This window comes from Spermophilus citellus (assembly GCF_964194105.1).
Source record: "Spermophilus citellus genome assembly, chromosome: 7".
NCBI classification, from domain to species: domain Eukaryota; kingdom Metazoa; phylum Chordata; class Mammalia; order Rodentia; family Sciuridae; genus Spermophilus; species Spermophilus citellus.
Genome location: NC_138188.1, coordinates 77,691,299 through 77,907,450, shown reverse-complemented (window position 1 = coordinate 77,907,450; position 216,152 = coordinate 77,691,299). Strand labels below are relative to the sequence as shown.

The 216,152-nt window shown below is 35.8% G+C and overlaps 1 protein-coding gene and 1 long non-coding RNA gene across 5 annotated transcripts; one reads left to right on the top strand and one right to left on the bottom strand.

Annotated features, from left to right (window-relative positions):
• Window positions 1–23,798: 23,798 nt before the first annotated feature.
• Window positions 23,799–141,218, bottom strand: ATP11B (ATPase phospholipid transporting 11B (putative)). Of its 4 annotated transcripts, none has more exons than XM_081300917.1 (31): window positions 140,926–141,218; window positions 125,220–125,336; window positions 120,262–120,351; window positions 117,737–117,817; window positions 112,346–112,453; window positions 111,748–111,876; window positions 110,827–110,930; window positions 107,896–107,943; window positions 105,560–105,624; window positions 102,872–102,953; window positions 98,371–98,521; window positions 97,108–97,305; window positions 94,434–94,676; window positions 93,514–93,689; window positions 92,724–92,792; window positions 91,408–91,481; window positions 91,231–91,334; window positions 81,074–81,255; window positions 79,251–79,454; window positions 73,536–73,689; window positions 71,476–71,578; window positions 67,650–67,795; window positions 66,320–66,379; window positions 64,192–64,319; window positions 62,943–63,081; window positions 46,056–46,121; window positions 45,458–45,561; window positions 44,718–44,883; window positions 41,340–41,425; window positions 30,471–30,604; window positions 23,799–26,272 (listed from the first exon to the last, which is right to left on the bottom strand). In XM_081300917.1, the coding sequence occupies exons 1-30, from the start codon at window positions 140,950–140,952 to the stop codon at window positions 30,499–30,501; spliced, it is 3,510 nt and encodes a 1,169-aa protein (XP_081157043.1). In that variant the 5' UTR covers window positions 140,953–141,218; the 3' UTR covers window positions 23,799–26,272; window positions 30,471–30,498. The 4 variants fall into 4 exon arrangements, with proteins under 4 accessions (XP_081157043.1, XP_081157042.1, XP_081157045.1 ...); XM_081300918.1 differs by lacking the exon at window positions 23,799–26,272 and adding an exon at window positions 37,854–37,979 and having other exon boundaries at window positions 30,473–30,604; XM_081300916.1 differs by lacking the exon at window positions 41,340–41,425.
• Window positions 141,219–141,331: 113 nt separating this feature from the next.
• LOC308653470 lies at window positions 141,332–205,018 on the top strand. Its single transcript, XR_014023050.1, has 4 exons — window positions 141,332–141,531; window positions 198,726–198,791; window positions 204,263–204,376; window positions 204,983–205,018. It is a non-coding gene; the product is annotated as an uncharacterized lncRNA (long non-coding RNA).
• The last annotated feature ends 11,134 nt before the right edge of the window (window positions 205,019–216,152 follow it).

Below are 216,152 nucleotides of genomic sequence, written 5' to 3'. Positions count from 1 at the left end.
GCTCACACAATCAAATGTCATGACGATTTCCCTGTTTTCTTTTTCTTTTCTTTTTTGTTGGTATTGGGGATTGCAGCCAGGGGCACTTTACCAGTTTGATACATTCTCAACCCTTTACATTTATTTTTGATTTTGGGACAGGCTATGTTGCTGAGGCTGGCCTGAAACTTGCCAAGCTCCTGCCTCAGCTTCTTGAGTCACTGGGTTCCTTTACATTTTCTTTTGGGAGCATTATAGTTTGGGATTTTATGTTTAGGTCTTTGATTTTGAGTTAATTTTTGCATATGGTATAAGGAGGAACCTAACTATATAACCTAACCTAATAATCTTGTGTTTGGATGTCAGTTTTTCTATCACCATTTTTTGAAAAAACTGTCCTTTCTCCATTGAGTGGTCTTGGCACTCTAGTTGAAGACCATTTGACCGTATGTGTGAGAGCTTATTACTGGGATTTTTCTGATCCGTTGGTCTATATGTTTGTTTTCATGCCAGTGACATCCTGTTTCCTTGTTGTCATTCTGTACTATATTTTGAAATTAGTTGTGAGTCCTCCAACTTATTCTTTTCAAAAATTGTCTTGGAGAGCAAGTTCTTTCCTTTTGCCTCTGTAGCCACAGCTTTGAAGGTGTCCAAGCATCAGAAGAGTGCCCTGAGCTGTGGCCAAAGATCATCTGGTATCCCCAGGGAGGTCAATGAAATCAAAATGCCAACTTCTACCAGCAGCTCTGGAAGATGGTAAGAAACAGGCTGATCATCTGCAATCCTGTGCCTGACTGTTCCCCACTCCATGCTTGAAAAACACCTGGGCTCACCAGAAGGGCGGTCACATGGACATAATAAGAGAAATGGTATGGCCGATGCTCAAATGCCAGATAAGGTAGCCTGGGTGAGGAGATGCAGATTCTGCAGGTGGTCCAGAAGATACTGTGAATCTAAGATGACTGATTCCCCACATGTCACAGCCTGTACCTGCAGGGTGCAGGGGAGCGTGTTCAAAAGCAGGTGGATTCTCCATTCATGTGTAATGTCCATGAGAGCCAGATCTGTAGTTGGAGACTATATCAATCATTGTTAAGGACTGAGGGGAAGAGAATGCAAGAAGCTCCTGGCTGCCCGGGTTGAGGTGGCAGGGCAAGACTAGGGAGCTGGTAAGCACCTCCAGGCCAAGGAGGAGATGGGGTTAACATGGTCCAAGCAGCAAGAGACCAAGAACTACAGCTCTGGTGTCTACATAGTGGCCTCAGTAATTTATAAAGAGTATGATTGAAATAAAAACCTTTATCTGCAAAAAGAAAATTGTTTGGATTATTTGGAATTCTTTGAAATTGCATTTGAATTTTAGGATGGATTCTATTCCTGCAATAAATGCCTTTGGGATTTTCATAAGGATTGCATTAAATCTACGGATTGCTTTGGATCATATGGACATCTTAACATTTAAGTCATCTAATCCATACACAGGAGATGTCGTTTCCTTTATGTCTTCTTTAAATTCTTTCAGCAATTTCTTTCCTTTGTTTAGGTTTATTCTTAGGTATTTTATTTTCTGATGCTATTGTAAATGGAATTATTTACTTAAGTTTTTATTTGGATTGTTCATTGTTAGTGTATAGAAATGCAATAGATTTTTGTGCATTGATTTGTGTCCTGCTATTTTGCTGAATTCATTTTTCTAATAATTGTTTTTTAAAAATATATATTTAGGGGCTGGGGTTGTGGTTCAGCAGTAGAGTGCTCGCCTCGCAAGTGCAAGGCCCTGGGTTCGTTCCTCAGCACCACATACAAATAATAAATAAAAAAGCTAAAAAAAAACTTGTTTAAAAAATATATATTTAATTTAGTTGTAAATAGATATTTATTTTATTTATTTAAATGTAGTGCCGAGACTCAAACCCAGGGCCTCACACATGCTAGGCAAGTATTCTGCCACTGAGCCACAACCCCACCCTCCTAATCATTGTTTCATGTGTGGGTATATATACAAGATATTTAGGGTTTTCCACTTATAAGAGCATGTCATCTGTAATCAGAGAATTTTACTTCTTTTTCTTGCCTAGTTGCTCTGGCTAGGACTTCAGTACTATATTGAAAAGTGGTAAAAATAGGCCTACTTGTCTTGTCCTTGATCTTGATGACAAAGCTATCTTTCACCAGTGTATGATGTTAGCTATGGGTTCTGGGTTTTTTTTGTTTTTTTTTGTACTAGGGATTGAACTTAGGGTCACTCAACCAGAGCCACACCTCCAGCCCTATTTTGTATTTTATTTAGAGACAGGGTCTCACTGAGTTGCTTGATGACTCACTGTTGCTGAGGCTGGCTTTGAACTCATGATCCACCTGCCTCAGCCTCCCGACCCCCTGGGATTACAGATATGTGCCATGGCACCCAGACAGCTATGGGTTTTTCAAAGATGGCCTTTATGAAATTGTTTCTTGTTTGCTGAGATTTTTTAACATGAGAAGTTGTTGAGTCTTGTCAAATGTTTTATTCTGCAACTCTTGAGGTGATTGTGTGTTTTTGTCCTTCATTCTGCTGACGTGATATTTCATAATTGAGTTTTGTATATTGAACCATCCTTTCGTTCCAAGAATGATTTCCACTTAGCTGTGGTATAATCCTTTTAATGTGCTGTTGAATTCAGTTTTCTTGTATTTTGTGGGGGATTTTTGCATCAATATTCATCAGGAATGCTGACCTGTAGTTTTTTTTGTAAACTCTTTGGCTTTGGCTTCATAGAATGAGTTCGGGAGTTTCTTTCTTCAGTTCTTGTATAATTGGTGTTCATTCTTCTTTAAATGTTTGGTAGTTTTCTTTTTTAATAATAATAATAATAATAATAATAATAATTATTATTATTATTAGTAGTAGTAGTAGTAAAATCATCTATCTGGTTCTGGGCTTTTCTTTGTTGGGGAGTTTTTGCTTATTTGTTTTTTGGTACCAGGGATTGAACCCAGAGGTACTTAACTTCTGAGCCATATCCCCAGCCCTGTTGTTATTTATTTTGAGACAGGCTATTGCTAAGTTGCTCAGGGCCCTGCTAAGTTGCGGCCTCCAACTGTGATTCTCCTGCCCCTGCCTCCCAAGTTGCTGGGATTACAGTTGTGCACCACTGAGTCCGACTTTATGGCAAGTTTTGGATTACTGATTAAATCTCCTCACTAGTATTGGTCTATTCAAGTTTTCTACTTTTTTTTTTATGATTCAGTCTTGGTGGATTATGTGTCCATTTTTTAATTGGATTGCCTTTCTAATGTTGAATTGTAAGAGTTCTTTATATCTTCTGGATACTAGATTATTATCAGGTACATGATTTAAAACTATTTTGTATTTTGTGGATTGTTTTTTCACTTTATTGGTAGTGTTTTTTTATGGCATAAAAGTTTAGGTTTTTTTCCCCCCCAGTGGTAGGAACTGAGCCAGCATCTCATGCAAGCTAGGCAAGCAAGTACCCAACAACTATCCCCAGCCTTGTAGCAATGGTTCAAAATCAGAAAATGAGACTGACTCTATTCCTTTGTTGTAATTGGAATCCCTTGCATATTGTGTTTACTTTGTAGATCAGTTTTGGGAGCAATCATAAATTTTAAAAATTTCATGTGTCTATATGATGTTCTTGATTCCTAATGTTACCACCTTCATTTAAATTCTTCACATAGGGCTTGCATGCCTGAAGCGTCTTCCTAAATGTTCTTTAGTCTGCTGCTCTTCCAATCACTTGTTTGCATTGTTGTCAGTAAATTTATCTAAAAAGATCCTTTGGTGACTCCCCATAGCTTTCAGAATTTATTTACTAACTTATTCAAGTAAATGTCCCTAATTTCTTAATGAATTAGAAATTCATCGGTGAACAAAGTAGACAAAATCATTCCTTTCTTGTGCTTACACTATAGTGTGGGGGATGCAATACCCAAAATCAATAAAATATATGGTATGAGATACAGTATTATGGTTTGGATATGGAGTGTCCCCCCAAAACTCCTGTGTTAATGCAGAAATGTTCAGAAGTGAAGTGGTTGGATTGTGGCAGCTATAACCTAATCAGTCCATTCAATTCTAGATTGAATGGACTAACTGGGTGGCAACTGTAGGCAGTGGGCTGTGGCTAGAGGAGGTGGATTGCTGGGGGTGAACCCTGGAAGGTGCATCTCCCCTGTGGACCCTTTTCTCCCTTTGCTTCCTGGGTGCCATAAATGGAGTAGTGCTCTTCCACCACATCCTTCTGCCACGATGTTCTGCCTCATCTTTGGCCCAGACCAATGAACTAGGCAGACCATGGACTAAACCTCAAGAAATGTGAGCCAAAATAAATCCTGTCCGCCTAAGTAGTTGTTATACGTATTTTGGTCAGAGTGACAAACGGTTGACTAAAACATATAGTAAGAAATTCTGTGAAAGGGAAAAACAGGGAAGGGGTATATATTTAGGGCCACATTGTTTGCATTTTTGTACCTTTTGTTGACAATTTCACTGCTTTAAATGTCCCTGCCCACAAGTGTAGTGCTGTGTAATTACCAAGCCCAAGAAGACTGTGATGTGCCTTACAGAGGAAATACATGTATAAGATAAGTTTTGTTTAGACCCAAGTTATAGTAATGCTGACCATGAGTTCAGTGCTAACAAATCTACAGCATATATTAATGTGTTTTTAATCAGAAACACACATAAAACAAGGTTATATATCAATTGATTGATGAAAATGTTGTGACCAGTGGCTTGTGTTAATCTAATTCTGTTTAGCTTCACAGGAATCTTGCAAGTTGGCTTCTTCTCACTCGTCCCTATAGTTGGGAAATAGGTCAACTGAGACCATCACTTGTAAAGTAGCCTAATCAAAACTTTCTCACTGCACAAATTCTAGTCTGAAAAATCTATAGAGTTCCCCCACTTAATTTGAGGGGGAAACCAGCACAGCAATTCTGAGGAGAGTTAACTGAGGCAATCTGGTGCCTTGGAGATGGGCAAGGTGGCCACAAGGTTCTACAGCAGGTCAGACCGTGTTTATCGCTGACTAAATGCTTGATGAATGAATAAGTTTGTTAATTATTTTTTCCCCAAAAAGAGAATTGGCACCAGTGTTGAGGTTTTGAAAAGCAATTCAAGCATCACAGATGTGGCTGTTTTGTAAAGTGTCCCTGTTCTTTTATTTTGCTCCCACTTGTTGAGCACTTGCCATGTTCCAGACTGTGCCAAGCATTTTGTGGACCCAATAGCACTCAATCTTGAAAGCACTATGAAGACAAAGCATCACTTTCCCCATTTTAGAATAGAAAAGTGAGGCTCAGAGAAATGAAGTACCTAATAACTACCTAATAAGTGACAGAGCTATTTTCATATTGCATTTTGACATAATTTTCGATTTTTTTATTATTAAATCTTTGCCAGTGTTTGTTCTTCTAAAACAAGATTACTGGAAGGAAATGAATGCATTTTACTTTTCATTAAGATTTTTATGAATTCAACACAATAAGGACACGCTGCTGCTTTCAATATGGAAGAAAAACAACATGGCATGATTCAACTCTGTCCCATAGGCAGTTTCTTAGTGGGCACATTTCCTTGATATTGAGCTTAGTACATTGGAAATTGTTGGCATTGACAATGTGGTTGTCTTTCACTGGTTACATTTTGGCAGGTATCAGAAAAGTAGGCACAGCCTTGATTCTACCACTGATCACTGTGACCTTGAGGAGGAGTCTATTTCAATTTTCACATCTGTAAAATTAGGGTTTCTTCTACATCAGTGCAGGATGCCTTCACCTGAGATATGTGCAACCAGTTCACATATTCTGTTTGGTTTTGATGGAACAGATGTTATGGAGTGACTTGAAGTGTTTCACAAGCCGTCTTGCATCTGCTGGGGCAGAGGCCATTACAATCCATTCTTCCTTTCTGTAGTTAAGTTGTGGCTGGCATGCTGGTATCTGTCTGGGGATGTTGCTTGGTTCGTGCCTGTGGTTAGGAGTGACCAGGTGACTAATTTCTTGCTAACAGGATGTGGGTAGACTTGATGTGTCTCTCTTCTGGACTGGAGGTTTAGGTAGCACTCCTTTTCTGCATTTTCTCTCTCCTCGTCCTGTCAACCACAATTCATGATAACCCAATTTCAACCATGTAGGTGAGGATAATGTCCTAGGAGGGCACAGCATCAGATGAGAAAGCATGAGTCCCTGAATGACTGCATGGAATGGGCTGGCTGTGACTGAGCTCTGAATCACAGTGTGTCAACCTCTTCAAGCCCTTTTTTATTGGGTGTCTATTATAGCAGGTGGCCTCATCCTAACCGATATATGTATAAAATGTGAAAGAACTTTTTCTAAGGGAAACAAACAAGCAAAATAGGTGAATCTCATACCCAGATGCTTTTATTTTCCATATTAACAATGTTATTTAAGAAAGTGTATTTGAGTTCCTTAGTATATATACTGAGTTACTTAGTTGCTTATTTTTAATGTAACTGTCTAGTCCTACTCTTAAGATTCTGAATCTCTTCAGCAGGGTCACAGCTCAAAAAAAAAAGCTCATGAAGATCTAGTAGAGAGACAAAAATGAGGACCTTGAGGCTGAATGAACTAGGGGAGTCTGAGGAATAAAAGGAAAGCTAGTGAGGTGGCAGCCCACTGGGGAGTGTGTGTGAGACAAGATCAGAGGGACATGCAAGGAACCAGTCATATCTGCCTTTATAAGCAGCAAAAGGGGTCTGAATTTCATTCTAAGGGCAATGAGACACTTCTGGAGATTTTAAAAATGTTTTGTTTGTAGTACTAGGAATCCTGGGGCCTTGCACATGCTAGGCAAATACTAAGCCACATCCCTAGCCCATCGTTGGAAATTTTTAAAGAAAGGAAGTAAAATTATTTAAATTTTACTTGTTTTCTATTTTATTTATCTTTTCCATATTTTTATTGGTATATTAAATTTATACATAATGGTGGAATTCATTGTTACATAATCTTATACATACACACTATAACAATATAATTTGGCTAATATCATTTCTCAGTATTTTCTCTTTTCCATCCCTTTCCCCTCCCTCTGCTTCCTTTCATTTCCTTTATAGGTCTCCCTTTGATTTTCTTGGAATCCACCTACCCACCTCTCTTTTCCTTTTTCTTTTCAAGCTTCCACACATGAGAAAAAAAGATACCCTCAACTGAATTTGGTTTATTTGCTTAACATAATGTCCTCAAATTCCATCCATTTTCCTGCAAATGATATCTTTCATCCTCCTTTATGGCTGAATAAAACTCCATTGTGTACGTATGGGACATTTCTTTATCCATTCATCTGTTGATGGGCACCTAGGCCAATTCCATTGTTTGGCTATTGTGAATTAGGCTGCTATAGACATGGGTGTGCATGAATTGCTATAGTATGATGACTTTCTAGAGGATAAAACCTGAGGAGTGGTATACTGGGTCACTTGGTGGTTTCATTCCTTATCAAGTTTTACTTTTAAAAGATGCTGTCATTTATTTTTTAAAATATCAATTAAAAAAAAAAGATACTCTGGAGATACGTTTCTTGCCAATTAGCAGTTGCTATGTAAGCTAGCAGGGATGGTGGTTTGAACTGTTGCATGGAGAATAGAAGAGACGTAGGAAGATCCAGAGTGCACACATTAAAAAAAAAGGGGGGGGGCAGGGTTCTGGCACAGTGGTAGTGCTCTTCTTGCCTAGCATGTGTGAGGCATTAGATTCGATGCCTGGCACCACATGAAAATAAAAACAAAGGTATTGTGTACCAGGAGTATACTTTTTTTTTTTTTAAGAGAGAGTGAGAGAGGAGAGAGAGAGAGAATTTTTAATATTTATTTTTTAGTTATTGGCGGACACAACATCTTTGTTGGTATGTGGTGCTGAGGATCGAACCCGGGCCGCACGCATGCCAGGCAAACGCGCTACCGCTTGAGCCACATCCCCAGCCCCCAGGAGTATACTTTTAAAGGCTAGGCCAAAGAACTTAAAGAGGAGTTGGATGTCAGAGAGGAAGAATGAAAGAAAACTTCAACAATTTTTGGATGATAGTGACATTTACTGTGATGGGGAACAAATGGATTAGAAATAGGCTTGAGCCTGGTGTGTTGGTGCAAACATACAATCTTAGTGATTCAGGAGGCTGAGGTGGAAGGATTGCAAGTTCGAGCCCAGCCTGGGAAACTTAGTAAGAATTGTTTCAAAATAAAAATTACAAAGGGTTGGTGATGTAGCTCAATGGTTAAGTGCCCCTGGGTTCAATCCCCAGTACTAAGGGAGGGTGGGAAATGTTGGGCCAGGGTAGAACTGAAAAATTCTAAGGTTGAGATTAGACATGTGGGTTTCTTCTTATTCTCTCAAAACAAAAAAAGTAATGTTCCAAATTACAGAATCAGACTCTTTATTTATTTATTTATTTTTTGCCATTTTGTTTATTTTGTAAAAGATTTTGGTACATCAGGAGAACTCACATATAAATCTATACAACTAATGGTCATATCTTATAGATACTGATCTCGACAAACTGAAACTTCATATTTGTTTCCAGGAGGAAACTAGTACCAAGGAGTCTTCCATTGAGAATCAGACTCTTTAGTGTCTTTTACCTGGGCACCTTGAGCAGTTTGGCAAGATAGTTCAGCATTGGGCTGGTAGATTCTTGCCTCCCCAGGGAGATAATCCAAAAGGCACAAATATTTTTAAATACCTTGCAGGGTGATTCTACCTCAGGTGTAGTGCAAGGAGTATTCACACCCTACAAGTCTTTTCTCAAACAATGGACATTTAGATTACCACCTGTACCATAAGTTCTATAAGACTTTGATATTAACAGAAGTTCTTTTTTAAAAATATTTTTTAGTTATAGGTGGACACAATACCTTTATTTTTTTTACGTGGTGCTGAGGATCAAACCCAGTGCCTCATACATGCTAGGCGAGCACGCTACCACTGAGCCACAACCGAAGCCAACAGAAGTTCTTATAAAGGGTTTGTATTATGTGTTGACACTTTCTCCAGGCCAGTTAATTCTGGTATTCTCATTCTTAATTATCCCTCTTATACCACCATTGTGAGTCCATACTGTTTTTCTTAACAATAATAAAGAATAAAGCTTGGTGGAAATGACAAATATAGGTAAACAAAAAGACTTTAAAATATTAATTTCTTTAAAATAATTGGTTGTGCCTGGTGTGGTGGTGCATGTATGTAATCCCAGCGGCTTGGGAGGCTGAGACAGGAAGATCATGAGTTCAAAGCCAGTCTTGGCAATTTAGCAAGACACTAAGCAACTCAATCTCTATGTCAACCCTGTCTCTAAATATAAAACACAAAATAGGGCTGGGGATGTGGGTCAGCAGACAAGTGCCCCTGAATTCAATCCCTGGTACACCTCTCCCCCCATAAAAAGGTTGCTTAAGGCCAAAAAAAAAATTAAAAAAAATTGGTTTTATAGCATGTAAAATATATGACAATAGTAGAAAGGACTGGAAGAGGGATAAATAGAATTATACTCTTGGAAGATTCTTATTATAGATAAAATGGTATAATAAGAAAACAGGGGCTGGGATTGTGGCTCAGCAGTAGAGTGCTCACCTAGCACGTGGGAAGCCCTGGGTTCGATCCTTAGCACCACATAAAGATAAATAAGATCAAAAAAGCATTGTGTCCAACTACACCTAAAAATAATAAATATTAAAAAAAAGAAACCAGACTAATTCTAAGTAAGGATGATATATTGCAAACCCTAGGACTAACTCCTGAAAATAGAGGTATAACTAAAAAGTTGTAGAGACTGAATGTTAAAAAAAATACTCAAAAACAAATTAAAATGAAGACAGGAAAAGAACAAGAAAGGAACAATGGAGAGATGGGAAAAAAAAAAACAGAAGATAAAGGGTAAGAGTTTAAATCCACATATATAAATAACTACACAATAGGCTACATTCCAACAAATGCACACTGTCAGAGTAGATAAAAAGCAAGATCCAACAGGATGCTGTTTATAGAGCTATGCTTTCAATATAAAGACACAAATTAAAAAATAAAAGGATAGAAAAAGATAGTAGGTACAACTTACTAGTAATATAATCATAGTAGTTGTGATTATATTACTACTACAGTAGTTCTACTGTTGAACTACTATGGCTATATTAACATCAGATTAGGAAAAAAAGGGACATTTCATATTGATGAAATAAATAATAAAAATACAATCCTAATTGTAGATGCATCTAATAACATAGCTTCAAAATATATCAAACAAAAATGAGAAAAATGGGCAAATCCACAATTAAAAGTTGGAGATTTTACCAATTATTCTTTAGAAATTGATTGAACTGACTCCAACCAACCACCAAAAACAAACAAAAAACAAAACAAAACAAAAAACAAAAACCTAGTAAGGACATAGATTTGAATAACACCATCAACTGAATTAATGTAACTGATGTTTATAGAACTTCACATTCCCAACTACAGAACGCACATTTTACACCAGGTGTATTCTATATTCTGCAGTGCATTTGGGCGATTCAAGATAGATTAATTGCGGGGTTTTAATATATTCCCAAGAATATATTAATATTGAAGTAATGCAGAGTATGTTCTCTGTCTATAATGGAAATCAGTTCAAAGATATATAACTCCAAGTGTTTAGGAATCAAATGAAGGACCTCTAAAGCACCCAGGGGTCAAAGAGGAAATCACAAAAGAATATTTACCAAAAATGCATCAACAGTTGTGGGATGCATCTAAAAAAACTATAAAAAGGGAAAGATATAAAATGACTTTTATGAAAAAGAAGGGTTTTGGATCATTACCTAAGTGTTTCTTATTGCCTAAGTGTTTAGATATGAGATGTTCCCCAAAGGCTCATGTGAGACAATGCAAGAAAGTTAAGAGGTGAAAAGATTGAGTTATGAGAACCTTAACCCAATCAGTACATTAATTCACTAATAGGATTTAACTAGGTAGGGAGAGTGGGGTTGTTGAAGTAGGTCGCTGGGGGCATAACTTTGGGGTTTATATTTTGTCCCTAGTGAGCAGAGCTCTCTCTGCTGATTGCTGTCTTGAGTTGCTTCTCTGCCACACCCTTCCACCATAATGTTTTGAGCCTCACCTTTACCCAGTGAAATGGAGTCAACCATCTATTGATGGAGACATCTGAAACTGTGACCCCCCAAATAACCTTTTTCTCCTCTACATTTGTTCTTATCTGTCAGTCACAATGATAAAAAAGCTAACTAAAACACTGAGCTTCAAAAAAAGTCACAAAAAAGCAAACCAAAACTAAAATAAATAGAAGAAATAATAAAGATGAGAGCTGAAGGCAATCAAATAGAAAACAATAGAGAAAATTAACAAAGCCAGAGTTGGTTATTTGAAAAGATTTAAGAAAATGATTGAACATCCAGCAGATGGGTCAGGGTGAAAAAAGGTAAGAAAAAAGCTACCAAAATTTTAAAAGAAAGCAGGAACGTTATTACAGATCTCACAGTCACTAAAAGGATAACCAGAGAACATTCTGAACAATGTCAAAAATACAATTGCACGAACATGGCGGCGGGCGCAGAGAGATCAAGTCTCTGACCTCTTCAGCTGTGCAGGCATAGGGAGTCGTAAACAACCTAAATCTGTTTGCTCAGGATCACTAGGCAATTCTGAGCTGACGTGGATCTGGGGCGAACAGTCTGGGCCTCTCAGAACACACACTGAGCCCGGATCGGCTGAATTCAAGCTCCCGTTCGCCTGCTTCCCGCAGACAAACAGCTGTGACTCAGCACTAATCCATCCGGCTGAAACAACTGGTCAGCCCTTCTCATCCTACGGAGGTAAATGCCTACGGAGCCTTCATAGGTAGTGGCCACAGGTTTGAAACGGGGCTTGGGAGAGACAGTAAGGACCCAACCGTTGCATTAGTCGCCCGGCAAAGGGAAACGAACTGTCGCCATTTGCAAGAGATACCACCACGGCAGAGAACTGACGTCATCAGACTGCAGCGGAGATAACTTCATTGAAACCTATAACTACAGGTGTGTAATTCCCTAGCCTTCCCTCTCCACACATAGGGGAAACCTTAAGGGCCCCTCCCAGCTCTCCCGTGAGTGCGATAGCCAGACCGAGGGAATCAGACATGGCGCAGGACCCGTGGCGCAGAACTACCGCTCCCACCAGTGCTGACAGCTGAGGTCTCTTGCACCAGCTACCGGGGGCGTGGCTACCGGAGGGCAAGTAAAATTCGCTGAGGATTCTCAGCCCCAAGCTCTACAAACTTTGGGTCTGAGGGAATGGCAAACTGGAAGAGTGTGCCCAGTCGTTCATGAAAACAGGGTTCCCGGGAGCAGCAGACCTGGTTGTGGTGAGCGGCACCCGTGAGAGGGGCCTGGCTAGAGGAAAAGTGGGAAGTGACTAGACACAAGAGGAGGCCCTAGGCACTCAGGATTGGAGACTCGCCCAGTCTGGGAGGAGCTGCTGCACAGTGATTGGTTCCCGCGTATTGACAGGAGAAACTTGGCCTGGTGGGCACAGCGCCACCTACTGGAAGAGAAGTTAATCAAACTCTAAGACTGCATTTATAATTTTTTTTCTTTTCTCTTTCTTTTTTGATTTGGGTTTCTCTTTCATTTTCATTTTTCTTTCTTTTTTTATTTTTTTTTTACAATTTTTAAAATTTTTTTTCTTCTAATTTTAATTTTAATTTTTTTTATTATTTTTTAAAAAAATTTTTTTCCTTTTTTTATTTCCTATTTTTTTTTCTTCTTTTGACTTTTCATTTCTTTTCAATTATCTTATCCCCCCTTCCTTGAATTCTACCTGCTTACTCTCATTCTCTTTAGTGACTTCTTCCCTTCCCTTCTAATACCTTTCCTCCCAAGCATCAAATAAATCTATAGGAGTAAACAGTAACTCAGCAGTCAAACAGAACAAGAAGTAACATGAGCAGCTTGAAAAAGCAAGGAAGAAAAGGAGTACAAACAATGCAGGACAGCCTAAATATTCAGGAGGACCTAGAGTCATCAGAAAAATGGTCATATAAAGAACTCAAGGAACACCTTAGACAGATGGAATGGAACCTTAAAGAAGATACAAGACAGCAAATTCAAGCAGCGAAAGAACACATTGAGAATGAATTACATAAACAGATAAAAGAAGAAGTTAAGCATCTTTATCAGGAGATAGAGATTATAAAAAATAATCAAACAATAATTCTAGAAATGAAGGAAACGATAGACCAAATTAAAAACTCAATTGAGAATATCACTAACAGAGTGGAGCAAGTAGAAGCCAGAACGTCAGATAATGAAGACAAAATATATCATCTTGAAAAGAGTCTAGCTAACTCAGAAAGGCTGGTAAAAAATCACGAGAAAAACATCCAAGAGTTATGGGATAACATAAAAAAACCAAACTTACGAGTCATCGGGATAGAAGAAGGTACAGAGATTCAAACCAAGGGAATGAGTAACCTGCTGAATGAAATAATTACAGAAAACTTTCCAGAAATAAAAAAGGAAACAGATATACAAATTGAAGATGCATACAGGACACCGAGCACACAAAATCACAGTAGACCAACGCCAAGACACATTGTTATGAAGATATCCAATACACAGAACAAAGAGAAAATATTAAAAGCTACAAGAGAAAGGAGACAGATTACATTCAGGGGTAAACCAATAAGGTTAACAACGGATTTTTCATCACAGACACTGAAAGCAAGAAGGTCCTGGAACAATGTATTTCAAACACTGAAAGACAATGGATGCCAACCAAGAATTCTGTATCCAGCAAAATTAAGCTTCAGGTATGACAATGAAATAAAAATCTTTCATGATAAACAAAAGTTAAAAGAATTTGCAGCCAGAAAACCAGCATTGCAAAGCATTTTGAGCAAAACACTACATGAGGAAGAAATGAAAAACAATAACCAAAACCATCAGTGGGAAGTGCCTCGGTAAAGACAGAGGGCGAGGGGAAAGATAATCATGGAGAAACAAACTAAATTGTTTTAAAAAAAAGGATAAATACTCAAACATGGATGGAAGTACAAACCATATATCAATAGTAACTCTGAATGTTAATGGATTAAACTCTCCAATAAAGTGACATAGGCTGGTATCATGGATTAAAAAAACAAATCCAACAATATGCTGCCTCCAGGAGACACATCTGATTGGAAAAGACATACACAGGCTGAAGGTGAAAGGATGGGAAAAAATATACCACACACACGGTCCTCGTAAGCAAGCAGGGGTGGCCATCCTCATAACGAATAAAATCGACTTCAAGACTAAGTTAATCAAAAGGGATAAAGAAGGACATTATATACTGTTAAAAGGAACCATTCACCAACAAGACATAACAATTATCAATATTTATGCACCAAATAATGGTGCTGCGACATTCATAAAACAAATTATCCTCAAGTTCAAGAATGAAATAGACCACAACACAATAATTATGGGTGACTTCAACACACCTCTCTCACCATTGGACAGATCCTCCAAACAAAAGTTGAATAAAGAAACTATAGAACTCAATACCACAATCAATAACCTAGACTTAACTGACATATATAGAATATATCAACCATCATCAAATGGATATACTTTTTTCTCAGCAGCACATGGATCCTTCTCAAAAATAGACCATATATTATGCCATAGGGCAACCCTCAGTAAATATAAAGGGGTGGAGATAATACCATGCATTTTATCTGATCATAATGGAATGAAACTGGAAATCAATGATAAAAGAAGGAAGGAAAAATCCTACATCACATGGACAATGAACAATACGTTACTGAATGATCAATGGGTTACAGAAGACATAAAAGAGGAAATCAAAAAATTCTTAGAGATAAATGAAAATACAGACACAACATATTGAAATCTATGGGACACAATGAAAGCAGTTTTAAGAGGAAAATTCATCGCCTGGTGGTCATTCCTCAAAAAAAGAAAAAACCAACAAATAAATGAGCTCACACTTCATCTCAAAGCCCTAGAAAAGGAAGAGCAAAACAACAGCAAATGTAGCAGAAGGCAAGAAATAATTAAAATCAGAGCGGAAATCAATGAAATTGAAACAAAAGAAACTATTGAAAAAATTAACAAAACTAAAAGTTGGTTCTTCGAAAAAATAAATAAGATCGACAGACCTTTAGCCATGCTAACGAAGAGAAGAAGAGAGAGAACTCAAATTACTAACATACGGGATGAAAAAGGCAATATCACAACAGATGCTACAGAAATACAGAAGACAATTAGAAATTATTTTGAAAACCTATATTCCAATAAAATAGAAGATAGTGAAGACATCGATAAATTTCTTAAGTCATATGATTTGCCCAGACTGAGTCAGGAGGATACACACAATCTGAACAGACCAATATCAATGGATGAAATTGAAGAAGCCATCAAAAGACTACCAAGCAAGAAAAGCCCAGGACTGGATGGGTATACAGCGGAGTTTTACAAAACCTTTAAAGAAGAATTAATACCAATACTTTTCAAGTTATTTCAGGAAATAGAAAAAGAGGGAGCTCTTCCAAATTCATTCTATGAGGCCAACATCACCCTGATTCCGAAACCAGACAAAGACACCTCAAAGAAAGAAAACTACAGACCAATATCTCTAATGAACCTAGATGCAAAAATCCTCAATAAAATTCTGGTGAATCGAATACAAAAACACATCAAAAAAATTGTGCACCATGATCAAGTAGGATTCATCCCTGGGATGCAAGGATGGTTCAATATACAGAAATCAATAAATGTTATTCACCACATCAATAGACTTAAAGAACCATATGATCATCTCGATAGACGCAGAGAAAGCATTCGACAAAGTACAGCATCGCTTTATGTTCAAAACATTAGAAAAACTAGGGATAACAGGAACTTACCTTGACATTGTAAAAGCTATCTATGCTAAGCCTCAGGCTAGCATCATTCTGAATGGACAAAAGTTGAAGGCATTCCCTCTAAAATCCGGAACAAGACAGGGATGCCCTCTATCACTACTTCTATTCAACATAGTTCTCGAAACACTGGCCAGAGCAATTAGACGAAAGAAATTAAAGGCATAAAAATAGGAAAAGAAGAACTTAAATTATCACTATTTGCAGATGACATGATTCTATACCTAGAAGACCCAAAAGGGTCTACAAAGAAACTACTAGAACTAATAAATGAATTCAGCAAAGTGGCAGGATATAAAATCAACACGCATAAATCAAAGGCATTTCTGTATATCAGCGACAAAACTTCTGAAACGGAGATGAGGAAAAACACTCCATTCACAATATCCTCAAAAAAAAAAATACTTGGGAATCAACCTAACAAAAGAGGTGAAAGATTTATACAATGAAAACTACAGAACCCTAAAGAGAGAAGTAGAAGAAGATCTTAGAAGATGGAAAAATATACCCTGTTCATGGATAGGCAGAACTAACATCATCAAAATGGTGATATTACCAAAAGTTCTCTATAGGTTTAATGCAATGCCAATCAAAATCCCAACGGCATTTCTTGTAGAAATAGATAAAGCAATCATGAAATTCATATGGAAAAATAAAAGACCCAGAATAGCAAAAGCAATTCTAAGCAGGAAGTGTGAATCAGGCGGTATAGCGATACCAGATTTCAAACTATATTACAGAGCAATAGTGACAAAAACAGCATGGTACTGGTACCAAAACAGGCGGGTGGACCAATGGTATAGAATAGAGGACACAGAGACTGATCCACAAAGTTACAACTATCTTATATTTGATAAAGGGGCTAAAAGCATGCAATGGAGGAAGGATAGCATCTTCAACAAATGGTGTTGGGAAAATTGGAAATCCATATGCAACAAAATGAAACTGAATCCCTTTCTCTCGCCATGCACAAAAGTTAAAATGGATCAAGGAGCTTGATATCAAATCAGAGACTCTGCGTCTGATAGAAGAAAAAGTTGGCTCCGATCTACAGATTGTGGGGTCGGGCTCCAAATTCCTTAATAGGACACCCATAGCACAAGAGTTAATAACAAGAATCAACAAATGGGACTTACTTAAACTAAAAAGTTTTTTCTCAGCAAGAGAAACAATAAGAGAGGTAAATAGGGAGCCTACATCCTGGGAACAAATTTTTACTCCTCGCACTTCAGATAGAGCCTAATATCCAGAGTATACAAAGAACTCAAAAAATTAGACAATAAGATAACAAATAACCCAATCAACAAATGGGCCAAGGACCTGAACAGACACTTCTCAGAGGAGGATATACAATCAATCAACAAGTACATGAAAAAATGCTCACCATCTCTAGCAGTCAGAGAAATGCAAATCAAAACCACCCCAAGATACCATCTCACTCCAGTAAGATTGGCAGCCACTATGAAGTCAAACAACAACAAGTGCTGGCGAGGATGTGGAGAAAAGGGTACACTTGTACATTGCTGGTGGGACTGCAAATTGGTGCGGCCAATTTGGAAAGCAGTTTGGAGATTCCTGGGAAAGCTGGGAATGGAACCACCATTTGACCCTGCTATTGCCCTTCTCGGACTATTCCCTGAAGACCTTAAAAGAGCATGCTACAGGGATACTGCCACATCGATGTTCATAGCAGCACAATTCACAATAGCTAGACTGTGGAACCAACCCAGATGCCCTTCAATAGATGAATGGATAAAAAAAATGTGGCATCTATACACAATGGAGTACTATGCAGCAATAAAAAATGACAAAATCATAGAATTTGCAGGGAAATGGATGGCACTAGAGCAGATTATGCTTAGTGAAGCTAGCCAATTCCTAAAAAACAAATACCAAATGTCTTCTTTGATATAATGAGAGCAACTATGAACAGAGCAGGGAGGAAGAGCAGGAAGAAAAGATTAACATTAAACAGAGACATGAGATGGGAGGGAAAGGGAGAGAAAAGGGAAATTGCATGGAAATGAAGGGAGACCCTCATTGCTATACAAAATTACATATAAGAGGTTGTGAGGGGAATGGGAAAATAAACAAGGAGAGAAATGAATTACAGTAGATGGGGTAGAGAGAGAAGATGGGAGGGGAGGGGAGGGGGGATAGTAGGGGATAGGAAAGGTAGCAGAATACAACAATTACTAATAGGGCATTATGTAAAATTGTGGATGTGTAACTGACGTGATTCTGCAATCTGCATTTGGGGTAAAATTGGGGGTTCATAACCCACTTCAATCTAATGTATGAAATATGTCAAGAGCTTTGTAATGTTGTGAACAACCAATAAAAAAAAAGAAAAATGCAAACTAAAGGAAAAAGAAAAAGAAATATAAAGGACCCAGGAAAGCCAAAACAATCCTGATGATAGAGTTGGAGGATCATGTTAACTTGATTTCAAAGCTAAACATAAAGCTATAGTAATCAGGGAAGTTTGCTTCTGGTGCAAGGATAAATGAATACAACAGAAGAGAGCCCCAGATTCACATTTATATGATAATCAGTTTTAAACAGGGATGCCAACCCAATGGAATGGAGAAAGAATATTTTCAACAAATGAAACTAATCAAAACAGATAAGCTTATAATGGGGCTGAGAAGAATGAAGAGCTTCCATCCTTCTATTACGTACACATAGACAACTGGAGATGATCACAGACCTAAATGTATACGGTAAGTGTATAATGCCATCAAAAGAAAACATTGCTGCTGTTTTTTTTTTTTAAGAGAGAGGGGAGAGAGAGAGGGGATTTTTAAATATATATATATATATATATATATTTTTTAGTTTTTGGTGGACACAACATCTTTGTATGTGGTGCTGAGGATCGAATCCAGGCTGCACGCATGCCAGGCGAGCGCGCTACCGCTTGAGCCACATCCCCAGCCCCATGCTTTTTGTATTTCTATGAGGAATGTCATTGGGATTTTGATCGGAATTGCATTCTGTTATAGTGCTTTTGGTAGTATGGTCACTTTGATAATATTAATTCTATCTATCCTTTCCATCTTCTAAGTTCTTCTTTGACTTCTTTCTTTAGAGTTCTGTAATTTTCATTATATAGATCTTTCACTTCTTTTGTTAAGTTGATTCCCAATTATTTGAGGCTACTGTAAACGGAATAGTTTTCCTTGTTTCCCTTTCAGAGGATTTGTCACTGATATACAGAAATGCATTTGATTTATGGGTGTTGATTTTATATCCTGCTACTTTGATGAATTCATTTACTAGTTTTATAAGTTTTCTGGTGAAACTTAGGGTCTTCTAGGTATAGAATCATGTCATCAGCAAATAGTGCTAATTTGAGTTCTTCTTTTCCTATGTGTGTATCCCTTTAATTTCTTTTGTCTAATTGCTCTGGCAAGTTTCAAGAACTGTTAAATAGAAGTGGTGAAAGAGGGCATCCCTGTCTTGTTCCAGTTTTTAGAGGGAGTGTAGAACCAACCTAGATGCCCTTCAGTATATGAGTGGATAAAAAATGTGGCATATATACACAATAGAATATTACTCAGCAATAAAAGAGAATAAAACCATGGCATTTGCAGTTAAATGGATGGAGTTAGAGAAGATAAAGCTAAGTGAAGTTAGCCAAACCCCAAAAACCAAATGCCGAATGTTTTCTCTGATTTAAGGAGGCTGATTCATAGTGGGGTAGGGAGGGGGAGCATGGGAGGAATAGTCGAACTCTAGATAGGGCAAAAGGGTGGGAGGGGAAGGGAAGGGGCATGGGGTTAGAAATGATGGTGGAATGTGATGGACATTATTATCCAAAGTACATGTATGAAGACATGAATTGGTGTGAACATACTTTCTATACAACCAGAGTTATAAAATTGTGCTCTATACGTGTATTAAGAGTTGTAATACATTCCGCTGTCATATAGAAAGTTAATTAAAAAATGGGAAAATATTTTCATGACATTGGGGTTGACAAGGAGTTTTTTAAAGGACCTAAAAATCACTTTACCATAAAAGAAAAAAAAAATTAAACTTCACCAAAACACTTCTGCTTCCAAAGTCACCACAGGATGGGAGAAAAATGCTAACAATAAACATATCTGATGAAGGATTTACATCCTTACATAAAGGATTCCCTACCATGAAGAAAATAGTCAAATGACCAGAGATTTGAACCATTACTTTGAAAAAAATGACAAATTACTAATGAGTACATAAAAGGAGTTAAATGTCATTATTTATCATGCAAATTAAAATCATAAGTATTCATATCCATTAGAATGGCTAACATTAAAGAGACTGACACTACCAAATCTTGGCAATGATATGGAAGTGGAACTCATAACTGCTAGTGTATAAAATGGTATGCACAACCACTGAGGAAAACATTTTGGCAGTTTCTTAGGAACATGAACCTGCCCTATGAGTTAGCAATTCTACTCCTAGTTATTTCATAAGAGAAATGAAAACACAGTTCCACAAAGAATGTTCATAATTTTATTTATAATAGCAATAATCAATAACCCAGATGGTCACAAAGAAGAGAAAGGGAAGGAAATTTTATGTTCATCCAATGGATCACTTGAGTACCAAAAGGAAACAAGCCATGGATACAGGCAACAGCATGAATCAATCAAATAGACATGCTGAACAACAAAGCCAGATAGAAAAAGGAACATACTACAATATTTATGTGAAATTCAAGAACACGCAAAACTAATCTTCAACCACAGAAATCAGAAAAAATGATTGAGGCTACTGTAATGGCTGTAAATGGAGTAGTTTTCCTTTTATTCTTTTATTGCTATGGTAGGGAAGGGGAATGGATTCACTGGAAAGAGGCACTAAGAATCTTTTCAGGGCCAGGTACAGTGGTGCATGCCTGTAATCCCAGCAGCTGAGGCGGGAGGATCTTGAATTCAAAGCCAGCCTCAACAATTTAGTGAGGCCTTAAGCAACTCAGTGAGACCCAGCGCTGGGGATGTGAATCAGTGGTTAAGTGGTTAAGTGTCCCTGAGTACAATCCCTGGTACCAAAAAAAAAAAAAAAAAATCAGGAATGATGAAGGTTCTTCTTCTGGATTGGGGCATGGGTTACATAGGTGTATATGTTAGTCAAAAGTGACTGAACTGCAACCCTAACATCTGTGTACTTTGCTTTTAATAACCGTATCTGAATACAAATCATTTTATCTTAAGATGTTAGTACTAAACATTTGACTTAAAAGGATCTCTGCCACTTACAAAAGGAGGTGTTCACAGATAGGTGTGGGTGACTTATCTCCCTTTCCTCCGAGTCAGTTCGCTCTTCAATATAAAACTTGAATTGTTTTTGAACTCACAAAATTTTCTGGCAAAATGCTTTCCATAAGTTTTTTTTTTTTTTGGTCTAAATTTCTTCTTCAATGATTTCTTCTTCAGTATAATTTGTCATGTTCTACTTCTTGTGCATCAAAAGTCAGAAACACCTTAAAGATAGTCAAACCACCCAACTCCCTTTTAAAATATATAAATGGATGCCCAAGATCTGAGATCAGGGGGTGGAGGCAGGAGGATCTCAAATTTGAGGCCAACATTAGCAACTCAGTGAGACCCTGTCTCAAAAAGTAAAAAGGGCTGGGGATGTAGCTCAGCGGTTGACTAAGCACTCCTGGGTTCAATCTCCAGTACTGAAACAAATAAACTGCTAGATAAATTGATTTGTCTAGGATCATATCTTATTTCAAAAATAAATTACATAAATCATTCAATGCATCTTTTGCAAATATTAAATAACACTTTGGCAAAAACAACAGCTTAACTTTTAAAAATAAACGTAGATTAAACAATTATCTGTACTCTACCCAAAATTGGAATATTTTCTATACATTTCAGTTATATTTATTTCTCTTTTGTTCTTTTTTTACACTCCTGGGAATTAAAGTGCCCTAGGTATACTATCATTGAACTACATTCCCAGCCCTTTTTGAGACAGGGTCTCACCTTGAACTTATGGTCCTCCTTTCTCAGCCTCCCCAGATGCTAGGTTTAAGGCATGCACCACGGCCCCGGCTTGAACAGTTATATTTCTTGAAGAGTATGTATTTTATGTTTACAAGGCATTTCCAGATTCACAAGTGGTCTTGGATGGCTTTTCATGAACGATGTAATTTCTATTTGAAGTGTACTGGTCTTTACAATTGGTGCATTTCTTTCAGACCCTTCTTCAGGAATTGTACTAATTTCTTATAAAATCTGGATACTTCTATATTATAAAAATGTAGTTAGTGAAAGGCATAAATGATACTCTTGTACTATAATGGAGGGTAAACACAGTAACATTTATCTTGAAACCAGTTTGGCAGTGCTGGTTATGATGAACAGAAGCTTAAAATACCAATAGGGCAGGGGTTGTGGCTCAGCGGTAGAGTGCTCGCCTAGCATCTGTGAGGTACTGGGTTCGATCCTCAGCACCACAAAAAAATAAGTAAATAAAATAAATGTATTGTATCCATCTACAACTAAAAAAAATTTAAAAAATGCTTAAATAATGGAGAAACACTTACTTATATAGAAATACTTTTATTTGATAAATATAATTCCATAAACTTTAAAAAAATTATTAAGAGCTATACAATAAATATAGTAAAGTTACTGACAATGCAGAGAATTTTTAAGGATTACATTAGACAACCACAGTGTCTGAGGTCCAAAGTTTTAAACTAAGTATTGCTACAATATTTCTAGCTACTCATTCTTCATAAAAATCTAACAAATCACCATTATTACAAACATATCATTAGTTACTATCTGTTTTTTGTAGGAATATCATTCAAGTTATTTCATCTCAAACAGCAATATATTGTTTTCTTTAAAAAATGAAAATAGATAACTAATTTTAAGATAGAAATAAAATTATCTATAGGGGGACCAAAACTAATAGAACATATTTTAATACAACTCTTTGGTTTGTTAATTTTATTAATACCTGCTTATACTCCAAATCGATTTTTTAGAGAAAACACAAACATGGACAATTCCTCTTTCCCTTAGCCTCCAAGAGATTTTTAAAATAGTGTATTTTGAAAACTTATGTCTCTTAATTTTTATATATCTCCCTGACTCCTGCCAATCATCAGTCTCAAGATTATTAGACAAGTCAATTTCACAATCTTCTTCAGTATTTATTTGCAGTCCTAGTACTACTAATAGGTCTGAATGCAGTTATCTCCTAACAAGGTGATTTGCCTCAATTAAATCTATTCAGGAGAGTGCCAGAGTTTGGGTCAGCTCTGGAAGCCTTTATATAGCACAAACTTCAGACCCAAGGAGAAGGGAAGTTAGAGAAATGAGACCATTAATTCTCCCCACTTCTCTCTTCATCCTCAGCAAGCCTTGGCAGCTATAGTTCTCAATCCCCACTCTTCCCCTTCCAGGGTGAGCCTGTGCTTGTTATAAGCCAAGGCAGGGCACTGAGTCACCTGAAAAAGCTGATGGGCAATTCTGGAAACTAACCTGGCGATCGTCTTTAATCTCTAGGCCTGAAGACTTCAGACTAGGTAAAGGAAAGCCAGCGAGGCAAAAAGATTTCAGACCTTAGTAAACTAGCAGTAACACATTTAGCATCTCACTCTGGTTTTGGCAGATAAGAATAAAATTATCAACATTGAATATGCAAGGGGAAATTATCTGTGAATACTGGTTATGTAGTAAAGTTTTGTAGTATAAGTGTTAGAAAAGTACAGGAAGCTTATAGGCTGCATTACTACTTAAATAAAAAATTTATGATTTTCCTTAAAAAATGAAGTTTTGAACAAAAAAGCAGGGTGAGCACATAGTACCATTTATTTATTTGCAGTGCTGGGGTCTGAACTCAGGGCTCATGCATGCTCAAGCATTTTTTTTTTTCTGAAAAATATAAATAGGGCTTGGGATAGCTCAGCAGTAGCCCACTTGCCTAGGATGAGCGAGGCAGACCCTGGGTTTGATCTCCAGTACCAAAACAATAAAAGCAATGAAACAAAAAAGTTCTTCACTAACTGCAAATGGGTGAGTGCAGAAAATTACAATCATATGTATGAGGAGACCCATGGAAGCCAGCTGACCTATCTCTCTGCAGCTGGCCATAGACTACTTGATGACTCTGTGGTCCTTCTCTAGTGTCAGTAGTTAGTTTATTTGGTGGCACAAAACATTGCTAAGGCAGACCTACTGAATCTCATTTTGTTATATATGTGCTTTATAAGACATTCCAAGAGAAAGCAAATTTCACATTGTCCTCCACTAAATTATTCCACTGAATATTTCTGCAATATTTCTCTCTAAAACAAGAATTGGTGAGTGTATACATTATACAACATATTATTCCTTTAGCATACTTCCAGAATAAGAGAGCATTCTAAATCTAACTGGAATATCTGTTAAAGAAGGGCTATTTATGGAAATTGAAATTTAGCCTGAAATGAATAACTTCATATCCTTCATTACTGAAAAAATATTAGATTAGCAAGTAAATAATTTACTAGCAAAAAAGAGTGCAGTCTTAATTCTTGCTCTATGTTCTTTCACCACCAGCCCTAGTCCAGAAGTCCTGGATTCATGAAATGGGAAATGAGTAGAGAATTGCACAATAAATCTTCAAAAAGGAAATATTACATTCTCAAGGGAAAATCTAGAAAAACCTCACTTACTTACAATTGTAAGTATGCTTAGAGCTAGATTACAGTATATAAACTGATACTTCAAAATCTTAAAATAATATTACTTTTAAACAAAACAAATGACAATACTGAAACTACATGATACATTTGGGAAGAAATTAAATTTTGAGATTAAGTTTTGAGATGTAATGAGTTAATTAGAGTGACATGTACCTAATTATTCATTGTTAGCACTTTATTGCTGCTAAAATTTATTTACTGCTGATAAAATTTAGCATTTTAGACTTTGTTTGATTTACTTTCCGCAGTCCCAACCAACAATATACCTTATATGGGACCTTGAGCAGTTTAATTTACCGTGATGATCTGCTGCAACTTAGATAACATACACTAACAACAACAACAACAAAAAAAGGCAGAAATTCTTTATTCTGAAGTCTCTTACAGAAAGGCAAGAGTAATTCTAAGTTGGCCGTAAGAGGCTGTTCCATTTTTATTAATTTAATTACTCTTTCTTTTTTTTTTTTTTTCTTTTTGGTGATGGGGCCTCGCTAAGTGGCCCATACTGCTCTTGAACTCACTATCTATCTTCCCTCCTTGGCCTCCCAAGCTGCTGGGATTACAGGCATGCACCACCACACCCAGCATAGTTACCCAAATTTGATTTGTATAATTAAAAGTATCTGCAATATTTAAATACTGTCCAAATTTGTTTTTTATTGATATAGTTGAACTTACAACATTGTCATAAAATACTCAACAGAGCCTTTGGATAAAGAGAGAGAAAGAATGCAAATTTAAATATATTAGCCAGGTTAAAGCATGCAAAAGATCCAATGATAAAGACAAATTAATAATATGATAATAGTATCACATTTACCCACTATAGGTTCTTCATATTCAGTCACAAAAATGTTAGTATACATCACTTTGAAATTTGGTGACTGGACCTGATTTCTGATTTATATATAAGATATGATAAACCTTCTTTGCATTTATCAGGTTAACTTTACTAGCTGGGCTACATTTAGAGAAATTTGGTATAGGTATAAATTTATTCCTCATACTGCAGTAAATAATGATTGGAAATATATTCTCCTAATTTGCTCTGTGAACTTAAAAACACTAATGAATTAACAACACAGGTCAATGCAGGACCAGAATTCCTTATAATTCACATTTTTTTCCCATGAAAAGCTTCAAATATAACTCTAATAAAAAAATAGAGTTCTCAAGGCAAACTTTCAGCATAATTTACAGAAGCAAGTTTAAATAGAAGAGTCAATCAAGCTAATTCTAAAAAATACACATAACTAGAAGTTATCTCCTTCTACTTTGATATTAAAATACAGTAGCCTCAGCAACAAGCTGAAATACCATTAGGAGTCCCATAAGCACAAGGGACAACCCAGACAAAGAGACTGAAAATGTCTCTTTATTCACAAATTTTAACATGAAATAATAGATTAAAATTAAAGGGAGAGAAGGGTTCATTTTAATTTTCTGTTTGTCATTATTACTCTGAGTGTGAACTACTCCAGAGATTTCAGAAAGTAATTTCACAGCTAGTGTGGCCATTTACAGGATGATCACCCTGAATCTGAGGAAAGGAGGTGAAATTGCTCCCCAAAGTACTAATGCCCCTTTAATAAGTAGATGAGTCCATTGTGGAGAGAGTCAAGATGCTCCTGTCGTTGGTATAGAAAGGATCCGATGCACTCCATGATCTAAAGTAACAATAAGAGAAAAGTTTGGCTCACTAGGACCTATGTTTTAATTGAGAAAAAAATTGACTGTAAAACTTAGGACCAAAATGCAATTTGAGTTTTAAAATAATCACTGATTCAATCATTTTTAAATGCTAAAGAGAAGTTCTTCAGACCAACACTGAATGACCATTCTATTTATATTATATAAAAACTAGGGAAAAATTATGCTCTATAAATCATATAAAAATATTAGCCAAAATTCAAATATTCATTAGCATTAAAACAATTTCTATAGGTAGTAAAGCGTGAGATGCTTTTTAAATCCTAATAACCCAGTGAAAATAAATGTTACTAAGAGTTATACACATTCAGTTTTACTGAAAAAACAACTCTATTTTGACATTTCAGAAAAAAACAACATCCACACTTACCAAAAGCCTTGGAATGAAATTCGTATTTATTTGTCACATCTTTTCAGCTATAAATTCTACTCTAAAGATTGAAACCTAATTAGGTTGAATGCAGCAAATGGTTTACTCAAAAGATATCAAAGACACTTGCAGGTCACTAGCATTTTCACTTATCTAAGAAAAAAATGATCCTTTATTGGTCTGGAAAAGTTAATTATTGTTGGAGTGATAAGGCCCTTGAGCAATTCAATATGTAATACTTTATTTGCAGCTGTAAACTTAAATTAGCTTGAGTTAACTTAAGCTAAAATAACTCAAGACCCAAAGTAGCCTGCTGTGCCTAAAATAGATTACCCTAACTCAAGGACATAGCAGGATAATCACATAAAGAGTGGCTTTTCTTAGGAAACTAAAAGCACTTAATAATAAATACATTTTATATAACTTTTGCCACAGTTCCTGCTTTGCCTAAGCAGAGATATCAGAGGAAGAGACTATTATTGAAAACAGCCCCAATTCCTCTTTATCAAACATCTTATGTTTGCTACAGACTCTCAGTTTGTATGTAGTTCAAGTTTGAGTCAAAGTGAACACAGTCATAATGAAGTTTGGAATCTAGAAATTTTACAAAATTGGGCAAATAGGAAAACAAGCTTGGTTTCCAGAAAAGCCTGAACAACTTCTACCTTAATTTAAGGAAGGACTTGTTCATTATTGTCTTTCTAGCATCTAGAACTGCATCTGGCACACATTAGGCACCCAGTATTTATAGGATACATTAATAAAAATGAGAATATAAAAGTTTCTTACAGAGTTAAGTACTTATGGTGGTGCAGGGGGAAGCATGCTTTTAACTATAACTTAACTGCCAGTACCCAATTATCTGCAGTCAAATGTGCAATTCCAAACTGACAATATTTTGTATTAGTCCTCCCTCTTTCCAACCATTGTTTACACAAGAAATCTTATTAGGCAAGATTTCCTTCATTTTTTATCTTTTCAAAGCACACATGTGTATTCATGTTAAATAAAATTTCTAATAGAAAATTAAACAGCTGAACTACATTTTAACTATTACCTCCTTTCTATTTAAAAGATTGTTTTGATTAGGATAAAGTACCTGTAGTAAAATACATACAGAAAATCATTCATTGCTGAGACAGCTCTTTAGGCTACTACATGGCTTATCCTTTACAAAGCAGCATAATGCTCCCTTTCAAACTAAGCTTGTAATATGGCATATTCCTTTGACAACATTAATTAATAAAATATAAGTAAAATTTTTGTGTAAGAATGGTAAGAATTTTAAGCAGAGAAATCTGTAATAAAAAAGCACTGTTGTATTTTTTAAGTGATGGCCACTACTGTTATGTACAATCTTTCAATGGAACAAGTAGCCATGAAGTTTCTATATTTTGTAATAGAGTTCTCAGTCTTGCCTTAAATTACACATGAAATAGAAATAAAAATACAGCCTGCTCCAAAATCAAAATGCCAAACATATTTCACAAATACAATTATATGTAGAAAACAAAAACAAGACTCTACATATCAAAATGACTATTAAAGTCTAAATATAATGTTGATGGACCTATGGCAATCTTCATATAGCCCTTTGAAAAGCACCAAGTAGCTCTGTGTTTTGTATGATTTTATCCCCTAAAAAACAAACAAACAAACAAACAAACAAACAAACAACCCCAAAATACAACCTGACAGATCTAAAAGGACTTTGTAGATTTTTCATTTTAGGTACAAGGAGAAAATGATAACAGTAACAAATAATATAACCTGAGATGTTGGACAACACTGAAAAGGGATTTACAGTGTGTCAAATATGATAGTAAAGATAAAGTTAAACATTTTTTAGGGAAGGAAGTCTCAGAAAAGAATATGATACAACTTTGAATGACTAGATGGTAATAGCTACCTTTAAGAGAACTGCCAAAATAAATTAAATAACCCTTGGAGACAGGGTCAAAAGGGGTAATAAAAAAGGCTGTGCAAAGCATACTGGGGCATCATACAATTGATATTAGAGAAATGGATAGATGTAGAAAGTGAACAATTTTTTTCTCATTTAAAATTAATTCTAGCTTTTAAAATCATTATCAAAGATATAAGAGGAATCTCTATTAAGGTAGAAATTTCAAAAATTCTACTTAAGTTCTATTGTAGTATCTTAATCTAACTCCTATCTTGGTTCTGTGCAGTAAAACTGATACCAGGTAAAATAAAAACACAAGATCCTTCTGGAACATCTTTTGGGAAACCTACCAGCCTAAGTGCATGACAGAGCTACTTTCTTATGGTGTACTTTATAATACCATTGCATAAGATATAACAAAATACCAGTAAATTTAACTGCTCATGGTAAACTTTTATGTGGTATGAAATTACTACAAAATAATATCACAGCATTATTAAAGTATTTTGGATCACATATTATAATTAAGTCAGAATAAATGAGGGTTAAAACCATGGACATTATATTAACATAGAAATGCTATTTATCAGCCCAACTATACTATAAAGTCCTGGCCATATCCAAAGCCAAAGTGACAACTAACAAGTTCACCAGTAAAAGTTTCCTCAATGTTAAAATACATGAATGATATCATTCTCATAATTTTTTAAAAACACAAAGCTTATTAGTAGGCAAGAGTAGGGTCCCTCCAATCCTTTATTTCTTGCTCCTGGGAACTTCCCAAGCCAAAGCCATGGCAGAGATGGTAAGTGATAATATTCATATGGCACACTGTGGACAATGGGCATCAACATCTATCTGTGTCCACTGCAAGCCTTCACGCACACCATAGCACTGCTGTTCTGATTTTGGGAGTATGATATCATTCCCCTAAAGAACACCAAGTACAGAGAGAGCTATTTGTATTCCCTAGTATCCCCTCAATAATGATATACATCTTGGGTAAATGTATGAATAAATGAATCCACTTCAGTGTCAAATCAGTTTTAAATAGGATTTGCTAAAAAATGGCATTTTTTGTTATGATCCACAAAAGCAAGCTGTGATAAATCTAATTCAAGAAATAGATTTGGGAGGGGACAAAAATGCTAAGATTCTTCTGACCCATAATCTTATAAATTAGGTCTAAGACCTAACTTATGAACTTTTTAAAAAAACTCATATTTTTTTTATGTGGTGCTAGGGATCGAACCCAGTGTCTCACACGTGCTAAGCAGGCACTCTATCATACAGCCACAACCCCAACCCTATAAACTTTTAATTAGACAATAAATATCAAATTAAAGAAACTTAAAAATCACAACTAATTCCATTACAGATGTAAGAAGTCGGGGCAGAAATACAGCCTTCTGTGTTCAACCTTGATTGACTAGAAAACAGACATGAAGAATAGGAAAAGCAAAGACCTTTGACTTCACTGTATGTGGAGATTATTTTGTAAAGACAAATAGGAAAAAGCTCAGCAGGAAATCAAGCAGTAGTAGAGGTATTATTAAAAAAAGAAAGTTATACAAACCAAGAAAGAGTATCATATACACATTCGTATTTACCACATTTTAGAAAGAATATAAACAGAATTATTTTGTTGATTGGATGAAAAGTCTCTTCAAAGTGCCTTCTCTTCCTTTGTGAGTGAAAGAACCCCACCCCAAAGCCACAAGTGAAATCTACCATCAAAGAGTGCTAATAAGTAGTAGACTTCCTGCTTCAGTTGGTAAAACCAGCTGCTGATTTATTGGATATCTAGAGCTGCAGGTTCATCCTGTTCCAGTTTACAGGTACTCATCTGCAGCAAAGGCTACTTAGAGAAATGTCACACCTGCTGATGTGTGTTGGACTACATCTTCCTATGACTCGTTCCAGCATTCTTCTAACAGATGTGCACGCTGTTTCTCCTTCTGGGAAGCAGCACATGGAGTCCAAGCACTTGATACTTGAATTTGTTTCAGTAAGCTGAAGGAATTGAAAAGAAAAAAAAATTAGTTATTTATAGATTTGGACTAATATAAAAGAACTAAAAAAAAATCACAAGCACTTTAAAACCAAAAGCAATGTGTATAAGTATACATGTTTTCTACAATGTGGAACTGTATACAAGGTTTTAATTTTATAGAGCATAATCATAAAAAAAATATTTAAAAGCCTTGTGTCCTAATGACAAGTCTAGTAAAAAATTATATAAACATAACAAGCTAGACAGTATTTAAATCTGCAAGGATTTAGGAATTTAATAGCCTATTTTAATAATTTATTATTATCAATTATCATTTATATCAGTCACTCAGAAATTCAGAAAATTCTAATTTTTCTTGGAGTCTTTGCTTAGGTGAAATGCTCCTGCAATTACAATAAAAAAAAAGTGTAGCAATCATGGAAACTGGAATGTGAATTATCTGGAAGACTGGGAAGTAACAACCAGACAGGAACCTATGCCCAATCTCCCATAAGAATAATAACAATAATAGGAGCAAACACTTGATACAGGGTGTACTATGTGCCAGATCTAAGCACTCTACATAAATCCACTCAATAATTATCTTTGAAAAAAATATCATTTACCTTAAATTGCTAACCAACTATGAAGTGCCATCCATCTCATTATCTGTTTAACAGTGAGTGGTCTAGTGGCACATGGGTTAAACTTCATTAAACAAGTTAATAAATAATACTATTAAGATTTAAAGTTGAATTAAGTTCTCAAATATCCAAGATTTATATTTATTCAGGCAAAACCAGCCCAGCAAGATAATTAATTACATTATAATAACAATTTTAATTATGTTAGAATGAGAAAAAAAATATGGTATGACCACACAGCTTAATGAATCCCAACCTTGGTTTTGCTAGTCAGGAGTGCTCCTAATAAATTTCTCAAGGGTTGTCATTTTTAAATAATTAATTTTAATTCACTTTTCATTAATATATAATATCCTGCATAACAGATCTTTTGAAGGCAAGGGAAGGAGAACAATAAAAAAACAAATTCAATAGAATGGACTCTTCCACAAAGGTTGGGAATCACCGTGTGTCATGTGGAGGCATGGCAACAAAGGACATTTGTGGAGACACAATGGACAGAGAGGTGAATGTGGTGGAACATAAATACCCTGGCCTTTTGAGTGTAAGCAATCAGTGAGGTCCCAATGAGATCCATGCTCCTGCCCAACACTGAACAGTGTGAGACAGAACATTGCTCCTGTTTGGCAATTGCCTGGTTGCACCAATATCCTAGGATCTGCTAAACACTGAGAAAGAGCCCAATCTTACTTGTTTCATTTAGATACCCTTGGTTTAGAACTGTTGAGGGCACTGTCTCTTAAACTCTGTTTTTTGAGATGTTTCTAGATATTTCACAGAAGAAAAACAAAATCTATAGTCACTTAAGTTTGGAAAACACTAATTCAATTAAATCCTAAACAGACTTAAGTAAAAGATTGTCAGTAAGACAGGATTCAACACATAGCACATGGAATGCTGGTCTCCATGGGGGAAGCTTCACATACTAGGATTCTCTTTTTTCACTAACCCCCACACTCTACCACCCTGTTTCACCAGGAAACAGTAATCAATACCAGGAGGAACATTACTATTCAGAGGAATGGTTTGGGAAATACTGGTTTAAGTAACAGGATTTCATCAGTTTCCCAGTTTTGTCACATTTGGGTCCCTGGTCTCCAGTTCCCCCCAACCTCAAATTCACCTTCTGAAGGAACCTGACTCTAGTGCTCCCACTGGAGTCAAAGGATAAAACACAACACCTCAAGTGGCCTTGAAGGCCCTTTCCAACCTGTCTCCAGGCTGCCTTTCCTGCTCTACTTCCTGAGTTCCTTTGTAGACTCCATACCAGCCAACCATGAAATGCACCCTGCCAGTGGGCGTGTTGCAGCTGTCATGAAGGAGGGTAGAATGCTGACCTTGCACCAAGGTTCAGTTTAAATCTTATCATTATCAGGAAACTTCCCTCATTTCTCCAACTATGAGTAATCTTTTCCTCTGGATTCCATTCCACTGCTTGTTAGCATCACTTAAAATCAACTTACACTTATTGAACAAGGTACTGGGCCAGTGCCCATAGGGTGGAGCAACCCCACCCTCAATCTAGTGAGGTGAGGGTAAAGAAAAAGCTGAGAGAGACAGGGCAGAAAGACATTCTAAGAGTATTAAGTATTAAGGGAATGCTTACTATGTATGTGTTACTAAGAAAAATGCTTTTCATGAGTTGTCTCACTGAAAGCTTAACACAACCTTCTGGAAGAGGCACCATAATCACCTCCACTTTTTATTTTTGGTACTGGGGACTGAACCCAGAACTCTACTGTGGGCTACATCCCCGACCTTTTTAACTTTATTTTGAGATAGGGTATCACCAAGTTTCCAAGGCTGGCTTCAAACTTGTAATCCTCCTGCCTCAGCTTCCGGAATTGCTGGGATTACAGTCATGCACCACTGTGCCAAGCAATCATTTCCAGTTAAGAGGAGGAAACAGAGGTCAAGAATTTGTTCATGGTCACATTCAAGTGGGGAATTGAGTTTTGGTTTCTTTGATTCCAAAGTCCCAAATTCTTTATCAAGCTACTATCCTGTTTCAACTATGTATGAGGCAAACTACTCAGAAAAGAGAGGGGAAGGCCCAGACCCAGATGCTGGTAGTACTAGTGGGAAGGCATGAAAGATCTGATGAAAATAATGGCATCGGAAATACATCCCGCAGGATGAGTGGGATTGCCATAGCTGGAGATGGGAAAGAAAGGGCATCTCAGGGTGATGAAAGAAAACAAATAACTGTGGGGGCAGAGTATCACGTGTATTCACCACAAAGCTTAGCTTAGGTGTAAGGGAGTAGTTATTACTACTGCCCCCATGCAAAACGACCAGTAGTGCGGCTCAAAGTGTGATCCCTGATTCTGTTCATCTGTAAATACTTTGTTACTGGCTGACAAAGCAAGTGTTGCTGGTCTGGTGAGAGAAAGAGTTTTAAGATTTTTATGCCAATCTGACAGAGTTTAGACAATTTTATACAAATCTGACAGAACAACTTTATAACTGTTGAATCTAATAATAACTTAAAAATTGGGAGTAATTTTGTATATTTTAAAAATTTCATTTGCCTAATAATTCATTTTTACTGTTCTCATAAAAGCACTAGTTCATGATGGACAGGAAATTAAAATCAAGAAAATAACAAACTGGTCCTTCAGCACATTTCAGCAGAGATACTGGGAATGACAAAGATCTTGTATGGTACTTCTTTTTTTTAAAAAAAAATTTTTTTTTAAGTTGTATATGGACACAATACCTTTATTTATTTTTCTGTGGTGCTGAGGATTAAACCCAGTGCCTCAAACATGTGAGCGCTTTACTACTGACGTACAACCCCAGGCCCTTGTCTGGTACTTCTTACTTTAACGACATGTGTTTTGCTCATAGCTGGTGCTCATCCAACTGATTGGGATTCACTGAAAAGGACATCCAGAAGATCACTAGTATGAGAGTCCACATACATGCAGAATACTACTTACTCTGGATCTGACTGTAGGTATTAACCTTACTCTGCATTGATCATCTAAGGACAGGGATTAAATTATGAACAGCCCCAGAGAGACAGAGAGAGATAAAGATAGATGGGGGAGGGGGATAAATATCTTGAAATGTCAGAACTGTTATAAAAAAATATTTTTTTCAGATTATCTTCTGAATTAAAATTATTTCCTTTTTCCCTCAAAGAGAAAAGAGCCCCAGCTGCTTAGAAAATGCTGAATGCTGGGTAACTGTTTCTGTAAAGATTTCTACAGAAAATACTGTACTATTCTCTAGCAGATTTTAAAGTTCCACTACTTTCTAACATACATAACCAGGAGCTCAGCCAGAGATGATGTAGCCACAGCTGCCAGTACAACTTGAAATGAGGGTTGGCAGAAATGGAATGGAGTATTTAGTCTCATTTCATTCAAAGTAAGGAAAGGGCTTTTTTTGGGGGGGGCTATTTATAAACACAGAAAAGCAAAAAAACAAACTAATGGTAGTGAGACCTTATCTGGTGGCACCAAGAAATAACTTCTTTTTTTTTTTTTTTTTTTTTTTTTTTTTTTTTTTTTGGCACCAGGGATTAAACCCCAGGGGCACTTAATCACTGAGGTATGTCCACAGCCCCCTTTTGTATTTTATTTAGAGACAGGGTGTTGCTAAGTTGCTCAGTGCCTTACTAAGTTGCTGAGTTGGCTTTGAACTTGCAATCCTTGTGCCTCGGCCTCTCCAGCAGCTGGGATTACAGGCGTGTTCCATCATGCCTGTCACTAAGAAATAGTTTTTAATTTACCAGAAGATTTGATTTATTAGTGAGCCTCACTTTCTACTACACTTGCTTCCCAGTAACAACTATGTAATTTAGAGCTAGGAGGGTTGCCAAGCAAAACATCTTGGATATTCAACATGACTATGTATGGCCAATGAAAATGTTCATCTTTATAGAACTTGCCTTTTGAAATAAATTCTGGCTCATTGCTCTTATATTCATTATTTTCATATTGATATCTTCCTTAAATCTTATAAAATGTTAAAAAATTATCTTACACTTTTTAGTATTTTTGATCACTTCTATGACATGATTTAAGTTTAGATAAGAATTGTCATGCTATTAACTCTATTAGGTCTTTGTCTTTTAAAGCTGTTTTATATACTGGATAATCAGTGTGAATGCCCTGTTGAGCTTTAAAAGAAGTTATCTGGAAACCTAGTGCGGTGGTGCACACTGTAATCTCAGTGGTTCAGGCGGTTGAGGCAGGAGGATTGCAAGCTCAAAGCTAGCCTCAGCAACTTAGCAAGACCCTGAGCAACTCAGTGAGACTCTGTCTCTAAATATAAAATAGGGCTTGGGGGGACGTGTTTCAGTCATTAAGCACCCCTGGGTTCAATTCCTGGTACCAAAAAAAAAAAAAAAAAAAAAAGAGAACTTATCTGGAAAAAAGTTGTGTTTATAGAAATGTATTTATTTTTAATATGAAATCAATAATCATCAAATATTACTGACTTACAAATCTGGTTAAGAATCATTAATCAGGGCTGGGGTTGTGGCTCAGCGGCACAGCGCTTGCCTAGAATGCGTGAGGCCCTGGGTTCGATCCTTAATACCACGTTAAAAAAACAAAAACAAAAACAAAATAAAGGTATTTAAAATCCTTAAAATAAATCAGTGCTTCATCTCATTAACTGCAATGTAGACAGCTGTTAGTGCTGGCATTCAGATAGCTGGCATTTCATTTAAGGCCTCTTTTTCTAGAACATGTTCATTCCTCTAAACTCCCTTCCTCTTCCCTTCTCCTTCAGTAAAACAAATAATAACTCTGAAATACTGGAACTTTGAAAGACAGTTATAAATGTAAGTAAAATACTTCCATACTGTCATCTAGGGCTTTTTAGAAAGGAGAGGTCTGTGTGTATTGCCTAAATTGATGAAAATAAACAAACGGTAAGAATTATATTTAAAAGGTAAGCTTATTTTGATTATTTGTCTCACTCAGTTTCAAAGGGAACTAAAGTCCCCTTATTTTAATGATGTGCTTATTCAAATGGTTATATAAATGACGATATACAACTAGGAATTTATAGTTTAGGTAAGGGAAAGTATCAGTATCTGAAAAACATTAATCCTCCAACTTAATTGGGAGCATAAATTAATATCAGAGGGTATAAGGGAGAAAATTCACTAATCGTTCTTGTAATAATAATAAGGCCCCTATTATTTAATGGGAGCATTCTAAGAACCTAATTCCCAGCTATCTTGTACATTTTAATGTACATCTTAAAGCAGAGTAGTACCAGATCCCCGTCTAATGAGATACCAACTTGAACTAGAATCCTTGGGGAACTACTATCATAGAGGACATTAATTTTATAGTTCTAGCATAGTTAGGTACCCTAGTAGATTATCTGCTTGGAGCATAATACAAATACTAGCCAAGCAAGATCTTTTTTTTTTTTTTTTTTTTTTTTTTTGGCCAAGCTAAGTTCTTTACATGAGCTTTCCCTGTAGCTCAATTGGGGTATATTGAGAAAATAAAAATCTTTCTATATTAAAGCACCATACAATCACATGAAGCATACCAAAGCAAAATAAAAATTCAGAGTTTTTAAGTTTCTAATAACTGAGAGGGATTTTCTACTTAGGACAATCCATTTAGGTCAATTCACTAAAGAAATCTAATTTTAAAACATGTTTTATAGAATAATTAGGATTTTTCCCAATTATTATATGTGTTCTGTTATATAATATGGTCTGATACATAATAGTTGAAAAGTATATAATCTTTAAGTGACTTTGTTTTAAAGTTTTGCTTTATCATTTGATTATCCCACACAAGACAACAGCATCTTTTTGATCAGTAATTATAATAATGGCAATTAGTCCAAGTAAAAATGTAATTATTAGTGGTAGGCATTTTTATCCTTCATAATTACTACCAATCAAAACACTTTTGCATATCCTAATTAGGTCTAGAAGCAGTTAGGTCTTACTCCTTAAAAGGAGAGTAAATTAAACCCTTTTCAGTTCATATTTTTTATTACAAAGATATGACTTCAAAAATTTATGAAAAGATCTGAAAGTTTGGTAAATATATGCCAACAGAAAATCACTAAGTCTAAACATTTATCTGTTTGATTATTCAACTCAAGAGGTGGGCTTATAAGCTACCCACTTATAAATGTCTAAGTTAAAATGTATAAAATGTCATACAGCCACAACTTCAAAGGGGAAAATGATTTTGGAAGTCAGAAATACAGCATAACATATTTTTAAAAGGAGAAGTGAAGGGCTGGGGTTATAGCTCAGTGGTGGAGCGCTTGTCTCACATGTGTGAGGCACTGGGTTCAATCCTCAGTACCACATACAAATAAATAATAAAGGTACTGTGTCCATCCAGAACTAAAAATATTAAAAAACAAAAGAAGTGAGAAGGAATGATTTCTTGAATATAAGACAAGAGGTGTTGAAACTGTAACTCCAAAGAAAGATTAATAAGATACTCAGTGATAGACATAAAAAGTGTGAAGACCACAAAAAAAGGAAAAGACTAAAACAACGTCATGAGAAACAGTGAAGGAATTAGAAAAGTAAACATGGAAACATCAGGTCAGTGCTCCATGGCATGGCCCAAGCATGAGAACTTAGCAGATGAGTCCCCAGGAAGGTCCAGCGCAGTACTACCTAGTGCACGCAACAACTGTCCTGCTGGCTGCAAGCCTCAGCTAGCAGGTGCCTACTGTCCTCCCCTCTGTGCTGGCTTTCAGCAAATTCATATGCTGAGCTGACTGAACCCTTATCTTCTTCCATCTAGAAGGACAGAAAAGCAACAAGTCTCATATTACAGAATGATACTCTCACATTAAATAGGTTTAGAATCAAAGCAATAAGTTGGGTCCACAGTGTGTAAGGCACAAATGAATCTTCATACAATAACACATTTACTATCACAAGATAGGGTTAATAGGAGTTTCTTAAGGGGAACACAACAAAGCACACAAAGCCATGATTTCCCAGTGCACAAAGCTCTTACTGAATATACAGCCTAGTAAAACTGTTTCCTTTAAAATAATTCTTTGTCTTCTATGAAACTCATTGCTGCAAGGTTGGATTCTTATTGCAAAGGTATATCCATTTTCTCACCTCTCATGCTTCCAACTTAGGAGACTTCTCTAAATGGAATTCAGCAGAGAACAAGGCTCCTATAACCTTACAAATTTTGGACATGTGAACAAAGAGCTTGATTTGATTTACTTGTTAACATTAATCTTTAATCTGAAATATATTTTTAGTGAAGACCAACTAATTTCATGAATCTTAGTTCTTTTTATCTTATATTTGTATTACAGGCCTTCTAAAGAAGTTTAATTTAAAAATGTGCCATAGCCTTTTTTATTTTAACTTTCTTAAATTATGAGAACATGTCCATAATGAATAAAAGACAAATTCTGCCTCATCTCCGTGTTCTTCCAGTCTTAGGACTACTGCCCAATAACTGTATCTATGAAAAATACTATAGTATATTTCTTACATAGAAAAAAAAGGCAGCAGAATTCCTTGGTTTTAAGAGTATAGTAAGTTCACGTGAAGACAGTTTAGTTTTGCCTATAATACACAGAAACTCTTTAGTCAAAAGAAAAGTATAAATAGTATGTGTTAAAGGATTTCTCCCACCCCCATACCAAGGATTGAACCCAGGGGTTCACCCAGCCAGGGGATGGGATAGGGTTTCATTAAATTGCTTAGGGCCTTGCTGAGTTGATGAGGCTAGAAATTTGAACTTGCAATCCTCCTACCTCAGCCTCTTGCCTTAGCCTCCCGAGCCACTGGCGTGTGCCACCACACCTGGCTTGTTAAACAATCTTAAGAAGTACTAACCTGATTAAGATTTGAGAGTTCTTAAAGATATATGATAGCTATACAATCTTGCTCTTCATCATCAGGATTAAATAGCTCAGCAACTATGGATCACAGCTATGGAATACCATTCAAAACAGTTTAAAGGGGCTGGGGATGTGGCTCAAGCGGTAGCGCGCTCGCCTGGCATGCGTGCCTGGCATGCGCGCCTGGCATGCGCGCTGCCCAGGTTCGATCCTCAGCACCACATACAAACAAAGATGCTGTGCCCACCGAGAACTAAAAAATAAATATTAAAAAAATTCTCTCTCTCTTAAAAAAAAACAGTTAAAAAAAAGGTGTATTCAAAGTTTATAGGGTGTATTTCCAGAGATGTTCACCATCAGCTATGAAGAAATGCCCACCTAGGAGCCACTCATAGCTCATATGAATTACTGTTATTTCTCCCTGGCCTTTGATTGAGCATATTTCTTCTTTTTGTTTTTCTTTGCTGCTGATATTAATTTAATAGAACAGAGTACATAAAATGATCATGTGATGGGTGAAGAACGTGGAGGCCCAGAAACAAGAACATAACTGGGAGTATGCTTGGTTAGGACCACTGGTAGTAGCAAAAAGTACAGCATAAGTATTCAGGTGGGTCACTGGCTAACCAGTGCTCTCTTTCTGTGGTTACATCACCTAACAGGGGATGATCAACCTGCTCTCATTGTGATCTTTCGCAGAGAAATGTTAAACTTACTAATTTCTTACAGTATTAGAGAGCCTGGGATCTCTCTGATTTATAATATACTTCCTCATTCTTTTTAGGTCTAGTAATGCTCAAAAAGAGTCACTTGATTTAAGGCAACATGATATGTGAAAATGTGATTTCATAACAATATGATTATTCGCATGCAAAAGTTATCTTCATTGACCAATGTGTTTTTTAAAATAATGAGTTCTCCTACTGCCTTAGAATTAAATAATTAGATGTTAAAAAATGTGACATATATAGCCATTGTTTCCTACTGATAAAGCTGTAATATACATACCTGGCTTTAAAGAAAAATGAAAGCAAATCTTTACATTTGTTTTTTTCTTGTTTTAAATATGAAATTTAGTTTAGCACTTAGAAATCCATTTGTATATTCCTCTATAATGATTATCTTTGAAAGAAATTCAAAGTACAATATTTAAAAAAAATTCTGAGTTAATAATAAAAAGGCCAGGGCTGGGGATGTGGCTCAAGTGGTAGCGCGCTTGCCTGGCATGCGTGCGGCCCGGGTTCGATCCTCAGCACCACATACCAACAAAGATGTTGTGTCCGCCGAGAACTAAAAAATAAATATTAAAAATTGACTCTCTCTCTCTCTCTCTCTCTCTCTCTCTCTCACCCCCTCTCTCACTCTCTCTTTAAAAAAAATAATAATAAAAAGGCCAAAGGTTTGGTAAAACTTTAAGACAGCTCAAAACTATAAAGTCAGTATTACATAAAAAGGTTAAGTGGTACTTTGTCAAAACCATTCATTTGATCAAGAGAATTTGGAAAGATTAGAAACCTTGAGAAGAAAAAACAATATCAAAATATACATGATTAAGAATCTACAAGATATTGATAAGGCAAGAAACTGAAAAGTGCCAAAACTAAAGAAAAACTTTAGTTACATGACTTTTTTCTCTTCAAAATTTAAATAGCATTAAACTTAGTATGTTATTATGATATGCTGTTATCAAAAGTTCTAGGATTTAAATTTCCATGACAGAACTGATATGTCTGTGGTAATAAGACATAAAATATATTGTTCAATTTATAGATGCTCTGAATTGTAGCAAGGATATGAAATGCTTAGGCAGCCATTACAGTGTACAAACACAAACACACATGTATTTACAACACAGATTAAGGCAAGATAAAAAAATGGGCAAATCTCACTTCCAAGTAACTATAGCTTAAGTATTCTAAATTTTATGATGAATTTCTGTAGCTTTAATTACTCAACATGCAGGAACATTCTTAAATATGAACAATATGACAAGCAGAAGCATTAAAATTGTGCTAGAAAAGATAGTTCAAGAGTAAAATATATAACAAGGTACAGATCTCTGTCCTGTTATATTGAATTTTCATCTGAATTTTCTTCTCAAAGAAGAAATGGATATGATTTTTAGGCTTTAACATAATACTAATAAAGGTCAAATTAGTCAGAGACAGAGCTGTGCTAACAAAAAACACCCCACTCTTTATTCATGCCTCTGCCTATCTTTTGGATATGGTTTAATTGACCTTTAGCATGCAGAAGAGTTAATGAGGTTCTATTCCTCCTACTCTACCTAAGTTTGCTCAGCTGATTCCTTGCCCTCGATAAAGGCTGCAGTGCGATGAACTCATCACTTAAAGCCACTGTGTTGGAGTACATCTATAAGTGGACAGAAAAAGGATGAAACACACAACAAGTCAGTGAGCTCTATTCATCACCTATGAGACAGACACAGGACAAGGTTTGTAAATATTGAACATCTGTTCCCACAAGAGTAGGAAATGTACATGGTACACATACATGACTGACATTTGAACTGTGTTGACTTTGCCATCAAAAAAATTATTTTTTCACTTGTAACACCACATGGTTATTCTGCAGAAGAATAAAGCTCACAATAAATGCTGATAGTTCTTCTTTTAATATGATTTTTCTTGTTACTTTTAGTAAACAATGAAGTAGTTGACAATTTTCTAACCATTTATTCCTTATTTGAAATCAGAAGTGATGGTAGAAGCTGAAAAAATGATTACTGCCTGTAGCCAAGAAATAATGTCACATATAGGATTTGAATGACCATATACTATTTCCGTAAAAAATAAAACAAACCAACCACCAAATGCCACCAGTGTGCTAGAAGATCCTTGAGTAGAAGTGGAGGTTTTTTTCTTGAAAGAGACTGCCTAGAACATCTGGGTAAGTCATTTGGAAATGAATTTAGTGAGTCAAAAAGGGAGAATATACTGGCTTTCACATATAGATTCAGTTATTGATTTGATGCTCATTCCACTTTAACTTATGTTAAGAACCAAAATACACATAAGCACTTTTAACCTTTTTCTTGTGAAGGGCCTACCTTAAGGTACCAAATATTTCCTATGTAATCCTTTGGAAAGAGGCTATAGAAAAGGTAATAAATTCTAATATTATCACCTTCATATCAATTAAGAAATCTCTATGAAAAACACAACTAAAGTTTATAAATGCTCTGTCTACCACAGCATTTCAAAGGATAAATATAGATAAATCTGATCAATTTACTTTTATAAATAATTACATTTTTAAGTGATATTATTCATACATTTTCATTAAATACAACTTCATATAGGCCAAGGGGGAAGAAAATTGTTCTTCATAAAAATCTAGGAAAGTATCATAGACAATGTATTAAAAATAATACATTAATATGTATTAATAATAACTATAAATGAAAAGTTTAGAAATAGTAAATTTACAAATCTGAAGTTTAAGCCAGGTACAGTGTTGCATGCCTGCAATCCCAGCAGCCCTGGAGGCTAAGGGAGTTTTGTGAGTTCAAAGCCAGCCTTAGCAATTTAGTGAGGCCCTAAGCAATTCAGTGAGACCCTGTCTCTAAATAAAATATAAAAAAGGTCTGGGGGAAGCTGGGGCTGGGACTTAGCAGTATAGCGCTCACCTAGCATGTTCGAGGCGCTGGGTTCGATCCTCAGCACTACATAAAAAAATGAATAAATAAAATAAAGATATTGTGTCCAACTACAACTAAAAAATATTTAAAAAAAAAGGGAGTTGGGGACATGACTCAGTGGTTAAATGCCCTGGGTTCAATCCCCAATACCAAAAAAAAAAAAAAAAAAAAAAGCAAAACAACCAACCAACCAAAAACAAACAAACAAAAACACCCCAAAATCAAAAACCAAAAACCCAAGTTTAGAAATAGTAAGACAGACAAACAGACAAACCTGTCTGTAATGGATTTAAGTAATACATTGCAGAGTGGAAAAGTCTGTCCTTATTGATATAAATATATGCATAGGCAGACAGTAATCAAATATGTTGATTTTTCAGTCCCATTTAGAGATTAATATTATAGATATATTCTCACTTCCTCATACTTAAAATGACAACTTTTTAAAAAATTTTGGACCAACTATATAACAGGCACAGTGATGACAGATGCGTATATTCATTCTTTCTTACAAAAATCACATGAGGTAATAATAATTATTTTACAATTTTTTTTAGTTGTAGTTGGACACAATACCTTTATTTTATTTATTTTTATGTGGTGCTGAGGATGGAACCCAGTGCCTCACATGTGCTGGCCAAGCACTCTACTGCTGAGCCACAACCCCAGCCCCTCATAAGGTAATAATTATTATTGTGATTTTTATAGAGAAGGAAATTGAGGCCTAAGAAAATGACTTAATCAAGGACATACAGCTATCTTATAAATGGCTGAAACAACATTTGAATTCTAATCCAAATAAGATAGTATTTGTATTAAACTACCAAAGTAAAAACAAAACAAAACAAAAAACTACTGAAGTAAATAAATTAAAACCAATGTACTATTTAGAAATCATAATTTAAATCACTAAATACTGAGCACTTTTTCTGTTTGTAAGATGAATACAAATTTTCAAAATCTTAATAAAATTTGCTTGGCATGAAACAAAAATAATGTTGAAAAAATATCAACCTGGCTTGGACTACATGATTAAGGAACTCAAGCTCCCCCCCCCCCCCCCAGTGCAGGGGATTGAACCCACAGGATCCCTCTACCACTGAGATCTCTACCCCTAGTCCTTTTTATTTTTTTTTAATTTTCAAACAGGGTCTTGCCAAGTTGTAGAAGATGGCCTCAAACATGTCATCCTCCTGCCTCAGTCTTCCAAGTAGCTGGGTAGGATTACAGATGCATACACTGTACCTGGCTTAAATTCAGCTTTTAACAAGGCATAAAAGGAGATGAAAATATATTCTATACCAATTAAACATACAAAAAAGGCACATTCAACTAAATATGTACCATTTCTTGGGCATATACTATTTTTAAACATTTTTCACTTAATCTTAACTACAGTAGGAATGAAAAAGATATATCTATCATTTTACCATTGAGGAAACTAGAATTCAAAGTCATAATACTACTAAGTGGCAGAGCTGGGATTCAAATTGAGATCTATCAGGATCTAAACATCACATTCTTAAGCACTATGTAACATGCTGTTAATATTTGCTGTAATTTAATGTTAATTAATAAATGTTTAGTGAAAGAATATATTTTATAAAAATTCATTCTGTAAAAATTATTTGGTTAAAGAACTTATTTCATATTCTTTTGTTAAAAACCATATAACATAAAAAATATTACTTGAATTCTAATGTTTCTAAGACAAGGCCATATATCTCAGATGTATCTGGAATAACTTGATAATATTATTTAATACATTTCCTAATATTATGTGAATAAAACTTGAAAGTTTGATATTTAAATACCTGGAATTTTATTAATAACATGATATAATTTTAAACAACTTAAAAATATCACATTTAATAATGTGTATATTATAAAATAGTTGATATAGGAATGAGTTATTTTCTATTTTATGACATAAGCAAATTATAATCATAGTTGTTTATAACTAAAGCTCCTAACTAAAAAGATATTGAAATAAAAAGTGCTTACCTGTGCCTTTTCAGTACTTGTAGGATGAAGCTGTCGGTCAAACACTTTCTTCACAACATCAAGAAAGAGACAAGTTACAACCATAAGGATTATGGCAAACCAAGCAGAACCACTTGATAGGAGCTGAATAAATACAAAGTACATATTCTGGGAACCTAAAAATGGCCTGAGAAGAAAGACAGTGGGCTTAATGAAAAAACAAAAACAAACAAAAAAAACCCCGAAAGATAACTTAATCAAGATATCATAGAAACACATCATATTTGAAAATAAATAACTACTGAGCCACATCCACAGCCCTATTTTGTATTTTATTTTGAGACAGGGTCTCACTGAACTGCTAAGTCCCTGCTAAATTGCTGAGGGTGGCTTTGAACTCATGATCTGCCTGCCTCAGCCTCCTGAGCCGCTGGGATTACAGGCATGCACCACGGCACATGGCTGAAAATAAACAATAAACAGGGAAGAGGATTACAGACAAACAAAATGCACAGAGTATCCTTCTATGATCCTAAATAAAAGTTGATGATTAGCTAAATCCAAATTTTTTTGCCTAACTTCTAAAGTTTTTGCTTAGTAAATGGATCAAAGGCACAAAAGGCAAACACAATATAAACTGAAAGAAGTGAACTTATTGCTAGGATGGGGTTCAAAACTATTCTGAGCAGAATTTATTCATGATATAACCCATAACTATAAATATTTATTATAGCTGAATAGATTTAATTAAAGTCACTCACCAGAGAATCCCACCATAAAACAAAGAAAATACAAAATAAAATATAATAGATCCCCAGGTAACAAGATGGTTGATCCAAGTCCAAAAATGAGTTTCCAAAGCCATCTAAAAAAAATTTGAAAAGTCTTAGAAATGTAAAATAATAAAACATTATCCTCTTAGATAAAACTCAAGGATAAAGCACATTACGTATTTAAAAGTCTCACTGCACAGACTCACAGAATATAAGTATTAATGAAAGGCTGCTAGTAGAAAGTTACATAATTTCAAGTTTATTATTTTGCCTGTGAGAAAGCAGCACTGAAATTTCATGTGATGATTCTATCTCAACTCCATAGCCTAAAACAACTGTGTGTTTTGTATATATACAGAGCTGTACAATTTCAGTGACTTTTATTTGACCATAAAAATAGGCTGAAGTTTTCCAAAAACTTCAGATAAAAAATTTAAATGAATACTAAAATAGCAATCAGTGAAATTATCCACTGTTGAATAAGGAAAACATCTACTGATAGTGGGGGGGGGGAGAAAAAAAGAATATTCAATTGCTAATTATACAGGCACAAAATGTATCTATGTTTCTAATTCCAGTATCATACCTTTACTGTGACTGTAATAACCATGACTGTAAAGACCAAAGTGCCAAAAGTCCAGTTTCCAAACATCTGAACAGAAAGAATAACATGGTGTTAATCAGAAATAAAGTAAAAGGTAATTTCATTCTTTATTCAAAATCATTTGAACTATGTTAAGTTAGTTACATATAAAATTGGCTCATTAATAAAGTTTAAAGAATACAACAACAAATTTTGGCGAAGATGTGGGGAAAAAGGTACATTCATACATTGCTGGTGAGATAGCAAATTGATGCAACCACTCTGGAAAGCAGTTTGGAGATTCCTCAAAAAACTAGGAATAGAACCACCATTTGACCCAGCTATCCCACTCCTTAGTATATATCCAAAAGATTTAAAATCAGCATACTGGAGTGATGCAACCACATTAATGTCTATAGCAGCTCAATTCACAACAGCTAAGCTATGAAACCAACCTAGGTGCCCTTCAACAGATGAATGACTAAAGAAAATGTGGTTTCTATATACAATGAAATATTCTCAGCCATAAAGAAGAATGACTTTATGACATTCGCTGGTAAATAGATGGATCTGGAGATTTTCATGCTAATTAATTTTTTAAAGCCAATCCCCAAAAGCCAAAGGTCAAATATTCTCTGATACATGGATGCTAACTCACAACAAGGGCAGGTGTGAGGGGAGGAATAGAAGTTCAGTGTCTTAGACAAAGAGGAATAAAGGAAAAGGATGGGGATAGGAAAAGGTAAAACAGTGGAAACAATTTGATATAATTTTCCTATGTACATATATGAATACATCATAGTGAATCCCACCATTGTGTACATCTACAAGAATGGGTCCTAATTAGAGTACGATGTGTTCCTTGCTTACATAATTATATAAAAATGGATTCTACTATGATGTATAACTAAAAAGAACCAATAAAAAATAAATAGATAGGGGCTGGGGTTGTGGCTCAGCAGTGGAGCGCTCGCTTGGCACGGGTGAGGCCCTGGGTTCGATCCTCAGCACCACATAAAAATAAATAAATAAAATTAAGGTATTGTGTCCAACTACAACTAAAAAATAAATATTATATTGAAAAAATTTTAAAAAACAAATAAATAGATAAAATATGAGAACCACCATAATAAAGTATTATTATGTTTATTATTTCATGTGCAATGATCCTTTGGATAATATCATCAGACTGAAAAACCAATATGGGCTTAAGAGTTGTGTGGCACAGGTTATTTTTAGAATGATACAGCTGTTGGTGACTGTTTTATTCCTACCATGTTGTAAAAATAAGAAAACTCTGTTCTACCACAATTATTTTCTGGGAACTTTCCAAACAGAAAAGACAGCAGATCACTTTGCCACAGTATTTCTGGATACAACATAAGCAGAGCAGGAAAAAAAGAAATTTAAACTTAAAACCAATATCTGAAAGAAAAGATAATGGCCAATGGAATTACTCTTCAAAAGATTCCATGTGAAAATGCAGTTAATGCCATTGAGAAAGTATTTATAGCCTGAACTTTAGTCCTAGTTATAGCTAAAACTGACTAAAGTTCATTAAACACGCAGAATCCCTAAAGAATATCAGGAACATGGATAAGAATATAACCAGAAGTTTATGTTAATTTCATTTACAAAGTAGTCACAATCTTAACATTAGTTTAATAATTTGCTTAAAAGGTCTTGTTTTTTAAAAAAAACCCATAGATTTCTAATAATTAGCATTTACTTATATTACTTCATTGTATCTCACACATCATTTGTAAATGATAAATCTCACAGGTTTCTGTAAGAATTAGGGTTTGCAAAAAGGACAAGGAATCTGGTATGTATTAAATAATAAATAACAGTTATCATTATTAACAATGAAACATCACTTAACATTCCCTTATTTGAGAGTGATTTGGAAGTGTGTCATGATGCAAAGAATGGAAAACTTATATTGAACCTCTGCTTACTTTCCTACTTTTATCACCTCTAAAATAATGGCCCAGAAATACAGAAAATTATCGGATTTCAATTCAGTTCCTGGAGGAGTGCTGGTCTCCTCTTTTCCAGGGCTTTAGGGACAAATACTTGTTTGCAGCCAGGAGACCCAGGCCTGGAAATGGTAAAAACTATGTATCTATTTGACAGTATCTAGTTTTACTGGGTTTAGATTGAAAGCATTTTATGTGGCATCTTACTTAGAAGCAGAAGAAGATTCAGGGTTTCCGCTTGCATAAGCCTCATTTGAGGTTCTAGAAAGGGCCACAGAAACACATTCGTGTGGATTTTGTTTTGTAAGCTCCCTAAAAGTAATGTATTTAACTGTAATCTATCAGTTAAGACTGCAATTTCTTTCCATTCTGACATTACTGTTGGTGATGGACCTGCAGAGGTCATTTTGGGGATGTGGCTAAGGAGAAGTGAGCTGAACTTACATTTGCTTTGCACTAAATGAGACATATTTGGGTCAAAATCACTTTCCAGTGTACTTAGGTCTGTATTCATAACTGTAAGCTTTCTTCTTCTTTTTTAAAAAATATTTTTATTTTTTAGTTGTAGTTGGACATAATACCTTTATTTATTTATTTATTTTTACATGTGTTGAGGATCGAACCCAGGGCCTCACACATGCTAGGCAAGCGCTCTACTGCTGAGCTGTATCCCACCCCCCTCTATTAAAATAGAGCCTGAATTTCAGGAAATTAGGAGACAGAGTTACTCAGAATTTCTATTTTCTATCCTAATCTGTTAACTTTCTGGATCACTTCTCAGATGGGAGAGATGAGTGCACCTTCTACACAGATAAAGAACTGGTGGCTCACAACCAAGCCCTATGCCACTGCTCTACTTTAGACCAAGTTGCTCTCAATTGCGGGTGATTGTGCCTCTCAGGGGACTTTTGGCTGGATATGGAATCATTTTTGCTTGTCATAACTAGAGGTGTGTATATGTGTGTGTGTGCTATTGGTTTCCAGTGAGCAGAAGTGAGGCTTGCTGCTAAACATCCTTTAATTCACAGAATGAGCTCTCAAAGCAAAAAGTTACCTAGCTCAAAATACCAACAGTTTAGAGGGAGAGAAACCCTGATTCTGAGGGTGGGAAGAAAGACTGAAAAAAAAAAAAAACCAGTAAAAAATATAAGGAAGCCAAAGTAAGTTACAGATGTTGACAGAAGATAACATGGCCATAAGGAAGGCTTCATAAATTGTGCTGATGGTCAATTTCATTAGGTCTCAGACACGCTTTTAGATGCAGGAATGTAGAATTGGTGTTGACCATAAAGAAAAGTTTTGTTGGGAGTGCTAAGGTTCAACGCTCCAGTGGATAACATTCAGAGAAGCATAGGAGCCAGCAGTAGAACAGTGAGAAAAGAGAATTTCTTCAAGTTTGCTCTAAATAGACATAGAAAACTGTAACATAAGTAGAAGGTTGTGGGCCAAGCAGGTATGTCTTTTATTAGAAGAAGATGGGAGAGCTTAGAACTTGTTTGGCAGTGTGTTTGATCCAAGAGGATGAAAGGCTGATGGTGAAGAAATGAGAGGGCAATTACAAGAGAAAAATAGTGGTTTAAGCAAGAGTTGCTTTCACAAAAGGTGAAAGCTTCATCAGGTTTAACTTAATTACACTTGTATCTATATAAAAATTACTTTTCCAGAGTTAATCAGTTGTTCAGCTCCTGTACAAACTGTTTCTATTACAGACCCATTATAATAAATGATAGATTGTAGAGTGATACTATGAGACAGTCTACTTTTCTATCTTCCTCTAAGATACAGCTATATCTAATTTCCTATTAGGTGCCTGGAGTGCTTTAATGAGCATACCAGGAAATTCTATAATGAACTAGACAATCAAAGGTATTTTTATAATATAATATTTTATTTAAGAGCCTGTATTTACTCATCATAAGAATTAAACTGTGTATATTTTCTTGAAAGACCTGATCGGTAATTACATTAGTTAAATCATTTGAGTTGAAATAAAGCATTTTGCAGCAGGACACAGTTGCCAGAGAGTTCATTTCTAGTCTTAATAGAGCTCTTACCATTTGATAGTTAGGTTTTAGCAGCTGATGACATACATAGCACGTAAGATAAATTAATTAAGGATAAGAAATAGGGGAGAAATCATTAGAAATTAAAGAAAATAACAGTAAACATTACATAAAGGTTTATTTTCCTCTTTCCCTAAAAACAACTTGAAATTTCATTTTCTCAGTCTACTGTATACCTCATTATTTACCTCCAACTAATCTGGCAAATGATCAGTACCTATCTGCATTGATGAAGGAGTGAAAATTTTAATCCTTTGTTAAATTTTTAAAATGATGGAATAGTGTATAATATACTATTTAGAATGGCATCCAAGGTCTGACAATTCCAAAATCTCTACTAGAGAAGTCTAAGTGGAATAACACTGCTCTAATAGCATTTTGCTTTTACCCTCTCATCCTATATATTTTTGAATTTTAATTATTTTGTTTTTTTTTAAACTGGGTACACTTTCATAAAGAAGGGAAAAATCATTAATAGTAGAAACTTTCTTTTGAGTTCCTATATATTTTGGTAAAACACACAAATCAAACCCCTTATTTGGAGAGGATCTCATTTTAAAAAGTTACTAGCTAGTTTATAATTTTCATGTCTGACCAACAAGAATGACTGTAGTAGATATCAAGCTTTGGATGTATCTTTAGTCCCCATTTTTTTTCTGAAGCCTTTGGTTGAAACTACCAGAGAAGCAGAATGTAATCAAGCGTTGGGATGGGAATTAGGCTACTTCTGAGATTGTTCTGATATTTTCCTCCCTGCATCATCTTAGTTTTCTATTCTTACCATGTGAATATTCCCTCCTTCCTGTTCCTTCACTATAATATCCCTACCCATCTCATACACTCTTATGGTAGCCATGATACCTTTTTCATGGCATGTAGTTGAAGTAAGTTTAATTGGAGAGGAACTCTCAATCTAGCTTGTTTCTCTCACATATTCCTGTTACTTTCTTTTCCGTATTTATAATCTCACATAGCATTTTTCCTTATCTATAATTTTACAAAGCTTCTTCCTGAAGGAAGTTTCTTGCTAAGATCACAGAATGACTATATTAACTATTTCCAAAAATGTTGTGTACGACAGCAACATTGTTAGAATAAGTATGTCCCAGATAACACATTATGCATGGGTCAATGAAGGAAATAAACTTATCCTTTATAAAAAATATAGTCATTAATTTTTAGTCACCTAATTTACTGTATACTTTAGCTTTAAAAAAATTAATTTCACAGATAGTTAAACTCATAGAAACAGAAGACAGAATAGTGATTTTTAAAGATTAGGGGAAGGGGAGAGGAGACAGGAAAATGGGGAGTAGCTGTTTAATAAGTACGAAGTTTTAGCTCTAGACCTCTGCTGTAAAATAAAGTGAATATACTTAACATTATTGAACTGCACATTTAAAAGTAGTATGGTAAAAAAGTGCCAAATTATATATTTAAAATTATTTGTCAATTATAGCTTTACTAAGGCATAAATTATAAAGCTGTTTTTTGGTACCAGGATTGAACTCAGGGGTATTTGACCTCTGAGCCACATCCCCAGCCTTACTTTGTATTTTTTTGTTTAGACACAGGGTCTCACTGACTTGCTTAGCACCTCGCCATTGCTGAAGCTGGCTCTGAACTTGGGATCTTCCTGTTTCAGTCCCCTGAGCTGCTAGGATTATAAATATGTACCACCATGCTGGCTGTAAAGCTGTTTTAAAAGATAATTTCATAGAAGTCAGTTTTTCTAGATGCAATGTTGGGGATTTAAAAAAAATTAAATTATATAAAAAATCTCTCTCAAGTAAGCTGGATTTAGTGGCATATACCTATAATCCCAACTACTGGGGAAACTGAGGCAAGAGGACCACAAGTTTGAGGCCAGCCTCAGCAACTTAGTAAGAACTTTTCTCAAGATAAAATAAAAAGGGATGTTAATTATAGGGGAAATGGAAGATGGGTGAGCAGAGGAAAGCTGCATTCCAAGTTGGCCATAGTGTAGACAAACACAGTGAATGGTGAAAGAGGGATTTCCCTAAAATTTAATAAAAGTGGCTTAAGTACTCAGAAATTTGGGTGCCATAAACAAAGAAGAAAGAATACATGGAGCCCATCTGATGTCTCCACAGACACTGCTTGCATGGATTCATCAGAGAGAGTTGGAGAACAGTTTTGGTATGAAAAAGCCTGAGATAAAAAATGCTGCCTAATCTTAGCTGATCCAGAGATTACATTGCACACTGGTGCTGGAAAAGCATGTTCTGAAACTCAACTGGCTATGGAGAGCTGAGGCAGGAGCTATCTTGGGGCGAACATACCATTGTGATGACCTTGGGACCCAGGACATCAGGAAAAAAAAATCCCCGAAAAAAAAGAACAACAAAAAACAATGCACAACCACAATATTCTAGCAGGTGCTTATTTAGGGACTTAAGCTGGGCCTGGTGGGATATGAGTGAAACAGGTAGAAGAAGACTTTACCCAGGGGCATTTGAGTTAGAAGGGGAAGGGGAGCCTGACTCACTTCTCTTTTGTGTCTGGTGGCTCGTGTGATCAGCTGAAATAGCCAGAGTCAGAGTGGGTGGGGATGGGGTGGGTTAAACACTCAGGGACTAAGACTGGCAAGGCTGTGCCTGTGGGCTGCAGTGAGTGAAGAATCAGCCCTTCTGCCCCATGACTGGAATTCTTGGGAGGCTCCAAGGAAGCAGACCTGCATAAGAGATCCACTATGGTCTAGCCTTAGGGGAGGGTCAATCTAGTCTCTCCAAAGAAGGCATCACCCCACAAAGCCCCTGAGGCTTGATTAGATGCTCTCCCACCTGCTAGAGCTCCCCTTGTGGAACACTGCAGAAGCTGTATCCTGGGACTGCACTGGTTTTAATGGATAAAATGCCAAATGACAGTATGTCCTAACCCATCTCACCTCATACTGGTGAGAAGGGAAGCGAATCAAATGGCTTGATGCCACTCCAATTGGCAGCTCAGAGTACAACACAAAAACAAGAAGGGGTCAATAGCCCCACCCCCTTGCTCTATCAAAACATAAATCAAGAAGAATTAGAAAAGACTTGGACATAGACAGTGACCACTCAAATCTAGTTAACTACTTTGACCATCTTAAAGAAGATGGTTCCTTCATTCTTCATTAAGATTTTGGATTTTTAAATTTCATTAAAATTTTTTTTTCTATGTGTGTGTGTGTGTGTGTGTGTGTGTGAGAGAGAGAGAGAGAGAGAGAGAGAGAGAGAGAGAGAGAGAGAATATGAATGTGTGTGCATGGTGCATATGAATTCTGACTGTGCTGATTGGTTCAGGGACATATATACATACACCCATTTGTTTCTTTTTTCTTTCAGTTTTAGAATTGTTTAAAATGAATTATTTTTCCTAGCATTGTCTTTTGATGGTTAAGGTTTTTTAGATTATATAGTTTTGTTTGTATTATTTTCATTTGTTTATTTTTTTTAAATATTTTTTTAGTTGTTGATGGACCTTTATTTTATTTATTGGTATGTGGTGCTGAGAATCGAACCCAGTGCCTCATGCATGTTAGGCAAGCGCGTTACCACTGAGCCACAACCCCAGTCCCTCATTTGTTTATTTCTGTAAGTTTCTCTTTCTCTCTTAATCTTCTGCTAACAGCTACATTCTATTGTTTTCTCTCCCTCTCCCAATATGTTGCTTCTTCTATATTTTCCCCTCCTTCCATAGAAACACCATCTGCTACATCTCTTCTACATTCTCTCTACTCTCTTTTTAATATATATATATTTTTTTAGTTATTGATGGACCTTTAGTTAATTTATTTATTTATATGCGGTGCTGGGAATCAAAACCAATGCCTCACACATGCTGGGGGGGCAGTGGTACTGAGCATTGAACTTGGGGGCACTTGACCACTGAGCCATATCCCCAGCCCTATTTTGTATTTTATTTAGAGACAGGGTCTCATGGGTTGCTTAGTGCCTTGCTAAATTGCCAAGGCTGGCTCTGAACTTGTGATCCTCCTGCCTACACCTACCCAGCTGCTGGGATTATAGGCCTGTGCCAAGGCGCCTAGTCCTTTCTGTTCACTTTTTGAAATTGTAAACTTGTAAAAATTCCGAATACATTTCTCTCCTAATTGACTGTATTTTTACCATCTTTCAAAACTAATTGGTTTATATAACTCCTGCCCCCAACATTAAGGCTAATACAATCATTACTGCTGTGGGTGATATAGTTGACACCTGCTATTTGCATTAAAGCTAGATCTAGTTCATGGTAATTATTTTTATTGTTGACAACTGCTGAACCAACCATTCTTGTTTATTGGTTACCACCAATAAATTAATGTTGAAGATGGAATAGTAAAAATTGGGTATTTAACTTTAATACTGTGTATTGTTTGTAATGGTTGCTACTATAGATTATTTTGCCCCATTCTGTGAGGTGCTGGAAAACTACAGGGACACTAAAAGTTCAAAGTTAGAAACTCTGCTGCTGAACTAAACATTCCTTGACACTATTCCAACTCAAAGAAGTGAGGACACAAAGTCCCAAACTAATAAGGACCTAAGGAGAAACAATCAGAGAGAGAACTCAATTCCTACCCTTTGGCATCTACTCATACATCAAAAGAAGAGAGAAGTCCCAGACAGATGAATTATTTACACACAAAAGGATGAGCAAAAAAAGGGGTAGGGGAATCCACTTCAGTTGATATGCAAGACTTCTAAAAATGTGAGAAAACGGGCAAATAAAATCTCTCCCCAAATACAATAACTCCCCAACAAAGGGGATAGTGAAGTAGATGAAAACTCAGAGAAAGATTATAAAAAAATGATTTAAAATGTTCAATGAATGGCCATACTACCAAAAGTGCCATACAGATTCAATGCAATTTTCATAAAAATTCCAATGAAGTTCTTCATAGAAACAGAAAAAGCTGTCATGAATTCATCTGGAAAAAAAAGAGGCCCACAATACCCAAAGCAATCCTTAGTGAGAAAAGTGAAGTAGGAGGCATTACAATCTCAGACTTTAAATTATACTATAGAGGGGGCTGAGGTCGTGACTCAGTGGTAGAGCACTTGCCTAGCATGTGTGAAGCACTGAGTTCGATTCTCAGCACCACATATAAATAAATAAAATGAATGTCCACTGACGACTAAAAAATATATACTTTAAATTATATTATAAAGTTATCATAACAAATACAGCATGGCATTGGCACTGAAATAGGCATGAAGACCATTGGAAAAGAAACAAAGACACAGAGACAAATCCAGATAAACACAGTTATCTCATACTAAACTAGGGCACCAAAAACATTCATTAAAGTAAAGACATGGTGCCAGGAAAATTGGAAATCCATATTTAGCAGGATGAAATTTAACCTCCATCTCTTACCCTGCACAAAACTCAACTCAAAATGGATCAAAGACCTAGAAATTAGACCAGAAACCTGCATATCCTAGAAAATGTAGGCACAACATTCCGGCTTAGGAACTGACTTCCTCAAAAAGACTCCTAGAAGTGCAAGAAGTAAAATCAATAATCAATAAATGAAATGGCTCAAACTAAAAAGCTTCTTCCCAGCAAAGGAAACAATCAAGATGTAAAGAGATCCTACAGAATGGAGAAAATTTTTGCCACCTGCACCTCAGGTAGAATATTAATTTCCATGATATATAAAGAACTAAAAAGATTTAACAAACAAAAACCCAAATAACTCAATCAATAAATGGGTAAAGGATCTGAACAGACAATTCTTAGAAGAAGAAATACAAATGGTCAAAAAAATTTATGAACAAAATGTTCAACATCTCTAATAATTAGAGAAATGCAAATTAAAACTACACTGAGATTCTATCTCACTCTAGTCAGAATGGCAATTATCAAGAATTCAGGTACCAATAAAAATTGCTGAGGATGTGGGGAAAAGGGTACACTCATAGACAGCTGATGGGATTGCAAATTGGTGCACCCATTCTGGAAAGCAGTATGGAGATTCTTCAGAAAACTAGGAATAGAACCAAAATTTTTGTCCCAATTATCTCACTCCTTGGTATATATCCAAAAGATTTAAAATCTGCATACTATAGTGACACAGGCATATCAATATTTATAGCAGCTCAATTCATAGTAGCTAAGCTATGAAACCAACCTAGGTGCCCTCAACAAATGAATGGATATAGAAAATGTGGTATATGTATACAATGGAGTATTACTCAGCCATAAAGATGAATGACTTTATGACATTTGCTGGTAAATAGATGGATCTGGAGACTATACAGCTAAGTGAAATAATCCAGTCTCAAAAAGCCAAAGGTCAAATTTTTTTGCTGATATTTGGATACTAACCCACAATGGCAGGGAGGGGGCAAGAAGAGATATTCAGTAGTTTAGGCAAAAGGGAATGAAGGGAAGGGAGGGTAAGAAAAGGGAAGACAGTGGAATAAATCTGACATAATTTTCCTATGTACATATATGAGTACATCACAGTGAATCCCACCATTGTGTATATCCACAAGACTGGGGTACTAATTAGAGTAAGATATGTTTCAAGCTTGTATAATTATATCAAAATGAATTCTGTGATATATAACTAAAAAGAACCAATAAAAATAAAATAAAATGTAAAAAAAAAGTTCAGTGAACTAAAAGAATATCTAAGGAAGGAATTAAGAAAGCAAGTATAGGAGATGAAAGAGTACTTTATTAATAAAGACATAAAAATAGTGAAAAGAAACTAAGTAGAACTCCTAGATATGAAAGACACAATCAATCAAATAAAAAACTCACTTGAAGGCATCAATAACAGATTAGATTGTGTAGTAAATAGAACCTCAATCACTGAACACAGAACTTTAGGCCTTGAAGATTAGTTATATGATTTTGATTACACAGAATGCAAGAAAGGGAACAAAATTACAAAACATGACCAGAATATACAATAACTATTGAACAACATTAAAAGACCATATCTGAGAATCATTGGGATAGAAAAGAATATGGAGGGCTGGGGATGTGGTTCAAGTGGTAGCGCGCTCGCCTGGCATGTGTGTGTCCCAGGTTCGATCCTCAGCACCACATACAAAAAAATAAAGATGTTGTGTCCGCCGAAAACTAAAAAATAAATATTAAAATTCTCTCTCTCTCTCTCTTAAAAAATATTTCTTTATCTCTAAAAAAAAAAAGAATATGGAGATACAAACTAAAGGCATAAAGAACATTTTCAATGAGATAGTTACAGAAAACTTTTCCTATCAGAAATGAGATAGATGTCCACAAAAAGGAGAGTTATAGGACCTCAAATAGACGTATTCAAATGAGAAGCTCATAAAGACATATCATAATAAAATACCTAACAGAACATAAAAAAAGAATAATAAAAGCTGCAAGAGAGGAACATCAAGTCACATTTAGAGGCAACCAATAAAGCCTACTTTTGATTTCTTGACTCAGACTCTAAAATCAAAGAGGGCCTGGAATGAGATATTCTAAACCCTAGGAGAAAACAAGCCAAGGTTAATATACATAGCAAAACTCAGATTTGAGGGGGAAATAAAAATTTTCCATGACAAGAATAAACTGAAAGAATTCATGAGCACCAAGCAAGCACTACAAGGAATACTCAAAGATAAACTGCACACAGAGAAACAAAAGAAAAATTTCCAAAGCTCCCAAACACAGGGAAGTTCAACAGAAGAATTCACTAAATAAGAATCCAGACTGGTCAAAATATAGCAAAAAAAAAAAAAAAAAAAAAAAAATGGGAGGAAACCACAAATACATATCCATACTAATGCCAAATGTTAATGGTCTCAACTCCCCAGTTAAAAGACACAGATAACCAGAATGGATCAAGAAACATAATCCAACTATACACTGTTTACAAGAGACTCATTTTAATAGGCAAAGACATCCAAAGGCTGAAGGTAAAAGGATGACAAAAATATTCCATGCATATGTTCAAGAAAAAAAGCAGGAGTAGCTATTCTCATATCTGACAAAGCATATTTCAAGCAAAAATTAATCAAAAGAGACAAAAAAATTCCACTACATCCTAGTAAAGGTAACAATCCAATAAGAAGATATAATGATAGTTAACACTTATTCCCCAAATGTCAATACTCAATTATATGGAGCAAATACTCCATGACATTTAGCCTAATGTAATTGACCTAACACAGTAATACTAGACCCTAACACACACACACAGACCCTAACACAGTAATATTGAGTGATTTCAATAGACCCTATCACCAACAGACAGGCCATCAAAATATAAAATCGATAAGGATATCTCCAGCCAAAATGACACTATACGTTGAATGGACTTACCTGATCTACAGAATATTCCACCCTAAAACAGCTGAATTTACCTTCTCAGATACGTGTGGAGCTTTTCTTTTTCTAAAATAGATTCATATTATGGGCCACAAATCAAATCTTAGCAAATACAATACAAGCAAACAAACAAAAAATCCTATATAATCCATGTATTCTATCAGATCATAATGGAATGAAACCAGAAATCAACAGCAAGAAAAATATTAGAAATCACATAAACATATGGAGATTGACCAATGCTCTCAAATAAATAATGGATGAAGAAAGAAATGAGAATAGAAATCAAGAAATTCTTAGAAATAAATGAGAACAGAGAGATCACATTATCAAATTTCAGTACAGCATGAAAGCAGTGCTAAAAATATTTATAGCACTAAGTACCTACATTAAAAAATTAGAGGGCTGAGGCTGTATGTAGCTCAGTGGCTGAGTGCTTGCCTAGTATGTGTGAGGTACTGGGTTAGATCCTTAACACTGCATAAAAATAAACAAATAAAATAAAGGCATGATGTCCACCTACAACTACAAAAAATTAAAGAGATCTGAGATAAATAAGCTTTTGTTCTACCTTGAGGACTTACAAAAATAACAAACTAACCCTCAAACCAGTAGAAGACAAGAAACAATTAAGACCAGAGCTAAAAATCAATGAAATTGAGAATAAGAAAACAATGCACAAGATCAACGCAATGAAGAGCTGGTTCTCTGAAAAGATAAATAAGATTGACAAACCCTTAGCCAAACTGACCAAAAGAAAGAGTGCAAAGATACAAATCAATAATATCAGAGATGTTTATAGATTTCCTGGGCATATAAAAACACTACAAGGAAAACAGGAAGCATCAACATATGAGCACTGAACAATGAGACTTGTACTAGATACAACTCTAAACAGATTTTTAGCACAGATATAAAAGAGGGAGCTGGAGCTAAAGGACAGGAGTCTTGGGTTCAAATAAGAACTAGTGATGAAGAGAGGAACTGAGGTAGAGAGGCAAAAGCAACCTAAAGAGGAAACATTAACAATGGATTAGAACTAGAAAAGACAGCAAGGGGATTTTCACAGTTAAAAAGAAAATTTCTGGGAAAAGTAGATCAGCACAGGCCTTCTCTAGTGTAATGATTTGATAGTATAAATAGCAACTATTAATACTAAGACTTACCAAGTACTTTTATTAACTGCTACTGTGATTAATGTTTTATGTGTCATTTAATACAGAAAACTTGCAAGGTAGGGACACACCTCTTATTTTAGCGGAGAGGAAACTAAATGATAATAATAATAATAATAACAACTACTACTACTACTACTACTACTACTACTACTACTACAGGTGCCAGAATGTAAATCCTATTCTGAATAGTTCCAGTGTGTGTTTCTTTTCCGTTATTTCTAGAGGCAGCAGTAAGTAGCAGATTAATTTTTATTAGTATATACACTACATAAATGATATAACTGGCAAGGTAAAGGGGGCATTAGGTTAATAATTGAAGGTTAATGATTTATAATTTGTGTTAAAAAAACCAATTAAGAAGGTGATGAGAGAAAAAACTTTTATACTAAAGACCAACAATTTATCCTGAATTAAGGTTCTATCTTTGTATAAAGAATGATAAAAATTTAATTTTAAAAAGTTACTAAAGCTAGACATGATGGTGTGCACCTGTTGTTCCCACCTACTCAGGAGACTGAGGCCGGAGGATCGCTTGGGCCTGGGAGTCTAAGATCAGCCTGGGTAAAATATAGTGGGACGCTGTCTCTTAAACAACAATAACAACAACAAAAAGCCACTAAAAAGTAGAAGCAAACTTAAATTCTCAAAGTAAGAGAATACTTAGGTTGGGGATACAGCTCAGTTGGTAGGGTGCTTGCCTCACATGTACAAGGCTGAGGGTTTATACCAAGCACTACAAAAAAAAAAAAAAAAAAAAAAAGGAAAAAAAAAAGAATATTCACATAATGTAATAGAGTATTGTGTAGCTATAGAAAAAATTATAATAATATGAAAAATCACAGGTTAGAATGTTAAGAAATAAGGAGATGTTTGTATGTTTCGAGAAACTTATTCCTTCAGGGTTATGCAATCTGTTGATGACTGATCATTTATAATTGTCTCATCCTTTTATTTCAGTGGCATCAATTCTAATGTCTCCCTTTTTCTGATTTTTTAATTTCATTTCTTAGTCCAGCTAAAGGTTTGTCAATTTTATTTTTAATAAACCTCAATTCTTAAAAAAAAAAAAAAGAAATAAGGAGATGCAAATTATAATGATAATGAAAACTGCAAAAGTTACAAACAAATGAAAGGAAATTTTGTTAAAACAGAAAAAATCAGTTTAAAAACAGAAGCAATAATATGTGGATAGAGGTATAACAGGCAATTTAGTTTCTTCTTTTTTTTTGATGGTACTAAAGATTGAACCCAGGGCCCTCACACATGTAAGGTAAGTGTTCTACCACTAAGCTACATCCCTAGATCATGATTTACCTTCTTTATATTTTTTCCTATATTTTAAAAATATTTACCACAATGTGTACATATTTTTAAAACCAGGGAAAAAAAAGTAATAACTAGCAAAAAAGATCTCTTTAATTTTCTTTTCATTCAATGACTTCTGCCTTAATACTCCTTGACCTCTTCATCTGTCTGGTTCCACCTTACTATTTAATAGGAAGTGGGCACTCTCATGTATCTGTGCTCTATGGTTACTATACCCTGCAAAGGTGGCAAGGCTGAGTAGAAGGGCACCAGGTTAACAGTTGTTTTTACAAAGGTATTAAGGATCATGACTAAGCACACAGACTGAGTTAGAATTCTACTCTTATATTACTTATTTCTCTGAGGTTATAAATTTTCCAATATGCAAAAAAGTTAAAAAATAATTTTTTCTCATGCAGGATTATTATGATTTAATAAGCAAAAACATGTAATATAATTGGCACAGAGGAAAATAAAAGATAATTATTACTTGGAAAGTGATGTACCCTTGTGTTACACAAAACAAACTAGACTCATATTTTTATCTGAATCAGACTTAATATGTCCTCAAAAGTGCAGTGACAAAACATTTATGTTCCTACCATGTAACCTAAAGAGATGAGCATCGATAAGGCCTCTATATATTTGAAAGCTATTTCCTTAACTGCACTAGCCTATTTTGTTACTAGTGTACCTGCTCCATTTCTGTAGTCACTTAGAAGACTCTAAACTCATATCGAAGTATGTAAGTTACTCTTATATATAAAATTCAGAGCCTAGTATATTACCTGGGAATGTTTGGTCCTCAATAAGATGTTTGGTGAACAAATAAAACCTTATACTCTTTCAGTTGCAAAGATTGTATTTCTGTGCCTCCAAACATATTATGTAAGATCCAAGTGTTGCCAATTAAAAAGAAATAAAATGTTATAGATTGGATATGCAATGTCCCCCAAAAAGCTTATGTGCTAAAGTATGAGCCCCAATGTTTCAAAGTTCAAAGGTGGTTCTTTTAGGCAAAGATTGGATCATGAGGGCTTTGAGAGATGAATGGACTCCTGGGAGGTGAGAAGGAAGTAGATCAACAGAAAGGTTTATCTGCCTCTTTCTCTGCTTCCCAGCTGTCATATGCTGGGCAGCTTCCCTCTGTAATGTTCCACATTTCTATCTAGGAGCCAGTGGACTATGAACTGAATCCTCTAAAAACAGTGAGCCATGATAAATCTTTCTGAATTGTTCATCAGGTATTTTGATCAGAGACACAAAGCTGACAGATACAACAAAGGAATCCAGTCTATTATAGTATCAACCACTGTCATTTCTGTTCTTCTAACCCACCTAAGCCAGAAAGAGAGGCCTAGTTCTGCCACAAGCGTCTCAACATAAGCACTCCAATCAAGGCACAGTGGAACAGTATACTGTTTAGTATTCTTTTTAAAATTTCATATTTCAGAAAAGTGGCCATATTAAATAGTAACTTAATGACATCCTTAGAACTGCCAGTGTGCACTGAAGAGTATGGTGGCACTCCATAAATAAACAATCAATTCATGCAATTAAAATCAAACAACCACTATTTCTCATCTGAAAAATAGGAGTAATTACACCCTTGTAATAGGATTACTGTAAGGATAATGGGCACGGGATATATACAGCACTTGGCACAAAAGTAAGTACCAAATAAATGATACCTGTTATTAGAATACAGTCCTGAGGTAAACCGCACGCAGGGGTATTAACATATATCTTTGTATAAACTAATTTTTGAACAGCAAAACAGTCTAGTAACTTGAGGCTCATTTTATAATTACACTGTAGTACAGTTATGTTTTCCTTAGAACTGTACACTGGCAGTTCTAAGGATGTCATTAATGTATGAAACTTCAGTGAAAAAAGTTAAAACCTTTTTATATTTTTATTTTAATTTAGTATCTGAAATTTTATAATTTAAGTTGAATTTATTTTATTTTCCATGACATAAAATTATAAAAAACTACACCAAATGAAAATATTAATAAGCATTCCTTAAGACATTATATATTTTACCTGGCCATTTCCAAGCAGAGATATGTCTCTCCCCATTAGAAAATAGGATCCAAAGAAGAAAATAAAGGCATGAGTGAAACCCAGGATGGTCCAATAAAGAAATGTTTTAATGCTTAAGAGACTGTTTTTACTAATGTCCCTGTGAATTAAAAAAAGGAATACATTAGGATTCATATTTTACCTACAGAATAATTATTATAATTTGATAATTAAAAAAAAAACAAGGAGTTTTAATATAAATTTTTTAGAAAATATTAGAATAATAAATGTGCTCAAATTGACAAACCACCAGTTCTAGTAATAGCATACATAGGGGTAACAGCTTATAGTTCACATAATGAAATTCATACATTTTCTCATTTGATAAAGAAATATATGGGCATTATTACTTCAGTTTAGTTGTGAAAAGCTGATTTATTTGTATTGCATTCTGTTGATATTCAACCAGTCTGAGTATGTCTCCTTCAACTGAGGTCATTTGAGTTGGCTTCTGCATTGAGGGTCTTAATTAATAGCATTTTCAATAATAGTTATTATGGGGAAAAATAATCTGTGTTAATCTTGGGTTAAGCCCTGTGCTAGATAACCTGGGAAATCAAAGTAAGTTATTTTATATTTGGATAACTGGATACACCTCTGTAAATGGTACCTCCGTAGCCTCTCTATAATAAGAGTTTATGATGGGAACCTTCAGCTATCCCTGCCTGATTCCAGTGCTCTGGTGATAACTTGCTTCTAGAAAAGCAGGAATAAAGCAGAGAACAGGGATCAATATCGACTTGCATTTTGCATGGATTATCATTCATAAATTTGGCAAGAATAAGACATAAACTAGTTCTTAAGGAATTCTAGAGACTAACAATTACTGAAATAACTTGTCACACAAAGTAGAATATTACTGGTTTACAACAGGTAAGTACAAATTACACAATCACCCAAGGTATTAATGGAATGAAAGCATTCATTCTTAAAAACATAGGAACAACTCAAAATTTCTCTTTGGTATTCAGCAACTATAAACCATAAAATAATCATGCTTAGTAAAATATTTTTATTTATTTATTTTTGTGGTGCTGGGGACTGAAGCCAGGGCCTCAATAGCTAAGCAAGTGCTCTACTACTCTCCAACCCCTTAGCAGACACTTCTACATATTTGCTTATTTTTTAGGTACGAGTTAAACTGCTAACCATTAAATACAATACTTGTAATCAGAAAACAATGGACACTTAAATGCTGGAAAATACTTACCGATAGAGGGTGGGCTTGTTCTGTAATACATGAGGGTCTATATGCTGTTCTAAAAGACTATATATCAGAATAGGAAGGGAAGTAAAACAAATATTGTATAAAGTCAGGTACACGCTGTCATATAGTGTCTAGAAAGAGAAATAAGAGGAAATTTTGACATTCTAAATTATGTATTCCTATTATATTTTTGTGTATAATCACAAATAAGCATGTTAAAAAAGCATAAAACTACAGTTTTTTCAATTACAACAAAATCTACTTTAATTATTATGATTATTTTTAGTTGTAGGTGGACACAATACCTTTATTTTATTTATTTATATGTGGTGTTGAGGATTGAACCCAAGGCCTCACACAATGTTAGGTGAGTGCTCTACTGCTGAGCCACAACCCCAGCCCTCCAATTAGTTTTTTAAATGGACATTAACATATAGTGTTCCTAGATTTAAATTCTGTGTAGAAACTGAAATATTTTGCTATGTCAGTTGTTTTTGGAATTACAGCGAACTGAATCTATATTTCAAGATTCTCCACAACTTGGTCACTGTGATAATAGTTTTAAACAATTCTATATGTATCCTAAGCTTCTTATTATCCCTTTGGTATGCTACACATATAGTTTTGCTTTCATGGCTCGGTCTCCCCATCTACATCCCTCACTCTCTTTAGGACACTAAATAAATAAGTCTCAATTTCTTCCATGAAACTTTTCACAGTGACACAAGTCCTTGCTGATAGTGTTCTTTAAAGAGTCACAGATGCTACTGTTGGTACTAAAAGCTTAGCACTGTGCCTATGCTTTTATATGTTGTTTTATTGCTATTAATACTGACTCCCAAGTTATACTGTAAACTCCCTGAACATGTAATCAAAAAAGGTCAGGTCCCCTTGTCATATGGTCTTATAGCATTCTTTATTTCATTCAGGTAAACTGTTACTGACAATTAATGCCTACCTGAGTAGATATCTAAAATTTAGATTTCAGCTTGTACACAGAGTTGAAAATAGTAATTAAGGAGGAACAACACATGAAAAGAAAACCTAACAACTTAAGATAATTAAGTTCTTATTTTTTTCAATGAATTAGAAACCATGTCTTGCTCAATTTGATAAAGAATGGTATGTGAAAAGGGTGCTCAATTAGTCAGAAGCAGTAGGTCTAAGTCATAGTTTAGTCATGAACTTAGCTATCTTATTTTGGGCAAATTACTTAATCTCTTTGAATTTCACTTTCCTTTTCTGTAAAATAAAATAGTAAATCAGGAATGGCAAATATGAGACATGTGTACAACTAAAGTCCCACTCTGTGCCCATTACAATCACTAATAAATTACAGCATTTTCCCTCTCTTAAACTCCAGAAACCTTTTTAACATAGCATTCTAGGTGTTTCTATCAATTATTTACATTAGCTTCTGTGGTAAAACTTGTATGTCATCCCTGGACTAAACCACTAAAGTTCATAAAAAATTGTTAGTCATTGAGCTTAGTAGCTCAATGGCAGAGTGCTTGCTTAATTTAATGCTGGCACCACATAAAAACGAAATAAATAAAATAAAGCCATGCTGTCCATCTACAACTACACACACACACACAAAATTTTTTTTAAATTGTGAGTCAAGAATTAAGATGAGGTGAACCTCTAAATAGTTATTTGGTGTGGCTTCATATGGATTCTATAGAAATATCACAAAATAATTGAAACAAATTATCAAAATTTTCTCACAAGCTGTTAAAGAGTTAATATCAATTCTTTAAAAAGCATCCAGAATTTTAATATATTTTGTTATCAACATTTATCTCAAACTGAAAACTAGAATAAATAAAATTCATGAGTGATATGCTAATTGCTAATCAGAAAAGTTTTGTCTAGTTACTTACAGGACTAAGAAAAATGAAAAAAAAAAGCATCATGAATTAAAATAAATTTTTGGTATCAACATTAACTTTAGACTGAAAACCAGAATAAATATTATGCATGTTATGCTGACTAAGCATACTACTCAGAGAAGTTTGTATAGTTACCGGCAGGACTTAGAAAAATGAAAAAGTCCTTCTAGATATCTATCAAAATTTGAACACACTTATCTTATTCTAAAAGAACAAAACACAAGCTTCTATTTACTTACTTGTTGAGAAAACAAACAGTAGAACTGATATAAAAATTGGGGTGTGATAAAGCACACATTCTGAAAAAAAAAAGATTAAATGGAAAACAATTAAAATATTTTGAACTAAAAGAGAAAAAAATTCCTAAATATGGTAAAGGGTCCAGAAACACAATCTCAGTTAATATGGCAACCTGAGGATTTTTTTCATAAGGACTTGTCCACATAAAATGGGAAAGTAGGTTTCTCATTCTATTAAAAAAATACCTAAAAACATTTGAAGGAGCAGTGTAGATATGAGAATGAACGAACATACCCTCACCTCCCATCACTGTCAAGTAATACCATTATTTTGAATTTACAATCTTCCAATTCTCATTCAATATAGTTGAAACACAGGACAATAAGCAAGATTTACTTAATTTTTTGGGCCATGATAGCTTTACAATGCAAAAATATTTAAAGTACACAATAAACAGAACTATCAAAACATTTTATGACCTCAATCTATTCTCATATTACAAGTAAAAGCCAGAACAGTAAATTAGAAGAAAACTGCCACATCATTTTATAGTAATATGTAATCTATGTTCTATCCCGGCCTATAGCTATAAATTATAAAAATATATGCAATATAAGACATTCTGGCATATTAAATGTTTTAGTAACAAAGGCATTTAACATGTCGTCTACAGATTCCCACATTTCCCAAAGGGTCCAGAGACAGAAATGTATTTCAACATTTTTATTTGTAATCCTAAGTATTTCACTTTATGCATACAAAAACCCTGTACTGAGAAGCTCACCACTTCACTAGCTTACTAACAGACCAATGATGGTAACAAAACAAAACAAATTTAACCTCTGCTTGAAATCATCATGTTGGACTTAAATTAAAACTTATTGACTCAAGATGAAGTAACCTTAAGGAAATCAAACTTATTGCAGCTGAATCTGAACAGAATAAGACATCAATATAAGTGTAAGTTTTGATGTGTTTTGACAAATTTATATATTACCAACATCACCATAAAATTAGAGAACTCTCCCATCAATTCCAAAAGTTCTTTTATATTCCTTTCTAGTTAATTCTAACACCTATACTCTTGGTCCCAGAAAACTACTGATTTGCATTCTGTCAGTACATGTTAATTACAAAGGTACCGCTATTTTATTTACAGTAACTATTTTTTAAGAATAATTTGCAATGAATCAAAATGCATTCTGCTGTCATATATACCTAATTAAAATAATTAAAGAAAGAATAATTAATATGGTTATAACATTCCTTAAGTTAAAATTTCAAATTACTACATCAATAATTGATCCAAAAAATCCATATAAAACTCACCTTATAAAAAAAATACTGTACAAGGGTAGCTATTCTGATATAATAAAAATGACCATGAACAAAAAGTAATTTGGAGAGGAATTTGAATCTGGCTATTGCATAGTCACTGTTTCTTGCAGCCTGTCTTCCTTCTTTACCCATGATTCCTGTAATAAAGAAAACAAAAAGGAATGTCCACTGATAACTCATTAAGCTTAATTTTCATGAAATAGCTATAAATATCTTAAATATTTTAGTAGTTGAACCTGGACTTAGAAACACTAAATCCTAATATACAGAAATTAGCAGTGATCCAAAAGGTTGTTCTACTTAAATGTGTAGTTTAATATAAAGCTGTAATATATACAAGATATGTAACACCAATATTCAAAGAATTACAATATAAAAAAATATAATTAAAATAAAAATAATATTAAAAGTTCAGGATCTAGCAGAAGCATCAATTATTGTACCAATAAGCACAAAGTATTGGGTAATAAACATCTAATGAAAAGAGTGCTAAACAACTTTGTCTTTACTAGTTCTAGTGAATATAAAAAAGTTAAACTTGAACAACTTTGATGTAGTAAAAAATAGGCATATTTAGCTACTTCAAACTGTCATAAATAAGTCAAATGTGCTTTTTAAAAGAAAAATGTAAATTTAAAATAAATAAATTGAAAAAAATGTACCATCTGAAATCAGTGCATCATTTTATCTGAAAAAGAGTACTTTAGGTTACAATAATCCTTTAGGTTTCAAAAAAACAAATCAGAGATCACCATGTTTGTGTTTTTTGACCCAAAGCAACTTTTAAAAATTATTTTTCAAAATTAACCTTTAAAATTTTTGTCATGGGGCTGGGGTTGTGGCTCAGTGGTAAAGTGTTCGCCCAGCATGCATGAGGTACTGGGTTCTATCCTCAGCACCACATAAAAATAAAATGAAGATATTGTGTCCACTTAAAACTAAAAAATAATTATTTAAAAAAATTATCATGAAAGTATCAAAATGTTCTAAAATGAAGAAGCAGAGAAAAAAATCTATATTCACAATACTTACGGGGAAAAACAATTTTTAGCCTATATCCTCTTAGAATTTTTCTTTCTTATTTTACATGCATGTGTAGATGTATTTAATATATATAAAAATGTGTACAAAAATAAGAGTATTTGTTTTGTAACTTGAATTTGTTACTTTATAGATATAAACTATAAACTTTATTGACGATATACATATCATTACAACACGTTAATTATTAGAAGAAATTCCTGGGTACACTATTGATCAAAAAGCACAGAATTAAACTTTTTTGTCATGCACAATAATGCAGGGCATACTAGTTTACACTCTCCCTAAAGCTGTATAAAATCATTTTTTATTCTGTATCTTTGTCAACTTCAGATTTATCAATCTTTGTAATTGTTGCCAATCTGCTAGGCAATTTTAACTTACATTCCTTTGATTGTTACAGAGATGAAACACTTTTTCCATATACTTTGTACTCATCTTGAATACTTCTCATTTGGAACTCACATCTTTCCACATATTTCTATTAGAGTGTGTCTCTTATTCTTGTTAATTTGTTAAGACTTCACATATTTAGAAGTATTAAGACTTGGTCATCTATTCTACAAGTATTCCTTACTAGTGTCTCACTGAAATTTGTTTTGGGGGAGATTTTACCTTTGCCAGACATACTAATTTTTTCTCTATAACAAGAAACTTCTTAAGCCAGGTGCAGTGGCGCACACCTGTAATACCAGTGGCTCAGGAGGCTGAGGCAGGAGGATCACAAGCTAAAAGCCAGCCTCAGCTACAGCAAGGCACTAAGCAACTCACTGAGACCCTGTCTCTAAATAAAACACAAAATAGGGCTGGGAATGTGGCTCAGTGGTCAAGTGCCCCTGAGTTCAATCCCTGTATCCCCCCAAAAAACAAAAACAAAAAACTTCTCTCAAGTTCCTTGCTTTGGTATTGTACTTAAGAGAACTTTCCACTACTCAAATAATAGAACTATTCATTACATTTTCAATTAATTTTTATGGTGATAAATTATTTAAATCCTTAATCCATTTGGAATTTCTTTTGCTTTAGTAATAGAAGACTTAACTTTTTTCTTCTTTCCCAAATAACTAACCAGTTTAATCAACACTTTTTATTGAATAATGTGTTTCCTTTCTTATTTAAAACATCTCCTTTGTCATATATTTAGCAAATATTTTATGCTTTAATGTATGATATATGAAATTATCAACTTATTATGGAGATTTAAGGGGAACAACAGTATACAAACTAGAAAGAAAATTAAAATTTCAAAATGAACAGTTAATTATCCCAAAGAGGAAGGAGTTATTTTGAGGGATAAATTGGGAATAGTAGACTTGAAAACTGTCATAGGCAATAATGAAGACTTTTACAGAACAAATGTTAGCCTAACTCTCAAATTTTATCCTTTGACAATAGCAAAAAAATCTATAACCATACTTTTCTCTTTGACTCTGTATTTATAAAATAAAGACAGAACCATCCTTAGTACTGTGATGTAAACACACACACACACACACACACACACACACACACGATGGGGAATTCAAGAGGAGTCCCTAACATCCATTGCTGGGGGGACAGGGAAGCCCATAGAGATGAATTGAGAAAGAACCATTGACCAACCTAGGTGTCCATCAAGGGATGAATGGATAAATAAAATGGGGTTCATATGCACAATGGAGTTTGTTCAGCCTTAAAGAAGAATTAAATTATGTCATCTGCAGGAAAATGGATGGAATTTGGGAGCATTATGTTAAGCAAAATAAGGCAAACTCAGAAAGTCGAGGGTGGAATGAAGGGGCAGGGGCAGGGGGGAAGAATCTCATGAAAACTGAAGGGAGATCAGTAGAGTGGAGGAAAGGCACCAGAGAGAGGAAGGAGGGAGAGAAAGTGGAAATACTGCGCAACGATACTGGCCAAATTATATTATTATATTGTTTGTATGTATGAACATATAATAACAAACCACACCATTACATATAGCCTAATGCACCAATAAAAAAATATGGAAAAAAAAATAAAGACAGAAGAAGATAGTCAGAATATGTTAAAATAGGAAATGATTAATAATTTATTACTAAATTTATTATTTATTATAATTTATTACTAATACTAATGCTATTAGTACTTTGAACCCAAGTCTTAGACAAAATAGAAATTAGAATAAAGGCATTAAAATCACAAAATTATTTGACATTTTATCTTTTTATTATTGTTTAGTATTATTTCTCATCTCTAAATATTGTCTTCAAATGTGTTACAGAACCTTTAGTTTTGCAAATAATCACAGTAATTCTAAAATAAGAATTTGGGGGCTGGGGCTGTGGCTCAGAGGTAGAGTGCTCGCCTAGCATGTGTGAGGCAATGGGTTTGATCCTTAGCACCACATAAAAATAAAATAAAGATATTGTGTCCACCTATAACTAAAAACTAAATATTAAAAAAGAATTTTAAACCATAAGGGCAACCATGTAAATCATAAATTTATGGATAAAATAATGTGAAAGTATTTTACAAGGTACGAGATGGCATGTAAAAATAAAGTTATTTTTATTATAAATTAAAATTGGCAAAAATATGATTCACAAATGTAATATTTCCTTTAAAATTTATAACTAAAATATCCTAAATAGTGTGCCTAATTATAATCATTTCTGATGTGGATACACTAGACATATTACCAATGTTGCATTTAGTTTTCATTTATATATTTGACATTGTATTTTAATTTACAAAAGGAAAATCCAAAAACACCAAATAATTACAGATTTTAAAATTCAGGAAAAAAGTCAATCACCTATGCCAACATGTGCTTCTTGTATCATGCTTACATCATTGGCACCATCACCAACAGCCAGTGTTATAGGTTTCTCAGGTGAGATTTTTATTAGTCTTATTACCTGGAAGACATACAATGAATTATTTCTTTATGATAAAATTTTTGACTGTCTTGCATTGTGCAATGTCATTTTTCTCAAATGACTACAATAAGGATAATACTAAAAATATTTAATTTTATATTAGATAATATTATGCACTGGGGTTCATTTTTTTGAGGAATGCCTCCAATAAGGTTTTAGGAATGTCTTTCAGAAATGTCATAACCAAACAGGGTATCATGTTTGAATTTTGAGTAATGAGAAATAATTTTTAAAATGTATCTTAAATTTTCAAAAAGTAATAACTTGTATAAAAAATAAAATTATTAATAAATAACTTCAAATAATTGAATTGTCAGACAAAATGTTTTTTCTTATTCTTTTACTTGCTATCGAGGAACAACCATTGTTTTCTTTTGTAATAAGCAAAATCTGAAGTTTAAAAAAAGCAATCAATATTAAATTCAGATTTCTCTGACATTCTTGATGCCCTTTTGTAAAGAACCTAGGCAAGCCACGCATGGTGGGGCACTCCTGCAATCCCAGCAACTTGGGTGGCTGAGGTTGGAGGATCAGAAGTTCAAGGCCAGTCTCAGCAACTTAGGCTCTAAGCAACTTAGTAAGACCCTGTTTCAAAACAAAAATACAACATAATAATAATAATAATAATAATTATTATTATTAAAAAAAAGGGCTGGATGTGGCCTAGTGGTAAAGCACCCCTGGGTTCAATCCCTAGTACCAGAAAAAAAAAAAAAAAGGAAATAACAAGAACCTAGGTATTAACTCTGTTTGGTCTCCAGTTTCAGTATCCATAGATTGGTTGTGGTGTTTTGAAATGAAATGTACCCAAAGTCTCATTTATTGAAGGCTTGGTCTCCAATGCAGTAATGTTCAGAGGTGGGGCTTTTAGAAAATGGTTGCATCATGAAGACTCCAGCCTCATCAGTGAATTAATCCATATGGGATTCATAATTTAAAGGGACTAGTGGGAAGTGGTGGAAACTGTTGGAGGTGGGATCTAGTTGAGGTGAGGCGTCTTTCAGTATATGCTCTTGGATGACTATATCTTGTCCCCAAGACCCCCATCCCCTGCCTTCTGGCTGTCATGAGCTGAGCAACTTTCATAAGCCATGTTCTTCAACCAGGGAAGTTCTGCCTTGCCTCATGCCCCAAACAATAACCACAGACTGAAGCTTCTGAAACAGTAAACTAAAATAAATCTTTCCTGCTCCAAGGTGATTTTCTCAGGTTCTGTCACAGTAACAAAAAGTTAACCCATTAGGATATGTGAATTATAATATGTGCACTATAATGAAATTCCTTAAAGCCCCCCCAAAATTAAATTATCTAATTTATTAAGACTTATATGTGAAACAATCCGTATTTAGATGTGCATTGCAAGAGATATTTGTGAAGAATATAGCCTAAGTCCTAATGTGGGATTACAAAAAATGTTTGCATAGGCTTTCACTTGAATCACAGGTAGCTAAAAATAAATATTTCCTATACATAAATAGCTATGCATTACAAGTGAATTGGCTTTTTAACTTTTTACTAAAGTCTATTTATCACTTAATAGCCACTTTTAACAAAGAATTATCAATTCATGAGAATGTAGAAATAAGCAGAGATCAACAGAACCATCTGAAAGTGCAGATGAATTCAAGACTCCTAGGCTCTTTCACTAAGTAATTTGTTCAATGTTAATTATCACAGTTCAAATTTGTGTTTGGCAAGATCACAAACTGCTATTTAGTACAGACTTTCTGCGTCATTATGAATACGTGAAACTTCAATATGTACTCTTTTGAGAATCCTAAAAATTAAATGGACATGATTAAAATTCATAATATGGGAAGAGACTGGCTCCTAGAAAGATTCATATATTGCATACCACCATATTGAAACTATTTAGGCATTAACCTTAATATTTTTAGATCTAAATATCTTTATGGAACTTGTAAAATATACATACTTTTGCTTTCTGCAGTGGTGCCATTCTACAGCATAATACAGCTGAACAATTTCTGCAAACTTCCATAAATAGTTTTTCATGTTCCCTGAGTGCAAGAGATAGGCTGGTCCCATCCACTACCAGCCCATGCTGAATCACATGATCCTCTGTAATTCTGAAAGAGAAAATATATCCTCTGTAAGACAGAACAAAAAATTCTTTCTTTAAGATGGATAGTTCAACCATAGACTTAATTGTTATAAGATTGACATGCCAGGGAAGAAACTCAGTTGTATTATCTGTCAACAATATGATGAATAAAATAGATGGATATTCAATTTTACAACAAACTGATATATAAATATTGTATCAGTCCTAAAATGTGAATTGTAACATACAATCTGAGGATATTTCAAAACTGTATGAAAAATACTTACAAAAATACAAGCATTATTTGTTACATATATTTAGTAAATCCTGACTTTAAAAGGTTAAATGAAATCAAGAATGTTTAGGAAAACCCATGTACTACAGTCAATATGTGTAAGTAGGAAGGAAAGAAATGAAGCAATAGTAATGTCCACTGATACTAATTCCTATACTGGATTGTAATGCCAGATGTTACTATGGTGGAACAAAAATCACACCCTACTTGTGGGGATACAATAAACAAATGTTACTCAGGGTATGGTCTGCTTACTAGCATTTGGTCAAACTATTTGTTGCTATAAAGAGGTAACGAGGGTACACTAGTAAGGAATCAACTATATCACTAAACATATTATTTTGTACAACTCTTTTCCTCTTTGGTAATTAGAGTTTCTTCTTCTTTTCTTTCCCTTCTGGTATTGAGGATTGAACACAGGCATGCTCTACCATTGAGCTATATCCCCAATCCTTTTTATTTATCATTTTGAGACAAGGTCTTGCTAAGTTGCCTAGATTGGCCTTGAACTTTCAATCCTCCTGCATCAGCCTTCTCAGTAGATTTAGGTTATAGGTGTGTGCCACTGCACACAGCAGTTATAGGAGTTTCTTGATAAAGTAATACACAGATTTACCTCTGGTGCTTACTCCTTTATGTTGTGAAAGCCGGCACTCAAGGTAACCCTGTGTTACATACACCACAAAGAAAGTACTACAAGGGGGAAGGGGGGTAGAAATGGCAGTGGAATGAGATGGACTTCATTACTCTAAGTACATGTATGAAGACATGAATGGTGTGACTCTATGTTGTGTACAATTAGAGATATGAAAAATTGTGCTATATATGTAAAATTAATTGAAATGCATCCTGCTGTCATATATAACAAATTAGAATAAATTAAAAAATATTATGCTAAGCAAAAGAAAAAAGAAAGAACTACAAATTCACAGGATGCTTCTGAGAAATATCCCTCCATTTTAAAATGAGAAATAAAAAAAAATAATAAATAAGCAACAAGCTATAAAATCTAACCATTGAGAGATTTTAGTCTTATAATAGAAAAATCTTTCATAAGTTAAAAAGGATGCCTTTTGTATTCTGTCTAATCATTATTGTGTTGCACTTCATTTAGGCAATGTATTCCACACCATGAAAATCTTTAAAATGTCTATATTTTCCCTTTACTTAATCTCCAATAACTAAACAGAACACCTATGCTGACTGATTTTCTTCCCTATTTAGAAACCTGGGCTGTGCCGGTGTCTTCTGCCTGTTCTAAGCATTGCCTGAACAACATCCCTCAGAAGCAGTAGCAGCCCAGAGTAGGACAGATCAGACCAGTTTTCCTAGGGAACCTTCCCAAGGAACACTAAATTCAGTATTCCTCTAGGCAGGCTTGGTAAATCTATGGGACAATATTTAGGAAATATGGAAAAACATCTAAGTTCTAGCACACAAGAGACAGCATGTCCTCATCTCAGTGGCCTCATATCTCACCACTCCCTCGTTCTCTAACCACACTTTACTGTCATGCACCCTCCCAGCTCTTGGACCTTGCACCCGCAAACCCCTTTGCTTCTTTTTAAAAAAATTTTTTTTTAGTTGATGGTAAAAGTCATTTTTAAAAATTATTTATTTATGTGTGGTGCTGAGAATGAACCCAGTGTCTCACACATGCTAGGCAAGCACTCTACCACTGAGCCACAACCCCCCTCCCCCGCCCTTTTGCTTCTTGCTTCTTGGTGTCACTCTCTGCCCAATTTATAGTTCATCTCTCAGGAGGTAAAATAGCCATCAGTTCTTCCAGAATGCTCCCTGCTAACCCTGGTCTGAGGTTAAGCTTCCCTCTTCTGTCCTCCACAACTTTTGTTCTTGCCTCAGTTACATTTCTATTGTGACAGGTCTATGGACAGTGCACTCATTTCTTTGTTCTCCCTATATGCTATTAAGAATTTTGAGAGTAAACACCACAAGTTACAAGATCATGCTCCTAGCATCTAGATAGAGGAGATAATATATGTTTGTGAAGAATGGATACAAAAAGCAAGACTTTCAAAGATATGGAATTCTTTGCTCCACTCCATATTTTTGTTAAAATTTAAGAACAGATACATATGAAAGTCTATACACCAAAATCCTATTCACAGTGGTCATATGAGAAACTGTATTTCACCAAAAAGATACATTTCTAAAAATATAATATAAATTTTACATAGCAAGTGCTTGGTTTGTCACCTCCAAAGTTGGTGAAACTTAATCCTCATTCTGATGGTACTGATAGGTGGGATTTTTTGGGAAGTGATTAAGACATGAAGGCTTTGCCCTCATGGATTATTGCTCTGATAAAAGAGGCTTCAGAGAATTTGCCCTTAAGCCTCGGGATATAGCTCAGTGACAGACTGATTGTCTAGCATGCCATGAGGCCCTAAATTCAATCCCCAGTACCAGCAAAAAGGAAAACAAAACAAAACAAAACAAAATAAAAACACTGAGTTTGCCCTTTCCTGTCCTTACAACTTCTACCCAAATAAGGTGCATCTTGGAAGCAGGGAGCAGCCCTCACCATGTAATCTGCTTGTGTGTTGATCTTGGACTTTCCAGACTGTAGAACCATGAGAAGTAAGTTCTTGTTCATTATAAATTACCTAATCTCTGGTACTTGGTTATAGCAATGCAAACAGACTAAGATAATAAGTCTAAAATTTACTATATGTAAATTTTAAATTTAGGTTACTTTATGTAAATTTTTAGGTTTTAACCTATAGACATGTAATATAATATGTGTATACCTTTTACTTAATAATACAGTTTTTGTAGAAAAAGGGAAATGAATACTAATGATCATAACACATTCATTAAAAGTACATATATAGTAGATATAAAGAAAACATGCTAAATATATTTAGATGTTTGTATTACATTATTAACTAATATATCTTTAATTTTCACTATTTTTTTAAGTATACAATTACTATTTTTATAATCAGGAAATTTTTTTTTTTTGAGAGAGAGAGAGAGAGAGAGAATTTTTTAATATTTATTTTTTAGTTCTCGGCAGACACAACATTTTTTATTTTATTTTTATGTAGTGCTGAGGATCGAACCCAGCGCCCTGCGCATGCTAGGTGAGCGCGATACTGCTTGAGCCACATCCCCAGCCCAGGAAAAATATTTTTAAAAGCAAAAATAAAGTACATGATTTTAAGCAATTGATTTCTATTTTGGGGGGAGTTTCCTTGACATTATGGTATTCAAATACTTAAGCAACCACAATGATGCTGACTCTAATTGTATAATTACCTAGAACAAGTGCCTTTTTGTATTCTAGTAAAGATTCTTTTGGCATTCTTTTGTACTGTCTTTTAAAAATATCCCTTCAAAAACTTTATTTATTTATTTATTTTTTTGATGAAATCTAGTCTTTAGTACCACATCAATGCCTACATAACAAACATAAATGAAACACTGAATGAATATTAACAATTATGGCCCTGTCTTTTTGGGTTTGTTTTTCTGAGTTAAAAATCACAAGACTCGGGCTGGGGACGTGGCTCAAGCGGTAGCGCGCTCGCCTGGCATGCGTGCGGCCCGGGTTCGATCCTCAGCACCACATACCAACAAAGATGTTGTGTCCGCCGAGAACTAAAAAAAAAAATAAATATTAAAAATTCTCTCTCTCTCCCCTCTCTCACTCTCTCTTTAAAAAAAAAAAAAAAATCACAAGACTGCAAATTACAAATACCTGTCGGAGACCTAATTTGTCTACATACAACTGGCCCTGATGCTTACACTAAAGCACTCTTAAATTTATTACGAAAAATTACGATGGTTAGGGCTGGGGTTGTGGCTCAGTGGTACAGCACTCACTTAGCATGTGGGAGGTACGGGGTTCGATCCTCAGCACCACATAAAAATAAAATAAAGGCATTGTGTCTAAGTACAACTAAAAAAACCAAAATATTAAAAAAAAAATTAGATGGTTAAATGTAGACACTTAAATAAATCTGAACTACCTCTAAAAAACAGATTTGTAAAAAAGATACTTTGGAGCTGGGCACAGTGGCACATGCCTGTAATCCTAGTAGCTCGGGAAACTGAGGCAGGAGGTGAGTTCAAAGCCAGCCTCAGCAACTTAGTGAGGTCCCTAAGCAACTCAGTGAGGTCCCTAAGCAACTCAGTGAGACCCTATCTCTAAATAAAATGTAAGAAAAAAGGGCTAGGGATGTGGCTTAGTGGTTGATAGCCCCTAGGGGTTCAATCCTCAGTACCATAAAAAAGATGGCTTAGAGTATAAATTATTCTTATGAAATAATCTTTCAACAGTAAAATGCAGATTTAATTTCCCAGTTTGGCATGTGAACTAGACAAGGAGTTAGCAAATGTTTTTGGAAAGGCCCAGAGAGCAAGTATTTCAACTTCAGGCTTTGTGGGTGGAAAGGTAAAATTAAGGATGTTATATAGGTACTTATATGATGAGAGAAAAAAGAAATTACAACAATGTAGTAAAAAATTCAATATAATTTTCTTTTATAGCAGAAGCCTATTAATAAAAAGAATGATAATCTTTTTTTAGGGGGAATAATATTTTGCTAAAGTGGAGTTCAAAGTTTATGTTCCCTACTATTAAATAATTACAAATGTTCATCTATTAATACTGACTGCTGATCTGTAATGAGTCTTGATATTTTAATACAATAGAACTGTATTATGATATTTTGGAATTGATCTTTGACAAAGTAATTTCAAACAGGTGGTCCAGCTAAATACCACTGCATAATAAAATGTTTTACAATCTAATTCAACAATAAAGTAATCCCCACTACATTGTGCCTTAAAAATTGTAATATTAGAGTCCATTTTTCTTGTTTTGTCATGATGATTATATACTGACAATAAATAAAATGTCAAAATATGGTGCCAGGCATGGCACTCAAAACATTGTTGAGTTGTAACTAAGTCACTGTGATTTGTAGTATACCAGCACCAGTGTGAAATGATGAGAGGACTTTATAAAGTTTGTTGCAACTACTCAACTCTGATGGTGCAATGATTATGACAGTAGGTATACAAATTTATGTTGTATTTTAGTCAAATTTTATTTACTGACACTGAAATCTGAATTTCATGTAATTTTCACGTCATGAAATATCATCTTTGGATTATTTTTTATCCATAAAAAATGTAAAAATTGCCTTTAGCTCATGAACCATAAAAAATGGACAGTGGTAGTAGGTCATTTCTGACTTGTAGTTTGTTGCACTACAGTTGGTTGATCCTAAACTGCATGATCCAGATATCTACGTTCTTACCTTCTGGCAAGTTGCCTCAATTGTTCAGCACATTCATTGTCTGACTTCTGGTTTATAAGTTCAAGGATGTTCATAGTTCTATGAAAATGTCCACACGATAAACTCACACTAACAGCTGTTTCATGTTTATCTCCAGTAAGTACCCATACTTTGATACCAGCCATTCTCAATGCTTCAATAGTTTCTCGAACTTTATCTTGTAGTCTGAAAATGAAAGTCACAAAATGGGATAAAGAAAATATTTTTCTGACTAATAAATATAAACTACATAGTATGTGTAAAGTCAAGTCTGAACTCAACCTAGGCATGTTAGAGCATAGCAATATAATTGAAAATTTCTCCTATTAGGGAGGAAACAAGAATAAACTGACTAATGATCATCTGGCTCACCTAAAAATCAACCAATTAAAATCTGCAACTTCACATTTTAAGAGTCTATCTTCAAAAGTGAATTTTATGACACCAAACTATGTGGTCTTCATAAACTCCTATTTTATTAGGAAGTGCTCATTCCCCTACTCACAGCCCTGCACCGTTTGGCAGTGCTGAGAATCAAACCCAGGGCTTCATACTTACTAGGCAAGTACTCTGCCACTGAGCTATACCCCCTGTGCCCTAGAAAATCTTAAATTTCAAATCAAAAGATTTATATTTCTGTTTTTCTTTTTGAAAAGAAAATCACTCTTGTAGTTAAAAAAACCAGACTGTGGAAAACAGAGGCCTATATAACTTCAAGTGAATCTAAGAACTCTTATGAGTAGAACTAAAAAACAAATAAAAATCTAGATTAAAAAATATATAAACACCCTTAGATCTAGGGGTAGAAAAATACAAAACTACAGGCTTAATACAGAATTAAATTTATTGCAAGAAACATTGAGAGATACTTGGCAATAATGACAAATAAATGGGATGCAAAGAATTCACAGGCTAAGGGAATACATATATAATAAAGTACCACAGGAACAATGGAACTACCTAAAAACATGGAGACTTCATGAAGAAGAGAATTTTTAATACTGTCAGGTGTCAGGAAAGATCTTATTGAAGTGAGGTTAATATCTATGCTATATTGTGCCTTAAATTTTGTGGAGTTTAAAGTGTATTTTATGAATAAGTATTTGCAGATGGATACAGAAGGGAAGAATCATCCAGGCAGAAGGCACAGCCTTGCTAGGAGAACAAGGGTAAAGTAGAATATTTTCCAACTATAGTCCATGTGTAGAGAACTATAGTCAGTGTGGTATCATTGAGGCATAAAGTAGAAAGGAACAGTGTTGGGAGGTCTGGCTGGAGAAGTAGGCAGGTAATTTATGTCTTTGCATGGTACATGCTGAAGAGTATTCAAGACTACAGGGAGAACTACAGACGAGTGCTTTTTAAAGTCCATCTCAGATGTTTGGCTAGAACAAAATATGATATACTGATTGGGAAAAATTAAGACTTTAATTCTCTATTTTGATTTCACTTTTTTTTTTTTTTTTAATTTTTGGGCACCAGGGATTGAACTCTGGTGCACTCACCACTGACATCCCCAGCCTTTTTTGTATATTTTATTTAAAGACAGGGTCTCACTGAGGTGCTTAGTGCTTTGCTTTGCTGAGGCTGGCTTTAACTCATGATCCTCCTGCCTCAGCTTCCCAAGCTACTGGGATTACAGGCATGCACCACCATGCCCAGCTGATTTTAAATATTTTTATATTTTGATTTTAAATATATCAAAATAGGCTGTTAATAAGCAGAACTTAATTCATACATTAGAAACTTGGCTAAAATACTTTTATGAGAGAAAAATGATAATTGTTTACTTATTTGATACTTACCTATCTTCCACTGCTGTAGCTCCAAGTAATATCAGGTCTTTTTCTATAAACTGGAAGACATTAGCCAATTTCTCTTCCCGTTGCTGCAAGGCAGTCCTGGCTTCAAAAAGGCGCCTATCTATTTCTTCATACTCTTTAGATGTAAATTGTCTAAAGGCTATACACAGAGTTCTTAACCCTTTCTAAAAAAAAAAAAAAAAAAAAAAAAAAACAATTAAAGACAAAAATTGATGACAAATAACTAATGAAAAATGAAATTAACTGGCATACACTGAGGACCCTGAGTTTAATCCCCAATATCAGAATAAAACAGAAACTCAACAAATAAATAAAAAAAATAAACAACGAAAGTATTACATTACCAAAAAAAAATCAATTATGAATAACTTAAAAAGTACTATCGTCCTTAAGTGAGGAAATAAATGTCACAAAGCCCTCATGATCTGAGTTATGGGTCCCACATCAGCCCTCTTTGAATTTCTGATAATTTCTTAAAAAGTTGCTCAAAATAATTAAGTTTATTGGATTGCACAATATTAGAGCCTAGAAAGGACTGCAAGGACTACCTTATTTATAGTTTTAAAATGGTTACACAGAAAGCCAGAAAGTTCTATAATGATGCCTTCATGACTCTCAAGAAAGACAGTACAAGGTTTTATTCACTTGGTTGAACTTACAAATCTGCTTTCATTTTTAGGCAAAGAAGACTATAATTTTCTGACAGTTTTTGGTATGACAAAGTCTGACATTCAAATAAAGAAGTCTGTAAAATAGTTATTATCAAACTATATTTTCGAGATCTACCAAATTAACAATTAAAATTTGAAATAATATCTTTTTGTCTTTGGTAGTGAATTAAAATTTTCAAAACTCAGAAATATATATTTGATTATTTGATTCCACTGGGATCAAAGTTAAATCTCTGAAAGCTGGTATCTTTAAATCCAAAGGCTTATAAAGTTCCTTTCCTTGCTGCATATTTTACTCAGGGAAACCCATCATACTTTTCTAATAATAGCAGAAAGGGTAGATTTTAAAAAAATACTACATGAGGGGCTGCAGTTGTGGCTCAGGGTAGAGTGCTTGCTTAGCATGTGTGAGGCATTGGGTTCGATCATCAGCACCACATAAAAATAAATAAATAAAATAATGGTATTGTGTCCATCTACAACTGCCTCCCCCCAAAAATTTTTAAAAATATCATATGACTATATTAAGGAAAGTTCTAGACACTGGCATTCCCTGATTTATAAATGATTCACACCTAAAAAGAACATGTTTCATGAATAACAGGGGGTATCCAGTTATTAATATATGAATCAATTAGTTCATTAAAAAACAAATTCTGACAGTCAACTATGTGCTGGCATTTTTCTGGATATTAAAATGAGGACTCGGATTCCAACATGGTGGCAGGCGCGGAGAGATCAAGTATCTGACCTCTTCAGCTGTGCAGGCATAGGGAGTCGTAAACAACCTAAATCTGTTTGCTCAGGATCACTAGGCAATGCTGAGCTGATGTGGATCTGGGGCGAACAGTCTGGGCCTCTCAGAACACACACTGAGCCCGGATCAGCTGAATTCAAGCTCCCGTTTGCCTGCTTCAAACAAACAGCTGTGACTCAGCACTAATCCATCCGGCTGAAACAACTGGTCAGCCCTTCTCATCCTACGGAGGTAAATGCCAACCGAGCCGTCATATGTAGTGGCCACAGGTTTGAAACGGGGCTTGGGAGAGACAGTAAGGACCCAACCGTTGCATTGGTCGCCCAGCAAAGGGAAACGAACTGTCGCCATTTGCAAGAGATACCACCATGGCAGAGAACTGACGTCATCAGACTGCGGCGGAGGAGATAACTTTATTGAAACCTGCGGCTACAGGTGTGTAATTCCCTAGCCTTCCCTCCCCACACATCGGGGAAAACTTAAGGGCCCCTCCCAGCTCTCCCGTGAGCACGATAGCCAGACCGAGGGAATCAGAGGTGGCGCGGGACCCGCGGTGCGGAACTACCACTCCCACCAGTGCTGACAGCTGAGGTCTCTTGCACCAGCTACCGGGGGCGTGGCTACTGGAGGGCAAGTAAAATTCGCTGAGGATTCTCAGCCCCAAGCTCTACAAACTTAGGGACTGAGGGAATGGCAAAGTGGAAGAGTGTGCCCAGTCGTTCATGAAAACAGGGCTCCCGTGAGCAGCAGACCTGGCGTGTAGCCAGTATTGTGGTGAGCGGCACCCCACCCGTGAGAGGGGCCTTGCTAGAGGAAAAGTGGGAAGTGACTAGACACAAGAGGAGGCCCTAGGCACTCAGGATTGGAGACTCGCCCAGTCTGGGAGGAGCTGCTGCACAGTGATTGATTCGCACGTATTGACAGGAGAAACTTGGCCTGGTGGGCACAGCGCCACCTACTGGAAGAGAAGTTAATCAAACTCTAAGACTGCATTTATTAGTTTTTTTTTTTTCTTTTTTCGTTTCTCTTTTTTATTTTGATTTGGGTTTTTCTTTCATTTTCATTTTTCTTTCTTGTTGTTTTTTTAAATTTTTTTTACAATTTTTTAAAATTTTTTTCTTCTAATTTTAATTTTAATTTTTTTATTATTTTTTTTAATTTTTTTTCCTTTTTTTATTTCCTATTTTTTTCTTCTTTTGTCTTATCATTTCTTTTCAATTATCTTATCCCCCCTTCCTTGAATTCTACCTGCTTACTCTCATTCTCTTTAGTGACTTCTTCCCTTCCCTTCTAATACCTTTCCTCCCAAGCATCAAATAAATTTATAGGAGTAAACAGTAACTCAGCAGTCAAACAGAACAAGAAGTAACATGAGCAGCTTCAAAAAGAAGGAAGAAAAGGAGTACAAACAATGCAGGACAGCCTAAATATTCAGGAGGACCTAGAGTCATCAGAAAAAATGGTCATATAAAGAACTCAAGGAACACCTTAGACAGATGGAATGGAACCTTAAAGAGGATACAAGACAGCAAATTCAAGAAGCGAAAGAACACATTGAGAATGAATTACGTAAACAGATAAAAGAAGAAGTTAAGCATCTTTATCAGGAGATAGAGATTATAAAAAATAATCAAACAATAATTCTAGAAATGAAGGAAACGATAAACCAAATTAAAAACTCAATTGAGAGTATCACTAACAGAGTGGAGCAAGTAGAAGCCAGAACGTCAGATAATGAAGACAAAATATATCATCTTGAAAACAGTCTAGCCAACTCAGAAAAGCTGGTAAAAAAATCACAAGAAAAACATCCAAGAGTTATGGGATAACATAAAAAAACCAAACTTACGAGTCATCGGGATAGAAGAAGGTACAGAGATTCAAACCAAGGGAATGAGTAACCTGCTGAATGAAATAATTACAGAAAACTTTCCAGAAATTAAAAAGGAAACAGATATACAAATTGAAGATGCATACAGGACACCGAGCACACAAAATCACAGTAGACCAACGCCAAGACACATTGTTATGAAGATATCCAATATACAGAACAAAGAGAAAATATTAAAAGCTACAAGAGAAAGGAGACAGATTACATTCAGGGGTAAACCAATAAGGTAAACAACGGATTTTTCATCACAGACACTGGAAGCAAGAAGGTCATGGAACAATGTATTTCAAACACTGAAAGACAATGGATGCCAACCAAGAATTCTGTATCCAGCAAAATTAAGCTTCAGGTATGACAACGAAATAAAAATCTTTCATGATAAACAAAAGTTAAAAGAATCTGCAGCCAGAAAACCAGCATTGCAAAGCATTTTGAGCAAAACACTACACGAGGAAGAAATGAAAAACAATAACCAAAACCATCAGTGGGAAGTGCCTCGGTAAAGACAGAGGGCGAGGGGAAAGATAATCATGGAGAAACAAACTAAATTGTTTTAAAAAAAGGATAAATAATCAAACATGGATGGAAGTACAAACCATATATCAATAGTAACTCTGAATGTTAATGGCTTAAACTCTCCAATAAAGAGACATAGGCTGGTATCATGGATTAAAAAAACAAATCCAACAATATGCTGCCTCCAGGAGACACATCTGATTGGAAAAGACATACACAGGCTGAAGGTGAAAGGATGGGAAAAAATATACCACGCACACGGTCCTCGTAAGCAAGCAGGGCTGGCCATCCTCATATCGAATAAAATCGACTTCAAGACTAAGTTAATCAAAAGGGATAAAGAAGGACAATATATACTGTTAAAAGGAACCATTCACCAACAAGACATAACAATTATCAATATTTATGCACCAAATAATGGTGCTGCGACATTCATAAAACAAATTCTCCTCAAGTTCAAGAATCAAATAGACCACAACACAATAATTATGGGTGACTTCAACACACCTCTCTCACCATTGGACAGATCCTCCAAACAAAAGTTGAATAAAGAAACTATAGAACTCAATACCACAATCAATAACCTAGACTTAACTGACATATATAGAATATATCAACCATCATCAAATGGATATATTTTTTTCTCAGCAGCACATGGATCCTTCTCAAAAAATAGACCATATATTATGCCAGAGGGCAACCCTCAGTAAATATAAAGGGGTGGAGATAATACCATGCATTTTATCTGATCATAATGCAATGAAACTGGAAATCAATGATAAAAGAAGGAAGGAAAAATCCTACATCACATGGAAAATGAATAATATGTTACTGAATGATCAATGGGTTACAGAAGACATAAAGGAGGAAATCAAAAAATTCTTAGAGATAAATGAAAATACAGACACAACATATCGGAATCTATGGGACACAATGAAAGCAGTTTTAAGAGGGAAATTCATCACCTGGTGGTCATTCCTCAAAAAAAGAAAAAACCAACAAATAAATGAGCTCACACTTCATCTCAAAGCCCTAGAAAAGGAAGAGCAAAACAACAGCAAATGTAGCAGAAGGCAAGAAATAATTAAAATCAGAGCGGAAATCAATGAAATTGAAACAAAAGAAACTATTGAAAAAATTAACAAAACTAAAAGTTGGTTCTTCGAAAAAATAAATAAGATCGACAGACCTTTAGCCATGCTAACGAAGAGAAGAAGAGAGAGAACTCAAATTACTAACATATGGCATGAAAAAGGCAATATCACAACAGATGCTACAGAAATACAGAAGACAATTAGAAATTATTTTGAAAACCTATATTCCAATAAAATAGAAGATAGTGAAGACATCGATAAATTTCTTAAGTCATATGATTTGCCCAGACTGAGTCAGGAGGATACACACAATTTGAACAGACCAATATCAATGGATGAAACTGAAGAAACCATCAAAAGACTACCAAGCAAGAAAAGCCCAGGACCGGATGGGTATACAGCGGAGTTTTACAAAACCTTTAAAGAAGAATTAATACCAATACTTTTCAAGTTATTTCAGGAAATAGAAAAAGAGGGAGCTCTTCCAAATTCATTCTATGAGGCCAACATCACCCTGATTCCGAAACCAGACAAAGACACCTCAAAGAAAGAAAACTACAGACCAATATCTCTAATGAACCTAGATGCAAAAATCCTCAATAAAATTCTGGCGAATTGAATACAAAAACACATCAAAAAATTGTGCACCATGATCAAGTAGGATTCATCCCTGGGATGCAAGGCTGGTTCAATATACGGAAATCAATAAATGTTATTCACCACATCAATAGACTTAAAGATAAGAACCATATGATCATCTCGACAGACGCAGAGAAAGCATTCGACAAAGTACAGCATCCCTTTATGTTCAAAACATTAGAAAAACTAGGGATAACAGGAACTTACCTTGACATTGTAAAAGCTATCTATGCTAAGCCTCAGGCTAGCATCATTCTGAATGGACAAGAGTTAAAGGCATTCCCTCTAAAATCTGGAACAAGACAGGGATGCCCTCTATCACCACTTCTATTCAATATAGTTCTGGAAACACTGGCCAGAGCAATTAGACAGACGAAAGAAATTAAAGGCATAAAAATAGCAAAAGAAGAACTTAAATTATCACTATTTGCAGATGACATGATTCTATACCTAGAAGACCCAAAAGGGTCTACAAAGAAACTACTAGAACTAATAAATGAATTCAGCAAAGTGGCAGGATATAAAATCAACACGCATAAATCAAAGGCATTTCTGTATATCAGCGACAAAACTTCTGAAACGGAGATGAGGAAAAACACTCCATTCACAATATCCTCAAAAAAAAAAATACTTGGGAATCAACCTAACAAAAGAGGTGAAAGATTTATACAATGAAAACTACAGAACCCTAAAGAGAGAAGTAGAAGAAGATCTTAGAAGATGGAAAAATATACCCTGTTCATGGATAGGCAGAACTAACATCATCAAAATGGCGACATTACCAAAAGTTCTCTATAGGTTTAATGCAATGCCAATCAAAATCCCAACGGCATTTCTTGTAGAAATAGATAAAGCAATCATGAAATTCATATGGAAAAATAAAAGACCCAGAATAGCAAAAGCAATTCTAAGCAGGAAGTGTGAATCAGGCGGTATAGCGATACCAGATTTCAAACTATATTACAGAGCAATAGTGACAAAAACAGCATGGTACTGGTACCAAAACAGGCGGGTGGACCAATGGTATAGAATAGAGGACACAGAGACTGATCCACAAAGTTACAACTATCTTATATTTGATAAAGGGGCTAAAAGCATGCAATGGAGGAAGGATAGCATCTTCAACAAATGGTGTTGGGAAAACTGGAAATCCATATGCAACAAAATGAAACTGAATCCCTTTCTCTCGCCATGCACAAAAGTTAACTCAAAATGGATCAAGGAGCTTGATATCAAATCAGAGACTCTGCGTCTGATAGAAGAAAAAGTTGGCTCCGATCTACAGATTGTGGGGTCGGGCTCCAAATTCCTTAATAGGACACCCATAGCACAAGAGTTAATAACAAGAATCAACAAATGGGACTTACTTAAACTAAAAAGTTTTTTCTCAGCAAGAGAAACAATAAGAGAGGTAAATAGGGAGCCTACATCCTGGGAACAAATTTTTACTCCTCACACTTCAGATAGAGCCCTAATATCCAGAGTATACAAAGAACTCAAAAAATTAGACAATAAGATAACAAATAACCCAATCAACAAATGGGCCAAGGACCTGAACAGACACTTCTCAGAGGAGGATATACAATCAATCAACAAGTACATGAAAAAATGCTCACCATCTCTAGCAGTCAGAGAAATGCAAATCAAAACCACCCTAAGATACCATCTCACTCCAGTAAGATTGGCAGCCACTATGAAGTCAAACAACAACAAGTGCTGGCGAGGATGTGGAGAAAAGGGTACTCTTGTACATTGCTGGTGGGACTGCAAATTGGTGCGGCCAATTTGGAAAGCAGTTTGGAGATTCCTGGGAAAGCTGGGAATGGAACCACCGTTTGACCCTGCTATTGCCCTTCTCAGACTATTCCCTGAAGACCTTAAAAGAGCATGCTACAGGGATACTGCCACATTGATGTTCATAGCAGCACAATTCACAATAGCTAGACTGTGCAACCAACCCAGATGCCCTTCAATAGATGAATGGATAAAAAAATGTGGCATCTATACACAATGGAGTACTATGCAGCAATAAAAATGACAAAATCATGGAATTTGCAGGGAAATGGATGGCACTAGAGCAGATTATGCTTAGTGAAGCTAGCCAATCCCTAAAAAACAAATACCAAATGTCTTCTTTGATATAATGAGAGCAACTATGAACAGAGCAGGGAGGAAGAGCAGGAAGAAAAGATTAACATTAAACAGAGACATGAGATGGGAGGGAAAGGGAGAGAAAAGGGAAATTGCATGGAAATGAAGGGAGACCCTCATTGCTATACAAAATTACATATAAGAGGTTGTGAGGGGAAATAAACAAGGAGAGAAATGAATTACAGTAGATGGGGTAGAGAGAGAAGATGGGAGGGGAGGAGAGGGGGGATAGTAGGGGATAGGAAAGGTAGCAGAATACAACAATTACTAATAGGGCATTATGTAAAATTGTAGATGTGTAAACAACGTGATTCTGCAATCTGCATTTGCGGTAAAATTGGGAGTTCATAACCCACTTCAATCTAATGTATGAAATATGATATGTCAAGAGCTTTGTAATGTTGTGAACAACCAATTAAAAAATAATAAAATTAAAAAAAATAAAATGAGGACTCTTTCTTTTTATAAGAATCACCTGAATTCTTTTATTTTTTTTAAATAAGGGATAGAATTTGCATTCTATAAAATTTACCCTTTTAATTTGGAAAAAGTACAAATCAGTGATTTTTAATATATTCACAAGTGTATAATCATCACGGTTAATTCCAGAATATTTCATTTCCCCACAAAAGGAATCCCATACCCATTAGCAGACAATCCTTTCTCTCCCTTTCTTCTAGTTCCTAGGAATCATTAATCTGCTTTCTCGAAGAATCTGCTTATTCTGGATATTTCATGTAAATGTAACATGACCTTTTGTGAGTGGCTTCTTTCATTCAAGCAGTCTTTTCAAGGTTCATCCATGTTGCGGCATGTATCGGTATTTTATTCCTTTTTTTTTTTTTTTGGTACCAGGGATTGAACTCAGGGGCACTTGATCACAGAGCCACATCCCCAGCCCTATTTTTTGTATTTTATTTAAAGACAGGGTCTCACTGAGTTGCTTAGTGTCCTACGTTTGCTGAGGCTGGCTTCGAACTTGGGAATCCTCCTGTCTTAGCCTCTGGAGCTGCTGGGATTACAGGAGTGCACCACTGTGCCTGGTTCAGTATTTCACTCCTTTTAAAGGCTAAACAATATTCCATTAAATGGATAAATCATATTTTGTCTATCCATTCATTAGTTGGGCCTCTGAGTGTTTTACACTGTTTGGCTATTAGGAACAATGCTGCTTTTGAACAATCATGTATAAGATTTTGTGTAGACAAAGGTTTTCAAGTCTTTTGAGTATATAATTAAAATTAGAATTGCAGGGTCAAATAATAACTTCATGTTTACCTTTTGAGGGACTGCCAAACTGTTTTCCCAAAGAAGTCATGCCACTTCTCTTCCTATCAGCAATGTATGAGGGTTCTGGTTTCTTCACATTTGAATTTCCCTATATTTCTTTAGTAACCCCTTTTTTAGGGAGTAAACCAAGGCACTGTGCATGCTAAACATGTACTCAGCCCATTTTTTTTTTAAAGACAGGATTTCACTTTTAAGACATAGACTGATCTTAAACTCTTGGGGCTCAACCAATTATCTTGCCTCAGACTTCCCAGTGGCTGGGGCTTTAGGAACTGTGCCTCTTTTTTATGGTGCTGCTGGGGTTTGATCCAGGTCCAGGAATAGGTGAATGCTCTACCCCTGAGCTATATTCTTAACCCTAAACATTTTTTTTTTTTAAATTGCAGTTTGAGTAGTCCTTGTAACCAAAAGTGCCTGGACTGTAACAGATTTTTTTAAAAATATTTATTTTTTAGGTGTAGATGGACACAACACAATGCCTTTATTTTTATGTGGTGTTGAGGATTGAACCTGGGTCCCGCCAGTGCTAGGTGAGCACTCTACCGCTGAGTCACAGTCCCAGCCCCTGACTGTAACAGATTTGAAGAGAAGACTTACATTTTAAGCAGATAACAATTTTTTTTTTTTTAAGCTTTAGATGGACACAATACCTTTGTTATATGTGGTGCTGAGGATTGAACCCAGTGCCTCACATGTTCTAGGCAAGCACTTTACCACTGAGCTACAACCCTAGTCCCACATATGAATTTTTATGTAAAGAATAGGAAGTCAAAAGTCAATAGAGTGAAGAATTTCATAATTTTTGATAAATATTTTTCTTATTTTTTTACAGTACTGGGGGTGAACCCATGATCTCATGCATGCTAAGTAAGCACTCTATTGCTAAACTACAATTCTAGCCTTGACAAATTATTTTAAAAGTGAAGGGACTGGGATTCTGGCTCAGTGGCAGAGTGCTTGCCTCACATATATGAGGTACTGGGTTCGATACTCAGCACTACATAAAACTAAATAAGTAAATACAGGTATTGTCTCCATCTACAACTAAAAAAATATTTTAAAAAATGAAGCCCAAAATCTTTTATATCTTTTAGAGTTTGTTGGTTTATAGCTCAGAAATTTATACTCACCAAAGCAAATTCATCTACATGAATTCTGGTTTTTTCTATTTCTCCACCTATACATTTTGGAAGAATTGATGATTCAGCTCCTTTAGCAAATAAAAGCTTCTCACCTAAAATAAAAAAATAGGTTATAAAGCTCTTAATACTAGGTAAATTAAAGTCATAAAAGTTCAGATTGGTTACCTGAAGGTGCTTGAACAATTACACTCATTCTCCTACGATCTGAATCAAATTCCAGAATGTGAAGCAATTTGTACCTAAAAAGGAAAAAAAAAAAAAGACAAAAACCTTACTCTTCCTATTAATGATACGTGAAAATTTGGAAAGAATCCCTATAAAAAATAAAACACTATTTAAAATAACAAATTAATCTCAATTACATTTTCATTTCAGATTTAGACTATTAAACTCAGAAAGATTAAGTAATTTTCATAAAGTTAAATAAGCTTGTGAGTGGGAGAGCAAGCACTGGAATCCAGATCTGCCCAGTTCCATGTTTTTCTCACTAAAAAAGGTGAATTATTTTCAACACTTATTTTGACAAGTACAACAACACACATTACTATCAGAGGTTCACCAGAGGAGTGATTCTGAGCCTGGTTGTGTATGTGAACAGATACCTGTTAATGGAGTTAAAAAAGAATTTGTGTGAATACGTGATGGCTTGAAAAATCCAGGTAAATCTTGTACAATGATGGACATATGAAATACCTTCCGCATCTCATAGAATAACACTGAGATGAATGATGATTTTAAATTGATGAAATGACCTAGACAGGCTGCCACAGAAAGTACCCAAAGAATGGACCCTATATTTGTAAAAGCAGAGTTTGGAAAAGGATAACTAGAGCTGAAATATATTCATAACTGATAAAACCACAAAAGGTATAATAGGCATGGATTAACTTATCAAAGTCGAAATAATAGCTATGAGACTGCTGTTTTTTAATATCTGAAACACAAAACCACAGGAAATAGGAGGATAGTTGGGTTTGGGTGTAGCTCAGTGTAAAGTGCAGCTAGCATGTTTGAGGGCCTGTTTTGATCCCTCCTAGCTCTGCAAGAAAATAAGCAAACAAGCAAGTAAAATAAATTTAAGAAAAGTTTTCTTTATTCAATGATTAAAAACCAATGAAACCCAACCCCAAGAGTGTCTAAAAATAAGCATAGCTGTAATTCAGGAAAAGATTTAAAACAGAATATTATTATAACTGTGAGGAGATACAATGTGATATTGACATGACTTTAGAGCAGAGAATGGCAAACTTTATGTGAACCAGATAAGTAAATATTTTACAACTTTGCCAGCCACTTGCAGTCTTTGCTGCATATTCTTTCTTTCTTTCTTTAAAAGACAATGCTTTAAAAACATAATGTCATTTACGGGCTATACAAAAAACAGACTGGAGGTCAGAATTGGCTCATGGGCTATACTTATTGATCCTTGTTCAGTACTATATACTTTGTATAGAGAATACCACTACATATGAAAAAATTACCGTTCCAGTTTTCCAAGTATTTTAACTTCCATAGTTTCTTCAGAATTGCCAATAAACACAATGCCAATTCTAGGGATTAAAAGAACAAAGAAATTTAAGAATTAATGGATGATATTTCATATTTAAAAATATAATTAGCCAGGGGCTGGGGTTGTGGCTCAGCAATAGAGTGCTCACCTAGCACGATTCGATCCTTAGCACCACATAAAAATAAATAAATAAAGGTATTATGTCCAACTACAATTTAAAAAAATATTTAAAAACATGTTATTAGCCAGGCACAGTGCTGCATGCCTATAAACCCAGCAGCTTGGGAGGCTGAGGGCAGGAGAATCATGAGTTCAAAGCCAGCCTCAGCAATTTAGCAAGGTGCTAAGAAACTCAGTGATACTCTAAATAAAATAGAAAATAGGGCTGGGGATATGGCTCAGTGGTCAAGTGCCCCTGATTTCAATCCCTGGTACCAAAAAAAAAAAAAAAAAAAAAGACATTATTATAACTTAGCTTAAGTGAAAATATTTAAAATGAAAGTTTAAAATGTACTTTAAAATGTTTTCTTTGAATAAATCATTATTTTTAAGAACTTGAAGGATCAGAGAGGTCCAGAATAATAACTATAAGTATTTCTTATAACTTTTATTATAGTCTTCATGGTAACCAGAGTTTTAGAGATCTTAGAAAATTCAAAATGATGAATTTATGCTTGAAAATTTTAAATGATGGTTTTCTAATATTCTAACATTTACTTAAAAGGTTGTTTTCTGAGGGTTAGGAAATTTGATTCAATTACCTTGCAGCAGCTTCCACTAGAGCCTTTTCATCTGGTGAAGATGCATAATATTCCAACTGGGAGGGTGCCAGGTTGGATTGCCAGGGGCCATCACCAATGCCATCAGTGTGAACATTGCTGATCTGAACAGTGTGGCAGAGACTGACTGCCTTAAAGAAGAGATCGTGTTCTTTAATCTGTAAAAATATAATAATCGATGATAAAAGCAGCGTTCTCCAATATCATTAAGGAAACTACAGACAGAATCCTAACAGCTAAAACAAGAAAGAGTCCAATGACCCAAAGAGCCATGAAACATCACATTGGCTTAAGATCCTTCAACATATGTGCATCTTTTTAGAAGGTATAACCAAACTGCAAGTAAAGGAGAATACCTTTTTGTGGACAAAGTGAGGACTCAAAAAGTGTTAAATAAATTTAAGCTTTATTTCTCAGTTTCTTTACTTCAAGGGAATAACAGCTTTTCTTAACTCTGTTTCATTTAAATACCTGGAGAACTCAGACTAACACACTTGAAGTGACAAGTTAAACTGGGCTGAAACTAAAAATTCTTAGGCTTATATTCTGTAGTATATTCAAATATATACATTACAAATATTCATTCCTTGCTACAAAGATACAAACTTTTCCCCCACAATCCATCAACTACTGAAGAGAATTAATGCATATGCAACACTTATTTCTTTATTTTTGGTAATGGGGACTTAATCCATGGGTGGCTTACCACTGAGCTATATCACCAGTCCTTTTTATTTTTTATTTATTTATTTATTTATTTTTGAGACAGGATCTTGGTAAGCTGCTCAGGCCAGCTTCAGCTAACTAGGATTTTCTTGCCTCAGCCTCTCAAGTTGCTGGGATTACAGGCAAGTACACCATACCTATAGAAACATTTATTTATTAATTTAGAAATTGCTTACTAGTTCAGTTTCATTTTCAGGACTGGTTCTAAAAGAAGAACTGGATGTAAGATGGGATAAGTTGTTAAGATGAGATAAACTATTCAGATAAGTTAAGTTTCCTTCTGAAGAGTCAGGTGTTGGTCCTTCAGGTACAAGTCTACCATTGATTTCTTGGTATTTCATGCCATTAATTGAACATTCCCGAAACTGCATCTCATTCTCTGTCAACGTTCCAGTTTTATCTGTAAACACATATTCAACCTAGAGAGAAAGAACAAAATAAACCTTGTATTCAAGGTCCTTTGTTGAATAACAAAAACTTTGTCTGTCTCTTGAAATCTAGTTGATCTATTAACCTTAGTACACCAATGTTGAGATTTCAAGCATAAGTCCATGCATATACAATATAGATGCCAAGGAAACTAAACAAGGCAACACAAAACATTTTAAATCTATATGAACTTTGATGTTTGTAGCATCTTTAGATACATAATTCCTCTGAAGAACTGACTCACATATAGTATAAGAAATTCATTTCTATCTCATGGGTAAACTATTTTTAAAATAATATAACTAAAAAATTATCACTAAAGTAAGGATATAAGGAATGCCTTATAACCTGGAAAGTGAAAGGATATCTGGATCTGAAGAAATGTGGGAGTAGGAACCCAAAATGATGGCAATGCAAGAGGTCACAGGTGAGAAAGTTGTCCAAAATAGAGAAAACTGAAACAGAGGGCAGGAAACAAATACAATGAAAAAATTAAATGTTTAAAAGAAAAAAAAACCCATTTTTTAAAAGGTAGTTAAGAAAAATTATTTTAATATTTTTAGAGACTAATTCCAGAAAATTAATCCTAGAAGAGGGTAGGTCCATGAAGAGAGAGACACAATGGTTAAGTCTTGATATAACCAGAATTACAGTGAGGACTTGATTCCTACAATGATAACTTAAAAAGAGAGGTAAGAGCTGGGAATGTTGCTCAGTGACAGAGCACTTGCCTAGTGTTCTCAAGGTCTTGGGTTCAATTTCTAGTACAGCAAAATTTAAAAATTTAAAAAATAAAAAATAAAAAGGGAGGGAGGTAGCTGTCACAAGAAAAAACACACCACAGATCAATGAACAAACACACAAACACACACACACACACACACACACACACACACACCAGATCCAGAAACATATAAAACAGATTATCTACCATGATTATGTAGAATTTATTCCTGGAATAAAAGATGGATTCGACATTAAAAAAATAAAAAAGAATGTAATCTACTGTATTAATAATATTTGTACTTTATTAATAAAATGACCATCCTAATAGATACAGAAAAAAGATTTGACAAAATTCAATGCCTGTCATGATAAAAATAACCAACAAACTAAAAATAGAAAAAGAACTTCCTCAACTTGATAAAACATATCAAAAAACCCCTCACAGGTACCAAAATATAGAATGCTCTTCTCCTAAATGTAGAGAGAAATAAGACATAGATATCTGTTCTGGCCACTTTTATCAACACTGAATTGAAGTACTAGTTAGGGAAATTAGTCCAAAAAAAAGGGGGGGGGGAGAAAGAGAAAAAGAAAAGTTATCCTGATTGAACAAACTGGGAAAATTTCTCCATTTGCATATGAAATGACATTGTATATAAAAAATCCTAAGGAATCCACTGAAATATCTATTAGAACAAATAACCAAGTTCAGCCAGGATTCTAGGATAAAAGAGCACCACTATGTAGAAAGAAGAGTTCACCTAAGTTATACTCCATGTATGTATACTATTCAAAATACACTCTATTGTCATGTGTATCTAAACAGAATTAAAAAAAGGAAAAGTAGAGTTTACTGCTTCGAGCAAGAAATAAATATAAGTGATAAACACTTAAAGTCCATATTATTGGGAATAGTAAAGATAACTACAACACCAGAGACATAGGAATTCTGCTATGTAAAATAATAATAATAATGATAATAAAGGTGGGTCTGGTGAGGAATGCCTGTAGTACAGGTACTCATGAGGCTGAGGAAGGAGGACTATACATACAGGAGTCTGAGTTCTGCTTGGAAGAAAAGGAACACCCCATCTTGAAGAAAAAAATAAAAGGGTGGGGGGTGGAAGAGGGAGAGAGACAAAGAAAGAGAGGGAGAAGAAAAAAAATTCCTAACTAACTGATATGCTTGAACATACAGAGGCAAGAAGCTTCATGTATTTGTTAAGGACTTGTTTGTGGTATGTGGAAATTATGCAAATGAAAGAACAAAGCAATTCTAATTCTAAGGAAAACAAAATATATAGAAAGAAAACAAAATATCATCATTATAGGAAACATAAAGAGTAAGGAATTAATGAATAGTAGTCAAATGATATCAATCAATAAATAATAAATTCTAATTTGTGAAATAACAATATTGAGGGGCTTGGGGAAGTAAGGGGGGTTATGTGTCAGAATATGTATGGGAAGGAGGAGTATGAGTTTATCTTCATATTTCATAATAGATAATTTCTAGCATGTTAAAATTAAGAAAGAGTGTAGAAATACATTGATAAATAATAAAAGAAGCAACTTAAAAATGGAATTAGATGTAGAACAAAGCAGGGATGTTTTTGATATGAACTTTGTAATATTTGTTATATTAGCCTTTGTACATGTATTGTTTTAAAAATAAAATATTCTGGTTATATTCACCTGTCCAAGCTCTTCATTAAGATCAGAAGTATTGACTTGAGCTTTCTGATCTGATTCTTCATGATAGAGATCAAGATCCCAGCCAATAAAAAACGATCCAAGAAATTTTTGCATTTCAACTGTCACATATAATGAAATTGGAATGATGAAATTGTAGAGTACCAAAAAAGCAAGGAAATCAGAAATAAACCTCAGAATCTAGGAAAAAAGAAATGATTATTTGATAAGAGCATGAGAATTTCTTCTGTTACTTCTTATGTTTAGGTATGAAACCTAAACAGATCATCAATTATATTCCAAAATAGGATAATATCACAAATTGAAATTCATTTATTAAATTGTCTTTTTAACATTTATTTTCTTTATTTAGACTCTTGATCAGAGTAAAGGAAAACAATAAATTCAAATAATCTGTTACTTTTCAGAAGCTAAAGTCACCTGATATTACTGAAACTGCCTTTGGTAAAATTATAATTATGCCCTCTGGAGTGCACTTACCCACTCTACTCCCTTCAAAACCATGGACAATTAAAATTGAGTGTAAATTCCAAAAAAAAAAAAAAATATAAGATAATTGCTAGGTTGGAACTGGTAAGAAATCAAAACTCTGAAGTACAGATTTTACAGGGATAGCCTTAATCCACGGCATAGCAGAGCCAAATTTCCATTTGAATTCTGCGAAAGGTAAAATAACTGTGAATGATATTGAAAAGTATCATCCTGAATTTTATCTGCTTTGTGATCTCCTAGAGATCCAAATACATCTTTCAATGTGTATATTTTAATCTAAGGTTAAATTTGGAGGACAATTATTTACCAAAATTGTAGTTTAAATTCTCTTGGTAGTCCACATTTAATCAGTTTAAACCTTTATATGATATAATTTGTGAGTTACTTCATACCACCAAGACAGAGAAACCTGAATTATATAGACAGGATAGAAAATAAATCAACTTGCTCTTCAAATAATTTTCAATATACAGTAAATGGAATAGAAAACAGAATTTGTAGTATTGAGGTAGATACAAATATAGTCAGATTTAAATTTTTGCGATCTGTTTTAACTACTCAAGTCATTCCACAGGGAATGTAACTACTTACACATCCTAAGCTATGAAAAGCTGACTGCTCTTCATTTGCAACGTTGTTTTGTCAGTACTAATGGTTATGTGATCACAGTGTTCCCTCCTATCACAAGCCACCAGCAAAGCACTAACTGCGCCAAAAAAATAGTTTCTTTTATAGCGGAGCACCATAGAATACCTTACTACTATTTCTTTGATGTTCTGTTTTTTGGTTATACCAAGGTTCATCCCATTTTTCTTCAGCTTGCCATGTATACTTCAAGATAGTACTGATGATGGCTTCAGAGATAAGGATTATTAGATAAATTATTAAAAATGTGTTCATTGATCTGAAGCAAGAAAAAGACAATACAAAACATCCAAGTTACTGTCTTCATTTGCTTAGTAATTAATACTTCTATTAAAGAGGATAATAAAATAATAAGGTATTATTATAGCTATTTTAGAGGACACAGTCTTTACTTTCAAGAAATAACCATTCAAAACAATCTATTTACTAGAAATAAAAGGACTGATACATATAGATGTTACAGTAAATAACAGCTTTGGCCAATTATTTTTGCTGTAAAGAATTGTTTGAAGAATTTTAAGTATTTTCAGGACCCATCTAATTACAAATGTACTAACTAAAAAGAACATTTTATGTTTTTTTAATGCCATGTGCTTTAATATTTTACAAAACTTGGCACATCCACTATCTTTATAAACATTCTGTGAAGAAGAGATTAATCCATTGTTTTTCCTGCTGAAGACCAAAGTCCAAATATATTTCTGTACTTTCTCCAAACCATCAAAGTCAGGATCCCTCTTTCCTTCACCAGTCAAATTTAATGTCACCTGTATGATGTTAAGTTTAACAACATGCATTTTTCATATAATAAAATAAATGGCATCTTATTAAACAATCCAAATATATACAAAATAATAAAACAATGGTATAATGAACCCCCACACATCTAACATGTATTGAGGGCAAATGCAGGTCTCAGGCTTTGTAAAAACTCTTAAGGATGGAAAAATGCCTGAATTCTGGATTTTCTCCATAGATCTTCATAATTTACCCTTATCTTAACTATGCAAGTAATTGATATTCCACTATTTTACAACATAAACTCTATGCTATAGTGAGAATAGGTGGGGAGGAAAGAGATCAAGAAAGTAACTGTTTTTTATTTGGGTATTATGTATTAGGCACAGTGTTTGACATTCCACCTTTTGTACTGCTCACATTGTTAAAAATAAACATCTGGTTCAAGGGAATAAAAAAACTGGTCCAAGACCACATAACTAATATGCAGTGGATCTGAAGTTCAAATTTACATCAGCCTGACTCCAAATTCTGACTTCATTAACCCAGTCATGCCCCACCTTCTGTCTTTGCTCACACTTCCCTCATTGCTCTTCTGCTGCTTAAAATGTCAAAGATATTAACATTTTACCATTCTCATTTCTTCTGTACTTTCCTTCTTTCAAATTACCCATTTAATTTTTGTGTGTGTGTGTTTTTATTTTTTTAAATCCTGTCATTTCATTAATTGCTTCTTTTTCTTAGTTTTAGGGACTGAACCCAGAGCCTGGCACATGCTAGGCAAGTGCTCTACCACTGACTTCCTCATTCTCACCACCCTCCCACCCACTTTAATTTTATTTTGAGAAAGAATCTTTCTAAGTTGCTCAGATTCGCTTGAACTTCAGACCTTCCTACCTGAACCTCCCAAGTAGCTGGGATTATAGGCATGTGCCACCATGCCTGGCATCAATTGCCTTTTAAATTTTTTTATTTTAAAATAATTACAGGCACACAGGAAGTTATAAAAACAGTACAGAGTCTCATGTTCTCTTAGCCCATGTTGACATCTTATATAGTTGTAGCATAATATCAAAACCAGGAAAATGATGTTGTTACAATATAGTGAATTAGACTGTAGATTTATTCTCATCATTTATAAAATCTGTACTCATTTGTATGTGTGTGAACGGTTCTATATAATTTAATGCTATATATAGATTAACCACCATTATCAAGATATTGAACTTTGCCACAGAACTCCCTTGTGCTAATACTAACAATATTTGCATCTATCCTTTCCTGTAGCTGTATAATTTTGTCACTTTGAGAATGTTGTAAGATTGAAATCATAAGAGTATATAATCTTTTGAGTGTGACTCTTTTTACCAAGTATAATGCCTTTAAGAGTTATTCAGGTTGTTATTTTTCTTGCTAAGTAATGTTCATTGCATAAATGTACTAGATTTTTTGTTCAACTATTTACCCATTAAAGGACACTGAGAAGTGCTCCTAATAAAGTTATGTTTTGCTGTTACAAATAAAGTTGGTATGAACATTCCTGTATGAGTTTATGTGTTAACATAAAATTCATTTTTCTGGGATAAATACCCAAGTGTGCAATTACTAGGCTGTATGGTAAATGCATGTCTAGTTTTGTAAGAAACTGAAAAACTATTTTCCAGAGTGTTGTTTCCACAATGATGAGAGATCCAGTTTCTTCACCTATTATCCAGCACTTGGTGTTACCACTATTTTTTATTTTAGCTGTTTTAATAGGTGGGGCAATACCTCACTGTGGTTCTAATTTGCTTTTCCCTAATAGGTAATGATGCGAATATCTTTTTTTTATTTTTATTTTTTTGCTTTGTTTTTAATTGGTTCTTCCTAGTTATATGTGATAGTAGAATCAATTCTGATAAGATTATACAAGCACAAAATATATCTTATTCTAATTAGAACCCCCATTCTTGTAAATGGACATGATAATCTGAATATATTTTTATGTATTTATTTGCTATGTGCAACTCTTCTTTGGTGAAATATATATTCACATCTTTTGCTCATTTGTAATTGAATTTTTGTGTTACTGTTCAGTTTAAGAGTTTTTTATATATCTAGAAATAGGCCTCTGGGAGATTTATGGTTTGCATATATTTTCTTCCAGTCTATAACTTGTCTTTCATCATTTTAACAGAACTTTTGAAAGTTTTTTAGTTCAGATGAAATCCAATTTATTAATTATTATATCTAATAACTCTTTGCTTAACTCTAAGTCCTGCAGGTGTTCTACATTTTCCTCCATTTAGCATTTGATGATCTTTATTGGTAGTATAAACTAACGCTTTTTTTTTTCTCCAAATTTTAGAGTCTCAAGCCATTTTTTCCAAATAATTTTTTTTTTTTTTTTTTTTTTACTTTGCCCCTTTCTCTTACTTGGGGATTCACTTATTCTAAAGCTAGACAGTCTAATGTTGTCACACCTCCTCTGAAGTGCTGTTCTTTTCTCTCCAATCTTTTTTCTCTCAGTTCTTAAAATTGAATAATTTCCCTAAGTTCAGTAACTGATGTTAACTCTATCCAGTAATGTTTATCTTTTAGTACTTATATTTTTCAGCTCAATAATTTTCATGGGTTCTTTTTTAAAGTTTCCATTTCTCTTTTGAGTTTTCCCTATGTTCATTCATGTTTTCTTTTAGGCCCTTGAACAAAAACAAGAGTTTTCTCATTTGTTCATTCGTATTTTCTTTTAGCTCCTTGCTTCAAAATTCTTATTTGCTAATTGTAAGATTTAGATTATTTTGGAGACAATTTCTATTGAATGCTTTTTCCAATAAAGTATGAGTTACATTCTTTTTTCATTGCAGACTTTTCTTTTTGGTGGTACTGGGTATCAAAGCCAGGACTTTGCACATGCTAGGCAAGTGCTTTATGTCTGCTTATTTTTTTTAATGCATACTGGGCTTTCTAAATAATAGGCTGCAGAGCCTATATTATTTCATATTTCTCAGAAGAGTGCTGATTTTTATTTCATTAGGCAGTTAACCTGGTTGGACTTAACCCCCTCAATTCTGTATCCACAGAATTTCACTACTTCCACAGTAAGAAGTAGTGAAATTCTCTGTTCAGTTCTTTCAGCTTCCTACTACTATTTTGTTTATTTTTTTTCCCCAAGCCCACTAGGTATACCTTGCATATATATATATATGGTTCTAGTAGTCAGGCAAGGATTTGAAAGAAATTTCTGAGGCTTTCAAGTTCTCCAGCTCTCTCCTTACATATTTGTCCCTAACTTTCCAGCTGCTCTTCCATCACCTTTGAATCGTGTCCTCTGGTATTTTAATCCAGTAAAGTTCAGACTTTCTTTTCTTCTTTTCTCTTCCTCCCTTCCCCCTTCTTCTTCTTCTTTTATTTATTCTTGCAGTGCTAGAGATTGAACCCAGGGTCTTATGTACATTAGGCAAATGCTATACTGAGCTGAGTCCACATCCCATGCTTAGACTTTTTGATGTCCTTAGCAGTTCATAAATTGGGAATGCCCTCAGACAAAAGTTGTATTCAAATCTTTTCCCTTGGTGTTGACATCTTTCAAGATTAGCCTCCTTGCTGGTTTCTGCTTACTTTTGGTCAATTTCCAGAGTTTTCTAATAGCTGATTATTTTAAAACGTGTTTTTTTTTCCTTTTAAAAATTATTATCATAGGAAGGTTAGCCTGTTCAAGTGATTCTACAGTTTACCCAACACAATATTTATTTTTAAAGTCATATTTTAGTATTGCAACATGCAAAATGCTGCCTGTACATAAAAATATAAGACACTGCCCTGCCTCCAAGGACACAATTTTATATGACATAGTTATAATTATATATAAATAAGTGAAAAGTTTTCTTACTTTTCTACTGCAGATCGTTTCTGTGATTTGCTCTTGTAATTTAATGCCATCTTAGTTTCCATTCCAGTGTATATAGCAACACCTACCAAACAAAACAAAACAAAACTTATTTTAAAAATAATCCTCTGGGCTGTTTCACAGGAAATAAATGTGCTCAACAGCATGAAACCATCTTTAAAAAAGGATTGTCTGACAGTTATTGTACTTTTGGCTTTTCTCTAAGTCTTTTAAGTTTTTAAAGTCTTTCCAAGTCTAATTTTGTAGAAACCCTAATCACTCAGCCTGCTGGACAAGGAGGCCATGAGAGTCCTGTTTCAGAGTTATAATGGATTCCTGAAAGAGATATTATTTGTGTTGGAATTGATAGAGAAAAATGATGAAAAAGATGTATGTCCAATACAGACCGAGTTAACAGTGCTAACTAACAAAGACAGAAACAGAAAAGCACTTTGTTAGGTTGAAACAACATATCGGAGCCATGTGTGAAAGCCCCAATGCCAGAATCTGGAGTCTAGACATCATTCCATAAGCACTGGAGAGATAATATGGATATCCATCATAGTAAATTACGTAAATGCAAAGAAAATGCCATTTAAAAAATGTGTGCCTATATAAAAGACTCTGAGATGAATGAGAATGACAGTAATAACAGGACTAATACTGGGAATGAATGACATTTGGCAAAAACAACCTTATAAAAACTTTGCAGTTAGACCTTGGTTTGAATACTAGTCTGCCATTTACTAGTTCCACATCTATGTATACGTAATTTCTTGGAGTCTCAATTTCCCCATCTTTAAATGGAGGAAAAATACCTCATAGAACTGGGAGATCCATAAGAAAAATTAACAAAATGTCTAGAATCAAACAGATAATTAGTAAATGTTCATTCTTAATGCTAAATATTAATCTGAGAAACAATACAGGACTAATCATGCACTCTTTATCCTGGAATTTTTATTATTAGAATGACTCCTTAAAGGCAGGGGTCATAACTCAAATGAGAAAGGGCACTGGAACTTAGAAATGTGTAAAAATAGCCATAGTGAAACTACAGGAAAAAGTGGTGTTGAGGCAAACAACAGAAAATAGACCCACTTAAAGGCATTCAAATACATATTTTAAGAGTGCACAAAACTGGGACCACTGCTTTAAGGTAAACAGGGATGAAGGAGACACTATTAGAAAGATATACTAAAATATACTTACTTGAGCTCTAAAAGCCCTGGAGAGTTACTTTGGTTTCTGCCATCAGAACATTACAATGGATTTTTTAAAACCATGGTAAAATACATATAACATACAATTTACTATTTTCAGGGGCACTTAGTACATTCACAATTTTATAGAACCATCCATATAAACCAGAGAATATTTTTATCACTCTGAAAAAAAACTCTGCACCCATTAAATAATTGGTTCCCTAGTTCCCTCCTCTCCCCAACCCCTGGGACCCACTTATCTACTTGTGTCTATGACTTTATCCATTCTGGGTATTTCAATAAATGGAATCATACCATTATGTGACCTTTTATGTCTCACGTCTTTCACTTAACACAATATTCAAGGCTAATCCATGTTGTAGCATGCATTACTTCATTCCTTTTTATGGTTAAGTAGTATCCTATTATATGGATATACCATATTTTATTTATCCATTCATTAGTTGATGAACATTTGGCTGTTCCCAATCTTTGGTCATTGTGAAGAGTGCTGCTATGAAGATTCTTGTGCAAGTTTTTGAACATCCATTTTCAGTTCTCTTGGGTATATACCTAGTGTGAGACTGTTGAGTCATATGGTAATACTATGTTTAACTTCCTGAAGAACTGCCAAACTGTTTTACTAGCAGCTGTGACATTTTACACTACCATCCGCAATGAAAAAGGGTTCTTCTTTCTCCATATCCTTGCCAATGCTTATTATTTTCTTTAAAAAAATATGTAATATATATATATATAGGATTTATCAGAGAGCCTAAGAGTGAGAGATAAGATATAATACAGGTAGCAGGAAAAGAAAATCAGGAGCAAAAAAAACCTAAAAACCTGTGGGCAACAGTGGGCCAGAGTACTAAGAAGTATTCTGAAATGGGAGGAACTAGTTGATACATAAAGATTATCACGAATCTCACAGTTGGCCTAGAGTGAGTTCAGAGTGTACTAAATTCATTTTCCAAGGCAAGAGCACTATTTATTATTTATTCTGATATAGACAGCATATGTCCCAATAATATGTGGTTTATAGTTAGGTCAACAGGAATTCACTGAATAAATGAACATATGAATAAGACAGCAGTAATTAATCTAATCTAAAAATAATCACAATGGAATTATAGAGATAATTTACTATACCATGATGCTAGATTATATTAGCTCTCATCCACATTACTAGAAATACCAGAATTATTTTCTTGGCATTGTTTTACAAGTATCCACAAAGACAGTATAAGAGGAAGTTTCTAGTCTCTTACTCAAACAACAACAACAACAACAACAACAACAACAAACCAACAAGGATTAACAACAAAAAATACAAAATTAATTCAATCTTTGTAAAAAAATTAAAATATATAACATTATAAGAATTGAATTATTTAACAAAAAGACCATACACGCTGTGTTCTTAAAAAATACAAAATAATATCAATACAAAATAATAATTAAAAATTTTAAAATATTTACAGACCAAAAATTTCTTTTGTATTTTTTAATCTGGCTCCACGAAGCAAGAGACTCTCTGGTCCCAAAGGTCTAAGAAAAAAGAGAACATCAAAGAGCATTGAATATATTAAAAATTCAATTCAATTAAAGGACATCTGCAGTAGGAGGTACTCAAGCTATAGCTACAACTCTGCTTTCATATAAAACCAAAATCTCAGGTACTCTGCTACCTAGGCCAACCATGATGTTAGTTATTATAACAACAAACACCTGCTTTAGCATTTAAGTCACTTTAAAGTTAGTGGCTGAAAAATAAAATTAGACATGTAATAAATTCACAAAGCCACTAGTTTCAAAATTTTTTAAATGTTTAAAAGCAGTGATTTAAGAAAGTTTAGTAAAAGATAAAATTTTAAAAACTTGAGCAAAATTAATAAACAGCTTTAGAAGGGAAATACAGAATTAAAATGCATTATAAATGATTATAGTATGATTTGTGTATAAATGCATGAGTTTGCACAACTAAAATTATGCTGGATTACAAAATATAATGTAGAAAGTTTGTTAGTGTCTTTTGTACGCAGGAATGCACATTACAACTTGACTACTTGCATTGAATACTTCTTGGAGCACAGGTCTTCTTGCTGTTTGAATTTCTCTCCATAAAGGAGATTCAAAACCACAAGGTATAACTAGAAAGGAAATTGTAGTGATAGCAAAATGAAGAGTCTGTTATGGATAAGTTAAAAAAAAAACCTTCAGTGTGTTGATATTCCTTATGCTTTTCTGAAATATATATTTATCTAAATCGAACAGAATCTGAACCATTTATGAAAGTATCTGCAAACCCAAACACTGTAAAAAATGCAACAGAACCAAGGAGGACTAGATGTTTGGAATATGGCTAATAAGTATGGTTTTATTAAATAGTCGTATTTGGAGTCCTCTCTATGAATATTGCAACTAACTATTCAGAAGTTATACAACAATTCTTTTGCACTTAATATTGGATTTAACAATGGATACAAATCTTTTGAGTTGATACTAGCATACAAAATTGGGCTAAAATGACAGCTTCAGATTAAAAGGTAATTCATCAGTTCACTCCCAGTTGCTACAGTAAAGAAAGTAGTTCATTTTTTGGCCACTAGGAGCTGAAGTCACATAACTGCTACCTTCCTTTACCAGCCACAATATCTTAATGTTAATGAAGATGAAGAATCCACATATTTTTTCATTATTTCACTACAGAAATAAAAATAAAACCCAGTCAGTTATTCAGCAGGGATCCTACACATATCAAGATCTTATTAAAGTTTACAGAATGTGGTTCTATGTTAAAATTTATTAAAAATGTGAATCAGTGCTGATGCATGAATTTTTGGTGGCTTGTCTTTAGGATTTCATTTTTAAAATGCCCAATTCATTCTGTTAGTGACTTATTTCATGAAGCTAGTATAAAATGAATATATCTTGGTTGAGGTTGTGGCTCAGCAGTAGAGCACTCACCTAACACGTGCAAGGTGCTGGGTTTGAGCCTCAGCATCATATAAAAATAAATAAAATAAAGGTATTGTGTCCAACTACAACTAAAAAATACACACACACACATATATATAAATGAACATGTCCCCCCAAAAGAGGTGCCATGTCAAATTTGATTAGAAATTTAAGGGCTGATTCCAACATTGATTCTAAATTAAGGTTATGTAATTTCTTTCCACCAGCTAATCTTTGAACTGACCCAAAGTCTTTCATTTAAATCCCCAAAATTAACCTGAATTTTGAGGAAAAACAAATCAAAACAATCAACCAAGCAAAAAACCAATAGAAGAGTGAGTGAATGGTCCTGGACTGGTCCCTAAATACTCCAGTTTGAAATCCATGATTATGAAGTCAGGAAGACCATTGCATTTATACTTGCTAAATATTACATATGAAGTTTTTCACATTCTTTACTTTTTTAGTGCTGGGGATAGATAGAACCCAGGGCCTCATGCATGCTAAGCACATGACTACCACTTAGCTATGCCTCCAAACCCTCATGTTCTTGACTTTAAGCATGGCTTTAAATACATAAGGATCTGAAAACAGCAGCTATTTCCTTTTAAAGGTACTACCTAATATTATTAAAGAAAGAAATAAAAATATACAAATCTTACTAAATTACTTGATAACATTTTCTAAGATATTTTACCTTTACTCATTGCCACCATAAATTACCATCATATAAAGTGCTAAATGCTTTTATATTAAACTTTTCTGATACACTGTTGTTTACTTAATCTCCCTTTACCTTTTAACCCCTCCCACAAAGAATTCCCACTTAAGAGTAATTAGATAATGTGAATTTATTCTTACCTTACAATTTCTTCCATTTGTTGAGTTATTATCATTCGTCCCATGAATCTATAAACGAATGCACTATGTTACAAAAATATATTACTTATAAATCAATGGGTGAAACACCTTAGTTTTAGCACTAGTTTTGCATATATATAAAACAAAAATGAACCTTTTGCATATATGAATGTTCAATATTCATGCTAGAAATTATAAAAATAGTCCTTTGGCTTTAAAACACTTAGTAATCTTGCCTTTTTACTTCTGGTAATTAAGAAATTTAAAAAAATTTCAAAATATAAATGCTATGTTTTTACTATTATTATTTGTTTGATCATCATGAGAATTTATAGTTTTTACACAAAAATGCATATGTTACTTAGCCAACAATGAATGTCTACATGTTTCATTATAATTGACTAATGACTCTTGTGACTATATGTCACTGAACCAGCTTATACATTCATTCATTCATTCAACAGATATTCACTGAGCAACTACTTAATGTATGAGTTATATGGCAGGGATAGAGTAGTAAGCAAAAAACCTATCAGTGAACTTCTGGACTTCTTTAGCCTTGCAGTTATATTTAAAGTGTCCATTGCTTGAAATCTAGAGTGAATGGTATAATGGACTTCCAGCTGGGCCTTTCAATCCCAACTTCTACCACCAAAACATCATCAGAGCAAGGAGTCAATTCATGAATACAGTTACTTTTTACTATAGTAAGAAGCAAATTCTGAGTTGAAGCAAATTCTAGACAAAGTATCATGTTAATCTTTAGGCAAAGAAATATTAAGTACTCCCTTTCAAATGTCCCCTATGATTCAGTTTCCAAGTCACAGATCCTTTATCCCTTGGAGACTTTGACTTCATTGTTTCTTTCCAGTTTCTTATTTCTATTTTTGTCAGTTTATGTCAATGCGAAGTACTGTTCTTATTTTCTCCACTTATAGTGGAATTTTATGTAGTCTTGACTCCTAGACCTTGAATTTAGATTCAAAGAAAACAATTTGGGCTAGGGATATAGCTCAGTTAATAGAGTGCTTGCCTTACATGCACAAGGCCCTGGGTTTGATCCCCAGCACCACAAAAAAACAAAATAATAATAATAAAAAAAAATTCAGCTAGTGTTTCTCTACACGTTTCAGAGATGATGTGTGATCAGTACTTTTGTTTCCCTTAGCTAAATTCCAACAAAGAAGCTGTTTCTTTTCTTTTTATTTGTTCTGTTATTCTTTTTTTTAATATCTTTATTTTATTTTTATGTGGTGTTGAGGATCAAACCCAGCGCCTCGCGCATGCCAGGTGAGCATGCTATTGCTTGAGCCACATCCCCAGCCCTGTTCTGTTATTCTTGATTCTAGGCACTTCTAAGTTATCTGTTCAGGTCAGTTCCACACTGGCCCAATCCATCTTGTGTCTTCTTTATCCCTTGCTTCAAATCCACATTTGATGTTCTTCAAAATCACTTTATTATTCCCCTTTCAAATACAAAAGCTACATACATACTCAAATATATGAGTATTTTATAAAACAATTAAGAAAATATTTTTAAAAGTCACAATGTTGGTAATCCCACTACCAAATACAAATTCTGCTAATATTTTGGAGTACATTTTCCAGGTTTTTTTATATTCATATGCATGTATGCATGTATGTATGTATCTTTTTTTTTTTTTTAAATATTTATTTTTTAGTTCTCGGCGGACACAACATCTTTGTTGGTATGTGGTGCTGAGGATCGAACCCGGGCCGCACGCATGCCAGGCGAGCGCGCTACCGCTTGAGCCACATCCCCAGCCCCCTGTATGTATCTTAAAAACAAAAACAGGATCACAATATAAATAGTGATGTTAACATTTTCTCCCAACTTAACATGCCCAATCAAAAGCATATCTACACCATTATTTTTAATAGCCACACATAGTACTGCATTTCTTGGTTATTGCATAATTTATTTAAACCACTACTATGAAATTTAGGTTTATTTCTCAACTTATGAACAGCCTAAACAATATAGTCCTGACTGAATAACACTGCATATATATCCTTTCACATTTTCATTAAGATAAATTCCTAGAAGCAAAATGTTATTTTATTAGGGAAAAATCTTAAATATAGAAGAGCTATGTAAAAGTCTAAAATATAAATGGTAGAAAGAAAACAAAGAGAACTAAAGCAGCCCAAAAAAGAGAAAATGAAGACTTCTGTGAAATAGGCACATGCTAGAGGCTGCTCCTAAATAGAAAGGAGCACTATTTTTCACTTCTTTCAGTAGTTTAGCACAGATCACTCAATACCACATGAGTTACTTTCAATAAACTATTAAAAGTTCTTAAAGAGGAATAATGTAAATCCCAATTAATAAATAGGCAATTGAAAAGAAGCACAATTTAAGAGAGAAAAACAAAAACAAGCATAGAAAACGACTTAACCTTTCTGATAAAAAAATACAGTTTAAAATCATTATCTATAAAATTAGTAAACATTTTAAAATTATAATACTTAATGCTAGTAAAAATCTGAAACAACAAAAAATCTCATAAACTTTTACTTTGCTTATGTGATAAAAATCAGTCCAATTACAATGCTTCTGTAATTTGTCAGTATATTTATTAAAGCCCCAAATCTATGAGGGCTTAAAAGCAATAATACTACTTCTGCAGCTCTATAGATTTTAGAGCTATATGTGAGCATGCTGGTTCATAACAGTAGAAGTAGAAGATAACGGAAGGCATGCTTTTAAATTCATATCTTCTGCTTAGAATTCTGGTAAATTCTGCTTTTATCCCCTCCCCAATTGGTGTCCTCAATTTCACCCTTCCTTTACCTTCTCCATAAATAATATTACCAATTAGATAAAGATTTGATTTTCTGCTTATGGTTATAAAACCAAAAAACGAAGTCTATTAATGGGATTTACAATGAGTACACTGAACATCATACCTGTACAAATCTGCTTCTGGTTGCTGGCATTCTATTACAGCTATGAGGCTGTCCAAATTGGCAACTGTTTGTAATACTGCTGTTTCTGGAACTGCCACGTGTGTCTAGGGGGAAAAAAGGATTAAACTGTAACCAAATGTGACTTTAGATATCAGGTACTTCAAAGCTCTTTTACAGATAAAACCTACTGTACTTGAGATAACTCAGCTAGATAATAAAACAGAAGGGAAAGAAAAAAGGGATTGCTGAGATTACCTGTCTATGGAGGCTATTTACATACAAGGAAATGAAGTGTGTGCATACAGTCACTACTGTTCAAAGTTTATTATAAGCAATTTAACAGGGGAAAAAATGTGAATTTTCACTCTTGGCTGTAGTCTGAAAACTGAAAAAATTTAAAGTTGTCCCTTAGATAAAAAACCATCATGCCAGGCATGGTGATGCACGCCAGTAATCCCAGCAACTTGGGAGGCTGAAACAAGAGACTCACAAGTTCAAAGCCAGTCTCAGCAACTTTGAGGTGCTAAGCAACTCAGTGAGACCTTATCTCTAATAAAACACAAAATAGGGCTAGGGATGTGGCTTAGTGGTCGAGTGCTCTTGAGTTCAATCCCTGGTGTGTATATATACACACACACAAAAAAATAATCATCACAAAAATAAGAAGACTATATTTTTCCTAAAATTATACTTTCCATTTTCAACTTGAATTGACTAAACCATGTTGGGCTACTCTTAAAATAGATACATAATAACACTTATTCTTTTTAAAAATCATGCTTTTTTAAAAGTTTCAGTAATTTAAAAAAAAGTCTTCTTCATCAGATAAAATTTTATTACTTAACCAAAGGAAAATATCAGTAATAACACAAAGCTATTTTGTTCATCAAGAGCAGCACTCTAACATATATATGAACAAACCTTCAAATTAGTTTCTCCATCCAAACTAGCAGTTGTAACATGACATGAACCGTCAAGTCGATCTGAGGACAGAAGCACCAAATCTGCAGGGAAAATTTCATCTTTGGCTATTCGAACAATATCACCCACCTATGAAAAATTTTGGGGGAAAGCTGAGTAAACAGATTTTAAAAGGTAAGGACTTATTTTATTAGATTCTAAATAAGTACCTTATCAGAGTATTTCACTTCATTTTATTTCTTATTATTTTGGTATTAGGAGTAAAATCCAGGGCCTCCAGCATGCTAGGCATGCACCCTACCACTGAGCTGCACCCCAGCCCCTATCATATTACATTTATGTAGAAAAAACAGGCTAAAGCCTGTTGTAATAAGTATATATATATATTATACTTAATATATATATATATATATATATATATTATACTTAATATATATATATATATATATATTATACTTAATATATATATATATATATATTATACTTAATATATATATATATATATATAATTATACTTTGTTATACTAAAGTATAATCAAGATAGAAATTAATGCTCTAATATCAAAATACTATTTTCAATTATTTACTAGATGCATACCCGAATGTTTTTTGATCTAGTTTTCACAAGGCCACCACTTCGAACAACATAAACAGGAGCTCCATTTACTTCATTATCTGAGTTATGTCGTAACCAATCTTCATATCCCTGTAAATATATAAAGAATAAAAAAATACCCCTTTCAGTATAATTTTAAAACCATTTTGATCAAGTAAGAAAAACATTGTGAAAACTTCCTTAAAACATTTCAGGGCTGGGGATGTGGCTCAAGCGGTAGCGCGCTTGCCTGGCATGCGTGTGGCCTGGGTTCGATCCTCAGCACTACATACAAACAAAGATGTTGTGTCTGCCGAAAACTGAAAAATAAATATTAAAAAATTCTCTCTCTCTCTCTCTCTTAAAAAAAAAAGAATAAAAAACCCCCCACATTTCATTCACCAGATATTTGACATTTGTTCTTACTAGAAATACTCTGTTCTTTTGGTTTTCATGATATACATGGTTCCTGTTTTCATAGGCTCTCTCTAGCTACTTCTCCATTTCCTTATTGGAGGTCCACATTACCTTTGTGGACCCTTTTCTCACACTTCACTCTCACTATTTCTGGGTATTCATATAATACAAAATATATGGTAATTCTGAAATTTCTATCTCTAATTCATATCCTTCTGGATTCCAAACTTAATATCTAACTGCATTATTATCTCCATTTTGATGTCTCATAAATATCTTACAAACTAAATTTAGGATATTTCCCCCCAAATTTGTTGCATTTTCCATATTTCCTAACTTGACAAATGTCACTATGAGCTACTCATGCCAAAAATCTACAAAGTCATTCTTGTTTTTTTTTTTTTTTTGTGCATGCAAGGCAAGCACTCCACCAACTAAGCTATATCCCCAGACCTTGCAAAGTCATATTCTTGACTCCTATTTTCCTAACACTATTCCATCACTAAATTCTATCACTTTAATGTACAAATAATATTTTATTTTAATTACAAAACATAAATTCACACTGTATTATTAAAGACTATAAACAGAAGAAAAAGAAGATTTTGAAACTGAGATTGACTCTGTTCACTTTTTTAAACAATAGACCAAAAGAATTAATTATAATTACAGGTTGAGCATCTCTAACCTGAAAACCGGAGTCCCAAAATGCTCCAAAATTCATAACTTTTTGAGTAATGACATGATGCCCCAAGTGGAAAATTCCACACCTGATTCTCATGTGTAAAACATCATGTGCAAAAATATCTCAAATACTGTACAGAGTTATCTTCAAGCCAAGACTACAAAGTGAATATACAACATAAATACATTTTATGTTTAGATTTGGGTCCCATCCCCAGGGTATCTTATTATGCACATGCAAATATCCCAAAAATCTGGAAAAAAAAAAACAACAACCCTGAAATCCAAAGTAATTCTATCCCAACCATTTCAGATAAAGAATGCTCAATCTGTAGTACCATAAAAAACAGGGTAGACTATACGGGTCATTACTAGAAAAAGAAACAGACAAATATTTCACCAAGAATCTTTTGATGTTAAGGAATATATATATATTTTTTTAAGTAGAAAAGACTTTCTGTGCTATTTAATCAAGGACTCAAGGTAAAGTATAAGTACAGATAATGAGATGATACTTAAGAGATAACATTAAGTGATAGAAAGTAAGGTATAGAATTATAGACTATGTTTTATGTTATCGTTTGTGGAAAATATCCTTGCTTATATGAACACTTTAGATAGATAGGCTAAGTTATATTGGCCCCATTTAAGCTAAGATATGTCAATCTGAGAAAAATTTAATGGAGTCAAAACATCTTTTCTGAAACTGTCAAAAAGTACACTTTTATAGTAGGAAGACATTAACAGCAAAGCTATAATAATAAAGGCAATATCTTTTCTAATATAAGTTTATAAATTCTAGTTCCTTGTACATATTACTGTCAGATCAATCTTCCTACAACATTGTTTTAATTTACTATCCTGCTCAAAATCCCTGGTGACTCCCAAACCTTAGAGCAAAGAATCTTGTAGCTTCCTTAATTTAGTATCTATGTTAATTTCTACTATTACCTCTTAGTATTTTCCTAAAGAGGCTCAAACATTAATTAGCCTTATAATTCCCCCAAATAGGTCTTGTCTTTTCTCTCATTTGAGTCTTTGAGTTTGTTTCTACCTTAACATTTTTCATTTGTTATTTTATCCATGTTCTAAGGCTCATCTAAATAACATTCCTCCACAGAATCCTCCTTGATCATCCAGATGAAGTGCTACATCACTTTTTTGAACAGTCATGTCTAGCATATCTTATTACCACTCTATGTGGTTATTTTTGTATTTGGTCTTACCTTCTTACTTCATGGAGTTAAAGCTCCTAAAAGGTAGAGACCATCTTATTTACCAGAGCACTATATCTTGAGAATACATGACAAGTATATACAGATGGGAAAAATTTAAAAACAAACAACTGGTAATAGAGTCTTTCCTATTTTGGCAAAAGTGAAAAAAGCAAAAGCAAACTAAAAAGGGAGAAGAAAAGAATATCAATAAGGTTGGATCATAGCAACTTTCACTTCTACAATTTTTCTAAATTTCTTCTCTTAATTTATAGTGACAGACATAAAGACTGAATAATATATCGAAGAAAGTACTTTCTTTGTTTATTAAATGAGTAAACTTAGGAATAGTTATTACAAAACAGAAAAATTCAAGTCCTGAAATTTGCTTTGAGAAAGGCAGAAAAGCCTTATAGGTTAAATTTTCTCTTTGAAAATTATATATTTCCTCTTTTGCATTAGGTGTCAAGAAATTCTCATTTAAATTTAGTTCTAGGGGATGGGATTGTGGCTCAGTGGTAGAGTGCTTGCCTAGCATGTGTGAGGACTGGGTTTGATCCTCTGCACCACAGAAAAATAAACAAACAAAATAAAGGTATTGTGTTCATCTACAACGAAAAAAAAATTTAAAAAAATTTAGTTCACAACAGCAATAACCATACTAACTCAGGTTTGAAGTATAATTTCCCTGTTTCCTACTTTAGATTTTATGCATTTTTACCTAACCCAGTTTAGAAGAAGACAGGATGTCAATTATTATTGTAATTATACTAAATGATCGTTTTATGGATAGGTATATACCATAATTTTTTTCAACTCACTTCATGAATGGTATCAAATTCCAATTAAATGCAGTTCATATGTGGCCAATATATACTGAGAAATAAGGACAAGACATATAATAACATTTTACATTGCTTTAAAAAATATTCAATAGATTAATTTATTCATTTATTCAGCTAATATTTAAAAGCCCATAGAGGTGTATGGTCTCATTCAGTCACTGGAAATAAGCCAGTATATAAAATAGTCTCTGTCCTTAGAGAGCTAAACATTTGAATGAAAATGATAAACTTTAAGCAAACATTAATTCAACAGAACACCAAGTCAGAATAAATGATATGAAAAAAAAGATGGAAAAAAACATTAGGGAATGGTATGCTATGACCAGGAAAAGCCAAAGTTCAAGTATCTAAGTAAAATGAGGAATTGAGCCATGCAATTACCTGGTAGAAAAACTTTCCAGGAAGAGTACAGCAGTAAGTCATAAAGCTTTTCGATAGGAGCATGCTTACTGCATTTGAGGACAAAGAGAAGGGTACAAGGGTACGGCTGGAGGACAGTGAGTAAATGTAAAAACAATGGGAAATAAAGAGAACCAGGAACTAGACTGTATGTCTGTGTAGATCATTGAAACGGGTAGTGTTTTGGTCAGTTCGACAAGAAACCCTGCACAGTTTTAAATAGGAGGGTGGTATTATCTGATTTTAAGAGATCAATTTGGCTATTGTATGGAAACAGTAGGAGAGCAAGAGTAGAAGTGAGAAACTATTCGAAGAATAATTCAATTGTCCAGGGAAGAGATCATGATAACTCAGACTAATGAGGTAGATCTTGAAGCTAGGCAAAGAAGGAGATGCCAAGGTTTGCGGTGGAGAGATGGCAGAGCCATTAATAAACTTTAATAAGCGTTAGAGGGAAAAACATCAAGAGTTCTGTTTGAGATTCTTGTAAGACATAATAAGCAGAACTGTTGTGTAAACAGTTGTACATGTGTTGGAAGTTCAAATAATAGTTTAAAGATAGATATAAATTTGAGAACTATCAACATACAGATGCTACTTTAAATCACCAGACTAGATGAAATCACTTAAGAGGAAAGTATATATATAAAAGAGGTACAAGGGATGAATACGTGTTACTCTGATGAGAAAAATGACATCTGGAAAACTGTACAGAATGATTTGAATGCTTACTGAATTACATGCACCAATTCTAGTCCTTGATAGAAGAGTAAAGAAAGAAATCAAACTAAGAGCTGTGGCTCAATATTCTTTGCTACACTAGATTCATAATTTAATTGTTAATCCATAGACTCCTCTTATCCTCCTTACATAATAAAAAACATACTTCATCCCAAAGTGTTTGTCAATTTTATTTTCATGTCCATCTATACCTCATCTCTACATCTTCTTCTTCTTATTATTTTTTTTGGTAGCAGGGATTGAACCCAGGGGCACTTAACCACTGAGCCACATTTCCAGCCCTTTTTTAAACATTTTATCTAGAGACAGGGTCTCATTAAGTTTTGGACACTGGGTTTTAATTCCTAATCCTCCTGCCTCAGCCTCCCAAGCCACTGGGATTACCCTGTGCCCAGCCCTATATATTATAAAATGAAAGTTCATCACATTTAGATAAGAAAAGTCAATTAACTCTCTCCATTGGTAGGGATCACATCTCTGTATAATCAGAGAGCCTGTCAAGACTTTTTGAGAGTGCTAGCTATAACAACATGACATTTTAAAGAAGTCTTTATTTCTTAATTAGTATGTTTATCCAATAATTTTGTGTCTCTACACCTAGATTTTAATGTAAACTCATAATTTGGCTGAAACTTTTTTCGTGAGGGTGCTACTTTACATAAAAGTATAGTTGTAAAAACTAAGAAAGCACTATACAACTTTTATTCACAAATGTTCAATCCAGAAGTATGCGTTTTACTACCTGTAAACATATTCCTTCAAACTAATTTTCTTTAAATATCACCAGATTCAACTAAGATGATTATAATAAACTGTTTCATATATAAATTAGCTTGTACATATAGTATTTATTTTTGCATGCTTCCTAGCTATGTCAAAGGAGCAACATTTTAATAATGGTAATCATTTATCAGTCATCAGGTACCTGAAATATAATAGACTGGCTAACAGTTTAATTTTATTATATATTAAACAAATTTATTGCTTTTTTAGAAACGGAATTCTTTTCAGGATAATAAATGTTACTTTGTTGTGGAAAGATTTAGCAACTTCTAAATGAATTGAATGAAAACAACAATAATAGTATTTCATACCTGCTTTATGGCGGTTACTGTTATCACAAAAAATAATGGAAGTCCACTGGTAATTGGACTGGTAGGTGTATCAATCATGAGCTAGATTAAAAAGAACGCAGAGTATTATTTTTTTATACCATGTACATCATACTATTAATATCTAAAATCTCATTCTATTATGCAGCAAGTATAGTTTAATTTATAATTTCACAACTTCACCTTATTGGCTATGATATAAGGATTGGTAGAATATTTAAATCTGTATCGTATACCCACACACATTGCTAGCGTGGACTCAGTCACTCTGCTTTCTTAACACACAGGGTACTTTTAAGTTCTTCTTCAATATTGCCCAGAAGTGGAGCTATAGCTGTTCAGATCTTGTTTTACAATTTATTTGCACATCTTGAAAAATGCTGATAAATCTGTCAGTAATTTTTACCCTCGCATTCAGAATAAACTCAACACTGGGAAGCGAGAACTAGGAATGGGAGTATGGAAAAGGTTTTTCCTACAAGCAATTTTGTTCTATCCAGTAGTCAGAGAGGGACAGCAAAGAAAATGATGCTGTAATTAAAATGTAAATCATACAACTGAGGTTTCAATAAGTTGCTAGAGAAGTAAAGAAGTATTTACAGCAGTGATTACATATGGTTAGCAAGAACAGGGACCTTATGACTTATTACTGTTCCTTTACTCTGAATAGGGCAATTAAATTTGTTCTATTTTACAGATATGCTAAATTCCTGATCTTAGCTAGTTATTTCACAAAGCCATGCATACTATTTGGATATGGCTAATATGACTTCTCACTTTTCCAAGAAAACCAAACACATGCTCTCTTGACATAAATCAGGAGATCCTTGAACTCTGTTCATAAAGAAAAGCAATTTTAAAAAAAATGTAAATGTTCCCCAAAGCATTAAAATGATTGACTAGTATTAACTTTTCTTTTTTTAAATATATTTTTAGGTGTAGATGGGCATAATACCTTTGATTTATTTGTTTATTTATTTATTTAACATGGTGCTGAGAATTGAACCCAGTGCCTCATACATACTAGGCTCTACCACTGAGCTACAAATCCAGCCCTAAATTTTTCTTTTGAAATCCCAGGTTCTACTGAGAGAAAAGTAAAGAGCTCATTAAAACATTTCAATGCCATAATGAAAGAAATTTATGAAGTTTTCTCCTAAAAGCATAACCTCTGAAGGAAAATGATAATCACTATTTTTACATCTTGACTTATACTCAGATTTCATTGGCTTCTCTCTCTTTTTTTTTTTTTTTTACCTATTTGTATTGCTTTAATTAATTAATTTATTTTTTATTGTTGGTTGTTCAAAACATTACATAGTTCTTGATATATCATATTTCACACTTTGATTCAAGTGGGTTATGAACTCCCATTTTTACCCCGTATACAGATTGCAGAATCACATCAGTTACACTTCCATTGATTTACATATTGCCATACTAGTGTCTGTTGTATTCTGTTGCCTTTCCTATCCTCTACTATCCCCCCTCCCCTCCCCTCCCCTCCCCTCCCCTCTTCTCTCTCTACCCCCTCTACTGTAATTCATTTCATCCCCTTGTATTATTTTTCCCTTACCCCTCACTTCCTCTTGTATGTATTTTTGTATAACCCTGAGGGTCTCCTTCCATTTCCATGCAATTTCCCTTCTCTCTCCCTTTAGGCTTCTCTCTTGATAATTGGGATATATAAGAAAAAGTATAATGTCAAGATTTAGAAACTGGCAAACCAGATTATAATGAACAGAAAAGGCTCTCCTGAATAAAGACTCTGTACTCCTGGAGATTCTTAAAAAATAGAACTGTTTAAAAAATTTGAAATTAAAATTTCTTTATTTGAGATGGGGGTCTCACTATGTTGTCCAGGCTGGCTTCAAATTCCTGGGCTCAAGTGATCCTTCTGCCTCAGCCTCCTGAACAGCTAGGGCCACAGGCATGAACCATTATACCCAGCTAAAATAAAACTTAAATTAAAAAAAACAAAAGAATTTCACTTTATTCAAAGATGATTCCACAGGCAGGCATGTGCCAAAAATATGCACTGTATATTAACAGCCAAAATATGTTCTGTGCAGGATTCTGAACTATGATAGGTTATATCTTAGCTTAGATTTCAGTTATCAGCTCTATGGTACATCAGTAATGAAACAAAATACAACTGATCTTACAATCCATAGGCTATTTTTTAGAAATCTAGATATGATTTAGAGAATTTATTCTTTGACTACATTGTGACACCTCTTATTTTAAAAAAATGATCCCATGGGCTGGGGATGTGGCTCAAGCTGTAGCGCGCTCGCCTGGCATGTGCGGGTTGCTGGGTTCGATCCTCAGTACCACATAAATATAAAATAAAGATGTTGTGTCCACCGAAAACTAGAAAATAAATATTTAAAAAAAATGATCCCATGGTCAAATACCTAAGAACACAATGTAATTTTTCCCTTTTCTAAGAAATAATTTTAGAAAACATGTTTACAAACAATAATCCATTAAGTGATAAAGCTTACCTGAACCAAAAATATAATAAGAAAATAAAAGTTTGCCACTCTTCTGAATTGTTCAAATAAATTTTTTGGAACAAAATTCCACACAGTATACTATAAAAAAAAAGAAAGAAAAAAGGTATCAATAAATTAATGTCCTAAAATAATATATGCTATATTGATGTAAACATAAGAAAAGTAAAATCAGATTTACTAAATCATCAAATTCATATAGTTTTTTTTCCTGTGTGTGTGTGTGTGTGTGCATGCATGCACATGTGTGGTAATAGGGACTGAACCCAAGGGTACTCTACCACTGAGCTACATCCCAGTGCTTCTTATGTTTTATTTTGAGACTGGGTCTCACTAAGTTGCCCAGGCTGGCCTCAAACTCAAGATTCTCCTGTGTTGGCCCCTTGAGTAGCTTGGATTATAGGTGTGCACCACTGAGTCTACTTTTGTAACTCTAGATGCTATAGAAACTAGTCTCTGGTTTCTAGTTTCAGTAGTTCTTATTATTCTACTTTCCTTTTTCCTCTATTAGTAATTTTAATGCAATTTTCAAAAATTAGATAAATTGGAACTTATAAATTTTGCTATTAAATTGTTGATTTTTTAGAAGTTAGAGAAGGCAGGTCTAAAACAATATTTTAATAATTTATTTTGGACTTTGTTATACAAAATTAAATAATGGTAAACATGAATAAAAGTTGACGTAAATGCTGACACTAGATAACATTTATTTCATTTGGTTCAGTGTCAGAAATAGAAAATGGTCAAATTATTCAGTTATTTTTTTTAGTACAGAATATGGAAAAATTATCTAGTATGTTGAGGAAATAAGAATGTTTCAGATAAATTATTAGTGGGAAAGCCATAAAAAATTTCATAAAGGTGATTGTAAATGATCAAAGTATGTTACATGAGCATACAAACATGTCACAAAGAAACCCATTATTCTGTATAACTAATAAAAATAAAAATTAATAATAAATAAATAATAAAAAGTCTCAAGAAGAGAAATGAAACTGTTACAATGTCAATTTTAAAAAGACAGTAGAGTTTAATGGTCAAGAACTAGATGCTTGGGGCTTAAACTACTGCGGTCCCAATCCTAATTATAACACTCATTAAATAAATAACCTTGGACTTAATCTCTCTCTGTGTCCCACATTTGTTCCTCTATAAAATGAAGATAATAATAATGCACATATCTTACAGGGTTCTTAAAAAGATTAAATCAGCTAATATATGAAGCATGTATAATAGAAAGTGGCTCATCCTAATTGCTACGTGTTTGTTATTAATTTCTCAGTTCATAAGCTCATAATGCTGTTTATAGGGACAGAGTAATATACTAAAGATTTTATTTGCATCATTACACACAACATAACTTTATACATAAAATAGGGAGATAGTTTATTGAACTTTTACTTTACCCTATGTCTATTCTCCCAGTAGAATGTAAGATCCCAGAGACCAGGGACATTATTTTATCTATTTTTGTATCTCAGGTACTTAAGCTACACTTGGCACAAGGTTGGAGATCAAAAATTTTTCAGAATTCGTGAATGAATAAATAAAAATGGTCAAAATAAGTTTTTTCCCCCTCAAATATGATGACTTCAGATAATGAAGCCTTAGTGGTTAAAAATTAGATAAACTGGAACTTATCAATTTTGCTACTAAATTGTTGATTTTTTAGCAATTAGATAAACTGTTTCTTCAAAAATCTTAAATTAATCAATGTGAAATACAGTTGTATTCAAAGATAAAGTAAATGAAAGAACATGAATAATTCAAAGGAAAAGGAAAAAATGAGAAAGAAAATGTTAATGAAGAGGGTCATATTTGATGAGGGCTTTAAACAAGGAACATTCAACAAGTTGAAAACGAAAAGCAATAAATTAATTTAAAATTTTTGAAGAAGCAGTTTATCTAATTTCCTCTGGTGCAATATTACATGCTTTAATTTTTTTTTTTTTTTAGTAACAATTGGGCTATATCCTCAGCCCTTTTTATTTTGAGACAGGATCTCACTAAGTCATTTAGGGCCTTGCTAAGTTGCTGAGGCTGGTCTCAAACCTGTAACCCTCATACCTCAGCCTCACAAGCTGCTGGATTACAGGCATGTGTTACTATACCCAATGAAATTAAATATTTTACAAAGAAGTTTAAATTCAATATAGGGTACTTACTATGGCCAATGAAAGGAAATAAAGCAGATCATGTACCTAAAAATGTGTACAACACTTAATTGATAGGGGAAACAAAGAAGCTTATTATTAAATAGAGGAGGTTAAGAACAAAATATTAACAGTTGTATTCAAAGATGAAGTAAACAAAAGAACATGAATAATTCAAAGGAAAAGGAGAAAATGAGAACAAAAAAGTTAATGATTAAGAGGGTCATATTTGATGGGGGCTTTAAACAAGGAACATTCAACAAGCTGAAAACCAAAAGCAAATAACGGAGAACATTTGAGAAAGACAGGACAGTATGAGAAAAGGAACAGAGGAGGAAAATTCATCATTTTGGGACACAAGATAACACAGTCTGGAAAGAGTTTAAGGAGATAACAGGATAGTAAAAAGACAGTATAAAGAGAATAATCAAGAGTCAGGCTTCACTTACATTCAGGAAAAAAGTAATAGTGTCTACATAAATATCTACATTCTTAAAATTGGGTTCAAAGACATGAATTCTATATTTTAAAAAAATCTACAATCTCCACAAAATTTTACATTTTAAAAGCTGTGGCTAACAGGAAGAAATCTAGCAAAGGTACCTTGGTAGGCAAGTTTGACGTGAGCATGCGTAATAGCAAATAATCTAGTTGGGAAGGAAGTTATGAAAGCAATAATGGCATGTTAAAAAAGAAAGAAGGTAGTAATGACAGTCTTTATCTATGGTGAAAAAATTTTTAAAAAGGCAATCTTAATTTAAACACCTATATTTTTGAAATTGTGGTCAAATTATGAAACAATACTCCTGCTTATGAAATAAGCCACACAGTGGCATTTATATAATCCTAAAAGTTTTCAGGAAGGACAATCAGCTTTCTGTATTGGCAGAAGAGTTTAATGAAGTGGTCCTGTGAACTCCCAGTAGGTAAAAATTAAAAAAAAAATACTTAAGAACTATTTAAAATCCTGAAAAGTGTTTTTAAAATGGAAGAGAGTTTGGAAGGAAAGAAGAAAAAAATGTGAGAAAAAAGAACTAGAAATTTTGGGCTTCGTAGCTTGGAGACACCGTTCAACTTCCACAACTATGGCAGCAAAACAGAAGAGAACCGTGACCTATTCACCAAAATATAAAAATGTGATAGATATTAGAGCTCAGAGCTATAAAGCTAGCTGGAAATGTAAGGGGAAAATACAAGAGAACCAAACAAAGAAAATGACACAAATTCAGGATATAAATGATATAAACCCAGGCTAGCAGCTAAACTGTACACTAGGAAAGCAATAAACTAATACTGACACTTGTACCAACAAACCTGACTTTCAAAAGCATTATGTTAAGTAAAAATAAGTCAGATAAAAAAGATCTAAACTGTATGATTATACTTATATGAAATTCTAGAACAGGCAGGACTATAATTATAGCAAACAGATCAGTGGTTGCTAATGCTAAGGGTAAGGAGGAGGGGGACTGGCTGCAAAGGGGCATGAGTGAACTTTGTGGAGTGATAGCTATATTGCACATTTTGACTGTGGTGGTGCTCACATGGTATACATTTATCAGAAGTTATCGAATTATACACTTAAAACTGATGAATTTTCTTGTATTTAAATAATACTCCAAGTTAAGGAAAATCTTAAAAATTTCAAAGATGTTAATTTCTGACATAATTTACTAAAAACTACGTCATTAGTATAGCGCTCCTCCATCATCACAGATTCTGGTATTTCCTCTTCCTCTTGCTGCTCTAGAGCTATTGTCCAAAATAAAAGACGTCATTAATGGGTATGTCATATATATAAATAATGTGAAGGCAGAAAAAAAGGGGTAGGACAAAGAAACACCTGAACTAAGACAACATCCTTAGGTAAGATGAAATCAGGATTACAGAAAAAATATTAGTCTCTTTGGAAAGGAGGGAAGATGTTTCTTACAGTGTTCTATCAAGCATTAGCTATGATTTAAGAACTTTACACTCAATCTCTATTGACTCTAATCTTCTATAACTGTACTGTTCGATAAGATAGCCTACTAGTCACATATGGCTCTTGACATTTAAATTAAATTAAAAATTCAGTTTTTCAGTTGCACTGGTCACATTCAAGGCCACAACAGCCCTATGTGGCTAATGGCTATCATATTGAACAATGTGGAAAACATTTCCAACATGAGAGAAAAGTCTATTAGACAGCATTCCTGTATAATCTTCAACTTCAAATAAACTAAGACATCTTAAAAATGTCACACAGAAAAATGAAACAAGGAAGAAGAAGAGTAAAGCAGTAGTTTGGTACCATAAAACATTTACAGAAAAGTGATAAGACTGGAGGCAAGCAGGCTTTAAAGTCATATGGAATGGAGTTCAAACTCCAGTCTAGTCACTTACTAGTGTGTAAACAGGGGAAAATTAAATACCCCAGCATAAATTTAAAAGAAAGGTAAAATGAGTATAATAACACTTTGTAAAACAGATTCAATAATAGCTATCTCACAGGGTTGTTTTCAGGATTAAATGATATGAGAAGTAATGAATATACTACCTAGCACATAAATATAAGTATTAGCACCTTAGTTTAATTGAAACTAAAGGTAATTTTTTGGCATGTTGGCTACCTGATTACAGCAACCAGCAACTCCTTTTATTTCATAACTCATCATTTTAATTAAGATAAATCTATTAACCACATTTTATCTTGTAAGGATACAAAATAAACTTGAACATACACAATAAATAATTTTTCAAAATAAAATGCTATGTATCTACAATTTTAATAATAATAAAAGTGTTAATCTTTACCTTAGATGAAATGATCCGGTTATCTATAAATTTCTGAGGTGTATAAAGGCCATTCTGAGGAAACCTGTTGGCTATGTAAATAGTTCTTGTGTCACTTTGATGTGGTGGGTCAAAACCCTAAGACCAAATGAGAAAAAGTAATGTTTGTAGATAAGGTTAGTTGTTATGATACTTCATAAGTTGTTTTATTTAATTGATCAGATTACATATATAATTAAACTGCAGATAGACTCAATCTAATTATTAGAAGAGTTGTTTTTTTTCTTTTGCAAGTAAACAGGTATATTATTTTCAGATATAAATAAAATATACCTTCAGTAATAAAAACAGTTCATATCTTCAAATATACTAATACAAAGAAAAAAATCATATAGGAGACCAATAGAATTATTGGAGGACAAAGCTCCTTTCACTACTGAATTCCTTTTTTTCATTCTGCATATTACTTGTCTTGTCTTCTCTTAGGAGTATTCCTAAGGAATATGGCAGTCCTGTGTAGCAAATATGCATCTACCATGTCCGAGGGCAGAGGAAGGTATTTTTACTTCTTCTACACCAAGATCAATTTGGTTTCAAACAGCTTTGTTCCCAGAGGACTTAGAATGCATCACACACTGTCTTGCTCAGATTCATTCCATCGATTGTTTATTTGTGCCAGTTATAGTATCAAATGACATATTGAAACACCAATATGAATATAATATTCCTTGAGGAACACATATAGTGGCCTCAAATTCAAAAGAAAATCTTGCAAGGTACACTGGTAATAATCTCTACTGAAAAGTTTTCACTGGTGAGAAAAATATCAATATCTTATTCCTATAATACTCTATTCCCTTCCAAAGTTGTAATTCCCTTGACAGATCTTGGGAACCCTCTGACAGACTGAAAGCAATCCCCAACTACACTACCTTTGCTAACGGGCAAATAATTAGAAATTCCTTTGATTTTCTCATTTTTAAAAATAATGCTCAAAAACTATTTACTAGTACTTCAACTAGTACTAAGTTATTAACAGTCAATTATTTGATATCCACAAACTTAAAACGATTGATTTTTAGATATTACTGAAGACTCTAATTCAGTAATCCACTAATCAATCTGGCTGCCATTTAATGCTTAGCATTCTTACATTTCCATTAAGCAGATAGATCTGGGAATTCCCAATTATCTAGAAGGATATTTTGTTTAGTTTATCAGAAATTTAACAGTATTATTTATGGTATTCACCTGCTATTATTCTTGGTTTTAAAATTTTATTTTGTGATCTTAGAAACAGCAAATATGGAACTATGCAAACTAACTACATTTGTATACTCCATAAAATATATGATGTGTAATTTCATTTGTTCATGCTATTTAAAGTCCTATGACTTTCAATCTTGTCTTTATAACACTTTGCATTAGTAATGACCACATTTTGTGGATGTGCATGTGTCATTCATTATATGTCCATTTTCAGAATCAGTTTTTTCAAGGAAAAATTATGATGGCATGCATATTTGTTTTGCTCATACATTTTCTATTAAACATTTCACAATTTTATAAAAAAATGAATAAGTGAGCAAATGAACAAGTAGTTTGAATGTTACCACATTAGTCTACATTTTTATTTTTCAAAAGAGGTTCACAGGAGTTTCTCTACACACAGGCATATTTACTTAACATCCACTTTGTGACCATATTAATATATTCCCCCTCCTTATATTAGTTCCTGCCGTCTTCCTCAGTATCACTCTGCCTTCGGCTCAACACAACAGACTGAGATGGAAACCTGCTGGAGCTAACTAAAATTAATAAAATGCACCTGATATGTTATTACTTTTATCTAACACTAAATTTACAAATCAGCAGGTAAGTTTCTGAGATAAGTTAGAGGAAAAAAGCAGATTTGAGGGCCTGAAATAATATATAAATCTTTAAGAAGATGTCAAAACAACTGAGATTGAGAACCACTAATACAGAATTTTATTTTACTCTTTTTGCTAAAATCAACCAACATTGGAATTTATTAGTCTGTACATCTAAGGCAAGAAAGAAACCAACAAAAAGTACTCAAAATAACAGAGAACTATAGTTATGACTAGAATTTATATATTAACGAGTGTACTTTCCACGTAACCAAGCTCATCATTCCCCATTCATCTCTACTGGATGATATGAATCAGTGATCTTGTGCTGAAATTTTGAACTCCTGAGATTTGTACAATTATTTCAAGAGCATGTATTGAAATACTGCTCCACAAAATTAATTTTAAGTTGAATTGTATTTAAAAAATTTATACAGCAGCTCTACATTCTAAGATACCACAAATTAAATGACAGCTCCAAAAGGAGAATAATGTTTGTCTTATGCATTGATTTTTTTAGTTGTGATTAATTCATATTATCTCATTCAATCATATTATAATCAATGGCATGCAGACTATGTGAATGTATGTGTGTATTTATTACAAACAAAAAACATTTAAATTTGAGATGTTTCTAAATTATAACTAAATATCCCTTATAAAAATTAAACCTATACCTTTCAGTAGCATCTACTCCACAACAAGTTCAACTCATCATGAATTGAGTAAAAAGAAAAAAGCTGTCCAAAAATATAGAAATTGACTTAGCAGGGTCTAAATGGGCCTCAGTTCTGTGAATCCCTGAAATTGTATGCAATTTGCATACATACAAATTTTTCTAATTGTGCATAGGCTTCATTAGATTTTCATGACATAAAGAAATTTAAGACCACTTAACCTAAAATCTTATTTTATAATCAGTCCCCCATCTCCCTACTCCCTATTTAAAATGCCCAAGGAGAATCTTTGTTTCATTAACACCTTTCCCTATTTTAATGTAGTCAAAACAAATATATTATCAAAATTAACAGTAAAACTGGGCTGGGGTTGTGGCTCAGTGGTAGAGCGCTTGCCTAACGTGTGTGAGGCACTGGGTTCGATTCTCAGCACTACATATAAATAAATAAAATAAAGGTCCAGTGACAACTAAAAATTTCTTAAAAAATTAACAGTAAAACTATACAGTTGGTATGAAATTTAGAGTATTTCCAGCACTCATTAACAGGAATTCTCTGGTACTGAGAAACAAACAATCTGGACTCCCTGATCAAGGCTACCTGTACCAGGGTTCAAAAAACTTTGGCATATACTACATTTTCTGCTGGCATCCCAGACTATCCATTTATACCCTCAGCCCCTTAATGCATTCTCCTCTGATATTATTTTATTCTGGGCAAAGAAACTGAGGTAGATTAAAGCTACTGGAGCCACTCCAATTTTAAGTTAAGGTCTGCTAAAGGTAAAAATTATGGGTAGATAGTGGTGACACATAAATTTAAACTATTTTACAACTACCATATTCTTTAAAAAGTGCAAAAGAAATATGTGACTTATTCTTTGCCAACTTGATGAAATCTTAGCAATTTGGGTCTTATTTGCCTAGATATCATTTAATTTCCTATTACCTCTCATATATTTAAGATCAAACCACAACTATTTTCTGGTTTGAATATGGGACAATCAACATGCATATTTACTAACTTAGGAAGTAACTGAATATGCTTAGGAAACAGGGTTGAATTTGAAATTGGAGTTCAGTAAGAACAAGGATGAGGAGTAAAGCCAAGGATAAGTATAAGCAAAAGGAGAAAAAGGGCAGGAGATGGAATTCTCAGGGTCACCATTTAAAATGCACGGGGGAGAAATGGAATAAGCAAAGAAGAAAAATCAGAGTGGAAGGAGAACAAGAATTGTAGTGTGGCAGGAACCCAGGAAGAAAATGCAAAAGAATTATTTCTTATGCTGCAAAGAAAGATAAGAAATGGAAGGAAGGAAGGAAGGGAGGGAGAGAAGGGAATGAATGGGAAGGAAGGAAGAAGGAAGGATGAGGGAGGGAGAGTACTGAAATCATTGGTGGTTTCTGACAGCACAATTCAGGTAAAATTAAAGGGGCTAAAGTCAGACTATAATGAGGTTGGGTGGAGATAGAGAGGGTGGATAAATGGGAATAGCAGTTACTACTGAATAAAAGTTACAAAACCTGGAGACTTTTTCAGTGTTAATCATCATCATACTGAGTTTTGGATTTCACAGACCAGTAAAACTGACAGAGGGTTGCCAACTTCTTATTTTCCCAAACAAGAATATTAAGACAAAAGAAAGCCGGGAACACAAATCCTGACTTATAAGAAAGACTGTTGTTCTCAAAAGCCTGAAAACTTGACTTAGCAGTGTAGACTAAATGTAATGTGATATCCCAGAGGTTTGCAATCAGAAAAAAAGGGTACCTACTAATAAAACCCAATAATTTTGTATCAATATTGGTACTACAAATGTAGCACAGTAACATAAAATGTTAACAGTAAGAAAAATGGATGGGAGAGGAGTGTAATCCCCTGTACTATTTCTTTCTTTTTTAAAAAATATTTTATACCTTTATTTTGTTTACTTTTATGTAGTGCTGAGAATTGAACCCAGTGCCTCACTCATGCTAGGCAAGCAATCTACCACTGAGCCACAATCCAGCCCTGTATTATTTCTTTATAACGTTTCTTTTAATCTAAAACTTCTCTAAAATAAACTTATAGCTTAAAAAAGTAGATACTTTTCAAAAAACAAGGACATCTAAAATTTATGCAAATACACACATTACACTGTGCTAATTTTTCATTTTGCCATAGATCACTGAAAATTTTACTTAATTTAAATGGAACATCATCAGGGAGTCTATGGTCTAGGAGACTACAAACTAAAAACACTAATTAAAAGCATATCTGGTGGGGGCTGGAGTTGTGGCTCAGGGTTTGAGAGCTTGCCTAGCACATGTAAGGCACTGGGTTTGATCCTCAGCACCATGTAAAAATAAATAAATTTTTTTTAAAAAGCATATCTGATTATTTCAGAACTTTGACTTTCGCTTCCCTTAAGTTTCTAAGATGATCATGTTTCTTTTTTCTTTTTTTGAATTCTGACAATATATACTAGGAAAAAATGTTGATCAGCATGGGCACATAAGCACTGCATTAATTTCCTCTGTTCAAGGAATTGCAGCGATCCACAAACTCTGAGAGTCCCTTGCATATATCTAAGTTAAGAAGCCAGTTTCTTTTCTTTCTTTTTTTTTTTAGTTATACATGGGCACAATATCTTTGTTTATTTTTATGCGATGCTGAGGATCGAACCCAGTGCCTCATATATGCGAGGCAAGCGCTCTGTCACTGAGCCACAACCCCAGCCCAAGAAGCCTATTTCTTTACAATATTTAAAGTTGAAAAAGAAAAGATTAGAGAACTATTTTTCTGTCTCCCCATGATAAGGAATCAGTATACTCTTATTATTAGAGTTTTATGTACTTCACGATTTTTTTTTTTTTTTTTTTTTGGTACTAGGGATTGAACGCAGGGGTGCTTAACCACTGAGCTACATCCTCAATCCACTTATTTTTTATTTAGAGACAGGGTCACGATAAGTAGCTGAGAGCCTCATTAAGTTGCTGAAGATGGGTTTGAGCCTTTGATCTTCCTGCCTCAGCTTCCTAGTCTTCTGGGATTATAGACGTGTACCACCACACCAGGTTAACTTGATGTTTTTTAAAGAGCACAATGGAGAACTAAGATAAGCAAGAATATGTGTATCTCTATTTTATAGTTAAGAAGATACAAAAGTGAAGAAACAAGTGGCAATCACAATGTGCACACCCCATGACCCAGCAATTCTACTTCTAGGAGGTATTCCTCTTCAAAAGTTCAAAAATAAAAACAAACAAGAATAGTCACTGCAACGTTTTCTGAATGGGAGTGGGACTAGCAACAATCCACATACCCATTATAAAAAAAGAGCCTCGTCAAAGACTAGCTGAGGCAGGGATTTTTTGATGGTTCAAAATCCTATCCACATGCTGTCACAGTGTAGATGTTCAAGAAAATGTTTAAGCTAATTAATAAACAAATGATAAAAACGGTGTTACTAAAAGGGGATGGAGAATTGAGAAACAGCTTTTGTTAAATGGAAAACTAACACAAAATAGACAAAAATTCCTGCCTTTTGAGATAATCAAGACAAGTAAATTATGGAGTATGCAAAATAGTGAAAAAATGCTAAGAGAAATAAAGTGGGGAATGGTGATGGGGAAGTACAGGGGGTTATAACCTAATTTGCAACACCCACAAAAGGCTTCACTACTGATAAGGTAAAATTAGAATAAAAACTTGAAGGGAATGAAGGGGCCAGATACTTGGAGAAAGAAATTCCAGGTAGAGAGGGAGCAAGAAGGACAAAAATCCTGAGAATTAAGTGTGCCTGGAACATCTGAATTGTACCATAAAGTAGAGTAAAGAGCCGGGAAGATGAGAAGTGGTCTGGGGGAAGATGGGAGAATACAGATCAAGCCAAGATTTTGGCTTTTATTCTGAACATGAAGGAAAGGCAAGCCCTTGGAAGGTTTTCAGCAGAGGAATTACATGATCTAATGTGTTTAATAAGATGACTCTGGCTCCTATATTTGAAACAGCAGGGACAGAAGGAGAGAACAATGAGGTAAACTAGGAAGCTCTGCAATAATCTGGGTAACAGGTTAAGTATAGTTTGTGTAGTGAGTGGCAGAGGAAGGTGAGAGAAAGGGTTCTGTATGTATTGTTTTTAAGCAGCAACAAAGAGGGAAACATAATTTATTCCCCCCCAACTTAAAACTATCCCCATTCATTCTTTTGTTATAAGCAAAGCACTTTAATTAACAAATAAAATTATAAAACATTTATAGTGTATAACATTATTGTTTTGAAGCAAAGCACTTTTTGGATTCACGTGCTCTATCTATGATTTCTTCTGCTCAGATATGTAATCATAATGAAAAAAATTCGACCTTTTTTTTGATACCAGGGATTGAACTCAGGGGTACTTGATCACTGAGCCACATCCCCAGCCCTATTTTGTATTTATTTAGAGACAGGGTCTCACTGAGTTGCTTAGTGCCTCGAAGTTGCTGAGGCTGGCTTTGAATTTGCGATTCTCCTGTCTCAGCCTCCCAAGCCACTGGGATTACAGGTGTGCATCACCGCCCAACATACAGTATTCGACTTTTAAAGAAGTTGGCTGCTTAGAAGGAAGAAGTAAAGGAGAAAGGGAATGCATGAGCTATATGAGGTCCCTTAAAACAAAAGGAGTTCTTAACTTCCGGAGATTAAAAAAAAATTTATGGGTGAAATTATATCTGGGATGTGCTTCAAAATCATTCAAGGGAATAAGGATAGTCAGTGGGGAAAACAGATAAAACAAGATTAACCATGAGACCACAATTACTGATGTTGGGTAAGGGATAAAGGGGGATCATCATACTATTTTCTCTACTTTTGTATATGCTTGAAAATTTCCACAATAAAAGGTTTAAAGAAAATAAAAATAAGCTGTATCAGGTATACTGGCTTCACATAATAAGCATCATCAATAAAGACACATCTCTTTTTGTTCTTAACTTCTGCAAAATATAGGGGAATAACTGAATGGAAGATACCTGTGCATATCCTAGTTTCCCCCCTTTCCTGGGGGTACTCTACTTCCAATTAAAATGTGGAGACAAACAGGGTTTAATTAATACTTTTAAATTTAACATTCAATTGAAATTTTGGATTACCTACTAGTTTGAAAGAGAAACAATATGATTTTTTCCCCAATAAGTTAAATTTTTTCCCTGTGATACTGGGGATTGAATCCAGGGGTACTATACCACTGAACTAGACCTTTTTTATTTTTCATTTTGAGGCAGGGTCTCACTAAGTTGCTGAGGCTGGCCTTGAATTTGCAATCTTCCCTTCTCAGCCTCTGGAGCAGCTGGGATTACAGGTGTGCACCATCATGCCCAGCTACATAAATTGATTTTTAATGTTAACTAGGATAGACTATATGTTACAAATTTGGAAAGAATTTGGCAAAAAAAATTGGCTCAATTGCTACAAATCAAAAATATTTGAAAAAAGAAACTGTACCAATCATGTACATTTTCAAGTGGTTATTCCCTAAACAATATACTACAATAACTATTTATACAGTATTTATGTTGTAATAGGTATTTTAACTAATCTAGAGATGCACAGGCTATATGCAAATATTACACCATTTTATAGAAGGAATTGAGCATCTGCAGATTTTTTGGTCCTGGAACCAATCCCCTCATGATAATAAGGGATAATTTGATAAAGGGGCTAAAAGCATGCAATGGAGGAAGGATAGCATCTTCAACAAATGGTGTTGGGAAAACTGGAAATCCATATGCAACAAAATGAAACTGAATCCCTTTCTCTCGCCATGCACAAAAGTTAACTCAAAATGGATCAAGGAGCTTGATATCAAATCAGAGACTCTGCGTCTGATAGAAGAAAAAGTTGGCTCCGATCTACAGATTGTGGGGTCGGGCTCCAAATTCCTTAATAGGACACCCATAGCACAAGAGTTAATAACAAGAATCAACAAATGGGACTTACTTAAACTAAAAAGTTTTTTCTCAGCAAGAGAAACAATAAGAGAGGTAAATAGGGAGCCTACATTCTGGGAACAAATTTTTACTCCTCACACTTCAGATAGAGCCCTAATATCCAGAGTATACAAAGAACTCAAAAAATTAGACAATAAGATAACAAATAACCCAATCAACAAATGGGCCAAGGACCTGAACAGACACTTCTCAGAGGAGGACATACAATCAATCAACAAGTACATGAAAAAATGCTCACCATCTCTAGCAGTCAGAGAAATGCAAATCAAAACCACCCTAAGATACCATCTCACTCCAGTAAGATTGGCAGCCACTATGAAGTCAAACAACAACAAGTGCTGGCGAGGATGTGGAGAAAAGGGTACTCTTGTACATTGCTGGTGGGACTGCAAATTGGTGCGGCCAATTTGGAAAGCAGTTTGGAGATTCCTGGGAAAGCTGGGAATGGAACCACCGTTTGACCCTGCTATTGCCCTTCTCAGACTATTCCCTGAAGACCTTAAAAGAGCATGCTACAGGGATACTGCCACATCGATGTTCATAGCAGCACAATTCACAATAGCTAGACTGTGGAACCAACCCAGATGCCCTTCAATAGATGAATGGATAAAAAAAAATGTGGCATCTATACACAATGGAGTACTATGCAGCAATAAAAAATGACAAAATCATGGAATTTGCAGGGAAATGGATGGCACTAGAGCAGATTATGCTTAGTGAAGCTAGCCAATCCCTAAAAAACAAATACCAAATGTCTTCTTTGATATAATGAGAGCAACTATGAACAGAGCAGGGAGGAAGAGCAGGAAGAAAAGATTAACATTAAACAGAGACATGAGATGGGAGGGAAAGGGAGAGAAAAGGGAAATTGCATGGAAATGAAGGGAGACCCTCATTGCTATACAAAATTACATATAAGAGGTTGTGAGGGGAATAGGAAAATAAACAAGGAGAGAAATGAATTACAGTAGATGGGGTAGAGAGAGAAGATGTGAGGGAAGGGGAGGGGGGATAGTAGGGGATAGGAAAGGTAGCAGAATACAACAATTACTAATAGGGCATTATGTAAAATTGTGGATGTAACCGACGTGATTCTGCAATCTGCATTTGGGGTAAAATTGGGAGTTCATAACCCATTTCAATCTAATGTACGAAATATGATATGTCAAGAGCTTTGTAATGTTGTGAACAACCAATAAAAAAATAATAAAATTTAAAAAAAATGATAATAAGGGATAACTAACTATATCATATACTGGATAAGGAAAGAAGAAAATAAAAAAATTAAACTATACAGATTATTCTAAGCAAGCTAGTCACAGCATGAAAATTTAGTGTCCCAGCAATCTCCTAAGAGTCAGACAGTTCCCTCACAGCCATTTCCAAGCGAGAAGAAGCAACAAAAATTCAATGCATGCCTCATTTGCAAGACTGGGGAAAGTTTACTGACTCCATTACAACCACACACACAGAATTATTAAAATGCAAATATATGTATTTCTAACCAGAACTACTGGCATAAAAATAAATCTCTTAGTATTTCCCATATAAAAATCTTAGGAAGATTACCCGTTTGTTATACTAAATTTTATAATAGAAGAACTTCAGGAAAAAACAAAGAATCCCTTAGAATAAAATCTAACATGCCTATGAGTTCAAATATCAAGAGTTCAGTTTTAATATTTTGAAAGAAATATGCATTTCTGGTAAAACAAAAAAATAGGCTAATCATGAATATTATCTTATTTAGAATGATTAACACTCAACTTCAGAAATAAACTGAAGAACAGCATGGTTAGATGCTGTCTAGAACCCCACTACAGCCAGAAGCAATTCTTCCCTTGTGTAGACCAGAACTTCTATACACATTGGTTAGTATATCAGGCAGCCTGTAGTCTCTTGAATATAACGAGACCAACACTCTAGAAATAGAAAACTTACAGGAAAAAAGCATTGGTGAAATCAGAAAGTCCTTAGAAGTGAAAACTTTCTTGAATTTGCCTATGAAAGAGATTACATATAATCACCACAATCTAAAACAGTGCTGTTCAAATATGTAATTTCCTTAGTTTCAACTTTTAAAACAGGTAAAATAAGTAACATTAATCTAGTAATACATTTTATTTAGCCATATTTGTATATATATATAACCCAGTATAATTTCAACATGTAGTCACAAAATTACGAATGAGCTTAGATCTTTTCCCCCTCAATCTAAATCTTCAAAATCTCACATGTACTTTACACTTCTAATACATTTCAATTCGAAGTAGGAATATTTCTAGTCTTCAATAGTCGTATGTGACTACCACATTGGACAGCATAGGTCTAAAAAATATTAATGACAATAACAGTAATTCATAAGGTTCTTTGGAGGATCTGGAACAAGGTCTCTACTTTAGTGCTGCTAGAAATATGTGGTTGCTCTACTGCTTTACTACTCCTCCCCCCAGTAAATAAAAAACTGAGTATTTAAGAACATATGTCTAGGGGCTGGGGTTGTGGCTCAGTGGTAGAATGCTTGCCTAGAATGCATGAGGCACTGGGTTCAATCCCCGGCACCAAATAATAATAGAAACAAATAAAATAAAGGTATTGTGTCCATCTACAACTAAAAAAAAGAATATACGTCTGACCACTGAAATAAAAAAGCATATGTTCAAAGAACTATGTTCTTAAACATTCATTCTTGAGGTTAAAATAGTCGTTATTCATTACCTGGGAGAGAGACAAAGTATAATAATTCCAAACTGATGTTGAATTAAACTCATTCAATTTTATTGAACCAGCATTTGGTGGGTGAATACTTACAAGGACCCAGCTCCTCCTTGGGTGCAAGGATATAGAGACAAGTAATATACAGTCCTTGTCCTAAGATATTTATAGTCTAGTCTAGTAAATGAGACCTCTCCACTTAATGTGCTATACAGAAACACAAGCTCACTTTTAATGGCATACAGGAGCACTAATAAACATCTAACATGAGTCACACATGCAAGACACATACATACTTTAAAATTTTCTAGTAACTATATTTTATAAAAAGAAAAGGAAACATAAAATCATAACAAGATATTTTACATTTCCATACTGTTTTTAAAACCCAATGTTTATTTTATACTTAAAGATGATCTCAATTTGAATTAACCACATTGCAAGTGTACCAGATGGCACTGTTATTCAGAATAGACTTTTTTTTTTTAACTAAAAAGATTTTGGCAGTTATAGGTACAGGGCAAAGAAAATAGCAGAGGGAGGATTGAACATATTTACAGGTTAAAAGAAAAGAGAAACAACAAATATTCTAATGGTAATTAATGGAGAGCAGATGAAAGAATAGGATCAAAAGCACAAGGGGAATGACTTACTTGTAGAAGAGAAGGACCATACCTTCCTTTGTGACAGGTGGACAAGGGACGAATTAAACATAGGTATAAATGAGTATGGTGAATGTGAGGGGCAAAAGAACAGAAAGTGAGGGAGTTTTCTTTAAGAGCTCCCATTTTTCCCAGTGAAGCAAAAACAATCTTATCAGGCTCCTTCCAATATAAATCTAAAGGGACTACATTTATGAAAAAAGTGGAGAAACAGTTATCCTAATATGACATATTAAACTGTGCTTTTGCATTGTTAGTTATTTTCTAGTTTTCTTCTAGTCAATCTTGAATTTTGTCACTTTATGTCTAAACCCAGAAATAACAGAGTTCATTCTTTTATTCACATGTTCATCATTTATTCAGCAAACACATACTCAATGCCTATAGTACGACAAATGTAAGGTACTAAGCAGAGTGTGTACCATGTGTACCTCCAGTGTTTAGTGCATTAGACTACCTACACACACTAAGTATTATGAATACACAGTGTTATACTCCCCTATAAAGAAATATTATGTGTCAACTAAAATAAATGTTGACAAAAGCCTTCATTTAAAAGTCTACATCAGAGCTTTCCAAAAGAATTTTCTGATAATGAAAATATTCTGCTCTGAACTGACTGATATAGTGGCCAATAGTTACATGAATTCACATCTTAATTTTAACATCCACATGTGGTCAATAGCTACCATACATCTCTAAATAGTAGAATTCAGTGGGTAGCTAATGGTATTGCCATTATTACAATCAAGGTCCTGTCAACTGTAAGAGGAGTTATACACTATGCTACTGAAAATGTGTATACTATATGAATAATATAAACTTTACCAGAAAGACACAGTGAGAAAATTTTTTAGCCTAAAATAATTTGAATATTGTGAACCAAAAACAGAGAACAAAAGAGAAAGAAAAAGGAATTTTAAAAAAAAGTCTTTTCCTTCTCTACTTTCCCAAGGAAAATACTAACTTTATATCAACCTTTGATTTTTCCGTGATGTCAAATATTAAAAATATTTTGTATTTAGAAGTAACTGGAGCATAGGAGTTGTTTCTGTAATTTTTTTTTAAGTGAGACAGTATAAGTAGCTGAAAATCAGGATTCATATAATGAATAAAGTGTGCTTGTAACTCCTTGTGATTTTTAATTTCCCCAAATTTGTTTCATTTTTTTAAACTTTAAAATAAACCTAACGCTAAAGTACATGGTGACTCAACCCATTGAGCTAATGGAAGTATAACCTAGACTTTGAATTGAACAATTCTTGCTTGATGTAGTAACTAATTCTAGTTATTACCGAATAGCTAGAATAGCTGTTTGTGACTGGGATAGTAAAATATACTTTCATTACTCTGTGTATTCACTGCCTTGAATGTATAATTTAAGTGACTACACAAACTTAATCACAGATACAAAGCCCAACACTGGCACAGGTCTGATTACATACTTAGAAGATCTGATAACTTAAAAGTAAAACCAGTAAGGTGAGCAACTAAATGTCAGTGATAGCATTTTTTTTTAAATGCACAGCAACTTGTTCAACTTGTTAACCATTCCAGTAAGACAGCTGCCTTATAAATTAACCACAGAACTTCTGATTCTTTCTTTTAGTTGTTTTCATTTGAAGCCATTTTTTTCCAAACGTTACCAGATTTTCTATCTTAAAGATGAGCATGGTTATAAAACCAGGATTATTTTCAGGCTAACAAAAATTCCTATCGCTGAAAAATCTACTAGTAAAAGCATTAAGAGAATCACTTTAGAACAATCTTCCTGCCATACAAACTCATCATCAGGTAATGATTTTAAATCAAACCTCATATACATGAACACTTGGCAAATCAAAAGCACGAGATCACATCTGTAATAATTAACTACTAGAGTCAAATTACTGTGCTACAGCTTACTGCAACAAAGGCAAAGAATTATAGCAATATGCTATTATAATGACATCATTAGGTTAGTTTCCTAATAAAGCATATCATCTGGAGTACCTGAATTTATAGCTAGCTAAAAATAAAGAGCCAACATTTGTACTAGGGAGTGAGTGGCGGCAGTTCTTAAGTTTTATTTATAAGCTTTTTTTTTTTTTTTTTTGAGAATGATACCCATTGAAAATGATGTAACCGAAGGTTGACTAAAAAACACCATACTTAGTCTTAACATAAAAATGTTGTTCTAGAACAGGGAAAACAAGATGTTTTAGTCCCACAAAAACAGTTTCTGCTTCATTAAGGTTTACCACTGCCTTTAAAACTAGTAAACAAAAACAATGAAATGTAGAAGCATTTAATCAGTGAGATTTAGAATGAACAGTAGCAAGCCTCATCACACAGATAAGGTATTAGGTATTAAGATTCTTCAGCCTGTTTACTTCCCCCCTCCCTCTGTCTTTACCGAGGCACTTCCTGCTGATGGTTTTGGTTATTGTTTTTCATTTCTTCCTCGTGTAGAGTTTTGCTCAAGACGCTTTGCAATGCTGGTTTTCTGGCTACAAATTCTTTTAGCTTTTGTTTATCATGAAAGATTTTTATTTCGTCGTTGTATCTGAAGCTTAATTTTGCTGGATACAGAATTCTTGGTTGGTCACATGGAAATGAAGGGAGACCCTCATTGTTATACAAAATTACATATAAGAGGTTGTGAGGGGAATGGGATAACAAACATGGAGGGAAATGAATTACAGTAGATGGGGTAGAGAGAGAAGATGGGAGGGGAGGGGAGGGGGGATAGTAGAGGATAGGAAAGGTAGCAGAATACAACAGTCACTAATATGGCAGTATGTAAAAATGTGATGTGTAACCGATGTGATTCTGCAATCTGTATTTGGGGTAAAAATGGGAGTTCATAACCCACTTGATTCTAATGTATGAAATATGATATGTCAAGAGCTTTGTAATGTTGTGAACAACCAAAAAAAAAAAAGAAAAAAAGATTCTTCAGCCTGAAGTAATTTCTGTCCTAATTGTCACCGTTGCCTTAGTAGTGTATTTTTTGGACTGCAGTTGCCAGAAGACAGGAAAGATTTTTTTCTCTGAATAAATTCTGGGAAAGGTGGTGCTTTTTAAAAGATGCCTAAAGTCACCCTTTCCTAAGATTTCTTTCTTTCTTTTTTCTTTTCCTCCAGATGCTCTAGTAATACTGAAAGTTAAATACACCTTTCGTTCAAACAGCCCCTTAAGTACAATCGGATTAAAAAAAAAAAAGGTATGGTTTAAAAGTTTCGCTTGGGGTGGGGGGAGGACAAGGTAGGACGGAAACTAGTTCTTCAAAACTACGGTACATCTTTCTCGAAACTAGATGGGGAATTGGAATACTCTTTCCTTCATTTAGGCCTTAGGTAAAAATTTCTTTCGTCCAGAGGTAGGAGATAGGTATCCTCCTCCTTGTCAATCAACGCAACAGTAAGTAAATCCTGACCCCCGGTGCCAAGCGGGGGCTGAAGGCAAGTCCTTCCCGGCTCTTCACCCAAACCTGTTCTAAATTGCTACAGACAAGACACCCAAGCCCCTTTCCTCTCCCCAAGACCACCTCGCGTCCGGCGCCCTAGCAGGCTCCTCAGGGGGCACCCCCACTCCGCTGGAGACCCTCATCTTCTGACCGCGACCGTTCAGGAGCCGACCGAAGGAGGAAGTATCGGAGAAGCCCCGGCAGGAAGCGGCTGCCTCCCTCCGCGCAGCGCCAGCCTCTGCGGCCCCGGCAGCGCGGGGCTTCTCCGGCCCGGGCCCCGCGCCCGCCTCGGCCGCGGCCTATCTCCGCGCCGCGGGCCCAGTCCCGCCACTGGGGGCCGAGAGGCCACGCGTGGGCGGGTGCCCGAGGGGCGGGGGACACCTACCAGCTGCTGCCGGACCCAGCGCCACATGCCCTCGCCGACGCCGTCGCGGCCCCGCGGGGCGCTGGAGCCCAGGGGCTGCAGGTGGAGGCCGACTGCCAGAGGGGGAGCAGAGGAGCCCCTCGGGCTGAAGTTCCGCTCGCCGCAGCCACCTCACTCCTCGCGCCGGGTCCCCATCCCGCAGCGCCGGCCCGGAGCTCCTACAGGCGCGGCCCCGGCGCCACCCCCGCCCGGCTCTGCTGAGCCAGCCACCGCGCCGCAGCCACCTTCATTATTGACCGTTGTCACCCGAAGCACCCCCCACAACCCCACCCCCGCCCTGCCCGGCCCCCCGGCCCCGCCCGGCCCCGCCCCCGGCGCTCCAGCCCGCCCCCGGACGTGACGAAAGGGGGTGCGCGGAGCACTGGGGGCCGGCTGCTCCCCGCCACAGCTCCGAGCTGGGGGTCGGCAGTGCGGGCGGGGGCGATCGCGGAGGGGAACGGGGCTCTCTGCGCGGTGTATGCGTCCTCCCGCGGTCTGCTTTTCTCGGGCTCGAGTTAAGTCGCTCTGTAAGTCTGTCTCGAGTCCGCAGCTAGTGGCCCACTCCGCTGTCTCTGCCTCCTGTTGCAGGTCTGTTTCTGGCTCTCTGCCCTCTTGGGTCCACGCGTCCCCCAGCACATACGCGCAATCTGGAGTTTAAGTGACTGAAGATTAATCCTCAGAGGTTCCTGTAGTGGTTCGATTAAATTGTCCAAGGCTCTGTCAACACAACTCTTCCCTCTTTAGCAAATAACTGAGATGGGACTAGTGGGTTTTAAAGGGTTGCAGTTCCCCAGTGCCTGGTCCAGCCGGCATCAGTGTGTATGGGAGAATGGGCGAGATATTCTTTCTTGAGGTGCTAAATGGGACAGGTTAGGAGAAAAATGATTTCAATGGAGAAGTAGTTTGCTTTTGACCGCCAAAACCCTGCAGTCAGAAACACCCCAGAAGTATCTTGACTTACTGGGTAAATCTAAGTGTGTGGATGACAAGGTAAGAAATATAAAAGCAGCTTGAACAAGGCTTTCACTTTGAAGGTCTGACTTTATTCGAAAGCAGCCCCACGCACCTCTTGTGTTATGCATCTGTATGCTGTATTCTTACTGATTGAAACCACACCTCACCAACAGATGGTCGTTTATGGTTTGAAAAAAAAATCAAGCAAAAACAAATCTAAATCTAGATTAGCATGACTAGGCAAGCCATTGCATATGTATACTCATTTTTTTAGTTTCAGTAGGCAATCCTTATTATATAATGCTTATTCAGCTCTACAAATAGAAGCTTCATTGCAGGATATTTATGGTCTATGAAACTAGCAGTGGAATTCTATATTATAAATCATTCAATTTCAAAAAATAGCAAGATATTTAAAGAGAAAAAGTAGTCTTACTCTTGTTCTTAGGACTGAACCTACTTTATTACCCTAAAATGAAGTTCCAGGTGCGTTTATTTATTTGTTATGTATAAAACATTACTGCCATTCATGGAGTACTGTATTCCGGGACCTTTATCAAGCTCTATGTGCATGCTCTAATTTGAACACCACCAATCTTTTGAAGTAAGTGTTATACCAATAGTGTGGATGCATAAATGAAGACTCATGTTAAGTAACTTGGTGAAGCAGATTCTGGATTGTCAGGCAACAGAGTGCATGCTCAGAGATGACCATCCTACTTGTATTTATTTGTAAGTGGTTTGATTATATTAGGTCTGGAAACTTTTATTTATATGCCACTAAAAATAGTCTTGATCAGAATTTCTTGAACCACTAATGGAAAATGTCCCTCCAGAGGACATTTTATGTATCATTGTTTGTGTCCCAAATTTTGAGAGATAGCAGTTGGGGGTATATGGGGAGATGATTCTAAGTGCTATGGTGGAAGGTGGTAGAAAGTGACCTCAAGATAATTATGTAAAGAGCCAGGCGCAGTGCAACATGCCTGTAATCCTAGTAACTCAGGAGGCTGAGGCAGTAGGATTGCAAGACCAAAGCTAGCCTCAGCAATTTAGTGAGGCCTCAAATAACTTAGTGAGATCCTGTCTCAAAATAAGGTATAAAAATGCATTGGGGAGATGGCTCAGTGATTAGACCCCCCTGGGTTGAATCCCTTATATCAAATAATAATAATAATAATAATAATAATAATAATAATAATAATGTAAAGATCATGACTGAAGCTCAACTATAAGGAAAAGAATGAGTAGTCCAAGCAGTATTTCTTTCTAAGCATTTTTTTAAAGAAGAGTATTGTATATCTCTTATTAATCAGGACCATATTAAAATAGCAGAGTGTTTATGCTATAGTTATAACCCCTTAGTGATTGTGAAATTCATTTAGTGTGTCATGATGGGTGTTTTAAAAAATAAAACATTAGAAAACATCAGAATACATTGCCCAATGTAAGTAATGTGTAGTTTTGTGAAATTTTGGGTTTATTTATGTGTGTATGTGTATGGATGCGCATCAAGTCACAATATAAAAGGAATTTCTTCGGTTGCTATTGGAAAAGCTCGAAATACATTGAGATAGGAAAATACAGAACTTAAGAAGCCAGACGCCAGCTGTAAAAGAAAGAAAAAAAATGTGTTTGGAGTCAGTGATAACTCATTTATTCCACAATAATTTCTTACATGTTTTGAGCATCAAATGTATTTATAACAACTGCCTAAAACTGGAAGGGGACAAATTAGGCCCTTTGCTCTGGGTGCAGTTTATAATCTAGTCGGAAAGAGAATTTGGAATGGGGAACCATTTAATAATTCAAGATAGAAAGGGATTAAGGCCTAAAAATTTATATTTTTAGGCCTTAATGTATATCAATTTTCTGAAATTAGTGATTATTATACTGATATGGACAATACAATTGGAGAAGCCTTCAGAAGAAAAGAGACTGAGTTTATTATTTATGTATTTTTGTGGTCTGTGGAGCAAAACTAGGCAGACACTCAGCCACTGAGCTGCATCCCCAGCCACAGAGCTGAACTTTTGAAATAGGAGGATGGAGGAGAGAGAGAGGCTTTCTCACTAGAAGAACTATAGGAGCAAATACTTGAGTCAGGAAAACTCCAGATGTTTGAGGTAGAATAACTAATTTGGAATAGTAAGAAGTGGGGCTGGATAAGTAGGGAGAGGCACAATAGGGACAGAATTTCTGGCTAGTGATAAGAGTATAGGAAATTGGCAGTTCCTGGAGTTTTCTAACCAGAAAAATGGTAGAAATACTCATCAGAGTATTGATGCTTTGAGATAGGATGAGGGGAAAAACAGAAACAAAAATGGTCAGGTAGGAAACTTGCTAGAGTGAAGAATTGAGTTGAAAAATGCTGGACTGGCAAAGGACCAGAAGTAAAGCATTTTATAGGAAATGATGCCATGGTGTCAAGGAAACCTGAAACTTAAAAGCCATTCCAAGTGAGGTGACAGACACTCAAAGACAATAATTTACCAACGTTGTGTGACAGCCACTGAATTAATGGCAAATATGATTCATTCTGTAGAGTAAACTTGTTAATATAATTCTGTGCTAGTTTTGCTTGTGAGACACGTTCCTTCCCAGGGGAAAAAACTGTCTCCTAGCTTGGCGTAATAGACATTCGCAGGTATAACAGACAAAACAAAGAGACATTTTTCTTGATCAGAATTTCTTGAACCACTAATGGAAAATGCATACTGTGACCTTATTGAAGACAGGATTTCTGGCTCATTAGTTTTGATACTCATGGTGTCTAAAGTGTTTGTTAAATGAATTAAGGCCAATGACTGAGTAGTTAGAGAAAAACATCTAGGCCCAGAATACCAAGGCAATATAGAGCAAAGCATCCTGAATGATTGTATTAGATCCCAAACTATGTGATAGGACCAGTGGTCTCCATCCTCAAGTCAAGGGCACTCAGTGTCAATCTCCATGGAGGACCCTGAGCCTTGCTAGTTTGTTGCCTTAATTACTTCTATAGCAGTGGAGCTATCAGATGGGTCCCCAAATCTGCTTTATCTCATTTTTTTTTAAAAAAATAACTTACTTTCTACTTCTTCAAAATCATAAATCTAATAGTAAATCTGTTCTACTTAAAAAGCATCCCAGGAGTTCCAGACCAGATCAGTCTTCAGGCAAAGGAAAAATAAATAAATAAATAAATAAACTTCTAGAACTAAACATCATCATATATTTTAGTATCTCTTGTGAAGAATTGCATTAGGACAAAATCATGTTACATATTTGCATAGTTCCCTGAAAATTCCTTAAACAGATATCAGTTGTGTGCTAAGTTACATGAACTCAGTTACTTACACAGAACTGAAAAGCAAAACCACTGTGAGAGTTAGAATCCATAAAAATGATCTCTTTCTTGAAAGATGAAAAAGTATATAAAACATAAATATGTTCTGCACCTCCCTTGTTCTGATTTTTTTAAGGTGCCCTTTAATAACTTGATATTTCCTTTGGATGTGCAATCTGTGGCATTCCATCACATCGAAAATGCATGAATTTAGTTATATGTATTTTTGACATTGAGAGAAAAAGGTTAAATAGACAGATGGCCTGGATTGACAGAAATATTGATGACTTCAGGTGGGCTATAATAAAACTGAAATGGTTAACTCATATTGTTAGAAACTATGATGTAGTTGGGCATAGTGCCTCATACCTGTAATCCCAGTGACTTGGGAACTCTAGACAGAATCGAAAGTTCAAGGCCAGCCTCATGAACTTAGTAAGACCCTAAGCAATTTAGTGAGACCTTGCCCCAAAATAAAAAATAAAAAGCACTGGGGGTGTAGCTCAGTGATAAAGGACCCTTTCGTACAATCCCCAGAACCACAAAACAGAACTACTATGTTTTGGCAGTCTCCAATACTTACCCAACTTTGAGTTACTTATGCTACATAATAGAGCAAATTATTTAGCCATCTAGAAGCATTAGTTTTGTAATACTTTGTCTTAAAGCCATCAAAAGAAGCTTTCATGCTCAAAGTTAGATATTCTGAGGTTTTTTTTTTTTTGGATGATTAAAATAACTGCATTAGATAGGTGTTTGTTAACAGTTGTGTCATAGCTTTTCTAGGCAAAAACATTCTTAGTTGTGTTCACTGGCAAAACCTTTGGGGTCACATTGCCCTTATCTGTATTAGAATGGATCCAAGATTGTTTTCTGAGGAAAATCTTGGCCTAGCCCACAAATATTTTGTCTATTTCCTTAACTTTTATAAAACATTAACCCTAGTTCTGATGGCTGCTTGTGCAAATTTTTGAAATAATAGCTCTAAATTGCTACCACTACTCTCTGCTTTCTAGACATGATCAGACATGCTCAGTTGTGAGAAGTCATGTTTATGCAGAATTTCCTGAAAACTATGCACTCTTTGAAGCCATCTAAATTTTATTTTCAGATTTAAGAAAAACCCTTAGAACTCTATCTTTGGCTAGTCTTCTTTTGTCTCCCCCTAATATTACTTTTACTGAACTGCAGTCCAGGATCACTCAAACATTCTAAGTTTAGTGACTACAGAAGTGGCTGAGGGACCCCCACAACAGTTTTACAGCTGAGACAACTGCTCACTCATCACGCTGTTTTCTTGCACTGAGCACTTGCAGAAATTCAGTACCACAAAAAACTGTGCTTCCCCTGAGCAACTAGTTTGTTTTCTAATCTAATGGGCATTTTGAATTATGTAATTGAATGCAGGCTTCCTGTCGTTGTGTTGCTTGTTTAAAAATTCAGAAACTTACTGTAGCCACTGCACGTTCTGTGAATTACTCATCTCAGTTTATTATTTTTTTCTACTCTTAGTTTCCCTTTAGCTGGTTACTCCACTGCTTTTATATCTTGTACTGTATATATTTCAATCTTTGGACTAAAAGAAATAGAAGAAAATATAAGACTAAATCAGTCATAATTACAAATCATAAAGATTAATTTTTGAAATAAAGTAAGAGTGGGCCCTTGACAATCTGAGGGAGGTTTTTTTTTTTCTTACCATTTAAAAAAATTATATATGACAGCAGAATGCATTACAATTTTTATTACACATATAGAGCACAGTTTTTCATATTTTGGTTGTATACAAAGTATATTCACTGCAATTCATGTCTTCATACCTGTACTTTGGATAATAATGATTATTACATTCCACCATCACTAGTAACCCCATGCCCCCTCCCTTCCCCTCCAACCCATCTGCCCTATCTAGAGTTTGTCTATTCCTCTGAGGGAGGTTATTTGATTTCCTTTTCCTTCACCACAATTGCACCCCACACTTTCACTATTTTACAGTGACTCTAAATGTTAATTCTATGAGCAGGAGACTGATAGAAGAAAATAAAATGACTAAAGACTGCAGCCAAGTAAAGACTGCTGAGTTACAGAGAAATAAAGGATTGTATTTCTTTGGGTTGCAAGATGTAGAATGTGTTAAAAGTTAGGAATCGAGGGGTACTAGTTCTAAGAAACTTCTGACTGGGAAGCAGGAAGAACAGGGCTACTTGTTCAGGGACTAGACTGAATATCTGACTTTGGTAATAGCTTACCACTGTTGTAGGGACAAATGAGGCAAGGCACCGAAGATAGCAGGAAACAGTTTTTATTTGGCTGCAGCCTGGTTCAGAAGGCATGGCTTTTGCTGTAATCAATTAATCCCCTGAACCTTAAGTTCAGGTAGTTCCAGAGTTTTATACCCAGCATGTAAGGAGAGGGGCTCAGAAGTTCACAGTCTGCAAAAGTTCACATAAAAGCAGCTTTTTCTTTCACTGTTCTGGACCGTGAAAGAAAAAGCTGCTTTTATGTGAACTTCAAGGACAACACCCTTCAAGGACAATACCTGAGAAGGGGAGAGCTTCTTCTCTCCTTTCTATTCTCCCCCTGCCAGCTGTTACCATGGAGCCCAGTTGATAACTTTCTTATCTTAAAAATGTAGACATCTTGGCTGGGGATGTGGCTCAAGCAGTAGCGCGCTCATCTGGCATGCGTGCGGCCCGGGTTTGATCCTCAGCACCACATACAAACAAAGATGTTGTGTCCGCCGAAAACTAAAAAATAAATATTAAAAATTCTCTCTCTCTCTCTCTCTCTCTCTCTCTCTCTCTCTTTAAAAAAAAAAAAATTCTGTCTCTCTCTCTCACTCTGTCTTTAAAAAAAAAAAATGGAGACATCTCTGTGAAGCCCAGCTCAAGGCCAGAGACCTTGTTTGCACATTTCTTCAAAGTACTATACTGGATATGTTTGTGAAAAACTAGTAAGGGGGTGTCCAGCACCTGGAGTGCTGGTATCTTCTCGGCCTGTGGCCAAGTAAACAGGACGGCACAAAAATAGGAAGTTTATCTACATTGAACTCTTTTGCAGAGACTCTTTTGCTGACAGTCCTAAAATCAGTCTGGATGAAGATTTCTGGAGAAGCCCAGTAAAGACTTTTCAGTGGAGAAAGGGGGTGCCACTTCACCACTACAAAGGACATGGGGAGTGTCATGATAAAAACTACAATAGGGTGGCAGAGAGCACCATGAGAGTGTACTGGGGCAGAGTTTTGAGTGACTCCAGATAACATGTAAGAAAGCATACTGTTTTCTTGGTGCTCAGGAAGGTTGAGAACAAGGGATTTGAGATAGACCAAGGATAGTGTTGAGAGCCACAGCCGAAAGGGCCCCAGCAAACTTCCAGCTGCCAGCTGATGATTGGCTAACAGCGGCCCCAGCAAACTTCTAGCTGCCAACTGATGGGCTCCTCTGCGGTGATGCTCATTGGGTTGTTTCCCCACCCTTTCAGACCAGAGAGCTGCTCACTGGGGGACTTTTTTTGGCTCCGCCCATGCGACCCAATCGGCCTCAAGAGCAGGAGGAGTGGGGGAGGTTGAGAGGCTTGCGGCAAGCCGGTGGTGGCACTTGGGCTCTGAAGGTTTTCCTGAAGAGCTGTGTGGTTTGGCGTGTGTGTTCTAAAAATAAAGTTCGTTTCTTTTGACAAGTGGCTCCTGAATCGTGCCCAGCCAGACTGCGGCATTTGGTGGCCCTTACGGGAACTAACCCGCGACCTTGGTGTTATCAGCATGGAGCTATCAGTCGGCAGCTAGAAGTTTGCTGGGGCCGCTGTTAGCCAATCATCAGCTGGCAGCTGGAAGTTTGCTGGCAGCTAGAAGTTTGCTGGCAGCTGGAAGCTGGGGCCCCTTCAGCTGTGGCTCTCAACAGATAGTAGCTGGAATGGTTTGTGATTAGGTGAGATAGGATACTTGGGCAGAAAGAGAATGCAACCAGGAGGAGAGCCTTATTTCTCTAGGAATTAAGGGAGAGAAAGATTGGACAGGAGAGAGCTGAGCTCCGGCAGTGGGCCTGAGGACCCAGAGCAGAAGAAACTCTAGGGAACACTTGGCACTTAACTAGGTCCCAGCACATTAGTATGTATTTGAAACTTTGTCACAAAGATAAAGCTGAATCAGACTTAACCCTGTGTCTATACTGTTGTGACCACCTGCTAGTGGTTTCTCTCTTGACATGGCCCCACAGCAGGGTGGCTTTTCCTTGAGCTGGAGGGATCTGCCTTTGGAAGTAATTCCCTGTGGAGGAGAGAAAAAGAGATGAATGGCCACACCATATAATCAAACCATAATACTTCTTTTTGTGTGTTGCACATACCGTTTGCCAGGAAATCTCTTATATTCTTCTTTACCTTCTTACTCAACTAATTCTTCATCATCTAAATCTTAACTTTAAAGCTATCCCTTTAGAGGTTAGGTCTCCTTACAGAGCTAAAACATTCATAATCACTAAATACCTAAAGGATTCTGGTGGCTGTGCTCCTGTCTGCCAACCAAGTAAAAATAGAAGCATGAAACAAATAAACATTTATCTATTTTTTTGAGACAGCATACAACAAAATGTATATGTATCTTGAATAACTTCTTCCTAGATTTTCTTCAACTCCGTGATCTCATTCTGTCTCCTCACACATGCTGTCCTGTGCTGACTCTTTCTCTGCCTCTTTCTGAGTCTTGCTTTGCTGGTGCCCCAGGCAAGTGCTGAATTTTCCAACCAGGTCATTCTGTACTTTTCCCCATTAAACATTCCCACAGTGCCCTGTACTACAAGTACTTTGCACATTGGTAATCATGACACTGTTTACTGTGGTCTCTCTTTAATGTCTGTCTTTCCCAAGAGACTCTTCCATACGGCAGGGACTTTTCATCAGTTTGTAAAGTTCATGAAGAGCGCAAATATGTGTTTGCTTGACTTGGTATCCTATAAAAAATAAACAACTTTTAAGTGACCAGAGGAGAAATCAAGGAATCTTCTAGAACGATAAACTGGATTTTTATGAATATAGGGGATAAAAGAAGATGAAAACAATGAGGTGAGAAGACCAAATGAAATGAGGTGTTTTCCTGTGCAAGATTAATTCAAAGACTTTACACTCTACTTAATATTGTACTTCTGGTGAGGTAAATTAGTTTTCTCTAGATAATTTCTATTAAAATACAATGTAGGTCTGTATATATTTATTATAGGAGTTAATAAATAATGTAGTAATATATTTACTATCGACAGTTTTATAAGATCCATTCATAAAATCATAGTAAACCTTTTCCTAGTCTGGTGTCCATAATATTAGACTCTAGTCCTCCTTTGTACCGTCATCCCTTCTGCCACATTTATTCAACAAATATTTGCTGAACATTTAGCACATGTCAGTCATTGTGCCTGGTACCCAGGTGAATAGTCCCATAGGCCTTGCCCTCAAGAAATTTACAGTTCAAGATCAGTGGGTACCAAGTTACAGTAAGGAGCAACAAATTCTGGGGTGCTATTGCCTGGTAGGAAGAATATAGTTAATAATTATGTACCATACATTTCAAAAAGCTAAAAGAAAAGATTTTAAATGTTTAAAATGTTCACTATAAAGAAATGATGTAAGGAAATAGATATGTCTAACCTGATTTAAACATTACACTATGTATATACATGTACTGAAACATTATATGATATCCCATTCATATCTGTAACTTTTATTTTTATGTACCAGTTTAAAATATATTTAAAAAAGAAGAAGAAGTAGCTTATAGTTCCAGATCAAAGGTGCTACCCCAGAGTACAATAAAAATATAGACAAAAGTATTCAGAAGGACTGTATTTGAACTATGTAGGAAAGTATAGTTTTTATAGAATAAAGAAAGTCTATAAGTTAAAGTTTAGATATTCTTAGTTCTGACACCTTCACCTTAAGATGTATTTGTTTCCTGACCAGGTCCTCAATTATTCACCTAAGACATGGTAACTTTGGGGGATGGAGTAATGCTTCTTGCTAATCAGCATAGACAACACCTAGTGATCTTGCATGAAGAAACATCCTGTTGTGAAAAGGAGTTTACTCATTGTATCCATAAAACAGGAGTGTGATGTCTCTGTGAATGTATGTGCGCATACATTTATGCACGTGAATGTGTGTGCTTGTGTCAAGAGGAGAAGCTATTACAGAAGTGATGTGTGCATGTTTTATTACTTAGCACACTTGGATTTTTTTATTCAGAGATATTAATAAAGGTAAAGTTGAAGGCTTAACCCCAAGACGTGATTGTTAGTTTTGCACAGAGGAAAATATCTGTCTCATGACTGTAGATTGCACTTCTAGCCCTGAAATGCAATGAGAGAACATCTAACTTAGTGGAATCACTAGCATGACCAGAAAGTCAACTCACTCATATTATGATGGCTAAGGATGATCATTATAAGAAGAAAAAGTTACTGTTAGATACAGTATTGGGGAAAAAGGATGAAAAATCCTCAATCATATTGAGAAAGCTGAACAATTTTACAGACTTAGATACTTTTTCCTCAGTACTATTTTATGTTTTTTTAAATCTATGTACCTGTACAGAAAAATGCAAACATCATTTAGCCTTGAACAATTCAATAATGTGTATGAATGCTAATTAATAGGATTCAGTTCCACTGGGTAATTAATGACAACTTCATGAGTGTGAGGTTGCATTAGGATTCCAAATGACATTTTATTTTTACTTTATTGGGTTGTTTTAATATGTCAAATGAGAAGATGCAAGTTTCCTTACTAATTAATTAATTAATTAGTACTTTGGGAAACATGCCAGTTTTTATGTTGCCACCATCATTTTTATTTTTAGCTCCATCTGTTTTGTTTTATCAAGTTGCTGTTTAAACTCTGGTACAATACTTAGTTTGTAGCTTCAATACTGTCCCTACTAACTTCCAAAATACCAGACCAGAACAACTTAGAAGAGGAAACATTTATTTTGAGTTAACAGTTTCAGAGGTTCAGTCCATGGTCAGCCAGCTCCATTGCTCTGGGCCCAAGATAAAATAGAACATCACAACAGAAGCATACGGCAAAAGAAAGCTGCTGGCCTCATTGTAGCTAGACAGGAAAAAGAAAGAGAGAGAGAAGGGGAGATGGAGAGAGAGAGGAGCCAGAGGAACAAGATATAATCACCAAGCGCACACCCACAGTGACCTACTTTGTCCAGCCATGCCCCACCTGCCAACATTTACTACCCAGTAATCCATTCAGTGTTAACCCATCAAATGAATTAATCTACTGATTAGATCACAGCTCTCACAATCTAATCATTTTGCCTGTTAACAAGCATATATTGTCTCCTGAGCTTTTGGGGGACACCATATAATCAAACCATAATACTTCCCTAAAATGAATACTTCATAACTAGCCCCTAAGCCTGCTCTTTGCTCCTCAATATCCTATACCAGAAAGAATCTCTTTATTTAAGGCTAGTTCATGGTCACATCAGAATCTCAGAGTCTTTACAGTTCTCATGGATTTTTCTAGAACGTATGGATGGAATCTGTCTCCAGTTCAAACCTGGAAATTTCCTCTTGGATTTCCCTCCCTTTTCTTGCCCTTTCTGGGAACTGAGTTCCCAACCTGCCCTTTGAGTCAAAGACCAGAGGTGCACCACTGACAGAAAGTACTTGTATTCTTCAAAGGGGAGCATTTGTTACTGTCAATCACCTATTGTAATAACTCTGATGAGTATTATTAATTTTTATGTTGATCCTATTTTATTTAATATTATTATTATTTTTTTAAAATATTTATTTTTTAGTTCTCGGCGGACACAACATCTTTGTTGGTATGTGGTGCTGAGGACCGAACCCGGGCCACACGCATGCCAGGCGAGCGCGCTACCGCTTGAGCCACATCCCCAGCCCAATATTATTATTAATAATAATTAATGATATAATCCTCTATATAGAAGGTGAGTAAATAAAGTACAGTCTGCTCTTTAATCCCTTTTTTCCTCATCTGACTCAAATTTATGTTGATTAAAGGTTAGAATAAAAGTATGCTTAATTGGGCTGGGGTTGTGGCTCAGTGATAGAGTGCCTGCCTAGTACATGTAGGTACATTTAGTGGTTTAGTGGCTTAGTGGTTTGGAAAGCGCTTAAGAAGAAAATACTGTTGATTTTCATTGTCAGTAAACTTATTGTTTCACTTCTTCTCAGCCACATTGAAAAACTAAATAAAGGTATTGAGTCCATCTACAACTAAAAATATTTTTTGAAGTACGCTTGATTAAATTGTGCTACTTACCGATTGCTACAGTTTATGATGTAATAAACGAACACTATACATTCTTATGGCTAATATAGAAATTTTTATAACAAATTAATGTATATAATAATAAATAAATTTATAACAATAAATGGGGAACATCCTAGAAGATATGCTGATCTATTGCCAGAAAGAATCTCTTCTTATTTAAGACCAGTTCATAGTCACATCAGAGTCTCAGAGTCTTTACAGTTCTCTGTAAAATAATTGTGGAATAAGGAATAAAAGACATCTTTTGAGAATATACAGTGTGAGGATCTCAGAGTTTGTATTCTTTATGTCTCTCCCCATAAAATATCATCTTTGTGGATGAGAGCAGATCCTTAATATCTTGTCCTTAGCTGTCTTTTCTCTCTGTATCCCCAGTTGGTTTCAACCTTTCTCCCCTGCAAGCATTTGTCTTTATTTCATCATTCAGACAGACTGAGCCTTTTGAAAGCTGATAAATCAACAGAAGCCAGAAAATTACAAATGCACACTGTATGTTTAATAATAGTGCACAATCTGATTACTGTAAGTATAATTTCAAATTTTTTTTCTGTTCAAACAGTTTATGTGAATAGCAACTTCTGTTCTCTTAGACTTACTTGAGTGGAAAAAAATCCCTTTGAAGCTACAACAGAACTTGTGGTACAATGTTGATTAATTGGTAATGCAAATTAGCTTGTACCTACCATCAAAACGTGGAAAAATATATGTGAGTCAGAAAATAAGTCCCTCGGTTCTGTCTGTGCGCTTCCTTAGTTGATTGAAACTCTCAAATATACCTCCCTTTTGACAGCGGTAAAGGTTGTTTTACCTTATGGAATTAAAAGCTCTGTTGACCTTTTACCATTTTATCTGAAAGAAAGCGCTTAAAAAGAAAATACTGTTGATTTTAGTTGTCAGTAAACTTATTGTTTCACTTCATCTCAGCCACATTTTCCAAACCACTAAACCACTAAATGTTCACTGGAGACTTTCAGGTCATGGCAAGATGATATAGTAATTTGGTGCTTAATTGATTTAATATTGAGTGCCAAGAAACAATTGAGGCTCAATTGAGGCTCAACCCACAAACCCCAAATCATTAAATTAACCTATTTTGAATGTTTAAAAAAAATAAGTAGAAGATTTTAAAATAGCCACTTCATTTTAGGCACTATAATGATAGTATGTGGAATTATTAAGTTGTATAGTATTACAGAGCTTTCAGAAGACTCAGATTTGAGCTGATGTATTTCATAAGGAAAAATTCTTATTTGCTTGCTAATTTACCTGAAGATATTCATCTCTAATGTGTACTCCCAGAAATGTAAAAATGTTCCATCGAATTTCAAATTATCAGTAGCAATTAATTAAGGTTCAAATTGCTTTGAGGATGCTAAAATTGATTTTATCATTTTTGTCAATTTCTTTTTATTGTGCCATCCCTGGGTTTATGCCAATAATTTGTCAGATGCAATTACATTTGTGAATTTAATTTTCTTTTGCATTGTATGGCAAACTAGGTGAATTCCCATATTACTAGGTGTTTTATAGGAGTTACTATTGGTTTTCCTTAAAATTATTTACTGGTTTTTCATATTACTTCCCATGGTGTCATTTACTCTCATAATATGAATGTGGCAATCATTTTAGTAGTTAGAAAAGCTATGACATTGCAAATATTGACTTGGCCTTCATTGGTCTTTATCCACTATTGCCAATTTAATCTACATACCAGACATTAAATAACAACAGAATCAATAATAATAATACCTGCTATTTATTAAACACTTACTAGGTGCTAATCACTGAACTTAATACATTGTCTTAATTAACCTTCTTTGTAACCTGAGGATGGCACAGTTTCTATCTACCATACGGCCAAAGTGGTTGTTAAAACACTTTAGTACTTTTGTTGTGGTAGTGAAGAGCTGCTGTCCCAAGCTCCCCAAGTGTCCTCTGTACCTTTTTTCTCCAATTTCCCATCTCTTTTCCTGGGGATCTCTCCATCTTGTCCTCCTCAAATCCAGAAACTAGAGGATTAACAATGGCATGGCAGAGACCCTCTGGGACTCCTGCTCTAGCAGTTAGACGTCATTCTGATGTGTTGGTACCCAAGCTGTTCCAGTAGTTAAATATTGTGGTTATTAGCAAAGATGTAGATACTATCATTACTGTTCTGCAGGAGGGAAAACTCATATAAATATGTAAAAGTTCATCAGTTTGCCCAAGATTGCCCACCTAGAAAGTGTCAGATCCAGGACTCAAACCTAGGTCTCTCTCAAGTTAAAATCCTTGCTCTTTTTTTGAGGGGGTGGGGAAGTACCGGGGATTGAACTCAGAGGTACTCAACCCTGAGCCACATCCCCAGCCCTATTTTGGATTTTATTTAGAGACAGGGTCTCACTGAGTTGCTTAGCATCTCTCTTTTGCTGAAACTGCTTTGAACTTGTGATCCTCCTGTCTCAGCCTCCCAAGCCGTTGGGATTACAGGCATAAACCACAGCGCCTGGCAAAATCCTTGCTCTTAACTAGTATAGTGGACTAAAAAATAGAGAAAAACCAGCCAGTGATTAGTGTTGACTTCCCAGGCCCCAACATGAATAGCTTTGGTACTCTATCTACTCTGACTACTTGTACAATGAATTTTAAATTTAATTATGTTTTTCATTAGGTTCTCAGCCATAATAATGAGCATGCAAGTACTAGGTTGATAATGGGTACTTTGCATTATTCCACCAGCATCCTGTATTCACTAATTTAGCCCATGTTGTATTTTGCAAAAATGTCTCCATAGGTAGAAATTACCTTTTTTATTCATCTCTTTTAAAATGTTATTGTATTTTTATACATTTATTTTATTTATATATTTTTATGTGGTGTTGAGGAAAGAACCCAGTGCCTCATACGTGCTAGGCAAGCGCTCCACTACTGAGCTACAACCACAGCCCCTATTCATCCCTTTTTGGATGATGCCCCCTATTCAGACAAATGATTAAACACACCAAAAATGATAAATTACAAACTTAACATTTTTATATACTTTTAAACTTTATTTACTTTTATATAATTTTAATATAGCAAATCCAAGTATCATAGGCTGAAACCCCTTGGCATTATATTTCACTTCTCTCTCATCTACCTTTTCTTTCTCTCCATTGTTAATAAAAAACCCAGTGCAAAAATAAAAAACCTAGCCTTCATATGGTCATTATGAAGATCCATAATGTCCAAGCCACTTATATAACTCCATCCTTAGTATCAGAGAATATTCTAATTCTATTAGCATGTGCTGTATATTTTTTAAAGGCAGTTAGACCAACAGGTGAATCAAAAAGTCTGCTGACTACAAAGCACATTTTTATTTAGCAAATTGCAACAGTGCTTTGAGAACTGGATATACCACATCTATCTGCCAAAGCAGAAAAATTTGACAAGGGATGCAGAAATACTTCGGGTATCGTGAAAGAAATGATAGGTTTTATGTGTAGGTGATGTATGGAGTGCAGAAACTGTAAGACCTCTCCAAGGTTGCCCTATCTGACATTAGGGACAGGGCTAACTTGTCTTAATGGAGGCCCAGCATGACAACCAAAGGCATACTGGATCTTTCTCTGGGCAGCATATGTGTATTTCTTGCTATAATATTATGAAATATGTATTTGGTTTTGTCCTTCATTTCTTGACAAATAGCTCTGTATATCCAGAATCTCCAAAGTGACGCATATCTTTTGGGTGCTAATCAGATGACTGGTGGCTGGAGTCTCCACTTTAGCCTCAGGATGGGGGCTGTTTGCCAGGGGCACCAACCTTGCAATTAGAAGGTTGGAGCTTACAGTACCTCCACCCAACCTGGGGGAGGGGAAAAGGGCTGAGGGTTGAATTGATAAACCAATAGTTAATGGTTTGATCAATCAGCTTACTTAATGAGATGTCCGTGAAAAAAAAAAAAAAAAAAGAGGAAAGAACTGAGTTCTGAGGGCTTTCTGATAGCTGAACAATGGAGGTCCCAGAAGGTGATGTATCTAGAGATGGCATGGAAGCTCTAGGCCCCTTCTCCCATATCTTGCCTTAGGCATCACTTCCCTCTGTTTATCTGTTTCCTTTTTAGTATCCCTAATAATAAACCTATAAATGAAAGTATGTTCCCCTGAGTTCTGTTTGCCACACTGGCAAATAGATTGGACCCAAGGAGAGTACCATGGGAACCCTGATTTGCAACTGGTTGGTCAGAAAAACAGGCCACAATCTATGCTTATGATTGGAGTTCGAGGTGCTTGGCAGTCTTCTGGGACTGAACCCTCAACCTATGGGATCTTCCTCTATTTCCAGGCAGATAGTGTCAAAATTGAATTGAATTAGAGGATAGCCAGCTGGTATCTACTGGAAAATACACTGGAGAAGTGTTTGGTGTTTGTGTGTTGGGGAGGACCCCAACATCTACGGTCACAGAAATGTTCCATGCTGTGAGAGTATAATAGGAAAAACTCAAAGTTTGTTTTTTTCTTACTGGCTCATTTGAATTTGCAGTGGGCATGGATATGTCTAAGACTTCTGGGACCAGCAGAAGAGTCAGCCAGCAGCAGCACCAAGCAACCTTACCCCAAAGCAGCAGCAGGGATGAGATTACCTGGTGTCTCTCCTGGGCCCTGAGCAACACCTGGAGCCCCAAGGTTGTGACCACACAGTTCTCTGATGATGTTTAATCCTGGGACTTTCAGTAACATTTAGGAAGAGATACAGCCTGCCCCCGCATTACCTTTCCGCAGGTTAAAGGTGGATGAAGGAAGATCTGAGCTCCAAGAGCTGTAAGAACAAGACCAAAGCTTGACTCTTTCATTGTCTTTCTGCTCAAAGGGATCAAAATTAGGGAGCAGTGGGCTGGGGTTGTAGCTCAATGGTACAGTGCTTGCCTAGCACATGTGAGGCCCTGGGTTCAATCCTCAGCACCACATAAAACTGAAATAAAGGCATTATGTCCACGTATAACTAAAAAATAAATATTAAAAAAGAAAATTAGGGAGTAGTGAAAGCAGGAGCTCTTGTGGTTGCTGAGGACTAGAGCTAGCAGTGTGAGAATCCCCTGGGACCCTGACGGAAGACGGAAGAAACTTGGAAGGGGAGGGCTGAATCTCCACAAAGTACCTTAGAGAACCTAAGCCCAGGAGGCTTGTGTTATCTTCATTTATTTGCAGTTATCTTTATTTATTTTTTCCTAGGAACCTGGGAATTGTCTTTAAAACAAAAAAAGTTACCCAAGTTTTGAGAAGTTCTGTTCTCCTTAGGTCCACTCTCTCTGAAACTGAATGGTGGAGTCATTTAATAGTAGTCAGGAAGATACTGTCAGAATGGTGAGGGGCCTCTCCCCTGCTCATGGAAGGCCATCATGTTTATACAAGTGCAGCCAACACTTCAATACATTTATTGAGTACCTACTGTATATTAGGAGCTCTATTTTTCATGACTGTAGCTCAAGGGAGAGGGTCAAGGGAGGGCTACATCACCTTGGGAACAGATGGTTAACTTCTGGATGTCATCTCTGTGCATCCACCATTATGTTCACATACTGTAGCTGAAATGGGACCTGGTGTGCATTCTGCCCACTAGTAGGAGTGTGCTAATTTTGAAATGGAAAAGTTCTGCTTGACATTTGTCAGTGAAGAGATTACTTAGAGAAGACTTAAGAGAAATCACTGCTTCATAGAGGCCTGTCCAGGAAGGATTAGAAAACCTGTTTCACCATATTTTGAAGTTTATCAAATACTCAATTTAGCAAATTTCCTAACAAACTGACATGAAACCAGAAATCTATTTTATTAATTTACAGTGAGAAAGAAAACTTCCAGGAGTTAGAGAGCCTGTTGTTTAATTTCTCTTCCTCTTATTCTCACTGAACACAAACCCAAATAAGCCCAACTTTCAGAAGATACCTAGAAGAAGAGGAGGTATTTATGCAAGTCTTATATTTAATGCCATCATATTAATAGAGCCAAGTACATGCATTTCTGCTCCAGGGATTACTACAAAGTAGACCAGATGTTTGCAGAAACTAGATGGGTTCATTTCTTTGAGATAAAAGTTAACTGGGCTTTGAATCTCTTTTTCCCTGTTTTTGTGGCTGATCAGATATCTACCATTCTTATCTTCAATATGTCAGTTAGGTGGTAGTCTATTTTGTTTCTTTAAGATGACTTTGTTCATCTCTGTTGATTTTGGCCCTTTTGACCAGAGGATGATATCATTTCCCAGTCTTCAGGATACCTCTTTATTCGATGTATTTCCTCCCATGTACTATTTCTAAGAATGATTACTGAGCTTTTAGCTACTTCTTACTCTTTTTAAAAAATATTTATTTCTTAGGTATAGGTGGACAGAATGTCTTCATTTTATTTTATTGGTGTTGAGGATCAAACCCAGAGCCTCACATATGCCAGGCGAGCACTCTACCTCTGAGCCACAACCCCAGCCCGTACTTCTTACTTTGATATTTCTAATTTTACATTGGTTTCAGAAATGGAAGAAATAGGGAAATAGGGATATAGATGTAGACTACATCAGTAACAGGCTAGTTTTAAAATTAAGGTTTCCTAATGCATAACCCTTTGATAAATTCATTAGTTTTCAAAAGTTAATTCTACACTATCATTGTTATTTTAATTAGTATACTTATTTCTTAATTGGGCACTGAGGTGCCAATTAAAAGAAGAAAAGTCCATTATATACTAGGAAAAACAATTGATTAAATTTCCTAGAAGTAAAATCCATGGGAGCTTAAAAAAAAGTCTTGTAAAATCACTGTCACCTGCGTATTCTGTCACTGATTGTGTCCACATGGGTAAAGAAAAGTGGTAAAGCCAGCAATTGTTAAAAATGGAGAAGCAAAACTCTGTTAGTTTTAAATCAGCTAAAGTCAAACTAGTAGCTTGGCATTGAGAACCTGGCTAGCATATGAGATTTAAGCTGGGACCAGTTTGTGCTAGCTACTCTCGTTTCCTACAGAACCTCCTACTCCTCTGGTTTGCTGATCTGGATTCTGCCAAAGCCCTGGTTAGGCTTGGAAAGTCAGTCCATTTACGTTTATCAGGATAACTACAGGATTGGCTAATAAAACCACTGTGTTTTCTGGTGGAAAAACCAAATGGGAGGGAATGTCATTATATATTCCAACCCCAGGGAAATTCCTCACCCAAAACATTACCCCTATTCCTCCCATTTTCAAGAAATCCAGTGAGCTTGGTGCTGTGGCACACATCTGTAATCCCAGTGGCTCATGAAGCTGAGGGGGGCGTTCGGGGATGGCAAGTTCAAAGCCAGCCTCAGCAAACTAGAGGCGCTAAACAACTCAGTGAGACCCTGTCTCTTAAAAAAAAAGGGGGGGTGCTGGGGATGTGACTCAGTGGTCAAGTGCCCCTGAATTCAATCTCCAGTACCCACCCCCAAAATCTAGTGAGTTAATATTTGCTAAATATGTTGATTTTTCAGAAGAATAGGTTTTAAAGTTTTTTGAATTGTATGTACCCCATTTTTTTTTATCCAAATAGGAATGTGTAGAGGCTAATAATGTTATTTTATTTGGAGTAAATTCCCAATCCAGAATGCCATGGTGTGAATGTGATGGTGAGGCCTTTGAAGAGGTGACTAAATCAGGAGGGCAGAACCCTCACAAATGGGGTTAGTGCCTCCATAAAAGAGGCCTGAGGGGTCTTGCATGTCCTCTCTCCTATGTGAAGACAGAGAAAACACTGTTTATGAAGTAGAGAGTGATCCCACCAAAGACTGAATCTGCCAGCACCTTGATCTTGGCCTCTAAAACTGTAAGAAATAAATTTCTCTTGTTTATAAGCCACCCAGTTTAGAGTATTTTGTTATAGCAGTATGGACAAACTAAGACTCTAAATCCAGGGATATAATTTAATGTAATCTTAGACTAACTTTTGTTTTGGTATGCTAAATTCCTATTTTAAAGTTATATTAAAAAATACTTAAAATAGCCTGTAATTCCAGTGGATTGGGAGGCTGATGTAGAAGGATCTTGAGTTCAAAGCCAGCCAGCCTCAGAAAAAGCAAGGTGCTAAGCAACTCAGTGAAACCCTGTCTCTAAATAAAGTAAAAAATAGGGCTGCAGATGTGGCTCAGTGGTTGAATGCCCCTAGTTCAATCCCTGCTATCTAAAAAAAAAAAAAAAAAAAGACTTAAAATGATTGGCATTAACTTTTTCCTAAGAATTTATGGTATGTACATTCATAGAAATTTCTTAATAGTTTTTTATTATGGCTAAAGTATAACCAAACCAACTTTACAAAAAAAAAAAAAAAAGAAGTTAAAACCAGAAATATCTATGCCCACTTCTCTCAAGTCAATTCATGAAAACTGAGAATTCACCAGATTTAAAAATTCTTGGCTTCTGTTACATAGTTACTTGTTCAGACATGCCCTTTAATAACTAAAGAAAAATGTTCCTTATACCCAAGAAGGAATATAGTTAGAAAAAAAATGTTGGAAATTATGACATTCCTTCCCTTAGCAGTAATCAAAGGAATATGAGTGACAGCATTTTAAAAATAGCATTTTATATCTATTAAAAGAGAAAAAAAGCTGTTTATTACAACAGTTGTCAATACTAAAATTATGTGCTCATTCTTTTTTTAATCAATGCATAACAATTGTACATATTCATGGGGTATAGTGTGATATCTTGATACAAATATTCAATGTGTAATGATCACATCAGGGCAATTAGTATAGCCATAACCTTGAATATTTATCATTTTTTTTTATATTGGGAACATTCAGAATTCTTTCTTCTGGCTATTTGAAATACACAATAAATTATTATTAACTAGAGTCTCTTTACTGTACTATAGAACCCAGAACTAGTTTCTCTTATTGATCTATTTTTGTACTTAATAACCAACCTCTTTCTGCCAGCCATCCCCACCCACCATTCCTAACCTCTGATAACCAACCACATTGTACTCTTCTACTTCTATGAAATCAAACTTTTTAGCATCTGGCCCTGCTATATTAGAGTGAGAGTATGTACTATTTATTTTTCTGTGTCTGGCTTATGTCATTTAACATAATGATCTCCAATTCTATCCATGTTGTTACAAATGACAGAATTTCATTTTTATGGTTGAATGGCATTCCATTGGGTGTATACACCACATTTTCTGTAAGCATTTATTCATTGATAGATACCTCAGTTGATACCTTATTTTGGCTATTGTGAATAGTGCTGTAGTAAATATCAGGATGCAGATATCTATTTGATATTCTGATTTCCTGTCCCTTGAATACATACCTAGTAGTGGGATGACTTTGCTCTGACTGTGCTCATTCTTGATGATACTATGAATTAATACAATCTGTTTAAAAAGGAATATGGCAATAAGAAATAATAGCTGTAAATATAGTCAAAACTTTTGTTATTCTGCTTTGAGGAATTTATCCCAATACAATTATTCAAAAAAGTAAAAAGATAGATAAATGAATACACTCATTATCTCTTTATACACAATAATAAGAAATGAGTATAAGCAAAATAATTAATATTAGGGTATAGACTAAAATTTTGATTAATTGCCTGTAGAAACTAGGTACCACACTCCTTCATCAACCCTAATTGAAACTGAGTGCCTATTTCATAATACAAGTGAGCATTACAAACACTGCAGACAATCCAGCAGCTGACACTGATGAATAATGATCCATTCCATAATATAATATCAAATTTATAAAACTTAGTTACTAAAGTTTTAATGAAATTGTTGTTTCAATAGTCGTCTATCCTAATATAACCTGGTTCTCAGAGTAACCTAGTAATTGATGAGAAATTTTTCTGAGATCTTTTTATTCTTTTTAGTTATATGTGATAATAGAATGTATTTAGATATATTATACATACATGGAGTATAACTTCTCATTCTTGTGGTTGTACATGATGTGAAATTCTATTGGTCGTATATTCACATATGAACACAGGAAAGTTATCTCCAGTTTATTCTACTGTTTTTCCTATTCTCACCTCTTTCACTCCCTTCCCTTTGTCTAATCCAATGAATTTTTATTCTCCCCCCTTCCTTATTGTGTGTTAGCATCCACATATCAGAGAGAACATTCAACCTTTGGTTTTGGGGATTGGATTATTTCACTTAGCATGATAGTTTCCAGTTCCATCCATTTACTGGTAAATGCCATAATTGCATTCTTCTTTATGGCTGAGGAATATTCCATTGTGTATACATACCACCTTTTTTAATCCATTCATCTGTTGAAGGGCACCTAGGTTGGTTCCATAGCTTAGCTATTGTGAATTGAGCTGCTATAAACATTGATGTGACCATGTCATTACAGTGTGCTGATTTTAATTCCTTTGGATATATGCTGAGGAGTTCGATAACTGGGTCAAATGATAGTTCCAACTTTTCTGAGGATTCTCCATGCTGCTTTCCAGAGTGGTTGTACCAATTTACAGTCCCAATAGCCATAGTGTACCTTTTCCGCCACATCCTTGCCAAATTTATTGTTGAAATGTTTCTTTATTATAGTATTATAGTCAATAAATGAAGAAGGAATAATAGAGTTAGAATATCACTATATAGGCATTACTATGGCTGCTAGCATGCCAGGATGATGGCAGGCAATGTGTGGCTTCTGACAGAAATATGTAACAGTAAGGCAGTCTTGTCCCCCACCAAAAAAATTTTATATATATATATATATATATATATATATATATATATATATAAAATGATGAAGTCTTAGATTTTAATTTTTAGAAAATGCACAGGTTTGAGGAACATGTTCAATTACTATATGGATATTCAGTCAAAGTTTAGACAGTGCGGACTCCTATAAGGCTATGGCCCTTTTTCTTCAATAATCAAAATTTCAAGGAAAAAGAAGACCTATGGGGAAATTATAGATTAAAAAAAAAAAGCAAAATAGAACAGACACCAAACTTCAAGATATATATATGTGTGTATGTGTGTGTGTGTATATATATATATATAACAATATATATCATGTATATATACATTATACATCAAAAAGGAAAATGTGAGTATTGGATATTTAAAAGTATTAAGTAATTCTTCTTGACTTATGGGGAAGTAGTGGTATTGAGGCTATTTTAAAAGTCCTTTATGATATCTATGATCCCAGTAGCTAGGAACTCTGAGGCAGGAGAATTGCAAGTTCCAGGCCAGCTTCAGCAAATTAGTGAGGCCCTAAGCAACTTAGCAAGACCCTGTCTCAAAATAAAAAAATGAAAAAGGGCTGGGGCTGGGGCTCAGCACCCCTGAGTTCCATCTCTGGTACCAAAAACCAGAAAAGTCTTTTTCAAAAAGGTATGTATTGAAATATATAGAATAAGTGATATGTATTATTTGGCACTTCTTCAAATAGAAGTTACATCAAGGCTGGGGATGTGGCTGCATGGTAGATCACTTTCCTGGCATGCATGAGATCCCGGATTTGATCCCTACCACTGCAAAAGAAAATTCACATCAATATTTACTTATTAATTTGATAATAAGGATTGAACCCAGGGACACTTAACCATTGAGTCATGTCCCCAGTCCTTTTTATTTTTTTATTTTGACACAGAGTGTCAATAAGTTGCTTAGGGCCTCAGTTGCTAAGACTTGCTTTGAATTTGTGACCCTTCTGCCTCAGCCTTTTGAGTTGTTGGGATTACAGGTGTGCACCACCACACTCATTCACATCAGTTTTGTTTTGTGATTGAAGCCCGTATAATGTGGCTTGTGTTCACCACACTTTTCCATTTGCAAATTAATTTACCACATTTGAATGACTCCTTATCTTTCTTCATTAGAACTTATTTAGAGCTTATTTCTGCTTTAAGAATTTTGTCTAGCTTCCCCCAACATCTCAATAGCATATGAACTACTTCCCAGATTTGTTTCTTGGGGAAAAAAATTTCAAACAATTCTGCTATTAAAGTATATTCTGAACCTGGCATTGTTATCATAAAGGAAAGCCATAAAATTGGAGGCCAATTAAACTTATAGGACCTTATCAAATGTACATGATGGATTAAACAAGAAGTGTGATTGAAAAGTTTTTTTTAATAAGTCTCTTGTCTTGGGACTGAGATTTTGGCTCAGTGGTAGAGCTCTTGCCTAGCATGTGTGAGGCACTGGGTTCGATCTTTAGCACCACATAAAAATAAATAAAATAAAGACATTGTGTCCATCTACAACTAAAAAATATTTTTTAAAAAGTCTTTGTCTTGAGGAATGGACCATTTAAGGACAAAATCATGTGGAAATGGCTATAGCAACATGGATGTTATTGATGTTTTACTGTGTGTGGGTCCTGGGCTAAGTGACTTGTGTATCTGGTCCTTACAACTCCATGAAGAGCTACTACTGTTATTATTCCTGAAATACTGTTGAGGAAGCTGAAGTATAAAAATCTAGATAATTGCTCAACATCACATAGACACTAGACTGGCATAGCAGAGGTTGGAACCCAGGTCTTACTAAAGTAAAAGTCCATGCTAGGTGTGATTGAACAAAACTTGTGGTATCTTCCTATTCAATCATGATTTTTTGCAGACTTTCTTTATGCAGAACAATATACAGCAAACAGCCTATTCAGACATTGTCACATGAATGTTGTGATTAATTTTGTCATTTGGTCAACTGTTGTTCTTGGTATCTTGGCAAGGGATGAGATTAACATTTTAATTGGTAGAATAGAGCAAGTTGTTCCCCATAAAATGGGTGGGCCTTGTCCAACCAGTTGAAGGTCAAAATGGAACAAAAAAGATTAACCTTCCCCTAAGTAAAAGAGGCTTTTCCAGTAGATTGGCTTTGGACTTGGTAAAATCATCTTTCTTCCTGGATCTCTGCCTACTGGCTTTCATTGCAGATTATGACTTGCCAGTCTCCATACTCACATAATCCAATTCTTACAATAAATTTCCTTAGAAAGGTAGATGTATCCAATTGATTCTGCTTCTCTGGAGAACCTTGACTAATAAAAATGTATTTCAAGAAACCCAAATAGAAAGAAGCAGTATTTAAATTATCACTAAGATTTGCAACACTGACAGACATTTTATACGAAAGTAGTCTTTCCTTCCCATGAATCATATTCCTGAAATAATGTATTTCTAAAAATCATGAACAGATGATTCTGCTTGCTATATTTGATTTTGTCTTAGAGAAAAGACTAAAGGAAACATGTTTTAGTTTTTCCATTACCATTTTTCCATGTTAGAAATGTAGACCTTCTATTGGTTTTGTACTACTACTATATGGAATAAAATTATTTATCAGTTTAGTACAAATTGGCAGCCCTCATAAAACAATCGCTGGTCCCAGGTAGCTTAGTTGGCAGACAGACAAGCTAAACCATTACAATACAATATGATATGTGCTGTACGGGAGGCATGTCCCAAGTGCAGTGAGTACAAAAAGTCTAAATCTACAGGAAAGTTGGGAAGATAGCCTTAGAAATAACAATTTTAATATAAAAAGTGAATTTTGACTTATTCCCTTATTAAACACTTATTCCATTTGGATCTTCACCTAACAAAGGCACCACCCACCTTGTATCAACACAAAAGGAATCTTTAACCTACTTTTTCTCTTGCTACTTAGCCTTCTCAGCTTAGTTCCAGAATTAATAAATATTCTACCTTAAAACCCATGAAGGTTAGGCACAGAAACGCATGATTTGGGAGGCTGAGGCAGGAGGATCACAAATTAGAGACCAGCAGTTTAGCTGAGGCCCTAAGCAACTTTGTGAGACACTGTCTCAAATTTAAAAAGAAAACAAAAAGCAAAAACAGCGGGGTATGTGGCTCAGTGGTAAGTCCCTCTGTGTTTAATCCCCAGTACTCCCCCCACAAATACCCATGAAGAATTCATGTTTTCCTGGGCAATTCTTTTTTTTTTCTCTCTCTCTCTCTTTCTGCCCTTTACAGAGTGGAAGGGTGGATTTCATGGTAGCATTTTGCTGAATTAAATTTTACATGACCAAAATTTGATCATGTCCCTTTTCCTCTTGTACACTGCAGAGCAATAACGTCAGCCTCTGACTCCAGTATCAGACCTACAGATAAAAAATGATTCATATCTCCATTGTTTTTCCATACTCAAATTGTTCAAAATATAAAGTTTTCCTCCTTTCCCCCCTTTCCTGGATTAGTTTTTTTGTGTGAGCCCTCCCTGGGAAGTTGTATTTAAGAGCTTGATCTTCACTGATATTAATGAGATTAACTGACATTAAGCAGCCCCTTTATGCCTATTTATTTAGTCAAGAGCAAACAGTTGCTTCAATGCATGCAAGAACTTAGTGCTCAGACACTGAACTCCTTGCCAACTGAGTCTTCTAGCATATTTCTTGATTTCATTAGAATCTTAGAACACATTTTCACATCTGTTGTTAAGAAAGTAGAAATAATGGTCAGATTTTTAGCATAATTCTGTGGTGTGTATATAATATATATGTGTGTGTATGCATATATGTAATATATATACCCATATGTACAAATTTCATGATCATAAAAGAGTTTCTGTCCCTTGATGTCCTTTTTTCCCCCTCACAAAATGGCATTCTGAATGATGACACTAGGAAAGGAAGAGGAATTTTGAGCCAAAACAGATTTGTAACTTACTGACCAGGGATATACTGGGGAAGGTGTACATGTGGCATCTTGCTGTTTGGAATCACAACAGCTTGATGATGTCTTGTTAGGGTTAGGAAAGTGGCCACAACAAAGATCAGTTTGTTTCATGCAGGGGTTGATGGCCAAAGGGGATCTGATTTGAAAGGGCAGAGCAGTTCTGGATGTTGTGAACACTACATTATAAACCAAAGAGGTGTGTTTGTGAGGAGGTGAGATACACCACAATCTGGTCCTGGAAATAAGGACAGTAGCTGGGAGACAGTGAGGACCCCAGGCAGCTTACCAAGGCTCAGAGCTGGGTTCTATTCTCACAGACTGAGGAAGGAGATAAGAATGGGCACCAAGGACCAGTATGAACTCGGTCAGCTTCTAGATAGAAATAATGGCTCCTTGGTGTCACTTGGGCATTGGGACTGTCTTTCATCGTGGGGCATTTAGGTGAGCCAACAAGCATCATCTCCAGAGGAGAAGCTGGTGGGAATTAAGTTTGGGTTTTGGAAAGTTAAAGGCTCTAGACAACTGGGATGGAGCTCATATTTGGTGTAGAGTCCTAGTTGGAAATGACCAGAGAAATGAGAACCAGAGATTCAGAAGGGAGGACAGTGATGGCAAGCTGACCATATGAAAGATGCTATCAATGCTTTCCAAGTTCCAGGTAATGGATGGCGTTGGTAGTATAATGGTGAGCATAGCTGCCTTCCAATTTCCAGGTAACATTTGCACTGATATCTCGTTGCTCAGAATTTAGGCACATGGCTACAAACACCTGCAGGAAAAACTTATACAGGGAGCCAGTTTTGTTTTGTTTTGTTTTTTACCACAATCTCCATGTTCTCTGTAAAACACAAAACAAAACAAAACAAAAACCAAATCCTGACTGCCACTTCTGCCATTTACTAGTAGTATGTCCACATGCAAATTAATTAACTCATATGACCCTCAGTCCCATCATCTGTAAAATGAACATCTGGCCCACAGTTTTGTGAAGAATAAATAAATTTAATACATGTTGGTCATACTAAATACATGTTTTTTCTTGTATGAAGCTGGTTCTGCTTTTTCTTGACCATTTTCATTTGCTATTTTCCTGGTATTATTTTTAATTTATGGATCAAGATTACCCTGGGGCATCATTCTAGCTAGATGTTACTTAGGCAAACAAGAAAGGAAATCTATTTGATTCTACTCATCTAAAGTTCTGCGTCCCCCAGGAAGGGAGCTGGTAGTATAAAAAACATTATGTGAATTCTCAGCATTTAATAATTATAAGTTGCTCAGCAACTTTTGAAGAAATTTACTAATTTGGGTCTAAATTGGTTTACTCCTGAATGGTGCCTGAAGAGAATTAAGTATGTCATCCAGAAAACAAAATTAAGGTCATAATTTATTAGTATTTTTTTATGTGTCTGCCCTAAATTCAATTCACAGTATGTGGAACCTAATCACTGCAGTACTTGCTATCTTACAGTAAAACATTTCTGGAAACATTTTTCTTTTTCATGTGACTGTCACCTGTTAGTCCTCATTGTAATCATGTATTCATGCCTTTGGCTCCAGCTCTTGTTTGCTAGTTCACTGTTAAACTTAGATTAGCTATGAACTCATGGCTAAGCTCAATGGTTGAATGGGGCTTGATTGTTCTCCTTTGGACCTCTCTTTGCATTTTCTTTCTTATCTTGGTAACCATAGAAACTTGTTGGAAGGTGAAGTTGGACCAGATCCACGGTTGGCAGTGACAGTTGCATGAGTTGCATGCTTTGTGGATGATTTAATACAAAAGTTAAAGGGTTGAAGCCTGAACAGCAACTGTTCTGGCTTTGAAGGAAGATGGTAGAAAGAGCATTTATTGCCCTTGTGCTTCGGAATCCTCTGAGCCCCTTCTGTTTCTCTACTTCAGGTCCCTTATGCCCACCCTGTTGGTCATTCTGTTCCATTTAGGTTCATCCATCTTTGTCTACTTCTACTGATCTGGCTGTCTGTGTCCTCTCTCAAGGTGTGCATCAAATGTAAAATTTTGAAGTGAGAGCACCCGATTCTCAACATCCTGTTGTGTATTATGAAGTAAAACCTACTCCTCAGAATTATTTTGAGGATAAAATGGAGAAAAGAAGAAATGTATTTGTGTATATGCCTCTGGACATACAGTAGGTATTCTATAAATGTTGATCTATTTCCTTCTATATTCATCTTTGTCCCCTTACCAGTTCCATGTTCTTTTTACCTCTAAAACTTTACTACTCAAAGTGTGCGCCGGGACTAGCAACATGGGGAACACCCCGCCCAGAGATAGGAAATCAGAACCTACTCTTAACAACCTCTCAGATGAGCTGGAGAAGCACTCTCTAGAACAAAGACCTCCTCACTTTTCATACCCCCATCCTGAAGGAAAGGGATCAAGGGCACCACTCATTGCATGCCCACTCTTGCCAGGTGCGATCTCCTGGCTGCATTTCCTTTGTCTTCACTCTGTGAGTTTGGCAATGTTATTGCCCCTGTACCTATGAGGAAATGGGGACTAGGGAAGGTTAACTCATTGGCCCAAGATTAAGCAGGAATGCTGCAGGAGAGACTCACACCCTGAATACTTTCTACTACTACAAAATCACCTGGGCCTACAGGTTTTTATGGCTTTAGGAGAAGACAGGAGGGGGGCAAAGAAAATTAAAGCCAACAACCCCCCAAAGATAGAGACATATAAACAGGTAACTTTGGGTTTTGTTGAATTCAATAGAGAATATCCCTGGATTGGGGATGTAGCTCAGCGGTACAGCACTTGCCTAGCATGCATGAGGCCCTGGGTTTGACCTCCAGCACCAGGAATGGACACTGCATCCTTGATGACTGATTCCAGTGGTTCTCAATTCTTTTCCAAGTGGCTTGCCCTTTATTTGATATTGATATATATTTTGACACCTAAGAGAGGATAATAAAATATTTCACATATACAAAGTGGTTGTTTAATTTTCAGTTTGTTTAGTGAAATGATGTATCAGCTGAGTTTAGCATCTAACTTAGCATGTGAGTGTTTTGCTTTGTTCTGAATTTTTTTCAGATCCATTTTTTTTCTCTCAATTAGATTGTAAGATTAAGAGAAAACTGAGTCTGTCTTTCCCCTTCTCCCCTCCTGTCTCTTTCCCCTCCCTCTTCCTTTTCTTTCTTTCTATCCTCCTTCCTTCTTTTTACCCTCCTTCCTTTCTTCCACAAAATTTTGTAATGACAAGGAAACACACACACACACACACACATTTCTGGAGTGGGAAATAAAATTCAATTTCCGGTTATCTATCTAACAATTTTGGTTCATTTGCTATCAACAGTTTACATTTTATTGATGCTTCTTATTTGGGCAAGGAATCTATGCTGATCAATTTCATTTTAGATCAAGAGACAGTATCATATTTTTTTCTTTTATACTCATTTTAATGTCTTAAATTTCTTATGCTAAGAATAAACTCCTGGTCAGGCATGGTGGGGCACACCTGTAATCCCAGTGTCTGGGGAGGCTGAGGAAGGAAAATCACAAGTTCAAAAACCAGCCTCAGCAACTTAGTGAGGCCCTAAGAAATTTAACAGGACCTTGTCTCAAACTAAAGCATAAAAAGGGCTGGCGATGTGGCTCATTGGTTAAGTGCCCCTAGGTTCAATCCCTGGTACGAAAATAAATAAATAACTCCCTAACTATGACTTTTGAAATGAGGAATACATGAAAACAGGTTTGCACTCCCTGTTAAAATAAAGAATTGGAAGTGATGAAACCTTTAAAAATTAACTGAGGGCTTGGAGGCATATCCATTGGTAGAATTTGTGCTTTGCATGCTCAAGGCCTTGGGTTTGGTCCCCAGCACCAAAGTAAATAAATTTTAAAAAGTTAACTGAAATATTTGTTTCCAATGTGAATTTTAATAATTCTACCTGTCATTCCATAGGGAACAAGATAAATAAAATCTGGTAAATGTTTTTACCTTTCTAAAGTAAAATGTTTTACCTTTATAACATTCTGAAAAAAATCTCTTCAAGTATCCAAGATATATACAATACTGTAAATTCAGATCCTTATTTGAACAATCAGAGTTCAAATTGGTGAACTGGAGCAGTTGACCAATTTTCCCACCCTTATAAGATTAATACACCAGACAACATTTCCTAATGAATCAGAAAAGGGATAATAACAAATTACTAAATGGGACAAGTACTTAAAAAAAAACAAAAATAAAAAAACCTCTCTACTTATTGAAGCTTATTAAGACATCATTCTGTAAGAGAAATCAGTTATCTGATTTTACCCCCCGTGGACACCAAGACTGTGACTGTAAAAGCCAGGCAGTATCCCTCCATTCCAGATAGCTATCTGCTGTGTGGATGAATTTCAGTTCACAAACCTAGTTGTGCAGGAAGTATCACATGCCTTTATTTTATCCCAGCAACTGAAATCAGACTAGGAGACTTCTCCCCCACCCCCACCCCATCCTGAAGCAAAGCTGGGCCTTCACTCACTGTTGTGATTGGCTTTCCTCTCAACAGACCCTGCTGAGATTATGGGGAAACACTGACCATTCTAGTTCATGACAGTGATCCACCCTGGTTTCTACTGACATGCCTGTGTCTTATCAGATGGTCTGAGGGCTTAGCAGCTTCTGGACCATGCTAGTGATAGGAGACTCATGCAAGGTCCTGGGAGCCCCTATGTCTGGAGTCTGTCTTCCTAAGAACACTACAGGTCTTCCCTGGGAGGCCTTAGGTCCTCTGGGCACTGCCACCATGCAATGCACGTCCCTATGCTAAGAGCCCATTGACTTCCATCCCTCATCCAGTCTCCAAGAGTTCTGTTTTCTCTCTTTTCTGCTTAAAAACTACTTTCCTCTGTCTTGTTCTGTACCAAGACACCTAGGGCTATGTTTACTGTAGACTTAGTTTATACAGAAAACTAGAAGGGTCCTCTGACTTCCTATGTACACTATCAGTTCTAAAAATTCCTGAGGCAAAAATTATAAAGCACTTTCTTTCTTGCTGGAGACTGGATAAAAATGAGAAAATTGACTAAACTAGAATTTTAAAAATTCAGATATGGATCTATACCAGTCCCTTAAAGAAGTTTTTTGTTCGTTTGTTTGTTTTTAAGTGTGGGATGTTATAAAGATAATAGAGACACCTATGATTGATTCAGTTTACTCTAGAAGAGAATCTCTATGTACTTTGCTGTACTCTACACTAAATATATACAATTTCGATGTAAATGTCAGTGCCTGCTGCAGCTGGGAGGACCTGGGAGCCTGGATTCAGGTCTGATCTGCATTCCTTTCTTTTCTAGCTTCTGCCAATCCTCTTCCATGTATGTTCCCTGCTGACCTTGTCTCATACTAAGACTTCAGTTTGTTCTAATAGGGCCCATTTACATTAGATTCTTAGCCTTTGCTAATGTTGGCTCTCAAAGTTTTCTTTAAATTCTGCGAAAAGACTTTATCTTTGCATTAACCCAGGAGGATTTTTCTATTCAATAGGCTGAAGAATGCCTGACACCTGCTATTCCTGGTAACCTGGGGGATTCAACAATGTACACTTCCCTTTGCTTCTAATCTGGGCACTCTTTGTCCCCTACTTTCATTGTGCATTTCCTCTCTTATTGCAGCTCATGGGAGACATATTAAACTTCATGTGTTTATGAAGTTTATATTTCACAAATCTCCAAAACATTTATTTATAATAGCATTCAATAGTCCTCCTTCTGTATATCCCAGAGACATTGTTGTGCATCATTCTTGCTATGATAAAGATTCTAGCAGGGGCTGGGGTTGTGGCTCAGTGGCAGAGCACTTGCCTAACTTGTGTTAGGTACTAGGTTCGATTCTCAGCACTACATATAAATAAATAAAATAAAGGTCCATCAACAACTAAATTTTTTTTAAAAAAGATTATAGCTGCATTCACAGAAAATTACTTCATTTTCAGGAAATTTTGTTGTGAAAAATCTTTTTTTTTTATAGTTGGTCGTTCAAAACATTACATAGTTCTTAATATATCATATTTCACAGTTTGATTCAAGTGGGTTATGAACTCCCATTTTCACCCCGTATACAGATTGCTGTATCACATCAGTTACACTTCCATTGATTTATATATTGCCATTCTAGTGTCTGATGTATTCTGCTGTCTATCCTATTCTCTACTATCCCCCTTCCCCTCCCTTCCCCTCCCCTCTCCTTTTCTCTCTCTACCCCCTCTACTGTAAATCATTTCTTCCACTTGTATTATTCTTCTCTTATCCCTCCTTTCCTCTTATATGTAATTTTGTATAACCCTGAGGAACACCTTCCATTTCCATGCGATTTCCCTTCTCCCTCCCTTTCCCTCCCACCTCTCATCCCTGTTTAATGTTAATCTTCTTCTCAAGCTCTTCGTCCCTATCCTGTCCTTGGTTACTCCCCTTATATCAAAGAAGTCATTTGGCATTTGTTTTTTAAGGATTGGCTAGCTTCACTTAGCATAATCTGCTCTAATGCCATCCATTTCCCTCCAAATTCTATGATTTTGTCATTTTTTAATGCAGAGTAATACTCCATTGTGTATAAATGCCACATTTTTTTATCCATTCATCTATTGAAGGGCATCTAGGTTGGTTCCCCAATCTTGCTATCATGAATTGTGCTGCTATGAACATCGATGTAGCAGTGTCCCTGTAGCATGCTCTTATTAGGTCTTTAGGGAATAGACTGAGAAGGGGAATAGCTGGGTCAAATGGTGGTTCCATTCCCAGCTTTCCAAGAAATCTCCATACTGCTTTCCAAATTGGATGCACCAATTTGCAGCCCCACCAACAATGAACAAGTGTACCCTTTTCCCCGCATCCTCTCCAGCACTTGTTGTTGTTGGACTTCATAATGGCTGCCAATCTTACTGGAGTGAGATGGTATCTTAGGGTGGTTTTGATTTGCATTTCTCTGACTGCTAGCGATGGTGAGCATTTTTTCATGTACTTATTGATTGATTGTATGTCCTCCTCTGAGAAGTGTCTGTTCAGGTCCTTGGCCCATTTGTTGATTGGGTTATTTGTTATCTTATTGTCTAATTTTTTGAGTTCTTTGTATACTCTGGATATTAGGGCTCTATCTGAAGTGTGTGGAGTAAAGATTTGTTCCCAGGATGTAGGCTCCCTGTTTATCTCTCTTATTGTTTCTTTTGCTAAGAAAAAACTTTTTAGTTTGAGTAAGTCCCATTTGTTGATTCTAGTTATTAACTCTTGTGCTATAGGTGTCCTATTGAGGAATTTGGAGCCCGACCCCACAGTATGTAGATCATAGCCAACTTTTTCTTCTATCAGACGCAGAGTCTCTGATTTAATATCAAGCTCCTTGATCCATTTTGAGTTAACTTTTGTGCATGGCGAGAGAAAGGGATTCAGTTTCATTTTGATGCAAATGGATTTCCAGTTTTCCCAGCACCATTTGTTGAAGATGCTATCCTTCCTCCATTGCATGCTTTTAGCCCCTTTATCAAATATAAGATAGTTGTAGTTTTGTGGATTGGTTACTGTGTCCTCTATTCTGTACCATTGGTCCACCTGCCTGTTTTGGTACCAGTACCATGCTGTTTTTGTTACTATTGCTCTGTAGTATAGTTTGAAGTCTGGTATCGCTATACTGCCTGATTCACACTTCCTGCTTAGCATTGTTTTTGCTATTCTGGGTCTTTTATTATTCCATATGAATTTCATGATTGTTTTATCTATTTCTACAAGAAATGCTGTTGGGATTTTGATTGGCATTGCACTGAACTTATAGAGAACTTTTGGTAATATCGCCATTTTGATGATGTTAGTTCTGCCTATCCATGAACAGGGTATATTTTTCCATCTTCTGAGGTCTTCTTCTATATTTCTCTTTAGGGTTCTGTAGTTTTCATTGTATAAGTCTTTCACCTTTTTGTTAGGTTGACTCCCAAGTATTTTATTTTTTGGGGGGATATTGTGAATGGAGTAGTTGTCCTCATTTCCGTTTCAGAGGATTTGTCACTGATATACAGGAATGCATTTGATTTATGCGTGTTGATTTTATATCCTGCCACTTTGCTGAATTCATTTATTAGCTCTAATAGTTTCTTTGTAGTCCCTTTTGGGTCTGCTAGGTATAGAATCATGTCATCTGCAAATAGTGATAATTTAAGTTCTTCTTTTCCTATTTTTATGCCTTTAATTTCTTTCGTCTGTCTAATTGCTCTGGCCAGTGTTTTTTCGAGGACTATGTTGAACAGAAGTGGTGAGAGAGGGCATCCCTGTCTTGTACCAGATCTTAGAGGGAATGCCTTCAATTTTTCTCCATTCAGAATGATGCTGGCCTGTGGCTTATCATAGATTGCTTTTACAATGTTGAGGTATGATCCTGTTATCCCTAATTTTTCTGGAGTTTTGAACATAAAGGGATGCTGTAGTTTGTCGAATGCTTTCTCTGCATCTATCGAGATGATCATATGGTTCTTATTTTTAAGTCTATTGATGTGGTGAATAACATTTATTGATTTCCGTATATTGAACCAGCCTTGCATCCCAGGGATGAATCCTACTTGATCATGGTGTATAATTTTTTTGATATGTTTTTGAATCCGATTCGCCAGAATTTTATTGAGGATTTTTGCATCTAGGTTCATTAGAGATATTGGTCTGTAGTTTTCTTTCTTTGAAGTGTCTTTGTCTGGTTTAGGAATCAGGGTCATGTTGGCCTCGTAGAATGTATTTGGAAGTTCTCCCTCTTTTTCTATTTCCTGAATAGCTTGAAAAGTATTGGTGTTAGTTCCTCTTTAAAGGTTTTGTAAAACTCTGCTGTATACCCATCCGGTCCTGAGCTTTTCTTAGTTTGTAGTCTTTTGATGGTTTCTTCTATTTCCTCTATTGTTATTGGTCTGTTTAGGTTGTCTATATCCTCCTGACTCAATCTGGGCAGATCATATGACTTAAAAAATTTATCTATGCCTTCACTATCTTCTATTTTATTGGAGTATAAGGATTCAAAATAATTTCTAATTGTCTTCTGTATTTCTGTAGCATCTGTTGTGATATTGCCTTTTTCATCCCGTATGCTAGTAATTTGGGTTCTCTCTCTTCTTCTCTTCGTTAGCATGGCTAAGGGTCTGTCGATTTTATTTATTTTTTCAAAGAACCAACTTTTAGTTTTGTCAATTTTTTCAATTGTTTCTTTTGTTTCGATTTCATTAATTTCAGCTCTGATTTTAATTATTTCTTGCCTTCTACTTCTTTTGCTGTTGTTTTGCTCTTCTTTTTCTAGGATTTTGAGATGAAGTATGAGATCATTTATTTGTTGGTTTTTTCTTTTTTTAAGGAATGAACTCCAAGCAATGAATTTTCCTCTTAGAACTGCTTTCAATGTGTCCCATAGATTCCGATATGTTGTGTCTGTGTTTTCATTTAACTCTAAGAAGTTTTTAATTTCCTCCTTGATGTCTTCTAAAACCCATTGATCATTCAGTAACCTATTGTTCATTCTCCAAGTGATGCATGATTTTTCCTTCCTTCTTTTATCGTTGATTTTCAGTTTCGTTTCATTCCTTTATGATCAGATAAGATGCATGGTATTATCTCTACTCCTTTATATTGTCTAAGAGTTGCCCTGTGACATAATATATGATCTATTTTTGAGAAGGATCCATGTGCTGCTGAGAAAAAAGTGTAACTGCTTCATGTTGGGTGGTATATTCTATATATGTCAATTAAGTCTAGGTTGTTAATTGTGTTATTGAGTTCTATAGTTTCCTTATTTAACTTTTGTTTGGAAGATCTGTCTAGTGGTGAGAGAGGTGTGTTGAAGTCTCCCATGATTATTGTATGGTGGTCTATTAGACTCTTGAACTTGAGAAGAGTTTGCTTGATGAACATAGCTGCACCATTGTTTGGGGCATGTATATTTATGATTGTTATGTCTTGTTGGTGTATGGTTCCCTTGAGCAGTATGTAGTGTCCCTCTTTATCCCTTTTGATTAACTTTGGCTTGAAATCTATTTTATTAGATATGAGTATGGACACTCCTGCTTGTTTCCGCAGTCCATATGAGTGGTATGATTTTTCCCAACCTTTCACCTTCAGTCTATGTATATCTTTTCCTATCAAATGCATCTCCTGTAGGCAGCATATTGTTGGGTCTTGTTTTGTGATTCATTCAACTAGCCTGTGTCTCTTAATTGGTGAGTTTAAGCCATTAACATTTAGGGTTATTATTGAGATATGGTTTGTTCTTCCAGCCATATTTGTTTATTAATGTTACTAAACCTGATTTGTTTTCCTCTTTGATTACTTTCCCCCCTTTACTGTCCTACCTCCCACTGTTGGTTTTCAATGTTATTTTCCATTTCCTCTTCCTGTAATGTTTTGCCAAGGATTTTTTGAAGAGATGGTTTTCTAGCTGCGAATTCTTTTAACTTTTGTTTATCGTGAAAGGTTTTAATTTCATCTTCCATCCTGAAGCTTAATTTCGCCGGATACATGATTCTTGGTTGGAACCCATTTTCTTTCAGTGTTTGAAATATGTTATTCCAGGATCTTCTAGCTTTCAGAGTCTGTGTTGAGAGATCAGCTGTTATCCTGATTGGTTTACCCCTAAATGTAATCTGCTTCCTTTCTCTTGTAGCTTTTAAAATTCTCTCCTTATTCTGTATGTTGGACATCTTCATTATTATGTGTCTAGGTGTGGATCTCTTATGATTTTGCACATTCGGCGTCCTGTAGGCTTCTAGGATTTGGGATTCTGTTTCATTCTTCAAGTCTGGGAAGTTTTCTCGTATTATTTCATTGAATAGATTGTTTATTCCTTTGGTTTGGAGCTCTGTGCCTTCCTGTATCCCAATGACTCTTAAGTTTGGTCTTTTAATGTTATCCCATATTTCTTGGATGTTCTGCTCATGGTTTCATAGCAGACTTGCTGAGCTGTCTATGTTCTTTTCAAGTTGAAATACTTTGTCTTCATTGTCTGATGTTCTATCTTCTAAGTGATCTACTCTGCTGGTAGTATTCTCAATTGAGTTTTTAAGTTGGTTTATTGCTTCCTGCATTTCTAGGATTTCTATTTGTTTGTTTTTTATTACCTCTATCTCCCTGTGAAATTGATCTTTTACTTCCTGGATTTGTTTATGTAGTTCCTTGTCAAAGTGATCTTTCATTGTCTGATTTTGCTGTCTCATGTCTTCCTTGAGACTCCAGATCATCTGAAGCATGTATATCCTGAACTCTTTATCTGACATTCCATCTGTTGCAGCTATTACCTCTTCTAAAGTTGAGTTGACCTGCATTGCTTGTGGTCCTTTCTTTCCTTGTCTTTTCATACTGCTCGCGTTTCTTTCTGCTTGGTGAAACTGTTGTGTTTTTGAAATTTTCCCCCTATTTATTTATATTGCTCTTGTATAGTTGGGAAATCTCCCTTGCAGGGCGGGTAGTGGCTGTGCTCCTCCTCTAATTAGGGTGATATGTCTACCACGCTGGTCGGTCGCAGGTCTGCCCAGCCTGCGGGCGTGGGTGGCGGCTCTGCTCTGCCCCCACTCCAATTGTGGTGACGTAACTACCACGCCCTCGGGTTGTTGGTCCTGATCCGGATGTGGGCGGCGGCTCTGCTCGGCCCCTACTCCAATTGGTGTGACGTGTCTACCACGCTGGCAGGCCTCTAGGCCTGTTCCGCCGGTGGGTCACAGGTCTGCCTACCTTGCGGGCTCGGGCGGCAGTTCTGCTCAGCCCCCACTCCCAGTGGGGGTACCTGACTGCCTCTCCAACGGGTCGCTGGGCCTTTTCCAGACACAGGCAGCGGCTCTGCTCCACCCCCACTCTAACCAGTGTGACGTGACTGCCTTGGTGCTACGTGTCCACCACGCTGGCAGGCTACCGGGCCTGTCCTGCCAGTGGGTCGCAGGTCTGCCTACCTTGCAGGCTCAGACGGCAGCTCTGCACAGCCCCTACTCCAAATGGGGTGACTTGGCTACCGCGCCGTTGGGTCGTTGGTCCTGTTCTAGGCGTGGGCAGCTACTCTCTTCGGCCCCAGCTGCAGTTGGGGTGACGTGATACCACGCTGGCGGGTCACTTGGCCTGCTTTGGGCGCAGGCGGCAGCTCCACTCTGCCCCCCTGGCCCCCACAGCACCCAGCAGGACCCGGACCGAGAAGCAGTCACCGCAGGTTCTCCAGCCCTGGGCCAAAGCAGCTTCGGGAGCCAGAACCCGGCCTCTCTGATCCCAGCCACGCTCCGCTTGGAGCAGGCTCCAAGGAGCGACCCCCGCGGGTTCCCCAGCCCCGGGCCAAAACTGTTCTGGGAGTCAGGGCCCAGCCGCCCCAAGCTCAGCGCACGCTCCACTTGGAGCTGGCCTCAACACGCAGTCTCCGTAGGTTCCCCAGCCCTGGGCCAAAGCAGCCTGGGGAACCAGAATCCTGCCGCTCAGAGCCAGACGCACGCCTTGCCAGGAGCGAGCCCCAAGGAGTATTCTCCACAGGTTCTCCAGCCCCATGCCTGAGCAATCTGTCTGTGAGACGCAGGCAAATACCAGTCTGAAATCACCTGTTCCGTAGCTGAATGAGCTGAGATCAGTAGAAAACAGGGATGATTACATCCACTCTCCAAGATGGCGGCTGCTGTCCTCCTCCGTGGTCCGACCGGTTTCGAGAATCGAACTGGACCGCTTCTCTCCTCTGTCTCAAAGCCGGAACTCAGCACTAACCACGGCCATTGCACCACTGGCAGGAGCCCCCAGAATCTGCATTGCTGCACTCCCGCTCCGGCAGCTCGCCGCTTCCCAGCGCGCGCCGCAGACTCCAGCTGCGGGGCAGTCCGCAGATTAGGCAATGCAACCCTCTGTGCGGAGAAATCGCCCGAGACCGAGCCCCCACAGCCGAACCTCGTGCAATGGAAATCCGTCCACTAGATTCTGGAGCACCTCAGTTTCACTGGAAATTCCCAACAAGATAGCCTTCAGCTGTTTCACCTCGTCTTTCTCCCGCACAGTGACGCGGCGCACTGGGGTGATGCACTCCCTTCGCCGCCATCTTCCGTGAAAAATCTTATGTGTTTTCCTTTTGCTCATTTAAATTCTTTGTCAATTCTTTATCTTAAGTCTAGTTTATTAAGTCAAACACTTTTTTTTTGTTTGTTTGTGTTTTGGGTGATTTTGGTATTGGGGATGGAACCAAGGCCAGGCAAGCACTGAATTGCTGATCTTTATACCTCTAGCCCCAAAGTTTTATAAATTATATCCTATTCTAAATTATTAAAGTTTTATAAATTATATCCTACTTTAAAATAGGATATAATTTATATCTGGATATGCTGATAAAAATTTCTAGTAAACTCTTTGGGTAGTGAAGAGTTGCTTGATAAGGTATCACTTTGCATCGTGTTGAATGGATTAATAATGTAGGCTTAGAAACCAGACTGCATGGTTTTTAATTCTACCTTCACAACTGCTGTGTGATGTTGAACATACTACTTCAACTTGCAGAGCCTCCATAAAATGAAGATGATAATAATATCTACTTTACAAGGCTGTTATAAGGATAGAGTTAGAAAATACACATAAAGAAATTGGGGAAATGCCTGACATGTTTAGTACTCAATAAGTTAATGGTAGCTATTATTAATATTTCTTTATAGAATGAGGCACCACTGGAAATGATCATGGTATGCAATTCATCCCACTAATTATGAGTAATTATTCCGTGTTCATTTGCTAAAAATCATTGTATATGATATATATGACATGTTTGCTTCTTATAATAACAGTGAAGCTTTAGAAAATCCACCATGTGTTATCAAACGTGATTGTCTTCCAGAGCTGTTGAGTATGATCTCAGTCATCAGAGTGGAAAATCTTACTATAGAATTATATGAAATACTCTTATGAGACTCTCTGTTACACACCCACCCACCAAACAACACCTACACATTCACACATGCATAGCAAAAAGTATGCATGCCTCGGCGTTTGTATACTAAAGAGCAAACAAGAAAACCTCTCTAAAAATGTAATTTAATTTTTCATAAGAATTTTTATTATCATTTAGTACGTAGGCATTCAAATTTTACCATTGCTTTTTTGTGATACTGTATTTTAACATAGCATCAATCAATCCTTTTGAAATGAGATGTATTTTCTTCTTTCTTAAATATCAATCCCAATAACAATGGAACCTATCATTCATTGACCAATGTCTTCATGCCTGTTCTTTCCTTGTATTAACTTGCAACACTTCTGTGAGATGGATAACCATTATTTTCATTTGAGTAACTTGCCTAAGGTTAATAGCCTGTGAGTGGTGGAGTCAAGATTTGATCCAGATAATCTGAATATGGCACCAACTTGTTTTATTACTGTACCATATCCTGCACTAAGATCTCTGTTAGTGAGGTCTAACATCAAAATGCCTTGCTGAGATTTGCGTTTGCCCTGGGGCTGAGTGTAACAAGTAAATATCAGAAATGTGACTATATTCCAATGAACTTCTATAACATTTTTGTAAAGTATTTTATGTAGAAACATACCCTATGCAGTGAACATAGATTTTGTTCTCTAAGCTCTTTTTTCTTTTTTAATTCAAAACCAATTCTAAATTGGTATAGTGAAAAATAACTTTGTAAAGGAATGTGTTGAGTGAGGCTGTGAAAATCTAATGTTGTCTAGTATTTTATTTTTGAAATGTTTATAGATGTTGAATTTCCCAATTACAAGGGGGACAATTCTTCACTTTGAAAAAAAGATCCAGCATTTTCTAAGAATTTAATTATCACATTAACTTAACAAGAACTCCCTACAGCTTTGCAAATATTACCCACTGTCTTCTGGCCACAGAATGAAAAATAAATTGTCATTGAGTTGCTGGCCTCAGGAATGTTGGGCTGATAGGGGAAAGTGTCCTCCCTTACTAATTCTAAGAAGCTTTTAAATATGAATGGTGTATAAATGACCTATTGGATTATACAGGAATTCCTTATTCTTTGCTTCATTGATCAGAACTCCAGCTGGTAGACAACTGTTTGTTCTGTGAAGCTGGGAAGCCCATGAAAAGTCCCCATGTTGTTCTTTTTCATATCTCAGGCCATGTGGGTAGATTTGCAATGGGATTTGGTATTAGGCTAATGATTAAGATCTTTCCCTATCTGCAAGCTTATTTGATATTCAATTCCCCTCATGATCATTCTTGTTGAAGGTCTTGCCTGTGCCTTCTAGAATGGCCCCACAGGTACCTGAGAGCTTATCATCACTTTTCAGGGAAGCCCCTAACTTCCTTCTGTTCCTCCCTTTCTTGTCTTCCTTCTTTCTTCATTCGTTCCTTTTTTTTTATCAGCTCCTTATAAAGTCTGTTTTTTTTTAATCCTTCCTTTAGGGCCATACAAAAGAAATCCATTGTTTTATACAATTAATTGGAGACAATTATTATTATCTATATCTACATCCATCAATCTAAGAATCACTCTATATTAAAGGTTATAAGTTCCTTTAGGCTTTTTCTATGTGTGTGTGTGTGTGTGTGTGTATGCTGGAGATCAAATCCAAGACCACACACATCATAGACAAGCACTCTACTACTTAGCTCCATCTCATCCTAAGCATTTTTTTGTAAAACAATATAGCTAACATTTATTGAGTGCCTACTATGTATCAGACACTGTGTGCACCATTTCTAATCCTTATGATCCTGTCAGGTGACTCAATAATACCTAATACTTATTTATCCTGTATAATTACCTCATCTAGGATATGGTAAACACAAATGTAGAACCTATAATAACAGTTGACACATAGTAACTTTCAATTGATATTAAATGTTATACTTCTATAAGAATTTGGAGGTCTTCCACTCAACTTCAGTGTTCTTCCTTTATTCTTTTCTCCTTATATTTTTAACTTAATATGATTAACCTGAGGAAACCTTTTGACTCTTGGCGAACTAGTTCTCCCAGTTTTGTCTTAACCACATATTTTAGTCCTTAAAGCCATTCAGAAGAATACTCAAAGGTCAAAGATGAAGGTCTGCATTTTTCAAAAGCTTCAGATTATTCTGAGCTCAGTCATCTTTGCACAGTTCTCTGAGGTCTGTTTCTTCCATGAAAGAAGCACTATTCTGAGTAAGAAGTATGACCCCTGAGCAGTTGAGTTTCAGCTCTAATGGAAGACCACTATAAATATAACTCTACTTTGAGGTTCACCTATTAAAATTCATCTTGTAACTTTTCTGAACTCAATTAAGGGGAAGGGGAAAGAGTCAATGCCTTTGGTTGATCAGGTACAGGTCTGCTGGTAGTAGCTGCCACTCTAGCCTGAGCACTGGTGTAGAAAGGTGTTTATTGTTTAGGGAACATGATTTAGTAAAAAGGCATATGAATTTTATAGTTGGTCATCTAGGATACTGTGTTTTAGCTCAGCATCATTATTTTGCCCCTACAAGCATTAGCTTGGACTTTTGATCCAGTTTCATTTCTTTGAACAGTGCAAGGACTTATGGAACTGGTCTAAGTGGTTAGACAGACCTCGACAACCAGACACTCGTGGCTGCTGATTTAGAATGTTCCTTTTTAGGGAGATGTTCTGGAATGAAGATGACACAGTTAGATTTACGGAATGTTCTGGAATGAAGATGACACAGTTAGATTTACGGAATGTGTGAAGAAGTCTGCCAGAAAGAGATCTGGACTTTGATTCTTGGGACCTATCCAACCCCAAGTGGTGTTGAAAGCTGGTTTTGGCCTGCATACGATTGTGTCAGTTCTTAAGCTCTTTCTTTTCTAATTTTTACTTATAACTTTCATTTCACATAGAGTTTACCTGCCTTTCAAAGCACACAAGGTCATCCCTTTTATCATCTGTATGTGTCATCAAATGTCAGGACCAAGAGCAGAGGCCTGTTTTCCATGAAACAAAGGAAATGTAAGCATGTGAATTCCTGTCATGCCTGAGCCCCCTTCCCAGATCCCAGGAAGGGCCCTAGCAAGGTATTTATATTGTTAAAGGATAGAAGATACTTTATTTATTTATTCACAGTACTGACGTTTGAACCCAGGGCCTCCGGGATGAGCAAGATTTCCACCACTGAGCTATACTCCCCAGCCCAATGGATACATTTTTTAAAACTGATAGAAGCATGACCCTTGTACAAACAAGATGAACATTGTCATGTATCTTATTTAACTCATTAATTAATGAAGGAACATATATATGTATATTAAACAATATATCTAACTTCTTATATGTTTATGTGTTAATTAGGATTGCTGAGATACATTTACACATAGACCCAAGAGAAGTCAATATTCACAGAGCCATAATCAATTGTATCCTACAAGATAACATGCATAACTTTAGACAGCAATCAGTCATTTATGTCACTATATGTTTTCTATAACTTCCTAAGTTGTAAAATGGCTAAAGAACAGAGGCTCCTACAGAGACAGACAACCAATATGCTAGATAAGACACTCAGTGACTTTTTTTTTGGGGGGGGTGGGAGGAGTCCCTCTCAAACTCGTTCACATTTTTTTTTCTTAGCAATGTGGTCATATGTTTTTGCAAAAGATTAATTTTGCTGTAACTTTCCCCTCTGACTTGCCCTTTATAACTTCTTCGCTCATGGCCTTGGAGTGGCCATGAATGCTTTTCAGATCCAGTTGTGGGACAATTGAGCTGGAAGTACATTTAGTGGAGATTGTATTTACATGGTTCACCTTCAGTAAAATGATTGCTGTCCGTTCCAGTAGGACAGGGAATGGCTTCTAAGAATATTTCTCCCAATTTTTGTGCTGCCTCACATGTCATTCTTCACCCAAAGGAGAACAGAATCAGAATTCTTAAGATGTGTTTATGTTCCACAACACCACTGGAGGCAATTAAAAATGTTAGGAGCCAGAAATTTGTCTGTTGAAAATTTTTCAAATGTTATAGATCATTCTTTAAAAAGCTTGATTGATGAGCTTTCCCCAGATTTGATAACATCCTAAATATTTATATGACCTTATCAATATGAGTTGTGAAGCTTAAATAAGTTTTGAAATATATCAATAATAAAAAGCAAGAAACCAAAATACTGAATCATTTTTCTATTTCATTATAGAAAATATTATAAAATGCCTTTCAAATGAACTGATTAAAGAATATACAGACAAAAATGTCACAGATGTCAAGTGGTGGTGCATGCCTGTAATCCCAGAGGCTTGGGAGGCTGAGGCAGGAGGATCTTGAGTTCAAAGCCAGCCTCAGCAAAAGCAAGGCACTAAGCAATTCAAGGAGACCCTGTCTCTAAATAAAATACAAAATAGGGCTAGGGATGTGGCTCAGTGGTAGAGCATCCCTGGGTTGATTCCTCAGTACTGTAAAGGAAAAAAAATGTACCAGATAAATGTTGTGTTATGGAGGACTACCAGGTAGTTAATTATTAAAAAAATATTGTTGCATTTTGGATCTTGTGATATTTGTGACTTCTCAGCTTTCAGAATTTATAGTTGTCATTTATTTTCCTATTCTAAATAAATATTCATGTCAACACTTTTTCTGTCTTTTTCAAGCTTTCAGTTGTCCACATCTGACAGCAGACACAGTCTCCTGCTTCTGTCTGACCAAGCTTACAGTCAATAAATGTTGATTTCATCAGATAGTCACAGGAATGTGTATTGGACAGCTGTAGCTTTTGCTCACCCAGAACACTTGCTTTCCTCTGGAAATAACACTTTTATGTTCTATGGGAACCTGCTTTTTCCACTTTATCCCCCCCACCACCACTTTAACCCATGTAGTTTGATAGGGGTGACATCATGCTCCTAGTTCCAGGATTGAGCCCCTGACTCAGGCCTTACAAATCAGAGTCAGCCTTAGGATTTTTGATAAACAATGGAAGAGAGTCCTCTCTTTCTACTAATGACGCTGCACTTCACCAGCATTAAGTCTGTAAATGGTGACTTAGGAAGAACGTCCCTGACATTGAAGCCAAGTCAGCCAAGGGATAGAGGGAGAGAGATTCCTAATGAATTGCTTGAGTATTTAGATTAATCACAGTTGAAGGTAGGTTGTCTTGACTTTTTCATATAGATGTGTGCCAATACATTTTCTTTTTAAATTTTTTCCAGTTTGAACTTTTTTTTTTTTTTTTGCAATTGAAAACTTCTAGTTAATATAAGGAAAAAATGTTCCTGAGCAGGGGCATTTTGTGAAGATTAATCTAGTCACCAATAGTTTACAGAAAGCAAGATGTGGCAGTGGAATAGAAAAGAAAGAAAGGGGAAGCACCAGGAAGAATTAAAAGGACTTGATAGCCAGGATTGGTGGGTCTGTTGTCCCAGCTATAAAGGAGACTAAAGGAGATGGATTGCCTGAGCCCAGGAGGTTAAGACCAACCTGGGCAACGTGGCAAGACCCTGCCTCAAACAAAGAGGGCTTGGTAATTAGAACAAGAAGAGAAAACAAAAATGACTGGAATTTTGAGGCTGACTTAAGATGTGAATGGTGGCACCACTGATAGAAATCTGTGAGTCAGAAAAGGCACTGAGTTCCCCTATGCCCCAGGGGCAAATCACATTTATTTTTAGGCTTTGAGTTTGAGGCGATGATAAGTTAATCAAGTGGAACTATTTAGGAGATAGTTAAAATGTACAATTAAACCCCAGGAGAAAACTTAAGATCCAAAGCATAATAAGTGAATGTGCTGCCAAGATGGATCAGTGTGATCTGAGGGAGAGGTCAGTCTGTAACAGGATGAGCAATGGGTCCATACAAAAGACTGTCCCAAGGAGCAGGGCTAGGAATGAATCAGGCTGTTTCTCAGCCAGATATCTAGTCTCCACACACTGCAGTCCAGGAAACAAAGTCTGTGCATTGGAGACATGCCACCTGGGTAGGCACAGCTGCTCCAAAGTACCCGGCAAGGCTGGAGTTGAGTATTTGGAAGATTTTGTGGGAAATGGTTATAGAGAAGCAAGGGGTGAGGAGGGAAGATAAAAGAGATGGGAGGATGCTAGAAAACTTGAAATTCAAACAGAGAACCTTTCAAATAGGGGATCATCAAGAGCCGAGAAGGCAGAGAGAGACCAGGTGAGCATCACTGGAGAATGTAGATGCACCCGAATGTGGGAGGCGGAACTAGATTCCACCCAAAGTGAAAAGACGCCATAAAAGTAGAATCAGTAGGTGGAGACCAGGAGTTTGGCAAAGAAAGAGGAGAGGGGCAGGGTGGTGTAAAAACAGAGCGACTTAGCCTGGGTTATTTGTTTTATTCTGGGGCTGAGAAGCTTGCTTCAGAGGGTAAGCAAAAGGGAAAGGCCAGTGGATCAGAACAGAGTAAAGCTGCTGGGTGGGGGTGGGGGGAATTTAACAGAATAAGGAAGGAGGCAAGACCAACAGTGGGGGAGAAAGCAGGTGGCAAAGGTAGCATGCATTATGTGTCTGAAACTGGTGGAGAGAAGGAAAGAAGGAGTGTAAAGAGAGATGCTTGGAGGCAGAATAGACAAAAGAGGAAGCACCTCTCCTGTTGCGAGCATAGGTAAGACAGTAACCCGAAGTGTCTGCTATATTCAACAGACTCCGATGAATCAAATTACAGTGTGGATGTCCAAATTGCTTTTCTCCCCATGAGACTTCACAGAAGATTATGTTACTGTAAACTGATGTTTGAGCTAGGAAAAAAAAATTAAAAGGACACAAGTCAGCTACACGCTTTAGCTTTGTAACTTTCCACGAAAATAGGGCAATTGTTCATGTTGTCATGACAAGAAATAGATAGTGCCGACCTATCATGACTTAGTACGTACAATACAACTTGTCATCTCTTATGCTGACTTAATTGACATGATATAAATTTCATAACTGTCTGCTGTGAAATTTGTACTCCATTCTCTGGGAGGATCCCAGAAAAGCCAATTATCAAGTTTGGCAGCTTTGTGAGTAATAACTTCTTCCAGACAAGAAGAAAGACTTGTTATGAATCAGAGGCAGAGCCAGGAGGAAGTCCACCCTTCCTTCTCACTCTCAGATCAAACTACTAGAAGGAAGAGCTGGTGAAACCTGCTGGGAAGCAAGTCCTTGAGGCTTGTCTGATAAAGGTTGCTGCCGTCAGTCACCCTGCTCCCCACACCTTCTCTCCCCTTTCTCAAATTATTCTTCAAGTCTAATCCTGTTCCTTCCTGGCACTCTCTGTGCTCTTGGACACACTCCATTTTGAATCTATAGAAGAAAATAAAAAGGCAGTGGCAGGACTGGGCGGGCAGGTGAGTGAAGCAGGGCGTGACTTCCTTATTAAGACCTACATACTTAAAGACAGTTATTTCAAAGAAGCATGAGCAAGGGAACCCCAAGAAGTCCAAGCTTATGCATGTAAGGGCAAATGAGTGTGGGAAAACATAATTATTTCTTGCAAATTATTTCTTGCTGGAACCATCTCAAGCATCAGGGATTAGTGATGACAGAGTTAAATTTGATCCTGTGACTATGACAGATGAGATGGTCCAGAGTGAAGAGGTCCTAATAAATGGACCAAGATCCAACTTGTGGATCTCTGCTGCAATCCATCAACATGTCCTCTTGGTTTATCTCTACCCAGGTCTACCCAGGTCTAGGCCATTGTTGTCTCTCTCCTGGACTCCAGCAATACCCTTCTTTCTAGTCTTCCTCAGTATCCCCTGTCTTTCCCCTCCACCCCAATCCATTCTCCACATACCAGCCATAAAAATCTCCTTTAACAATTTTTCAGATCAGGTCGCTCTTCAGCTCCAAACCCTTCAACACCCTCCTTTGCACTTAAAATAAAAACAATTTCCTTTCATACCTCTTTCCTCTTTTCTTCCTCTTGCCCCCTGTTCACTGTGCTCCAGCTGCACTGTTGTCAGTTTCCTGGAACACCCTCAGCTCCTCCTGCTGCCCTTAATGCTCTTTGGAGCAAAGACTAAAGCATGAGACCCAAACTACCTTGCTGATTCTTTCCTGGGTCCTCCCACCATTCTTATCTAAAATAGCCCCATTCCTCATAGTTGCTCTGTTTGGTGCAGGTTCAATACCTTCTCTGAAATTATTCTGTTTATTTGTTCACATTTTTATTGTTTGTATGCCTCTGCTTAGAGGCCCTGTATATGAGGGTAGGGGCTTGTCTGTTTTGTTCACCATTTATTATCATCATCCACAACAATGCCTTTCACATATCAGACATTTGATAAATTTTTTTTCAGTGGATGCATAAGTGAATGAATGAAGTTGATTTTTTTTCTAACAATCCTGTGAGACAGGCAGAGAAAATGATCTTAACATTTTCTAAAATTATAGTTTACAAAGGATCTAAACTTGCCAAAGTCATGAAAGTGGCAGAACCCAGGTCTTCTATTTTCCCTACGGTGTTTCTTTCTGTTTAATAGTCCATAAGCAATTAGTCTTAACCATCTTAGAAGAAATAAGAAGGAGGAAAGGGAGCACTTAGAAAGAAGGTTAAATGTCACACTATATACACATTTGTATTCACAAAAGCATGGCCATAGACAAACAAAGGAGGGTTCCTGGTCACACTGTTTGATCCCTCCTATCTCTCCATTGAATCCCTGCAGAGCACAGGCAGAGGAAGCACGATTGCATGGTGGTTCAAAGTGTGAATTTTGGAAGGAGACGAACCTGGGTTCCACTCCAAATTCTATAACTTACTCTGTGTGTGTCTTTAAATAAATTAATTATCTTTTTTTGAGACTCAATCTCCTGTCTTTTTAAACAGGAATAGCACCTTTACGGGGCTGAGGATGTGGCTCAAGCAGTAGCACGCTCACCTGGCATGCGTGCTGCCTGGGTTCGATCCTCAGCACCACATACAAACAAAGATGTTGTGTCCACCAAAAACTAAAAAAATAAATATTAAAAAAACTCTCTCTCTCTCTCTCTCTCTCTCTCTCTCTCTCTCTCTCTCTCTTAAAAAAGAAGGAATGGCACCTTTAAAATTCTTTTGGGGATTAAATGACAGATGTATCTAATGTTTGGTGTCATAAGGAAAAGGGAGTTTAACTTTCCAACTCTGCTTTCCTCCACTAATAATTTTGGAAGAGTTTTCCTAGCATATAGTACTGACAAGTCTTCAATGATTAACTGGCCAAACTACTTATTTCATACTTTAAGGAAATTCAGTACCAGAGAGGGTGGGTTTACCTAGTCAGTGATGTAGGAAATGAAGACAAAAATGAAACCAAAGTAGATTGTCTCTTTGTGTTAGCCAGATTTCTGTCACTGTGACAAAATGCCTGAGATAATTAACTTTAAAAAGAGGAAAGATTTATTTTGGTTCACAGTTTCAGTCCATGGTCACTTGGCCCCATTGCTTTGGGTCTGTGGAGAAGCAGAGCATCGTGATGGGCAGAGTGTGGTGGAGCAAAGCTGCTTACTTCATGGTGGCCAGGAAGGAGAAAGAGAGATCCCCTTCAAGGTCATGCTCCCACTGCGGTGGTTTACTTCCATTAGGCCCTACCTGCAAAACATCCACCAGCTCCCAGTAATGTTTCAGACTAATGACCAAGCCTTCAACATATGACCTTTGGGCAGCACATGCAACCCAAACCATAATAGTCTTGTTTGCTACGCTTTATGCTCATTGTTTACCTCACAAGGCACAGAAATCTCCATTTTCCTCCTGATCCTTTTCTTGGTCAGAACAGAAGCCAGAGGATCTCCTTGGGGCAAATAGGATTACATAGATAAGGCAGGACCTGTATGGTCCTGGTTTCCTCCTCAAAGCCTACTTGCTATGAGATTTGAGTCAGTTACTTTCTCTCACTGAGTCTTAGTTCCACCATATGTAAAATAAGGATAATGATAGGGTTATCATAAGGATTAAGTAAAATAATCCTCATAAAATTGCCTGCAACATGGCAAACACTCAGTATAGATTTGTTTCTAAACTTGTATTAGAAGTTATTTTATTAGAGCAAATTAAATTTCATATATGTATGATTACGTCAAAATGAACCCAACTATTATGTGTAACTATAAAACAATAATAAAAGCATAAAAAAATAAAAATAGGATAGTGTGATTAAAGTAAAGAATTGTGATGTAAGATTTCTATTATTTATTAAAATTACAGATCATAGAATTGTTTCTAGACTTTGTTACTAGTTTTTATTTTTTGGGGGAGGAACCCAGGATTGAATTAGGGACACTCAGCCACTGAGCCACATCTCCAGTCCTATTTTGTATTTTGTTTAGGGACAGGGTCTCACTGAGTTGCTTACTGCCTTGCATTTGTGAGGTTGGCTTTGAGCTCTTGATCCTCCTGCCTCAGCCTCTGGAGTTACTGGGATTACAGGCATGTGCCACCATGCCCAGCCATGGGTTATTTTTTTAAAAAGTTATTTTGTAGTAAAATCCTCAGCAACTTAGTGGGATTCTGTCTCAAAATAAAAAAGGACTGGGAAGGTTGCTCAGTGATAAAGTGCCCTGAGTTAAATCCCCAGTAACCCCCTCCCTCACAAAAGTTAAAGTTTTTTCCCCCCCAGCAGAAGACAGTTTTCTTTATATAACACTGTATAATATATATAATAATATTCCACTAACCTTGGAAAAATACAAAAATGCATAGGGCTAAGGAAATTTATTAATTACCATTGACTATTAGTACCCAGAAGAGCAGTAAAACATGAATTTACTGATAACTTAAATCCTCTATCACATGTGTGGTACTGTAAAGAAAAACAATGGAACTGCATTTTATTAAATACTAGTACTAAAAAAATGAGTTATAGGGGCAGGGAGTGTAGTTTAGGGATAGAACACATGCTTAGCATACATATTGCCCTGGACTCAATCTCAGTACTGGAAGAAAAAAAAAGCTTAGAATACATTTCCACATAGTCTATACAGAGTAAATATATCAATAAAAATGCTCATAAAATAAATTTGAATTGATTTCTATGTAGGGAGTGACAGCATATGTAGCCAAACAGATATTTCAGTAAAAACTAGTGCAAGTTATAGGAGCAAATCATTGCATTCAAAGGAATGTCAATGTCATAGCCATGCAGACAATTGGATGGAATAGTTCACAGAATGTTAGTATATAGAAAGCTACAGGGAAATAAATTGAATCCAATGGAAACCAGCCATGCAATGAATACCACATAAAAGGGCCTCACAGTGCTTGACTCTTTGTTCTTAGAACCCAGAAAAACCTTTTCCTTTAATCCCTAACAATAGTAAGCCCAAGCCCCTTTTTGTTGCTAAATTCTGATAGATCTCTTCATCACTGAGCATCATCATACGACAAATAGGGCCAATACATAAAAACAACAAACCCAAGACCTATTTACCACTCTCTTTTGCTTTACTTGACTATGAACTCACTGCTTTCAATCTTAATGCTTCTTTAAGTATTCGTAAATTTTTTTGGTTGTTGCAAGATCTAAACACTTTTGGCAACTCTAGTATGTTCTTTTTCTCAAAGTCTTAAAACACTAAACTGCCTTCAATATCAGAGGATGGAATCGAGGGTCTTGCTCATACTGGGCAAGTACTCAACCACTGAGCTACACTCCCAGTATTTATTTATTATTTATTGCTTTCAAACCATGAATTATGCCACAAAACAAAACAAAAGCCCCATACTACAAAGTATTTCAGGGCTAGTATAAACTTTACCTGGTTAACTTTGTGATATAATTGTTATAAGATAACCCTAAAAGGTGTTTTATGTTCTGCACCCCACTGTAAGGAGGGTATGGTAATTTGTTGTCAGTCATTACACTCCTGGCCTCCTGGTGCTGGCATTTTTATTTGTAGTAGTTAATGTGACATGGCAAATTTCTGGATACCTTTTTTAGTGGAAAAATACATAGTATACATTATATGATAGCTTCAATCATTTATGCACATATGCACAATTTAAACCTCAGAGCAGTTCTTTTCCAATGGTAGCCTAGTAACCTAAGCATTACTATAATTTATTTCAGTGCTTTATATTTTGATAAGCATGTAATGACAGCTGAAGGGATGGTCTTCCTTTGTGTCATTTGCCCAGTTGACACATCCAATTTGGGCTCTGCTGGAATTCTCAGATTCCTTAACCTCTTGGACTTGGACTTTGACTTGTTATTTGCTTCAGCACTTCCTCCTTATGTGATTTCCTCCTTAAACTGTTCCCTCCAGACAGTCACCCATTCCTTTATTCATTCTCTCTCTCTCTCTCTCTCTCTCTCTCTCTCTCTCTCTCTCTCACACACACACACACACACACACACACACACACACACCCCATTGGCTGCTTTTCCAAGTACACTCCCTTTATTCTGACTCACCTGTGGTGCAAGAGACAGAATTCCCTGTGGGTGAGTGGGGCCACCTGCTTGGGCAGGCTTTTTCCTTGGCTCAGACAAGTCCTGTCTCAGAAGGGGTAGCTTGGAAACATATTTCAGATAGCCTCCTCACTCAGGGAGTAAGATCTTAGACATTCCAAAGGCAGACAACTCAGGGATACATGTTTCTTCCAGAAAACATAAATTAGATATCAGTGGTTTGGAGGATGGATATTCTTTTGTGATTGAAGAATTTCCATAGTGTGGAGAAATACAACCCACTCTTTACCCCAAATTCAGAACAATTGGTGTGTGTGTGTGTGTGTGTGTGTGTGTGTGTGTGTGTGTGTGTCTCAGGGTGGGATACTGGGGATTGAACACAGATGCCTTCTAACCCTGTAACCCAGCTACACCCCCAGCTCTTTTTATTTTTGGACAAGGTCTGCCTCACTAAGTTGTCCAGGCTAGCTTTGAACTTAAAATCCTCCTGCATCAGTCTCCCTAATAGCTAGGTTTATAAGCATGTACCACTGCACCCTGCTCAGATGAAAGTCTAAATATCTGTGGTGTGTTCTCTGAGTTAGTCCCATTTTTTTAAAACACATTACCTAAGGTAATCAGAACATTGAGGGAAGAGCAAGGAAAATGTGCTCTGAATTTAGATTGATGTGCCACTTGGACATGAAAGGGTTTGAGATGATTTTATCAGCAATGTGGAAGGTACAGTAGAGTCACCTAAATTCTTTGGCTCTAGAAGTAGGAACTTTCATTGCAAATATTAATAACTATTAGTGGGGTTGACTTAGATGTTGATAAATGATTTTTGTTATATAGCAGTGAGTTTGTATTTGAACTGTAACTACACAGGACATCATCCCATGGGCTATTCATATAGTCATAAATGCAAGTTGGCCCATTCAAATATGGAAAGAAGTTATTGGAACTTCTAACTACTGATATAGAATATTATAAATATTTACTTTTGTGGGTGTGTGTAGTGCTAGGGATTCAACCCAGGGCCTCACACAGAGTAGGCAAGTGTTCTACCACTGAGATATATCCCCAGACCTAAATGTTTACTTCCCTAATTTTTTCAATTAATAGTGCCTGAATAGAATTTATTATTATTATTTATTATTATTATTTGTAACAGGGATTGAACCCAGGGGCACTTAACCACTAAGCCACATCCCCAACTCTTTTTAAATTTTTTATTTTGAAACAGGGTCTCACTAAGTTGCTTAGGGTCTTACTAAGTTGCTTAGGGTCTTGCTAAGTTGCTGAGGCTGGTCTTGAACTTGTGATCCTCCTACTTCAGCCTCCGGAGCCCATGGGATTACAGGCATGTGCTACCATGCCCAGCTAAATATGATTTATTTTAAAATATGTTTTTTCAAGGTGTACTGTTAATAATTTTTTACTGACTAGGATGCATAAACAAAATATCAATATACTACTGGCCCTTAGAGCAATTGTTGAGCAGAATAAACGAGATTTCAGTTTGCTAAGCAATCTCTCAATGGTGTGCTATTTACTTGTCATACACCTCCTGGTTTGGTGATTAGGAGTGTAAGACTGTGAGGAAGGAATAATCTGCTGCTGGAATTAAGGAACTGCAGAGAAAGCCACTGCGACATGGCGTGGTCATCTGCTTCCCTGGGTCCCCTTCCATGAGGTAGGGGGTTAGCTGGAACTGGCTTAGGAGTCAAACACACTAAGCTGGACTCTGAACCCTACATCTTACTAACTTTGTAATTTTGTGAAAGTAACTTTAACATGGCTGAGCCTCAATTCTTCACTCGTATGATATATTTGTTGTAAGAACAAATAAAATAATGTAAATAAAGCACCTACCATAGACCTGGCACATAGTAGCCACTCAGCAAGTGATGTCTCCTTTGCTTCCTTGATTACTCACTTGTAGACTTCCTTATTTCTATTCAGAGCATCACCAAGTCTATAAGATACAGCCAAGAAAAATCCTTGAGAACCACATGGTTTAGGAAAAACATAGCCACAAGCCTTGCCAAATTAAAAACAAAAATGAGATAATTAATAATGAAAGGGAACCATGACAGATGGTAGTCTAAAAAGGAGCTTATGACCCACACCCAGAGCTTGATCCTCCCACTCCACACCAGAGGAGGGAAAGGGGTGCAGCCCCAATCTCTGGTGCCCGCCTCTGCTGGCCTGCAGGTAGGTGCTGAAGAGGCTCTGGTGCTGGTCTCGGTTGGTTTACCACCTGCTTGCTCACCCTGGCATTTGTCAATAGCCCTAGCTGGGCAGGCAGGGCGTGTTTGACACCAACAATGGTGGGGACACTATTGGGCCATCAGTGGCCTCTTTCCAGGCTTGTTGAATATCACTGCTATGACTTGGTGACTCGTGACACTTTCTTTCTGGCCCATTGCAGCCAGGGATATTTCCCCATTCAGCTCCTTATAATCCAAGGTGAAGGAGGATACAGAGGGCCAGTGTGCCTGAGGTGATTAAAGTTCATTATACTTAATGAGTTTAAAAAAAGGTCACTGGATTGCTCCCCTTTAGCCCCAAAGCATAATTTAGAAATAAAACCTGTCATAGGCTATATAAGTCCTAAAGCTATCCAGGTTCTAATCTCCAGTACCTGGGAATGTTATCTTCCATATTTTTGTAGATGCAAGTAAGTTAGAAGGTCTCAAGATAGAAAGATTATCCTGGATTATCCAGATGAACCCTAAAGGCAATCACAAGAGCCCTTTTAAGAAAGAGACAGAAGGAGTTTGGACACTGCAGAAGGCAAGGTGAACACTGAAGCCAAATGCTATGCTGGTTTTGAAGATGGAGAAAAGGGCCAGGAAAGAAGGAATGTAAGGAATGCTGCTCTCAGGCTGGAAAAAGCAACAAAATAGCTGCCCCACTAGAGCCCAGGAGGCTGTACTGCCTGCCAACCTTCAGCCCAGTGAAATGGAGTTTGGGCTTCTCACCTTCACAGGGCAAAGAAGAAACCGGGTGTTGTTCCAACACCAAAGCAGCTACAGGAAACTAATACAAAACTATATGCAATGCATTTATTTCCCCCAACCAAGATTCTGCTTCAGAGAAGGGAACTTGTCTCCCTTTCTCATCTCCCTTTGGGAAAACATGATTAGCAAAGTTAAGAGTCAATTCTGTGTTCATTCCTTCAAATACCCCCATTCCTCTGAAGTTTCCTTTGCTTCTTTTGGTGATGGGGACTGAACCCAGGCCTCCCAAGGACTAAGCATGCATCTACTGAGCTACAACCCAGCCTCTCTGCTGAGGTTTATTTATAAACAATATGAAAATAAAGCTTTGGACAGAAGCTTCTGGCCCAGGCACAGCCTACCTCTAGAACTTCTCAGAGTCCATAATCTTTCTTTGGTCTAATTCCAAATCGGTTCCATCTGTTAAAGCCCACCAAACAAAACCCCTCATCTCCATCCCACACTGAGGTCCAGATAGAATCCCAGAATTTTTCTTAAATTCCTTCCCCACATCATAGATACCCAATAATTTTTGTGGTTGTTAGAAGTTGATCTAGGGTATTTCCAGTTTTTGCTCACCACCTGCCCTTTAAAGAAGTGCTCAGGGTCACTTTGACCTTGCGGTGAAGTCCTTGGAGAAACTGCAGATAAAATTGAAGGTCTATTCTTAATCTTCACTTTTATCTTGTCCTTTCACTATCTGTAGCAGTGGGTTTGGTATATTCCCTAGAATGCATGCCCAGGGAGTCCCAAAGTCACAAGGTTATTTTATTTATTTTCTTAGCATAAGTTTGATTATTGGCCCATTTCCCACTGGTTCTCTGTACCATGGATAGAGCTGTTTGTGTTAATTTAAACTAAGTGCATCAAAATGTTAGTGGTTAAGCACTTTGGGCTTTGTTCCTTTTCTTTTTAGAAAAAAACTTTAACACTTTTAATTGTGGTACAACACATGTAACATAAAATTTACCAAATTAACGATTTCTAAATGTACATTTCATTAATGCTAAGTGCATTCACAGGACTGTGCCACAGAACTCCAACAGTGAAACATTTTTACAACAATACAGTTCTAGGTAGATATATGGATATTTTTTTGTTGTTTTGGAATAAAAAAGTTAAAATTCCTCAAATGTTGTGAATTTAGCCAATTGGGAAATTCTGGTGGAGGGAATTAACAGTTGGGAAATAGGAGACTGGAAATTAGAAATAGGGAATTTGGGAGGCTGAATTTTGGAGATGGGTTAGATTGTAGCATTATACATGATTATTTTTTCTTATATTTTAAATTTGATGGCTCTTCTGTACTTCTATTTACCAGAAATGAAATAAAGGAAACAGAATGTGAAAGCTGTCAGAATCAAAATGAAGTCAATTGTGTCAACAAGTGAGTAAGTAAAGCCAAGAGGTTATGAAGGAAAAGTTCTTACTCATGACTTCCTGATAGGAACAGTCACAAAAGGCTCTGATGGAACTACAAGCTTACAAAGTGGTCACCACAATCTTATACAAAAAGTACTTCTGCCATTGGGAGTGGTGGTGCACTCTTGGAATGACTGGGCAGACCTTGTCAGAAGGATCCAAAGTTCAAGGCCAGCCTGAACAACCTAGTAAGACCCTGTCTCAAAATAAAAACAAAAAGGGCTGGGGATGTACTCAATATTAGAGCACTCCTGGGTTCCATTTCCAGTCTCTCTCTCTCTCTCTCTCTCTCTCTCTCTCTCTCACACACACACACACACACACACACACAGTACTTCTACAAGAACATCTACCCAGCAGTTGTCTTCATCCTCAAACTAATGCCACTTTCGTTTTAAATTATTGTGGCTAAGTATTATTGTTTTGAAATATCTGATGTAATCCTGCTCATTTCTGTTTTTAAAAACATCCCCTTGCTTCAACTTCCTTAAATACACCCATAGTTTATTATGACAATGTATTCCCATTCCAATGCTCTGCAAATCTATTTACAAATGAATATTATTATTCATTGGGGAATATATTTTGTTTTCCTCCCCAGCCTAACAGAAAACAGCACAGCTTCCTGGCAAAAATCAAATGCACTGTCATAATGGCAGTATAACAAAAGGTTACTTTTAGACATACTTTTATAAGGAACTTTCCTGGTAGTACCCAAGATGAATCAATTTCAGAAGTTTAAACATGAAAGGTTCAAAGAAGCTGCTGACAATTGAGGCTCCTTGTGGCTATCCAGTTAATTCCTAGATTGGCTGACTCCTGGTATGCCTTGTCCCATACATAGAACCACAGATTAAAGCATCCTTTGGCGCCCCCATATGCTAAATGAAAGGAATTGCACTTTTTAAAACTAATTTCACTGTGCTGGACTCAGTATGAAGTTTATACAGAGTAACTGTGATTTAGAGGAATAAGAAACCCATTTTTTCAAAACTATACACCATTAATTTCTTTAAAAATTTTTGTTACAATGTAAACATATACTTGTGTTTTTGATACTAGGATTCACGATTGAGTTAATACTTGTAAAATAATTTGTGTGAAATTTGTATATATGTATATGTATCAAATTCTCCTGGTTGTATCAGAAGGAAAGTAGCTTGGGATGATATATATAAAAGTGCTTTGATTATGACATGATTGCCAGAAGAAAATAGAGTCAGGAAGTCCTGGCTTAATCAAAGGAGGTGAAGTGCTTCATAATAATGGTTTGGTCAATTATTAACAGCAATGACAGTCAACACTTACAAGGCAGTCACCATGTGCCAGCCCCTGATCTCAGCACTTTTTGTGCATATTATCTCACTTCTCTGTGAAGTAGGTACAACCACTTTCTCTATTTTAAAGTCCAGGAAATGGAGGCAGAGAGAGATTTAGTAACTTCAAGGTCACACTTAGGTTAAGTAGCAAGCCAAGATTTGAATTTGACTTATCATTTTGGCTCAGAGTCCAGGGTTTTTAGATATTACTGCCTCTAGCATTAAGATAGTAGAAGTAATAGCTTCCATTTATTGAGCAATTACTGTGTATGGTAAGTGCCTCATGTGCTTCATCTTATTTAATCCTCACAATAATTTTATGAAGGAGGTATTGATTACTTCATCTTAGAAATCAGGAACCTAGTCTCAAGGAAGTTAAGTACCATGTCCAAGATCACACAGCTGTTCAGTAGTTGAATCTAGATCTGTCTGATTCCAGATCCCCATTTCTTAAGCACATAATCATGGGGCTTTTCAAAGCATTACCTAATCACCATGTGATGAGACGAAAAAAATTACTACAGTCTTTTATCTGAAATGCTTGAGATTGGAAGTATTTCAGATTTCATATTGGGGGGGCTTTGGAATATTTGCACATGCATAATGAAATATTTTGGGGATGGAACCCAAATCTAAATAAGAAATTCATTTATATTTCATATGTACCTTAACATAACCTGAGGTTAATTTTATACAGTATTTTTAATGCACCTGTATTTGACTGCAACTGTCACATGGGGTCAGGTGTGGGATTTTCTGCTTATGACATCGCATGAATGCTTGAAAATTTTAGATTTTGGAGCATTTGGATTTCAGACTTTTTTTTAATATTTATTTATTCTTTTAGTTTTCGGCGGACACAACATCTTTATTTGTATGTGGTGCTGAGGATCGAACCCGGCCGCATGCATGCCAGGCGAGCGCGCTACCGCTTGAGCCACATCCCCAGCCCATGGATTTCAGACTTTTGAATCAGGGATATTTAACCTCTGTAGTAAAATAGTGGTTGGAATAGGTGAAATTCACCTCCACAGGCCCTCACTTTTCAAAGGAATCTTGACTGTTTTAATGCTAAATACAATACCCATTTCTTGCCCTTTTAAAGAAAAACAATTTTTTTCTTGATCTTTATGAGAAATCATTATCTACTTCGGAGGTCTACAATGCTACAGTGTACTTTTGTAACTTTTGTCCTTTAGTACCTTTTGTGAATAGACAAAATGGGTCCAAACTGTCATATCTTTTGATATGTTGCACCTGTTTTTTCAAATTTTCATTCTGGCCTCCAGATGTCAGACTGTTATTTCTGATTGTTCCTGACACATTTCCTCTGGTAACCCATTTTCTCACCTCTTGTATCAACATGGTGGGTATAACTAAGATGGAAAAACAAAAAACAAACTAAGACAAGAGAACTGAGAAAATAGGAATGACCTACGAGGAAAGAACCACTTTAAAAGAGGTTGTGAGTTTCATTCCTATGGTTAAAGGTAGGAGGCCTAGTAAACAAACTGTGTTCAATCTATCTAAATTCTTTGGATAATTTTTTTTTTTTTGTGTGTGTGTGTGTGTACTGCCTTTCTTATCTGTATTCTAGATATCTGAAATAGCTGGATAGCAGGATTCTGAAAAGATGAAGTATTATCATACAAGGGAGTAAAATGACTGTTTTGACTTCATGGCTGATTATGGGATATATAATATTTAACATCTGTTCACACATTTAATTTAGGAATTGCAAAACCATTTTCTTTAGAGTTTTAAACATAAGCATTTATCTTCTAATTTTGCCATGATCACTTCCACTTCATTTTCACGAGTGGTTGAAAACTGCTCTCTGCTCTCTGAAGTCTTGTGCTAGTCTGAGTGTGCTCTCTCTGTAGCAGAAGATGAGTCACGTGTTCAGCTACTACTCAGTGGTCACCTATTTTGTGCCCTTTGTAACTTTTATCCCTGGTTCAACAGCCAGATATCTTTCCAATCTGGGGACATCTCAGGTGACAGAGGTGACCTCATGAAGCATGGGGTGCAGAGGACACAAAGGCTCCCACTGGGGATAAGAGAGGGGGAGATCTGGACTGGTGATCTAGGTTGGAAACAGGACCTTGATTGTTTCAGGGAGTGGTTGGCCCCTGAGCAGCCTGGGACCAGGTTGCAGCACTTTTCTCAGGTCTCCTGCTGTAGGCCGGGCTGTTTCAAATAAGCAGCCAGACCCTTGGGAGGCCAGATCCAGGGGAACAGGGTTTGAGTCTTCTGCACACCAGGACTGCTGGTTTCCTAGCCCAATACCCCACATTTCTCTGTAGTCTTTTCTGTAGAAATATCAGTTAAGCATTTTTATTTTTTTGTTTTACGACCGTAGTTAATTTAGGAGGTAAACAGAATTTATTAGAGTGTGTTAAACCATTATTGAAGATCTACAGGCTGTTTTCCACAAAGCAGCCAGAGCAATGTCAAACCAATACAAGGCATTTCAAGTCTCTCCTCACTAAAAACTTTTCATCATCCTCGAATGAAGTCCTTTCAGGCCCTGCACATTCTGGTCTTGGCCACCCTGCCTCACCTCTGCAGCCCTCCTCCTCTCAGTCTGGGCCTCAGGCACTCTTCTTCCCTATTGGGGTTCTAAGCACCAGCACTCTCCCATCTCAGGCCCTTTGAACTTCCCTCACATGCTGTGTTAGTCACTGTGACATAATACTTGAGAAAACCAACTTCAAGGAGGGAAGAGTTTTTCTTTTTTTTAAATATTAGTTTTTAGTTTTAGGTGGACACAATATCTTGATTTTATTTTTATGTGGTGCTGAGAATCGAACCTAGTGCCTCATGCATGCTAGACAAGCACGCTACCACTTGAGCCACATCCCCAGCCCCAGAAGAGTTAATTTGGCTCATGGTTTTAGAGTTTTCAGTTTTCAGGCTCCACTGATTTTAGGCCTGTGGCAAGGTAGAAATATAGCAGAAGGGCATGGTGGAAGAAAGCTGCTCACCTCCTGGCAGCCAGGAAGCAGAGAAAGAGAGAGAGGGTGAGGAGAGGGGAGAGGCATGCTAGGGACAAGATATAGTCCCCAAGGGCAGGCCCTCAAGGACTCCCTTCTTTCAACTAGGTTCCACCTCCTACAGTTTCCACCACATCCAATAGTCCAATCAGCTGTGAATACATCAATGTAATCCCCTGGTGAGTTTGGAGCCCTCAAGATCCAATCACTTCCCCAAAGCCCACCTCTGAATACTGCTGCACTGGGAACCCAGCCCTCAACACTTGGGCCTTTCGTGGACATTCTACATCTAAACCAGAACACCTGCCTAAGAAGTTTTTTTGCCAGCATTTTGCGTAGTTCACCTGCTCAATCCATGTAGATACTTTTACTTGTTTATCATCTCTTTCTTCAACTAGAATGTCAACTGCCTGATAGCAGGACTTTATTGCCACATCTCCAGGTTCTCAAGGTAATAGATAGCTCCAAGAACTAAAGTTGCAGAACTGAGGGTGATCTCTCCATAACACTGAAATTGAAGAGTGGAATGGAATAGATTAAATTTTTTTTTTTTCTGAATGATATGTCAAGGTCATTGTACTGTCATGAGTAACTAAAATAAAAAAGTTCACATTAAATTTTTTTTTAAAAAAAGCATTAAAGAGCAAAAAATACAGTCAACAATTATGGTGTTGAGATCTAGGAGAGTATGGGAGCTCAGGATGTTAATACATCATTTGATTACTTTTATAATTTAGAAGAGGCAGTAATAAGGCTGAGCTAGAAGTGTCAGATCCAAATCTAGGACACAGAAAGGATGTGTGTCCTGCTAAATTACACCTGTCCCCACTTCTTTCACTACAATTATAGCTTGAAAATGGACTAAAAGTAAACCATTTTTTCCTGATCCTCTGGGCTGCCTGGAAAATCCCAATAAAATGATCTGATCCTGTGCTGCCAGAAGCCTTAAAGGAAGAAATGAAAATGACATCTGGAGGATTATGATACTACGGTTGCTCTTAAAATTTCCTTATAAATAAATTTTCAACTTACATTAGACTTTGTCAGTTAAAGATCCATTTTGGAAATTCTGGGGTCACTAATAAAAGAAATCTAAAAGACTATATCTTTCACACAAACAGGAAAAATACCATAAAAACAAGATGAAACAAAACCAAGCAATCCCTACACAAGAAGGCAAAAGAGGGGAGCAAGAAAAAGGAACCCAAAGCCAGCACACAGATAGAGGCTTTGCGGTAAGATAATAACCATAACAGTAACATTAACTATAAATGGACTCAGTGCTCTAGTTAAAAAACTGTATGATTACAGTCACATATATATGAATGTTATATATATTTATAATAAATATAATTTTTCAAGCAATATATATAAAGTATAAAGATGAAAAGATATAGAAAAACTGAAAGTAGAATACTAATCCCTCCCCTCTCCCCAGTTTGTTTTAAAATGGGAGCAGCTGTGTGTGTGTATGTGTGTGTGTGTGTGTGTGTGTGTGTGTGTGTGTGTGTGTGTTTAGTATTGGGGATTGAACCCAGTGGTGCTCTACTGAGTCACATTCCCAGCCTTTTTTTATTTTTTATTTTGAGACAGAGTCTCACAAAGTTGCTTAGGGTCTCACTAAATTGTTAAGGATGGCTTTGAACTTGTAATCTTCCTGCCTCAACACCCTTCCAGCCACTGTGCCTGGCTACAGCTATATATTAATATCAGATAAAAAAAGAATTTAGGAAGAAAGCAGTGATAGAATTAATGGTCTTTACTTCATAATGGTAAAAAGATTAAACTTCTCAAAGAAGACATGGCAGTTCTATATATGTGTATGTGCATTTTTTTTTCAGTACTGGGGATCAAATCCAGAGCACTGTGCATGCTAGGTAAGTGCTCTACCACTGAGCTACATCCCCAGCCCTTTGATCAGTAAAATATTTGATAAAATTCAACATCTGTCCCTAATTTGGAAAAATATTTTTAAAAACTAGGATTAGAAAAGAACATTTTTAGGATAAGGCATATCTAAAAGAAAACAAAAACTAATGAAATGTTGAAAGCTTTCTCTTTTAGACCAGTGTGTTTATTGTGTTTTTTATTTTCTATAGCTTATGATGTGCTGACATCTCAAAAATCTTCCTAGCTATGGAGAAACTGTCCTCACTGAGCTGGACAGTTCCTAAAATTAGTAGACAATAGACAACTGGCTGAACATGGTGGTGAGCACCAGTAGTTCTCAGCTACTTTGGAGGTTGAGGCAAGAGGATAGTTTGAGTGTGGGTGTTTGAGGCCAGCCTGGATAACATACCGTTTCTAAAAAAAAGACAACTTAATTGGGAATATGCTTTTATATGCAAGTCAACCACCCCTGTGTTAGTTAGGCTTTCATCAAATACCTGATATGATCAACTTAATAAGGGAAAGGTTTATTTTGGCTCATGGTTTCAGCCTTTGTGCTCTTGGCCCTGGTGCTTTGGGCCTGTGGTAGAACAGTACATCAGAGTAGCAGTGCATGGCAGAGGAGGCCTGTTCATTGCATGGCAGCCAGGAGAGAGAGAGGAGAGAGAAAGGTCTAGGGTCCCAATATAGCCTTCAAAGGCATTCTCCCAACGGCCTAACTTCCTCCCTCGCAAGGCCCTAACTTCCTAAAGGCTCCCCACTCCCAATTGTGCCACAGGCTGGGACCAAGCCTTCAACACACGGGCCTTTGGGAATCTTCAAGATCCATACTATAGCAACTCCTTTTTATCTAACACTCATGTGTCACAAGCATATTTCCCTGGCTTCAGTATACTGAGAGCCAGGTATTGGGCAAGTAGGTAGCTCCCTATCGCTCAAAGTCTGCTGTGTACTATTCAAATTAGCCAAATCCTATGGGTGGTACTGGGTATTCACACAGAGCCCAGTGCATACTGAGCCCATGCTCTGCCACAGAGCTATACTCCCACTTTAGCTAGTCCTCCACGTTTCCCCGTCCCCTGCCTGGCCTTTCTTAAGGAAAATCCCAATAAAGGCTCTGGACTAGGTTTTGCCTTACTCCTGCTTCTGTCCCTCACCAAATCTGGTGCTCTTTACTGGTTCTAGGTGACATGGTGTGTTCCCTTCTCCTGGTGAATCTATTCTTTCAATGGCATTAACCACTCTGTGTGGTTTAAAATCCCATGGGTACAAATGAGACAATTAGGAGAATACAAAGATGCCTACTATTACATTTCCATTAATAATTTTAGCTGAGTCTGAGAAAAATCAGTTAGATTAAAAAAAGAAATAAGATGCATAATACTCAATATTCATGAGGAATTGGTTACCCAATATCAAAATCTACAGATGTGTAAGTCCCTTATATGAAATGCCATAGTATTTTCATATAACTTATACGCATCCTTACCTGTACTTTAATCCTCCTTCTTTTTTCTTCCATTACTTTATTTATTTATTTTAAAGAGAACTATTTTTTCAGTTGTTGATGAACCTTTATTTTATTTACTTATTCATATGTGGTGCTGAGAATCTAACCCAGTGTCTCACACGTGCAAGGCAAATGCTTTACCACTGAGCTACAACTCCAGCCCCTCTTCCATTACTTTAAATCATCTTTAGATTACTTAATACCTGATACAATCTAAATTCTGTGTAGATAGTTGTATTGTTGAGGGGGAAAAAAGTAGAAAGTCCGTACATGTTCAGTATAGATGAAAATTTTTCTTTTGAATGTATTTTTTAAATTAAATTTTTTTTGTAGTGGTGCCTTTATTTTATTTGTTTACTTTTATGTGGTACTGAGGATCACACGTGCCAGGTGAGTGCTCTACTGCAGAGCCACAACCCCAGCCCTCTTTTGAATACTTTTGACCAGTGGTTGGTTGAATTAATGGAAGTGGAACTCATGGATATTGAAGGTCTATATAAGGATTGAAAAGAAAGAAATGAAGCATTCACCAATATTACTATTATTATCATTATCATTATTATTATTACTGAGAACTGGCTATGTGAAATAATAAATGGCAGTCTTAGAGCTAGAGGGAGCTACCTAGTAGCCTGGCAACTGGCCCTGGGAATATTGAGGCCAGGAGAGATATGCTTGGTATGTGAGAGTGAGATAAAGGGAATTGCTATTGTTTGGATCTTGAATGTCCTCCAAATGTACAAGGAGTGTAGTTCAGTGATAGAACACTCATCCAGCATGCATGAAGTCCTAGGGTTGATCCCCAGTACAGGGGGCAGGGAAGATTGGATTATGGCAGAAAATCTGAAAGAACTTGTGAATGCATTATTATAAAAGCAATTTTAATAGTGGATACAAGTTAATATAAAAATTAATTGCATTGCTACATATCCACAATCAATATTTAGAAAATAGCATTTAGGTTTAGATCTTAAATTGTTTTGAGAATCTTTGTGAAGAAAACTGTAAAACTTGAAAGAAAATAAAGGCAAATTAAATGTTTATGGATTTGATGACCCAATATTTAAAAAATGTTAATTCTCTTTAAACTACTATGAAGTTTCACCTGTAATCCTAGTGAAAAGTAGCAACACCATTTTTCTGTGTGTGAATGTAAAACTTGACAAGCTAATGCTAAATTTATATGGAAAAGCACAGGGCTGAAAATAGCCAAGATACTTTAAATCAAGAAGACCAATGTGAGGAGACTTGCTCTATTTGATTCTAAGGCTTAAAAGCATTAATAATTATAAAACATTGTTTTGGTTCAAGGATGGAGAAATGAAGATAATAGAGTTGAAGCATTCATACATATGCTTATGAATTGATTATTATTACAAGGGAGGCAATGCAGAGTATTAGGAAAAGGACTATCTTTTAAATAAAAGGTACAAAGACAAATGAACCATAAATGAAAGATGACACAGAGGAGGCGAAGGGAAGGAAGAGAAGAAGGATGCAGAAAAGGGAAAAAAAAGAAACTGGATCCATATTGTACATCACGACAAAAGTTAATTTTAGGTGGAAAGTAGAACTCAATGTCAAATGCAAAACAATAAGCGTTTTAAAGAGAATCTAGGAGAATATATTTAGCAAAAGATATTTTAAAATAAGGCACATGGCAAAAAAAGATAGTTAAAATTTACTACATGTGTCAGAAGACACAGTAAGTCACAGCAAGAGAAGGAAAAAGAAAATCACAGAGAGGGAGAACACACTTGAAACACATCTAAGAGGGAAAGGGCCATATTCCAAATATAAAAAGACTTTCCACAATTCAATAGGGGAAAATAAGAAAGACACCCTCACGGAAAATGGAAAAGAATTGGACAAAGCACAAGACAGAATATCTGAATGGACAATAAATATATGTAAAGGCATTTAGACTCATTAGTCATTAAAATCATGCAAATTAAAACTACCTAGAGGTACAATTACATACTGATTAGACTGGGTAAACTTAAAATTATAATCATAAAAAGTTGACTGAGATGTGGAACAATGGAAAGTTTCACATACTGCTGGGAGGGGGTGAGGTGGTGAATTGATGCTCTCATTTTAGAAAACTATCATTAACTTGTAAAGTTGTAGATGTGTATATTCTGTTACTAAAAAAATACCTTTCCTAAGACGATATTCTATAGAATGACTATGTTTATCAGGAAAACATTTATAAGAGTGTTTATAGCAGTATGAATTAAAATAGCTTCAAATTAGAAACAAACTAAATACTCATTAATAATGGAAGAAATAAATAAATTATGATATATTCATAAAATGAAATACTATACAGCAAGAAAAAAGTGAAGGAACAACAACCACCATATGGGCATAGATGAATTTTATGTAATAATTTGAATAAAAGAAGCTAGATGCAAAAAACACATATTTAGATGTATTCCATTTAAATAAGGTAAAAATTGTATGAATGACTATTCAAAAGTAGTCAAAACTAAATTACATAGGTTGAGGATTCATACTGGGATGGTAGAACTATAAAGTAAAGCCAGGAAATGATTACAGCAGTCCTCCCTTATCCATGGGATAATAGGTTCCAAGACCCACAGTGAATGTCTGGAGCTGTGAATATTACTGAACCCTGTAGGTATTATGCTTTCTCCCATGTACATGTATAATTATTTTATAAATTAGGTGTAGTGAGAGATTAACAATAACAATATTACAATGGAAGAATCATAACAACGTACTATAATAAAGCTTAAGCAAATGTGGTCTCTGTCAGAATAAACTGTTTTACTGCACATACCTTCCTGTGGTGATGGGGGCTGACACCATGCCCGGGTGATGAGGTGAGCGAGGAGAATGTGAGATGCAGCAGGCGGGCATTGTGATGGAGCAATTGGGCCACTATGTGAGGTTTTCTCAAACACTACCTCTGGGGTACCACAGCAGCCCATCTGATAACTGAGCTGGTTACCAAGAGACTCCTGGGTGGTTAGTGACCGCAGTGCACATATGTGGGACAAAGGGACGATTCACATCTCTGGTGGGACAGTGTAAGATTTCATCATGCTTCGCAGAAAGGTGCACAATTAAAAACTTGTGGATTGTTTATTTCTGGTATTTTTCACTTAATATTTTTGAATCACAGTTGACTGCAGGTAATTAAAATGGTGAAAAGTGAAATCTTGTATAAGACAGGAGTCTATTGCCCTATCAAATTCAGAAGGGTTGTTAGGACAGGGGTGAGTTCCTAGAATTTTTGCCTAGGGTCCAGAAGGTAGTAAGCTGCAAACATATTCCAGTCCACAACTACACTGATGATTACAATGGTGTGACACCTTCAGCGGGTATTGAATGGAATTATCTTATTATAATGCAGGCATGGCTGGGTGTGGTAGCTCACTCCTGTAATCTCAGTGGCTTGGGAGGCTGAGACAGGAGAATTGCTAGTTCAAAGCCAACCTCAGAAAGGGTGAGGCGCTAAGCAACTCAGTTAGACCCTGTCTCTAATTAAAAATACAAAACAGGGCTGGGGATGTGGTTCAGTGGTCCAGTGCCCCTGAGTTCAATCCCCAGTATCCCCCCCCAAAATTCCCTTAATACAGTCATGAAATGAAAAATCCTGGGGGAATGATATATGATATTCAGGATGGATAGAGAAGTGCAATTAATCTGGAGTATGCAGGATCCCATCTGGAAGGACTGATGGTATCTAAAGAGGCTCTGTCTAGTTCAAGGATCCCATTTGGTGTTGGTACCAAATAAAACTTGGTGCATTTCATAATTTCTCATCAGACTCATCTTGCATAGGAGGTAATCATTCAACCTACATATTTTAGGATACTTTTGATTTCAGATGTTTATATATTGTGCATATAGTTGAATAGATATGTATCACTACTGAATTATATATTTAATCTGTACATGTTTTGTGTTTCTCTTCACATAATTTGTAGTCAAAATGATTCATTAAATGTATATCTAAAAAGGGTTTTGTTTGCATCCCTTGAATAATTTCAAATTAAATAAACAAATTCACATTTGAGGAAAAAAGTCTTTGATAGATCAGGGTTTTCTGATTGTTAGTTCAGAAACTTGGATCAACAGTCACCTCATCCCTGAGGATCATGGTCTAATTAATCGCGCAGATTAATTTCCCCAGCTGGAGTGGTGAAGCCAGAGCACAGGATGCACAGTATGAGGTCTCCCTAGCCCCAAGAAATGAAAGAGACATGGAATTTTTGAAATTGGGATGCAGGATTCAAGCTGTACCTGTGCTGCTCATAACCTAAAACTAAATAGAGGATTAAATCAAAGCTAATGACAACATAGATGTTAAACGAGTACTTACAGTAGCTTTTAGGTTATAAAGTCCATAAAAGACATCTTATCAGTGTTGCTAAAATACCTGGTCTTTTCTTTTTTCCTTATTGATTTTTCCCCCTGAATTCTCTTGAGTCCTATAATTTTCTGTGAGCTTCAGAACATATAGTAAGAAACAAGTTGGTTTTACTTGGGGCAGGTAGGGGTGTGGCAGTGTGGATGTGGGAGGAAAAAATAGTATTCACCTTAATGTGGTTATTGTTGGAGTTCAACTCAGACGTGATGATGGAAATAATGAGAACAATAATAATGGCTTTAAACATGATTTGGCAGCAATTTTATTTGTTGTATCATAAAATGGCTGGCCCATGATAGCTGTATATGAAGATTAGGAGGAATAAACTTTGAAAGTGTGCTCAGGAGGCATGCATGATAATCCCATTATCTGATAACAGGATTTGTGCCCATACCTCCCACATGCAGCACAAGTAACCCACCCTTTTAGTATCGCTGTGAAATGCAATTTGTGCGCAGATGAAAAGTTTACAGAACATGGGCCCATGCCATGATGCTCAACAAAGCCGGCGCACTGTGTGGCAAGGTTTCTGAACCCGACCCCTGTCGCTCCTGTGGACTCCCTCCTTATTGATTTCCATCCCTTGGCCAAGCTGGCTTTGTGGTGGTCCGCATCGACCCAGAAACTTTGAAAAATGAGCTAATCAAATTGGCGCAGCAGAGATCCACCCTGAATTTCTAGGAGGTTTAGAGACTTGCCACACACAGAAAGTCTGAGGAGATGACTGGGTCAAGCAGGGGGGTGGCGGAATGTAAGGGATAAGGAGGCAAAATGATCAGAAGGATCATTAGTTATTTGACAGACATGTCCACAAAGATAGGTAAAGCTCAAACCTAAGGCATGTGTTTGAGGGATTATGGCATAGGTGCTGCTTTTAAAATAAAGTCCCTCTATTCATATTTTAAGGCTTTGGTTCACATGGTCTGCCTACCTTCCTTTTTGATAGTGCTCACAATAACTGGCATAAATCTTCACATAAATATACCAAGAGCAACAGATGTTAGTGACAGAAGCTGCTTCAAAAATATGGAAAAGAATACACTATTCTGTGGCTTGCAAGGGCAGAAGCACAGATTCACACTTTTATATTCCAGAAAAAAAGATTAATTCACACATTGATATGTGAATTTTGTTCTTCCTAACCAGCCAATGAAGAAGGGAAAGTTATTTTAATTGAGGATATTTATGTCAATCTTTGCTCATCATAAAACATGATTGTGGTTTAAATGATGTATTATTATTCAAGATACAATATATTTAGCAATTATTACGGAGCAAATAGTTAGGAGAGAAAATATTAAATCCTAAGGATAGTGAGAAACTTGGTTTTAGGGACTCTGTGGGTGCCTGGTGGGGAAATATGCTATGTTAGGTCTTTTTATTTCCATATATATTTTGGAATTGGATTGTCTATTTCTACATATAAACCTGTTAGAAACTTGATCAGGAATGTGCTGGCTATGTAGGTCTATTTGGCAAGAAATTGATATCTGGAATAGTATTGAGCATGCTCCCAGTTGACCTCAGTATGTTTATTTAATTCTTTCATTTTTCTTAATAATGTTTTACACTTTTCAGTGTACAGCTTTTGCTCTGTTTGTTAGACTTACCCCTAAATGTCTTGTGTTTTTGATGGTATTATAAATAATTCTGCTTTTATATTTCAATTTTCAATTCTTCACTGCTAATATGTAGACTCACGACTTACCTTTTTAATAGTGATCTTTATCCTGCAAACTTGCAAAAATCATGATTTCTACATGTTTTGAAATCTACATGTTTTGAAATGTTATATTTTATTTGCTGTTCAGTTGTTCCCCACACTACCTCCCCCTTTAGATTTTTTTCTTTTTTAAAGTTTTTATTTGTTCTTTTCAGTTACATATGAGAGTAGAATGTATTTTGACTTATTATACATACACGGGGTATAACTTCCTTCTTGTGGTTGTACATGATGTGGTTGTACACTGATTGTGTATTTATATTGAATATAGAAAAGTTATATCTGATTTATTCTCTTTAGTAGATTTTTTAGGATTTTTCTATATAGAAAATTGTGGCTTCTAAAAATTGAGAGATTTCTTTATTTCCAATATGTATGCCTTTTTTGTTTCTTACTTTATGCTATGATCTCCTTTATGATACAGAATAGCAGCAATGAGAGTGGACATCCTTGTCTTGTTCTTGGTCTTAAATGGATAATGTTCAACCTTTTATCATAAGTACGATTATTAATTGTAAATTTTTTTATAAAAGTACTTTATCAATTTCTACCTTAGAATGTTGGAAAAAGAAGAGCAAATTAGGCATAAAGTAAGCAGAGCAAAGGGAAAAACTAAAGTCAAAAGCAGAAATCAGTAAAATAGGAAACAAAAGCAATAGAGAAAGATCATTGAAATCAAAATCAGGGTGGGCTGGCGGGCTAGTGGGATGGCAGATGAAGAAGAAGACCCGACCTTTGAGGAGGAAAATGAAGAAATTGGAGGAGGTGCAGAAGGTGTACAGGGTAAAAGAAAGAGACTTTTTTCTAAAGAATTACGATGTATGATGTATGGGTTTGGGGATGACCAGAATCCTTACACTGAGTCAGTGGATATTCTTGAAGATCTTGTCATAGAGTTCATCACTGAAATGAGACAACTAGTTCTGACATTTTGGTGATTATCATTTTACCTTTTTGTATGTATTTTGAAGCTTTTTATAAAATTGGAATCCTATGGTATGTACAGTCTTAGAACCAGCTTTTTCTGTTACACTCACAAGGCAATGTCAATTGGAAGACAAGGTCGAGTACAAGTTGAAGATATCGTCTTCTTGATTCGAAAGGACCCAAGGAAGTTTGCTAGGGTTAAAGACTTGCTTACCATGAATGAAGAATTGAAACGAGCTAGAAATGCATTTGATGAAGCAAACTACGGATCTTGAAAATTTTTGTACTTCATGAAATTTCATTATATTCTGTGGAAATCATATATAATAATTGTGTATTTTGTTCAGTAATGTCCTAATATCTAGGCATGTAAATGAAAGATGGAGAAACAAAGTTTTCAGCCTTTATTTTCATGTCTTTGATCTTAGAGTGATCCTTGAGCCTTTAATTGCCTGCCTTTACATGACTATACTTGAATTACTTACTGAGTTTAATGACTACACGTAAGTTAAAGTACCTTACAAATTATGCAGTTCCTTCTGACTTTTGACTATGTAAAGGATGAAGTAGTATTTATGTGTTAGGTATATTTGTGCCATTATAAGCTATACTATAGCTGTTTAATATGTGAAATCTAAGTGTCATTTTGACTATGACAGCTGAGACATATGCCTTACATATTCTGAAGTTTTTAGACAACAGTGGTCTGAGATGTTATTAAAGATAGTGAACTGGTTTTCTTTTAAGGAGATGATATTTGAAACTACAAGTTTTTGTAAGAATGTTTATGTGTCTTAAATGATAATTTGTTTTAATATTTTCTAAAGAGTGATTTTTTTATTTTCATTTTTTTAGAAACTTAAAAGTTTCATGTTGATGCTTCCATGTTGAAAGACTTTTTTGATTTAAAATTTTTTGGACTTAGGTTACTTTTTAAGTTTTAGAACTCATTTTCCCAATCATCTACTTTCAGGAGCAGGAATGGCAATGTTTAATGAGCTAATGGTAGGATAAACATTTGGGGTAGTGTTTTTTTAACATATTTGTAAGTACTTGTGGAAATGTGTAGTTGACTAAAACTGTATGTAGCTACAAAAACCACTTTTGTAGTTCACAGTATACAGGTTTTGTGTGAATTTAACTTACTGCATTAAATTATTGCCCTTAGCTTAAAATAAGGATTAAAATTGCATTTAAAGAGATCACTGAATGTTACTGTTTGTGAAACTGAGCTTTTTGATTCTACTTATAAATAGTATCTATAAATCAGTACCTGGGAAAATTTTACTTTCTTAACCTATTGATATAAGGAATAAAGTATAAAAAAATTAAACAGAAAAAAAAGAAATCAAAATCAGGTTATTTGAGGATATCGTTAATATTGATAAACATCTAGCTAGAGTGAGGGAAAAAAAAAAGAGAAGATGTGAATGGTCAATGTCAGGTATAAAATAGGGGCTATTACTACCAGCCCTACAGACATTAAAAGGATAATAAATTGAACATCACATACAACTTTAGGCACATAAATTTGGCAAACTAGGTGAAATAGGCAAGTTCCTTGTGGATACAAAATTTAAAGCTCATGAAAGAAGAAACTAGCAAATTAAATATTCCTGTGTATATTGATATATGTAGTGAAAGCCTTCCTATGTGAAATATTTTTTATTTGTTCTTGTGTCACTTTTAGTAAGTTATGTTTTCCAAGGAATTTGTTCATATCATCTAAATTATCAAATTTATTGGGCTAAGTTATTCATTGCATCCTTTAAATTAATTTTAAGATATAAATGGTATTTGTAGTGATATTTCCTCTTTCATTCCTGGATATTATAACTTGTGTTCTATCTTCTGTATTGCATGTCTGTTTTCTGCTACATTCATGTTTGTTTTTATATGTATTATTTTGTTTTTTCAATTTTCTTTGCATCATTTTGCTTTTCTTTACCTAGCTCCTTGAGAATGAATGCTTAGACAATTGATTTTTCAATCTCTTTTCTAATTTAAGTATTTAAATATATAAATTTCTTGTATAAGTCTGGTTTTGTATGCAACCTATATGTTTTGAAATGTTATATTGCATTTATTTTTTAGTTGAAAATATTTTTAAATTACCAGTGTCTATTGTTGTTTGATCCGTGGGTTATTTAAATCTGTGCTGTTTAGTTTCTAAGCATATAGCTAATCTCCAACTAATCATTTTTGTTATTTATTTCTAGTTATAGCCCTCTGTGGTCAGAGAGAACATATTCTGATTTAACATTTTAAAATTTGCTAAGACTTGCTTTAAGGAAGAATAGATAGCCTGGGTACAATTTGTATTCTGCATTTGTGGGGGCAGTTACTAAATCCATGGTTACTAAATTCAGTTTGTTCATCAAGAACATAAAATAGTATAGATCTTTACTGACTTATTGCTTTTGTCTTTCTGTTCTTTCAATACCAAGACAAGTGTTTAAATAACTCTTACTGATTGTAGCTTTTTTTTCTCTTCTTAATTCTGTCAATTTTTGCTTTAAAAAATCCTGAGGCTTCATTATTAGGTAATAATAGATTTTA

What these genes read in the sequence shown, in the direction of transcription:
- ATP11B (XM_081300916.1), bottom strand. Translation starts at nt 140,952, where the DNA reads ATGTGGCGCTGGGTCCGGCAGCAGCTG. An exon ending in TTATTATATTTTTGGTTCAG is followed by an intron (nt 117,818 to 120,261) that starts GTAAGCTTTATC and finishes TTTTTAATCTAG; the next exon opens with CTCATGATTGATACACCTAC. An exon ending in AAACGATCTGCAGTAGAAAA is followed by an intron (nt 98,522 to 102,871) that starts GTAAGAAAACTT and finishes TTCTTGCTTCAG; the next exon opens with ATCAATGAACACATTTTTAA.